Genomic DNA, 288,358 nt, shown 5'->3' on the forward strand with positions numbered 1-288,358 from the left:
ACGAAATTATCCTAACGTGGAACTGTAACGTCGGTACAAGCCAATTGGCGAGAAAAATTCACCATACATTATTTGTAAATATACAAGCGAACCAAAAGACCTTTAGTTTTTCTATTACGGGCGAAGCCGTGCGGGTGCCACTAGTCCAGAATAAAAGCCCTCAAAAAAAAAAAAAAAAAAATATATATATATCCAATGGCGCAATTTGAGCCATGGGACTCCCCCCCCCCCCCCGCCGGGGCACTCCAGTTAATTAGCATTTTTGTTTATTAGAGTTATTATTATTTTACTAGCAAAAATACCCGGCGTTGCCTTGGTCAGTAATAATTATTAGAAAAAATCATTACTTGCTTTTGTTTTCTGTTTTAAGTGAAAGAATTAACATCTTTTTGACGTGATTAAAAATCGAGTTTCTTCCTTACCCATAAAACTAAAATAGCAATAAGTATAAAGAACAAAGTAGTATTGATTTAGAAACGAAAGCACTATATTTAAGCATATACAAATTTAAAAAACATGAAATTAATCTTCTCATATTTAAAAAGATTAATCTGTTGATACTTTTTTTTAACATGGAGTCTAAAACCTTCTCTGTATGGCTAATGAAGTAAGAAGTGATTAAAAAAAAGTAGCTGCGCTCGTAATCCCCTTATACTTGCTTTAGTTATTTCGGGAAATTTCAATCATTGTGGCTCTTGGTGCGATTTTACCGAATTTGCGAAAGTCGTTTCGGGGTACCTTCGATGATGCTCCCCCATTCTTTCCTTACTTTGTAAAACGATATGATATTAATTTTCGTTACAGAGATATGGTCGCCAGATGCTGAGATATTTTTGGTCACCATAAAATGGCGCTAAACAGTTTCATCCGAAATGTTACCAAAATAAGTAATAAAATTTGGTGATTGTTTGAAATTGTGCAAAAAGGAAAATTAATGGAAGTTTTTGTGCTGTTTATGGATTTGCCTAATTTAGTTGCTGGATTATTTAACGCAGTAAAAAAAGTCTTTTGAAAATTCTTTGATTGGCGATATTTTGTTTACATGGTGAAAGCTGAGAAACATTATGACGTAGTCTTCGGCTTCAAAAACAGCAACGTTGAAAAAACTGCCAAATGCATCAGCTACGGATATCTTTCTGCAAAAATTTTGGCGATCTGCTGGTTGTTTGGATAATGAGTAAGTGTTCAATCAGCATAAATAATAATAAAAACCATTAATTACATTAAAGTTCCGTTTAAATGGAAAATCATCAGCCAAATCATGTATTATTTGCCAATCTTGTGCAAAAATCTTACTTCAAGATTTGACTTGAGAAAAGCCTTGAACAATCACGAAAAGCAAAGAAAGTCAACAATACAACAATTGTCGCTATCGACAGGGAGTTGAGATGATACACTAAATACTGTATTGAGTTGAGGAAAGCCTTCGAACATGGATCTAAAAATCTCATAACTCGTTTTTTATTCTACTTAGAAATTTCGAACAGGTGCCATCTTCAGCAGAAAAATCAGAGCTTTCGATGGACATATAATGTAAATATGTGCAAGTATTTTTTCATCCCAATATTAGAGAATTTATACAAAAATTGTGTTTTATTGCCCCCCTAAGGGGGTTTTGCCCCCCATAACGGGACGAAAACTACCCTATGTGTTATTCTGATGCATAAGCTATATTATTGTAAAGTTTCATCAAAATCCGTTCAGTAGTTTTTGCGGGAAAGAGTAACAAACATCCATACATCCATACAGACAAACTTTCGCATATATAATATTAGTAAGATAGTGGTATCTGCGATTTTTGAGTAATAGAATTTTAAAAGGAGAGGATTTTTTGTCCCCCCCCCTTTCCCCCCACACAAAATAGTGGGACTTTTTACCCCTTTTTGTTGGAAGGGTAAAAAAATATTTGCAACATATTTAACATTTTTTAAGGGGGGGGGATGTTTGTGTTTCGCGTTTTTTTCGCTTAGTTTTATTGGGGAGCGGGGCAAACAGACAGCTTTTTCTTTATCTGTAAGGTTGTTTAATTTACATAGCTGCAATCAATAGAGTAAAAGGAAATCTGTGTATAAAAAACAACCTTACAGGCACAGGAGCAGTCCTTTTTTTAACTGTAAATTAAGAAAAAAAAGCACAGATAACCGGTGCATTATTAATTTTGCACTTTCATAGCAGATAGTCTGTAGGCAGTGGCGGATCCAAGGGAGGACGATAGCCTCCCCCCCCCCTCATCAAAAGGTTTCTAAATGTTGGGCTAAATGCCTTTATTTTTGTTTCTTGAAGGATTTCATCAATATTGTTAAAGAAAAAAAAAATTTTTAACTTACCTTTTGCCATTCCGTAAAAACCTTGCACGGGGAATCCCATCCACCTGCCACCGACACTCAAATGTTTAAGTTTGAATCCGAAGTGATCGGGAAAATTAGTGGCACGCTATGATTGGTTGCCGCCATTCGGCAGAAGTCGGCAAACTTCCGACAGAGCACATGTTAGTTACGTAAGATAACTTGTTGAGGTGTTAGGTGCCGAATATCGAATAAGATAAGGATTGAGCAACCTGCAAGCTGTGTGTTTCCGGAGTTGAGCTGCTCTTGCAAGATGCAAATGAGGTAACGTCACATTACTACGAGCACGGTCGGATCTGGCAATAAATATGCGAACCGATCGTAGCTCACTCTCTCACTCAGCCTCTCGCTTGTGCTGTTTGTCCATATGTTTTGACTGCCGGCCTCTCTGGTGAGGTCGGGTATTTGGATTGCTTCCTCGTTGATGGAAGCGCGTGCTGTGGTGATGTTCATCACAATGAAAAGTTATTATTGTTCAAGTTAAGCCAGTTGTTTAGTCTTCAGTGCTAAGGGAAGGAGCGAGTCCATCTACATAGCTTACCTGGATGTGGTGAATTGGTGTCCGAGGCATGAACTGATTACCGAGCGATTATGACGAATTGCGGTGTTGTCCTTCTGCCTATGCGGAATTCACGGTAATAAGCCGATACTTTTACATTCTGCGTGTTCATCTTGATTCAACTTGGACTTGCTGTAAGACTTTTTTTGACTTAGCATACCTAACATTTTTGAGGACTAAACTATAGTGTTGTAACTATTTTTACTAATGCATGTTTAAATAAATGTTTTCCAATGTTAAAATGATTCGTGTTTTATTTTCTTCGGGCAAAATACTTCCTCAAAATTCAGTTGGTAATGAGTTGCCTAATTCTCAGCTTAGCTGTAAGCTACTAACTCAATAAGATCTAAATATATCCAACAGGTGGTAGCAGAGTCGTGTGGTTGATCTGCCCGGAGAAAATTGAATCATTTTTACTTTCTTCTATATCTAATATATAGAAGAAAGTATTGGATTCGTGCAAATTTTCGAATTTTGACGGATTCGAACGTTTTGAGGTGTGCTGAGTCCATTTCGACTATTTTTGGAAAATGCTAAGTCAAAAAGAATGAGTTGCCTAATTCTCAGCTTAGCTGTAGGCTACTAACTCAATAAGATCTAAATTTATCCAGCAGTAAATTCAAAAAAATTCCTGGAAAAGGTCACCACACTCCCCCTTCCCCCTTACACATCACAAAAATCGTCTACAACAGTATTTTTACGACTTTAATTCCGAAAATTTTCCAGAGGAGAGCTCCTCAACCCCTCTCCCAATATCATCTTAGATGATCAAAACTTTTGAATTATTGGAGCTTCAATTTCGAAAAAATGGCCAGAATCGAAAACTTTTTCGAAAATGTCGTTAATGAGGGCTTTCAATTAATTTTTAGAACTTCAATTCCAAAAAAATTCCGGGGGAGAGCCCTCGATCTCGAGTCCTTCCTCTAACGTCAATGAAGACCCACTAACATTACGTTTTTAAAGTTTCAATATTGAAAAGTTGAGGGATGATAACTCCTGACTCCATTCCTTATCTTACCACTACCAATGATGGTTAACCATCGCATTTCAAGGCTCCAATTTCAAACAATTTTTGACGAGGAGTTCCAAACCCCGTTCCTTCCTCTTATGTCATAAAAGATGGCATACAACTGTGTTTTTGAGACTTCAATTTCGAAAAATTGCCGGAGAGGAGATACCATGTCCTTCTTTCCTCATCTTTCAACATCATTACGTCATCAAAGATGGCCTACAGTTGCGTTTTTAGGACTTCAGTTCCAAAAATTTTTCCGGGGGAAACCCCCAAACCCCCTGTTTTTTAGCATTACTAAAGATATATAAAATTGCGTTTTTGAAGCTGTAATATCATAAAACGACTGGGGAGGATTCCTGAATCACATCCTTTCCCTTCAAGAATTAGAAGATAGTAACCAATTGTGTTGTCCAAAATATACCCTTAAATTTCAAAAAATTTCCAAAAAGGGACCACCAAACTTCCCTTCCTCTTATTAACCACCAAATAGTCTAAAAATTGTGTTTCTAACAAACATTTTCGGGGGAGAGCCTGAAAACACTTATGCGGGAATATTAAACAACTGAAAAACAAACAAATCCATAACTATCTTCAAATTTTTTTTACAAAAGCAATTTTATTACTTCATTATGTTTGGTACGAAAACTGGTAAAAAGAGATGCCATTTTAATACTGCAACCTTTCTTTTATAAGGAAAAAAGTACAATTGAGGACCTGAATAGCTACTGGGAAAACTTCACGAGTCCTCAAACGAATCAAAAGTTGAAAGGTTTAGATTAGATAATAGATCCAAAATACTAGTATAGAAACTCCTTTTTTTTTTTTTTTTAATTTTTCATTCTTATGATTGTGTGTGGTACTCGAAACACTTATAACTTTAATTCAAACTCTTTGAACGATATACATTATTTCAAAAAATATAAAAAAACATGCTTCAGTTAAACTTTTTTCTAAATTTTATTTCATTAGTCCCCTCTCGCCCCCCCCCCCTGATGCATTACTCAATCGCTTCTCCTAGCAGGATCGTCGGGATCCGCCACTGTCTGTGGATAAGGTGCACAAAGATATAGTAGTATGGTTAAAAAGGCGGAAGCAAGATTATGCATTTGAAAAAATAGTAATACATAGGAAAAAACAGGAAAATTTCTGAAAATGGGGAAAAAATAGGTCTGCGGACCCTGCACATGTTGAAACTGCTAAGAAATTTGTTTGCAGAACGAAAAGTATTAGTATCAGAAGGCAGGATGATTGAATGGCGATACATCGTAATGTTGGAGGAGGTTTAAGAAGAAAATTTGCTGAAATTGGCAACATCATTAACGAAAGCCCATGTCCAGTGGTATAAACAAAAAATGAAAGTCAAATTAGCGGCCCAAATCTTTAAGAAATAGAATTGCCTTCGATACAGATATACTAAAGAAATAATGCCACAATTTAAAAATGCAGCTCCAACAGCTGAGTTTATTGACATTATCAATGCCCTGTTAGACTGCTTAAACTCTAAAAATACACAAGGTCGATTTTTAAAATCACCAGTGCGTCAAGGCAATTTTCACATTTGGTTGGAGAGGCTCTGTGTAGCAAGAGAAGTTCTACTTAACCTTGAGTTCCCTGACGGAAAGAAATTTTTAAATTCTCCCAGGAAAACTTTAATAATTGAATTTTGTACCACTATTGACAGTATCATGAAAATAGTAACCAATCTACTTAATGAACACTCTCTAAAATATGTATTAACTTAAAAATTTAGTTAAGAAAGATCATATAGAAGTATTTTTTGCAGCTATAAGATCTAAAGGGGGAAACAACAACAATCCTAGTACAGTTTCATTTCGATCTGCTTACAAAGAACTCATTATTAGTAGGCTAAATAAAATCCCCGTTGGCAATATTTGTGTTGATACCGGAATGAATTTTCTTGAAGTAGAATTGGACAAAAAAAAAATTCTCTACCTTTACAAAGAGACGAAATTGGTGAATTTAAAATTACAGGTGCCCAAATCATCAACTCTGTTTATGTTGAGTATAATGTATATTGCAGGGTTTGTTTCAAAAAAAAGTTGCCTTATCATTAAAATGTTGATACATGTAAAGTAGCTTTATTTGACACGCAGTTGGATTTTGTTGATCAAAAAAGTATGTTGTTTTTCAATATAAAAGACAATGGTGGTTTAAGTAAGCCATGAAAAGTGTGTTTTTTATTTGCATGGCTACAGAGCGTGCTATTCGTTCAACATATTTTGGAAATGGATTCAAATGTGTGAAAAATGCTGTATTAAAGCTACAGTGTCATGTAATTAAAAGTTGCTCGAGCAAGCCATTTTTGAAGACCTGAATGACCATTTAATGAATTTAGAAATAAATTTGATGTTTGATGACCATGTTAAAGTTCTGAAAAAATTGGTAATTGAAAAGTTTGCAGCTGTGAGACTTCACCATGCAGCCAAACAAAACTTAAAAGGGTTGAATGTCCGACAAGATTTAACAAAAATGATTCTCTTCAAAAATCAATAAATTGTTGGTTTTGTAATGTCGAATTTTATAATTTTTTAAAGGTAAATAATTAAGTGTTAAGAGTTGTGAAACCTAACAAGTTTTTCCTTTTAGTAAATTATAGGAATATTTTTAAAAAATCTGTGTTATTTTTAAATTTAATTCTTAATTAGCATCTAACAAGAATCCAAAATTCTCTTATCACTAATATCTTATTTCAAGTTTCTGATTTGGTTAGTTTGTTTCAATTTAATGGCGCAAGAGCCCTTCAGAGCTATACTGCGCCAAACAATTCTCTATTTTATACTATTAATTTCTTATCCGAGTACTAAACAAGAAAACTTTAAAAGTAAAAGTATGTTGAAGTAGAAGAGATAAAAATAAGTAGCTTAAAATATAGTCTTTAAAAACGAAAAAGATGAAACCATAGAAAATATACTTTGAAAAATATGAAAAGAACAAAATCACATAATGACGATACAAACACTAAATTAAAAGGGAGAAACCAATCTCCCGGAGGAAGGAGTACAAATTGCGATGAGGTTGGTCCCCAAGTAACTCCTTCAAGGTAGGGTTAAAGTCATTAAACTATTTAAATCGTATTTGATTAAAGTTTGGGCAGTTACTTAAAATATGTAACACTGTCTGATTCACATTACATGTCATGCACATTGGAGATGGTTCACGGCATAAAAAGGTATCAATGTGTGAACCTAGTATTACTAATGCGGAGTGGAGCTAATAAAACTTGTTCTCTCCTGGTGAGATGTAATGATCTAAAACCTTTAGTCGAGGGCTGGATCGAGCACAGTTTGTTTTGAGTTTCTGAGTGCCAGGTTCGCTGCCAATGCATGTTAAGAGATTCAGAAATGGCGTTTTTGATGTCAGCGTAAGGAACACTGTCGTCAACCAGAATACTTGCAGCTCTGGCAGCCGAATCGGCTGCCTCATTAACTACAATGCTCACATAACCAGAGATCCAGCAAAGGAGGACTTTAAAATTGTTTTGCATAATATTTTTTAACAGATGATAGGATTGAATGGCTATAGGGTGGCTATTAATATTGGTGAGTGACGGCTTCCACTGAACTCTTTGAGTGAGTGTATATCACCCACTTTTTGTAGTTGGATTGGGCTATTGATTGAAGAGATGTAAATATGGCTTTTATTTCTGAAGTAAATACCTAACAAGCTGGGTTTAATTTTTCTGCCGTAACGTGACCATCAACTATTGTAGAAAAGCCGACGTGATCATTTGCTTTTGATCCGTCGGTAAAAATGTCTTTATATTCCGAATATTTGCTTTTAATGTCATGAAAATTTTTTATTAAACTGTATTGGAGGTAGTTTCTTTGGGGAATAACTCGAAATCTTTTATTGCAGAAGCAGTTACATCACACCATGGTTCAATTGGTTTTGATTTGTTGAGGGTTTTGAAATCTAATAGCTGCAGATCTGAGAGCACCCGACGCATTCGGATCCCAAATGTTGGGATCATTGAAGACGGTGTAGAAATAATAGAACATTAGATGGATTAAGAATATGAAGGTGTAGTGGGTGATTAGTGTAAGGTTTTGTTTTGAAGTAAAAATTTAACGAAAGTTTGAAACATCTATTGTTAAGAGAATGTTCATGTGCTAGAATATGAAGACTGTTGATAGGTGAGGTATGGAAGGCTCCTGTGCAAATGCTCAGTGCCTGATTATGTATTGGATCCAGGGCCATCAGATAGCTTTTCGCTGCAGAGTCATAAATTTGACATCCATAATCAAGTTTTGAGCGTATTACAGCCCTGTAGATTCTTAAGAGAGACTCTGTACAGCACCCCAGCAAGTGTTCGATAAGACTTTGAGGATACTCAGTTTCAGTAAACATTTCTTTTTTAACTCTTGTATATGCGGTATAAATTTGAGTTAGTTATCAAGTGTGAGACCAAGGAATTATCCTTGATCTTTTACAGCTATTGGTTGATTGTTAGGGAGAAGTGTTAGATCATTATGAAGACATCTTTTACGGCAGAAGTGGATACAGAAAGGTTTTTGAACAGAGAAAGTAAAACCATTTTCCTCCGCCTATTGTGTTACTTTATTAATAGCGATTTGAAGTTGTCTTTCAATGATACTCATGTTCGATGAAGAGAAAGAAATTTGAAAGTCATCTACAAACATGGTACCCTTCACAGCGGGAGGTAGTTGTTCGATTAAGTTGTTGATTGCTATTACGAAAAGAGTTACACTAAGAACACTTCCCTGGGGTGAACCAGTTCTGGTTTACATTGTGTGGACTTTTAATTCTTCTTTTTTGCACTGATAAAGGGGCTTGCATGTGACAGTCCCGAAAGCGAAATTCTAAAGTGCAAGGGAAAGGAATGGAGCGCTCTCATTGGACAGTGATGTCGCGTGACCTTTAAAGCTCAGCACGTTGTTGGCGTGTAATTACGTCGCCATTCGCCAAACAGTCAGTCATTTTGCGTTTGTGTTTCTATTTGCCTTGTTTATTTTATTCTGTCTCCTTTGATCTTTCTAGCTCTATTTATTTACATTAATTTGATATATTTCTGCTATATTCCTCGTAATATTAAGTGTACAAGATTTAAAGATATCTCCGAGAATGACAAATTAAAGGTAAGTGCATCTTAGAACAAAATATTTATTTTTGAGCTTGTTCTGCTTGGAAACTTAAACAGCATAGGTTTTCATTGTTTCCGATCTAACTTTTATGAAAATTTTATATTGTTAAACATTAATTTATTGACATTTTTATATTCAGCGAATTATTTTCTAAAAGTTGGATGTTTTTATGTAAAGTTTGACTTATAATGAAAATGTCATAGTTTGCGACGTATATGTATACATTTTTTTCCCCATGTTTTGCAATGAATTAACTGGATTTGCCATTATTATGCTCATATTTAATTACTTTTCTTTTATATTACAATTTTGACTCCCTACCTTTTTTGGTGCAGTAGCCGACTATGGCCACCCTTAAACATCCTCCTTCAAATTTATACGTTGAGTTTCAGCAAAACAAATACAGCAATAGGCTGAATTTACCACCTAAGGTAAGGGTTCTGGTTTGCTCTGTATTCGCCCCTGCTTGTAGTGATCTTCAATAATCATTGAAGAGTTATGCAATGCAGTATATCTATGGTTTTTTATGGTTTTGAGTAATGCTTTTTAAAAATAAATTTGTACATTTACCCTAATATCTATTTATGAGTTTGATAAGTAAAGTTTAGAATTGTGCTTTATTTTCGAAGATTCATCAATTGCTTATAAAGGTATTCCTATGCAAAATAGAGATGTTGATAATCAAAAGATTTGTATTATGATCAGGTGTTGAATTGAGTAGCTATTAATTGAATCTGGAATGATTTCAAAATCTCAAAAAGCTCTCTCAAGTGGAGTTAATTTCCTGCAAACCTCTTGATATAAGAGTTCAGATTTTTGAGCTATATGTGTTTATTTAATGAGAGTTCACTGCTTCATTAAAACGATGTTTTGCATCGGTATAATATATAATGTCAAAAATATTTCCAAAATAAACTCCATCATTTTCAAAATTTACTTTTTGGCAACAAGGAATTGAATGAAAATGCATTAGTACAGTAACAACATAATGTGTACAGTGACAATATTCTAATTCTAATTCTTGAGTTTTACTTTTAGTGTGCATTTCTACAATCTGTATAGGAAATTTTGTTCTTATAGGATATACTTCCAGTTGGCTATGAATATAATTTATGCTTATTTGAAGAAACTGAAAATGGTTTTGCTATTAAAATTCGAATCAACAAGTACAAAGGAAGATGCTTTAAAATGGCTGGATGAGTTTTCCTACTCGTCAAATACAACGTTTCGAGTTGATCGTGTGTTTCCAGAGAACTCGACAGGCAATGTTTACAAGGTAAATAGTTTTTTTTTTTTTTTTTTTTGCAAATAATGAAATTTTTTTAATGAAAAATCAATATTCATTAATGTTTTTAAAAGTTTGTCAGCATCTTTCTAACTTAGTTATTTAATACTACTTTTCAGGTTTCAAATTACTGCCATCATAAGTGTAGACATACACGAGGGGAAACATCTGGAAGAAAAAGCAAAAACACAAACTGTTCTGCTAGGCTTATATTTACAGTAAAACAAGACCCTTTGACTAAGAACCACAAGTAAGGGCCAATTAGTCACTAGTTTATAGATACTCATTTAAATTTCTAGTTTTTATGTTTTTCACAAAATCCCTTATAATAAAGACTTCACAACAATGGTATCCTATTTGGCATATCCATACCATTGACTATTGCAAATTTATAGGTGTCCCAGCACCGTTAAGTTGAGTAAGAAAAAAAAAACCTTTATATATGCAACTGCCAAGGGCGACAGCAAGTCGTTGTCCCTCCCCCGTCCCATGGTTTGGGGGGCAGAATTTAATTTGAAAATACTAGCTTAATATGCTTTCCATTTTTTAATTTTTAAAAATGATTATTCGAATGAAATAAATAAAATAAAATTCATCTTAAAGAATTACTTCTGAGAATTTGGTGTATTGTTAATTTTAAATTTACTCATTTGTATAACGTTTCATTACTTTTTCAGTATTGTTAGTTACTTCAAAAGCGTTCTTACTAATGTTTATTATCATTATGATTCATTTGTTTTAATTATTTTAATAAATTTTTTTTTCAGGAGTGCTGATGTACATCTGAAGGGATTCCCTGCCATTTTTATTCTTTATCACACTCATAATCATGTCATTAATTCAGCAAATGCATTGAAGTATCGTCCTCCTAGAGATGATATAAAAGAAAAATATATTGAAATGTTTCAGTCTGGGTTAACCCCTTCACTTGCATACCATGTGCACAATGCTGAATTGCAAGAACAATATAAAAAAATTTTTTTATTGTTTCTGCTGATGGAGCCCACAATCCCAACATGAAGTGGGTGTACTATTTCTATTATCAAATATTTAGAAAGGAATATGGAGATTACTCTGGTGCCAATTTAATGGAGTCATTAAATTCTTTTGTATTGAAGTTTAATCAAGAACAAGGAGGGAATTTCATTACTTAAAAAAAAACTGAAGATGATAACTTCATTATCGTCGCAGTTACGCCACTGATGAATAGAATTCTTTCTTGCATACCTCAAGCATCAGAAGTTTTGTTTTGCGATGCCCCAGCCAGTGTCGATCGGTTTGGCACCAAGACGTTCTTGCTGTTCACCAATAGCTGTTGTGGAGAATTACCTGTTTGTATCATCTTAACATCATCTGAGAAGGAGAAGGAACTAACTTTAGCTCTCCAAACATTCAAGGATATGTTAAATAAAGATTCATTTGGAGGAAGAGGCCAATTAGGCCCAACAATAATAATGACTGATGTTGATTCAGCTTTATGAAAATATTTCCCAACGCAATTGTACTTTTATGTACATTTCATATTCTCCAGGCCTGTTGGCGTTATTTATGTTGTTCAGACAACGGCGTAAGTAAAGAAAATAGACAGGAGATTTTTTTCCATGTGAAAAAAATGCTGTACCTGCAGAGTGCTGAAGAGTTTGAAGAAACTTTTAGCACTGTGCTGAAAATTCCATGCATTGAAAATAATGCGAAAATATCTAAATACCTTTTAACTTTATATAATAGGAAAAAATGAATGGGCATTATTCTCCCGGAAAAATTTAATCACTAGAGGGCAGAACACAAATAATATTTGTGAGGCTGGTGTACGTGTGCTAAAAGAGTGAATCCTTAATCGGAAGAAAACATACACTCCCACTCAGTTACTTGATTTCCTTGTATCTGACTTACATAATTTTTACATAAGGAAAATAAGTAACATAGCCAATGGAATCCCCCCACCATATTTAGAGAGAAAAAAATCTCTGGAGAAGGCCTTCAGAATCTAGTAATCGAGAAAATTGGCAATGACTCTTACAAGGTAATAAACAAAACTTGCAAAAATATTCACTTTGTTGATGCATTGATTGGTGTTTGTGACTGCTACCAAGGAAGTAGTGGTGCTCTCTGCAAGCACCAAATGAAAATTAACAAAGAGTTAAACATAAATCTGAAACTTCTCATTCCAAAGGGTGTTGAAGAAAAAGAAAAATTGCTTTTTGTTAGCACTGGGGTGAAAAATGTGCCCCAAAATTGGTTTAGTCCTTTGGGAGGAGAAAACATTCTCAAAGAATTAAAAAATGGAGAAGGCTCGTGTGGATCGGAAACATTTCCTTCAAAAAATGATGTAGAAGACGTTGAAACAGAACACGATGAGATTCTGCCGTTAAAAAACAATGATGTAGAAACTGAATGCAATCAGATTCATCAGGAGAGAAATCAAGTGGAAGCAGCAGGCCATGGAGTCGAAGAAAAATTAAAGCAGGATTTGGAATTGAGAGTTAGTACACTTTTGAAAAAGTCTCAGAAAAATCCAACATTGCAAAATGCATTAGGGAAATTTATCAAGACTTTAAACAACATTAAAACAGAGCAGACATTAGCATCTGCTTTAATAACATTCGGGAAGTACCCTGCATTGAAAGCAAAACAAAAGATTGTTCCATCTAAATACATTGGGGTACAAGCAACTGCCATTGCTAGGCGGAAAGTCCCTTGCGGTGGACGTACAGCTTTGCAATCTGGGCGTCCACCCAAATCTTTATACGTGCATGAACATGCATATAGTAAAAGTAGTGAGAAATCAACGTTAATGCCTAAGAAGCGAATAAAAACAGCTGCACCACACGATCTTGCACTTGTGTTGCTAATAATAGGTCCCTTGGGAAAAAACATTAAAAATAAATAAATTTCTTATTTATTTATTTAAACATAAGAAGTCCATAACATAAGTAAAACATGATATAAATTTCACAAAAAGTAATGTTGTATTGCTTTTGTTAATTCTGTATGGTATTCATAAATTTTCAAATGTATGAAAGCAATCTTTCTTTGATAAATATACTCATATTTTCTAATCTTAGATCACATAACATTTCGGATTTTTTGTTTTTTCTGTCTGGTAATTCTTGTTTGAAAATCCTTTAAAAACTTTTCATGTGCACAAAATATTGCACACACCCATCTGTATAAAAAATTACATATACATATTGTATGTGTAACCTCCCCCCCCCCCCCTTGTTTACTCTATTCTTAAATGGTAGAAGTGATCCTGTTATTTCAAGTGACCGAATGAAATTAAAATCTAAGTGCATTTTTAATGTGTAAAAAAGGGTTACAAAACCCTGTTTTATTTTAACAAAGCATACTATTAATTATAACAGAACCCTTTTGACCACCAATCTAAGTTCTCTAAATTATCAAAATCTGAAAGAATAATTACTTTTTAGAAACTATGAAGGAAAAAAACGACACAAATTTAAAAACTGAAAATTGACTGGAGGTATTTAAAAAACAGAATAAATGATATCGAGTAAGAAAATGTTGTTGTTGTCATGTGCCAGTTAGGCTGGCAATTTGGGGTGCGCTGCTTCACTTTTCCAACTGTATCGTAATTTGGCGTGAAGTCCGGCTTCCACAGTACACACATGCCACAGGGACCCGTTTATAGGGTGGGCAACCATTCACAGCATAACAATACATTCACACAAAGAAAAGACAGGCACAGGAGAAAGAAAGTACATCCATACCCGAACCGGGACTCGAACCCGGGACCACGCTAACCACTAGACAAGGTGGCCGGCAAGAAAATGATTATCATATTTTAATGCTTCGAAATTTAAAATAAAATGAATATAAAAATCAGTGTTGCATGAGTGCAATATTTCCTCTCAAAAAGCTCGCATATTGTCTTAAGGAATTAAAATACATATTAAAGGTAAACAGAAAGCAATGTTTATTTTTGTTTGCATGAAATCGCATGTTAATATTATTATTACTTTTATTTATTCATTAATTATTATTATTATTTGTATTTTCATAGCCAAATAGCAGCAAAAGTCTGGCAATTTACATATCTTTAATATATTTGAAGTAATTATTTTTGAAAACGTAATTATACCAATCAGAAACATGGCAAAAAAAAGAGCATTATCTAGTCGCAAGGGGAGGGGGGATTACCCAGGTAGAGTGGATACCTATGAAATAAGTATTACATACCCAAATACCAAGGAGAATGAATTCTGAGCTGTTGCAAATTTTATTTGAATGGAAAATCGATTTTTCCGCAACATTTCAACCGGATCGGAGTTCTGACACCAAATCACCCCATGCATATATATATATATATCTATGTGCGCGCATGCAGTGCACAAGAACAAAATCCCAAATTTTTGAGCTCCCCCGCCCCCATTCAAGTATCTTGAAATATTTCCCTAAAATTAACAGTCGCCCTCAATGCCGCAATCTATCATCTCCCACAAAATTACAAGGGTCGATCCAGCTTTTGGTTTTATGGTGGGGGGGGGGGTATTATTGGAAGGGCAGGAGGTCACAGTGTGATTTTCTGATTTAAATATGAAGCCTAAGGCAACTTTTCTGAAATATACATCCCCTAAGTGCAGCTTTAGGCTGTATTTGGCCACTTAACGGGGTTCATGCCCCTCCCCCTTTACATATGTCAGCAAATTCTTTACAAAACATGACAAACATATACTGCAAATAATTCCTGAATTTTTTGTTTACTTAGTGTAAATGAGGACATTAAAAATAAAACTATACATGTATACAGAAAAGCTCGTCCTAATTCAAGAGCGGTGCACCCTCCCCCCCCCCCCCAACCCCTCAGCACTGTAGACTGTAATTTGAAAAAATATTTTGGAGGACTCGCCAAAAGAGAAGGTTTACGTTATATTTACTATTTTTACAAAAAAAAAAAACAATTTCGGTCCATCGCCACCCCCTCCCCCAAAGATCATAAAAACACCCCCATTCCCAAAAATGGTTCAACTTATACATTAAAATTGATTCCTATGCAGAAAAAATATTTTACCTTCCGAATAAATATTTTGAGAGAAGTTTCTCAAAAGTTATTTTCTAAGTTCAGCCGCACTTTAAGCGCATAGTCACAGTCATTTGAAACGATTCATGAAAACTTTCGAATATTTTCCTATTCGAATAATTGGGATTTTTATTCCGAATATCGATTTCTCTTCGGTTTCAACCCATGTTTATCTGAAATTTGGCGAGATTTCTCTTTTGCCAAGGTACGATCGTCACGTGGTCATCGCAGCCAATGAGAGCGCTGTATTCTCTTCCTATGCAAAAGTGTGACTGCATATTAGAATTTCGCGTCCCGAAACAGCTGTTTGCTGAGTTTTTAACTCTTTTGTACTACTTTATTTGTACTTTATACACGTTGTTGTCATTTTTACTCATTCCATAGTACAAAGTTTTCGACTGCTTTTTTACAATTTACTTTTTTTTTTTGCTAAAAATGTTTGAAGAGCGCATTTCTGCGGCCCTTACTTCGATAATCTTAAAAGAGAATCATGGATGTTCCTTAATTGTACTTTAAAATTACATTTTCCATTCAAATTTTACAGAAAAATACCTTTTGTCACTATTACTTTAATTTTTCATTTAAATTTACATGTTTAATTTTTTTAAAACAACGAAGAGTTTCCATTTTTCTTCGTTTGTTGCATCGCTAAAAGGAAATTGGCGGCCCCACTTCTGAAAAACTGGGGGGGGAGCACCCCTCCACACACCCCCTTGGCGTCGGCCCTGGATACCATCTGTATACATGAATAGGAATGTAGATGAATTATAGCACAGAAGCTTAAAGAAAGAGATATGATAATAGCTTAAGTGATAAGATTAAAAAATAAAAGAAAGAAACAGAGATACCAATCCCCCGGTGGTACTGATTGAAGAATTGGGAATAACAAATCGAGGAGAAATAAAAACTGAATGGATTAAGTTCAGGATTGAAAAACATATTTAAAAGCCCTTCATATGCAAAGAATGGAAAAAAAAAAAATTCGAGCACAATGTAAAGTATTGTAAAAGTGAAGGCAAACGTGCGGATTGCGGGCAAGAACATGAAAACTGTGGGAATGTTACTAAATGCTTTAGATGTGTGGAGACACCAGCTTAGTCGACTCCAGGACTCCTCTTCAGCCTTTTGCAACGACAGATAACCAGCGGTAATCAGCAGAGAACTCGCGCGCTTTGTGCCAGAATTTCCAGAAGAAATAAATATTAAGAAGTGGCTAGAAAACTTTTTACGTTAGCCAACTTATGTTACATTTCCAAAGGTAATAATTTAATAATTTTTTCGGTTGTTCCTTATTGCTTTTTAAAATGTTTTTTTTTCTTTTCAATGCACTAATTTATTTTTTCTTTCTTTACAAACAAATTTTAAAGAAAGGAAAATAAACTCTCCACATTGCTCTTTTGAAAATAGAAATTTCATAAACAACTACAGCTCAACTGATAGACCTTGTGTGTGGGACAAACCAGCCACTGCAGAACAGAAGACTACGGACAGTATTTTTAATTCTAATAAGTTTTTTTGTCTCCGATAGAGAGTTTTTGCTTACAGCTCACTCTTTAGAGACATACTCCGGTTTATACTGTTTTGTGTATAAACCGAGGGCCAACTGTTAATGTAGACTGCACTGTTCTGACAATTGATGAACTAATGAGTTTGTTTGAAACGGAATGTGAAACTCCCGGAGAGAAAGCATCTTTCATTGTCAACAACATAAAGTTAACAGAGGATGACATTAAAGAGGGTCTTACTTCAACAATTGGCCAGAGAAAAAACTACCTGTGGAGCCATTTCAGAAAAGGTTGTATAACAGCCAGTAGTTTTGGACTCGTACTTTGTGCATTAAAGCGAGGGCAGACACCACCAAGTTTGTTTAAGACATTGAAAGGGGAATATTACACTGAAAAAGTTAAATCGGTAGAACGGGGAATTGCTCATGAAAAAGATGCAAAAAGTGGTATGAAGAAGTCAAGGAAGTGGCGCTTTCAGATTTAGGATTGTTACTTCATCCAAGTGCGAATTTCGGTTCTACTACTGAAAGTGTGATAGGTGAAAAAAAATAATTGAAATTAAGTATCCTTTTTCAAAAATAAACACTGATCTGATTCAACTTATTTCTGAAGGAAAGTGGTGTGTAACATTTGTTAGTACTGTTATTGATGCTGATTTAAGAGAAAGTGATGGTGTCAAAACTGAACAAATACTGAGGGGTTTAATTATTATCATCAGGTACAAGGAATGTTGCATATGATGAAAAAAGAAAGCTGTGATTTCATCTTTTGGTCACCTAATATGACTTATTGTGAAAAATGTTATGACTTATTTTTAATATGCCTGCATGAGTCAAAGGTGTGGGTTTTGAAATATCGATAGGATACTTTCTTTTTATAATTATGTTTTTGTATATTATTTACTCTAACTTTACATGTTCATACTTTCCAATTTGCACTCTTTTTTTTCTTCTATTACATGAAAATTTTTATTTATGTTTTGTTTTGAAACTGGTGTTAAACGTATAAATATCTCATTTTTTATGTAAACATCTTATTTACACATTTCTTACTTTTTGTTTTCTTTATATTTAAAAATTAAAAACATGATATAATTAAATACTATGCAAATTATTGCCGCAACAGTAGAAATGTTGAAATATTAGTAAAGTTGCTTTTTAATGATCGTCTATTACGTGCGTTACTATACTACCGTTCTAAGCTTCACCGGCAGATTCACCGGTCGACGGCAATTTAAGATGGTCGATTGAATCACGTGACATTCTTGACCAATAATAAGCTACCCTCAGACTGCAACAACTCAACTCCCTCATACGCCACAGCAGCAGCAAGATCAGCACATACAATGCTAGTGTACCCATCGGATCCCAAGAATAAAACCTCTAGACAACTAACTAAGGCATCTTGTGGAAACAAGCTACAACCCATCTAGGGATGGGATAAAGGTCACCAGGGTGCGGCACATAGCAAAGGGTTGCATCGCCATTGATTTCTCTAGCCAAAGTGACTGCAATGCCCACCGAGAAGATCTAGCAGCAGCCCCCGGACTGTTTGACATAATTGACATCAAGGCCCCCAAGAGGAGGCTTCCTCGTGTAATTCTGTACGGGGAACCACCGGATTTAGAAGGCCCTGATATCCAAGACGCCCTTACCGACTCATTCGACTTACAGGAATACGAGGTTAGTCCCAGGTTTAAACGTAGCGTAGAAGGGCCATTAACAATTAGGTGTTCCAATGCTCCCCCGTAGCCTTCAATAAAATTGTGGCATCGGGTAAGCTGAATTTCTCATGGCACGTCATTGGCATCAGGAAATTTCTTAGACGGTGCTATGCGTGCCAGGGCTACGGCCTTGTATCCTTTAACTGCAAGAAACAAAAATTCTTGTAGCTTTTTCGCAGAGGATCACGACAGTGACGAATGTGGCGCGGTTACATTGCTTTGGATTAATTGCCACTTCTCAAACAAACATAACGGATCCAATTATTGCACCGACCAGCCTGCCGACATTTCAAATTGCCCTTGCTATACAAACCTTGTAGAAAAGATTCGATCCCAAACCGACTATCATTAGCCCCACCAAATGTCTGTTAACTCGTTTTCTCCTTCGGCAAACCAATTTCTTTCCGCAAGAGCTTAGGTGCAAAATTCTCCACTTTCCTATTTGAACCTTAAAAATTTCTTCTTTTCCCCGCTCAACTCCTCCTCATCAGTAAGCTCCACTTCACTTAAAATTGTACAGATGAATCTCCAAAGGGTGTCAGCGGATAATTCTTTTCTCCAACAAATCAGAGCACAGTATACAAGCCTTTCTTGTGCAAAAGCCATACACATTTAAAAATCAACCATCCAATAACCGGTCGAGTTTCCTCAACCAGTGGCCGTGCGGCGACATTTATCCCCTGAGACCATTTGAAGGTTATTTCCGCATTCCAATCTTTTGATCTAGTGGCAGCCAAGGTCTCAACATACTCTCGGTTATTTTACTCTCGGACTAGTGTTTTCCAGCAGAGCCTATTAAAGAACTCCTCACGGATCTCTTAAACTTTATCACTGCAACAAGCCCAACACCCACCCACTCACATAGGGGGAGATTTTAACGCCCATTCTTGGACTTTCGGATATGCTAGGAATGAGGCAAGGGGCGAGGCTGTTCTGGACTTGGCTGTCACCCTTAATTTAAATCTATTCAATCCTCCTTCTTCTCCCTCTTTTTCACCATGGTCATTGATGGCCCGATCTTATTTTCACCAAAAATTTAAACTCGAACATCAAATGGGAGGTCAGTGATTTACAGTAAAACTGTCCAACTATGGACCACTTTTCGATATTTTCAGTGAAAATTCAGTGTACATTTTTGATTCAGAAATTTGAGGACATTAGCAATACATCTCATCTTTCAAATGAAATGTTTAAAAATAAAATTAAGTTGGAAAGAAGAGGAAGGGGAATCCCCCCCCCCAGCTGTACCCCTACGGGGTACAGTGATGGGTAGTATTGTGAGAGGAAACAACTTTCGCAATTTCCTCTCACAAAGAAGAATCTTTATCCAAACAAGTATGGGATCTTGTTCAGTCTCGCAGACCAAGGGTTGTCTGCAAGGTTTCTGCAGTGGACTAGAACTTTGGAATGTTGTAGTGGCATCTTTAATTACGGATCCCATGGCCGGCCCACACACACATACAGGTCTTCGCGAATGATATAGCAATCTTGGTTTCCACACGCCGTTCAAACGATCTCCAACCTTTTGTATGACAAACACTAGCCACAGTTAACTCCTGGTTGCAGGACCATGATCTGGTAGCGTCAAAAAGTAAAACATGCTTCTCAAAGTGCCCAGGGATCTAAAGCGCTCCCTCACACTGGTATTGAGTGACTTCCGCCTTATCTATCAATCGAACCTCAAGACTATCTACTTAAAAACGAAATCATCATCACTGCTAAACAAATTTCAAAGACTCTCAAGGGTTGGGGGAGACTGGGGTATTAAACTTTTCTCCCGGCGTCTACTTTACAAGGCTGTCGTGGAGTCCTCCCTCCAACATGCGTCTGGTTTAAGGGGTAAGTACCTAGGGGCCGGACAACACAAACACGAGATGAAAACAAGGACATAAGGATGAAAATCCAATCTCTTGAAGGAAAGGGAACAATTTTAAACAACTGAAGATGATTCATACCCTGCAATGACGTTTTCTCCTAACACTTTCCCAACAGCGGCGCAGTCGGTTTTTTTTGTTTTTATTTAATATTTTTTTATTTTACACTTTTTAGTTAATTTTCATTGACTTAGTTATTATGATTATAAGACGGTGCATTTCACAACCTTGTCATTTCATTGAGAGAGTTTGTTTGTATCGTGAGGTTTATAAAGTAACTTGCGGTGATCTAAACTACTGATAATTAGTCCCTCTAGGGACCTAACTCGGCTTAAAGCTACGTGGGCTTGACCTTGGGCAAAAATGCGCGAACTTAAGTCAACCACAGCACAGCTATATAAACAGCCTGTATAACAAATGATGACACGAAATCGAAAACGTCGTCAGTCAAGTCTTTCTCGCAAAACTAAAAAAAACCTCTCAAGAAAGTACACATCACGAAACTCAGTCCCTTGAATCACGGCAAAAACAAATGCAACATGTTAGAGATGAAAATCGAATTAGTAGACTCTCTTTCTTTTGGTGCTTATTGCACGGGTTTATTTTGATGAGGTCTACAATCTGAGTGTATTGCCTTCGTCACGCACAATACATTTTTTATTACAGTACAGAATACATATAAAGAACACATGAAAGAATTTACATCAGAAAGAGGGAAAGTACATCCGGAGCGAGGGTGTCTTGACCCACCACCTCAAGTGGGAGAAGCAATCGCTTAGACCATTCGGCCAATGAAACCCCAATTAGTAGATTTAGTAAACAAAAAATTTCAGGCAGCGAAAACTACCTGTGTCGCACGCTACCTGCGTGCGACACAGTGTGCAACACCCAACGTGCGCCGACCCCAAACTGACAAAATATGGCAACTGGTTGTTGATATGGTGAATTTTGATTACTGTCATGTGTTTAGTGACAGTCCCAAGGTTAAGACAAATTGATTGACGTAAGAATTACCAAAATTGGCCAAGGCGTTTAGCCTGCAGAACGCCACATAGGAACAAACATACATACATACATAGACTTATAAACACATTAACCTCCTTTGCGTCGCGCACGCACAGTCGGGTAAAAATTCAGGCAGCGAAAACTATCTGATTTGTAGCATGAAGGTAGCGTGCGACACCCATCGTGTGACGATCCCAAACTGACAAAATGGCAACTGGCTTTTGAAATGGTGCTTTTGAAAACTGTCATGTGTTTAGTGACACTTCCAAGGTTGAGACAAATCGATTGACGTAAGAATTACCAAAACTGGCCTAGGCGTTTAGCTTGTAGAACGCCACATAGAAACGGACATACATACATACATAGACTGATAAACACATTACCCTCCTTTGCGTCGCGCAGTAGGGTAAAAACAGGAGAATTTCAGAACATAACTTTGATGCTTTAATTTGTGAATTTCGGACTTTTCTAGATGAGGCGAATACTTCGTCAGAAATAATGCAGTTTGATGCTGAAAAAAATCGACTAAATTGTGCTTTTTATAATTTTTTTTTTTTTAAAGAGAAGAGCAACTACAATCAACTCTAGAAAGTCCTAAAAATGTTTCTGCTATTGTCCCATGGGCAAGTCAGTAAAGAGATGGGCTTTTCAGTAAACATGCCGGGTGAAAATCGTGTATCTCAGAGACTGATCACATAAATTCTGTTGGCAGTATTTTAAATGTAAATATCTCGAAAGAAATGCTTACATCAGCAGCATTAGCAGGGCAAAAAAATATGCAGCACCTGGAAGATTTAAGAAGCTAAGAAAACAGTAGTATATTTAAAAACAGAAAAGATGGTATGCAGGACAAAATACAAAAGTCAAAGAAACAGAAACTAACTCTTCAACTTGATATTGCAGAATTAATTAAATCTGCTGATGATCTTGCAGAACAGACCAGAAATATTAGGTTGATTATGAAATCAAACAGTTTCAGAAAAACTGCCAGAGAAAAAAAACAAGTCCTAGAACATTTTGATAATGAATCGGATTTAAAAATGCAAACACTTTTAAAAATGTAATGAAGCAACTTTTTTTTTTCTTTAAAGATTTATTAATGTGTTTAAGAAAAATTGCTTAAGAAAGAAAATTTATTTGGCCCTTGAACAGAGTTTGAAATGTCAGGAATTTTGAATGGAGAATGTTGTAAAATAAAATATATTTTTATAAGATTATTACTTATTAATTTAAAATCAAAGTGAAAATTCATGCAGAAGATACTGAAAGAAAAAAAGTTAAACTGGGTGTATGGTAATTGACTTATTTTTTTTTTTACTCCAAATAAGTTGCATTGCCCATTGTTTTCTTATAAATGATTAATACTTTATTCCTGTATTTCATAAATATTAAATGTTGTTGTTAGAAGTGTGTTTAATGTCCAATGTTTTAGGTCATTATCAAGAACATCAGTAAACCGTTTCATCAACAAGATTTTTTAATTAAAAATTTAAATACATTTTTCTTTTCGAATAGTACTATTCATTCAAAATGTTTTTAGGTTCATGTAACAAGGTCATGAAATTTTTTTTCAAAGTCATAAAAAGATCTTGAACTTTTTGTCTTGACAGAGTATGAAGCTCCCGGCATAACGTAGCCATCTTTTTGGAAAACTTAAAAAGTCTGTATTTGTTGTTTAAGTTTTAGCCACAAAACATATATAAAGTAGATGAGACTGGTGTGACAACCTGTCATAAACCATCAAAAATTTTAGCTGAAAAAGGAATCAAACAAATTGGAGGTATAACATCATCCAAAAGATGACAACTGATAACAGTTTGTATGGTAGTAAATGCATTAGGAAATACCATGCCACCTTTTTTTACACTTCCTACAACGAACTTAAAGGACCTCATGCTGCATGGCGCTCCAGAAGGTTCATCAGGTTCTGCAAGCCCATCTGATTGGATGAATTTTGAAAACTTTCTTGATACGTATAACATTTTATATGCAAAGTGCATCAAAGAAATTCTCACATTACTGTTACTAGATAACCATAAGTCACATATCTCTATTCCTATGCTTGATATGGCCAAAAAACACAGAATTCATATGTTGACCTTACATCCACATACTAGCCATAAAATGCAACCTCTTGATTGAACTGTTTTTGGCACTTTCAAATCACATTATAACAGTACTTGTGAATCTTGAATGTTAAGAATGCAGGAAAACCAACAACAATTTATAATATTTCATCAATAGTTGGAACAGCATTTCCCCAGGCTTTTACCATAAAAAGCATTTAATCTGTAAAAGCAGAGCTGATCAATAATTAAGTGCAAGCACAGCTGACCAACAACGAAGTACAAGAACCGCAGATCCACAACCATGCAACACTGATCTTCACTCACCATAGGCGAATTTAGGCCGAAATATTTGGTGGTGAAACAATAACAGGGATCTGGGGAGGGGGGAGGAGTATTCCCGGAATAACAAGGCAGTGGCAAAATCAGGAGATAATTTTTGGGTGGAACACACTTTTAAGTCTAAAAAACGCGATATAAACCGTATTTAATAAGAATAAGGGATGGGTAATTCTTTTAACATTTCAAACTGCAGAAAAGTCTTAAACGAAGGTCGATATTAGAAGCAATGGGTGAATCCAGCTACTGGTTTGGAATAGGATTCATGCCCCAGAAAAAAATTGAAATAGTTTTGAAAACGCAGTTTTACAGTTCTTGGTGATATTTTAGGGGCAAGAAAGTTATCTGCGGCTTCAAGGCTATTTTTAGAAATTTTAGTCTTATGAATGTGATTGTAGTCCCTATTTATAGTTTGGGTTAGGAATGAGACTCATAGACTGTCTCCAATCGATTTTTTGAAAAGCAGATAGAAATACGTAAACCCCTCCCCCACGCTACCTCTTTAACTTTTCATAATTGAAGTTCCAAAAATACTAGGGAGGACAATTTTTGATGCTGTTAAATGAATTAATGCACTAACCAAAACAAATAAAAACAATAAAATGTCAACTTAAAGAAATACCTTTCATTGTCAAAAAAAAAATCGTCTACGCATATCTTTATGTAGAAACATAAATGACTTCGACGTTATTCGTCGAAAACTGAATACCTAAATTAAAACTAGCGTGAAAATAAAAACAAGTCATATCAACAATAATTATTTCACAGTTAAAACCATTGCTGCGGAGTCGGCGTCAATCTCATTTTGGGATAAAGGAGTCGAAACGAATATCCAAGAATCGGAGTCAGTCATTTGTCCTCCGTGTATAAATTTTTGCCAAAGCTACGAAGTCAGGGAGTCGGAGTCTGATTAATTATCGGGAACAGGAGTTGGATTCAGATGCCCCTAAATTCTCGGAGTCAGAGTCTGGAGTTTGGTGTCAAGAGCTATTTACAACAAAATTTGTTTGAAAAAAATCCGCCTTCAAGTACGGAATCAACATTGACTTTCAGTTTCCCCGTAGGCGCTAATGTTAAAGGATTTGAACTGTTCAAAATTGAACAAAAAATAGTTCAAATCAAAAAGTGAAATATGGGAATGAGGTGTCCTCGCCGAGATCTTTCGAACAAAAAAAGTTTGTTCGAATCGGACTATTCATTCAAAAGTTATTAGGGGGGGACAGACAGACCGACAGACATTTTTTCCCATCTCAATACCCTGCTTTCCAATTTTTAATTTTTCGATATTTATTTAATTTTTTAATTTATTTTTGACTTTTTTTTTTTTGTTTTTCACGATATTTTTAAGATGCATTAAGCCTTCTTTCATGATTTTTTCTTCTTTTTCTGACTTTTACTGGGAAAGTAGGCTAAAAAGTGTATCAATTACATTTGTCCAGAACCTCTATTTTGGACAAATTGTCACAAGAGCAACACCCTGTTTTTTTATGAAAGAAAGCGTAATTAACTTGTAATCAGATAACCTTTTGTTACTTTCTTTTTCAATAGTTATAATACTACTGTTAAAACATGGAATTTCAATCTATTATTTCTGTATGATTCACAGGACTTTTAGCTCAAACTTGAAATTTGAATTTTCCAGTGGTCACTAGAGCAACAAATGTTCAACTTATCACCTAGGAAAGCAAATATATTTTAAATTATAATTTAAATACGTTTTATTAGGCAAAACACATAAGTCTTTCTGAAATAATTATCAATTTTAACCTAAATGTATAAGGCAACATAAAAATTAGAAACAATCACACATTTTTTCTGATGGTCACAAGAGTAACAGTGGACGTACCAATGTTCAAGATATTGTAATGAGTCTTCCAGACCCCATGGTGTCACAAGAAAGCAGCAGATTTTCAGTAACCCAAAAATTTTTCGGGGTGTCATTTACTAATTTTAATACAGTCAAACTTGCTTATAAGGAGCCCTGACTTAATGAAAACCTGTATTAAGCGAAAACATCAGAATAGTTTGGTTGGTAAAAGATTGAGTCTGTTGGAGCATAACTCACTTTTAACAAGCAAACCCCGTTTAAAGCGAGCAATATTTTGGGATTCAAAATTATCCACAGACTTTCAGCTTCGCTTATACTTTCTTGAAAAAAATTTTGACGTTCTGAAGTAAACCAAAAGTTAGTGATGAAATATAAATCTTGAGAAAATGTGATGTTGACCTGTTAAATAAATTATATATATATATATATATATATATATATATATATGTGTGTGTGTGTGTGGACTTTTTGATGTTATCTGCTCTGAGATATACCTTTGGGGATCAGGGCTGTAAAAAAGCCGGCTTTTTTTAAAAAAAGCCAGACCGGCCGGCTTTTATTAAAAAAGCCGGCTTTATTTGGCCTTTTTTAAAAAAAGCCGGTCTTTTTTGGCTTTTTTGCATTACATACTTTACTACTTATACTAATGCCCTCCTTACATTTTAATAGGATAACCAATGTTAATTCAAGTAATAAAGCAATGCTTATGCTGAAAATATGGTGATAAAAAGAATATACAAACAAAAACTGCAAATGATTTCAAATGTCTGAGAGAATCCTTACGCTTTTGTTGCTTACTCTTCCACCTTCAGCATGGAAAAGTGCTTCCATATTGTCGCCTCAGAGCAACAGTAAGACATCTAATCCCAGAAATAACAATATGATATCCTACTGTTGCTCAGAGACGACAATATGACTTTAAACATGTTTATCTTTGATTACAATACAAGAAAGTATGTAGTATAGTGACTCAGAACAAACTGGGAAAATTTAAACTTAAAAAAAATCAGTTTTCTTAGGAAGACAGTGAAAAAAAAAAAAAAAATGCTTCATTGAAATGTGATAAAAATTTCTCATTTTTTGTCGAATTGTTTCTTTTGAATGATTGTGTTACAGCTTAAAACAACATCTGCATAGTATTTTTTGTGTGTACAGTATTTATTTTTTTAAAGACTATTCTATGTTTTAAAAAAAACATACTACAAAATAATCAAATGGCACCCTTCTGAATTTAGCAAAAAACCAAGATTAGTAGAAGAAAAGAACTGATGCTTGAAATATTACTAATTTATTAGCTTCAAAATTAAGTGCTATCATATATTAGCTGAATAATTCCAGGACTTCATATCAAAAGCGCGCCTGGGGGAAGGGAGCAGATACAGGTCAGCTGATCTTAAAAACAGGTCACTGCTAAAATGCAGAACTCTTACTTTTTTTATATTCTAAAGTTTAAAAAATAATTTATTTCAAATGAATTTAATTATTTTATTTCCAAGTAGATAAATAGTAAATAAAATACATCATTGCTGAATTACTTGCTTTGAATTTGAATGAAATGTTATAAAATGGAAAAAGACACCTTCCCTTTACTTAAACTCTGCTGAAAAGATAAACATTGGAATTGCATTCAGAGGTATGTCAATTGGACAAAGAAACCCATTCTGCACTATTTGTAAGGTGATAAGGAGGGTCATGACCAGTATTCTTTAGTGGTTTCAAGGCAATTCTAGAAACTTACAATTACTCAGAATTCAGCAGAGGCTAGTCAGAAAGAAAGAGTGGATATCAATGGGAATGATCCTCTAGTTTGAGTGACAGGAGCAGTGACATACAAAAGTATTAAAGGTGCAACTAAAGATAAAAACAGGTGGCAGAGTATTATTATCCTGAAAGAATGTTCCTTCCTTGTTCCAGAATTGGGGAGCTGGTGAATGAGCAATAGTCAATGACAATCCTAGTTGAGTAGGAGGGGGGGAGGGGAGGAGAGAAAGATTGCAGAAATAGAGTGAGGAAGGTACTGCTGCATTTTATTCACTTTTGTGTTCAAAATCAACAGGGTTCTGGTTTCTCATCAAACAGGCAAGAACAGAACCATTTCACAAATAAAAGGGGAAGAAGGGTACCTTTCAGGAATGGAAGGGCAGACAGGTCACCCTCCCATCCAAGTCTGGGGGAATAAAAAATTTATCTGACAACTATTGGTTACTGATCTAGTTCCAATAACCAATAAAATAGCACCTCTTAAAAGAATGGAATTGCAGATTGAAAATGGTATCACAATTCTTTTCTGCTTTAAAACCATTTTGAACCTTTGAGTAGCTCAGTTCAAATTTTTAGTGATCACTATTATTTTCCCAAAGTTATAATGGCTTCAGGATGTGGGAGAAAACAAGCTTCAGAATGGAATGAGTTTACTGAATTTGGCACAAAAGTGAAGTGCAAACATTGCGAAACTGTTGTTAGCAAAAGAGCTGTAAGAATAAAAGAACATTTAAAAAAGTGCAAAAGGAATATTGCCTCTAGGACTATTGAAGAAACTGATATTGCAGAGATTGAGCCTCCTACTAAAGTGCCCAGAGTTGAAGAGTGCAATAATGACTGTGCAGAAGTTCCTTCTTCAAGCAAAGAACAAAAGCAGAAATCCATATTTTCTTACGGTGTAGTTACAACAGCATCTCAGAAACAAAATTTGGATAAATCTGTTGCTAGATTTTTTTATGCAAACAACATAGCTTTCAATGTTTCAAGCAATGTAGAATTTAAAAAAATGGTTGAAGATTTAAGACCTGGTTACGTTCCTCCTAACAGGCATCAACTTTCGGGGAAATTACTTGATGAAGCTTGCGATGATATTGAAAACTGCTTAAAGAAAGAACTTGTCGATGAAGCAGCTCTAACTTTAATCCTTGATGGATGGTCAAGTGTAAAAAATGACCCAATTTTTGCCTGCAGTATTCATACCGGAGTTAAATCTTACCTTTTCAAGGCTATGGACTGTGGTTCGGAAAAGAAAACAGCAGAGTTTTGTGCTAATTTTGCGAAGGAAACACTAGAGGAAGTCGAGATCAAGTATAATAAGAAAGTGTTCGCTATTTGTACAGATAATGAAAATAAGATGACTGCTATGAGAAATCAAATTCAGGAAACTCACCAGTCACTTTTGATTTATGGATGCTCAGCACACATGCTAAATCTTTGTGTTAAAGACATCATACCAAATAGTTTAATTAAACATGTCTTAGAAGTGCAAAAATATTTCAGGAATAAGCACAATGCTCATGGGTGGCTAAAGGAGAAAAATGGCTTAATGCCTCAGATACCCAATGACACTAGATGGAATTCACAAGATGAATGTCTAAGAACTTTCATCATTAATTTTCACAAGTATAATGAAATCAGATTAGAGCACTTGGATGAGTTTGATCAGCAGATTGGAAGTATACTGACAAATGTTGGTATCTATACTCAAGTTGTTTACCTACGTAAGCAGCTTGAAATTATTTCAAAAGCAATCAATGAACTTCAAAGCGACAACGCTACTTTGTCGAAAGCAGTGGAGACATGGTTGAATGTTATAGGAGACTCATCTTTAGAAAGCCATGAAGCAAAAATTAGAAAAAGATTTAATCAACACATTGAGCCGTTTCATCTGCTAGCTCACATGACAGATCCCAAATACTTTGGCAAGCGATTGACAAATCTACAGGAAAATGAAGCGGAAATGTGGCTTGCAGAAAAGTACCCTCAATTTCTACCCGGTGTACTAAAATTCAAGATAAAAGATTCCGAAACCTATTCACCATTACTTTTTTCTGAAAACGTTATCGAACAATTTCCAGCAAGAAAATGGTGGAATTTAGTAAAAATCAAGGCTTCAAAAACCAAGAGTTCAATATCTGATGATTTTTGTGATTTTTTTATAAAATTACATAGTTGTCCTCCATCTTCTGCATCCATTGAGAGGATTTTCTCAAATTATGGCTTTATTTGGAGCAAAGTCAGAAACAGCTTAGGTGCAGAAAAAGCCGAAAAATTAGTGAAAGTGTACCGATATTTAAAGGCTCAACCAAATGATTGGTAATTTATTTAATACAGCAGCAGTCGTATGTGATCTTTTATATACATAGTGAAACATTCCTTTATAATAATTTAAATTGTATCAAAAAGGATCATGTCCCTAATAAATAAGTTTTTTTTCTCTATTTTTGTGATGTAGCAAAATTTTAATGTGTTGGTGGTTTACTGTTTGGGTGATTAAACAAAAGCAGAAAAAAAGGTAAGAGTATACTGTTATTTAAAAACTGAACCAAATGACTGGTACTAAAAGCAGCAGTGTTTTGTGATCTTTTGAATACTTGAACTGAAAATAATTTCTAATCATTTAAATTCCATTCAATAATTTCATAATATAGAGCAATAGTTTGTTTTGTTATGTTTTTTTTTTGTACTGCACATTGTTATCTAACTGTCTAATTTTTAACCATTTTATTAAAAGAGTAGTAATTGCATTAATGATATATAATTTTCATTTTGATTAAATCACACTAAAAATACCAAAAAGTATTTTTTCTAAAAAAGCCGGCTTTTTTAATAAAAGCCGGCCTTTTTAAAGTGGTTTAAACCAAAAAAAGCCGGCCGGCTTTTTTTGGCCCGGCTAAAATCCGACAGCCCTGTTGGGGATAGCTCAATTTCAAGCCAATGAAGTGAAAAAGTAATGAAAGCTCCAAAAATAACCAGATATGAAAAATTTAAAATGGGACAAACCTCAACAAACTAGATAGCTTTTGATACGCTAAAAAACTACTTTTTTTCAAGCCGAGGGTACAAATGAGGCAGTGAGAAGCAAAGGGATGTAATTGGACATTTTCAAGTTTTGAGTAAAATGCGTTTAAAGATAACAACCTAGGTAGGCTTTCAGTGAAATGTTTTTCTAAAGCATGCTGTATAGCAGCACCTACCAGGGCTACTAGTACCTTCTCTTGCCCCAAGACAGAGGAGAGGTTCACCTACCATTTATGTGCACTGGTTATCTCCACATTTTTGATTTTGCCACTTACATCCCTTTGCTTCTCGCTGCCTCAAATGACAATGTTTTTTGGCCCTGGGGTATTTCTCGAATGAAGTAAAACAAGAGATAGTAAGACAGCAAACCAAAAAACACCCAACTTCACTGATACAGTTCAAAAATAATAAATGAAAAAAAAAGCAAACATGCATCTGTTTTTACAATTTTTGGTACTATCTCATTTTTTACGAGCAATCGGTAAAAATGAGCAAATGACGTCGTCCCTTGGCGCTCGTAATGCACAAGTTTGACTGTATTCGATCATTTTACGTTTCATGTTGATAAAGTAAAGTTATGAATAAACCAATAAAATATTCCTTTATGTTTCATACTTCTGAAAAATTACTTCATTAATTTAATTTTTAAAATTTCCGTGTGGTCCATTTTACCCCAGGTGAGGGGTGAAATGGTCCACTTTCTCGCTTTCCATTAAAAAAAATTTGAAAAAGTCATGTATATAATAATTAACTTTATTAAGTGCATTATATAAGGTTTGCATATTTTCAGATGTAAAAAAAACATTACTTTGAGTGTAAGCACTCAAAACTAGTAGTCCATTTCACCCAAGACTCCCTACATTTTAAATTGAATTTTTTTTTCTTTAATTTGTTTTCATTTCTTACTGTTTTAGTGTGTGCAAGCTAAAGAAAGGGCCCAACTTCTCATATAACTCATTTTTTACAAAGTTGGAAAACATACTAATTTATACAACATGCATGATTGTTGATTAAAAAGGCTTGTCAATACCATCCGTTTTTGGATTAACAGATTGCTCAATTCCATATATTTCGTGGTCAGATTGTATATATGTCTCCAAAGATACACTTTTACTTACAGTTATTAGTTGGAAAATGATCATTTCTCAAGTTAATTGCCCTTGAAATTTTATATCCGGTAGGGCATATTTTTATAGTGAAAATTGCAAGCATTTTTCAGGATTACAAGGATTTTACTTCAGTAGAAGAGTACAGAACTATTTTATTACAATAGGGAAACTGACACATTTAATGAAATTGGTTAGTTATTTGCGTCAATGCAACATATTTTTGTATTGTTGCTCTTTTAGAATCTGACACATGTATGGGACTAACATCCCATTTATAGAGTGGCAATAAAATAACCTGAGGTTCAGAGCAAATGAAGTATTGGACTGTGGGGAGCTACGTGTGTACAGATAAAAATAAGTTATTTCAACAATACAGTGAAAACAAGTCGTTCCGCGACGCTCGTCAGTTCGCTCGTAAACACAACAACATTCCATTTCTCGTGGAAGAAGTAGGAGTTGTTTTTACTGTGCGCTCGCAGCGCTCCTTGAAGGAGTGCAGATACTCGGGAGATTAGGAGAATGTGGGATGCATCACCACAGGACGAGACATTGCCAAATTTCATGGGGGTAATGCACATAGCAGACCATGGGATTTCAATTTCTGCGATTAAAAAAAAAGTAATTTGAATTCTGAAATTTTGAATTCAAATTATATTTTCCGCAATCACGAGCTGCGACAGGACCCTACTCATTGGAGTTATTGTTTCTAGAAAGGCTCCTCCCCCCCGCAAGCCTGGGTGGTTACGTGTGTATAGTTGTGTATGTGTGGGCTTGTGTGCGTGCGTAGACCTGTGTAAATGCACGTTGGTGTGTATGTGTGCCCTGGCAAAAAAAAAAAAAAAATTTTTGAATATTAACCTCTTGAATTCAAATTATGTTTTTCGCAATCACGAGTGTGTGTGTGTGTATGTGTACGCATGTGTGTAGGGGGGTGTGCTTGTGTGTAGGGGTATGTGTATGTGTATGTAGGCATGTGTGTTTGTGTCTGTGTGCAGGTATGAGTGTGTATGTGTGTTTGTGTGTGGTGGGGAATGTGTATGTGTGTGTAGGCATACATGTGTATGTGTCTGTGTGCATGAGTGTGATGAGTGTGTGGGTAGTTGTGTGTAGGTGTGTGTTTGTATGTGTAGGCGTCTGTATGTATATGTATAGGTGTCTGTATGTATGCGTGTGTGTGTATGTATGTATTTGAGTGTGTGTTTGTATGTGTATGTGTGTAGGTGTATGTATGTATTTGTTAGTACGTTCGTGTATGTATGCATGTAAGTGTAGGATATTGACGCAACCTGGAGACGGCTTTCGCTAGAGGTGCAGCAGCATCGTGAGGAGCCGGTTGACGGTGATGCTGCAGAGGGTGCTGGCGGGAAAATAAAATGATAGCACATCAAAACAGTCAAGTGAGAACAATAAGCAATCGTGATTGCTCAAAAAACGCGTCGTAAGTACACAAAGTAGCTATAATTTTTCAGAGAAAACTTTTTTCCCAATGTACTCGGCTTCATGGAAGTTCAAAATAAAAAAAAACGCATTGGACGACTTAAATGTGATGAGAATATTCTTTAATTGTATTTACAGAAGTTGAAAGGATATTAAATAATAAGTGGTAATTTCGAAGTGGAGAAAACCTTGAAGAATGTATTGAAATTTATAGCAATAAAAGTAAATTAATGTGTATAACATTTTCGATGCAAACAATTATTTTATCATCGGCTTAATAACAAAATACAAAAATAGAATGGGTAAACGTAGATACAAAGGGAAGGAGATGAGGGCGGTCTTTGAGAGACTCTCCACCGGAGGTAATCCGACATTTCAGTTTAAAAAACGCAATTTTAGACAATATTCGATAAAATTAGGTTATGAAGATGCAAACTTTTTGAAAATGTCTTGAAATTGTAGCACTAAAGACGCGATTGCATTTCATCTTTGATGATGTAGGGGGTATACATAGGGTTTAGAACTTTCTCCAGGAAGTTGAAGTTCTAATAGGAGTACAGTTTAAGACTATGTGGTGAATATTAGAAAGAGGAGAGGTTCGGTGGCCTACCTCCGAGTATTTTTCAAAACTAAAGTCTTAAAAACGCTATTATAAATTGTTCCACGTAATATTAAGGAACAAGATGGGGGCAGGTGTAATTTTTTGTAAAAGTTCCGGGAATGCAATTTCAGACGATCTTCGGGGATACTAAGAAAGAAAGGTCCTTGGACATTTGTCGAAATTAAAATCCTAAAAACACAATTGTAGGATCTCTTTTATGGCGTTTTTGAGAAAAGGTATGTATCCGAAACTCTCTCTAAAACATTTTCTGCAATTGAAATTTCAAAAATTCAATATTAGCCAATCTTCGGTGATAAAAGGAAGGAGAGAAGTTCGGCCCTTCTTTCGGACATTTTTTAACATTGTCTTCACTTCATACTCCAGGGTCCCACACATATGGTTTTACTGGTTGGATGGGACGATGAAGACGACTATGTTTTTTTTTTTTTTTATCCAGACCAATAGCCGAGCAACCTCTGATCCAGCACCCCCAGAGGCATTGATTTGGAATGGGAACTTGGAGAACTTTGTGACCACGAACGTATTTAACGCGTCCCAGGCACCATTAACGAACACGGAGGATCTTCGACCGTCTGGCATCGTGCCTGGGACTCTCCTGTAACGAGTCCGACGCTTTACCGATCAGACCACTTCGGCCTCTGTTCTTATTCAAGTTCTTATTCAAAGGTATCAACTTTTCTCTCCGAAGGTTAGAAAAAATATAAGTGCGTATCTGCATGTTTTTAAAAAGTATTGTTTTCAAACTAATCTTACATTGGGTTTAAATTTAGGTTTTCACTAAAAAAAAATTCTTTGCTTTTCCTCTTCCTTTTATTGCATTAAACGAAAGAAAAAGCTTGCTACACATGAATTTTGTCACACATGAATGCTTAAATATCTATTAACATGTCTAACAATTCTAAATGTTCCAAAAGGCTGTAAAATTTAACAAAACAGAAAAAAAACCACATACACACACACACACACACAAATCAAGTAGTTAAAACATCTGACGGCATTTGAAGGTCACGCGTATTTGTTCATTTTGTCTAAATGGATAAGAAATTTAACAAACGGAATTGCTAGAAAGTAAATTTCAGAGTAGTTGTTTGATGAGCCAACTTATACATTCAATATAATTTAAATATTGGGGAAACGTTTCTTAATTGAAGTGCTAATATTTTTCATTAACTCTAAAATCTACTTGGTGTGAAATCTCTGAAGAGTGTAACCTAGCGCAAATGATGCTATTCGCTTTGATATATTCTACGTAATTTAAAATATTGGGGGGAAATTCGTAAAGAAAATATTTCTATTTTTCATAAGCTTTTAAATACATTTTGGTTGACATCTGAGCCGCCCCTTCCCATCTCCCCTTAGAGATGCTGGTGGGTTTTATATTCTGAATTCTAACCTGTTTTTACTACCGATTTTTGCAAATCTTGTGATAATCTTATCGATATCAATAGGGTATTCATATGAATATGTATAAGTGCAAGACTAACAAGATAATTTTCACTCATTAAGGACCTTTAATACGTTTTGAGGCGTCGCAGTGACGAAAATGATCTTCCGGTTGATACATTTGTTACTGGAAGAGTTGCTAGGATCTTCAAAAATTCGTGAATGATAGGAAATGCACCACAGTTAGGCAGTATGTTCAGAGTTGTTGCGAGAAGCAACGTTTTCTTTCCCATTTCTTGAATCTATTTTTATTTCCACAATAACATTTCGTCTTTCAGCAAAAATGCGGCAGTACTTTTGTCGACATCCAGGACAAATCCGAAGCGATCGAGAAGTGATGCTACAATTTCATCACCATCTTCTGGATTGGTCTTAACAATATTTTCCGGCATAAAAACAAACAGCTGAGTCTCAGCCGAGAACCTTTCACGCAGATCTGTCAGAACGTAGTCTAGTACAGGTTCATAGATAGCTGCCCTGAAATATTCTTCCACTTAATTCGTTTTATAATTGGCACGATATATTTGCCATCCCTTACGGGATGGGATCCGAGGAATGCTTAGCCTAACCTTGAATTGATTGACTAAGTTTTGTACCAGTTGCCAGACTTTGTTAAAACCAGCGCTCAAATCATCTCTTCGTCTCGCTAAAATATTTATGGTGCTTCGTACTTGTATAGCACTCACATAAAGATCAAAGGCTTTTTTTGGCTGGAACTTACTCAGAGAGTGTGTCAATGACAGTATGTCACTTAAGCATAACAGGCACGATAAATCTTGCGTTGTATACAATTGTCATTAATGTGGCAGCCTTGCCAGCTGTGCTCGGATCCCGGCATTCAGAAATTTTTTCTAAACTTTCAACAATCTTCCGGAGGTCGACAGAGAACTGAAGCATGGTTTCATGTCTCTCGATCCATCTAAAGCCCTGGATCCTTCTCCTAAGTAGCGACACGGGGAGTTGTCGGCCATGTTGGGGCCAAGCATCGGCTGTCTTCCTATGTCTGCTATGATGAAATAGTGGTTTCTTATTAACTCCTTGTTAATAAATATTCCTAGATTCTTCGAGATAACAAAAATTTGAATGTACATTAACTTTTTTTAAATTTTTATTTGGTAAGGAAACTAATTTTGATATTAAGGCATTTTAATGTGCAAAGATGTTGATGCTTAATGTTTTACAATAATTCTCGACCTTTTTGCGAAATATTTTTTTACTCTCTTCCCCGAAAGCATGGAAGTAGGATATTTATGTTGAAAGAATAGATATTATGATTGTATTGATTATCAGAATAGCATAAATAATTAATCATCCATTGATTAATCGCAACAGATATACTTTATTAACCAAAAAGTAGATTTTTTTTTTTATCGTACAGACACAAAATTAAGCTGTATGTTACAAGGGTTTAAACTACTGGTTCTTTGAATTTTAAAGTAACATAACCAATGTATAAATATGATACTTGCAGTTCCAGTTTGTATAGAATATAAGTTTTTATTATTAAAGTGAAATGAAATTTCGAATCGAAAACAATGTAGTATTTAAAAATAAAGCGGCTTTCTTTTCATCCATAAAACTCATGGATTAAAACAAACTTTCGCTATTTATTTCAAGGATTGAATTCTTCTTTGAAAACTTATAATTATATTTAATCATTTACTTAAAATATAAACTATCGTTTTCAGCATTAACGTTTCACTACACAAAGTGGATTTAAATAAAATTTTGAATGAGTAACGCAATGAAATGCAAAGTAAGATTTTCTGCCTTTTAATAAAATAAAATAAATGTTGTCAAAGTAGCATGTTCATTAAAAATAACACAGCAAAATACGGTGAGTGTTTCAAGTTTTATATTGCAAAATTGTTAAAATATAAGATATTGGATTAGTATAAATATTTTTATACAACATCAACTCTCTCAACAATATAATGTCCGTGAATAATTGATTGTTTTCTTTTTTAAATGTCAATGAATAAAGAGAGACATTTGTCATATTAACTCACAGAAACATAGAATAAAAGTAATAAATTAGCTTAAGATTTTAAACAAAAGTTTTAAAATACATATAAAGAGATGAATCAATTACTCGTGTTATTGATTTTGTATTGCACATTAATGCATGCTTACAATTCTGTTAAACATAAAAGTAATAGTTGCTTGTTTCAAAATGTTGCTTTCGTTTCACTGGCATTTTTCCTGAATTCACTAAACAAGTATTCAGATTACAGATCTGAGATAAATAGAAGCATTGACGATAAAGTTTTAAATATTAACTGCGCTGAAATAATTTGAACTTTAAATTTTGGCCAAATGAATCGATATTGTTGAAGAAAAGTAAATAAATAAATAAGGAACTGGCCATTTAATAAATACGTGTTTACACGGAAGAGTTACAATAAATACTTTATGAAACACCAAAAATGGCAAAAAAATATCCTGTGAAAATAATCCTAGAAGAAGAAATGAACAAGAACTCACTGTAAAAAAGTAAAAACTCAAGGAATGCAATATTTTTAACTACGATGCGTTGGGGGAAAAAAAAAACGTGAGTTTGAATACAAACAAATATTAAAAATATATACAAAAAAAACATTGAGTTATACAGAGATGCACACTGGGGGGGGGGATAAAAGAAGTGAAGTCATCTCTGCCGATTCAATGCACCCAGATTTTACGTTTTTCTTTATTTCGTTACCCTCTAGGTAAAGGATATAATTTGGTGCCCGATTCTGCCCTATTCACTCACTTAACGGCACAGTAAGTAGATGCTAAAATGAACGAAGAAATAAATATACCGATAAATAAATATGAGCAAGAATAGCGAGAACGCAATGTTAAAGGACCGGTAAGCACTCAGATTTTGGCCCCAAGATGTCAAACGATTGCCCACGTGATCGGTCACATCCAATAAGAATCGGAAGCGGCACCAGACAATAGGGGAAAACGATGTCGCTACTTCTTCTCCGTTCGAGGGCTTTAGATCCATCCAGTCTCACACAAAGAAGTGTGAGGGCACATCGCAAGGTGCTCAAGAGAACAGTCTTCCGCTTTGGATGGGCCTTTAAAAATGAGATTATCTCCTTTATGGCTGCAACGGCAACTCGGACAGCCAGTACTTTGGAACTTCTTGAAATGGAATTGTCCAGTTTGTGATTGTAGCAGGGTGTCTTGACGGCGTTTATTGTTTCTTTCTGTACCTCATCAGCAGCACCTCGAATTTCTGAAAGCATGACTAAACATCCATCTGTACCTATGCCGATGCAGTGTTCTAGTGGACGTTTTAGCTTTTTTTCAGCTGGAATAAAACCATTTGACCTATGGCCTTACCGGTCAAGGGCAACTCTGTCGGTGTGATGGTTCCTTCTGAAGTCTCTTCGGTAGTAAGTACTTTTCTAATTTCAATCTATTCTTCTTCCTCCGATTCGTAATCATTTTTATGTCTATCATGTGCTAGTTCTGCAAATGCATCTATGAAAGTTAGAAAGTCCTCACGAATGCTACCATCATAAATGTATCTAATGGTAAGGCTCAGTTGTGACGAGTGCGATTTATCTGTGGTCTCGTCAAAAAGTATTGAGTTGTATTGCGATGCCCGCAGTTACACGTAAGATAACGTTAGACAAACACGTTATATAAAATGTTCTCTAATATTTCTTTCCCGCAGCATGAAATGAGAGCATTTTGTGTTGCTTTGCCTATGTATGTAGCACTGGGGGGAGCTGACTGTAAGTGTTTCGCCAGACTTTTGTCACTAGCAGATATTCTAAACATCAAAAGCTCTCTAAAATTACTTTCTTTAACGGCCACATCGGAGTCGGATGCACCAGATATATTGCCATCTTGAAGTAATGGCCCGTCATATCTGTGTCCACGAAATGCAAGATTTTACCGTCCAGCTAAAATAAGTTTCAACTATCGGTCGAAGTCACTCCCTATTTGCTTCTACCTCTTTAAGGTGCTGTTGATTTGCACGACTAATGACTTCCAAATCTGGCCTATTAAATGTTTGAAGGAATGCAATACCCTGTTCTACAGCTCGTTTGTGATACTTATGATTAGAATGCGACTCCAAATCTCCACTTTGTTCTGAAATGTCCTTAAAATTTTGCAATAGTTTTGTCACAAGCTTCTGCAAAGGCACTGTTTTATGACTTTCACTAATATTTCCGGTTAATAAGGGCAGTATTTGCAAAATAAACCTTGTTGAGAATGTGAATACACAAGCCATGGATACTTGATAAGATACTTATGTGCAAAATATCTTTGCACTTCCTTTCGTTTGATCGTGTGCAAGGAAAATGCAAAATTATAATCGCATCTTTTGGTTGCCAGGGGTTTGATAAGAGCTGGTTTTCGGAGTGCCAATGTAGATTCATCGTCATCTTCGATTTGAGATATGACTGTTTCATCCAATTCATTGGAGTCCAAAGCCGAAACGGAAAAAAAATTCTGCAAAGCTTTTGACTGACTTTCATCTTCTTTTAAATGTCGTAATTTTCTTTTATGATTAAATGCGCCAGATGATTTTTTGCCATTAGACATCATTTCAATTTTGAAAGAAAAAAAAACAACTTTAAAATCCATCTACTTTGGGTTCCTTTTATTGTCCCTCATGTCAAAAGCTGAAACCTATCGCTTTCAGAACCAACAAACACGCTCCTATGTAGTGTGTTCATGGTGTATACTCCACTTTACACCATGAGGTAACAGACATGGTGTCTACTAGGGATTGCAATACCGGCATACCGGTATACAGAGCAATTTTGCAATTTCGTAACACCGGTATTTGCTGAGGGAAATACCGGTATTTTCGTTTTAGCTGAAAATAATAAATAGTTTTAATTGAAGAATTTTCAATTTAACTTATTATATCTACTATTTTAAATGTACATTTATTTTCCCATAATAGAGAACCGAAATTAATTTATTGATGCAAAAATTCAACTTCAAAAGCATGAACTAATAGAATATCATTTTAAAAAAAGTATTTCGTGCACCATGTATTTATTTTTTCCATTTCCCTGATCACTCATTTTCCCTTTTGGGAAAGTTAATTTCGAGTGTATTTTTGAATACCCCCCCCCCTCTCTGCTTTGTCCAATGAACAATTTATTCAAACCATCGATAGCAGGAACACTTTATGATTCTTTTCTTAAATATTTGTCTCAACTGTACTAAATTTTGACAAAAACTGTTTCTTGTTTGCATTACAAATAGTAATTTGTTGGCACCAGTATTGATTTGTTGTGGCGTCTCGCTATTTGGCTTCATACTTGACAAGATAATATTTAGGAATTATATATTGCCTTGAAAATTTGCATAGAGGAAAAGCATAAAATTGATCTATGAATTCAAAAATATTTTCAAATATTTTCATAATTATAATTGCAAAGAATTTTGAAAAGAAAGCTAAAACGAATAAGAGAAACCAACAAGATCCAATTTAATCAAGTTGATCGTAAATTTCAAAACAAAGAGCTAATAAAAAGTCAACACAAACTCATCCTGTTCAAGAGAAAATGATGTTAATAATGGAAAAGTATCGTCTCTCAGGAAAGAAATTTCAACTAGCTTTAAATTAAAAAAATAATAGATATACACACAATACGAAAGAAACACACCCACACACAAAAGGGTTTATCCAAAAATGACATGCAACAGACCGAATTTTTTTGAAGATAAAATACTTTTAGGTAAATAAATTAGAGGTGGTGTATCACGCGTTGTTAACAGGACCACCGACCAGCGTGAATTCAGAAGAGTAGTTTCAACTGTAGGAAAGTTGAAGAATTAAGTTATATCCAGGCTTAGAGACAATTCAATAGATGCATTATGATTTTTACTAGCATTGATTTTTTATTATGACATTTGTTCCTTCATTTTATATTTGTTCACAATAAGTTTTCATAATAATATGATTTTTGTACACAATAATGAAATGTGGCAACGAAAAAGAAACAATATGTTTTCAAGCAATTTTTGAGAAATTTCAAATACTGGTTTTCCGGTATCACTATTTAAAAATATCGAATGCTGGTGTTAAATTTTTGGTCCGGTATTGCAATCCCTAGTGTCTACTAACACAGGTTTTGTTATCGCTGGTCAAGGTCAGAAACTCCTACCAAAACATTCCCAGAAGTTATCATTCTTTTACCGAAAGTATTTTAATCCTAAAGAAATATTCGTTCCAGTCTGAGTGTGGCTTTTGAGAGGGCTACGGTCAGGACCTTAGCAGCTCAAAGTCACCCACAAAGTGTCCTGGTAACAGGAGTTTAACCGTAAAATACTATCATAAAATCCAGAGCCATTTTAAAGAAATAAAATAAAACATTCGAATATGGCGTTCAAAAAGGTAAGCACGCAGTGAAATTACAGTCAGATAATGTAAATTGCTCAAGTCGAAACTAATTAAATGAAACAAGTATTCGCTAAATCATCCACCGCGGAATGGCATTGAACCTCGATAGTGTGCCCAATGCACCCGATTCCAAAATTTTCGGGAAAAGCAGTAATTTTGTAAATAAAGCGCCCCTAAGAGGCGCGGACTTGTCCGACTCCCGATAGGTAAAAAATCGGCACATGACACAAATAAATTTTTCGAATATTTTTCTTTCTTTCATAGCAAATTACATAACATTTCCCCTAAATGAAGAGGGAAAACTCATAACTTGTCGGTTTTGCGCCCCCAGGGAACGCGATTGCGTCCCAATCCACACCGGTTGAAAACTGGTGAAGACGAATCAAATTTTCCGAATATATTTCTTTCTTTACTACCCAATTAAAGAACTTTTCCCCTAAATTCAGAGAGCAAATTCATTGGTTGTGGATATTATGCCCCACTCCCTACAGGTTAAGAACCGATGAATATAATATAAATAATTTTTTCAAATGTCTTTATTTCTTTTGTACCTAATTCCATAACTTCCCCCTAAATTTAGAGGGAAAGCTCATAAGTTGCGGATATTGCTCCCCCCAGGTGGACGTGGATGAGTCCCACTCCACACAAGTTGAGAACTGATGGTTGAGAGAAATACATTCCAAATATGTTTCTTTCTTTTTTTATCCAATTCAAAAACTTTCTCTCTAAATTTTAGAGCCAAAACTCATATGTTGCGGATATTGCGCCCCCTAGGTGGACGCGCGCGACTCCACACAGGTTGAGAACTGGGTAATGACAGAAATAAATTTTCCAAATATCTTTCTTTCAATTGTGCCTAATTCCAAAACTTCCCTAAAACTTAAGAGGGAAAACTCATAATTGGCGCAAGTTGCGCCCCTTAGGTTGACGCGGATACGCCCCAAGCGTGGAGGGAGGGGGAAGAAACTTATCACAGAATTTTGGTTTGTGTGTTTGGTTTGGTTTGGTTATCACAGAGGTTTGTTGTTTGAAACATCAAGATAATGTTTTAGAAGAATTATTTCTGAGTGTTTAGGGTGTATGTTGCTTAAAGCAGTAGAAGCCGCCTTCGGCTCACCTTCCTACTGGCGCCCGCTTGATTTATCCAGGGGGGGGGGGGGGCAATTGTCCTCTCTCAGATCCGCGCTTAGCTTTAGGCACTGAATGTATGGTGGCAACATTTCTTTGATAACAGTTTTATTAGTATGCATATCCTACGGCAGTGGTTCCCAACTTTTTTTCCCTCGCGAACCCCTTGTAAAATGCGAAAAAAGTTGGGGAACTCCTTGTACTGTAAGTAATAAGAAGCAAAAAAAATAATATTAATTTGAATTCTGAAATTTTTAATTCAAATTATGTTTTTCGCCATCACGAGTTGCGACACGACCCCACTCAATGGAGTTATTGTTTCTTAGAAACGGCTCCTGCCCCCCCCCCAAACCTGGCCCTCCTCCTGGGCGGTTACATGTGTATATTGGTGTGTGAAGGCGTCTGTGCGTACATGTGTATGATTGTGTGTGTGCGTAGACCTGCGTGTATGCGTGTGTCTGAGTTTGCATAGTGTGCATGTGTATGTGCGTGCGTGTTTGTAGGACATGGACACCACCGACCAGGAGTAGCGGATTCCGGGGTTCAGTACTCAGGACCAGAGGCCAGTGGTTCTGCAGAGGCCCCTGGTCCAAGCTGAAAAAGGAACCAAACGCCAAGGACGGTGAAGTGAGAACAATAAGCAATCGTAATTGCTAAAAAAAAAATCCATTCATAGAATAAAATTTGAGAGAAATGTTTAGGTTTGATGTTACTCAATAGTTCATATTACAAAAACATAGCAGCGAAATATACTGTAGAAGCACAAACATGTCTGCAAACTTAAATTATAGCTAGAAAATAATTGCAAAGCAAATTCAACAAAGAACAAGCGCAGTTATTATACTTCGCTGAACTTCAGTCCAATTAAAAACTCTTAATGGGAAGATAAAGCTCAAAGTTTGAATCAAATATCTGACAGTTTCAATCTTACTTTAGGTTCAGCATTTAAGCTGCATGATGGCTTGATTCCTTTAAATTTTTTTACTGCGTACCTCACTCTGTAGCAAGTTTCATCCAGGAAATTTTTCTTAAGTGAAAATACCATTCATTCTTTTTTTCAACAAGAAATGCTCGAAGGAAATTATACGCTAAGGTACGGTGAAAAATATTGCAACAAACAGCAGCGAAATTGCACATCTATGCATTTTCGGCACAAGTGCTCTCCGTCGCACTTACACAGTAAAGCAGGCGTTCGCAAATGATCCATGCAATGTTTTCATAAAGTTTAACCGAATTCTGCGATCAAAAGCTTCTGAGAAAACCAAAGTTTTCATATGATTTCATCTTCACCTGAATATATTGTGTTTAAAAAGTTGAATTTCTTCGGCATAGGCTTCAAATTAGAGTTTCCAATCCTGTAATCCCGAATGATATTTAGCGGGATTAATCCCGCGGGTTTAAGAGCGAAATTCCCACAAGATTTTCAGTTCCGCAAATATTTTCCATGAAAACGTTTTCCTACCCTTTGCCGCTTATAAAACGAATATTTTTCAAAAGCATCATCTAAAGTTCGAATCGCCTTCCTCGTATATCTGCAAGATGTGCAACGAAAACTTTGTGTCCCATGATGAACTATTGATTTACCATTTAAGAACACAATAAAAATAATGTATATGTTACTGAGAATGAATTGGCATTAAGTTTTCTTTATACGTTTAGCTATTGAGAATGTGCATAAAAATTATACGCGTTTTCGAAAAAAATCAATAACATTGGAGCCTCAGAGAATTGCGCTTTGGAAAAAGTTGAGAAAGTGTATTACAGAAGAGATTGCAAAACCCACTTGAGTAGCAATGTTCGGAAGACTCAAAACTTTTAATTTACTAAAAGTGCAGAATACTTTTCTCCGAAGAAGAAAGCAATGAAAAACTTGACATTATTTATGCTCTCAAAACTGCTTTAAGTGCTTGTCAATGTCTTTGTCGCAGTGAAGCTAAATATTATAAATGTGGGTGGTACTTAAAAATTATGTTGGATGAATAACGTTCACCATAACTTGTGTGGTGAACTGTTTCCGAACGCAGCTTTGAAAGCGCCCTCTATAATGAATTTCATTTTTTCTCTCATTTCTCGTTTTAACCAATCAAAATAAGTGTACCTTTACGTTTCGATGACGTAGTCATTCTGTTTTATTTATTTATTTATTGTGAAGCAGCTGAGCTTGCGCTAGCTTAAAATGTCAATGGATTATGACAGCCTTTATTCTAATTTAGCAATCCTTTTGTAGATTATCGAATTATTATATTCTCCACAAGTAGTCAGAAAATGTTACGTGAAATCTATTTTTGTTTTTACAGTATGTTTTTGCTCCAGATGTAATTAATTTATATTTTGTTATACCTCTGTGGGCACTGCTTACTGTGGAACCATTTTTTTTCTGTTTGATTATAGTAGCGTGAATCACAAACATGAGTAAAAGATACTTCGTTATTTCAATATTGCTATTATGTAAGTAACGCATCATTCGATTTATGCCTTGATTTAAAATTTGGATATCCCTGTTTGTGGTACACTCAAATTTCAATCAGGTTATGACTCAATTAACGAAATTATTTTCAAAACGAGTGCAAAGTTGTATTTTCAAGTGACGACATAGGCATTCGGATGACAATTCACGGTGTTCTCCCAAAATATACTTTTTCCTGTAAATTTTGTTGCACTACTTGGCAAAATTATCATCACTTGGTTTGATTCGATTTGTTTTAAAGATAAGCAATTCCTAGTTATTTTGTAAGTTTTGGGGTTATTTTCTATGTGAGACTTTTTATGTGATCCCTATCCACGGCATAAAAAATATTTTTCAACTGTGTTGGTAAAATAACTTTTTATAACTATCGTGAAGTTTCAAACATTTTTTTTTTGCAGTCCCTCCACCGCGCAAAAAAAAAAAAAAAAAAAAACAGGTTTGAGTGTATTTAGAGGTTTTATAAAAATTTTAATTTATTCTATTTGTAATATTTTTGCATTTCTCTTCTGTACTGTTGACGTATAGATATTTTAAGGTAAATGTTTGGTACTAACTTATGCATCTCGTTTTTACTTTGAAAATGATTAATTAGTTGTGGATAAGTGATGAATTTGTGCCATGGCAGTTTAAAGAGGGGAGGGTTATTTCAGGCGGTAGTTTTTTTTTGGGGGGGGGGGGGTCGGGGGGAGGAGTGAGGGGTCTTCGTGGTATGAACGGAATGGGTCTGACCGTGGGTCAGGTGTACCTATCTGTTGAGAGTTACGTCATTTCAATGCTTTATGAAAGATACTGCTTGCCTTTTCTTTTTTAATTTAGAAATTACCTATTTTTATAACGTACTCTATACAGTCTTGTTGTTTAGGTGGTCTGATAGGACATGTTGTGAACCTGTGGATTTGAGAAATTAAATATATTTCCACATGCCAGCATGTTTTTGTAGGATTGCATCGTCCCTCATCTACAGCAGTTTATAACTCCGTAATAATTAAGTTTAAAGACTTCTTTACTTCAATTTAATGAAGTATAATATACTGTATTTTACTATAATTACAGTAAAAATCCACGTCTTTTGGGCTACTATTTTTACCATAGATTGTTTCAACTTAAGAAAAAAAATATTGAAATACAGTAAACTCCCGATTATTAGCGGCTGGGCTAATCCGCAGGTCTTTTCACAATTTGTTTTATTAATTTTTTTAACGGTCATTAAATAATTTTTAAACTTTTGTGTTATTGTTTGTTTTTAGCCTTAAATGCGTATATTATTTTACATTCAATGTTAGTAGATGCAATTTAGCAATGTTTTTAGCAATAACTTAAATGTATGTTTGAGTTTTATTCATATTTTTAGCTGTTGTATACAGTAGTATTGTTTTTTACCTATTGTTCGGATTATCCGCGGATTTCGCTTATCCGCGGTGGTCGTGCCACCCTATTCCGCGGATAATCGGGAGTTTACTGTATATATTTTTGTTGTGTATTATAATCATCAGTTTGCAATAGAATAAAAAGTTACAAATTAAAGCATTTCAATATTTAGCTAGGCACTTCCATGGATAGTTTACATTTTTAAAGCAAAATCATTAGCATTTTGTCACTTTCTATGCAAAATATACATAAAAAAATCTTTCTCCTGCTTTTTTGTTCGTTTTAAGCTGAAATCAATGCCTTAATTGAGTTCCAAAATATTTTTTGGATGATTGGAAAAAAAAAAAGTTATGAACATGGTAACTGACTGACATGTAGAGTGCTTTAACGTCAATCAATTATCATGTTTTTGATTATTTTTTAAAAATTAACGAAAAAAATATTATAAAAATTCAATTACATCATTAATTGATCTTGAAAATAACCAGGGGAAAAGATTTTTTAAATAATGTATATTTTGCTTGTTAGTTACCTGTAGCATTGTGCAGCTACAAAAGCACTGAAATGTTAAAATATTTTTAAGCTATACAATGTTACTTAAAAGGAAAGAAAGCAGCGACAAAACCCTGAGGCTTGTCCAGTATAAAGATTTTTGGGTAGAGGCTGAGGGAGGCATTCATGGGCCGATGTAGGACCAGAGATAGAATTTCTGCTCCAAATGCCCTAGAAAAACCTTTATACAACAGGCATACACTTGTTTTCTTGCTATTGTTTCTAACATGTATCATTTTTTTTCATAGTTAATGAGAAATGTCATCTAATATTTTATACATATATTGCAGACCTTGTATTTTGCTTTATGTTCGAAAGCTCTGAAGCTGGGAAAGCAGGGAAAATTGCAAAAACAGTTTTAAAGTAAGTTACAAAGATATGTTTTTACTTTTATTCCATATAATAGAATCTGTTTTTGCTCATTAATTTGCTTTTATTATTTAAATGCTCTTCTAATTTATATTGATATTTTTATTTAGTTTGGGCTGACAATTTAATTTTGTTTCTTTTGGTAAGTTTTGTTTGCTTTGTTTACTTCAGATCATAGGTGATTTAAACTTGGTAAGAATATCTTTTGCTAATTTTATTTAACATGCATGCATAATCATCCCCTTCTCCACATGCTCTTAAAAAAAAAAGTTAATAATTTAATTTTATTCTATGTTAAATGTTGCTATAGACTTACAAAATAATAAAAATGACTAGGTAAATTGATTGATGGACTTTGATCTTGTTAGCATTCATGCAAATGTCAGGTTTGAAAACTGTTCACTGACATCTGCGGTCAGTCACAATTTACTGTAATTTTTTTTTTCAATGTAATCTTTAACATTATTGATTCAACCACCTGTTACTATTATCCATAACACAAAATCTTTAACCAACAACGACTCTTTTGCTGTTTAACTCTTATGATGTGCTCAAATAGGAGTTATGTCTTATTCAATATGTATATGTAAGATTACTCTTATATTTACATCCTTAGAAGTCTTCAAGGGGACACCTTTCTTTTGAGGTGCTGTGCACTGAAGAATGAACAAAATTAAATTAGTTCTGCTTGAATGTCAAAAAAATATTTGCTCAAATGTATTTTACGCTTTTTTTAAATGAAATTACAGGTATTGAGCACTGATATATTACAATAAATTGAAAACTATGCTGATAGATTACAGTAAATACAGTATAAAAACCTCTTCGAAGCTGCATTAAAAGTATTAAATTCCCCCCTTTAAATTATAACAGAAGTTTATCATACATTACTTTATGATTAATACTAAAATGTAACAATTGAACATACATTGTAATTGTGCATAATCATACTAAAATATCTAAGATTCCTAGATTTGTGGAGGTTTTACTGTATTTATTTTGACATTTTTACTAATTTATACTTATCAATAAAACACTCTTTGTAGAGCAAGTGTAATGAAAAATGCTATGGGCCACAAATCTCATATGGGACGTGAGTATTTTTAAAGTACATTTGACAGATTTACATTTCTTAATGCATGATTTTCATTTTGAACATGTCCTCAGTTTCACGTTTAGTTAACTTTCACATGTATTACAGCAAAATCAATAGTAACATGATTTTTTAAATAAGTTTATTTACAAAATGTACATTTTTTCTTAAAAAAACAGGACGATCATTTCCTACATGGGCCATTGTCCTTCTTGTCCTTGGATCTTCTTCATGTGTTGGTTTGATTATTTTTCTTCTTTGTCTCTGGAAAAGTCGCAGGTGTCTAACGCCTTGGTCTGGGGCCGCTGTGTAAAAAGAAAAAGAAGCTGAGTACATAAATACAATTTTTAGTATTTGTATCAATTTCTAATTCTTGATCATTCAAAGTACTCACTTAAGTAATATTACATTAATGAACCTTCATATTACATTTTGATATTCAATAAAGTAATTTTTTTTTTCTAAAAGCTCCCTGAAAGCATTTCCCACTTAACATGGTCATTGAAAAAAATTATCGGATAAATCTTAAATAATCGGATAGAATTTAAACATGCTGCAGTGCTCAAGCCCCCCCCCCCCCCCCAGCTCAAAAAAAAAAAAAAAGGAGTTGAACACCATAATATTATCTTTTAAAGGGAATTTTATAAAATTAACATAATTTTTAATTTAAAAGGCATGAAAATACAAACCATTACTATTTTTTACACCCATTAATAACCCTTTAAGATCCATAAGCTTTTAAGGTAGAGATCAGACATTTTTTATGCATGAATATATTAAATGTTACAGTCAGTAATACATATCTAGTTATGAAAATTGGTTAGATTTTGTATAAATTGGTGATCCATTAGAGATGCAGACCAATTTTTTAAACCTTGGTTAATTTATTAAATTAAAAAATATTTGGATAATTAAGAGCATTAGCTACATTTAACCTTCAACTAAGATGTAATCTTGGATAAAAGTTGGAGTGTGACAGTACTAATATATTTTCAATTAACGCATTTCACAGTTGCAATATTCTCAAGATAAAATAACGGTTTATTTTTTAAATTGTCTTTTTTCACTAATATTGAAATCCTGATGTCTCAATGGCATTTGAAAAAATGTAATTTATGAATTATTTGCATTCAGTAATTTATAAAACAACTTTTGAACCTGGGGGTCACATATGTCAGTTGGACCTAAAACGGTTAATAAATGAGCTTTCGTATGGCTAACACAGGTTAATTTTTTTTTAAATCAGATAAACATCACATTGGGTAGAGGTTGCAATACAAAAAGTATCCTAACCAGACGGCTGATGCTTTTCTTATCCAAGTCTAGTCACTATTCTGACCCTTGCAGTAGTCTTCAAAACTGACCAATTTGTTCATGTGACCTCAACTCTTGTGAGTACTTCCTCTTGGTATTTTTGAAATTGGTAGTGGGGAAAAAATTCAAAATTGAGGTATAGAAGAACATATTATCAACCACAGTAAGTGTGTGAAAAGGCAATTAAAAAATTTCTCATTTCGAGGAAAGTGCCGCAAAACCAAGTCTAAAACGATGGTTGCTAAAATTTGTATTTCCTACTTCAATTGGAACATTTACCCAGTGTAATGGTGTAAAATTGTTTTCTATTTCGTAATTATATACTGTTTTTCTAAAAAAGTAAATGCATCTTTATTTGCAGGCTCTTTATACACAGTAATATTAAGTTGCTATAACATGAAATGATTTCTTTCAAGTTAAAATTTAAGCATTTGAATCTTACAGATTGTCAGTTTGTACTCCAGCTTTCCGTGAATTTTCAAACCTTTATTTGTATAACAGTGCCAAAGCTTTCATTATTTGTTTTGTAAATAGTCATTAATAATGAAATGGTCACTAGTCCTCTTTTATAAGATTTATTTATTTTTTGGCATGATAGAACTATTAGACTTATGCAAAAAATAAAAGTCTCGTCTCATACTTCTCATGTGAAAACGTTATAGCACTAAATTATTTGGCATAGAAAAATAGTTTGTACATTTGTTTTGCTTTTTGTACAAGAATTTAATGTAGTGTCTATTGCATTTAATGTTATTAAACCTAACATGAAAGTTGTAAATTTTGTTTATTATAATTCACAAAACCCATGTCAAACTCACTATTTTAAGATGAAAACGAGTTGATCATCTGACTTTTTATAAGTTTTTATAAGTGTTTTATGAATACTTAGTTTATAGCGAAAATTCGTTTATATTTTGTAAACTTGGATTTTGTAAATTTTTAGGACTTCTCAGTGAAAATTTTTCAGAAATGTAGGCCAACATTCATGCTTAAAATGAAAACTTTTCGATTCATAACATTACAAATGAGTTCTTCGTCAATTTAAAAGTTTTTAAAATAGGAAATTTTATTAGAATCTTTATTTTTCTAATTGCATAATTTAAAACTTTTTGATTATCTATTTATATGTATATGTACGTATACACAGAAACTTATAATCATATACATGAATTTTAAATTCTGTCACAAGGTCACACATGTTTTGTTAACAATTTAGATTGAAACAAAATAAAAATCAAATACTCGTTAAGTTATTGGATGTTTTCTAAGAAACATTCTTTAAAAAGAAAAACCCACCCAAATTGCTTCAATGATTGTTACAGAGATATACTTTTTAAAACTGTGTTCTTCTATTTTATACACATAGTTTAAGAAATGTTAACTCTTACCTTATGATGAAAACTACGTTTCCGAATCATTTAAATATCCACTACATAATTTTTAATATGATTAATGGTTATTTTAATCAAATACCAAAAAAGCCAAATCTATATAAATGTTTTCTACTTCAGTATTACTCTTCCCTAAATACATATGTATAATAAACAATTATAGCTTTCATTAAAGACTATTTTGTATTCTGATTGATGTTGACTTTAAACATGCAAAAATAATTGTGCTTAATATATATTTGAACAAAATGTTAGTTTTTATAATGATATTCATATAAAAGTCATCTTCTACATATTTATAAATAATATACAATATCAACCATTAACCTGGTAAGTTATATTGGTTTTTATCAAGTTAGATTTTATTTCTAGCAGAAACATGTATGAAATAATCAAAGATGTAGCTATAAAAATATATTTGTTAGAAAATTAACTGCTAGGTAAAGTTTCTTCCAAACACTAAATCAGTTCCACCGGGAAAATATATTATTTTATAACAAAATCATAATAGCATGAAAAAAGGGTATTTTAAAAAAAATTTATTGAAAATTTAATAATTAGTCATGAGGAAATTTTTCTGATTACTATACAATCTATGCATTTCTAAAATCATAACACAGATCATTAATATAATGTGAATTTCTGAAAGAGAAAAGTAATTCCACCGAAAATATGACGATATAATTAAAGTCATGTCTTGAAACATTACAATATTTTACATAATTGAATCCCACCTCTATTTTATACTGTACAGCACCTGTATTTTGTACTGTGCATGTGCATATTTGTGATATATTTATATGTTAAAAATATAATTGATATATAAGAGTATAAATTGCAATGAATTGATGAATTAAATGTTTATTGCCATAAATTATCCATCACATGTTTGTTATTTGTTATATCATGTTTAAGTGAAAAATAAAAGTATATTAACCGTAAAGACTTACTTTTGACTCAGATCTTATTCAAACATTCCAAAATCAAATCATGAAGTTTAGATCTTATGGCAGAATCACCATCACAGATAACATGGGTTGAATGATCTTCAACTTGAATTAAAATGTCATGACTTTGCTGAGAAAAGATAAGAGAGTAAGAGTAGTTAAAAATACTACAGTATTTTGTTACTGGACATAGACTATTTTAAATCATAGAAAGAGAGCAATATATGGCTGAGGCATTTAGGACAGGACAAAAAAAATTCCCACCAAAAACTTTCAGTTTCTCCTCCTGAAAATAGTCTAGGAACGAACTTCTTTCCACCTGAAATATTCCTTACAGCCCATGCAGGATTTTACCCATGAATAGCATGTAGTGTTTTGAAAACTATTCTATTTCCGCTGCCAAACACTGTCTACTTCAAAGCGTATTAAAATATATGCACAGTAAACTCCCAATTATCTGCAGTGCAGATAGAATTTAAAACTTTCAAAAAATATTTTTTCCCCTGCTGAATGTCGACAAATGCTCAACTTGACAAGCAAAAAAATCTATTTCTATGTATCCCTGTTTATGTCTTCCCCTCCCTTCCTCAGACATGAAACCTTCTAAGGTCACTGAAACCCGACTAGTTCAAACCTGATTTTTAGATCTACACTACTTACTGCTTCAGGTCTAGTCTACTGACTGATTTTTAGATCTACTCCACTTACTGATTTTTACATCTACACTACTTATGCGTGGAAACAAGTGACCAGAATAGTTTTGTTCATAAAATTTTCCCTCCCTAGGCATTTTGAGTGTAACCTAGCTTGATCTGTTTGCTCGCATATCAGGGTAATTCGTTTGCAATAATGAGCAATCCTTTTTTTTTATCTAAGTAATATTTTTTACATACACCATTACAGCAGCAGATATAAAAAGTTTTTGGGAGGAGTACGGAAATGTAAAAATTCCCCCCTTCCCTTTATATATATATATTTTTTATTTAAAAAACTAAAAAAACACGCTTTCATAGCAAAATGAACTAAAAAGTGAAAAATATCTTTGGATGATAGTAGTTGACCAATCCCTCAATTTTAATGTAATACAAAAAACCGTGGGGTGCTGTCTATTTACATTTTTGCTTGCACAACAAATGGAAGAAATTCAAGACAACTGATAAGAAGCCCCCCACGCTTTTTTGTATTAAATTAAAATTGAGTGATTGGTCAACTACTATCATCCAAAGACTATTTTTCACTTTTAAACACGCTTTTAGTAGCTTCACCTGGATGTATCTATATTATACAAAATTAGTGAAACTTATAATTTGAAAATCTTTTAAAAAGCTATATTTAAAGTTTATTCTACAGTGCATTTTGTTATGTAAAGTTTGAAAATATTACAGCAAAAAACCTCTTATAGTACCAGGTACCTATGTACCATAGCCAGTTTTTATGCTGTTAGTTAAGCCAGTATTTAAGCTGAAATTCCATAGATGTATATGCTGCCACAAATATCAGAATATAGTTAGTTCTTATATGAAAGAAAATGGTTTTGTTTCGCAATAAATTGATTTGCACTCTAGTACTGCATGATGCAACATCACATTTCATATTTATCTAAAAGATAAAGGTTGGTTTTAAAAGTGACATTTTAAAAACTTTTTTACTTTAAGCATCTGGTAATATGGTGCATTCTGCAACATCTTATCTGGTGTAGGAAAAGTTAAACGTGAATTTTACATAAAAAGCATTTCTAATCTAAAGGGGGAAAGTTTGGTTCTCACAAAAAACTGAAATTTATAACTAAACACATAGACTAATAATAAGAGTAGACCAGGCTATGGCAACCCTTTTGCTGCTCATAAACCAAACCATGTGACTGGTGTATATCCTAGCAACAGCGGGCGTTAATCGTAGCAGACGATCAACGCCAGCGCGAAATAAAATAAATAGAATTGATGGAACACGGAAGAATGATCTTTTATGGAGTCCGATTTGTAAATTTGTTATTCTAAGTTGTAAATATTTTGTTAATATAGTGAGTTTTTCGTTTAGATAGTATTGTGCATTTTCTTTAGTCAATTTCAATAACTCTCTAAGCAATTAAAGATGCAAGCGACCAAGAAGAATCAGCAAACGGTAAGATTTTTACCTACAGTTTCAATTTAAGATACCGATTAGTACATTTTTGCGTTAACGCAAAACGTTTACGCCATTTCGTTCACGCCAACGCTGACAGCTCCAAATGAAATAAAAGTTACCGAAAACTGATCAAAAACTATTACTAATGTCAAAATAATGCATAACTAAAAGAAAAACAGTTCAATCTCTGCACCTGGAAGTTTTTTTTAATGAAAACACATTGTCTTAAAATACATGTCGAGTGCCAAACTATAGATAATGCTGCCATCTAGCAACCATGCTGCCAAAGTCTTCGCCAAGCCCTCCCACTAGTCACATGATACATCTATGAACCAATTTTCTTCATCAGCAAGAATGAGAAAGCTCGGTTTACTCTTATTATTAGTCTATGACTAAACATTAATGGTAGTTCTAGAATAAATTACCAGATCGATGATGAATCCAGATGGCCTTTCTTCAACTTTAGCATCGGTAATGCCTTCCTGTAAGAGAATGAACATTCACAAAAATATTCATTTTAACTTGTTTGATATAGATGAATGAATGTAATCTGCATTAAAAAAATAACTTCTAAAAAGTGAAGTATGTTTATATAATCTTAATCCATTCATATGGGGTACTGTAAGACAATAAATAGTTAAAAAGGCCTCAAAATTTTAATAAGACTGGACTTAATTATCAGCGTTGATAGTACCAATTAAAATGAGAGAGAAAGAGAAGTAATAATTAATGAATTAGGACCCTGCTTGTTGAGTTTCTTGTTTATGCCCAAGATACACATTTCCTTTAAATGTAGCACTCTGATAAACTCCTATATGCCACCTCTGGTATACAGGAGATATACACATCATACAGGCATATGGTCTAGTTGAACCAAGATCTTGTTACTGGTTGACTTTTTGTATTAATATTTGTTTGATGAACAAAATAGGTTTGCATCTTTATGGTAGGCATCAGAGAACTCTTATTAGTTTCAAACACTTAAAATATTAACTGACTCCTGAATTTCTTTTTACACTACACAGTATTGCATTAAATCAGTGGCACACACAAGAATTTTTCAAAAGGATCGAAGGTTCACCATTCTCGAATATCATATTCCAACCCGCCACTAAACATATTCTTTTGAATTTATCGATTGTTGGGAGCAAAAAAACAGTAAAAAATAAATTATTTTATTACATAACATGAGTAAATACTTAATTAAATGCCAGAAAGGACAAGAGTGTAAGTATTACTTTTCTCATAATTAAAAATTAAAACAGCAAAGCAAAATCTTCATTGTATACAATTTAATTTTGCAGGAGAAGAAAATAAATGTATTTTATTCATTTATTAAATCTGAAATTTGAAAGTATTGTTTACTTTTCTTGGAATTATGTTACCCACTACATACATAAGATTATCTTTAATCAAAAAACTAAAAGGCAATGGGAGGGGTCCGGACCGCCTAGACTTCCCCTTTGTGTGTGCCACTGTCTACTTGTCCATTCAACTACCTACTTTATTCAATTTCTGCAAAAACTGGGTGATGTCCAAAGAATCACAAGCATAGGATGAAGGCAAACAATGATCTGACAGAGCTAGTTTCTTTTTTAACCCAACTGCCTCTGGGTCTTCCTTAAGTACCTGGATGGATAAAAGAAATCTAATAAGCATCTTAAAATTCACACATGACCAAACAAACATAAATGAATAAAATGTTGCACCAAGGCCTATATTTTAGAATTTGTAAACCTAAACATACCACAGTATTAGAACATGATTTTATAAAACTATCAGTATTTTTCAGATTAAAATAGAAATTATATTGATATTGAATTGGGTAGAACATAAATGATTAAACATATTTGATACAGAAAGGCTATTTTAAACTTCCCTTTTGCTTTGATATTTTTAACTGTTTAAAATTCACTTTTAAGATTTACTTACAATTTTATAGTAAAATAGCTAATTATGATACAGCAAAACCCCTCCTAACGGACACCCCTCTTATGCGGAAAATTTTTACTTCTCCACTCCAAGGCAGATAACATTATTAAACACCTGTCCGGCGGATACTCCTCTATTGCGGACAAAAATATTTCTTCTGTTAGTGTCCGCATTAGAGAGGTTTCACTGTACTTGTAAATATTTCCTTTGTTGTTGTTAAATAGTACTTAACAGAAAAACTTTTAAAAAGCAAACATTTTAGTGTATAACTTATGTATTCGCACTTCTTTTAAATGAAAATATGTTTAACTACTTCAAAATACTGAATCATCAATGAAATATTCAGTGTACTCAGATCCAAAACCAAACTATATGGATATTCAGGACTTCAATCACTTGACTACTGAGATATGTTATTTAAAACTATGATTGCATTCCAAAACTCTAATCGTTAGGAACAGATCAATTGGTAAAATATTCATTCGCAGTGAAAAAATAAGCACGGAAGGAGTTTTACTGCTGGTATGAAGGAAATTAACTACCGGTTTTGAAGTTTAAAAATCTTATTTCTTTTTTATATTTGTATAAAATAAACTGAGATTGTAATTCTTTTTGAAGGTTCATTTATAGGAAAATCAATGCAACTGCAAATTATGAAAAGAAGCATAATTAAACCATATTTCACATCCTTAGAGCACAGTACACACTTGGAGTACAGTATTTTACATCCTCCCTATTATTTCACATCATATACACAGCATTTTATTTATTTATTTATTTAATATCAAACATCCTCATTTTCACGGTAAATTTGAATTCTTCAAAAGTAATAGATCAGCACAAAGTTGCTCTTCATAAAATTTCACTTTTACAAAGGTAATATTTTTCAAAATGAACAACAATCTTTTTTTAAGTGTGAAAATATGTGAGTTTTAATAGTTTTAGGTTAATATTGAAAACACAAAAGTTTCACCATAAAAACTTGGTACTTTGAAAAAATTGAAGTGATAATTTTTCTTATTAATTATCAGATTGTTATTGTTATGATTTAGGATTTTTTATCAACATTTTACCATATGAATCCGCTTAAACTCTGACCATAAAAGAATACAGCTCAATTTTACAGCTATCTTTTCAGCAGTAGAGATAAGTTCTGGAAGTTTTTACAAGTATTGAGTGTAAAAATTAGAAACAACCACCAAAATCCTAACATTGGTTCACAAACCTTCAGATCAAACTTGTTATCCTTCACATTCACAGATCCAGTTATTGTAGCAATAAAAACATTAGGCTTGCATTCAACTGGCATTAATTTATCGGCCAGCTGTAAGTAAAATAGCAATAAATATTACATGAGTAATGAAATAGATTTACTAACTGCAAGTACAATATTTGGAAAATTCAAGACATGAAATAAGTTCTAACTATGAAACAATGTACATGCAGAACTCTAAAATGACAAACAGAACACTTAATTGTAATTTTGTATCAACATGGCTCATTCACATTTTACTGGAGAGAAAAAGGGTGTCACTTATCTTTTACCATTATGCGATACATCTAAAATGTCTGTAATAAAAAACTACTGAAGATGGAATACACCGCCAGCTCAGTCAATTCCAGCCGAGGACTGCAATTTCGTGCGTATTAGCACTCATCAGCCCGGCATAGGAAAGTGACTGAGCTGGAGGTGGAAATCCTCTTAAGGAAGCCAAGAGTGCCAAACAAACTAGTAGCTAATACAGAATTAGCGCAGACCAGACGAGTGACCGAAGCAATGGTTCGGTTCAACTCTAAGATTGAAGGTAAGGCAGGTATATTCAGTAAGTTACCGCCCTATAGCCAGGGCTAAGACAGAAATGCATGAAATCAGTCACTTTCCTATGCCGGGCTGATGAGGGCTAATAAGCACGAAACTGCAGTCCTCGGCTGGAATTGACTGAGCTGGTGGTGAATTTCATGTATTTTTGCCTTAGCTCTGGTTATAGGGCAGTAACTTACTGAATACTGAAGATGGGTTTAAATTTTTAAACTTGTGTAGGAAAACAATACTAAAAAATTTAACAAAACTAATAATCACAATGAAATAACTGTATATCAAAAGTTTTTAACCCATTTATGCAACAAGTACATAAGTCCAAGTGGATTACCAAAGTGGGAAAGTTTGAAATCAGAAAGCTATGTTGTCACATTAAAAAAAAAGAATAAATAAATAAAACAAGAATGTAGCAGATAGTAGCAGAATTTTTAAAAGCATTTGGGTAAATTTTACAAAGGAAACTTCTAAGATTTTGCTTCTAACAGAAATGGTGTAAGTCCTTCCAATGCATAATAATTATTACTTTCATTGATTGCAGTAAAATTTATTGAATAATTATTAGCGGTTAAAAAGAACTATACACAGTAATTCTCCCCCCCCCCCATGAGAAATTTAAAAGCCAATCCTCAAAATTTCTTGTATTAATGAGGACTTACTTTTATACTTATTTTTTTATCCTACATCCAAATTATTAAGCTTCTGGTACATACTACAGTTGAAAAAAAAAACTTATTTATCGAAAAATCAAACTGGTCAATTGCAATTGGGGATCATATAAAATTTTCTTTGTCTAACAACATTTTTTAAAAATTGTTAGATAAACCCCCTTATCTTTTCTTTTGAACAAGAAGTTCTGTCTAGAACTAAACAAGCCTACTTTTCCCTATACCAATATCTACTTTCTAGTATCAGTTCAAAATTTTCAAAAAAATTAGCTAAAATTGCAAATTAATTATAACATAATTTTAAAAATATTTTAAGCCGATTTATAAAAATAAAATATTCTTTACTCATCTAAAGAATTAGAAGCATAAAAAATGATTTAAACTAACAAATAAAGTAGCAGCACCTTTTGAACAAAGTAGCATATAAATTTTATTCCATTAAAAAAAAATCTTTAGCCACTTTCAAAAAGAAAAAATAAATAAATAAAATTAATAAGCTCATTAAAATTAATACATCATATAAAAAAAATCGTTTTTTTCCATGTTGCCAAAAAATAACTTTTTTCATTGTCCAAAAAAAAAAAAAAAAAAAACTGAAAAAAAAAAAAAAACTGTGCACATCTTTAAGTAGAAACATAAAGGACTCCGCATTTCTCCACCAAAAACTGAATACCTAAATTAAAACTTTAGAGTGAAAATAAAAATTCATATTAAAAATAATTATTTCACAGTTAAAACCATGGCTGTGGAGTCGGAGTCAAATATCCAAGATTTGGAGTAAGTCATTTGTCCTCCGTGTATAAATTTTTGTTAAAGCTAAAGTCAGAGTCCAAGTCGGGGAGTCAGAGTCCGACTAACTGTCGGGCACAGCATTCTGAGTCGGGAGTTTGTCGTCAAGAGCTATTTTCAACAAAATTTGCTTGAAGTAAATCCGCCTTCAAGTGCGGTATCTACATTGACTTTCAGTTTTCCCGTAGGCGCTAATGTTAAGGGATTTAAACTGTTCAAAATTGAAAGGATTATTTTTCAAATCAAAAAGATATTTTCTATACATGTTTTTCATCAAAAGCTTTTTCCTACAAAGTTTGTTTGAAGCAAATTTGCCTCTAAGTTCGAAATTGCCTTGAATTTCCCTGTAAGCGCTAATGTTAAGTTTTTTTGAACTGTTCAAAATTGAATGAAAAATAGTTTAAATCAATAAGTGAAGCATAGGAATGAAGTGTCCACGATGAGTTCTTTCGAACAAAAAAAATTTTTTTCGAATCGGAATATTCACTCAAAAGTTATTAGGGGGGAGGACAGTCTGACAAACCAACAGACATTTTTCCCCATCTTAATACTGTAGGTACGGGTTACACTATTTATTAACTGACTATTTACATAGATATTTACAATTTATTTACAAGTTGTAGTTGGTTACGAGAAATGGCGAGGAGCTGACGTTGGTGGTAGTTGCTCGTCCGCGTTCCGGTACCTACTGCCCCTGGATCCAGTTCGGTCTTGAGGAAAGGAGTGTGCCTCCTAGCGGGCGCTGGTGGCGCCACACCCTACTTTTCAATTTCTCGATACTTATTTATTTTTTTATATTTTTAATTTTTTGTTTTTTGCGATATTTTCAAGATGCATTACAACTTCTTTCATGCTTTTTCCTTCTTTCTCTAACTTTTACCGGGAAAGTAGGCTAAATAGGGGGATTGCTAACATAATACATTTAAAAGATCAAACAAAATATTTTTGTACGTCATGGTTACACAAGCACGCATATAGTATATATACTGAAGCATACACAGTCGTAATAAGAAATTACTTTTTTAAAAAATATATGTTGATCGCTGGTAGTGGACTGTAAAACTTATTTAGAGAAATAGCTGAGGCTGACACAATTGTAGTTTTGCTTGGTTTTATTAAAGAACAATTATATTGTGTACATCATGCCGCCGCAGTCTTACTGTTTCTGCTGTTCGTCCCAGAGTCGCAGTATAAAACTGCAATCCCAGAGGCGTTGCCACAGGAAAAGTATAAATATATAAATTTGCATATGCACAGTAAAATACAATATATATACACGTTTTAAATAAATCAACAAATGAAGAAAATAATTTTTCTCTGAAACATACCTCCGCTGACATATTCAAATGCTCCCATTTGCGTTTGATAGGAACTTTTACTATGTCGCCTCTTTTGAAAGGAATTATGTTACATTCCTGGAAAAAAAAATCAGCACAAATAAAGCAAAACAAAGAAGTTGGAGTTAAGCATGATAAAATACCTTCAAATATGTATATACAAGAGAGAGGTTTTCATAAAAGCATAGCCAATAGTAAAAAGGCAAGAAAACTTTTATGACTTTATTAAGTTCAATAAATAAGTAAATATTATTTCATACATAATATGCAATAAAGTTACCAGCACAAATAAATTTGTCTTGCAATATGTTCATAAAAATCATATTTCAACTCTCTTAAAGAATCTATTTCTATATAATGCATCATCCAGATGCTGGGAGAAAAAATAGTGTTTAAATTTGTTGAGAAGGCATTTTCAATAGAATCTTCTTCTATCTAATGAAAACTTTCTGAAACTAAAATTTAGAACTTCATTCCCTGATTTCTACAACTCGGATAAATAAAAATTACTTGCCATCACTAAAAACTTTCAAAACCCACAATAATGAAAAAGGAAAAACACATTAAACTCTACACAATTTAACTACGTAAAAATACAAAATTGCCACGAGTATTTATTTATTTCATTAAATTACAATTCAAACCTATCTTAATTGGAATAAATAATAATCTGATCAAAAATAATAAAATAAATAAATAATGATAAAAAAAAAAAAAAAAAAATCTACAAGTTTTGGTAAACATTTTTTTCTTCATGTCACTGTTTACATTATTGTTAAAAGCTATACTGAACATCATTTGCATTAAGGAAGTAAAGTAATTTCCTTTACATAGAAAACAAAAATGAAAAAATTAACATTAAAGCACAAAATTTGCAAAATAAAGTATGCACATGTATCATGATTACAAGCTAGGCCCTTTTCAATGCAAAGAAATAAACACAAATAAAATTGAATAAATAAATATAAATAAATAAATAAAAATCAGCAAGTAAGCTTTTTGCCAACAGATGCTTAATGTCTAAACTCAGAACTTTTTCAAAGTTGAAAAAGACGTTTTTTGTTGCCCTGAAGGATGAGCATACATTATAATTAAAAATTGTGCTTTAAAAATGCTGATTTTATTTTTATTGTTTACTAGCTACATTGCCCAGCTTTGCACGGTCTACCTCGAAAATAAAGAAAAAAAAATGGCAAATCAAAATTTCCCAATAAAATTAAATGCAACCCTCCATAAATACTTCTAAAATCCTTTAAAAAAAAAGGAAAAGATAAATCGCTAAATAATAATAAAAAAGAGAAATTTTTGCCTCAAAACGAAAACAAAATTTCATTTAGTCACAACTCAGAATAAAATAGTGGCAACCTTCTCAATTGCTTTCACGCTAATTTAAGATGAGATCGCGCAAACAATAAATTTCTGTTCCATTAGGCTTAGCAGTGTTTTTTAACTTTTTTCCCCGGTGATTTTACACCCTTTTTTTTCTTTTTTTGGATTCGAAGGAATTGAATAAACTCAATCGGTGTTTTCGCACACTTTCGAATGGGGCCAACCAGGGCTGGATTTGGAAGTGTGGAGGCCCTTAATCAGGGTTCGAGAAGATCATATTTTCGAAAACATCTGATACTTTGATATATATCCGAATATTTTGATATATATATATATATGTATCCGATATTTTCGATCCGTGAAAATTAGGATATTTTGTAAAAATTTTATTGTGGGGGCCCCTTTGTTGTGGAGGCCCCGGGGCAGTAGCCCCGATTGCCCTCCCCTAAATCCGGCCGTGGGGACAACATCAAACTGATCGGATAATTATTTCCGGTAGAAAGAGCCATTTAATGCCATTTTCGGGTCCTAAAATTAAAATTCAAACAGTTCGGTTCTTTTTTGGGGTTTGAAAACCCCCCTTACGTTCCTTCTTGGGTGCCCAAGTACTTCCCTACCGAATTTGGTCAAGATCCGACGTAAACTGGATTTGTATGGGAAATTTTGACATATGGCCCAGAAGAAATCAAATCATTAGTTTTATCAACATAAGATGATTTGTCAAGAACAACAATTTCGCTGCCCTTGTCAGCTTTGGTAACAACCAGATCAGAATTCGAAACGAAGTCCTTAACAGAAAGGCTAACAGTATTAGAAAATACAGGTTTAGAAATTTTCGAGTTAAAGTCAATATTAGAAGCTATAAGATGCCGAATCAAATCTTTTTGAGAGGAAATTCAGGCAATAAATTTAAAAGCTTTCTCAGCAGGAGCAATAAGCTTTGAAAAAGAAGGTTTAACACTCACAGCAAAATTATCATTACATTTTAGAGCCTCAATTTGAGAATTGCTTAATGGAACCCTAGAAAGATTAACAACAACATTCTTATTAACAACGGGTAAATTATCAAGCCAATTAATCTGCTATAATTGGCAAATTTGTGCTTTTTTTAATGTTGTTTTTCTTACTTTACTGTTCAGCACAAAGGTATTTATTTATCTCATTTCTTAACTATATATTACCGTTTTCTATATGAAGAACTGACTTTTTACTGCATATTAAAAAAGCGTTTCCAAAAATTACTGTTTTGAAGCACAAAATCAATAAGATACATGAATTAAAACAGTACGATACTTACGTTAAGCACATTACTGCATTATAATACCACTAAACAGTAGATTGCACACATTTAATTATAATTTTTAAAATGATGAAGATAATGGCTTATGCAACGTGGGAACACCCTTCTTTCTGGCCTTTTTAAGCCACAATGAAAGAGCAGCTTCCATTTTCATGATGTTTGTATTTTCTTAGACACTACTCTACGAGCTTCAGTATTGAAATTAAATTCTGAACGTATACAGGTTTCCTTTTTCTTGAATTTTAATTATACGTATCGAAGATTCATTCATACCTAACTGTCGTGCTACCTTTGAAATACCTTTTAATTGTTCAATCATATCGAGAATCTTGACCTTTCTTTAATGGTCAAAAACTTTCTTTGTTTCTTTCCATTTTCGCCAACTTTAAATGAAAAATGGCGTTTGGGAGCCATTCTATTTTATCAATGTTAATATGTAAAATTAAAAAAAAAAGTTTAGAATCGGAGCGGTTATTTGTATAAACTAAAGCAAAGCGTTGTTTAGACTAATACAGTGAGAGGTGAACTTCCAAAAGCAGTGAACTTCTGCTTTTAGTGATGCTAAAGGGATGAAAGTCCATTCACAAAACCAATATTTAGTGTCAACGAAGGCTATTCTAACTCTCCGCAGCTCTTTTCTGAAAAATTTCATGTTGCAGGCGAGTAATTTGTGTCCACATTAAAAAATTCATTACTCATGAAAAACTCGCGTTATAGCATTTCGTGTGAGTCGGATCGCGTTGTAGCGGGATCCGACTGTAAAATAAAATAACTAGTTTATACTAAAAATAAATCGACAAATAAATTTAAATTAAAAAAATCCCCCCCCCAAAAAAACTTGATGGCACCAACTTGCCCCATAATTCCCCCCCTCCCCCTCTTGTGGGCACCCCTGAAAAACGTAGTGAGTGACGAGGGGAAAAAATGTCATGTATGGACTCAGAGGGTCATTTTACATAAGAATAAGCAAGAATGGTGTCAGAAGTATTTTAGAGGTGTTTTTTTTCTTGGCACAGCATAACAAAGAAATTTAATATTTTTGTTAAGGGAGAAAGTAGCACTTACTGCTTCAATTGTAAGACTCTGATCAGGGCGATGTCTGTTCAAAGGGGAAGGAACTGTATACTGTTCTGGTAACAACAAATGGGAAGGTCTTAATTCCCGTATCAACTTGTTAGCTTGGTTAAAACTTAAGCTGGTATCAATTGGGTAATAGACAACCTAAAACCAAAAGAAAGAAAATATTGTAAAAACATAAACTTTATAATATGCACATAGCATATTATTAATAAAATATATTGTAAAATATTGTTATGATTGCAGTTCAGAAATCATACCCTGAAACAGATCTTTTGTCACATTTGATATTTATTTCGGGATATTAATATTAAAGACAATGTTCTTACGAGAGAGTTTCATAAAATATTCTACACATCTTTGACATCTTATGCGTAATATATATATATATATATAATATGAAAAATCCTTTCCTAGGCCTTTTCCATATTAAGTTCTGTTCACTTAAATGCTTCTCATACCATATATGGCTATGTTCCAGGCTCAGATGCGTTTTCCCTTAAAGTACCTACCAGACACTTTTTTCCCTCCAGACTTAAGCCAGCCTCTGTCTGCGGTGCAAAGCCCAATAATATTTCGTTATTGCAATCTGCTCCTCCTATACAGATCACGTGAGATCACATGATCGAGGGATAATTATCTGTAATCTCTTAATGATATTCCCTATATAAAAATCGTGGCACAACTAAACAGGGAGTTAGTTAAGAGAAGTTCCTGCTGCTATATTCCATGTAAAAATAAAGATGTGATTTGTGAATGTAGCTTTGTCCTCTTCCTACGTGGTGGATTATCACGGCACAACACTGCAACAAGATTCGTAATAAGAACCGAGCGGCGGTTCTTACAAGCCGGTAGGATGATAAATGAGGGCAGAGCTGTAGCATTTTAAAATTTTTACAGCATTGAGTGATTTGCGTAAGATAATACCATGCTTCATCCGCAAGAGGATTTTTTGCTTCAAGACATCGAAACAGTATCGTTTGGAGTTAACCGCTAACAACAGTGAAACCACTTCAGAATATCCTAAGAAAGAAAAAAAAAGTTTTAAGTGTCAGATGGAGACCAGAGATCATTTCAGTGGAACTCCAGCGAAGATTTTTCCGAGTGTTGGTGCTCAGCGCATTGGCTGAATGTGTGTGTGTGACCCATCCAGTGTGCGAAAACATCATTAGGATCCACTTGCTGGTGATAAATTGTGCCACCATATGGTTTACTGTGATGATCAGATGAAAGGGGCCTCGCTCGTTGAAAGTTCGATTTGCAAGGATCTCTTGTGTGTTTTTTTCCCTTTCGTTCAATTGAAATCTTGAGATCAGGCTGGTGATTGAGTTACATTTGTTTTTAGATTTCGGAATATGATACTTTTACTTTCTTGAAATAAGTATTTTCGTTCATACTGTGTTTTCTAGGGAAAGGTTTTCATGATCTCTTTGCATTAATTATGGTTAATATGTATAATATTTATCGGCCAAGCTCTTTAAAAGGCTCATGCCGTTATGGTAGTATTTTGTTTGGTTGCCAAAAATGTTTCATGTAATGTAAATGTGTTTTCTGTTCTGATTTAAAGTAAGATAGTCTCTTTTGTGGTACTATTTTTATATGTCTTTAATTTGTAGCATTTGTTAAAATTTTACTAAATAATTTGAATATGAATGTGAAAAGTAGAAGAAATGCTTTAAAGTTTGGTGAAATTAGAGATAATGATATTGCGTAGTGGCAAAACTAGTCAAAACCTTGAAATAGAAAATGACCCAGAAATAGTCCCTTCTAATAAAAATAATTCAAAAATGGAAAACAAAGAATCAAATCGAAAAGATGCGGAAACTCAAGCTGAGGTATCGCCTGAATTAAACGTAAATAACACAGATGCGGAATGCCAAACTGTTACTGAGAGAATGCAAGAACTAAATTTAGCCGGGATTTCTGCTTCTGAAAATGAAGCAAAACAAACAAATACGGGTAGTAATCCAGAAATCTTATTGTTTGAGCCAGAGTTGGGAATAAATTTCTCAGCTTGGTTAGCTCATTTTAACCAAGAAACGAACCTAAATAAATTAAACGAAAGCTGGAAATTAAAAAATTTTCAGAAATTTATTCGCGGATCCGCCTTAAAAATCTATGTTAATCAATGTTTGTGTTGCACTTCTTTTCGCGAGATAATAGACATTTTTGAGGAACATTATTTCACCCCGATGAGTAGTTTCACCGATTTCCAGAACTTAAGATTCTCGGGAAACGCCAAAGAATTATTCTCTTATTTCACTGAAAAAGTAGAACTGGGGAGGAAAATAAATCTCAGTAACAAACATATTCTAGAAGGGCTCTCAGATGGGTTGCCGCAACAAATTAAACCTTTTCTGCTAATTAAAGACCCGCAAACTCCCACAGAATGGCTTTAAGTGGTCACTAAGATAATTAACGAGGGTACCACATGAAATGTCAAAAAATGAATTTAAGACCAAGACACGGCAACCAAGTGCTTATAGGGGACCTACCCAACTTTATCAAAACTGGGTATCGCGAAACCAAATGCAAAACAATTTTCGGCAAAACCCTAATTACGCTCACCAAAGTAGAAATAATTTTAGTCAACCACAGGACAAACGTGGTGTTTTAAACCAAAATAAGGAAAAGAACGTACTTAAAAAACAAACAACACATGATACACTGGAGCTACCTCCTAATCCTTGTAAATTCTGCGCACAACAAGGAATTATTAACGCATATCATTGGGGACAAACCTGCATAAATAAACCAAATACCTCGACGGTTGAACCATTACTAGAGTCCCCGAATAAGGATAAACAATTTAGGGAAGGAGAGGAAAATTCAAATGAAGCATGACAATTACTAGTTCCCGGGTATATAGAAGGCGAAATAATCTACAAAAGTGAAAAGAAATTATATAATGAAAATAAATTATATAGTGAAGTGTACACTAAAAATAAAAGAAACTCGAGTTTATTACAAAAGATTTATTTAAATTAGATACAGGATCAACCTTAAACATTATTCCTAGTGTGATTGCAAAAACGTTAAATGTCTCGATTGAAGAAAAAACAATCGTGAATGTTAAGCAAACCCAGGGAATTCTGACACTTAACCGAACATGTACGCTCCACCTTAAAGTTGGTAATATCGTTAGACCGGTGGAATTTTTTACTCTAGACACCGATTTACCATATGCCATATTAGGTTTAAAGAGTTGCATTCGATTTCATTTAGTCATTGACTGTATGAGACGGGTCGTTATGCAGGATCGGAAAAAACTGATCACTTTTTCTGAGTCCGCGCTAAATGATTTGTCTTTGCGCATTTTGCCTGAAATCAAGGTTAAGGACAGTGAAAATAATGATCCTGGAAATGAAAATACTAAATTAAAGAAAAGTAAGCGTAGAAAAAAAGTTAACAAAACTAAAAAGAAAAAATGTTTTAAGGAAAATCGAACTGAAAATAGCATAAAAAAGGCAATTAATAGCACCAGTAATCAAGAAGGAGAAGAAAAGAAAATTTGGAGAAGCGAAAAAAATGATTCTCTTCATTTTTCTAAGGTTTCCGTGTTGGATTGCGGGGGTGGAGGCTTACGCTCACGTCAGTCAATCAACGGAGAATCGGAAAACGGAGAAAATGCGGATCTGAAGGAAATGCTTCAAAATTATGACGATATATTTTCGATACATAAGTATGATTTTGGAACTATTAGAATTGAACCACAACGGTAAGGTTAACATCCGACTTACCGGTGACATTAAGGGCATATAAAACGTCCCCTAAACAACAGGAAGAAATTGACAATCAAATTCGAGAATTGTTAAAAGCAAAAATAATAAAAGAGAACTTACAAAAATTATTGAGTGTTACATAGTTTACCTCAAACTACAATGTCATTATAATTGTACTGTGTTTTTATTAGTAACTGTAGTGTTATTGTATATGTAATGTGTATAATGTTATAACATTTCAGATTGAAGAAAAAAAAAAGGAAAGAGGTTGCAGATAATTTCCAGTCTTCATTTTTTCCCCCTATTCAGTCCTGTCATATTCTTTTGGGGAGGGGGGATGTAATATGAAAAATCCTTTCCTAGGCCTTTTCCATATTAAGTTCTGTTCACTTAAATGCTTCTCATACCATATATGGCTATGTTCCAGGCTCAGATGCGTTTTCCCTTAAAGTACCTACCAGACACTTTTTTCCCTCCAGACTTAAGCCAGCCTCTGTCTGCGGTGCAAAGCCCAATAATATTTCGTTATTGCAATCTGCTCCTCCTATACAGATCACGTGAGATCACATGATCGAGGGATAATTATCTGTAATCTCTTAATGATATTCCCTATACAAAAATCGTGGCACAACTAAACAGGGAGTTAGTTAAGAGAAGTTCCTGCTGCTATATTCCATGTAAAAATAAAGATGTGATTTGTGAATGTAGCTTTGTCCTCTTCCTACGTGGTGGATTATCACGGCACAACACTGCAACAAGATTCGTAATAAGAACCGAGCGGCGGTTCTTACATATATATATATATATACAGTGCTCGATTTCAGGCGGAACGCGGCGGAACGGCGTTCCGGAACCTCTCTCTGTAAAAAAACTAAATTATTTGAAAACAGTTAAAATTCTTTGTCAGTGAGTAGACTCATCCGCCGCGGCGCACGTGCAGTATAGCTTCCTCCCCTCCAGGTTAGAGATAGACTCGTCCGTCTGGCGTCTATTCCCCATTTCGTTCATCACTAGATGCTCAGTTGCTCAGTCGTAGTCCCGTAGTCAGGAGTCCGTGTTGTCCTGTACTGTACTCTACTACGCGCTACCCACTTGCACACACGGTCGTCTTTTATTTATCTCTGTTACGTTACTTAGGTTAGTTGTGTTGAAGTTTATCAATGTATGCGAGTGTGATTGTTGTGAAATAAGATGAACAAAAAGTTAACCGATTTTTTTTTACCCTCGGGTGATACTAAGAGACTTAAGCGAACCATTGATTGTGAAGACAACCTCACGCAACCATCTTCAACGACCTTACAACTGTCAACTAGCACTGAAAAGGTAACCAGTTCAGATTCTGACGAACATCACTCTAAAGAACAAGGACAAAAGGTTGAGTGTAACGACAATGCCTTGCCAGATTGTTGGACTAATTTTCAAAAAACTGATTTTTGCGAAAAATATGACTGGTTGTTAATTAAAAATGGAAAGTTAGGATGCAGTACTTGTAAAGAAGTAGGGATCTTATCTGTTAAGAAAAAAACAGGTATGAAAATTTCAAAAGAATGGGCAAATGTTGAAATAGACAGTTATGGTGACACTAAACAGAAAAAGCAAACGTCTTTAAGGAAAAAGATTTTTGACCACAAAGAGAGTGCTGGTCATAAGGCAGCTGCTGAAATCCTAATCGAAAGTAAAGACGGAAAACTGGAGAAAACTATTTTGAGACAGAACTCTCATGAAAAAGAAATAACGGGGAAAATTTTCCGAACGGCGTACAAGGTTGTTAAAGAAAATCAGTCTTTTAACAATTTTGAAACGGAAGTTGATTTGCAAGAATTAAATGGGATTAACATGGGTCGCATTTTACACTCAGACAAAGCCTGTGCTAAAATTGCTTTGCATATCAGTAAGGAAATGAAGAAAACCTTTGTAGATGAAGTCATTAAGAATGATACAAAACTTGGTTTGATAATTGATGAATCCACGTCCTTAAGTAATAAGTCAAGTTTAATAGTATACGTTCGGTGTTCTTTGCCTAAAACCGGTATGAGTGGCTCCACTAACGTCTTTTTGGATCTAATAGAACTAGATGGCGTTACTGCTAGAGCTGTTTTTGACTCTTTGATGAACTGTCTTCGGTCTAATGGACCATCTGACGTATTTTTAAGTAATAATTTAACAAGCTTAACTTGTGATGGTGCTGCTACTATGATCGGTAAGAACAAAGGCGTTGCAACATTATTTCGTGAGAAATTTCCTTCTGTTATTGTTTGGCACTGTGCAAACCATAGACTTGAGCTGTCAGTGTCAGACGTTATTAAATCTGTTTCAGAAGTTAATAGGTTTAAATCTTTTATTGACAAACTCTATGTTGTCTATCATGCTTCACCAAAGAACAGCAGGGAACTTCGAAGCTGTGCAACTCTTTTGGATACAGAAATGTTAAAAATTGGAAGAGTCTTGAGCACCCGTTGGGTGGCATCTAGTTTTAGATCTGTGTCAGCTGTTTGGACGTCATATGAAGCATTAGTCGAACACTTTAAAGAAGCTTCAAATGACCCATCTAGAGACAGCAAAGATAAAAGTACTTTTTCCGGACTTCTTAACAAAATCACAGAAACTAATTTCATTCTAGACCTGGGATTGATGGCAGATGCTTTGCAAGAACTTTCAGAACTAAGTGAAGCTTTACAACATCGTAATGCAGATTTGAACTATGCGAACAGAAAATTGCTAATCACAGTTGGTTTATTTGAAGAAAGAAAAACAGTTCCAGGGTCCTACTCAACAATGGCTCAAGAAGCAGTAAACAACTTGTCTTTTTTCGGAGTTCCTCTCCACACAAAAGAAGGGAGATCAGACAATCAGCCGTTGAACCCCAAAATATTTTACGAGGCCCTTAAAACTTCTATTGAAACGAGACTACTTGATGACAAAGATGTTGAGTTAGCTACAACTCTTGAAGTTATGGATACCAAAACCTGGCCGACGAAACTCCCAATAACTTTTGGGGAAAATGAAATGAGGAAACTTGCTTCCAGGTTCAAACTTAACGAAAGACAGTTAATTACAGGTTTACGCGAATATATCTACTCCAGAGAGTTACCAGAAAGCCTCAATCCTGTAAAACAATCAATTGACTCGGTTGCCATTTCATCAAGTGAATGTGAAAGAGGATTCTCTCAGATGAACTTAATAATTACACCGCTGCGATCTTCACTCAACATAAGAACGGTTTCTGGCCTGATGTTTTTGAAAATTAATGGACCTCCTCTTAGACTGTTTGATCCAGAGAAGTATGTTAACTCTTGGCTGGTTTCTGGACACCACTCGGCGCTAGCTGTCAAGAGTAAGGAAAGATCAAGAGAAGGCAAATACGAAGAAAACATGATGAAGTTTTGGAGTATATTTTAAGAACAATTTTTGAAACAGTTATGTTGTATTGTTTTACTGCTTTTCATTATGTTTATTAAAAAGTTTGAGTTCAATAAAATATTTCTTTCTTTTTAACCGAATACTCCCTTTCTTACGTGGTTGGCAGTTTGACTTGTTGATTGACTGTGTTAAAGTGTTGATGTTGCTGACTGAAATTTCTTCTTACTTGATTAGTCAAAATATTTGTTTCAAGCCTTACTTTTTGAACACTAAACTATTGTTGATTGAGAAGTAAAAACAGCCTAAAAATGCGTAATTTTAAACTGAAATTTTGAAAATTTTCCGAGAGCACCCGGACCCCCCTTTAGCTGGGGGGGGGTATGGATACCCCTCAGACCCCCCGGTGTGTCCGCCCTTAACAGAGTTCCGGTACCTCAATTTTTAGAAATCGAGCACTGTATATATATATATTAGGGTGCATCATTTGCCCAACTAGTCTAAAATTGTTTTGTCCCTAATTTAAAAATGTTCTCATACCACTAGATAGCATTCCTGTGAATTTTTATGAAAATCAAAATTAATTTAGGTATCCCACCTCAAGCAAGAAGTTTCTTTTTTAAGGTAAATGAACAATTATAACATCAAAAGTGACTCAAAGTGCAATACTAGGAAATAATTTTTTAATTATTTAATTTACATTGTACTTGTGTTAACTTTAATTGTTACCATATTTTCAGTAACTGTTCACTGTTCAGGTTCACTATTCGTTTTCAACTTTCTACCATTTTCTTCTACCATACAACTACTAATGCTAGTTCTTTAAGTTTTCTTGTTATTCTAAGCATATCTGTGTCGTAAACCACTTAAACAAGTTAATCTATTCTATTTTAATTCATAAGGTGTATGAATTTTTGAAAGTAACGTATTTTGAATACTTTTAATAAACATGAGTGAATCAGCTGCTGTTGAATCAGTGACATTTTCTCCACAAAGAAAGCTTTGTTCATCTGTATAAAAGGTAAAAGTCAAAACCAGACAATCTTCAATGGTATTTGGACTTGGAAGTGGAATAACTCAAGAGGACTCAGAATTTAAGGGTTCAAGCACTAGCTTGCAAGTGCTTCCCTGCTTGATGTATCATATTGAGAAAGGTGCCGATCATAATCTTACGAAATGGGAGTCTGCAAAACTTGTCTTGTCAAAAATATCCGATTTCTATGCAAAAGCAAACATTCCAATGATTACTGAATGTAAATCATGTGAGAAAATACTAAAACTTCATGAAGACATTACAAAATTAAAGCAATTCCTCTTCAAAGAAGAAATACAACAAATTCCATTAATGAAGGAAAGAAAGTGGAAGAAGAAATAGCTAAAACATTTTCATTATCGCTTAAAAATGAAGAATGCCTTATAAAAAATTCAGAAGAGTAAGCTTTTCTTCAATCTATGAAAAGTTATCGTCTAGCAACCTTTGGCTCACATGATAAAATATTACATGAAAAAATTAAGTGTCAGGGAAATGCATGAAATATCAAAGCAGCATTTTATGAAAAAATAGCCAAGGAAACAAGCAACTTCAATACAAGTTTTAATTCAGCTATTATTGATGAAATTAAGAGATGAAAATAGCGATGCAAGTGATGAGACAGATCTGAGAGATCAGATTTATAATGCTCATAATACCAGAAATCTTCATCGTACAATACGAACTGGTACATATGCTTTTATTCCACATGATATTATGAAACGACCTGATGTTATATCATTAGCAACACGTTTAAAAATGACACCAGCAAGTAAGCTTCATACACTAAAGTTTTAATAGCAGAAGCTGGTGGTGATTCATCCAAAACTTCAGCATCATATGCAACAACAGACAGAGCAAGATGATCAAGTGTCAGAGACATTGCCAAAGCTTGTAAGGATCAATGGAATGGTTATGATTTTGCAACTTTGCACTGGGATTCTAAACTCTTACCAACTTAAAGAAATCAAAATATTGCAGAAGAAAGGTTTGCAGTTATATTGGGTAATTCAATATGAAGTTAAGCTTCTTGGTATACCAGCATATCCACCAGGAACAGACAAAAAAATGGAGATATCATTGCTAATTAACAACTAATTTGCTAAATTCATGGAACTGTTCTGACTCAACAGTTAATATGTCGTTTGACACAACTGCTTCTAATACGGGGCATATAATTGCAGCATGTGTAGTTATTCAAGAGCATTTGGGTAAAGCTCTCCTGTGGTCAGCTTGCCGTCACCACATTGGAGAAATTATGTTGTCACATGTGTTTGACGATTTAAAAATTGAAGCATCGAAGTCACCACACATATCTGTTTAAAAGATTTCCCAAACATTATACATTACTACAGTTTGTGGAAGAGTGACGCTGATATACCTATAAATTTATTCAAATTTGATGACAGTTCATTCAGTGAGTTCGCAAAAAGATTAATTGACGAGTGCAAAAACATTGTTATCAAATCAGCTAAATCAAATGTGTTTTGAAGAGGTGACTACTTAGAGTTTGTTCAACTTTGTCTTTTATTTTTAGTAAACGATCCAAATGAGATAACTGCAATCGACTTTAAACGCCCAGGAGCTTTACACAAAGCACGATGGATGACAAAATTAATTTATTCAATCAAAATTCGCTTATTTCAACATCAAATCCGAGAACTGCCAACTGGAACAATAACTACACATTAACAAGTTTTAAAATTTAGAAATTTTGTTAATTTCGTCACTTTGGTATATAGTTCATGGTGGATGACATGCACTTCTGTCTTCGATGCACCATGGAATGACTTGAATTCTTTCAATTACTTATAAAATGTAGTATTATAAATTCAGAAATTTCTGGAAGTGCACTTAATGCTTTTAAAAATCACCTTTGGTATCTGACAGAAGAAACTGTACCTCTAGCACTATAAAGTGATAAAGCAAAGTGCTCTTGCTGACAGTATGTTAGCCATTAGACCAACTAATCTTTCTAATCCAAAACACAGATTTGGTATGGGATTTGGAAAACCAAAGTTTCCAACAGAAATTGGTTCATCATCAACACTGTCTGATTTTGTTGGCATTGATTCCTGCTTTTTACTTTTAATTTTGAAGTTAGATTCAGAAGTCATGGTGGAAGATGTTAAACAGTGACCAAATTGTACTTTATTTCAGACTTCAAAAACTAATTTGAAAGGAATAAATGTAGTAAACGATTGTGCTGAGCGAGGAATAAAGCTGAACAATGATTTTTTAATATCAGCCAAAACTAAAGATCATTACCAGAATATATTACAAGTAGTTGAGCATGATCGAAAACAATTCCCAAATCTTCTCAAAAGGAGGAAAATTGATTAAAAACTAACTTTCAAGCCAAACTTTAATAATTAACAAAGTAATATTATGAAATATACTGTAAATTTGTTTCAATAAGTAAAATAACTCTTTCAGTAACTAAACAAATGTAAAAAAATTGCTTAATTTTTCCGAGTTTTCATAACTTTCAGTTGGCAGGTGGCACACATAGATATTGTTCAAAGTGTGAAAAATTTCACACAAATTATTAATTTTGTATGTAGAATAAAAATAGCTTAGGGACAAAGCATTTGTAAACGAAAAAAAATTTGATGGGGCGTTTGATGCACCCTAATATATATATATATATATATATATATATATATATATATATATATATATATATATATATATATATATATATATATATACGAGGGCTCTTTTTTTATCAACTTCCAATGTGGTGTAAAAATAAAACTAGTGAGAGTAATTAAATAAATTAATTGTCAAAAGTTAAGTACATTATTGTTTACTTTTCAACATAATCACCATTTAAATTGAGGCATTTTTCATACCTGGGTACAAGCTTCTTAATACCTTCTTCATAGAAGTTTGCCGCCAGTGATTTGAGATGGGTTTCCACGGCGTTTTTGTAGCCTAACTTGTCAGTTACGATAGTGTATAGGGCTGAAATCGCAGGAAACTGATCGGATAGGTCTGTACTCGTAAAACCTCCAATTGCTTCTTAGTTTGGACAACTTGATCAACGAGGTCTTTGTTTGCGACCGACTTTCGTCCTTGGCCCCCTTCATCATGAATGTCACTTTGTCCATCTTTAAATTTCCTACACCAATCACGCACTGCACTGTCACTCATAAAGCTTTCACAGTATATTCATTTCATTCTACGGTGAATTTCTGCTGCGGATAACCCTTTAGCTTGCAAAAAGCGAATGACACTTCACAACTCACACTTGGTGGGAGATTCTATCATGGTAGCCATGTTTATATGTCGCTAGATAAACTGGTAATGGCGTCAGACACTCGAAAACGAGTGAGGTTGTAGAGGTGCGCAGTCGACTGCCGCACATTGCTGGCCGATGTCGCTCGCCCTGCCGTCTAGCGGCACGATTGGAGGTTGAAAAAAAAACAGCCCTCATATATATATATATATATATATATATATATATATGCATGTAAAATGTAGAGATTGAGTTTTCAGCAAGTTAATTGTAATTTATTATCAATACTCCTTTAAATCACTCTAGTAAATGTTGAGACTTATTCTTTTATAGTTATCACAGCCACCAAGAAGCATATTGTTCTATCCACATATTTTTTTTAATAACTGGTATGACAATTCCGTCTGCACCTGTTTAAAAGCTAAACAAATCTTTATAAGGAAAATTAAAAATAATCAGCAACAAAATAACATACAGTCGAGTCCCGACTTACGCAAGGGATGCCATCCAAGACTATCGCGTAAGTCAAAATTTCGCGTTGTAGAGAAATGTAGGTATACAATTTTTTATAAACATACCAAATTCTTTTAGACACTGTTAAACAGCCATTAAACTGCTTTAAAGTACTCCTCAACTATACATTACAGTTTCTTACATAAAGAACTAAATTTTTACTATTTTTAAAAAAATTTAAAAAAAAAACGTTTTATTCAACGTAAAATATTTCAAGTTGCACAAAATGAATAATCAATGGGAGGGAAAGACATAAAATAAAACAACACGGCACGAACAGCATGTAGTAATAATAAAATGCTGCTCTATAAGTAGTGCTCTGCACAGTAGATGCAGTAATAATGTTCATGAGTTGAAAAATGATGATGATGATGATTTATGCTCCTTTCTTTTTCATTACATTTTAAAATGCTATTGCTTCGCCTTGTCTTTTATAACGTTTCCATTTATGGCATTAGCCTCTCTTCCGGAACTCTTTAATCCACAGAGCAGCTTCCATTTTCATAATACATATTTACTTTGCTTAGACACTACTTCGCAATTCAATAATTGAAACTAGGTTCTGAAGCAAGCTCTAAGTTCTGTTGTTTTGACTTTTAATTGATTCAATTCCATTGAATTAATGAAAGATTCACTCATACATATTTTCATGCTACCATCGACATTTTGCTCTTGTACAAGCATATCGAGAATCTTAACCTTTTTTTTTGGCAAGAACTTTTCTTTTCTTCCCATCTTCAAACTTTGGATGAAACTGAGCACTAAGGCATGGTTCTATTTCATCAACTTTAATAACTAGAATGAAAAATAAATAAATAAATAAAAGATGCTGAGTGGTTATTTGATGCACTAACAATGCGATACGGAGACTAGTTTGGTGTGAGAACTTTCGCTGCTGTCAGTGATGCCAAAGGGATGTAATAATATTCATGAAATCAATATTTAGCAGCCAATAATGGAGTCAATACTTCCTTCTAAAAAAAAAAAAATCGTGTTGTCGATGAGGAATTTGTGTTAGCTCTAAAATTCGTTACTCGAGAAAAATTCGCGTTATAGCCCTTTCGCGCAAGTCGGATCGCGTTGTAGCGGGAGTCGACTGTATATCAATCTTGAACTCTGGTTGTAACAGTAAATTTGTAAAGCAGTCAAGCTTGATTGCAATTCCAGCAGTAATTTTGATTCTAAAAAAAGGTTTTTTAAATAACAAAACAACAAAATGCCGAGCATGCATGGGTAAATTAAAAGTGATTAAGTCTTTCAATCGATTCATTGCTTTGATGTTTCTTTTATTATGTGCTAATTAAAATTTTTTACAATTTATATTATGCTTCAAAATTTAAAAATTTGATTATTTTATTCGGTATTATAGTACATTTTATAATATAATAAATAATATATCTTACTTTCATTTCAAGAGGCTGATATGGAGCAAGTGCTTCCATATGAGGAAAATCAGGTTCTAAAAAGAGAAATAATACAACACTGTTATTACAGAAGTTCAGTAAATACTACATTTGAAAACTTTTCAGTCAGAAAACAATTTACGGTAAAATCATCCAAGATGAACTTACTTTCTCAAAATACAGTCAACGCTCTTTAGAATGACCCCTATTACTCAACCCTTCCATTATAGTGACCGATACAGGAAGTCCCGTTCCCTATTCCACAGATGCAATGTTGTTTTATTGTCTAATACAGTGTCCAACCTGAATCGTTCATTCCAATATCCAACGTCCAAAATTAAATCTCTTTTTCTTTTTTTTTTTATTTGTTATCCTGAGGACTATATAACCATTTGAAAACTAATAAACATTTTATGTTTTTAAATTTAAAATATTTCAATTGAAATCAATTACAGGTTGGTATAAAATGAAAGAAAAATAAATGATGAAAACCACACAGAATAGACGAATTATATTTTTTGGAAAAAGTCGAGAAAGTGGAAAGCTTCTAGAATATCAATATAATAAGAGAAGATATACTTGGAAAAAAAAACTCTTATATAACGAGCGTCGACTGTGTAGTGCTAAGTACAACAAGATACTTTTCCAGTATATTATTATTCATGAATTAAAAACTATTATTAAAATTATATTGAAAGCCCAATATGAAAAAAGGCGAATCCAAATATAAAACTTAGAGCAATTTGCTTAAGCTGATATTTTTATTTCATGTTTTCACTTTCAAAAAAAAATCACAACATATGTTAATGTATCCTCATATAATCATATATGCAAATGAATATTGGCATAAAGAATTAAGCCACTGATTTCTTAAATAAACCCCCAAGTACTAGAAAACTTCATTTCAAAAAGTTGGCATTTTGTCAATAGATAAAATTTCCCCCCTAAACAGTTGCAAATTTCAAAATATATTCCAAATTGTAAATTTCACTTTCATAAATGAGGAATGTTTTGATAACGACAAAAAATAACATTCAAACTTTTTATTAATTTGAAAGCAAAAATCTTGATGATATAAAATAGATTGCTCAGAATCACGTACTTAAGTTTTTGAGGAGATAGCAGATTCTCTACTTTAATAAATAAATAATAATACTTATTACAATACAAACCTGTAAAAATGATCACATTATTTGAATTGCTACCCCATAGCTCCATGAAATGAACACAATCCCCAAATCTTAGTGATGGATGCCCAGCGAACACAACACAAGGACTTCGAAACTCTTGACTAAATGACTCATCTGGAAAGAACGTATGAACAAAATGTCATGACATATAGAGCTGAATTCTTAAGCTATGTTAATTTAAAAGAGAAATATTGAAATTCAACTTTTAATCCATTCATTCAGTTATTGGCTTAGCTGAGAAAATGTAAAGAAAGCTTTTTTATAATTAAAATAATTTATAGTAAACATGTTTTTCTCTCTTATGTTGTAAGGAAGACTCCTACTAATAAATTGAAATCAAATAACGAATTTTGTTTTGCTTAAACAGAACAAATTGCCCAAGGCAATGACACTCAAACCAAGCATTTTATGAGCCATTCAGTATCAAAACTAGCTCAGTCCACTTCTTTTGCATTTTGTAGATGAGCTGGAAAACTTTTACAGATTGAGCTGCTTTTCAAAAAAAAAAAAAAAGTCTTTGACCTAACTTATCTGGATGTACTTTGCAGTGTGATGGTATCTACCAAGATGTGTCCTATGAAATGAATGAATCGTTTATTTATTTATTTTTTGAAAATTGACGGCTTGGTTTTGACACTAAATGCCTGATATAATACTGCAGTGAGAAGGTAAAGAGCAGTGTCTGCAGGAATGAGGTTTTAAGATATTTGAAGAAAATGCATTCTGGGTTCCATTTTAAAAATAGGATAATGCTGGAACTTGGCTTTTTCAAGCTTTACTAAGCAGAAACCGAATAACTAAGTTTAAGTGCAATATAAGACAAAAATGTAAAAAAATAAAAAAATTTAAATATTGCTTTCATAGAAGCCATAAACAAAAGAGAAAATAAGTTAAACGAAAAAAAATTCCATAATATGAAAAAGTTTTTAAAAAAAATATAATAATACATACAGACAGACACATTGCAATGAAATTTTATAACTACCATACAATAAAACTTCCAGTGCCCAAATGAGAGAAATCTCATGCAGCATTGAAAATATATCAAGGAATACCTTTTAAGCTACTAAATGCTTTCAGACGTCCTCCCTTCAGTAGATGTGCATGAGGGAATGGTTCTTCGGGAGTATAAACTTTGCATTGTTTGCTCTGAGTTACCCTACAAACAAATAATTTTTTGACTTAATAAATAGAATTAAAATAACAAAACACATTCCTAAATGAGTAAATAACTTTGTGTTTAAGGAGAAAGCAATGGTTCCGCTCACATGTGCATAACTCATTAGATCTTAAGAAAGACAAAAAGTAGAAAACCATTTGATGCCCCCCCCCCCCTTTAGCCCTTTTTAAAAATAACATCTAGTGCACATACGAAATATATAAAATAAAACATTTAACAAGCTATGTTCATTCTCATACAAAACATTGGAAAATATGAATATCAAATATTTAAACCAAAAAAAAAAAGAACTAGAACAGGGTTCAGTTATGAGAACATAAAAATGAATTATCACATTTTAAAAGCACCTTCTTAAAATATGCACAAAATAAACACGGTAGAACTCCAATTATAATAACTCCTATTGTCAAAATTGCCAATTACATGAGTCACTTTCAGAAGTTCAAGAAGAAAAAGAAAAGTAAATGGAAATATACTGCAATCCAGAAAATAATGATTCTGTCTAGACGTTATTCCCACCTGCAAAGCTAGTCAAGCAATTACTTTGACTTACTTTTACTCAGCAAGCAAACATATTCAGTTAAAATATGGTATGTGCATATTAAAATGTGTGTACACTAATTTAAAGCACTTGTGAGTACACTTAACATGTAAAGGTGTTGCCATTTCATTTGATTAATCCAAAATTCCTTTTCTGATTGTGGAAGTGGTATCAACATGTGTTGTGGAGGGGCATATTCGAAACAATATTTTTTATTACTATACTCAACAAGAGTCTCACATTCAGTTCCATCCAACATCATCTAGGCCAACATGATTCTGTTTGGTTAGGGAAAAAAAAAATCACATTGTGAAGATCACTCTCCAAAATTTTTCTTATTCTACTATCAGAAGATTGCTGGCCAGCTGCATATTTAAGTACTAAAAACTTTGGAGATGGATGCTCTCACAAATGCTACATTTTTTAAAGTTGTAATGGTCTGAGGATGGTCAGGTATTAATTTTTTCTTTCAGTGCAGTATCTGTAGCTCTAAAATTTAATACCTAAACAACAGTTTTAAAAAATCTAATACAGGATCATATCGGCCAAACTGAACAGAATGTGAAATTCTTTTGAAGTAATAATAAAAAAACCACCATTTTGCACATGCTCCTTCACAGCACATGACAATGTTTATTACACCATGCAATTGCTGCTACTGCAAATGGCACATATACTCATATATGTAAATAATATCCATTCCAACATTGTATCCCAACCACAACTCAAATAGAGCCCTCTTCAAATACAGGAGGGCAATACGTCAGACCCTGTATAAGAGCAATAATTTCATCTCTTGAATAAGCCAAGAAAAGGATTGAAATTCAAATAATCTCAAAAATTAAATTTTGCTAATCAAAATTTAAAAACTATTAAAAGAAATCATGAATGAAATAGGCAATAGATTTTGCCAATAAAAAATTTATATCTCTAATATTTCTGCTGAAGTAAGAATGTAAAAAATGTAAAACACCTGAAAATAATTTTTTCTTTTTTAAAAAAATTACCTGTTATTATACAAACTACATTTTGATCCTTTAACATAAAATTTGACAGCATATGCAAAAAATAGCCTTTGGAAGTTGCATTTTGCTAAAGATTACATTTAACACATTACTCAATATTTTTCAAGTTGATAAATTTGCAGTATGCATTAAATTTCATATAGCATCACAAACTATTTTATGCAGCGGTGTTTCCATATACGCCACATACTTTCAAAAAATTTTTAGACATACAGCGAATATATGATCGCATACACACACACACATATTGTGCATAATGAATTACTGGGAGTGCACCCTCAGAAAAACAGATGGGAACATCACTGATTTTATGAAGAACAAGTAGGCTGTTTCAATACAATCTTTAAATTCAATGAAACTTAAAAAACATGAAATCATCTTGCACATTCGGATACTATTTAGTAGTCAACATTTTATTATACAAACATATTGACTTTTGAAGTATGGGAAAAAATATATTAAACTTAAGTTTGAGTAAAGTAGTTCAGCATCATCAACCTGATTATTTTTACTGCACTGATGGGCCTTCAAAACAGAACCAAGTTTTGTTAATAGTTGGGAAATTTAAAGGGTGTTAAAAGCCTCAAAATGTTAAGTTAGACATTTTAAACTATTCCGCTGCAAAATAAGAAAGAAAGGATTTAACTTGCACTGAAATAAAGAGCTTTTGCATTGTTTTGTGAAACACAAAGAGCTTTTAAAAGTTGAAACTGTTTCTAAATATTGATAATTTCTAGAATCCTGCTGAAAATTCAGAATGAAATACAATTTTTTAAAGAGAAATTTCATGATTTTTGCAAACTAAAATGCATTAATTCTTCAGATAAAAATAAAACACAATATAAATTCATTTTTTGGAACATAAGAAATTAATCTCTTCTGATTTCACAACAAAAATGGTCAAATTGTTTCCCTTCCTTTAGGAGATTTTCTTTATTTCTTTAATTTAGTGTTTGTCCCTATGTCCTTGTTTTTGTCTTGTCTTGGTTTTGTTGTAAATATCTTTTATATTGCTCAAAATTGTTTCTCGGTTATTCCTTTTGGCTCGTTATTAAAAATTTAAAACTTCATTTATGTATAACAGGAAATATCCAAAGCACAAATAAACAAATTACAGAATACACATGTTTTAGGGTTTCAAGTAACCCCTTTTTAATTCCAAGGTGTGAACTTCTAGATGTAAAGATCGTTCCTTGAAACCCCGAAACACGTGCATTCTGTAATCTGTTTATTTGTGCTAAACAATGTTGAATATTTCCTGTTATTCCTCGGCACAGAGGTACAATCGAGTCCCGACTTACGCGAGAGATGCGTTCCAAGACTCCTTGCGCAAGTTGAAATTTCGCATTATAGAAAAATGTAAGTATACAATTTTTTTAAAAAACATATCAAATTCTTCTAGACACTGCTAAACAGTCCTTAAACTGCTTTAAAGCATTCCTCAACTATACATTAGAGTTTCTTACATAAAGAACTGAACTTTTACTGTTTTTAAAAAATAAAAAAGCCATTTTATTTAACATAAAATACTTTAAGATATACAAAATGAATGATCAATGGGAGAGAAAGACATAAAATAAAACAACACGGCATGCATACCAGTATGTAGTAATAATAAAATTCTGCACTATAATAGTACTTTACAATAAATATAGTAATAATATTCATAAGTTGAAAAAAAAAAAGATGGTAATGATTTATGCTCCATGATCAGATTATTGTTCTTTTTTAATACATTTTGAAATACGATTGCCTTTTTTTTTCTTTTAGTATAACATTTCCATTTATGGCAACAGCCTCTCTTCCAGACCTTATTAATCCACGGTGCAAGTGCAGTTTCCATTTTGATGATACAAATCTACTTTGCTTACACACTCTGCAAGCATCAATATTGAAACAAAGTTCTGAGCCTTTTATGAATAACTTTATGTTTTGACTTTTAATTGTACATATGGAAGATTCACTCATATTTATTGTCGTGCTACCGTTGACGTTTTGTAGTTGTTCAAGCAGATCAATGATTAATCTTAACCTTTTTTTTTTTGGCAGAAACTTTTTTCCTTCCAATCTTCAAACTTTGGATGAAACAGTGCACTAAGGTGTCATTCTATTTCATCTACTTTAATAATTAAACTGCAAAAAAAAAAAAGATGCTGAGTGATTATTTGTTTTACTAACAACGCGATGCGTAGACTAGTTTGGTGTAAGAACTTTCGCTGTCAGTGATGCTAGAGGGATGTAATAACATTCACAAAATCAATATTTAGTAGCCAATAAATGAAGCCGATACTTTCTTCCAAACAATTCGTGTTGTCGACGAGGAATTCGCGTTAGCTCTAAAATTCATTGCTAGTGAAAAATTTGCGTTATAGCCCTTTCGTGTAAGTCAAATCGCGTTGTAGCGGGAGTTGACTGTATTTATTTATTGCTTCATTTATATGTTTATTTTTTTATTTTGGCAAATTTTTCACAATTCTAGAAGTTTTATGTCTTTTGCTCCTCGATAAAAATCACTTTTTTGGCTCTTCTTTCTACTATTTGACAAACGTTTGGTGCAGTATAGCCTACTCAGGCTCTTGCGCCAATAAACTCAATAGAACCAACTAACCAACAACAATGATTTTTTCAACTGCTATACTTAACTCTTTTTGCATAAGCTAGCAAGGGTGGCCATATAGGGGGCAAAAGGGGGCTCAAGTCCCCCCCCCCCCTAGAAATGAGAGCTTCCTTGCTTTTAATGGTTTTTTCTTTGCAAAAATGTATAAAAATTCCTTCTCCAGCCATTAATGAATAAGTTATTAAAAATGTCATATTTTAATATCTTTAATCTACTGAAATCATTTTCCATGGGGAAAATATTCTGCTAAACCATGGGGAAAAATTCTGAGCCCCTCACCCCTTAAAATTTTGCATATGGGCGTCCTTGTAAGCTAGAGCTCTTAAATTATAGAGAAATCAAAATAAATAAATAAAAGGTTGTCAAAACATTTCATTTCTTACCAGTCAGCCAAAATATTAGAATATGCTAAAGAATTTTCTGCGACAGGTGACAAGAAAAACATTGGAACTTGAAGACTGCCAGATGATTCCAAATGAACTGATAAGCATTCAAATAAATCAAAAGCAACGCCAGATGGATAACAAGGTAGTAAAAACGTTTCCCACCATTCCGGACAGTAACAGCTAAAAACAGTAGGATTTTTACTCAAACTTAATAATTAGTAAAAACATTAAACATATAAGAAAAATGATTAATTTTTTAAAAAAGTAAATACAATTTAATAATATAAAAAATATTCATGGAGAAATATAGAAGTGCTACACTCTATAATAATCATTATTAAAAAAAGAATCTTTACGAATGTTAGATTATTTCAATTTTTTAAGCACTTTTATTATACTTGGCGAAAAAATCTGAGGTCTGCTTTCCTTATAAATCAGCAACTAAACCACTTAGAGACTCCCAGATTTCACTAAATGATTTGCTTAATCTTAAGGTAATTAATTTTATGTAATTTCCCCATTAAATGTTTAAATATAAAACCCATTGTTACAAATTTTGTTGCCTTGAAACAGTAATGTTAATAGTAATCATAATGGAAACTCGTAAATTCGGAGAAATAAACTTTGATTAAGAGAAGGCAAATGGAAAATTCACAGAAATTTCCACAAAAAGGGGGGGGGGGGTACGTAATGTCTTATGTCTTGTTATCAAGTGTATGCTGCGGTTTAAAAATGTAAGCACTTGCAATGTATATTTTATTATTACTTTGATTTCTGATAGAAGTTTTTCTGCCACCCCCGCCTTGTCTAGTGGTCCGAGGAGTCTGACTGCCATGAGGTGGTCCCGGGTTCGAATCCCGGCTCGGGCATGAATACACTTGCTCTCTTGTCCTTGTGTGAATGCGTTGGGAATGGTTGCATACCCTATAAACGGGTCCTTATAGCATGTGTGTACTGTGGAAGTCTGATAACAAACCAAATTCTGGTACAGTTAAAAGAGTGAAGCAGCGCATGCCAAATTGCAGCTTAGCTGGCACAAGACAACAACATCGAAGTTTTCTAAAGAAACATTTATAATTAAAATTTAGTCTTTGGCTAAGACTTAAACTTTGACTAATTTGGCTAGCAATTTGAAGTCCGAGCGTGGATCTTGTTAATATAGATTTACAAACACCTAAAATGTTTCATACAAAGTTGTTATTTTCTAATGTTTAATTATTGCTATTGAATTGGTGTTAAATGCAGTAATTTTACTTTTATTCTGTAACCATTAAATTGAGTTTTGATTTTTTATGTTAGCTACTTTCTCTTAGCTTTTTTTGCAAAATGATGGATCATTATTCTTAGTTTTCCACGTTTCTTAATATTCAAATTATTGTGGTTTTGCTAAATTAACTTCAGTTGACTATGTCAACTTAATTTCAAAAATACTTTTAACTTTCTGTTACTTTATTGCCTTTCAATGTTAGAGTGAATTCTATTACTTTGCAAATTTATCTAATTGATATACTTAATGGAGCCTTCTGTGCTGCCTAATATCAAATAAGTGCACATTTATTAAACTGAATTCCATTATTAGTTTCTTTTTTCTTTTTGTTTTAAGAAGGAGATTGTCATTATAATTAATAACATTACATAAAGTTTAATTTTGAACTTTGCTGGTTGCTTTTTGATAAATTGGGCATATTATTGGTATTAAAGTGCCTCCCAAAGGTTTATAGACAATCATTTTATTGAAACGGGATGACTATACGAGTAAACAAGAGGAAATAAGCTATGCAAATAACAAATGATGACATAAAAATGATAAAACGCTCAAACAACTTTCATCGATCACAGATCTAATTTTAAAAAAATAAAAACGAAAAATGCTGTCTCAAAAGTACAAAGTCAATCGATGAAAAACCTAGTTTTAGTACTGATATTCAAAATTTGCATACTACAAGGTCATTTTCTTGTCATGAAAATGAACCTGGGTTTCCGTTTCTGAACGGTTGCCAAGATGCCCCGCAATGTGCAGTTCTCTAAAAAGGAAATTTTGCAAATCTATCGTTTGAAAGGGTGTGGATGGAAAGTGGTTGGCATTGCAAGTAAAACTGATCGCAGGACTGGTATTTCAGGGTGGCGACAGGAACTGTGAAAAAAAGTTCCCTGACTTTTCCCTGATTTCCCCGATTAGGTTCAGCAAATTTCCCTGATTTACGTTACCAATGATAATGGTTTTCTTTCTTTGCTTTACTTGAAATCCATTGTATGTTTGTATAAAATGCAGTATTTTAAACGTTTTAAGTTATGTAAAGTTGTTGAACTAAAGATATATTTTAAAAAGATGCTACTTTTTTTTAATAAAATGGTTTAAAAAAAAAAAGGACAATTTTTGGGGGAGGTTGGGAATGACCTACAAAACAGTATATTAAATTTTTATACAATGGAAAGATTATAGAAAATTTAAAAAAAAAAAAAAAAAACTTTACTTCCAGAAACCACTTAGCATAAGAATTTAAGAAACTATCAAAATTACTTTTAAAAACATGTATATTTATGATAGTTCAAAATAATTTCAATTACTTTTTAGTTCTAAGTTTTCAAACAGTATAATAATTATTGCAAGAATAACAAGTAATAGTGAAAGAATAGAAGTAATGTAGTTATTCTTATATAATTAATTGACATATTTATGCAAAACAGATGAAACCATTTGACAACCATTCATAGGGAGCTTTTGTCTAATCAAGAACATGTTTTAATGAATGAATACAGCATTTTAACAATAAAAAAATAAAGATATTTTCTTAAGTACACAAGTTAACTCTTTCAAATGATTTCAGTATGTAACGAGAAAAAATCTTAGATTGCTTTTGTAACAAACAACTTTGGAATGCAAGGGGGAAAAAAGGGGAAAAAAGCAATTAATTAATTTCAAAATATATAAAAGAAGAATACAACTTGGTTATAAAATTAAAGAATGACTAAAGTCTGAAGAAAAGAAAATCTTTATAATCTGCGGTGACAACAAATAGTATAACGGCAAAAACAAAGTTTTTTAATTGAATGTTCAATTTTAGCAATTAAATTAAAAACGCGAAGAAGTAATAACTTTTAAGCTTTTATAGTATTAATTCAAAAAACCAAAGATTTTTTTCTTGAAATCGTGATTATAGTACGCTAATTACTTCGAGACAATGGAATAAAGGCAAAGGAGCTAAGGCATAATTGAAGGCTTCCTCTTTGCCTGTATGGTTGTTTATTTTACGTAGCATTGAAAGCGTAAAAGGAAATTTCAAGCTAGTTAAAATAAACGACCTAACAGACACAAAAGCAATCTTAGGAAGTTCATCCTGTGGTTAATAAGTAAGATTCAATACTTTGACGTTGAGGAAAAAAGATGCACAAATATGCGGCAGTGTATAATCGTACCTCATTAATTTTACTTTTTTTTTGAACTGATAATTGGCACAAAATGCGCTGGGAATTAAGAATACTTAATTTTGTAAACCAAAAAAAAAAAAAAAAAAATTTCTTCAAAAAATCAATTTTCCCTGATTTTTTGTTATTTTTTAAAAATTCCCTGATATTTCCCTGACTTTTCCCTGATTAATAAAGTTCCCTGACTTTTCCCTGATCTGTCGCCACCCTGTATTTACCAAATTTTGTCAAAAAATAATAGTTTTGAAGCAAACTTTTGTTCTGGAAGACCAAAGAAAATAACTAAACGACAAGACAGAGAGATGGAAACATTAGTTTCAACCCAGAGCCTGCCAACACAGTTTGTAAAGAAGTAAGCTTTCTAGTGTCAAAATCAACAGTACATCGACAACTGCAGGCAAGTGCATATCTTGTTTATCTCAAAATTTGTCGTTAGCCGAAGTTTACAAACCTGCATAAAGATGCTCACGTTCAGTGGAACCGAAATCACATGAATGGGACAAATGAATGGTTAAGTGTTCTTTTTAGTGATGAAAAGAAATTCAATTTAGATGGTCCTGATGATTGGGCATATTACTGGCACGATATTTGCAAGGTTGGTTGGTTTACTTATTTTTAATGGCGCAAGAGCCCTTGAGGGCTATACTGCGCCAAACGATTTTTTAGTTTAAAATTTATACATAAATAAAAAATCAGGGTATGATAAAAGTAAAAATGTTTTGGAGAGAAAGGTATAGACAACAGTAGTTTAAAACAAGTGATAAAAAACCTGTAAACATTAAAAAATTTATTAAAGGGTTTGAAACAATAGGTTGTCAAAGAACCTTCAGTAACAAGAAAAACGGATAAAATTACATTTTGACGACACGACCACTAAATTAAAAAGGAGAAGCCAATCTCCCGGAGGAAGGAGTATATATTGGGATGGGGTGGGTCCCCCAGTAACTCTTTCAGAGATGGATTAAAATTATTAAAATATTTAAAACGTATTTGGTTAAAATTTGGGCAGTTGCATAAGATATGCAACACTGTCTGGTTGACTTTACATCTAATACAAATCGGAGCTGGTTCACGGCATAAGAGGTATTTATGGGTGAACCTGGTATGGCCGATGCGAAGACGAGTTAACGAAACTTGTTCTCTCCTGGAAAGTTGTAATGATTTGAAACCTTTAGTCGATGGCTGGATCGAATGTAATTTGTTTTGTGTTTCGAGATTCCAGGTCCGTTGCCAATGCGTGTTAAGACATTCAGATATTGCGTTTTTAATGTCAACTAAAGGGACACTGTCATCAACTAGGATATTTGCGTCTTTGGCAGCTGAATCAGCGGCTTCATTGCCGGCAATGCCTACGTGACCAGGGATCCAGCAAAAGAGTACATGAAAATTATTTTGTGTAAGACTTTGGTATAAATGATAAGACTGAATGACTATGGGATGGCTGTTATTGTTGCAGTGGGTGATTGCTTCCACTGAACTCTTTGAGTCAGTGTATATCACCCACTTTTTGTGAGCGGAATGGGTTATTGATTGTAGAGATATCAATATGGCTTTTATTTCTGCTGTAAAAACAGAGCAAGATGGGTGTGATTGTTCAGCGGTAACTTGACCATTTATTATTGCAGCAAAGCCGACGTGATCGTTTGCTTTTGATCCGTCAGTGAAAATGTCGTGATAATCAGAGTATTTGCATTTTGTATCATAAAATATTTGTTGGTAGGCTGTATTGGAGGTAGTCTCTTTAGAGAATTTAGCGAGGTCATTGATGGTAGATGGAACTGCTTCACACCATGGTTCAATCAGTTTTATTGTATTGAGAGTATTAAAATCTGACAGTTGCAAATCTGAAAGCACCCGGCGCATTCGGATCCCGAATGTTGGGGTTGCAGAAGGACGGTGAAGAAATAAGATAACATTAGATGGATTAAAAATATGAAGGTGTAAAGGGTGATCAGTATAAGGTTTTATTTTGAAATAGAAGTTCAATGAAAGTTTGAGGCGTCTATTGTTTAAAGATTGTTCGTGAGCAAGAATATAAAGACTGTTAATAGGTGAGGTTCGGAAAGCTCCTGTGCAGATGCGCAGTGCCTGATTGTGGATTGGATCTAGAACTTTCAGATAGCTTTTTGCCGTGGAGCCATAAATTTGGCATCCATAATCAAGTTTTGAGCGTATTAGAGCCCTGTAGATTCTTAAGAGAGACTCTGTATCAGCACCCCAGGAAGTGTTCGATAAGACTTTAAGGATATTTAATTTTAGTAAACATTTCTTTTTTAACTCTTGTATATGCGGTATAAATTTGAGTTTGTTATCAAGTGTAAGACCGAGGAATTTTCCTTGATCTTTTACAGCTATTGGTTGATTGTTAAGGAGAAGTGTTGGATCAGGATGAAGACCTCTTTTACGGCAGAAGTGGATACAGAAAGTTTTTTGAACAGAGAAAGTAAAGCCATTTTCCTCCGCCCATTGTGTTACTTTGTTAATAGCCATTTGAAGTTGTCTTTCAATGATACTCATGCTCGATGAAGAGAAAGAAATTTGAAAGTCATCAACGAACATGGTACCCTTGACAGCGGGAGGCAGTTGTTCGATTAAGTTGTTGATTGCTATTATAAAAAGAGTTACGCTTAGTACACTTCCCTGGGGAACTCCTTCTTCTTGAATGAAGGCATCTGACAAGACAGACTTGACACGTACGCGAAAAGTTCGATCTCTAAGAAAATTAGAGAGAAAGATGGGTAGATTACCTCGTAACCCATACTCGTGCAGGGTTTTAAGGATCCCATATCTCCAAGTACGGTCATATGCTTTTTCAATGTCAAAAAATACGCTCACGAGATGTTTTCGTTTGAGAAATGCTTCTCTTATTGATGTTTCGAGAAGCAATAGGTTGTCTATTGTGCATCTACCACGCCTGAATCCACTTTGATATGGAGATAGCAGATGATGCGACTCCAAAATGTATATCAGCCTGGAGTTGACCATCCGTTCCATTATTTTACATAGGCAGCTAGTGAGAGCTATAGGTCTATAGCTCTCAGGTTTTTCAGATGGTTTATTGGGCTTAAGGATAGGAATTACTGTTGCTTGACACCAGGATTTTGGGAATCTGTGTTCCGAATAAATTCTATTGTAAAGATGCAGAATATGTTCTAAAGAGGGCCTGCTTAGATGTTTTAACATACTATTGTGAATTTCATCTGGACCTGGGGATGTGTTTTTTGATTTTTGTAAGGCAGCATTCAGTTCTTGAAGGGTGAATTTTGTGTTGTATTGATTAAAAATGTTTGAATTAAAATCTAGAACTTTTTGTTCTTTGCGTGATTTGATGGTTAAAAATTTTGAGCAATAGTTATTTGCACTGGAGACTTCTGCCAAATAAGTCCCCATGCAGTCAGCCACCTCTTTGTGATCGGATAAAATACGACCGTTATTCTTCAGAATGGGTGCACAAGATATATTATAGTTGCCAACGATTTTTTTTATTTTACCCCATACGGTCTTTGATGGGGTGGACGTCGTGATTGTGCTGACATAGGTCTGCCACGAGTCCCGCTGGCTCTTCCGTCGAATCCTTCGAGCTTCAGCACGAGCTCGTTTAAGTGCCACGAGATTTTGTGTGGTTGGATAACGACGAAACGTATTCCATGCCTTTTTTTGCTTCTTATGAGCCTCCTGACAATAGAGGTTCCACCAAGGCTTAGGAAACTTGATCCTGCCTTTAGTGGTTTTTGGTATGGCAGCGTTAGCTGCGTTTAGGATAATGTCGGTTACTCGCTTTACCGCTACATCGATATCAATATCAGTTACGTCTTCTGATTTAATTTCTGCCAACTGGGTAAATGCTGCCCAATCAGCTCGATCAATGCGAAGTCGAGCTTGCTGATGCTGCTGATGGCCGCAGCGTCCAGTAGAGGTTATCCTGATCGGAAAGTGGCCACTGGAGTAGAGACCACCCTCCACCTGAAAATCCCAACGTGGCAGAAAAGAAGGTGAGCATATTACGAGATCGATGGCATGGTAAGATTGGGTAGAAAGATGAAAATAAGTGTTTTCACCGTTATTAAGGATGCAAAGATCATTGTCTTCAATAAAATTTTCTATTGTTAAACCTCTACTGTTGGAGTCTGGACTCCCCCAGAGAGGATTATGGCCATTAAAATCCCCCAAGAGGATAAATGGGGGAGGAAGTTGATCTACAAGTGTTTGCAATTCCACGCCTCTCAAATCGTAAGAAGGTGGAATATATACAGAACAGATTGTAAACAGCGAGTGAAGGTGAACGCGCGCAGCTACTGCTTGCAGGGATGTGTTGATATTGAGCTGGCTTGATGCATAATCATTAGCGATTAGCAATGCCACTCCTCCACAACGACGGTCACCTGACAAGCAGTCCTTGCGGTATATGTCAAAACCTTTCAACCTCGGTCTATCAGCAGGGGACAGAAATGTTTCTTGCAGACAAAATATGGCCGGTTGGTGGTATTCGACAAGATCCTTGATGTCTGTGACATTATGCGAGTAACTCTGACAGTTCCAAGAGAGAATATTCAGGGCCATGAAGAAGAAAGAGAAAGAAAAACGGCCAAAGAGAGAGAAGCACATCAAGAGGCAGGAAGATCCTCCACCCAACCTTCATCATCGGTTGGGGGAGTTTCTTCAAACTCAATGTCCTCTACTTCTTCGTCAGAGGGAAGAGGAGGAGATTTTGTTAGTTTAACCTTCTTGCTGGTAAGCAAGAAGTCCTCCTTTTTAAAATTGTAATGTTTTGGGGGTCTCTGTTTGGAGGATACCCCAAGTTTTGCGCGTGCGAGAATTTTCTTTTTTTCGACTGTTTTCTTAGATGGTTCAACAGCAGTGTTATTTATATTTGCATTGGTGGATTTTTTGGTTTGTGTTTTACTTACATTGGTTTTACTGCTAGAGGAAGAGGTTTGTTTATTTGTCTGTGTTGTGGAGTTTAGCGAAGTGTTATTATTAACAGTTTGTGTTTCTGTCTGAGTGCTTGCTGATTTTAAGATCTTTTTTACTGCTGCAGAGTAGGAAATTCCTACTGTGGGTGTGCGAGAGTCGACTAATTTTCTTGCTTCTGGATAAGAAATTTTTTGGGTTGTTTTAATAACCTGGATTTCTTTTTCTGATAGCCATTTTGAGCAAGATCTGGAATATGAAGGGTGATCCCCTTTACAGTTAACGCATTTGTATGTTTTAGAGCAGTTATTGCTATCGTGACCGGGCTCTGCACACCTGGCACAGGTTTCAGCACCACGGCACGAAAGCTTTGAATGTCCAAATCGCTGGCATTTGAAACACCGGAGCGGATTTGGAATATAGGGGCGAACTGGACAAGAGAGATAGCCGGCTTTAACACGATGCGGGAGGATGGGTGTACTGAATGTTAAAATAATGTGTTTCGTGTTTACCATCTCGCCGTTACGTTTGATGGAGATCCTCTTAACTCCACTCACGTGTTGGTCTTGCATTTCCTGTAATATTTCACTTTCTGAGGTATAGAGAAGATCAGGTTCAGAAATTATGCCGCGTGAAAAATTTAGGGTTGAATGTTCTGAGACAGTGACTAGGTATGATCCAATTTGTTTTATTGACATTATTTTTGAAACTTGTTGGGTATCTTTAATTTCGACTAAAAGTTCGCCATTTCGTAATTTTTTAACAGTTTGAAATTCACCTATCTGATGACTTAAGGCTTTATTGATGACAAAGGGAGATATTTTTGTAAAATTTAAATTTGGGTCGCTTCGTTTTATGATAAAGAATTTTGCTAAGTTCGAATATACAGTCTGACGCTCCCCACAAGGGGGAGAAGTGTTCTTTGTGTTTATATCCATAAAAAAACCAGAGAACTAGGGGGAAAAGTGGGGTCTAGCCCCTGTGTAGCCCCCCTACACAGAGGTAAGGCTGCATACGACAGGGTTCGCCTGCTATCCCTGAAGCCTCCCGTTTGAGGCACCGACTACCCCCGGTACCACGCAGCCATAGGCACGGTTGACACACCTTGGCTTAGGGGTTTTCGTCCGCATTTGGTAAGTGTGATGAGGGAAGGAAGGGAAAAAAATCCCCTCCCGCCGATATTCTGTTTGAGCAACTGGGGGTTCACTACTCCTCCCAAGAGCTCGCCCCGAACTCACCACACCGCAAGCCCCCCCCACCACGACAAGGTAAACGGACACGGGGGGGCGATATTTGCAAGGAACCTTGAACTTTTCTCAGCAGACAACAAGGGGAAGGTTCACTCATGATTTGGAGTGCATTCTCTTTCAATGGAACAACCAATATATCATTTCTGAAAGGTCATCAATGTTCCGAAGATTATAGAAAAACGCTTGAAGAACAGTTACTTCCATTTGGAAAATTGCTTGGTGAGAAACAATGGAAATTCCAACAAGACAACTGCTCCACTCATGTGTTTAACTCTACAATGATGGGGTTTACACAAAACCAAGTAACTCTTAAGGAATGGCCAGCCTTTAGTCCTGGCCCAAACCCAATAGCGAATCCCTGGGGAATATTAGCTCAAGATGTATACACTAATAGGAGGAAGTTTGCAACAGTTCAAGATCATAGACTGCAAATTAAGCGCAGTTGGTTTTCGTTGCAGCCAAAAGTTCTTCAATCTCTGTTTTGAAGTATGCCTAATCAAATTTTTTAAGTTATTAGAAAAAATTGCTTAAAATTTTGAACATTAAAGGTAAATAATGATTTGTTTATAAACTTTTGGGACAGTAAAATTTTAGTTTAAATTTTTATCAGAAATTCTGTGATTGTGTATTTTTTTTTAATCAAGTATTAATATTATACTGATATTATTTATAATTCTAAACTGTTTTGAATTCGTTACTTCTCTTTTTAACTTGTAAAAAAATGAAAACCTAGTTGTCTCTAAATTTTTGGGACACACTTAAGCAAATTAATATGTTTTTTTTTTCTTTTTTTTTTTAAAAATTTGAATTAGATGCATTTGAATTTTGCTAACAAGTCAATTTAATCACATTGACATTTCTTGTAACTAAATCACATTTACATAATTTTTATTCCTTTGGAAAATTGATTGGTTTTAAAGAGAAAGTTATTTTGCATCTGCTTAATTAACTATTCTGCTAAATTTTAAAAAACACACAATTTAATTTCATCAATATTTCCACAGGAAAAGCAGGATGGATACTGCTAGTGCGCCACATAAAAACACAAAATAAATACACCAGTTCTTAAAAGAGCTTTTTTATTCAATATGATTTTAATTTTATATTCAAATATAAAATTAAAATCATAGGCAAACAGATGAACTAATAATAATAATAATAAAAACTCTTACCCACAGTCACACATAAATCACCAAGCATATTATCAGGATTAGCTAAAGGAGTTTGAGTCAAACTATTCAGAATAAGAGCATTAAAATTTTTCAAATGCGAATGCTCCATTGGTTTTGGATGGGTGGTTAATGTTGAAGAAGCAGAAATGTAACCAATCTAAAAATGAAATTAAAAGAATCAATTTATTGGATCCCTTTCAAAATAAAAATTATCTAAAACTATGCTATGTAACACATTCATTTCCTTTTAATATCACAACACAAATTGTTGAACATAATTAAATACATTGCTAAATTTTTCAAGAACAGTAAACAAACAAAGAATACCTTTTCATGTGCCGTCCAAATAATCCAATTACAGCTACCAAGACAATAACCAGAACTAACGGCTGATATTTTTAATGCACCAAACACATCCTGGAAATAGACAAAACACAAAATACGAACTTCAAATAAATTTTAATGACAATAATAACGTATTTCAAAAATTATGTATTGATATAAGTAATGTTACCTCGAGGAAAGCAGAAAAAGGCCTTCAGTTCTTATAAGGATAAGCAAACAAGTTTTACTTTTTCATGTTAAGTATTATAAGGAAATTAATTCATTCATACAACTCATTTAAAATTTCATTTAGTTTTAGTGCATATGGGAGGAATATAGGCCCTCCGCTGTCAAAATTATGTTTAAAAATAAATAATTTTAACCCATAAAACTTACAGAACAGGAACACTTTTAAATGCTGCTTGAAATTAAGTCAGCCTTTTAGGGCAAAAAAGACTTCCAACCCTTGCTAGACACCAACATTGATTTGCAAACATTAATAACTGAACATAAATTTAGGTCTGACTTCCAATTATTTCAAATTACCCTTTTAACAGTGGGTTTTCTTTCAAGTTTTCTGAAAACAAAAAAGGTGTCTTTAACAGAAGTAGAGGCAAATTTTTAACTATTAAAACACTACTAAAATCATTGTCTCAATCTATTGAGACATTACATATTTCAGCTAATTCCAACAATATCTCAAATTGCAGTTTAAGAGCAAACATCAAAGAAAGGTGACCATAACTGACCAAACATCATAGCGATGGCTTTCAAAAAATGAAATGTTTGGTTCTACATTGCAATGAATGTCAGGCAACAACTTACTAAGTATCGCTGAGATGCTTTGTGTCACCCTCATATTCACCTGACACCCTCACATTTTTGCATTTCCAGATCACTTTAAAATTCTTTGAAAGGCCAGGAAACTGTTTTGGAGACTATCAAACAGCACATTGATAACTTCTTTATGAACAAATCTAGTGAATAAAATAAGAAATAACAAAGTCAAGAAGCACATATTGCAGATTACTACAGACACGTGCATTGAAAAAGGCCTTCTTTCTAACGCCGAAACATGCGTGTGCAGTAATCTGCAATTTGGGCTTTTTGACGTTGCTATTTCTTATTTTACTTTTTAGCACAAAGGAATTTATTTAACTTAAACCTAATGAATGTTTTTAAAAAGGAATTTTCCAGCTATTACTAGTGTCACAAAGAAAAGGTTAATAAAGCTTTAACTAAAAGTGTGTCAGTTCATTTTAAAAGAGAAAAAAATCCCATGTAAGATAATTAATTATAGTTATCTTTAACATTATGCAAAAATGTTGAAGTTAAAATCTGTTGAATATTTCAAGGTTTGAAAAGAAAAAAAAAAAGAGAAGTATTTTTGTTGCTAGCAAGACCCACATGATGAAAACCAAAATAAAAGAACACAAAAGAATAATTGAAAAATAAAATATTTGAAGTCTTTGCTGTCAATAATAGTTAAGTAGTCAGCATCAATTTCAGGCAGATAACCAAAATTCCTCTAAATTATTGATGGATATTTTAAACAAGAACCTTATTATTCTATTCATAAAACTTGTTTCATTAAAAAAGTGCAAATCCTTCATTTAAGTAAATAAGATCCTTACCAGCTTTTGTGAGAAACCAACAACTTGAACTTTTGACAGACTGCTGTTAACTTCTTTCATTGAATAGACTTGCTTCCAAGACCTGGGTTTCAATGCTTCACTTAAAGGAGGCAGCAAATTTCTATAAAATAAAGGGTATTTTAAAATGACACACACACACAAAAAAAAAAAAACCTTTTTGCAAGTTTTTTTCTAAAACAGAAATTATTTTCTAAACACTAATAATAAAGTGAGGATGCAAGGGAGCTGAGATAGGGCAATCACTTATTCCTTGAGGGGGAATGTGATTGAAAAAGTAATTGCATAGTGGGAAGAAAGCAAGGATTAAATAAAGAAGATTTTTTTCTCATGCCATTTAATTTTATTCTGCTGCGAAGATATTTAAAAGATGTTTGCTTTCGGAAGATATACTCCACAATTGCGCAACATTAATACACAAAATTGTTTAGTGTTGAAAATACTACAAAATAAAAAGTATTAAGTTCAAATTTATCAAATGTTATGATACACAGAAGGAAAATCTTACTTTACAACATGAGCTTGTTTCCATCTAGTAGCAGCTCGAATTTTTGGTGTCCTTTCGATTAAAGTTACAAGTTCTTCCATAAACTGTCTAAAATATTCATAAAAGTCAATTATAAGAAAATAGCAATGGATATAAATCATGTAACTAACACATACAAATTTTTGGTTTATAGTAGAGAGCAATACCACAACAATAATTTGCTGAAATAATTTTGTTGACTAGTAAAAGAAGTGTGGCATCACTGGCGCCAAGCCACTCACTATTTTCTGAGAAATTTTCTATTCTTGAATCTGGCAGTCTCTTTTAGCAGACGTTGTTTTGATTCCTGCGTGAACAGTTGTCATGCGTTGACTCGCGCAAATCAACTTATGTAAATATGTAAATAATAAAGCTAAATGATTATCTCGTATTTACCGACTCGCCTTGTGAATCTCCATCCTGTTGGCCCTCAGGAAAAGGACCAACGGATGTGAAATGGTAAGTTCGGGAGAAATGAGCAATGGAAACTGAATTTCAATTTAAATAACATTTTATTCAAAACATATGTATAAGTATAAATAGGAAAAACAAACATTCAACATTCATAAAATCAAATCTCCATAAACAAATTAAATATTTTCCCCCAACATACATCAACAAGAAATATCACATTATTCGTTTTCTCTAAATTTTAGTTCTAAAACGTCCTCAATAAAACATCCCTAAACACAATGCCACATTGTTGGAACTGTCCAGGAAAAACTAAAGGAAAAAGTTCATACCCCTGGGAGTCCACACACAAGCACTTGACACACAAAACATGAAGGCCACATCCACCAATAGGATGTACTGTTGAGTTGAAAAAAACACGTTCACTCGTGGACGACAGACCATCCTCTGTCAATGGTCACTGCATTCCAGATACACCCATGCCACAGTAGAGGACTCCTCACCATATGCAGCACTGGAAATTATTTACCTGGTTTCCATGCCAAACAGGAGAACATTCAGTAGTAGAGGACACACAGTCTATTAGAGGTCACCTCACCCTAATAGGGGACACGCAGTCTGAGAGATGCCTCACCCCACACTGAACCCGTACGGTCCGACCAGCTCGGAACCTAGGATGAGCAGCTTCGGATCTTCCAGTCCTGTTAAGCCTAATTCTCAAAACTTCAACTGTTTCTTTCTAAATTTTAATTTTACAAAACCGCCTTCCAAACATAGGGTACTGTTTTAGAACTTAACCTGCACTTCTAGCTGGCAAAACGAATTTTAATTTTACATTTCTTTAATAAACTTCCACGTCCCCTGCGTGGACAAATCAACCAGAGCTCACATGCTCACATCAAAACAAACCGTCTGCAGAACGGAAGCAAATCATAAGAGATCAATTGATTGACTTTCTATTTAAACCATCTCAGTTACCCCCACGCAATGACGTAACATAATCAAAATTTGCATCTGTTGCATCTTAAAGCAACTCAAAACACAGTTAATATTTTAACTGTTGCTATTTTAACTTATCTTTTTTTTTTGACTGCTACCAGCAGAAAGATCCTCAACTCCTGAGGCCTGACGTCACGTCTGCCGATGGGCGAAACACGTGATCGACTTGTTGGGTGTTTAGTCACTGAGGATTTCTATACTTTCGCCGGATATTTACGTCTTTTAAGACCGGAAATCTATTTTTCTCGGATAGGTTTGAATTTACAGGTAAGTTTTAAACAATTTAAAATATATTCAATTTTTTTACGAATCTGTCCAAGAACCAAAAAATGGCTTTTGCCAACACATCCAACAACCCATTCGGCCAAACTGGTGACCCGGACGTGATCTGAACACGCAACCTTCTGATCTGGAGTCAAATTTCAAACAGAAATTAAGTCAAATCCAGAAGTTGAGACCAATTCCAACATAAAAATATAATTATACACCGGGTAGGTAAGGTATTTTAATTGTGATACAGTATGCAATTTGATTTGTAGCATGGGCATGCAAAATTGTAGGGGGGGGGGGGGCTCAGATATTTTAACCATGGTTTAGTAGGATATTTTACAAATGGAAACAGATTTTAGGACAGATTAGAGTCATTAAAATTTGACATTTTTAATAATTTATTCATTAATGGCTGGCAAAGAAATTATTTTACAGTTTTGCAAAGAAAAAAGTATCAAAAGCAAGAAAGTTCTAATTTCTAAAGGGGGGGGGGTCCAAGCCCCCCCTCTTACTCCCTATATGGGCACCCTTGATTTTGTAGTTTCATGGAAGCTAATTTATTTGTAACATCATTTGGGTTTTGTGTCATAAATTCTGCCAAACCACAAAGTGAATTATTTTGTTTTCAAATAATTGCTTTAATTGTTAGAAAAGTATTTTTAAATAATTTGCTGCATTGAGAGAAAGATAAATTTAAGCCTATGTTAGAAAATCTATGTAGACATACATGAAAGTAGACTTTATTTAGTTCTGCAAGAACTTTGTGTTTACTCTAGGGAGAAAATTTTAACGTTAGGGAATCTTGGAATCTAAACCTCTTGAATGTGTAGGGATTATTAAAGGATTACTGTATTAAGATATGTATCCTTTGTGTTTTTTTACACTTTACATATTTTAATTTGACATGATAATTTCAGTATCTTTTCAAACTTCATAAATGAATTTTTATTTTTTCTCTCTTTTTTTTTGTATTGTCATAGAACGTATTTGTGTGTAAGTTTCATTTGTACTTAATTTTTACTTAACTTGCCCAGCTGATTCAACATTTGTACTTTTACAAAACTTTTGTACTTTTACAAAACTTATGTATTTCTGCAGCCATGAATTTTTCATGTAATGTGCTCAGGATCAAAAAAACAAAACAAGAAAAAAAAAACCATCCTCAGGCCAATGGCGCAATCAAAAGATGGCATTGGACATCGAAGGCTGCCATTAAGTGTCACACCTCAATTCACTGGATGTCAGCATTGCCTGCAGTTTTGCTCGGACTTTGCAGTGTTTAAAGAGGATATCCAGTGCTCTCCAGCGGAAATGGTTTATGGTGAAAACCTTTGCTATCCAGCCATTTTTTCTTGGAGCAGGATTCAGTCTACTTTTGTCTATCGAGATTTAGATGTGTGTACCCATGTTTTTCTGAGAGTGGATGCTCACCAACCCTCTCTGTCACAACCATATGCAGGTCCTTTCAAAGTGATCTCAATTACTAACAAAACTTTTTTGATATTGAAAAAGGTGGCAAGAAGATGACTGTTTCTATTGACAGACTTAAACCTGCTCATCTCTTGCCAGACTATGTGAATGTTCCTGAGAGTGGACTTGACACAAGGACTGTCTCTTCTGGTGTCGACATATCACTCCCCAACCCTCCGGAAACTTTGCAACTTCCTTTGCCCAAAAAATCTCCTTTGGTTACATGTACTGGTCGGTGGGTGCATTTCCCGGCTAGGTACCAGGACTTCGTGTCTTAAAAAATTAAATATATTTTTTTCTTTTTTTCGGAAAGTGGGATTCTGTGGCGGCACTGGCGCCAAGCCACTTACTATTTTCCGAGAAGTTTTCTATTATCGAATCTGGCAACGCTTCTCTTTTAGCAGATGTTCTTTTGATTTCAGCCTGAATGGTTGTCATGTGTTGGCTCGCACAAATCAACATATGGAGAAACTGTTTGCCATTCATCCAAACCAGTATTAAACTCAAGGTCAACGCTGCAGCATTTCGTTTGCGTAACGTGACTCAGCTCGAAATCGTTGCAATTGCACTGTGGCTATTATTCTCTCTTCTCGCTCTTGCAGCTATAGTTATCTTTATTCGCTCTCGCTTTCATAGCTCTTCGCTCTTCATTAGCACATAAAAATGTCTCATAGGAGTTTCACTGTAGAAAAAAAAATGGAAATCTTGTGTTGGCATGAACGCAACGGATCTTCCCTGCACAAAACAGTAACTGAATTTCAGCTTGATCGAAAATGCGTACGAGATGGATCAAGAAGAAAGATATGTTGGAAATGAATGAGTTTGGGCGCAGTAAAAAGATTCGAAAAATTGGCAGTGGACACAAGTCTCTGTCCGAGGAAATGGACAAAGAACTGTTTGAGTTCTTAGAAAAAGAATGCGAAGCTGGGCGAGCCGTCACTAACTGCTTGCCGAACAAGCTGTAAGAATTGAGAACAAACACGGCCTTTACAACTTCAGAGCTACTTCGCAATACATTGCAAACTTCAAAAAAAGATTTAATGTTGCAATGCGAGTGGGAACCACGGACTCGCCAAAAAACCCCCGAGGACCTCAAAGAAGAAATTTCCCGTTTCATAAACTGTGTTAAAAATCACGAGATACTTTCGATTATACCGATTACAATATCAGGAACATGGACCAAACAATGTGTCGCTTCGACATGCCCACCAGCCGAACAAACGCTCAAGGCGAATCAACCATTCGTATTACGAATACGGGATGTAAGAAGCGGGGTTTCACAGTTGCATTGTGCGCTCGTGCTTCGGGGCACAAAATGCCAGCCCTTAGCGTGCTGAAGGAACCGTCCGGAAAAATACCCATCAAAGCGTGGTCCAGCCTCGTCATTCCCGATAATGTACGCATTACAGCAACCAGTAACGGCTGAATGCACGGCGCCACCTTCGAGCTTTGGGTCAGCAAAGTGTGGGGAGTGGATGAAGACAATGTTAAACGACTACTGATTTTGGATTGCGCGCCAATTCACAAAACATCGGAGGCCTCTGCAGCCCTTGCGAACGTGAATACGAATCTGATCCTAATTCCTGCTGACAGTACTAGCCTATTACATCCAGCAGATGTCTGCTGGAATAAGCCGTTCAAGGCCAAGCTTAAGGAGCTGTGGCAAATTATGTCCAAAAAGAAGAAAGGACCAAGAAGGGGAACTTAAAAGCGCCCTCCCACCAAGATATGCTGCAATGGGTATCCACTGCATGGGCAGCAGTTCCGGAAGAACTCATAATTAGATCCTTCAAGTGCTGTGGAATTTCCATTAGTTCAAATGGATTTGAAAATAACGAACTGCATTCGGATCTTGCCTGAGCTTTTTGTGCTCCGTCGAATGAACTGATGCCCGAAATTTTAGATTTGGCTCTAACGGACGATACCGACATCGAATCGCACTTCGAAGGATTTTCAGATAATGAAGAATAAATGTGTAAAAAGTTATTTTCCATATATCCAGGTCAGTTATGTTTAAAATAAATTTTGCTTTTATTAATGAAAATTATTTTTTGTTCTAAAATTTCTGTGCCTGAATTAAGGTGTAATTTTTTCGCTCTAAAAGATGGCGCCACTATTCAATTTATAACAACGACAAGATCGTAACATGCTCCTATTAATTGACATTTAAAAAAAATTTTTAAACGATCTTTTTATGAAAAATTTCCAAAAAATCTCGATTGTAACCCCCTTTGAAATGTATCGATTTGGTTTTGAAGGGGGGGGGGGTATTTTTGGGATTTTATGGTATTAACAAATATAGGAATTTTTTGTTAGAAACCAAAAAGGAGAGAGACAACAAAAGAACATTTAGTTCATAAATACATCAGTTTTCTCTTGTTAATGAAAGTGGAAAAAAAACAGAATAAGGGATTAAAATCTATTCTCCTGTGGGTTCAAACATGTTCCTTTCTTGTACTCTGTGTTTTGAAGCTCAAAAATGTCACAAAAAGGAGGTTGTAGTTTTCCAGACCCTAGGGAAGCTAAGGTGGCAGGGGTACATCACGAGGTAAGTCAGATGTGCATCCTCATCATTGAGGGAGGTTGATAAGAATAGAAATTCTCTAAAAGAGTGTTTCTTGGAATTTCTTGGTTGCTTACGGAAGAGGGGGTTGGAATACGACATTCCTTAGTCACTAAAGTGGTCAATATCTATTTTTCGCTCATTTGAAGAGCTACAGAATTAGTTTTTGTCAGAGCTTGAAATTATCAGTAGTTAGTCATATTTTGCAACTGTAAATTTCACTTTGACGACCGCGATTTTAGACGTAGTCGTCACTGTGATGCCTAGCTTTCCACCCCTGAGCTTTCAGTTTCGGAAGATTTGTCTTCTAAACATCAGTAGTACGAACGATGGATGTAGAATTTAGGTCAAACATGGAAAAGCTCTTTAACACTGCATATTTAATTGATAAGGAAGACTGTATTTGAAGTCTTTCGAAAGTTAGGCGAGTTACAAAGGAAAAATGGTCTGAAAATAGGTGAGGCCTATCTAAATGACAAAGCAGCCAAGCAGTTTGTTAAGTATATTGCTGAAAATTTGCAACAAGATTTGAAACAGCAGTTGTCCACAGCTGATTTTCCCCCCTTGATGGCTGATGGCTCCACAGACCGATCTACTGCAGCATCAGAGATAATATACCTGCAGTACTTACATGAAGGAAAATTAAAGTGCCCCTACCTTTCTGTAAAGGAGTGTGATGATGAAACTGCTCAAGGTATCAAGTCTAGCATTGTTTCTGTGCTGAAAGAATTCATCCCCAGTTGGGAAAACAAATTAGTAGCCATAAGTTTTGATGGTGCCAGTGTCAACATGGGCTCTGCAGGCGGAATTACAAAACTTTTAGAACATGACTGTAGACAAATAGTCAAGGTGCATTGTCTTACTCATAGACTAGAATTAATCAGCCATAGCCGATGCTATGAAAAATGTTGTATATAAGAATATTTTCAACACTATTTTAAAATGAGTCTACTCATACTATCATAACAGTCCGAAAAACACCAAGGAACTCAAAGCTGTGGGTGATATTCTCGAACAAAAAATTATTTCCCTTATAAGCCTGTATGATATTCAATGGGTGCAGTCAACTCATCGAGCTGTGAAGGTGCTGCTTAACAACATAGTAGCAGTAATAACCCACATGGAAGAAGCTGCATCATCTGAACCAGATAACATAGCATGGGTAAAATTAAAAAGATACTTGAAATCTTAGAAATCTAACAAAACGCTCAGGTTTCAAAGTCCAATGAGGGATAAGTTGATCGTTCTGGTGAATGCATCAGAAAAATTTCAAATTCGATATATTACTGTGAAAGATGTCCTCTATTCTTTAGACTGTACAAAAGGGAAGCTTAACAGAATGGTGAGTGAAAATGGGGAATCATTGCAGCAGTTTGAGGAGGATTTAAACATGGAAAGTTCTGCAGTAGAGTATAAAGGGGTGAAATTAGTAAGAAAGGTGGACGAATTGTCATGTTTTGAAAAAGACAGAAAATGTTTTTAAAAGCACTATTGCTGCTTTAGAATCAAGGTCTTCCGATACTGAAAATGATAAAGTGCTTAATAATTAGCACAACCTTGATCCATGCAATGTGGTTAATTTAAATGAGAGTGAGGATAAGAAAAATCATGATGAGTTCAAAGATTTGGTTGAAAAATTACCACAAAATGTATGCATTGATAGAAGTGTTATCTTTTCGAAGAGTTGGAAGAATATAAATTTTGGGCAAAAGATAAACTAAAGCTACCATGCAAGCCTCTTTGGCAGCGTTTGCTGGCCGAATCCTCTGGAACATCATTTACAAATTTAAAGAAAATTATAAATTTTATTATGATTATATCTTTGAGTACTGCAGAATACGATAGAGGAATTAGCTAATTTCAATCTCATAAAAAAAGAAAATTGCCAAAGCTTATTAATGTCATTTGTTGACAATTTGTTGTTCGTTAAACAGAATGGACCAAACATGAGTGACTAGTCTGTTAAAAAAAAGTTACGTGATCTTTCTGTTGATAGGTTTGTATCACAAATAAGAGTTTTTAATGTTTTCTCTAAATCTGCTCCCTCCATAAATGTCATTCTAGGTAACCTTGTAAAGTTGAAACAAAATTGGTTTTGTGTCGCAAATTAAGTTAACAGTAATTATGATACTTATATAAATAAATTTAACAGGTGATTTTAAAATGCATTTATTTAATGTATTATCAGTTTTTTTTCATGCGCATTATAGTTTGGTATAAATCTTGGCGTGGTAGTTAACACATTTGCAAATTGCAACAAGTAAAGCATAATGACACCTAACAAAAAGATATTGGTTACCATTGGCACCTAAGTGACTGATGCTAATTTTGGCCTCTGGTTATGGTGAAGTTGCATTCTGCACTTGATTACCATACATAGCAGTCAAAAAGAAACATATATAGAAGTCATAATCTTACAGAAGAAATGAAAATCAGAAAGAAAATAAGAGCAAATCTTTAGCTGCTGTAAAATGCAGACCAATAAAATTATTAAAGAAAAGACAACTCTTCTAAAAGAATAGGAAAATAGGAATAGGTGCAAAGCGCGTCAAGTAAAATTCGGTGACATTACGAAGCTTATTTAAATGGTCCAAAACTGCAAGATGAAAAAAAAATCTAACTACTGGATCCTTATTAAAAGAAAAAATATTGCCAATACATTAGGAATTGGGGACTTCTCTGCAAGCAATGGATGGCTCGATAAATTTCGTTTTTGCCCTAGCGTTATTTTTCGTGCCTTATGTGGGGAAACCGCCGATATTGAAAAAAACCCTCTGAGAGGACTGGATGACAATGCTACATTACTTCTAGCAGGTTATGTTGACAAAGATATTTTAAATATGGATGTAAAGGGCCTCTTCTATTGGGCTCTATCCAATAAAAGTTTGGTGTTGAAATATGAAGATTCAAAAGGTGGTAAATGGCTGAAAGAAAGGCTTACTGTTGCCTTCTTTGTCAGTGCCATATGGGTAAAAAAGAATGAGCCTTTGGTAATGCGGAAGTTTGTAAAACCATAGTGTTTCAAAGGTAAAGACTTGAACGGCCTAGGCATGACATACAGATCTAATAGTAAGGTTTGGATGTTGAATTTGGAGGACTTCAACTCCTGAATAAAGGAATAGTCAAATGTTTCAAAATGTTTCAAGTTCAGAGAAAATTAGCCTACAGAAATAAAAGATTTTAAATCAGCTCATGATCTGGCTGATATTCTTCACACCAAATTAAACAATGTCTAGATAAGAAGAGGTCATTTCATTCAGGTCCTTATGTACCTTACCTTAAACTCATTTCCGACGTGGTTTACAATCATTCTAAATAGCATGATAACTTTGAACCAGGCTAACAATTTATTAGGAGTTTTGAACTAAATTTAGGATAAATCTTTCTCTCTAAACAGGTACAAATGATAGGACATTAATTATTCTAAGAATTATTTCTATTACAGATTTGTCTATAATAACTGAGCAGATTAGAAGCCCCTCTAGCTGCAACGAGCAGATGCAAGCAGAACGCCTGCTAACGTTAAAAATTTAGAAAAAATTTCCTCTTGCTGGTTTTGCATTGTGCATGCACAAAAGAGAATGCGAAATCCTTAAATTTTCTTCAAAGGGAAATTTAAATCACTATGCTTTGTTTACTTCTGCATTATACCTTACTTACACGTTTGCTTTCTGAGTTAAATTCTTATCAAGAATTTTATTTTTCTCGATGTTTTTGTACAACATATTATTATCTTTTCAATTTTAAATATTTGTTGACATTTCTTTCCTTTCCTGGTGTTTTTATGATAGATTTTTATTCATTGTTAGTTTTTTAAATTGAATTATTTAATTTTTAGAAAAAATAGCATCTATATTTCTTTCTCTTAATATTTCTTGCCAAAACATGGACAGCTTGGACAATGATGATTTTCAAAGCTTTCAGCGTGAATTCCCACAATGTGTAAAAACATTTTCGCAGTCGTCGAATTGGTATGTTCACATAAGAAACATTCATAAATGTGAGCTCTGGTTTTCGAAGTCACAAATGACTAGTCCACTTTGCAAAGATCAATTCAAGCAAAAAAAAGCATATGAGCAATATTTGTTTGAAAATCACCAAATAAACATTAAAAAACAGCTGCTAATTTTTGAAAATTTCCAAGCATCCAAAGACTGGGAAAATGAAATTGAGAGAACAACCCATGCTAAATTTATCGAAAAATGTGGCACCAAAAGGGAAGATGATGAAATAGTTTCCTTCTTTTACTGATATCTAAGCGGAGTTTTCAAAAGCAAGAGCAAACAAAAGAGGCATATAAAAGTGAAAGAAAGCAATGTAATTGGGCACAATTTCTCAGCCATGATTAAAGCAGTCGAAAAGCTAAGTAAAGAATGTGTGGAGTTCTTAGAAACTCATGTTGGATATACCAATGACATTGGAAAGATGGCTCTCACGCAAGAAGAAAAAGTCAGAATCAGCACACAACTAAGCAATGGTGTCTCAATATCCAAACTATTGGATAATATTTGAAACTCCATATCAACTGATTATCAAAGAATCCATTTGGTAACAAGGAGAAACATTTTAAATATTGAAAAAGAATTTAACATAAATCATGAGGGAATTATCCATCCAAATGATGCAGAAAGCATATCACGATGGGTTGCAAAATGCAATGAAAATGAAGATTCCGCTGTGATATTTTTCAAGCAGCAAAGACACTTTTAATAAGGAAATCCTACAGTTGACCGAAGATGACTTTCTTCTAATAATAATAATGAACTCCGACCAGACGCAGATGTTTACAATGTTCAGAAATGACATAATATGTATGGATTTTACTCACAGAGGAAATGTGCACAAATTTGATTTAGCAACTATTTTGGTAGTCGATGACAAGAGGGAAGGATTTCCAGCAGCATTTATTTTTAGCAATTGCCATGACAGTTACCTATTAACTGTAGCATTACAAAAATTAAAAAATTGTAGCATAAATGTTTCGCCATCAATTTTCATGTCAGATGATGACAACTCTTTTTATAATGCATGGAAGTGGGTTTCAGGAGAAGCAAACAAGAAACTTTTGTGCAGTTAGCATGTTTAAAGTCATTCTTAATAGCAAGATAACTTTGAACTAGGCCAATAATTTACTGCGAGTTTTGGTTTATTGTGGATCAATCTTTTTCTCTAAACACACACAAATGATGTGATGTTAATTTTTATACGCAGTATTACACATTACAGAACATGACTAATAAAGGAGCTGTCAAGAGGTCCTTGTAGCCACAAGGCCCTGGGCGATTGCCTGGCTTACTCAGTCGAACAACCACCCCTGCTCATACAGGCTTGAGTGCCAATAAAAACTTTAGAAAAAAAGCTAAAAAATTCCAAACATTAATGATTTCCCTTTTTTTCTTCTAAACAAAGATGCTGTTGCCTTATTTCCACTAAAACCTTAAATACTGATCAACTGATGGAATGGTGGGGGGGGGGGGGGACAGTTGTACAAGAATGAGGCTATAACACAAGGTCAGTTATACTGGATAATAATCAAATAAAAACCAAAGCATGTTTGTCAGCTTGTGCCGAGGAGGGTGCCAAATCCAAATTTTGCGAATAAAAAACTATGCATTTCATTTTACTCAGAAAATACATTAAAATGCATAAGAAACAATTGATTGAATCAGTAAACAAAAAATAATGCATTTCAGTTTCCTTCTGTTCAAACTTCTAATAAAGCTATGCCTGCTTCCCTAGTTCATATGAGACAAAGTAGAATCCAAATTTGTCAAAGTGTTCGCTAAAACATGATTAAATCTTTATGCCCTATTACATTAAGTGCCAAAATATAAGTTTTGTCAAAGGTGATCTTAGTTTCAAACCACCAAACAGAAAAAGACACATAGTTAATAATCATTTTTCTAATAAAGCACATCAAACCTGCATTTTTAAGTCACAATCTATCAAAAACCCACCACCTGCATCTCGTGTATACCCAGAAATCACAAAACTGAACCCAAAAATACATGAAAAGATTGTAAAATTGTTTAGAATTGTCGATATTATAGTCATAGAAAACCAAGCGGCTTCTAGATTTCTCTTAGAATGCACTTTGCAAGATTTAAATGGTATAGAATTTGGCCAAACATATCAAAATATGTATTTCAAAACCTTTTTAAAATTTATTGATAAAGATATAACAATGAGTTTGATAAATGAAATAAAGAATGCTAAAGTATTTGCAATATTGACAGGTGGTTCAACAAGCAGATCTGTTAACAAATATGAAGCAGTTTGTATCTAGTAAGTTGCAGTTGAAGAAGGGGAGCCTCAAATAAAAGTCAAGTTTATTGGGCTTAGTGAATTTGATGTAAGTGCAGATGCTGATGGACTATTAAAGGCCATTTTCAGTGTTTTGGCAAACCATTTGAAAGTTCACCACCCGCTGAAGTTTAGAGAGTTGCCATCTACATCAACCTCAAGGAGTCCAGCTGTTCTAGGCTTTACTGGGGATGTAGATAACTCACCTACTGTGGCACTAACAGAGAGCTTTAGTTTGGTAGTCCCACCACTGCAAAAAAGCAGAAAACAATGTTGGATTTTCAGCCCTTGGATGCAGATTCCAATTCATCCTGTACTGAAGCCATAACGGAATATTTGGCCACCGCTATGCAGCTTTATAATGTAGTTGAGCACCCGAAATTTATAAAGATGATCAACTTGTTAAATCCAAGGCACAAGCTACCAGGGAGACTCGCGTACAGCAATATCAAAACTGTACAATTATACAGTTGCCAAGATGAAAAGAGCATTGACAGAAGTGTGTGTCAGTGAACTGTCGATTACAACAAACTTCTCGACATCGACTGCGAGTTCCCCATTTTTGGGTATCACTGTGCACTATATTTCCCAAGAGTGTAAATAGATAGGTTTTTGTTTGAGCTGCAGACATTTTGATTCGATTCATACTGGTGATATTATCGCTGAAATTGTAAAAGATATACTCTCAGAATGGGGAGAAGATTTACATGAAATCTGTTGCCTTACAACTGATGTTGGAACAACGTTGTAAAAGCTGCAACAGACCTAAAATTACCGACTTATCATGTTTTGCACACAATATTAATATTGGAGTGAACAAGGCTTTGGAGGTCTTTGAATCAAAGAGATCAATATCAAGACTTAAGTGTCTCTAAAGTAGTGTAGCTCGTTGCTGGAAGATGAAGAAGGATCTCCACAAAGCACAAGCTAAATTGAATTTGGCCCATTTAGATGGTGGAGCACAGTAAAACTCTGCCACAGATTTTAACATAATCAGTTAGACATCTGCAAAATGTTGATGTCGTACAATGATAAGAAGCATTTGATGCTGGAGGGGGCAGAAGATACTACAGTTGAGGATTTTGTCTCTGCCACTTCCCTGCTTGTGGATATGACTAAAACTTTAAGTGGCAGTAACTACATTGCTGCCTCATTAGTTCTGCCACTTTACTCAAGAATAAAGCAACAGTTGCAACCTTAGACAGGACAGAGACAACTACTCACAAAAATCAAAGGAGCACTTTTGGCTCCTTTAGAAGAATGTTGCAAGAGTCTCCAATGGCGAGAATTTTAGGGATTGCCACACTGTGTGATCCCAGATTTCGATTAAGGTTTCTAGAGGATACAGAAGGAGTTGAAGAATCTGCCATTTAGAAAATGGCAGAATTAGTTTAACCCACTAATCCAGAGAAAGTTTCAAGTGTTTCCCAGAAGTTATCTTCAGGCTATTAATGACTTCCTAAAATAAACCAACACAAAGTATGCAAAAGTGATTTTTCCATAGCACATGATGGGAGAAATTACTGTTTAAGCCATATTGAAGGGGCCTCTGCTCGGGGGAACCTCCTTGTTGAACAAGGCATCCCCAGTTAATTATAGTTCCGTTTGGGATTACAAACTTCAACAAACGTCATTCTAAACAGCTTAAAATGTCTAGATTGCCTCACGTGTTTGAGGTCAGCAATGCCTATGATGACAAGGTTCTGGCTATTCCGGATGTTGATCACACCACTCCGGCCCAATTCTCTAGGAAATTTTTTGAAAAGGGTGTTAAACCGTCCTTGAGTATTCATGAACTGGAATTGGTGCAAGCCTATGGAATGGTAGAAAAAATGAGGAAGGAGTCCAGTTGAAATGATATCACCGTAGCATCATTCCTGGCTTCTTTCATCAGTTCAAAGACAAAACTGATCCAACGAACCTTAGAACCTCAGGAAGACTGGGAGACAGAACTGGGAACCTTTCGCGCTGGAGAAGTGGTTAACCCATTAAAATTGTTCAACGTGGTTCACGTTCCTGTAGTACCGGATAAATTAGAAGTAAGCACCATATTGAAGGTGCCTGGCATCGGCAAAATGTGGATGTATCCTCATCTACCAAGAACATAAAAATTCTTTGCTTCCAAAGAAAACACAGATATGGAAGTTATCAAAGCTAAATCTCTGTTTGCTATATTTTTAGTAGAGTATAATCTGCAGCGGATCATGCCGGCCTGCTTTTTAAACGCATGTTCCCAGATTCGGACGTAGCTTCAAAATATGGGTGTGCTCTGACAAAATAACAGAAATAATCCAGTCTTTTACCAAAAAAAGAGCAAGAAGGTTTGTTCAAGGTTATAAAAGTTAAAAACTTTACGGTCGCTACTGATAAAATTAATTATATTTGTAATTAGAAGTTATATCTGATTGTTGCTACGTATTTTGAAGAGTCTACCGGCAAAATTTAAACAACATTGCTTTCTCTTCCAAAGTTAGAGAAAGATGGCACAGGAGAAAATATTTTTCTTCTGCTTAGTGAAGAACATCAAAAACATGATGTGCCATGGACAAATTGTGTTGCGTTTTCAGCTGATAATGCGCCAGGTTATGCTTGGCGAGCACAAGGGTGTTGGATCCTTTATCAATAAAGAAAATTCCAATGCAGTAAGTTATTCATGACAATTACCTACCGTAATTTCCGGTAGACGCGCCGCGGCGCTTACGTGTTTAAAAGTTAAATTTTTTGAAGTGTGGTGTTTCTGCGAATGCGGCGATTGTGATCAACATTTTTTTTTTCACGCCGCTCAGTTTCAGTTTATCATTCAGCCATTCTTCCCTCCCGTTTCTAAATCGCTAACGCAAGCACGATTCCGTCGTTCAAGGACGAAAAACACGGATCTCAACGTTTCATTGCACTTGGCATCTTGCCATCCTCGCCAAACAAGCTGGCCATCTAAAATTTCTTAACTGCTACTTCGACCGGATATTTTGCAAAATTTGAAGATATTTTTCTATTACCAGTTTAGAAACAAATGATCTTAAGTATTTTTTTTATACTAAAAAACTGTTCAAAGCGAGCCGTTTATTATTTTTAAATTATTTAACGCACGACGTTGTATATGTCTTGCGCTAATTTTCTGGAATTTTTGTTCTGAAGAATCTGGCAACACTGCGGAAACTTGTTGAACTTGTCTAGGCATAGTTATTTCCGCAATTGCGACACGTGCAACGTGCTTATTCTTTCTATATTTTCTTGCTCTTGCTTTCGCTTAAATTATGGCTTGTTAGATTTTTAATTTAAACTTTCACAAAAAGTGAAAGAATCACTTAATTTGAAAAAAAAAAAAAAACATTAAAAATACGTTTTTGCATCATGCAGAATCAATCCCTTTTCGATGTAAACATTGCATCACGTTGTGACGTCATGTGTGCGATCGGTTGCAATGACTCAGTCAAGTGAATGGACTTTTGGGTGAACCGAGTCACCAGTTCATTGTATCTTATAACCGCGAGTTTATTTTTTTTAATTGAGTTACTTTTTGATTGGCAACATATCTTTAACTTTCTTGCATTGGCAACACATCTTGTGTTTTGCATATTCTTAATTTGAAAGCCATGTGAAGACCTTTAAATACTTCGAGCGATCTTTTTCGCTCTCTCTCTCACCTCACATAGCCGCAAAATGTGTTATACGTGATTTCGTGATGTCTGCCAGTGCTCTTTACTCCTGGCAGGGCGTTATACAACGTGATGTCAATTTTAAAGTTATAAAACGCCTTTAGGCCTATTTTTGTATGTTACGTTAATGCCTTATATTCCTTGGAATCAGCATGTTCGTAAACTTAATGTTTCGTTGTAAATTAGCGGCTAATATTTGTCTATTTTTCTAAATGTTTTTTAAATATCAATGAAGATGTTGTTCGTCAACTTAAGAAATCCTTTGAGGATAATAAATACAGATTTTCCATGAGGAAAAATGCTTCAAGTGTTTTTTTCTCCAACTTCAGGCTGTGGACATTTTCTTTGCAAATTCACTTCTACTAGCGGTGTAGTAAGTCTAAATTTCACTACACTTAATGCTCACAAGTGGTTATGGGCCCAGGTCACCTGGAATTTGCAATTCCTGGCCATAACCTGAAGAACTTGGAAAATTTGAATTTTTATGCTCTGAAGAATTTTTAAAACATCGTGAAATTTTTGAAAGTATGGAAGTCCCTACAATACCTTTACTAAATGCCAATAATTGGAATACTTGGAAGAGAAACATACAAGTTGTCCTGCGTCATTCGGGCAGCTGGGAATTCATCGAAGCTGACGAAAAAGATGAAAAAGAAAAGAAACTTGAAGAAGAAAAATTGACGTTCCGAGATAAAGCGGAAATAAATCTTAGAAGAACTCGAGCTTATACTACCATTTATCAGTTCCTGTCAGAAGAATTCAAGCCTCTCATTGAATGCACTACTGAAGGAAAGATAGCTTGGGAAATCTTGTGCAAGTATTTTGAACCTGACACCCGTGCCAGATTAATATCCCTGTTGGATAAATTTTTTCAAGTCAAGTTTCAAGAAGGTGAGACTGTTGGTCTTTTCATCTGCCGAGTGAAAGCAGCTGCGTCACAATTAAAAGAAGTTGGCCATGCAATGTCCGACCTTTACATAGGTTTCCAGTATATCCGGAGTTTACCCCCTGAATTTGCATCCATAGTACAGCAAATCTACAGATGGTCTGACGTGGACTTTACCCCATTAAAAATAGAACAAGAACTGTTGCTCGAAGCAAATAGAATTTCTGAAATGAACATTCCACTACAGACACCTGCTGTGTATGTGACCGTTCCGAATTCGCTACCTGCCGGTAAGATCCATCCTTGTAAAAGTAGTTGTAAACCTGTGTCAAATTTTAGTAAAAATAGATTTAAAGGGAAATGTAATTTTTGTGGGATTTTTGGGCATAAAAAGGTTGATTGTTTTAAATTTAAGGCAAAGTTAAATTCTAAAAATTTATCTCAAGGGTCTTCTAATTCTCAACATAATGTGAGTGAAATTAATGAGTCAGAAGCTTTGAATATTACTTCATCTGATTCAGATATAACGTGGATTGCCGATTCTGGAGCTACGTCACATGTCACTAAAAATAAAAATCTTTTCTCTGATTTTAGACCAGTTAATAACTTAAAAATGTCTATGGCTGTTGACGGTAAACAAAGCAATATTTTAGGGGTTGGTACAATTCAATTGTTGGTCAAAATTAATGGTAGACATAGGAAAATTATCTTGAAAGATGTTCTGTACAATCCTGAAATCCGTCATAATTTATTGTCATTATCTAAATTGGAACAGGAAGGTAACAAATTTGTTGGTCATAATACCATTCTTAAAGTTTATGACAAAAATTGGAATCAATTATTTTATGCAAAGCGTAGAAATGACATAAATTTATATTTCTTTAAGCCTAATAGATATTTGTATTTGAAAAATAGTGAACATTGTGATAATTCTGAACCTGTTTGTAACATTTCTGAAAAAATTGGTAAAATTTCACCTGAAGATTTATGGCACAAGAGATATTGTCACATTAATTATGAATACATTTCTAGAACTAGCAAAAACAATAGTGTTAGAGGTCTTCCTGAATTGAATAAAAATGTTAACTATTGTGAAATTTGTAAATATACTAAAGCTAGGAGTATTTCTTTTAAATCGATTGGGGCCGTGAGATCTTCTAAACCTTTAGAGCTTATACACATGGATGTAGGTGAAGTCCCAAATTTAACTTTGAGGGGAGAGAAATATTATTTATCCATTATGGACGATTTTTCAAAACGCGTTGCTGTATACCCTATGAAATTGAAGTCTGATGTTTTCAATATTTTTGTAAGATTTTTAAATCGTAATGAAAGGCTTTTAGGGAGGAAAATTAAATCAATTCGTACAGATGGGGGGAAATAATTTTGCAATCAAAATTTTGAAATTTTCTTGAATAACCGTGGCATTAGGCATGAGAAAACTAATCCCTACACACCAATGATGAATGGCATAATTGAACGGTTTAACCAGACATTAATGGGGGGAGTTAGAGCACTTTTAAAAGACAGTAACTTACCTTCGAAATTCTGGGGGGAAGCTGCATTTTGTTTTTCTTATGTTTGGAATAGGTCTTGTCATGGGAGCAATCATACCCCGTTTGAATTGTTTTTCAATAATTTAACTTTTGTAAATGTTCCAAGCCAGAAAAGAAAGAAATTGGACGATAAATCTAAACCAGGAATTTTGTTAGGTTACGCTCAAAGTACTAGAGGTTATCGTGTCTGGCTGGAAGACGAACAAAGAATCATAGAAACATGTAATGTCAGTTTTGATGAGGGAACTAAAGGGGCAGATGTTGTACTAGGTTCTGGATCAAGTAGTCCAAGGGTTATGAAATACTTACCTGACAATTTTGATTATGAATATCCTGTAACTTCAAATCAGGGAGTGGATGAGCTTTCCAGTGATAGTCCTAGTGATGAATTAAAACCTTGTTCCGAAATTAATTGGTTGCGTCAAGCTGTTCCTAGACCATCAGGTGATAGAACTGATATTTACTATAGGATTGAAGGTTCAAATATTCGCTTGCGTTCTTTAAATGAAGTTATTAAATATTGTAATGATAACAAAATTGAATTTGATGAATCATATTTTGACTTTTCGGGCAAAAATTTAAAAGAGGGAAAGGTAATAGAAATTTTAGAGGGAAATCTTGCTGAAATTAAACTTCCATTAAATTTTAAAGAAGCCATTAATTCTAGGGAATCTAAACATTGGATTAACGCGATGGATCAGGAAATACAAACCATATATAATCGCGGTGTATGGGAGTTAGTGGATCCACCTGAACATAGTAAAATTTTGGGAAATCGGTGGGTATATACGGTAAAAGAAGATCAGCAAGGGAATATTGTGAAATACCGCGCTCGATTATGTGCCCAAGGTTATCTTCAGGAAGGTGGAGAATCATTCCAAGAAGTTTTTAGCCCAGTCATTGATTTTTCTATAATCAGATTGTTTTTCTGTATTTTTGTATGTCTTTTTAAATGGTGTCATCTGCATGTAGACATAAATAACGCTTATTTGTATGCTAATTTGGATACTAATGTATATATGAAACAACCTAGTGGATATGTACTAGAGCCTGGTAAAGTTTGTTTGTTAAAGAAAGCTTTGTACGGTTTACACCAAAGTGGTAGAATGTGGTACTATCAACTCCATGAAACACTTTTGAAAATGAACTTTACTAGTTTAGATTGGTGTAATTGTTATTACATATATAAAAATAAGGTTATTCTTCTTTTTTATGTTGATGATATCATACTTTTTGGCAAACTAAAATCTGATTTGAATGAAATTGTAAATTTTTTAAGAAATCATTTTGAATTAAAAATTTTGGGTGAAATAAGAAAACTTCTGGGTGTTGAATTTCAAAACATTGATGATAATTGGTATATTCATCAGACAACATATATTAATAAAATTGTCGAGTTGTATTCTAGTTATAATATTCCAATCAGTAATGTTCCTATTTCGGTTGGGGTGGTTTATTCAAAAATTGATTCGCCTACTAGTAAGTTAGAAATAGATAAATGTAATTCTTTACCATATCGAAATTTAATTAGCTGTTTATCCTTTTTGGCTAGTAGAACTCGTCCCGACATAACATATGCTCTGAATATATTTTCCCAATTTCAATCTAATTATGGTGAAAAACATTGGCATGGTTTACTTCGTCTTCTTGGTTATGTTTTGTATACGAAAAATCTTAAATTGAAGTTATCAAATATTTCAAATTTAAATATTAAATGTTATTCTGATTCAGATTGGGCAGCTAGTAGAGATGATAGGGTTTCAATGGGAGGTTACATCATTTTGCTAGATAATACACCTATTATGTGGAAAACCTTTAAGCATAAATGTATTGCTCTTTCTACTATGGAAGCCGAATATGTCACTTTAACAGAGGCTGCTAAAGAATTTGTCTGGATCATGAGAATTTTAAGAACTGAAAATTTGAATTTAATTTTGAAAAATTGTGAAATATTTTGTGACAACATTGCTGCAATAGATTTTTCCAAAAGTCCTATACAAAATCAAAGAAGTAAACATATTGATATCAAGTATCATTTTTTGAGAAATTTAGTAAATGAAAAATTGTTTAAATTAATGTATGTGAGTTCTAAATTAAATTTAGCTGATGCTTTGACAAAACCTTATACCAAATCTCAACTTGGACATTTTTGTGACATTATTTTTGGGGGTGAAAAATATATAAACTAAATTTGAACTTTTTGGGTGGGTAAAATTTTTGTGAAATTCAATGGTGACTTTGTCAATTTGAATTTATTGTGAATTTTTCTGATTGTTGTGCATGTTGCAAAAATGGGGCCGCTTGTTAGATTTTTAATTTAAACTTTCACAAAAAGTGAAAGAATCACTTAATTAGAAAAAAAAAAGAAACATTAAAAATACGTTTTTGCATCATGCAGAATCAATCCCTTTTCGATGTAAACATTGCATCATGTTGTGACGTCATGTGTGCGATCGGTTGCAATGACTCAGTCAAGTGAATGGACTTTTGGGTGAACCGAGTCACCAGTTCATTGTATCTTATAACCGCGAGTTTATTTTTTTTAATTGAGTTACTTTTTGATTGGCAACATATCTTTAACTTTCTTGCATTGGCAACACATCTTGTGTTTTGCATATTCTTAATTTGAAAGCCATGTGAAGACCTTTAAATACTTCGAGCGATCTTTTTCGCTCTCTCTCTCACCTCACATAGCCGCAAAATGTGTTATACGTGATTTCGTGATGTCTGCCAGTGCTCTTTACTCCTGGCAGGGCGTTATACAACGTGATGTCAATTTTAAAGTTATAAAACGCCTTTAGGCCTATTTTTGTATGTTACGTTAATGCCTTATATTCCTTGGAATCAGCATGTTCGTAAACTTAATGTTTCGTTGTAAATTAGCGGCTAATATTTGTCTATTTTTCTAAATGTTTTTTAAATATCAATGAAGATGTTGTTCGTCAACTTAAGAAATCCTTTGAGGATAATAAATACAGATTTTCCATGAGGAAAAATGCTTCAAGTGTTTTTTTCTCCAACTTCAGGCTGTGGACATTTTCTTTGCAAATTCACTTCTACTAGCGGTGTAGTAAGTCTAAATTTCACTACACTTAATGCTCACATGGCTCCCAAGCGCTACAAAAGCTACACCGCAAACTTTAAGTTGAGTGTTGTTTCCCGAGCGGAAGTTATCGGAAACAGAGCTGCCGCACGAGAATTCGAAGTTGACGAGCGGTGCGTTCGTCGGTGGCGAGCGGAGAAAAAAGATTTGGAGAGCATGCCCAAATTAAAAAGGGCGAAAAGAACCGGTACTGTCAAGTGGCCTGCACTGGAGGACGCACTGGAAAAATGGATCATGAGGCAACGGGAAGATGGATTGCCCGTCTCTACAATTAAGATACAATTACACGCGAAGGTCTTAGCTCGCGAGATGAACATCGAAAATTTTGTTGGCGGACCTTGCTGGTGTTATCGATTTATGAAACGAAAAAAAATTTCAGTTCGTGCTAAAACTACTGTGGGACAAAAGCTGCCAAGCGATTGGGAAGTGAAGAAAGAAACTTTCTTGAGGTACGTGCGGGAAAAAATTGAGGGAAATCAACTTCTTCCCTCACAAGTGTTTAATATGGACGAAGTACCCCTTAGCTTCGACTGTCCACCCAATAAGACTGTGGATCGAACAGGGGTTCAAACCGTGTCCATCACGACTACAGGCCACGAGAAAACCGCCTTCACGTGCGTCTTGGCTTGTGCGGCTAACGGCGATAAGTTAAAGCCGCTCCTTATCTTCAAGCGGAAAACTCTTCCAAAAGGGAATTTCCCTTCCGGCGTAGAGATCTGCGCAAATGAGAAAGGGTGGATGTGCGAAGACGTCATGCATCGGTGGCTTGAAAGAGTGTATCAGCGCCGGAAAGGTTCCTTTTTTCAACCCAAGGGGTTGCTAATAATGGACTCAATGTGCTCTCACGTAATGGACTCTGTTAAAACCCATTGCAAGAAACTTTCAACAAGTTTAGGCATAATCCCTGGCGGGTTGACAAAAATTCTGCAACCTCTAGACATTTCAGTGAATAAAGCTTTTAAGGGTGAAATTCGAAAGCAGTGGGAGAAATGGATGAGCGATGGCCTCCATACTTTCACAAAAAGCAGGAAGATGCGTTCCGCAACATATGAGGAAGTTGCCCAATGGGTAAACAATGCCTGGAATGCTGTTAAAATATCGGCGATCCTGTCAGGGTTTACCGCAGCAGGAATTTATGAGAAAAGCTCGTCCTCATCAAGTGTTCAAAACGATGGTGATGAAAGTGATGAGGATTTAGATGATTGTGACATTGATGATGAACTGTTCTGTAATTATCTTTTTGTGACTGAGAGTGAAGAGTCAGACTTTGAAGGATTTTGACGATTATGATTAATATTTATTTATAGTTTTGTATTTATTTTATGATTTATTGATTGCTTTATATGTAATAAATGTTCTCTTTCGATATTTCACTGTTTCATGCAGTTTTTGCTTAGTTGTGATTAACTTATATGGATAAAAAGGTAGGTTGTCGATTTTTTTTTGTTTAATATGTATACGTTCTTATCATCCAAAACTTATTTATTATCTACTTTTTGTATCATTTTGTTGCAAAAGCGTGCTTTTTCTAGTTTTTTATATTGTCTAAAGTGTCTTAATAATAACATAATCACATGGTTCACGGCAATTTTAGCCGCGGCGATTACGGTGATGCGGCGATTCTGAGCATTTTTCTTCCCCCCGATAGACTTTTTGGGGGGTGCGGCGATTACGCCGATGCGGCGTTTCTTCCGGAAATTACGGTATATACATATGTTTTAACTTTTTGATTGAATTTGATTTTATAAATTGAATGAATTGTCTAAAATTCTTTTTTACTACGAAAAATGTACATGCACATAGAAAATATACTTGAATTTAAAAAATGCGATATTTCTCTAATATACATATAAAAGCATTTTTTAAATTATAAACTAACGATTTGCTCCTGATATGCTCCTGAAATATTTGGCATTTGCTCCTGACTAGCTTGTTACAATGTTGGCAGGTCTGCATGCATTAAATGCTTTATCGTATTTACAATTATTCGTATTGTACTTGTATTTAATTTGAGTTATTTGCACATAGGTTTGTATATGGAATAGTTCCTTTATCCTGTTCTTTAAATGGATTTTTAAGTTTTAAAGAACATGCTTTACTTCATTTGTTGTTAAAAAACTTAATATTTAATGCCTTTTTAAAATCTACATTTTATGCACTTTTTTTAATTTAAAGTTTGGCTATCATTTTTTGAGATTTGGCTACCATTTTGTGAGGTTCTGGTAGGCATTGGCTACCAATTCAAAATTGGAGTTACGAGGTATAATTGTTGGTCAATTTTTTCAAACTTACCTTCCAATTTGGAGAGTGGGTTCTGTAGCATATACAACACCATGAAATCCAGTACCTTCGGTAATGTAGGGTAGAGCTAACATGCTTTGGTAGTTTGAAATTAAAATGACATCTACTTGGGAGAAGTCGACAATGTGTTCCTTAAAAATGATTCAAAACACAGATTATGTAGTAGTTGTACACAGTAAATAAATTATCTTGCATGGTTGGATTTTGAGATCATCAAAATAAATATCTGGAGTATTATTCATTGAATTTTTTAAGTCATGTAGCCTCCTTCACATGAGGTAACTTAGATAAATCAACTTTCGAATGGGTGGTTATCAGGAGGTGTAACCAAGTAAAAAAGTAAAGGAATCGTCCCGCATCCTTCACATGATAAGTCAACTCGTCAGGCATGCCAGGCATATGTGTCGCTACCATTCTCATCCCGATGAGAAGAGTCAACTACAAGGACATTGCCAAGTCTTTGCTCTACACATGAGTAAACTAGTTGAGTCTGAGACACTGTTGTGGGGGAACTGCTCAAATAAATTCGACTTAATCCAATGGTGTGAGACAATTTTTTTTTCTGTACCCTTTTCTTTTGAGAAGAAAAGCTGATTCGACTAAGTTGCATGGTGCAAAGACAGCGAAAAACACCAGTCAAGTAGGTGATAGGAAATGTTCCAAAAAGTTGATTCAACTAACTGTCTCATGTGTAGGTGGCGCAATGCTCATTTCTTAAAACTAAACATTTCTATTACACTCTAAAGGAAAATTAATAAATAACAAGCAGGCATGAAAATGCTGGTTTGGGGAAACAAAAAGCTGAGCTTCATGTGGATTAAAAATTATTGAAATAAGAACCAGTACAGCAACACGGTCAGCGAGAAATTTGTTGTAAACTTCAGAGAGCTGTAGAATATGTTCTATTGGTACAAAGGAAATAAAATTTGAATTACAGATAATTCAAATTATGTGCTTGAGAATTATTGAATAAAAACTTTTAAATGGGTGGCGCTGAACAGGTGAAAACATTTTGTATGTTATAAATGTTAAATAATCTATTAAAAAAAAGCTCAAAATGAACCCGATTCAAGGACGGTTCTAGAAATGCTTCAAGGAGGGGGCGGTTTATTTTTTTAGGGGGGGGGATTTGTCATCACTATCTACAAGAAGGCCTCATCAGTGGTTACCTTAAGTGAGCGACGACATACTAGAAATCAGCCGACTCAAAAATCCTTATTTGGCTCCTTAGCGCTCTCAGACCTAGCCAACGCATTGAATTCTTCGCCATTTTTTTTTTCGCTCATGCTACTGACTGCAGAGTTCACTCTGGATTTAGTAAAACTCTTTTTTATAGTTTAATTATGCAAGTATAAAATCCTTTTCATACTTTTTCACTGTAATGAAGAATAAAATAGAAATAAAAATCTTTGAACTTCAATAATCTATAATGGATATAATTTACAACATAAAAACAGGTAAGAAATTTTGTTTTCTTTTTCAAGTCATCAATGGCTTGTTCTTTCTCACAAATTGCATTTTTGCAATGAAAGAAATATTTACAGAACTTTTAACATTTCAGATATGTTTTACATTTTTCATAAAAGAAATTCTGATCACTTTTTTTTTGTCAATCTTTTCAATAATTTTAATAGAATGCAGCTACTATTTCATGAAAATTTGTAAGAATAAAGCTAAAAACTTGTTTTAATTGATTGTGAAAGATGAAACGAATGTCGCAAAGGAAAGTAAACAAGAACAAAATATTTCACTCACAACTAACATTTTTTAAAAATTGTTTTCTGTTTCGCAAAATATTCATTTGATTACTTTATGTTGCAGATAGTGACACATGATTTACAAAATTCCCATGTAATATTTTCATATTTATGCAGAACACATTTCATATTCAATTAGACATTTTTTTAGAATACTTTATTGTGATAGACATTGCGTATGTAAACGCTTCTATGATAGTGGGTGGAAAAATTTAAAGTATGTCGTTCTTGTTTAAATATGAGTCTATAATAGTTAAAATTTTAAGTTTTCATTTATTTTTACTTCATCACAATATTGATAATTAAGACATTATTTTTTGAATCTAAGAAGAGTGTTTAAAATTCATGCGGATATGATACAATGTATTGAAAATTTTTGTAGCTGTAATCTTGTTATTCCCTACATTCTTTCTTATATATTTGCTCACTTTTAAAGAAAGAAAAGAGTGTTAACGTGGAAAATAAACTTTTGATTTCTCCTTTGATCAATGTTAATATGTTTGGTTGGTTGGTTTTTTTAGTTTTAATGGCGCAAGAGCCCCTGTAATATGTTTGGTGAACTACTTTTCTTAAAATAATAGCTTTAGTGTGTTAAGAGACATAAATTAAAGTGATTTTCATTGGGAAATTTCCTCTGAATCAGCCTTTTTCGGTCATGTGACGAAACCAGCCATAGGGCTTTTTATGTAGGAGGTGGTGGTTCTGCCTTGGGCGTCACCCAGACAGGTGACACCCAGGGCAGGCTCAAAGCAGGCACAGGCAAAGTGGAATGACAAGTTTTTGAAAAATATGAAGCTAAAATGCATTTTTAAGACAACAAAGACCAGCAAAAACCCCTAGACCCCCTTTTTCCCGCCCCTCATCACAGAATGAATATGAATACTATACTGAGGATTAAATTCATATTGTCAATACTTAAACCTAGTAGTGACTTTCTCTTACACCAAAAATTGGACCCCATTATCTTTCCCTGCACTGGAGTTATGTTTGACATAATTAGGGGCCATCAATTTCATACACTACCTTACTTTTCTGACCTCTCGATGGCCTATTGCATGAATTTCATCTTTTCATAAAAAATTAAATTTTTTTTTTTTTGCATTTGTAAAGTGTCGGAAGGGGACACCACAAATTACAGCCCCGGGTGTCACCTATGCTAGATATGCCACTCATTAGCAATTATGAAAATTTATTTAAACTACTAAAAATCAGTTTTAAAAGGTTATGAACATTATTCTAATATTTAACACAGAGCATGATTTTGTAAACATTGAAAAATTACCTAAGTAGCATTAATAGTTGTTTCCCAATACTTACATTGTTAATTTCTGTACAGATTCCATCACTGGAAGGTTAAAAATGCAATGGGAGAAAAAAGCAGACGACCCCTCCATATTTAAAAGTTATGATTTCTAAAGATTTAGATCAACCCTTAAAACAGATTGAAAGCCTTTACAAAATTGGAAATTACAGTTGGCTCTCTGTTTAACGACGCTCTATTTAACAACTTTCTCTATTTAAAGATAGCTTTTCACGGTCCCAGATGGTCCACTATGGTTTTAAAAGCATTCTATTTAAGGAAGATTTTTCATGGTCCCTTGAAAGTCGATAAATAGAGACCCAACTGTATTTCATGTCTGAACAAGTAAACAAATAAGTAAAAATAAAAACATAAAAGCTGTAAGACATTCAGTTACATTGGTAAGTTTTAAGATTTAAAATTTAATCAAGTATGCTTTTCTAAAAACCTTAGCATTAACTAAATTGCAGTAATACAATTGAAAAACATACCTCTGGTGGACAAAACTCAGGACAGCTATCCACAAAAACTCTTCCACTACATTCTTTTAATTCCTGCAAAAATAAATGAAAAATAACTTGATATCTGCAGAGAGCACTAGTCCTCAGGTGAGAACTCTAGACTTTTACTCAGGAAATTTAATACTAAAATAATTCACAACAATAAATAAATTTAAAAATAAATTGATTCCAGCAAAAATAAGTCAAAAATTCTTACTAAAGTTATTTAACTTATACTAACAGCAACAAAGATCAGCCATAAATTAAATAAAGAAATAAAAATAATTAACTATGGAAAATGTCTATTCTAAGCTAATTTACATGTGTAAAGCATAGCACATTAAATGAGTCTGAAATTGAAAAGTCAACAGCAAAAAATCAAAGTTCACATGTCATAGGAACATTGTGTTGGAAATAAGAATTTGAATCTAGGAGTTGCGATGGCACCTGGAACACCTTTTTCAGGATTCAAAATAAAGTTTCAAAGTGCGATTTTTATTAAATCAGACACAATTGAGATGAAATAAATAAAAAAAAAAAAAAACACCGAGTAGAAGTATTGCACATATGCTCTTAAAGCAGGGCTTCTGTGATCTTGGAAAGTCTGAACTTTATTTGTCCAACAAGGGGCCCTGTAAAAGAAATTGAACTTTACAACAGTTTGAAGCAACAACTAAGTTGCTCTATATTAGCAAATGGGGACTAAAACAAAATCAAATTGCAACTTTATAAAGAAAATTCAGGGGTGCAAGTGTTCTCCAGTGAATTTTTCTGAAGAGAGTGAAATTTTTGGAAACTATGAGGAGGCTCGTTCCCCCACTCCGCAAAAAAATTTAAAAGTTTTTTTTTTTAAATAATTTTTCAGTTATAGTCTGCTCAAAATTTTTGGAAAAGGCAACCCAAAATTTTCAGAACTTTCAGATCACAAACACCAATGAAAATTACTAAGATTTATTTTTTGTAGTGTAAATGAAAATATTTGAAGATTATATAGAATTTTTCAATGGGGGTGGGTGGGTATATGTTAGTGGCTTGTGGCAACGGTGTTGTTTTGGTGACGTCTGTCTAACCTGCTATTTATTATTCAGGCACTCATGCCAAATCACCATGGCAAATTACTTGATTGAGCAGTACGTCTAAATGATAAAACTTTATTATCAAAATGAAGAGTTCTTTTAGTTTGATATAAAAGTCATTGTTGCAGGGAGATTTGGCTGGAGGCTCCTTTTCTTTGGGTCTCTTGGGTCAATGTTTTATCCACTCTGGTTTAACTTTTGTCTATTTCAAAAATTACCAACTATTTCAACTCTTAAATAAAAGCTTTTTCCTAAAAGAAGTTATAAAAGCTTGAAGTAAAAGAAGTCTGTTTATTTTTATTTGAAGTATTCAGTCTGCTTTTAGTTTTAGATAGTAATAGACATGTCAAAACTGCTGACCTGAAATTCAGGTTGATTTTGTCCAAGACTGATTTTGAAGTTGAGACACTTTTTCAAACATAAAATACCACATTTTAAGACCATAATCTGCAAATGTCAAATTTCAGCCCATTAAGCTTTCAATTATTGGAAAAAAAAGAAAATCTTAACAGTATGACATTCACTAGCTAAAAATTCACTTGTTTGAATTATTTAACATTTAGCGCAATGAAATCAAGGCAAATAACCTCTTAATCTCCCCTCTATTTGGTCAGGCTGGTCCCAAAGTGCTAGTTTCTTGCTAAAAATTTTATGGTCTTAAACATTTATAGGCTAAAAAAAACACACTGACAGGGGGGGGGGGGGAGGGGAGCGTATGATCTGCATCTGCAACTAAGAAATTTCAAAATGATATCAAGACATAGCTCAATAAAGTGGCATATTTCTCTCTCAATTCAGGAGAATGATTATACATCTCTTATGTTTTTGTTTATGCTTTGCAAGCATTACATATGCTTCTGTTTTGCTTGTACAAATTCAGCCATAGCATTAAAACATCAGAAAATTTCAAAATTTTATTGATGTCAGGTAACACACATTCCACTGACTTCTATTTGATCGTCAAGTAAATGAAAGCGTGTTGCACTGATGATTTTGTAGAAAGTCAAAATAGTTCAGATATTGGATCAAGGAGCTAAGCTTAAGCATATTGCAAATTCTTATGCCATTGCTGTTAGAACAGTGTATGATGTTCGTAAAAATACTTAAAAACATTAGAATTTTATCTCACAAGTACCCATATAGCAAACTTTGTTTGAGCAATGTTCCAGCAATGTCGTTATATCCCTGTCCCATTCGCATCACGTCACATTGCGCTACAAACAGTACATCCCTGCGACATTATGGGCAAAAGTCACTGTAATATCTCATGCTCAAAATAAAGAAAGTTGCCAACGAGTGCGGGTTAACTGTGAATGCAATATTTTCTTCTGGTGCGTAAAAGTTTGTTCTTGTTGTTCCGCGTTGATTGTTATTACAGATAAATAAATAGACATGTGTATATATGTATGTGTGTGTGTCACAAAAGCAAGCAGCTATTTTTTTTTCTTTTTATGAACAGGTCCATATTGATCCTTTTTTATTCATTAAAGAGTTCATATAAATATTTTTTAATAAGTAAAAGATCTGTATTTCTGAGTTTGATTTGAAAGTTTGCCTTCAGGAAAACATAAAATGAATAGACCAAAGAGCCCTAAAAGAAATTTACTTTCTTACTTAAATCGTCATCTTAGTCAAAAAAATAAAGCTAAAACTACAGAAGAGCTAAGAAGTATTGAGGGCCTTGATCCCTTAAATATGAGCTTCAATCACATGAAAGGAAAGGAGGAGCTTATATAAGAGGATAATTCTATGTCGTTTGAGATCATGGATGTTTCTAATACATCAAATCCTCATGAAGTTGAAGATTTTTGCATAATGGAGGAATTTTGTGATTTAACAGATGTTTCCTACATACCTAAAGAAAACAGACTTGATTCCTCACTCTTCACTTCTGAACATGTGCATTCGAGTTTGAAAAATGGATGGGGATCATGCTCCCTAGATTTTAACATTCTGCACAATGCCTTTACATTTATCATAAAAATCCTACAGCCCCATGTTTCAAAAGATCTCCCAGTGGATGCAAGAACCTTGCTTAAGACTGCACGCAATGTGGAAACTTCTATTATTTCTCCTGGAAAATATTGTCATTTAGGCTAGGAAAAAGCAGTAAAAAAAAATAATAAGATGGTTTAGAAAGTAAATATCCCAATATTGAAGATATTAAACTGTTGATTAATGTTGATGGCTTGCCCCTATTGGAATCGTCAAAAAGTTGTGTGTGTCTGTCCAATACTGTGTTCAGATACAAAATTAAAAGCTGTATTTGTTATTGGTGCATATCGTGGGGAAGGCAAACCAGCAAATTTTAATGAATATTTAGAAAAGTTTATTGCCGAAGCAGAACATTAATTTAAACAAGTTTAACCTTACAATGGAAAGACCTATGATGTAAAGCTTGAAGCGCTGATATGCGACCGACCTGCCAAGTCTTTTGCTTTAAAAGTGAAAGGGCATTCAGGATTTTATAGTTGCACAAAATGCAGGATTGAAGGAGTTCGCATAGACAGGAAAAAATGTTTTCTTGGCCTTGTAGAGGTTTTAAGAACTGATAAGGACTTCTCTCGCGAATATTGGCTCGTCAATTTTTGTTCTGATTCCCGACTCTGAACTTGATACGCAATACCCATTGGATGTAATCAGTTGTTGAATTTCAGGATGGTTTCCAATTGATTCCTACCAGCAGGGTTACCCCTGCAACCGAAGTTGATGGTATAGTGACAAGCTTAATTCTCTTAGAATAAACAAACTGATTGCTGAGAAAGTAGTACCAGATGACAGCTGGCAGAATCTAACAAATCAAAGAGTTTTTGGACATGCTAGTAAGCATTTTCTTTTCATTTTCATAAAGCATCATGTACATTTGTTTTTTACTCTTGCAGAGTATCCAGCTTATAAACTGGATTCTCTTAAACCTATTTTTCAACTTAATAGAATTTGCTCAATTCTAAATTTTGTTCCAAATGTTGAAGATATTAAACTGTTGATTAATGTTGATGGCTTGCCCTTATTCGAATTGTCAAAGACTTGTGTGTGTCTACCCAATACTGTGTTCAGACACAAAATTAAAAGCTGTATTTGTTATTGGTGCATATCATGGAGAAGGCAAACCAGCTGAATATTTATAAAAGTTCGTTGCTGAAGCAGAACATTTATTTAAACAAGCTTACTCTTACAATGGAAAGTATGAGTAAAGCTGGAAGCGCTGATTTGCGACACACCTGCAAAGCCTTTTGCTTTAAAGGTGAAAGGCTATTCAAGATTTTATAGCTGCACAAAATACAGGATTGAAGGAGTTTGCATAGAAAGGAAAACATGTTTTCCTGGCCTTGTAGTGGTTTTAAGAACAGATGAGGACTTCTCTCGCAAAACTGACGAAGAGTACCATATTTGCTTGTCAATTTTAGTTCAGATCCCTGACTTTGGACTTGTTACGCATTTACCATTAGACTATGCATGATGTATGTATGGGAGTTAGGCGAAAATTGAACTTTTGGATTAGTGGTTAGGAAGTAACCAAGTTACAGATATTTCTGCAAATTTAGTTTATTTAAAAGAAATGGTACTCTAGTGTGAGTTTGTTAGAAAGTCCAGACCACTTAATGAGCTTAGCAATTGGAAGGCTACAGAATTTAGAAATTTTTTGCTGAATTTTGACCCTGTCATTCTAAGCTAAGTTTTAGAGAGGGATGTATACAACAATTTCTTAACACTGCATGTATAGCCATTGTTATTCTAAATTGTGAAGACCTAAAAGAATTTTCGCAATATGCTAATGTATTGTCTTATGCAGAATTATATAAAGTTTAAAGTGTGTCCCACAATGTCCACAGCCTCTTACGTTTAGAAGGAGATACCATCCTGTTCTGATAAATTTTTAAAACCTTACAACAATAGACCAATTTTAAAAGACATAAGAGAATGCATTCAGTATATATTATATAAACATGAAAATTATGAAATTAATTGTTCAAAAGAAGCAGAGAGAGGTGTTTATTTAAAGATCATAATTTTGTTAAAGTTTGTAGTATAATTTTTTGTATGAAAGAAGATATTCATATAATAATTGGTGTAAAACTGGAAAAATTTGGAGATTCGTATTCAGTGTCATGCAGTTCAAGTTTATGCCACATTTATGTTGTGAAGCAATGTGACTCTTTTCAAGAATATATAGCCATTATATATCTTTTATCTTAAAAAATATCTTTAAAAAAAAATATTGCATATACCTTTTCACCCGGTTCCACTTAGAAACGCTAAGCAACTTCTCGCAAGCAAAATCCAACATGCTACAGTCTCTGCCCTGAGGAACAAAGCTGACGGAAAGCCCTGGGCTTGCCTTCTGGATGATGAACAGCGTACGCGCCTTTCTCTCCTTCCCAGAGCCGTGGGAGTTGCCTCTTTCCGAACCATTACTGGACATGACTATCTACAGGCCCATTTACATAAAATCAACCTGGCAGATTCACCTCTCTGTGTGCTCTGTTAGGGGACTTCTCCAATGACAAGGGAGCATCTTTATAGTTGCTCCTCTTTTCATGATATTCATAATTGTGATGACTTCCAGGCCCTAACACCCTTTGAAGCCACTTCATTGTTATACTGGACAGCAAGACGCCTTATGTTTGAAAGAACGATGGTGGGCGTAATTTAAAAAAAAAAATCATAAAAAATATTTTCAGAATGAAATAGTTGAAAGAATAGTTGATGCTGTTTTTCCTCTCTTGCATCTATAATTATTTAGAAAACCAATACTCATTGTAAATTTACCTCTTATTCTATAGAGTTTGAAATTTTTATCATTTATGTTTTTTCTACATTTAAGTTAATGTGAAAACTCAAAAAAGGCATAAACTTCCAGAATTTTGAAATGTTTTGCCACACTTCCTTGTTTAGGTTGGTTCCATTGATTTTTTTCAAATAGCCTAATAGGCTATACCAGGAGTTCTCAAACTGGGTGCCATAGGAAGAGGGGAGGGGTGCCGCGAAGTGTCCAAGAAATACATTTTGGGTGGGTTTGCCAAATAAGGTTACACAGACCAATAACGTCACCTCCCCCCCCCCCTTTTTTTAATGCAGCATAGTAGAAATTCGTTAGACTGTGACTTCATCGATCATGAAGAATTCATCAAAGTAAACATAAATTTTTGGTAATATTTTTGATGTTATCAAATGTGGTTTATTATATATTTATTGCTATGAAAAACTCTTTCAATTCGTGTTATGTTGAAAGAATTTTTTGGAGTTTTGGTCTTCAATTCTACGTGAAGTAAGCTCAGAGTTTTCTTTATAAAGGTCCCTGTACCTAATAAGGTCAAATCGCTTTTCTTTGCTAGAACTGCTGAAAAACTAAGAGAAAATTTAAGTTTCAGTTATGTTTTATTTTTTTCTTGGTTTTTATGAGTCATACGATGAATATGTAAAGACCACAGCTTTTCAATTTTTAAGGAGCGAGATGTGCGGCGTTTACCTGTTTGAAAATGAAACAAAGTGGAATGCAGCATTTACGATGTTTTAAAATCATAATTTGCATTTCAAAAAAAAATATTCGGATAATCAAAATGAAGTATATTTCGCAACGCTGCTGCTCTCAGCTCCGATCTGAAAACTACGCTGCCTCTTGGACATTGGATGGCTACCCAACCAATTTTTTCCGTGGGTGTTTAAACTCGTCCACCACTGCTCTCTCGTCAAACCAGTGGGTGAGCTAAGAAACGGCATTCTTTTCTCATTAATTCCAGCGATTCAGTATTGAAAAGCTGCGTGCCTATTTTCTTCTTGTGTTTCGACAGTTTTCAGATTTTGTCATAGCTTCTAAACGTCATATGAGCTACACTGCTAGATTTATTGGGTTATTGAGAAGGCGGAGAGAGTGGGAAATTGTGCCGCAGGACGAGAATTGGGAGTAGATGTACAATGTATCCTCTGTTGGTGATCGGAAAAGTTAGCGCTCCAAGAAAACCAAAACCCGAAAACCAAATGGGCACTCGATGGCCTGTTTTAGAAAACCGCCTCGAAAAGTGGATTTTGGAGCAAAGGAAGAAAGGAAACCCCTCTCCACTATGCATATTCGAATCCAAGCGAGAAGGATGGCCGATGACATGAATATTGAGAACTTTAATGGTAATGCAAACTGGTGCTATCGTTATATGCACCGGAAAAGAAAGTCGTTTTTGGACTTTGTTCATCGCGTGATCTCCGAAACAAGCTGAAAGCTTCGCAAACCATCAACGTGGACGAAGTTCCTTTGACGTTTGACTGTCCTCCCAACTGGACAGTCAGCAAAAGAAGGAAAACTCAATAGCAATTGCAACCATTTATGTGTGTGCTTGCCTGCTCAGCTGAAGGAGAGAAGCTGAAACTGTTGATAATTTTCAAGCATAAAAGGATTCCTAAGGAAAATTTCCCGAAGTACGTGGTTATCCATTGCAACGTAAAAGGCTGGATGTGTGAGAGCATTATGTTGCAATGGATAACAGAAGTATGGCGCAAACAAAAGGGAGCCTTTTTTGAACCCAGGGGCCCCTAATTTTTGACTCGATGCTGTCTCATTTGCTCGACTCAGTAAAAGAGCACGCGAAACAGCCTTCTCTTAGTTATTCCAGGAAGATTGACAAAGCTTCTACAACCGTAGCTACAAATGCCACGTACGCAAGCAGTGGGAAAGTTGGATGGCCACAAATGCTTCATACACCAAAGCAGGCAATCTTAAAAGGACGTCATACGAAGAAGTGGCGAAATGGGTGTCACTGGTGTGGTAGGAAGTGTCACCAAATACGATCAAGGGTGGTTTCGCACAAGCAGGGATAATGTGTGAAAATGTGCCCAAATCATCAAAAACATTTTGGATGATGAATTGTTGGAAAATAATGAAGAGTTGGAAGAAGAGTTTCTTTCACTTTTCCATTCTGACGTGGATACCAGAGATTTTGAGGGATTTGACTAAAATTTTAAACAAGAGGATGGAACCCGCTTAAAAAAGAGTGCTATAGCAGAGCCAAAGTCCCTATAGGGACTCTAAGTGGAGCCAACTACTTGAAAAACTTCTGACACATAAACTTATTTATATATTTTGTATCTGGCAACATGACTTTCCTCATTGATTTGTTTACATGTTACTGCGCGATGTCTTTGACGTTGTTAACATTTTAGTCAAGTTTTCTTTCAGATAGAAAAAAGAAAAAAACCAACTACTATTTCTTCTAAAATAAGTTTTTGCCCCATGCAGATCTGTTCGGACAAATTGTTCCGATGTAAACAAACATTGAATCGGTTGTGGCGTCATTCGAGCGATTCACTCATTTGAACTAGTTTGGGTTTTGGTTAGTTCCTGCATGTGATAACCGTGAGATGTTTCTAAAGTTTTCGTGTGGCAACAGTCTTTGTTGTTTTTTGCATAAGCAATTAAAATTTCGAATGTTGGTTGTTCCACTATGTGTGTTCATGAATATTTAATGCGGCTGGTTCGAGTGTTCTCTCTCTCAAATGTTTTTGTTTGTGTAGTTTGGATATTAGTGTTGTCCATTTCAAAGTAAAACGGCATAGTTGTCTTGAATATTCTATTTCGAAAAGATGCATTTTTTCTAAGTTAATTCAAAAAACGTTAGTTTGCCATTTTGATGAGATGTTGTTTGTTGTTAGAATAAGGATATATTTTTTAATGTTCCTGTTGAACTGGATTCAATGTAAGTCAAATACATTGTCTAAGTATTAGTTCATCCAATATGCCAAAATAAAAGGATTTTTTTCTTCGGACTTAGTTTGTGATGTGCTTTATTTCATCTGCTACTCTGCTGAATATTTCTCAGGTCTGAAATACTTGCTTCAGACCTACAGATGTTACCGCACAATGCGATCGCTCGTGTGTTGCAGCTTGAAAAGGTGCTGTAAATATTTCTAATGTATATAAATGAAAATTTTTAATTGTTTTTCTCATTGTTGCAACATTATAAGCAGTCCTTTAACATCACAGTGCCATACTCTGAACCCATCATTGCTGGAGTGGCGATTACACAGGGCACAGCGGTTACAGGTGAGAGCGGTGCAGTGAGAAAATTCTAATTCTTCAAACAGTGCCGCGAGTCTTAAAAGTTTGAAAACCCCTGGGCTATACTGTGCCAAATGATAGCTCAGAGATGGAAAAAGGATGCTACTTGATATGAAAGAGCTTATAGAAAGAAAAAAGGATACATAGATACATAGAACTGCTAGAATTTTGAAATATCTTGCCAAAATAAACATCTAAACAATGTTTTAAATTTTGGAGCAGCCAAAAAATATGCTGAAAGATGATTTTATACAACAATAAATCAATAACAACTAAATTAGTTTTTTATATGGTTTATGGCCTTGCAGGATGTATTCAGTTGTTGAATTTGAGGATGGTTACTAATTGATTCCCACCAGCTGGGTTACTCCTGACAACCGAAATTACTGAACTAGTGACAAACTTAATCCCCAAAGAATTAACAAAGAACAAACTGATTGCTGAGAAAGTAGTACCAGGTGACAGATGGCATAAACTAACAATTCAAAGAGTGTTTGGACATGCTATATAGTAATAGATTTCTTTTTCATAAAGTATCATGAACATTTGTTTTTCACTCTTGCAGAATATCTAGCTTAAAAACTGGATTTTCTTAAACTTATTTTTCTACTCAATTGAAAATTTTTGTACTAAAATAAAAAGTTCATATACAGTATTTCATTTTATAGGTTCTTTTGTCGACGGCATACAGAAACTCAAACTGTATGATCAAATCTCGGAAGAAGACTCAGCAGCATCAGATAATGAAATGAAACCTGTTATCACAAGAAAGTAAAAGGTTTGCTTCAAGCAACTCAGATTCAGATGAATTGGAATCATTAATTGAATATTTGCCAAAGCCACAACAAAAGAAGAAAAAACATGTTAAGACATTTTTGACTTTTACTGATAGTATACATAATTATGATTTGAGACGTTTCCCTTCTCCCGGAACTGGTGTACGCATGCAGAAAACAAAAAACTACCGTTATTTCCTGCATATTATCTGTTAAAAAACTGTAAAATTAATAAAGCACAGATTATACGCTATCCAGGATTATCTGCAGCTTTTTTTGTTCTCCGGCATTGCAACAAAAAGATTGAATTTTTAACAAGATTTGCAAACAGATGGCTCTCATTTTTGTTACTTAAAGTTGTTAAGGTTCTTATTATCGTTGCTTACTTAAAACATAATGCTTTAATAATATATAAGATTATTAGTGTACTTTATATAAGTCTGTTAGAGGGGATTTTAATCGTGGCTTTTTTGCCGATATTTTCAATCTCTTTTTTGCTATCACTGCCTTCCCATACCACACTCACCAAGTTTCTCCACGTAATACAAGCTTGCCCCTGTTGCCACTTAATGGTGTTTTTGCCCTTGCTTCCTCAATGGATGAGTTGGGGGGCATTTTTGCTGTGTAGCAACGATCGTCACTACAGTGAAATTCGGTTACAACGAAATTTCCGTTTCAACGAACTACATTTTCAGTCTCGATGTAATTGCTATTACATTATTCAAATTTCATTACAACGAAATTCCCGTTACAACGAACAAAATTTGCAGTCCCTTGAAGTTCATTGTAACCGTATTTCACTGTATTAACCAATGAGATTTGCACACGTGCATTAAAGAAGGTATTTAAGATTGCTAACTTGTAGGTGAAATTATTCTTGGATGGCTGTCTTGGATGGCAGTCTTGGATATTGTTATTGAATCTCAGTCATGCATTATTAGGGATGAATATTAGTTTTTGGCTGCTGGTTTGGCTATGGCAGTGGTGATGGATTCATAGAGGCAGTGCTCGATTTCAGGCGGAACGCGGCGGAACGGCGTTCCGGAACCTCTCTCTGTAAAAAAACTAAATTATTTGAAAACAGTTAAAATTCTTTGTCAGTGAGTAGACTCATCCGCCGCGGCGCACGTGCAGTATAGCTTCCTCCCCTCCAGGTTAGAGATAGACTCGTCCGTCTGGCGTCTATTCCCCATTTCGTTCATCACTAGATGCTCAGTTGCTCAGTCGTAGTCCCGTAGTCAGGAGTCCGTGTTGTCCTGTACTGTACTCTACTACGCGCTACCCACTTGCACACACGGTCGTCTTTTATTTATCTCTGTTACGTTACTTAGGTTAGTTGTGTTGAAGTTTATCAATGTATGCGAGTGTGATTGTTGTGAAATAAGATGAACAAAAAGTTAACCGATTTTTTTTTACCCTCGGGTGATACTAAGAGACTTAAGCGAACCATTGATTGTGAAGACAACCTCACGCAACCATCTTCAACGACCTTACAACTGTCAACTAGCACTGAAAAGGTAACCAGTTCAGATTCTGACGAACATCACTCTAAAGAACAAGGACAAAAGGTTGAGTGTAACGACAATGCCTTGCCAGATTGTTGGACTAATTTTCAAAAAACTGATTTTTGCGAAAAATATGACTGGTTGTTAATTAAAAATGGAAAGTTAGGATGCAGTACTTGTAAAGAAGTAGGGATCTTATCTGTTAAGAAAAAAACAGGTATGAAAATTTCAAAAGAATGGGCAAATGTTGAAATAGACAGTTATGGTGACACTAAACAGAAAAAGCAAACGTCTTTAAGGAAAAAGATTTTTGACCACAAAGAGAGTGCTGGTCATAAGGCAGCTGCTGAAATCCTAATCGAAAGTAATGACGGAAAACTGGAGAAAACTATTTTGAGACAGAACTCTCATGAAAAAGAAATAACGGGGAAAATTTTCCGAACGGCGTACAAGGTTGTTAAAGAAAATCAGTCTTTTAACAATTTTGAAACGGAAGTTGATTTGCAAGAATTAAATGGGATTAACATGGGTCGCATTTTACACTCAGACAAAGCCTGTGCTAAAATTGCTTTGCATATCAGTAAGGAAATGAAGAAAACCTTTGTAGATGAAATCATTAAGAATGATACAAAACTTGGTTTGATAATTGATGAATCCACGTCCTTAAGTAATAAGTCAAGTTTAATAGTATACGTTCGGTGTTCTTTGCCTAAAACCGGTATGAGTGGCTCCACTAACGTCTTTTTGGATCTAATAGAACTAGATGGCGTTACTGCTAGAGCTGTTTTTGACTCTTTGATGAACTGTCTTCGGTCTAATGGACTATCTGACGTATTTTTAAGTAATAATTTAACAAGCTTAACTTGTGATGGTGCTGCTACTATGATCGGTAAGCACAAAGGCGTTGCAACATTATTTCGTGAGAAATTTCCTTCTGTTATTGTTTGGCACTGTGCAAACCATAGACTTGAGCTGTCAGTGTCAGACGTTATTAAATCTGTTTCAGAAGTTAATGGGTTTAAATCTTTTATTGACAAACTCTATGTTGTCTATCATGCTTCACCAAAGAACAGCAGGGAACTTCGAAGCTGTGCAACTCTTTTGGATACAGAAATGTTAAAAATTGGAAGAGTCTTGAGCACCCGTTGGGTGGCATCTAGTTTTAGATCTGTGTCAGCTGTTTGGACGTCATATGAAGCATTAGTCGAACACTTTAAAGAAGCTTCAAATGACCCATCTAGAGACAGCAAAGATAAAAGTACTTTTTCCGGACTTCTTAACAAAATCACAGAAACTAATTTCATTCTAGACCTGGGATTGATGGCAGATGCTTTGCAAGAACTTTCAGAACTAAGTGAAGCTTTACAACATCGTAATGCAGATTTGAACTATGCGAACAGAAAATTGCTAATCACAGTTGGTTTATTTGAAGAAAGAAAAACAGTTCCAGGGTCCTACTCAACAATGGCTCAAGAAGCAGTAAACAACTTGTCTTTTTTCGGAGTTCCTCTCCACACAAAAGAAGGGAGATCAGACAATCAGCCGTTGAACCCCAAAATATTTTACGAGGCCCTTAAAACTTCTATTGAAACGAGACTACTTGATGACAAAGATGTTGAGTTAGCTACAACTCTTGAAGTTATGGATACCAAAACCTGGCCGACGAAACTCCCAATAACTTTTGGGGAAAATGAAATGAGGAAACTTGCTTCCAGGTTCAAACTTAACGAAAGACAGTTAATTACAGGTTTACGCGAATATATCTACTCCAGAGAGTTACCAGAAAGCCTCAATCCTGTAAAACAATCAATTGACTCGGTTGCCATTTCATCAAGTGAATGTGAAAGAGGATTCTCTCAGATGAACTTAATAATTACACCGCTGCGATCTTCACTCAACATAAGAACGGTTTCTGGCCTGATGTTTTTGAAAATTAATGGACCTCCTCTTAGACTGTTTGATCCAGAGAAGTATGGTAACTCTTGGCTGGTTTCTGGACACCACTCGGCGCTAGCTGTCAAGAGTAAGGAAAGATCAAGAGAAGGCAAATACGAAGAAAACATGATGAAGTTTTGGAGTATATTTTAAGAACAATTTTTGAAACAGTTATGTTGTATTGTTTTACTGCTTTTCATTATGTTTATTAAAAAGTTTGAGTTCAATAAAATATTTCTTTCTTTTTAACCGAATACTCCCTTTCTTACGTGGTTGGCAGTTTGACTTGTTGATTGACTGTGTTAAAGTGTTGATGTTGCTGACTGAAATTTCTTCTTACTTGATTAGTCAAAATATTTGTTTCAAGCCTTACTTTTTGAACACTAAACTATTGTTGATTGAGAAGTAAAAACAGCCTAAAAATGCGTAATTTTAAACTGAAATTTTGAAAATTTTCCGAGAGCCCCCGGACCCCCCTTTAGCTGGGGGGGGGGGGTATGGATACCCCTCAGACCCCCCGGTGTGTCCGCCTTTAACAGAGTTCCGGTACCTCAATTTTTAGAAATCGAGCACTGCATAGAGGTGATTTGGTTACTGGTTTTAAGTTTCTCCGGTTGTCTTCGACTTGACTCTTAGATGATAGTTATGTTGTTTACCCTAAGGCCAGGTCATTTTTCTTGTTTTTAACCTGTTTAACTTAATATCTATTTTTAGCCTTTAATAAATGGCTTTATTACTTTTAAAGATATTTATGTGTTTTTAACAATCAACATGCATTTAGATAGTATCTATTTCTGCATAATTCATTAGGTATGCTAACAAAAAGGTTATGCGCATGTTCTATTACGTTATGTGCTGTTCTATTATTCAAAAATTTTTGCTGCTTGGATGCCATGATTGTTGAATCTTTTTGAAAATTTTTTCGCTACTTCCCGTTCTTGGATGTTAGTGGAATGAAATCTTGTTGTTTGTTTTGGTAATCAGTGGATGGCTTGGATATTTTTGTGGTGTTAACAATATTTTGGATCATGGAGATACGCGATAGTTATCGTAGGGGGGGGGGCTGTCTACAAATCAATTTTGTGAGTTTGAAACGTCGTTTGGATTACCAGTCTTGACTTTGAAAAATTTGTTTACCATCAGTGAATTTTGAATTTTTTTACCACTGTAAGAACATTTTTCTGCATCAGTTGAACATATTTTTTTTTTTTTTTTTGCATTGGTTGAACTTTGAAAATTTTTTGCAACAGTTAACTTTAAAATTGGTTTGAAGTTATGAACTTTTTTATGAACCTTTTTTTGGGGGGAAGGGGGATAGTATCTATTTCTCAATGCATCTCTCAGAAATGCAAGGAGAGAATTTTCAAAGTGGCCCCAAGTGGTACCACCGATCTATGATGTGCAAGTCTGTCGGTTAGGAATTGCACCACAGTGAGGCAAAAACTACCTGACAATAAAAGGGAGAAAAAACGCTTAATGAAGACTTCATTCACTGTAATTTTATTGTGTGCAGCTTTTGGTTATAAGCTGCCACCAATGATAGTTTAAGAGAAAGATAATTCCAAAAGAAAACTTCTCCAAGGGCGTAGAAGTTTGTGCAAATGTCAAGGAATAGATGAATGATGAGGTTATGCTTGACTGGCTAGCCAGTGTTTGGTGGAAAAGGAAATGTAGCTTGTTCAAGCCTCAGATCCTCCTGGTCACGGATTCCAAGAAAATGCACATGAGTGCAAAAATTAAAAGTGCCTCCACAGCATCTGGTGCTAAATTATCTATCATCCTAGGAGGCCTGACTAAAATTTTACAACACCAATAAATTGGGTTAAATCATTCCTCAGGGGATCCTGGGAAAAATGGATGTCCGAGGGATTACATTCCTTCACAAAAAGGGGAAAGATGCGTCAAGCATCCTATGCCCAAGTCAGATTGGGCAGAACTGCGGGGGAGCCCATAATTAAGTGCACCATTAAAAACTCATTCCGGCTGTTGGTTGGTTTATTTGATTTTTATGGCGCAAGAGCCCTTGAGGGCTATACTACGCCAAACGATTTTTTATTCAGTACTATTTATTCTTCATTGAAGAATAAAGTCAAAAAAATAAAAGTAAGCATATTTTGAAGTAAACAGCATAAAACTTTAAGTACTAGTATTAAAAGAAGGCAGCCGTTAAAAATAAATAAACGCTAGAAACATTTAAACAAATTGTAGATAAAGAAAAAATGGATGAAACCATATCTTGAAAAATAAGGAAAGGACGGAATCACATAATGATGAGACAAACACTAGATTAAAAAGGAGAATCCAATCTTCTGGAGGAAAGAGTGCAAATTGCGATGGGGTGGTTCCCCCAGCAACTCCTTCAAAGATGGGTTTAAATTATTAAAATACTTAAGACATATTTGATTAAAATTTGAGCGTTTACATAAAATATGTAACACTGTCTGATTTGTATTACATGTAATGCATGTTGGAACTGGTTCACGACATAAGAGGTATTTATGAGTGAACCGTGTAAGACCAAAGCGAAGGCAAGCTAATAAAATTTGTTCTCTCCTGGTCAGTAGTAAAGATTTGAAACCTTTAACCGAGAGCTAGATCAAATGCAATTTATTTTGTGTTTCAAGATTCCAGGTCCGCTGACAATACGTGTTAAGACATTCAGAAATAGCCTTTTTAATGTCATCAAAAGGGACAGTATCATCCACCAGGATACTAGTGGTTCTGGCAGCTGAATCGGCTGCTTTATTGCCTGCAATTCCCACATGACCAGGGCTCCAACAGAAGAGAACATGAAAATGATTTTGTATAAAATTCTTGTATAAATGATATGACTGAATGACTATAGGGTGGCTGTTATTATTGCAGTGAGTGATGGCTTCCACTGAGCTCTTTGAGTCAGTGTACATCACCCATTTTTTGTAACTGGATTGGGCTATTGATTGAAGAGATGTAAATATGGCTTTTATTTCTGAAGTAAATACCGAGCAAGATGGGTTTAATTTTTCTGCTGTAAAGTGACCATCAACTATTGTAGAAAAGCCAACGTGATCGTTTGCTTTTGATCCGTCAGTAGAAATTTCTTTATATTCCGAATATTTGCTTTTAATGTCATGAAAAATTTGTTCTAAACTGTACTGGAGGTAGTTTCTTTAGGGAATATATCGAGGTCTTTTGTAGGAGCAATTACTTCACACTATGGTTTAATTGGTTCTATTGTGTTCGGAGTATTGAAATCAAATAGCTGCAGATCTGAGAGCACTCAGCGCATTCGGATCCCAAATGTTGGGGTTGCCGATGGAAGATGCAGAAATAAGCCAACGTTTGATGGACTAAAAATATGGAGGTGTAAAGGATGATAAGTGTAAAGTTTGGTTTTGAAGTAAAAGTTTAAGGAGAGTATGAAGCGCTCATTCCGGCAATCTGGACTGATTGATAAGACCGATGTTGAATCAGCTTCAGAAACTGGACTTGACGATTCCTCCACATTGGATAGACATGTTTGTGTCAGACACTGATGCATCTGAATTTAATTAAATGTTTGCGATAAGTCAAGCAGCGTTGCTGCGTTACATTCTATTCTTTCCTAAATATCTCCTACATTCCAGAGTTATATTTATTCTGAATTCATGTTGTAAATGTTATTTTTTCGTGTGTTGTAATAAATATTCACTAGAGTTATACAAGCATCTTTATTGCGAACTCACACCAAAGAGTAAGCAGCTCTACAAATTCTTAAAGTCACGTAGCCTGCCATGCTCAACCTTCAGTATTTTTTGATTAATTAATGTACTTCCCCTCATTATATTTAGTTTTTTTTTTTTTTTAAATTGGTATGCATAACGGAACCAAACTTGAATTTTTTCTACCGTATTATATGCAGATTATACAGAGATTTTTTTTTCCTCCCGCTTGTTTTGGATCTTGCGGATTATACGCAGGAAATTACGCATACGTGCCAACTCTTAAGTTTTTGCCGGAAGACTTCCGCTTTTCGGCCATTCTTACGGTCTTCCAGCCGGAAAATGAAATATTCTGTTTTTCCTCCCAGATTTTTATTATTCTTTTCTTCAATCAAAAAAAAAAAGAGAGAGAGAAAAATCTAGAATGAAAATTGAGCCAAGTGCGTCACCGATTGCGCAATATTCTTGCCCGCTTTCAGAATGGAGAACGGGGAGGTCCCTTCCACCGGATCGTGAGAGCAGTGCTCATGCGTCAAATTGCAGGGAGAACTAGTTTTTCGGTTTTCGCTATCGCTTCGTTTCTGCCATGTTCCTCTTGTTTACTATCCTTGTTCCGCTGCATGTTGTCGCAAGGGAGAAGCTATTTTGATAGTGATTAAAGTGTTTCTGTGTTCATGAAGTTTGTTTGAGAGAAAAGATGAATTCCAAACAGAAACAATACATGCAAACATACGTGATGTGTATTCAACTGCATTTCCCTGCATTAAGAAATCGAATATGGGACTGCTCTACGCTTTTTGCACTGTGTGCAATACCGACTTCAAAGTGAGCCATGGCGGAAAAAATGACATGCAAATGCACGTGAAATGGACGAAGCACGTTAAAAAGGCAAAAGCAAAAGAGATTACTTCAAAAATTTCTTCCTTCTTTGCTGGTGCGATTAATTCGCAAAATCTGCCTAATTTTCACATTAATTTTTTGAAAGCTTATAATAAGGCTTGCCATTGAACTTGAGTACTTTTTAAGAAAAATCTCCTATACGTTTAATGTTCCCCAAATGCATTTCTTGAATACAGACACTACTTTTCAATTGAAAATAAATTTTTAATTTAAATCACATTTACGTGATATAGTCAATAAAGAATTTTCATACTTCCATCTCTCTGCTGACGAAAATAATACCATTAATGATTTTAAAAAAGCCTATGTCTTTACAGTCGTTGATAAAGACAGTTCTAACTATTCTATTTGCTGCAAAAAATTACATGCCAATATTATGAAAAATAAACTTGAAAAAACCACCACTTACAATTTGTGCAAACTTAATGAACCTTCTATCATCAAAAAAACCTTTGCTGCTTACAAACCTTTAAAATTGCCACGTCTTGAGTCTGTTTACTCTTACCGTAGTTATATGCAATTCCAAAATTTCATAAAACACCTGTTGGGTTTCCTTTTATTTGTTCTGCAACCAACACCATTAAAAGAAATCTGAGTGTAAAACTTGAACAATTTCTCAAAAAAATTCTGGAACAACTTAGACTTCAACAAAAGAATTGGTTTTGTATTGTTAATAACGCTGCAGAAGTGATCAATCTACTGAATATGATTGATCTAAATTATCTGGAAACCTTTGATTTTGAAAACCTTTTCCCTAATTTCCCACTCATTGTTTTACCCCACTTTAATTCTGTTAATGACTCCCTTGATTTTAATGGAGAATTTTTTCTGAATCTTTTTAAATTTTGTATATTATTCACTAATTTCTTTCAAAAATGGTACAATGATTTCCGGAAGAAACGCCACGGCACTTACCTGTTTAAAAGTAAAATTCTATTCAGATGCGGCGCTTCTGGCGAAGCGGTGCTTACGGAGCGAAAAAAAAAATCCAACTGCGAGTCCGAACGAACAAGCAAGGAAGAAAAGGAGATTCAGGTTTCTTCCTCCTTAATTTTCCCCTCCAACTCATTCCATGAAATAGACTTATCCACACGCCACAAGTTCGGTGAAATGGATTCATCCATACCTGTTTCGGCAGCTGTGTGCTAGGAGAGAGAGCACGAGACATTTTATGCATTCTTCCTTCTTCAGTTCGTTCATCGTTCGCTCTTGCCATTTGTGACTACGCTTGCTCGCTGAGCAAAACGTGAATTCTTTTCAATTGCTCTTGGATATGATGGCACCGAAATGACATAACAGCTACACTGCAGCCTTCAAATTGACTGTAATTTCTCGTGCTGCTGAAATCGGCAATAGGGTGGCTGGGAGAGAATTTGAGGTGGACGAGAGATGTGTACATCACTGGCGCTCCAAGAAGGCGGATTTAGAAAAAATGACCAAGTCGAAGCATGCTAGATGGAGCAGCACAGTAAAATGACCGCAGCTAGAAACAAAACTTGTTGAATGGATAAAGGAGCAAAGAGAAAAGAGATTTACAGTATCCACTATAAGAATTCAGCTGCAAGCCAAGAAAATGGCGCAACTGATGAACATTGATGATTTCAAAGGCTAGCCATGCTGGTGCTATCGCTTTATGGCCCGTTACCGAATTAGTGTTTGGTGTAACTACCAAGTGACTGACAGGAAAAAAACCCGGCCTTCCTAGATTTCGTCAGAAAGGCGATTGAAGCTGTAAATTTCGCACTTGCACAAGACCCCTCTGACATTCAACTGCCCAGTGAACCAGATAGTCAACCAGACCGGTGCAAAAACCGTGTCAATGACGACGACGGGACACGAAAAGACATTTTTTACTTGCGTGTTAGCTTGCGCCGCGGATGGCTTGAAATTGAATCCTCTTAATTTTGAAGAAGAAAACTATACCCAAAGGAGATTTTGTTGGTATGTCTTAGGGATGCAACTATATGTAAACAGTGAATGGACAGTTACAGTTAGATATGAAACTAATTCAGGTGAAAATTTGAATACATGAGTGTTATTTGACCTCTTTTAGAACCTTAATTATTTTTGAGCTGTAGGAAATTGTTACTAAATTATCTTTTGCTGTACTATTTGTGGGATTAACTGTAGCAATGTCTACACTGATGCAATTTGATAACAGTGTAGAGTGCTGGATGCCCAAAATGGCTATGGATGCCTGGTGATAGAAGAAGGTACCTTCTTGTGTGTTAAACTGTCATCACTGTTTTTGATTCAAACCCAACCCACCTAAAAGGTATGAAATTGCAAATTTTTCATAATAAGAAATGAACTAACTCAGAAAATGAACTCCCTCAGTATCTTAAATTGTTGCTCCCATTTGTAAAAAAAAAATTAGTGTATAGTTGAGTTCTCCCTTCTTGTACATCAGATATATATAATGTAATAAATGTTTTGATGAATTCCCTCACCTTCCTGAGCCTGTTTTATATTACAATAACACAATGCAAGTATTATTTGCAATTATAATTGCTTAGATGAAGAAATAGAACAATTTTAAAAAAGATGTTATCATCACGGCCAACGAAAAAGGTTGGATGAATGAGGCCGTGATGATGGAGTGACTGGAAAATGTTTTCAGACGCCGGAAAGGAGCCTTTTTTAAGCATATAGGGCTATTAATTATGGACAGCATGCGGTCCCACCTGCTGGATAGTGTCAAACAGAAGTGCAAAACATTCTCGGCCACATTGACCATAATTCCTGCCGGCCTGACAAAGGTTTTACAACCGCTGGACTCATCCATGAACAAAGCTTTCAAAGCTGAAATGTGGCGTAGTGGGAGGCTTGGATGAGTGAAGGAATACATTCTTTCACTAAAGGAGGAAAAATGCGCCGAGCCTCCCACGAAGAAGTTGCGAACTGGGTTTCCACTTCTTGGAACCGCCCGACTGATAAAATCATCGCGTCGGGCTTCAGACAAGTGGGAATTTGTCGTTCCTCTGAAAATGACGTAATCGAGGAGCATGTTCGATGAACATGAACCTCATGTAGCGTAAGCTACAGATGTAGATGAGGACATAATTCGGACACTGAAGAGTTGGATTTTGAAGGATTTTAACGGAAATTTTTGTCCGCATTATCATTCATGTCAAAACGTGTGTTGTTTCTTTTGTATCAAAATTTGTTTACATGTTGTATTTTGGTCAGAATGTGTTTGCTTGTATTGTGTTTCATGTTAAACTGAAAATATAATATCATTCTTTCAATCAATGCATTTTTAAGAACTGATGAGGACTTCTCTCGCGAAACTGACAAAGAGTACCACAATGGCTTGTCAATTTTTGTTCCGATTCCCGACTTTGGACTTGTTACGCAATACCATTGGATGTAATCAGTTGTTGAATTTGAGAATGGTCTCCAATTGATTCCTACAAGCGGGGTTACCCCTGCAACTGAAGTGGCTGGTATAGTGACAAGCTTAATTCTCTAAGAATAAACAAACAATATAACAATAAATCACTAAAAACTAAATTAGTTTACTATGTGGTATATGGTCTCGCAGGATGTATTCAGTTGTTGAATTTGAGGATGGTTTACAATTAATTCCCATCAGCTGGGTTACCCCTGATAACCAAAATTACTGACCTAGTGACAAGCTTAATCCCCAAAGAATATACGAAGAACAAACTGATTGCTGAGAAAGAAGTACCAGATGACAGCTGGTAGAAACTAACAATCCAAAGAGTTTTTGGACATGCTAGTAAGCATTTTCTTTCTACATTCAGAAAGCAATATGTACATTTGTTTTTCACTCTTGCAGAGTACCCAGCTTAAAAACTGGATTCTCTTAAACTTTCTTTTCAAGTTAATATAATTTGCTCAATTCAAAATTTTTGTACTGAAATAAAAAGTACATGTCGTTCTTTTGGGACTTATGCAAAAGTTGCTGAACTTGCGGATTTGTGGCCCTTTGTTTCATCTTTTAGGAAGTAACCACGTCAAAGAAATTTCTGTTAATTAAGTTCGTTTAAAAGAAATGACACCCTGTGAGTTTGCTGGAAAGCCAAGACCACTTGATGAAGTTAGCAATTGGAAGGATACAGAATTTGGAATCTGTTGCTGTATTTTGGCCCTGTCATTCAAAGCAAAGTTTTAAAGAGAGATGTATACAACAATTTCTTGACGCTGCATGTCGCCATTATTATTCTCAGTTGTGAAGACCTTAAAGAATTTTTGCAATATGCCAATGAGCTCTTGCTGCATTTTGTTTTGTCTTATGCAGAACTATATAAAGTTGAAGGTGTGTTGCACAGTGTCCACAGCCTCTTACGTTTAGTAGGAAGATATATAGAAATGCATGGCACTTTAGATTCTTTCAGTGCTTTTCATTTTGAAAATTATATGCAGCAAATTAAAAAGCTCATTAGAAAATCAGATAAGCCACTAGAACAGATAAGGAAAAGACTCAGAAAAGGAACATTTCCAAGAAACACCGAAACCATCTTGTTCTGATAAATTTTTAAAACCTCATAACAATGGACCAATTTTAAAAGACATAAGAGAACGTATTCAGTATATATTATATAAACATGAAAATTATGAAATTAATTGTTCAAAAGAAGCAGAGATGTGTTTATTAAAAGATCATAATTTTGTTGAAGTTGGTGGTATAATTTTTTGTGTGGCAGAAAATATTCATACAATAATTGGCGTAAAACTGGAAAAATTTGGAGATTCGTATTCAGTGCCACGCAGTTCAAGTTTATGCCACATTTATGTTGTGAAGCAATGTGACTCTCTTCAAGAATATAGCCATTATATATCTTTTATCTTAAAAAATAGTTGAAGGAAAATTATGCTGTTTTTCCTCCTTTGCATCTATAATTAATTAGAAAACTAATACTCATTGTAAATTTGCCTCGTATTCTATAGAGTTTGAAATTTTTTATCAATCATGTTTTTTTTTTACATTTAAGTTAATGTGAAAACTCAAAAAAGGCATAAACTTCCAGAATTTTGAAATGTTTTGCCACACTTTCTCGTTTAGGTTGATTCCATTGATTTTTTTTTTCACATAATAGCCCTATAGGCTATACCAGTTCTCAAACTGGGCTGATCACATGAAAGAAAAGGAGGAGCTTATATACGAGGATAATTCTGAATTGTTTGAGATCATGGATGTTTCTAATACAACAAATCCTAATGAAGTTGAAGATTTTTGCACAGTGGAGGAATTTTGTGATTTACCGGATGTTTCCTACATACTTGAAGGAAACAATCTTGATTCCTCACCCTTCACTTCTAAACATGTGCATTCAAGTTTTTATGATGGATTGGGATGATGAGCCCTAGTTCTTTAATATTCCATACAATGCCTTCTAATTTCGCTTAAAAAATCCTATAGACCCATGCTTCAAAAGATCTCCCAGTGGATGCAAGAACCTTGCTTAAGACTGCACGCCATGTGGAAACTTCTATTCTTTCCCAGGGAAATATTTTCATTTTGACTTGGAAAAAGCAGTAAAAAAAGATAATAGATGGTTTGGAAAGTACAATGCTGTGCAAATTAGTTGGGACAAGGACTTTGGATCCTTGTTACTGCAACTTGCAAGTCTCAACCTGCCCAAAACTGTCTTCTACTTGTCTGAACTTGTCTCTTATGTATTGAGTACGACCAATTCGTCGGTTGGACATTGATTAATAAAGCTTGGTTGTGTTCACATGTGTTTCTTCTTTCTCTGCGAATTGCAGGACTTTAAAGCGATTTTCAGTATTTTTTTATTTTTCAGTTATAATGGATATTACCCCACGCAAAAGAGCAAAAATAATCGCACTTAGTGAAAACACCTCTTTCACAGTTAGGAAGATAGCAGAGGCTGTTGGGGTTGGAAAATCAAGTGTTTCACGGATTATAAAACTCAATGAAACAACGGGGTCAGTGGAGGCATACAGGAAAGGGCGCTGCGGACGGAAACGTAAGACCACACCAAGAGATGATGCTCTGATCCACAGAATGAGTGTCATGGACCCTAAAAAGACCAGTGGCGATATTACAAGAGCCATCGCTGACCATGGCGTGGAGGTAGATGAGTCTACAGTTCGTCGCCGCCTTCTTGAGCGTGGTCGTCGTGCGCGACGCCCAATCAAAAAACAGCTCCTGACAAGTGAAATGAAGAAAAAAAGATTCAAGTGGGCACAAAAACATAAAGATTGGACTGTGGAACAGTGGAAAAAAGTTATTTTTTCTGACGAGACTCACTTCGAAGTGCATGGATACAGAGCAAGTGTCGTTCGTCGCACAACTGGAGAGCCTCTTCGACCAGGACACATCCAGCAAGCCCCCAAGCACCCCCCAAAAGTGATGTTTTGGGGCTGTTTCACTGCCTCAGGGCCAGAAACCCTTCATCCCATCGAAGGGATGATGAATAGTGAGAAATACATCAAAGTATTACAAGAAAAACTCATCCCAACACTGCGGAGGAGGTTCCCGGAAGGCGACTGTGTGTTTCAGCAGGACCTGGCACCCTGTCACAATTCCAAGCTGACCAAAAGCTTTTTCGCTTCAGAAAAGTTGTCATTGCTTGAGTGGCCGGGCAACTCACCAGATCTGAACCCAATAGAAAACTTATGGGCGATATGCAAAGCAAGAATGAGGAGAATGGATTGTACAACCAAAGTGAAGTTAATAGAGAGTGTGATTAAAGTGTGGTTTCGCGATCCAGAAGTAAAAGAAATGTGTGAAAGACTAGTCAGTTCGATGTCAAAGAGAGTAAGAGCCGTGATTAAAGCAAAAGGTGGACATATCAATTATTAATGTATAGATAATAAATAAATAAACAGCTTTATGAATAATTTTTAAATTTTCCTGCTTGTCCCAATTAATTTGCACAGCACTGTAAATATCCCAATATAGAAAATATTAAACTGATGATGGCTTGCCCTTATTGAAATCAAAGACGTGTGTGTGTGGTCAATAATGTGTTCAGACACAAAACCAAAAGATGTATTTGTTATTGGTGATATTGTGGGGAGGGCAAACCTTCAGATTCTAATGAATATTTATAAAAGTTCGTTGCTGAAGCAGAACATTTATTTAAACAAGCTTACTCTTACAATGGAAAGTATGAATAAAGTTGTAAGCGCTGATTTGCGCCACACCTGAAAAGCCTTTTGTTTCAAAAGGTGAAAGGGCATTCAGGATTTTATGACACCACGAAATGCAGGATTGAAGGAGTTTGAATAGACAGGAAAACATGTTTTCCAGGCCTTGTAGTGGTTTTAAGAACAGATGAGGACTTCTCTCGCAAAACTGACAAAGAGTACCATATTTGCTTGTCAATTTTAGTTCAGATCCCTGACTTGGGACTAGTTACGCATGTTGTATGTTTGGGAGTTATGCGAAAGTTGAACTTTTGGATTAGTGGCCCTTTGTTTCATCATTTAGGAAGTAACCAAGTTAAAGATATTTCTGCAAATTTAGTTTGTTTAAAAGAAATAGTACTCTTGTGTGAGTTTGTTAGAAAGCCCAGTCCACTTAATGAACTTAGCAATTGGAAGGCTAGAGAAACTTTTTGCTGAATTTTGACCCTGTCCTTTTATGCTAAGTTTTAGAGAGGAATGTATACAATAATTTCTTAACACTGCATGTAGCCATTGTTATTCTAAATTGTGAAGACCTTAAAGAATTTTTGCAACATGCCAATGAGCTCTTGCAGCATTTTGTATTGTCTTATGCAGAATTATATAAAGTTTAAAATGTTCGCACAATGTCCACAGCCTCTTACGTTTAGTAGGAGATATAGAAATGTATGGCACTTTAGATTCTTTCAGTGCTTTTTGTTTCAAAAAATCATATGCAGCAAATTAAAAAGCTCATTAGAAAATCAAATAAGCCACTAGAACAGATAAGGAAAAGACTCAGAAAAAGAACATTTCCAAAAAGCACCCAAACCATCTTGTTCTAATAAATTTTTAAAACCTCATAACAATGGCCCAATTTTAATAGACATAAAAGAATGTATTCAGTATATATAGTATGTAATCATGAAAATCATGAAATCAATTGTTCAAAAGAAGCAGATTGATGTGTTTTATTAAAAGATCATATTTTAGTTGAAGTTCATAATATGATTTTTCATGTGGAAGAAAATATTCATCAAAAAGTTGGTGTAAAACTGGAAAAAGTTAAAGATTTGTATTGAGTGCAAGGCAGTTAAAGTTTAAGTGACATTCAAGTTGTGAAACAATGTGACACTCTTCAAGAATAGCCACTATTTCTTAACTTAAAAAAATTTCAGAATCAAAGAACATATTTTATTATAAAGATGCTGCAGAAGCAGGAAACGACTTTCTCCGCAACTATAATTATAGTAACTCAAATGTAGCAGATTTCATCTGCTCTCAATGCTCAAAGCAAGTAAAGGAAAACAGGACTAAATGGAGCATTTTGGAAACTATTATTGTGTATGGACGTTAAAATATTTCGCTTAGAGGACACAGAGATGATGGAAGAGTAATTGACCATGAAACGAATGCTGTTGCTTGTGAAAATGAAGGAAAAATCAGACCCTTACTCAGATTTTGCATGTCAGCTGGAGATAAAATATTAGAAGACCATTTAGGAAAAGCATCAAATGCCATGTACACCAGCAAGACAATGCAGAATGAAATTATAAACTGCTGCATAGATGCAAGAAACATTAATTGATAAGTTCGTCAAAGCAGGCATTTTCAGCATCATTTTTGATGAGACTACAGATATGTCTCATGTAGAAAAAGTTAGTCTTTCTTTCCACTGTTTGCATGAGCAACAAATCAGAGATTTTTTTCTTTTGTATATGTCTATGAATCTATTTGTAGCGAAGACATTGCAAATGAACACCGAGAAGCGTGACTTACAGGTGCAGCTCTGGGTCACGTTGTTGAAGACATTTTGAAATCTACCCCTTTGGAACACGTGATTCGACTTGTTCGGTGTTTAGTCACTTGGGGATTTATATACTTTCGCCGAACATTTACATCTTTTAAGACCGGGAATCTATTTTTCTCGGATAGGTTCGAATTTACAGGTAAATTTTAAACAATTTAAAATACATTCTAACTCTTTACGAATCTCTCCAAGAACCAAAAAATGGCTTTTGCCAACATGGTTCACTTCACTTTCTGGCAGAGCTGATTTCAACTTTACAACGAGTGCTCCTATATTTTTGTAGTTCCACGTACAATCATTTGAAAAAAGTATGCCCCTTAAATAGCTTAAAAGTTATATTGCAAAGTTTAAACTTCTCGCCGTGGAAAAGGCTGAGCAAATCGGAAATAGAGAGGCTGCTCCTGAATTTGACATTGACGAAAAACGCATAGGACGGTGGAAAAAGGATAAAGGAACTTTGTCCGCAATGCTGCAAAACGAATGGGCGAACTGGACAGGATGTCAAGTTGGAGAAAAACTTGTCGATTTGGATAAAGGAAAGAAGAAACTGGTGTTCTGTTATCAACTGTTAAAATCAAGCTCCAAGCCGAAAAAAGGCATCCAAAATGAATACAAAGGATTTTGAGGGCAGCCAGTCTTGGTGTTGCCGATTTATGCAGCCCAAGACAAAAACTATAGTGGCGCAAGCTTTGCCCTCCGACTGGGAGACAAAGAAGGCAGATTTTCTAAAATTTGTGCGGAAGTCAATTTCCAAGAAAAAATTTGAACTGTCACAAATCATCAACATAGATGAAGTTCCTCCAACTTTCGACTGTCCTCCCAGCAAAAACTGTGAATATTGTGTCAACGGGAAATGAAAAATGCTCATGTACGTGTGTTTTGTCTTATGCAGACGATGGCGAAAAATTGAAACCGCCGATTGTATTCAAGCGAAAAACCTTGCCGAAAGAAGAGTTTCCATCAGAAAACAATGGAAAGATTGGATGACAGATGGTCTCCATTCTTGTACGAAAACGGGGAGGATACGAAAAGCGAGCTACGCCGAAATTGCCAAATGGGTTAGCGAATCGTGGAGGTATGTGAAAAAAAGCGTCTTCGTGAACGTATTCAAAGCCACCGAAATCACTGATAACAGAGTGGTCGATGAATCTGAGGACATTGATTCAGACATTGACACTAACAGTGAACAATTACATATATATATATATATATATATATATATATATATATATATATATATATATATATATATATATATCAGGTCTTTACAGATTCTTTTTCATTCACTGAAGAGTTCATAAAAATCTTTTTTAATAAGTAGAAGGTCTGTATTTCTGAGTTTGATTTGAAAGTTTGCCTTCATGAAAACATAAAATGAAATCCACAGAGCCCTAAAAGAAATTTAGCTTCTTACTTAAATTGTTATTTTAGTCAGCAAAATAAAGCTAAAACTATGGAAGAGCTGAGAGTATTGAGGACCTTGATTCCTTGAGCTTTGATCACATGAAACAAAAAGAGGAGCTTATATTACAAGGATAATTCTATGTTGTTTGAGACCATGGATGTTTCTAATACATCAAATCCTCATGAAGTTGAAGATTTTTGTACAGTGGAGGAATTTTTGATTTAATGGATGTTTCCTACATATACGTAAAGAAAACTTTAGATTCCTCACCCTTTACTTCTGAACATGTACATTCGAGTTTGAATGATGGATTGGGATCATGGGCCTTATTTTTTAACATTCCATACAATGAATTCCGATTTCCCTTAAAAACCTTAAAGCTCCATGTTTCAGAAGATCTTCAAGTGGATACAAGAACCCTGCTTAAGACTGCACATGTGGAAACTTTTATTCTTCCTGATGGTAAAAATATTGTCATTTTGGCTAGAAAAAGACAGTAAAAAATATTATAGATGATGTGGAATATAAATATCCAAATGTTGAAGATATTAAACTGTTGATTAATGTTGATGGCTTGCCCCTATTGGAATCGTCAAAAAGTTGTGTGTGTCTATCCAATACTGTGCTCAGATACAAAATTAAAAGCTGTATTTGTTATTGGTGCATATCGTGGGGAAGGCAAACCAGCAAATTTTAATGAATATTTAGAAAAGTTTATTGCTGAAGCAGAAAATTAATTTAAACAAGTTTAACCTTACAATGGAAAGACATATGATGTAAAGCTTGAAGCGCTGATATGCGACACACCTGCTAAGTCTTTTGCTTCAAAAGTGAAAGGGCATTCAGGATTTTATAGTTGCACAAAATGTAGGATTGAAGGAGTTCGCATAGACAGGAAAATGTATTTTCCTAGCTTTGTAGAGGTTTTAAGAACTGATGAGGACTTTTCTCATGAAACTGACAAAGAGTACCACAACGGCTAGTCAATATTTGTTCTGATTCCCGACTTTGGACTTGTTACGCAATACCATTGGATGTAATCAGTTGTTAAATTTGAGAATGGTCTCCAATTGATTCCTACAAGCAGGGTTACCCCTGCAACCGAAGTGGCTGGTATAGTGACAAGCTTAATTCTCTAAGAATAAACAAACAATATAACAATAAATCACTAAAAACTAAATTAGTTTTCTATATGGTTTATGGTCTTGCAGGATGTATTCAGTTGTTGAATTTGAGGATGGTTTACAGTTAATTCCCATCAGCTGGGTTACCCCTGATAACCGAAATTACTGACTTAGTGACAAGCTTAATCCCCAAAAAAGAGACGAAGAACAAACTGATTGCTGAGAAAGAAGTACTAGATAACAGCTGGCAGAAACTAACAATCCAAAGAGTTTTTGGACATGCTAGTAAGCATTTTCTTTCGATATTCAGAAAGCATTATGTACATGGTTTGGAAAGTAAGTATCCCAATATTGAAAATATTAAACTGATGATGGCTTGCCCTTATTGAAATCAAAGACGTGTGTGTGTGTGGCCAATAATGTGTTCAGACACAAAACTAAAAGATGTATTTGTTATTGGTGATGTTGTAGGGAGGGTAAACCTTCAGATTCTAATGAATATTTAGAAAAGTTTGTTGCTGAAGCAGAACATTTATTTAAACAAGCTTACTCTTAGAATGGAAAGTATGAATAAAGCTGTAAGCGCTGATTTGCGCCACACATGCAAAGCCTTTTTCTTTTTAAAGGTGAAAGGGCATTCAGGATTTTATAGCTGCACGAAAAGCAGGATTGAAGGAGTTTGCATAGACAGGAAAACATGTTTTCCAGGCCTTGTTGTGGTTTCAAGAACAGATGAGGACTTCTCTCGCAAAACTGACAAAGAGTATTATATTTGCTTGTCAATTTTAGTTCAGATCCCTGACTTTGGACTTGTTACGCATTTACCATTAGACTATGCATGTTGTATGTTTGGGAGTTATGTGAAAATTGAACTTTTGGATTAGTGGTTAGGAAGTTACCAAGTTACAGATATTTCTGCAAATTTAGTTTGTTTAAAAGAAATGGTACTCTTGTGTGAGTTTGTTAGAAAGTCCAGTCCACTTAATGAACTTAGCAATTGGAAGGCTACAGAAACTTTTTGCTGAATTTTGACCCTGTCATTTTACGCTAAGTTTTAGAGAGGGATGTATACAACAATTTCTTAACACTGCATGTAGCCATTGTTATTTTGAATTGTGAAGACCTTAAAGAATTTTTGCAATATACCAATGAGCTCTTGCTGCATTTTGTACTGTCTTATGCAGAATTATATAAAGTTTAAAATGTTCGCACAATGTCCACAGCCTCTTACGTTTAGTAGGAGATATAGAAATGTATGGCACTTTAGATTCTTTCAGTGTTTTTTGTTTCAAAAAATTATACACAGCAAATTAAAAAGCTCATTAGAAAATCAAATAAGCCACTAGAACAGATAAGGAAAAGACTCAGAAAAAGAACATTTCCAAAAAGCACCCAAACCATCTTGTTCTAATAAATTTTTAAAACCTCATAACAATGGCCCAATTTTAATAGACATAAAAGAATGTATTCAGTATATATAGTATGTAATCATGAAAATCATGAAATCAATTGTTCAAAAGAAGCAGATTGATGTGTTTTATTAAAAGATCATATTTTAGTTGAAGTTCATAATATGATTTTTCATGTGGAAGAAAATATTCATCAAAAAGTTGGTGTAAAACTGGAAAAAGTTAAAGATTTGTATTGAGTGCCAGTTAAAGTTTAAGTGACATTTATTTTGTGAAACAATGTGACACTCTTCAAGAATAGCCACTATTTTTTAACTTAAAAAAATTTCAGAATCAAAGAACATATTTTATTATAAAGATGCTGCAGAAGCAGGAAAAGACTTTCTCCGCAACTATAATTGCAGTAACTCAAATGTAGCAGATTTCATCTGCTCTCAATGCTCAAAGCAAGTAAAGGAAGGACTAAATGGAGCATTTTGGAAACTATTATTGTGTATGGACGTTAAAATATTTCGCTTAGAGGACACAGAGATGATGGAAGAGTAATTGACCATGAAACGAATGCTGTTGCTTGTGAAAATGAAGGAAACTTCAGACCCTTGCTCAGATTTCGCATGTCAGCTAGAGATAAAATGTTAGAAGACCATTTATGAAAAGCATCAAATGCCATGTACACCAGAAAGACAATGCAGAATGAAATTATCAACTGCTGCATAGATGCAAGAAACATTAATTGATAGGTTCGTCAAAGCAGGCATTTTCAGCATCATTTTTGATGAGACTACAGATATGTCTCATGTAGAAAAAGTTAGTCTTCCCCTTTCCACTATTTGCATGAGCAACAAATCAGAGTTTTTTTTTTTTTTTTTTTGTTTCATATATGCCTATGAATCTATTTGTAGCGAAGACACTGAAAACGAACACGGAGAAGTGCGACTTACTGGTGTAGCTCTGGGTCATGTTGTTAAAGACATTTTGAAATCTACCTCCTTGGAGTTAGTACACTAGATCTCTGGTCACAGTGCTTGGCTCTATTGAACCCCCCTCTCCATCATTTCATACCTCCTTGGATGTATTGAAATGGGTTGATATCAGTACAGATAATTGTGTGGCCATGACCTGTGACATTCTAGAAAAATTTGGAGCTGTGGCGACACTTTTAACTCAAAGCCACAAATGCTATGCAATGTCAATGTTTCGGCCGCTCTTTGAACAATTCTCTAGAAACAACTTGCAAAGTGGTACTGTGTAGAAATGCTGTAGGAACAATGAAAAAAGTTATTTCATTTTTAAATGATTCAGCAAAAAGAAAACAAAGATTTGAGAAATTTCTAGACACAGTATTCAAGGGTTTTTCCTGCACCAGATAGTATGAAAGGCATGATGGAAATTTACAGTTTCAGACGAAACTCAACAAAATTGTTCAAGCGCTTGAGCAAATAACAACCTGGATCGATAAAAATGCATCATCAGAAGCTTTTTGCCTTTAAGTCCTTTTGCAAACAGTTATTGCCCTCTGTGATATTTTAGGTACAACAAGGCAAGTCAGCGTCCTTCTGCAATCTGAATCATTACACTTAAATCGTGCTAATGAAGCTTTTTCAGATGTATCAACAATTTTGAAATCACGCCGAGAAAATGTACCAGAGTATTTCAAGGATCTTTTTGCAGAAGCTGAATCAATTGCTGAAGAGCAAGCCATAGAAATTACTATGCCACATTTAATTCAAAGATAAACTCGTTGTACTAATGCGTCAGCGAACTCCGTAGAACAGTACTTTTTGCACACTATTTATATTCATGTGATTTTTGACTTGGAACTGGGCTTGTTACGGCTTTTTTCAAAAACATTGAATTCAAATAATTGTACTGCATTTTGTTTTTTAACTCGGGATACTTAATAAATTGATGATTGGAACACATAGAAACATCCAAAATGAGTATGTGCAAGAAACTTAGACTGCCCCCCCCCCCCAAAAAAGATCTGCTAGATCCATTACTGGTTCAGCGTTAGTCTATTGTAAACTATGCCACACCAATATTTTGCATAGCCTTTCTAATCTTCCAAAGCATGAAAGAAGTATTGCCATTAGTCAGCAGAATACTGTATTTAACATTAAAGTGAGAAAGTGCAATAGCGCATTCAATCACTTGGGAGAAATTATTACAGAATATGGGAAAGAGAGCCAGGGAATATTAAGCTATGTGGGGCCAAATGCATTGGGTTGATTAAAAAATGCCATCCCCTCAGCTATGAAAGAATTGGTTGAAGATCTCAAACAAAAAATATGCATTATAGACGAATCTACTGATATGACTTTAGCAAAATAATCACAGCATTTTTTGCTCTTATTGAAGTACAAGAAGCTACTGGGGAGATCATCTTCAATACTTTACAAAAAGAAATTAAAAAAGTAGTCAGCTTAGAAAACCTTACAATGCAAGCAGTAATTGTACAGAAAATCGAAATGACCCTAAATATTTCTAAATGTATTAATTTGAATGTTATTTTAAATTGCCAGAGACACCTTTACCAAAATTTTCCAGAAATTATCAAGATTGGTATATGTTCAAAAAAACAGTTCCAAACATTAATCATTTTAACTGATAATTTACATAAAACAAAGTAGTTATATTATTTAAAATCTACCTTGAGTCATAATGCATTAGGTGTTGTTAGAGCGTATGATCAGGCCTGGATTTGTGTACAAGCAAAGCAAGCTATAGCCTAGGCCCCCCGCTTTGTTAGGGGCCCCCAACTCCCGGAAATTAGCATGATTTGTTCCAAAAAAAAAAGTACTTGAAATTTTTTTTTTTCATTTTCTAGTGTTTAAAAATTTTGAAAATTTGGAAAAGTATGGCTACAAACCACAAATGGGAAGGGGTAGGGAGAAGGGATGAAGGGATGCTAATATATGTCAAATTCAGCTACTTGCTACATCCTGCACCAAAAATGTAAAAACCATGGTTCTCACGTTTCTGAAACATATTATACATTTTTGTGACTCACATGTTTTATATCTTGCTATTTTAATATTTCCGAATGCAGTATTTTGGAAGTTATTTTGTTATTGCTTGCTTTTATCTTACTTCTTCTGCATTATTATATAAATTGATGAACCAGAAATGGTTATTATTCCTCCTAAACGTGATTTAGTTAGTGATAAAGAAAAAATAGATCACTTTAATAAATTATCATACACCAACATGAAGTAACAAGCCTTCTGTACAAGATGCTGCTGGAAGTGTAGAAATTTTTACGAAGAAAAAATGCGATGAGCCCAGTTTCAAAATAAAGGATGCCAAGTGGAAAAAATGTAAACCAAAATGTGTATCAAATCGAACAGTCAATTCCTTTGAAAGAATATAAAAGACCTATTGAACTTTTTCATGTGATGGCTGAAGACAGAATATTACACTCTGTTAAAGAGATGAACCGTTATGCTTCCCAAAAGAATGATCATTCTTTTAGTATCTTAGAGAATTGAAAATAAATTGCAGCTGTTCCTAGGCGTTATATTTTTTAGGGGTCATCATATATAACCCCGGGAAAAAAAATGTCTTGCGAAAATGCTACTGATAATGGCACAACATTAGTTAGTAATACTATATCAAGATAAAAATACAGCGACATCAAACATTATCTTCATTTCAATGACGATTCCAAAATTGACAGACAAGATCATTATTACAAAATTGGACCATTGTTAGAAAAATTTAATGTTGCTTTGCAGCAGTTTGGCATATTTTCTGAGAATGTAACAATGGATGAAAGAATGGTGCATTGTTTTTGTAGACATGGCTGTAAGATGTTAATGAAAAACAAACCTCAGTAAAATTTGGATATAAATTATGGGTGGTGGTATATTACAATGAATAATGTTGGCCCTTTCAATATCATTCCTTATTAATTCCAATGAATAAAATAAGGCAGCGCAGTTTGCTATAAAATTACAAAGAATATTTCATCTGAACAATGAGCATATACTTGTAAAAAATGCTGATGGTCGACAAAGAAGATGCCTATTGAAAAATTGCAATCAAAAACCAATTACTATGTGCAAAAAATGCAATGTTAAACTTAGTTTAGACTATTTTCCAAAGCTTCGTAAGTAATTTCTTTCCCCGGAAGTTAAGAGAAAAATTCCGATTTTTGTAGTGCGTTGGACCGTTGTCCTATATATAGGACAACTTGTATTTTAAAAACTATAAAGGCTATTTTCAAAATTTTTATTTTATATGTCTAAGCACTTCCTAGTAAAAACGTAGTTAAAATTTAAAAAAAAAATTTAATGATGCGTTCTATGAATGGTCCAATTTGTGTTAATGATGCACTAAAAATCATAGCTCCAGATCCATTGATGAACCTGTTAGGAATTTTCCCAACTGTTGAAGCCCAAGAGGAAAAGGAGATTAGCCAAATTTGAAAGTTTAATCAAAGAATTATAAAAAATGATCAATGAGCATATTTTTCTAAAACAATCTGGAAGATAAAAAGCTTTTAAATACAACTATAGTGATGCAGCATGGGTTCATATGTCAGACATCATAACTTTGCATCTAACTCATACTTTGAACAAAGAATGTTTTTTTTATAATGATATTTTGCGGTAATGCAGTAAGAATTTTCATGCTGTCCCCTCTGTTAGATCACATGTCTGCTCTGATACAGTTTGTTTTTCAAATTCAAATGAAATGAGGCTTTATTTAAACATTTCTACTGTTCATGTTACTAAAAACCAAATCCAGCGGCACGACAGCCCATGAAACCCAAGGCCTACTGTGTCCATCTCAGTCTTCCTGATCAAGGGCTCTGAGGTGCTAGGCAGACGTTCCGGTTAGGTGGTTCACCGAAAGCGGAACCCCCAGGGTTTAGTTCCCAAGCACGCTTGGTACTCATTTTATTGACCCACTGAAGGGATAAACGGCTGAATTGATCATGCCCAACCCGGAATAGAACCCGGAAGTGGGGCATGGGAGTGCGAAGCACTACCACTGAGCCTTTGGGTTGATGTTACTACTTTGAAATATTTTGACTCGGGTGTGGGGGGGGAGGGGTTCTTTTAAACAGCTTTAAACCTATTTACAGAACATAAATTAGAGCATCTATAGAATATTGTCGACATGTATTATTTAATCTCTAGGGCTGGGCGATACATCGATACATCGCAAAACACCGGTGTCAAGCAATCATCGCCACGCCGATGTTTATATTTACTGTTCTTCCGATACACCGCGATTCCCGGTGAAACGCGATGTATCACGATACATCGTGATGCGCCGCGATGTTTCCAACGGCATCGGAACGTCTGAGCGAACCACGATGCTTGCGAAAGACCGCGTTCGTTGAAACACCGTGATGCGTCGGAAGGAAGAACGGCCTCATAATGATTCAGCGAGATTGCGCTCACTTATACACCGCGATGCATCGGAAGAACTGCCTTCGCAGATACATCGCGGATGACTCGGCGATACTACTCGCTGATACACCGCGATGCGTCGAAAGAACTGCCTTCGCAGATACATCGCGGATGACTCGGCGAGACTACTGGCTGATACACCGCGATGCATCACGATGCGTCGGAAGAACTGCCTTTGAAAATACATCGCGGTTTATGATGACTCGGCGACTGAAGTCGAAGCATCGCTTCTCGCAGCCAATGGCGAAGCATCGTGATATTATGTCGATGGCAGGGCCGTAGACAGGGTGGGGACCGCCGGGACAAATACTCACCGAAATTCTAGGACACAAACTTTTTAGTCCTTCCCTTTTTTTTTAGTTTTTCCTTCTCTACTCAAAAGAAAAAAGAAAAGAAACAACCAAGACTCTGAATCCTCTAATCAAAACGTTTCCCCTTCACCTTGACCTTGCTACTTCCTTCTTTCAGTCACATCCCTTCTCTGACTCCCCCCCCTCACAAGAAATGCGCAGTGGACAGGGGTCATTGTTTGAAAAGGGGAATGTCTTAGACTGGTTCATCTTCCATTTTCTCTTTCAAAAGTAGAGGGGGATTGGGGTTCCATCAAGTTTCGTGGTGGGTTGAATGTTTCATTGATTTCACCGCCTAAACACCCCCTAAAAAAAGCTTTTTAGCATTTGGTATCATCGCTTTGTGCGTTTGGTAAATGCTGACTCTTTACGCATTGTCAACATAGCTTTTCAAGCTATAGTTCAGTTTTTGGCGATTGCTACCCTTCAGCTGTATGCTCCTTGTGCTTGCTAATTGCTTGCATCAAAGTTTATTTTGAATAAAATTTTCTTAAATAAGTAAGTACAAATTTCACTATCAATCCATTTAAAATTTAATGCTATGTCTTTTTATGTATCCAAATTTATGTTTGCTTTTGTTTTCAGTTGTAGCTTCTCTAATCATTATTCTTCATGCTCCGGATCCAAATTTATTTTTGATTTTCATGAATAAGTAAGTACAATTTACTGTTTGTTCTTTATATTACCAAAACGTAAGTTCCAATCGTTAAAAAAAAGGAGCAGCATGAACCTTCTTCAAACCTTACAGAATTTCATAATATTAAGCGAAAAACCGAAACTCGCCGATAACCCCCCCCCCCACACTCACCAGTAGTTAACCCTCATCCCCCATTGGGTGTTTTATTTTTTAAAAATTCAGTTTTTGTCGAATCTTTTCCAAATTTGGCACAGTGGTTCTTTGATGCTCAGGAATTCACATAGAGTAGTGCAAAAAAAAATCCCCCCCACCATAGGATGGGGGGAAGCTTTTTTGAACATTAAGTTATTGTCGGATCTTTTACAAATTTGGCGGAGAGGTTCTTAGAAACTCAGAAATTCACTCAGGGTAGTGTTCGGAGCCCCCCTAAGCGCCCCACACCCACCCATAAGAGGTTCTCTTTATAAAAATCAAGTTTTTTTTTTGGGGGGGGGTGATATTTTCCAAATTTGATGCGGAGGTTCTCTGATACTCAGGAACTCATATAGAGTAGTTTTCGGAAGCCCGGTAGGGGGGCAACCCCCTACCCCATAGAGGGTTTTTCCTGTAAAAATCTAGTTTTGTTAGATCTTTTCCAAACTTGGCACGCCAGAATTCATAGAATAGTTTTCCCCTCCCATTAGGGGGTTGGGCAACTCCCATGGGGGGTTCTCCTTATAAAAATCTAGTTTTGTTGCATCTTTTCTAAACTTGGCACAGAGGTTCTTTGATACTCAGGAATTCACATAGAGTAGTTTTTTTCCCTTCCATTTATGGGGGTGGGACCCAACCCCCATGAGGGATTCTTCATATGAAAATAAAGTTTTTGTTAGCTCTTTTCCAAATTTGGCACAGAGGTTCTCGGTTGCTCAGGAATTCTTATAGAAAAGTTTTCGCGGTCCTGCTATAGGGTGAAACTCCCCCCCCCCAATTGGGAAGTTCTTCTTAAAACCAAGGTTTTGTTGGATCTTTTCCAAATTTGGCACAGAGGTTCTCTGGTATTCATGACTTCACTTAGGGTAGTTTTCGGGGCCCCGCTAGGGGTGAACCCCCCCTCCCCCCATAGAGGGTTTTTCTTTTCAAAAATCTAGTTTTTCTCGAATCTTACCCAAATTTGGCACATTGGTCCTTTGATACTCAGTATTTCTCATATTGTAGTTTTCTGGGCCCCGTTGCGGGGGCAACGCCCATAGGGGTTTTTCTTATAAAAATCCAATTTTAGTCGGATCTTTTTCAAAATTGGTTCACATATTCTTTGACTTTCAAGAATTTGTTACGCTATGAGGGGGGGGGGAGGGAAACCACCATGTGGGTTCCTATAAAAACCCCGTTATCTTCAGATCTATTTTAAATGCGGTACATGTGCCCTTGGATGCAAAGGAATCCCCATAGGATAGTTTTTGTCCCGTAGGATTTTTTTTCTGCGATTAACCAAGTTAGTTTGAACTAACGTTAATCACCATCTCTAATTGAATTAATTGAGATTATAAATAATCTAAACTCAATGGGAGGAAGATTAATTCAGCCGACTAATCAATCCATTGAATTTAGTTGATCTATGTAGTTCCTGCCCAATATTATACACTTTATTGCATTTTTAAATAGGTATTTTAATTGGTGCATTTATTCAATTGGGCATATATGAATACTAGAATTCATAATAATACATGAAATACCTATGAATACCGGGCTTCCGAAAACTAGTTTGAACTAACGTTAATCACCATCTCTAATTGAATTAATTGAGATTATAAATAATCTAAACTCAATGGGAGGAAGATTAATTCAGCCGACTAATCAATCCATTGAATTTAGTTGATCTATGTAGTTCCTGCCCAATATTATACACTTTATTGCATTTTTAAATAGGTATTTTAATTGGTGTGCTCTGATACTCAGGAACTCATATAGAGTAGTTTTCGGAAGCCCGGTAGGGGGGCAACCCCCTACCCCATAGAGGGTTTTTCCTGTAAAAATCTAGTTTTGTTAGATCTTTTCCAAACTTGGCACGCCAGAATTCATAGAATAGTTTTCCCCTCCCATTAGGGGGTTGGGCAACTCCCATGGGGGGTTCTCCTTATAAAAATCTAGTTTTGTTGCATCTTTTCTAAACTTGGCACAGAGGTTCTTTGATACTCAGGAATTCACATAGAGTAGTTTTTTTAATTCAATTAGAGATGGTGATTAACGTTAGTTCAAACTAGTTTTCGGAAGCCCGGTAGGGGGGCAACCCCCTACCCCATAGAGGGTTTTTCCTGTAAAAATCTAGTTTTGTTAGATCTTTTCCAAACTTGGCACGCCAGAATTCATAGAATAGTTTTCCCCTCCCATTAGGGGGTTGGGCAACTCCCATGGGGGGTTCTCCTTATAAAAATCTAGTTTTGTTGCATCTTTTCTAAACTTGGCACAGAGGTTCTTTGATACTCAGGAATTCACATAGAGTAGTTTTTTTCCCTTCCGTTTATGGGGGTGGGACCCAACCCCCATGAGGGATTCTTCATATGAAAATAAAGTTTTTGTTAGCTCTTTTCCAAATTTGGCACAGAGGTTCTCGGTTGCTCAGGAATTTACATAGAAAAGTTTTCGCGGTCCTGCTATAGGGTGAAACTCCCCCCCCCCCATTGGGAAGTTCTTCTTAAAACCAAGGTTTTGTTGGATCTTTTCCAAATTTGGCACAGAGGTTCTCTGGTATTCATGACTTTACTTAGGGTAGTTTTCGGGGCCCCGCTAGGGGTGAACCCCCCTCCCCCCATAGAGGGTTTTTCTTTTCAAAAATCTAGTTTTTCTCGAATCTTACCCAACTTTGGCACATTGGTCCTTTGATACTCAGTATTTCTCATATTGTAGTTTTCTGGGCCCCGATGCGGGGGCAACCCCCATAGGGGTTTTTCTTATAAAAATCCAATTTTAGTCTGATCTTTTTCAAAATTGGTTCACATATTCTTTGAATTTCAAGAATTTGTTACGCTATGAGGGGGGGGGGAGGGAAACCACCATGTGGGTTCCTATAAAAACCCCGTTATCTTCAGATCTATTTTAAATGCGGTACATGTGCCCTTGGATGCAAAGGAATCCCCATAGGATAGTTTTTGTCCCGTAGGATTTTTTTTCTGCGATTAACCAAGTTAGTTTGAACTAACGTTAATCACCATCTCTAATTGAATTAATTGAGATTATAAATAATCTAAACTCAATGGGAGGAAGATTAATTCAGCCGACTAATCAATCCATTGAATTTAGTTGATCTATGTAGTTCCTGCGCAATATTATACACTTTATTGCATTTTTAAATAGGTATTTTAATTGGTGCATTTTTAAGAGTCAGACTTTTTCAAGAAGTCCATACATTTTGTATTGAAAAAGAGGTCCCTTCTCCCTTGTTATCCTTATATACCTGGGGTGCTCCTCTAGGGAAGGTTATGGTGCAAACTACACCACTAGGGAGGTTGATTTGAGAGGTATTTTTCTCCTGTACTTGTGGTTTTTTTTAGATATTTGGGGGGAGGGGCATTGCTCTGAAGGGGTGGGCACCCCTGTGTTTGCAATATTTTGCATGCTTGAGGTTTATAAAGTAGTTATTTCTTGGTCCATATTTTCTGAAAATGACGTGTTGCAAACACTTATACACATACTTATAATATCATCCTAATTTTTCAGGTAAAGAAATGGCTCCTCCCCGCCGTAACCAGAACTTGATATATGACCAACTATTAGAAAAAAGGAACACTAAAAGTCCTGTTTGGAGACATTTTCGACTACCTGCAAATGAAAGTGGCCAACTGGTGGAAAGAGATGTTGCCATTTGCTCAGAATGCAAAGGTGTTATTTCTGCAAAAGGAGGAAGCACATCTAACTTAACAGGGCACCTAAAAATACACCATCCACTACTTTATTCCCAAACCTGCTCCACTAACAGACGCATGCAAACTGCAGCATGTAATAATCCCTTGGATGAACCTGATGTTTTAGAAATTGACGATGCTCGAAAAAACTGTGGTAGCAGCAGTGAAATTCCTCCAACGAAGAGGCAGAAAACAATGCTTGACTTTCAACCACTGGATGGCAATTCGGAAAAAAAAGTGCACACAATCTGTAGCAGAATTTATTGTTGGCACATTGCAGCCTTTTCACATAGTTGAATCTGGCCCGTTCATCAATATGATGAAAACTTTTAATCCACGTTATAAAATACCGGGAAGGAAATATTTTTCTAAAACAGCCATTCCAAAGCTATATAATGAAACAATTGAAAGAATAAAAAGGGAAATATCATTCATACAGCCTGATAGCATTTCCATAACGACCGATTGTTGGACATCTATAGCAAATGAACCTTATATTGCAGTTACAGTACACTTTATTGATTTGGATTGGACTTTAAAATCCTTTTGCCTCTCCTGCACACTTTTTCAAGAGGACCACACTGCAGAAAATATTGCTGAAGTCCTTTCTGAAATATTATCCAACTGGAACCTGAACGTGGAGCAAATAAGATGTTGCACTACAGATAATGGTCCGAATATAGTGAAAGCTGTTTTGTTATTAAAAGTGCCTCACATGCCATGTTTTGGTCATACACTAAACATAGGGATTAATAAAGCTTTTAAAATTTCAATTGTAAGTAGAGCTGTGGCAAGATTTAAAAAATTGCAAAACTCAATTGCACACAGTTGGAAGATGGCGAGAGACTTAAAAGAAGCTCAAGAGTTTCTCCAAGTGGAAGTCGTATCTTTGCCTAGTGCCTGTGTGACCAGATGGTGGAGTATTATTAAACTCTGTCGAAGGTTTTTGGAAAATCAGCTGCCTCTATGTAAGCTTTTCCAAGCTCATCCCGAGAAGAAGCATTTAATGTTAGATAGCTGTGAGGTAAAAGCGATAGAAGAGCTGCTGTGTGCAACAGAGTTTCTAGAAGAAATTTCCAACACACTTTCAGGAGAAAATTACACAACTATGTCATCAGTCTTGCCATTATTGAAGAAAATAAGGCGGTGTATGACAGCAGAAGATAGTGATAGCAATCTAATAACAGAAATTAAAACTAAAATTTTATCTTGTTTAGAAAGGTATGATAATGGTGATACACTGAATCTATTGAGACTTAGCACTTTTTGTGACCCACGATTTCGCCTCAAATTTGTAGATAATGAAGAAGAAACGAAAAAAATTGCTCTTGAATGGATGAGTAGCCATTACACACAATCTCCTAACCTTCCTCATAATGAGACTGCAATTGATCAAACAAAAAAGGGGTCTTGAAAAACTTTTGGAAGATGACGAGGTGGAAAGTCAAAGCACTAGTGATTTTCTTCCAACAAAAAAAAAGCTGCAGTTGAGCTGCAAAATTACTTGTCAATGCCTAAAGTTAGGTTAAATGATGATCCATTGACTTGGTGGAAGTTAAATGAGCACAACTTCCCGACGATCAAAATGCTGGCAAAGAAGTATTTAGCAATTCAAGGGTCAAGTGTTCCCTCAGAGCGAACTTTTAGCACGGCAGGAAATATAATTACGAAGAAAAGAGCATCCCTGCCACCGAAAAATTCTGAAATGCTAATATTTTTATTCCAAAATATGAAATAAAAATGAATCTTCTGTGTTTTTATGTGGCTCATGCTTTTGCAGGCCTTGCGACATACCCCACCCCCCTACCCCGCCCTTGATTTAATGAAAAGAAAATACATCGAAATATCGCGATGTATCGGAATATCGCGATGTTTACTGGCGATGAATCGCGATGTTAAAATCTGCAACATCGCCCAGCACTAGTTACACATAAGATTTAGTTAAATTGTGGAGCTTAAATGAGAACGTAATTCTAATGTTAGGTCAAAAAAAAAATAAAATATTGTTTCGTAAAATAAAAGGACTGTCTGATAGTTTTTTGTCTTAGAAGGCTTTGTGCATTTTTTAAAATAAAATATATTTCTGATTTTCCTTCCATTACACTTGTAATTCACCAGGAACAAGATGAGGCACAGTTGGTTGAAAACCTGATGCTCAGAAAAGCGTAGTCACAAATTAATGAAATGTATTTTTGCAGTAAGAAGAAAAAAACAAATGACTCATTTTTCGAAAAAAATCATAAATTTTAAAGTAATATTTTTCATTTATATTTTGTACAGAAGAATGAAGTATAGTTCAGCAAATAATTTTCCCTGGCTGTTTTTTCTAGTACTTTTCCTTTTTTGCTTTTATGTGCTATGATACATAAAACACTTTTAATTTTGTGGCATGCATATTGTTTTTATTTCCACTATTTGAACGACATTTTATGTATACAAAATCGTTCAAGATCTCGTTTTTTGGAGGTTACATGTAATTTTTCAATTCTTTTCCCCGTTTTCTTCCCTGATGTTATAAAAGCAACTGCCAACACAGTAAATATAGAATACAAATCAAACAAAATAATACCAATTCAAAAATAAAAATATAATTTTTAAAAACTTACCCCTTCAATTTGAGGATCACTAGTATTTCTAGGAGTCCATGATGGTAAATTAAATAACCTGGAGCTAAAAGAACAAAGTTTTGTCATAAATGAAACTGAAAATTAAAGTCTTCCAGCAAACATCAATAAAAATGAAAGTGACAGAAATAATATAAGTGATTAATTGGGAATTTCATTTTTTTAAAAATATAAAGCATCAATACAGTAACCTCCTGACTATCCATGAAATTGAATAGTTCAGCTATTGCATATAACCATTTCAAGGATAATCCACAAGATTATAACAGAGGACAAATATGCATTTGAATAATTTATACACACAACAGCCATGTTTACATGGACCTTTTCTACACGGAATAACCTGCTTTTAACCACATTCCGGTTATTTCCAGGATAAATGTGGATTTGTGAATGAATATAATGATAATATGAGAAAAGTTTTCTTCCAAAGGATTAGATAAATCCAAATTCCTTTTTTAATGAATCAACAAACAATACTTCACTGGAAAACCAATTTTTAAAGTTTTCAAGCCAACTATTCAATTATGTTTTACGTTTTTAGAATTATAATTCCTTATCATACTATGCACCATTAACTATATCATGAAAAGTAGAGTTAGTTCAGAAGCAAATTAAAAATTAACAAAGTAGAAATATACTGAGTTTATATTATTAAACACAAACCTGTAAACCAATGGCAGAGGTAGAAACATTAAAGCTGATGTCATATCCAGACCACAATCCAGCATAATTGTTGTGCCCTTGAAAGTTAAGATGTTGCATGGCTTATTTGGATGAGCACTTAAGCAGTACTGTAAAAATTTAAATTACATGTAAATTGCATTGAAAAACAGAGTAACTATTAACTGGGTAGTGATTGCAATTAGTTCAAATCAAATTGGTTTATTTTATTATGATTCAGGGTTGTAAGGGTTTCGGCCAGTGGTGTTTTTAACCAAGGCTGTGGAGTCGGAGCCGGACTGATTTTGGGGTAAAGGATTCTGAGTCATTCGAAAACATGCCGACTCTGGGTTTGATTGTTTTCTTTAATTTTCACCGACTTTCCTTGTATTTTTTAAACAACCGACTACCAATTAATTTGATCACATGTATAAAGGCCTCCTAATAAGAAAATCAGCTGGCTTGATTGTTTATCGAACTTTCTGTAAGAGCTCCCTATGCTGTCTCCTAGTTTGCTTATTTTTTAACTTTAGTTAACCGACAGCATCTGTCAGCAAACAGTTTTGTTGCCTACCATTTTCTAAGTAATAACGTTCAAATAATAATAATAATATATTTTTAAAACCTCAATCTCAGTTATAAAACAGTAAAATGAATATCTCTTGAGCAAGTCGGGAAACTTCTGAGGGAACTTGATGAAATAAGTTGTTGGCACGAAAGCGCAAATCCAAAAGATCCGACAGAATATAAATGGTTTTTTTTTTCAACCTAAAGACTTTATCTAAGACAGTTTGGTTATCACTAAAAAGTACAAAATAAAATAAGTACATGATTTATTGGTACATGATTAATCCAAAATTTTCATATTAAAACTAATTCTAAAGCTGTCAATAAAATTAAAATTAAAAATTGAGCCAAGAAATGTAGGTATATTGCAGAAACTATTCGTACAAAGCTGTATACTGCCGCATTTTGGGTATAATTTGCTCCAGACGTACATGTACACGACCTCTCCATGCAATATAGTGCAATATTTTCATTGAAATTTTTAAAAAGAAATGTAAGATTTATTGTTGGGGAAATTTTTCTGAATTAAAGTTTTTCAATTTAATAAACTCTAAAATTAAGTGAGGCAGGGGCAGCAAATAGGGGGTGCAAGAGGGGGCGGTCGCACCCCCAAAAATTTTCCTCAAAAGGATACGAAATAGGTAGACGACAAATATATTTGCAGTATTTTTAAACTGTATTTCCTTTTCTTTCATCCACTTTCTTTTTCAAGGAGTCGGTGACAAGGAAAGCAAGCTAAATCCCCCCCCCCTGCATTTTGTTTTCTTCTTCTCTAAAATTCAGTCTACCATTATATGCTTTGTGTGGGCTATCTCCCTCGTCAGTTGTCGTATATCGGCTGACACCTTTTTGAGATGACACTAACAGGACCAAAAAGATCACTGCTTGACAGGGTGACCCCTTCAAAACTAGTTTTGGTAAACTATGCATAGAATTTTCTTTGTTCTTTACTCGGGGTTGCCAAGGGGTTTCACCCTAAATAAATAGGGGGAAAATTTTAGAGAATGGGATTTTTTTAGGGAGATAAAAGTTTTAGCGGTAAATTTAGGGGCTTAAATTTTAGGGTTTTAGTGGATAAAAATGCTTTTCTTTAATCTTTAAAGATGCTGATGTTCGATTATTTCATTTATTTTTTTACTTTTTTGAGCCATAATAACCTTTGGTTTTGATCACAAATGACATAAAAACATAGGCGGATTTAGGACTAAGTTCCTGGGGGGGGCAGGATTTTTTTTTTTTGGAGCAACATTTTTAATTGCCCTCCACCCTATGTTTTTGTCTGTTTTCTATCATGCGTAAGGCCATTCTTTACTTTTTTATGTGTCGTTTTCATTACTGTGTGTAATCATGCTGTCCTTTTTAAATTGACCTTAAAAGAGAGAGGGCTCTGGTATTAAGAGAGTGACGCAGTGCTCCCTTTTAAGCGTGATATAGAATATCTCCAGTTTTAGGGGGGTCCGGGGGTTACTCCCCCGGAGGAAATTATCTAAAATGGATATAAACTTCTGCATTTTGAAGTATTATACGGGTTAATTGGAAATAATAGGCAAATAATTTTTTTTAAAAGTTTTACGCTTTAAAAGTGCTTTGTGATGCAAGTTAATACTTTAAAAGAAATGGTGCACAGATTTAGAGTATAGGTATCAAGAGAGTAACATACTACCCATTTAAACAATTCTTAATTTATACACTTGATAAGAAATAAAATTGAAGCACACTTTGCTTAGGAGTTTCGAAGACTTGTCTAATTATTTTCAAGGTTTGGTTAGTTAAATTGGGTTTTTGGCTCAAGAGCCCTTGTAGGCTATACTACGCCAATTCTTTTCAGGGATTTTAGAACCTACAGTGAAACCTGTGTAAGTTGACCACTCGCGGTGCAGTACTTTGGCGGTCAACTTATACAGGTGGTCAACTTATAAAGGGCGGTAATGATTTTTTTTTTTCATTTCTGGCACCATGTATTTTGTTTTTTGAGTAATTTACCCTTACTCTTTCTGTTCAACTAATTTTCATTGCTTAACATCATTGAAAGTGAAACAATAATTAAAAATACTATTCAAATAATTTTGATATTTTTTCCTTGTTTTTAACTATATTAGACATTGTAGTTTTAGGAATTCCATGTATGCCAACTAATTTTCTCTGGCTTTCTCTATTTTCAAATAATTTTAATATTTCATACTTTTTATTAATCTCAAGCTCAACTAATTTTCTTTTTGAAGCCTTTTTATGTAAAACTTATAGCATAAAGAGCAACAAGCTCGACTCTCCCAGTTCATAAAGGCAAAATTAAAATGTATCTCTTAATCCCTAGCACCAGAAATGTGTAACTTTACTCATTAGCAGACCCAGATCTGCGTATCCGCAGTGCGAGGGGCCCGCGTCCTTAAAGTGGCTAAAGGGCCTAGAAATTGAAGGAAAATAGAAAGAAACTAGCACTTAAACTTTACAAATAGACACTGCTGGCCATTAGGGAGGGGCCCTACATATTTTGTAGCAGGGGGCCCAAAATGTATAGATCCGGGCCTGCTCTTTGTAGCACAATTCCTGTGTTGCCACAACATATTGCAACTGAGAGAAAATACTTTGAATTTTTCTACTGACACCTATTTTCATTGAACAGAGTACTAAAAGCTATCTCAAATAGAACAAACGAAAAACAAGTTTGGAGAATAAAGAGCAGCATAAGCTTTATGCTGCTGTTTAGCTAGTAAGATGCTAGTCTGTCATCAAAGCATTAAAAACATTCTTGGAAAGCTATCAAAAAGAAAATAATAATAATAATAATAATAATTAATAAATAAATAAATAAATAGATAATAAAATAAACTGATTTTCTGAAGAAAGTTTAAGAAAATAAACCAAGTGGTCAACTTACAAAGGGTTTTTTACAATACTGCAAACCAAATTTGGCGTACATTAGTGGTCAAGATAGACAGGTGGTCAAGTTACAGAGGTTTTCCTTCATTATATGAGATAGGACTAATTCTGTTCCTGACAAAAGTGGTCAACATAGACAGGTGGTCAACTTACAAGGGTGGTCAACTTTACAGGTTTTACTGTATCAATTATTTGCACTTTCCAGTCTCTGAAATTGGTTAGTAGATTATACAGTTGTACAGTATTGTTCAAACTTTGTAAGAAACGGCTATTTTAAGTTTAACAGAAAAAATAAACTTTAATTTCCTATTCAAAAAATAAAAAAATGATTTTTTTCTTGTTATAAGATTTTGGAAGATAAGTTGTTACTATATAAACTCCTCCCAAAACTGGGGGGCATTGTCCCCTTTGCCCCCCCCCCCCCCGCCCATAAATCCACCCATGCTCTTCTAAACTATTCAAAAACGAAAAAATAATGATTTTTTTTTTAATTTAAATTTTTGGAAGATGTGTTGTTACTACATAAAGTCCTCCCAAAACTGGGGGGGCATTGCCCCCCTCTGACCCCCCATAAATCCGCCCATGCATAAAAATGCCTTTTCTCACTCAGCAACGAAAAATAGCAATGGTCACGTGCAGTGGCAGATACAGGGGGGGGGGTCATAGCGGTCATGACCCCCCAAACCTGTGTAAATATTTGAACATTTGCTAAAAAAATTACAAAATTGTCGAAACCATAAGAAAAAGTAAATATTTTTTTGAATTCAACTCCTTTTTGGCATTACATGAAAGGATGGGTAAAGAGAGGGGGGGGGACGGATCATAGGAGTCGTGACCCCCCCCCCAATCTGCGACAATACTTAGTAATCTTTTATTATAAGGTTCATTGCATTTGAGTAATGAAAATGACTGATTGAAAAAGAAAGAAAATAAAACCTGGTCGAAACCACAAGAAAGAGCAATGAAAAATTTTTGATTTCTTTTTTTTTGGGGGGTATTACATGGCACTTTTCTATTTATATGTAGACAGTGAAATGATAGTCACTTCTTCATGGTGCTGCCTTTAGGCACCAGTGAAATAAAAATAAAGTAGTGCCTGCCGTCCTGTCCAATCCTTTTCTGTTGTGATTTTTAGATAGCTTCATTTTTGTCCGTACTGAGTTTACTTTTGTATGAGCTGTTAATAGTTAATTTAAACCAGTGTTTTTTCATTAGGGTCGGGCAAAAAATGTAAAATTTCAGCATTGTGTTTGCTTAAAACCTAGTTATACAAGGGTTCTTGTCCCATCGTTTTAGATGGAAACTCAGCTGAAAAAAACTGGGGTTTTTTTTAGAAAAAGGACCACTTCTAACAAAAACAATGGAGTGTTCGGGTGACAAAACATTGCTGTCTTTTTTGATAAGGGTTAATTCCATGTAAATGTATCCAACAAGTGAATTACAAAAATATTTTTTTAAACAGTTGTAACTTTTATATGTATTTTAGAATAGTCTGAAATGTAAAAATTTTACATCAAAAACTATTTTTGTTTTTATCTGTGGCAACACTGCAGTTTCAAAATGGCTACTTTGTTTTGAAAGCATGGTCTGTCTTTTTTCATCATTTTGATTTCTTGAATTTAAAGGTAAGTGGCATTTTCATCAGATTTTTGTAGATTGATTATTAAAATATAATATATTTACCATTAAACAACCTATTTTAAATAGTGATTCATGAGTTTAAGTTACTTAATAAGAAGCATAAAAATCACCTTGTTTTGGTTGTAGTGTAAGTCACAAAAAGATACTAAAGTTTCTCTACTTGATTCAAAATTAAGCTTTTCTTTAAAATTTTTAAGTTATTTCTTTCTATGTGTAATGTCTCTAATTAACACATGTTTAAATTTTAAGTCATTTTCTCTATTTATGAAATATTTTAACTTTGTAGTGTAAGTCACAATGTAGTGTCAGTCACAGATTCTGTTTGATCTATCTGCTGTAGACAAGCCATTAGATTTGTACATTTCTGATATTTTGTTCATTTTGATTTTAGATGGCTAAATCAGCAGCCGAAAGAAAAAGAGAGCAAAGGGAGAGACTTAAAGCTAGTAATAAATTTCAATCCTTTAAAGAAAAAGAAACCAAAAAACAGAAGAGTAGGCGTACAGCAAAGAAAAAGTCAATGACCATTGAGGATAAAGAAGCTCTATGAGTAAAGAAAAGAGAAGAAATGAGAAAGTACAGACTAAAAAAATCCATAAGAGATGCTTCAAAAAACCAAAGTACTTCTTTTGATCCCAATTCCGATTCACCAAGAAAAGCATTTAAAAGTCCAATGTCATTTGGGAAAGCCATTGCAAAAGTCAAAAGGAACCTACCCACAAGTCCTAACAAATGTCAAGCTCTTGTGAAAAAGTTAGCTCACCAGCTAGTTCCTAACATCTTAAAATCACCTGCTCCCCAGTCATCAAAGTAACCAAGATAAGTAATGAAGTAATTTCTCATGTATTACCTTTTTTTGAAAATGATAATATATCCTACCAGGCACCTGGTACTAGGGATTTTATAATAATGAAGGATGAAGAAGGCAACAAAAATAAGATTCAGAAGAGATATTTGATGCTGACTCTTGGAGAAACTTATGAAATTTTTAAAGCTGAAAATCCAAGTGTTCAGATTGGTCGCTCTAAATTTTGTGAGTTGCAACCAGGTCACATTTGCCTCAGACATCAAACACCATCAAATTTATGTTTGTGTATTTACCACGAAAATGTTCGATTAATTTTACAAGCAGTCAAACAGTTACCAAATTATGCTTCAGAATTGGTCAAGCTAATTGTTTGTGATGGCAATATGGAAGATTGCTTTTATGGAAGATGTTCCGTTTGTGGAAATTTACAGAAATTTCACAATGTCATGGAAGAGCTAACTGAAGATTTGAATTTGGAAGAGGAAATTAAATATTCACAATGGATGAGAGATGAGACAAAAACCCTTTTCAGGGGAAATGTTTCTTCTACTTTAAAAGATGCTTTAGAAAAATTAGAATCTAAACTTCCAGTTTTTAACACATGTTTACATCAAGTGACAACAAGATACTTTTTTTTTTAGAATTGAGGGCAGGCATATCAACCAACATTTTGCTATTACATTTCGACTTTAGTGAAAATTATAGTTTCTTCTATCAAGATGAGATACAGTCGGCTCATTGGGTCTCGAAATCGTGCACAATATACATGGCCATAGCATATTTCATATATCAAAATGAAAAAAAAACTGTGCCAATAGTTGTAGTATCAAATTACATGCAGCACGACAAATACGCAGTAGCTGTATTTAATGAAAAAATCATAGAGAAAATTCAATGCTACTATCCTGAATTGTTTATTTCAAGACTTATATACAAATCAGATGGAACTAGACAACACTTTAAGCAAAAATATTCAATCTGCATCGCCATGTTCCAAAACTTCCCCATTGTTGAATGGCATTTCTCTGCAACCAGTCATGGTAAAGGACCCATTGATGGACTTGGTGGCACGGTAAAGAGAAGGGTCAAAGAAGCCACCCTCTCCAGGAAAATTGATCCACATTCTGCAGAAGAATTTTTTCTCTGTGCACAAGATATTTGCCCAAGCGTCACATTGTTATATATTTCTGACAACAACATAAAGGGAGAAATAACTAAACTCAATGATATTTGCTCTCCAAACGGAAAAGAAATATTTCCGATTCCCGATACTCAGAAATCCCACTGTTTCATTAAAGTAAAGAAATACATACTTAAATTTTCAAATGTTTCCTTGAACCCCAAAAAATTTTGTACAGTTGATTTAACCAATGGACATGTAGATACAGAAAAAGATGGAGATGTAGATGTGGAAAAAGATGTAGATGTAGATATAGAAGAAGCAGATGAAACAATTTGATGTCGGCGGCTGGGTTTTAGTACCATTTGCAGGAAAGAAAAGTGTCAAATATTTTGCGGGACAGATATTAAGCAAAGATTTGTTTTCGATAAAAGTGAAATTTCTGCAATGTAAAGGAAGTTACTTCACGTGGCCTGTCAATGAAGATTCATCAGACATTGACATTGAAGAAGGTATTAAAAAATTACCGGAACCTAACTTTGACCGGCAGTTACATATCACTTTTCCCACTTATGATTTTACCATGTATGCAATGGCTTAACTTTAATTTACTATATATACAGTGACTAAACTTCCATTTACAAGATTTAAAGTTACTTAAATTTGTTCAGTATCCATTGTTATAAAATTTACATACTGTAGTGTAAGTCACAAAATTAATGTAGTGTAGGTCACGCACAAAAATGCTAATAAATATTTTTCTTTAATAGTTAAAAATTTGTTTGTATTCAATTTTATAGCTTTAAACCTTGTATTAAAAGAATACACAGACAGAATGTTAAATTACTGCACCAGTGAAGAAGAAAATTGAATTTAGAATGGTATCTAAAACTTGACTTCCTTTCCTGTAGTGTAAGTCACATCATGACAATTTTATGATTTTTTGGTAAAATACAAAATGTAAAAAAGTTTTTGTATATTGCTAAAAATACTACATGTTCAGAGGTAAACTGACATATTTTGATTAAATGAAAATTTATTATTAACTATGCAAACAATACTTGTTAAATTGTCAATTGTAGTGTAAGTCACGCATGGAAATGACCAAGAGTAGAATTTAAAGTTTTTTGCTCTGATTGCTGTGGGTTTCCATTGGAGTTGATGAAAAAGCGTTTTTATTTTGCAACAGTTATGAGCACGAAAACGCGATGTTGGAACGGAAACATTACGGATTTCTTCGTAAAATATCCAAAATCAGACGGAACTGTACCTTCCAATGTAAATTCTGTTGAAAAAATGCTCAAAGTGAAACAGAAGTGAGAGACAAGGAAGAATGTAAAATGCCGATAGGAAGTTCGACTGAAAGAGATCAAATTGATGTAGAAACTACTACATCAAATCTGCTGCACGAGAGAGATCCCGCTAATGGCCCTCAAAATGCAAAAGAAAATATCACTTTGGGACTTTACCAGCCGGAACTTTCTTCCTTTCCAACTGATTCAAAGGGCCGTAAGTTCAGAAAGGAATGGTACAGCTTATATTCATGGCTCGAATACAGCCCTTCTACCAACAAATCGTTTTGCTTTCCTTACAGAGTCTTTTTTCTAATGCTAAAAAAGGATATGTTGAGCCAACCTTCATGGCTTTTGTAAATGGTCAAAAGCAACCGAAAAATTTAAAATTCATGATGCAAGCTCATTTTATTAAACAGTAGTATGCTATGCATCGAATTTTATTGATACTCTGCCTTCAGGTTCTGTTTCTGCCAAACTTGACAAACAGTATTCCAGAGAAGTTGAAGAAAATCGCCTCTATTTGAAAAAAGTGTGTGAATCCGTTGTGCTCATCAAGAAATTAGTTTGAGGGGACACAACGAAAATATCCTCAAATAATAGGGTAAATTTTTTAGAGTTGATGGAACTCAGAACTAAGGATTGTCCTCAGATCGAAACACTATTTCAAAACAAAGAAAAATCATTCACTTACGGCATAAAGAACATCGGAACACTATCCTCAATTTATGTAAAACACAAATTACTGATAAGATGCAAAAGGAGATCAAAAATGCTCGCTATTTCTCTATAATAGTTGATGAAACTCAGGACATTTCTAGACATGAACAAGTGGCAATAGTTTTTCGATACCTTGATGATAACTTTGAAATTCATGCATCATTTGCCGGCCTTTACAGAACAGAAAAAATTGATGGAGAAGAATTGTTTGCTTTAATTAAAGAAATAATTTCCTCATATGGGCTAACAATTTCAAATTTGCATGCTCAGTGTTATGATGGAGCATCTAATATGAGAGGTCCGTACAGTGGTGTAACTACCCGAATTTTACAAGAAAATTCCTCGGCCTTTTATATCCATTGTTATGCTCATATCTTAAATTTGCGTCTAGTTAGAGCTTGTTCATCAATTTCTTCTGCTAGAAACGCATTTGAACAACTCAATTCATTATATTCTTTTATAGGAATCTGATAGACATCGGTAAACGATATTTATCCGCGTTCTCATTCCTAATGTAATGTAATATAAAATTTACTTTATTCAAATTAGATTAACTTCTCAACTCTTTCGGCACGTGTAAAGTTTCAGTTTTAGGTTGGCATCCTTTGATGCCCAATCATATGCAAATGAGGCAAGTATTAAATAGTGAACGATTCCAATCGTTCTCTCTCTCTTTTTTTGTGTTCGTCAGCCTCTTGTGTGTTAGGTCCGATAGGTGTTGGGGAGTTGCGAACTCCACCTCCTCTTATGGCCAGGGTTTATTCTTACGAACTTATTTTTGTTAGTTTATTTATTTTAGTTACTATGGACCAATAAATTTTTGGTAAGATTTTAACAAGTTTCCAATGTTCATTTCTTCACATTAACATTTGATTCTGCACCTTCCACTGTGTGATATTATCTCTGCTTGTATAAGCATGTAACATTGTTGACTGACTTACGAAATTTAGCCCTCCGGCTTTTCGTTTAAACATCATAAGTTATCAGAATCTTCTTATAAAAGACATGCCATTTTTGAAAAAATTTGCACTTCAACAAATAGTTTTCCTGGAGGCTCTACAGTTTTGCAATCACTCAGTGACACAAGATGGTCTTCGAGAGTTAAAGCCATCAAAGCTCTCCTTGATAATTTTGAAGCAGTAATTTCAACCCTAGAAGAATTATCGGAAAACGACTCTTCAATTGGTCGAAAAGCTGACGTCCTTTTGACATGTTTGACTTCTTTCGAGTTTTTGTTCACTTTGTTTGTATTGCGAAACGTCTTTGAACAATGCAATACTCTATCAAAACTTCTTCAGTCTTCTAATCTTAATTTTCAGGTTGCGCAAGCTTTAGCTAAATTGACAATTGAAACTGATAATAGTTATCACAGTGATGCATATTTTAATCAAGTATGGAGCTTTGTGACAGAACTCTGCGAAAAAAATTCTTTTTCTCGACCAATTTTTAAAAGGCGCAAAAAAATTCCTAATGAACTTGGAGGAGGTGAACAAAATCCACATAATGATGTAAAATCACATCCAGTCTTGCATAATATAGACGAACGCGCGAATGGCATTTTCAGAAAATTTTTGGCTCTGCAGAAATTTTTTTTAAAACTGCTAACGCTGATTTAAAAAAAAAAAGAAAAAAAAAAAATTTTTTTTAAGGGAATTTTTAAGAAAATCCCAGAGTTTATTTCGGTTAAAGCCTTTCTCCAAAAGCCGTTTAAAGCACATGTGTAAAAAAAATAATGGTTTTGGCAGTTTTCTTCAGTTGCTGAAAAATAAGCAAACTATGTGTTATTGTAAAAAAAAAATTAAATGATTTAAAGCATTTTTTTTTTGTCTCTTTCATATTTTAATATAAATTTAATTTTTTATTCAAGGGTGAGTTAGGCAAAATTATTACTTGCAGAAAATTTTCCGGTTAGGATTTGTGTTCGCAGAAAGCTTTTTGTTTTATCTAAGTCTGATCATATCATCAAATCGAATAAAATTGAAACAAGATTTGATGAAAATAGTTTGTGCTGTTGGCCTTAAGTTCTGTACTCTCTGGAACAGATATTGAGAAAGAAAAAGGAAATGTTTCAGTTATAAGTAAAGTTTATAACATAAGAGAAGAAGAATTGCTTTGTGAATTGCATTAGTATTATTCCATGATAAAAAATGAAGATCAGCTGGATTTTAAAAGAAGACTTCATTATTTTAAAGAGAAAAGCCTGAAAAATGTGTTCTCAAACATAGCTTTATTGCTTCAATTGTTTTTAACCATTCCAATCAGCTCAGCAAGCTATGAAAGATCTTTTTCCTATCTCAGGAGGTTGAAAAGTTATCTTCGAAGCACAATGGGACAAGAAAGGCTTTCATCTCTAGCTGTACTAGCAATAGAACAAGATACTGCTCTGGACATTGATGAAATTGTAAATAAATTTTCTCTATTGCCAGACTCCAAAAATCACAGACTAAAACTTCAGTAACAGGCAAAACATATAGCAATATTTTTATGACAATCTATAAAATAGATTTGAACTTCTGTCACAAAATGTAATTCGTTTTAATCATTATTTTTTAAATATTAAATCCATTTTATGATCACTTCGTTTCCCTTTTATGCATGTTTAAAAAACTCCCCCCCCCCCAAATGAAATGTTGTAATGCCGCCCTTGGGGTGGGGGTTGACTTAGCAAAAAGTTTTTTTTTTTCTCCTTCAAGTTACAGCTTTCAAAAATTGAAAGCACAGGATTTGTTAAGCATCCATCTATTTGTTAAACAGCAAAGGGAAGCAAATTAATCCTTTTCAAATTTTAAAGTAATCTCATTTTAGAAATCATAGTTATTGGATAATTTGATTTTAAAATTGAATTTCTAACGCTGCATGCATCTTAGGTTTACAATAAAATACAACACGAAAATTTCATTAAAAGGAATTAATATTTCAATCTCTATTTAGGGGTTTTTACCCCTTCCCATGAGAGAAAATTTGAATAAAGTAAATAAATATATAAGCCGGAGTTGGAGTCGGACATTTCAAAATGCAGGAGTCGGGGTTGGGCCATTTTACTTCCGACTTTGCAGCCCTGGTGTTAACCATGGATGGAACCAGCTTGGATAAAATCAGTTTTGGCCATTGAATGTGGATGATGTAGGAAATAACAAAATTTAAAATCAAAATAAATAAGCACATAATTAAAAGACATATATGAAACATCAATCCCATAATCTGTCACTGTTCATTATTAAAGTAAACAATTAATTTTACACCCTAGGCAAGTAATAAATGACAGCATGCTTAAGAAGGTTTAGTCACACCATAAGAGAAATGTGTCATAATTCTTTAAAAATATTTTTTGAACGGTGTAAATAGCACAATATATACTTCTTTTTATAGTTTTGTGTACACAAAATGAATTACAAATTAAATCAAAGCATATCACTTATTTTTATCATCGAAACCAAGACGACGAAATGCATTCACGAATTCAAGAACCAAGCATTCACGAAATTTTTAATAAATTTCACTGGTTAAATAGAACAAAAAAATTTTTAAACTCTTCAGTACTTGAAACGTTTAATTAGTTTCGAAAGATAGTCTCTACAAAAAATGAACGGAATTTTGAATGAATTTCTCTCTTTCACAAAAAGTCATAAATCCTTACCAACTTCATTGTGACACTACGAAAGCCGGTAAATTCGAGTGTCAAAAACAAGTATTCTCCTTCTTTTTTGAATTCCAAAACGACAGGTGGAAAGCAGTTATGAAGTCCTTGTTTCTATTTACATTACTTAAATCAAATGAGACGCAAAAACTTTCAAGCTTAGTTTTAAAATAAATATTTCATTTACGACAGCACATGGTTGTTGTTGTTTATCGCGAGTTGCTGAGGAACGAGGCTACTTTTAAAAGGCGGGTACAGACAATCAACCGTAGACATTTTTTTTAAACGAAAAATATGTATTTTTAATGCTGTAATATAATATTTATCAAAAGGTGGCATTCATTATTCGGAACTCCAGCGCTCGAATACGCTACCTTGCGGTGATTTATAAAACTGCGTCTGCACCTAAAACATTGCCACGTTGCGCATCACGTGTGTCTGTTGACGTAAACACAGGCAGTTTGTTCTGAGTATTTACTAACGCAATCGATGTGTCTTAGTTTGCTTTCAGCTACAGAAATTAATTCGTCACTTAGTAGTATTCTCGAGCTTCTCAAAATAATGTTAGTTTTCATTATTTCCTTAATAATTGGTAAAAGCGAAAATACTGGATTAACAAACTTGGATAACGTTATACAAGGTAAAAAATTTTATTGTTTTGTATGAATTCGTAAGAATATGGGTTTTTTTTAATCTTAAATTAATTAAACTTACCATATTTTACAGCAGCATTTAGTTGGAATGGACAGTATGCAAAATATTTTCTTGAATATATTATCGTAGAACAAAATGAATAACCGAGAAAGAATTTACTTTATTCCTTTTATTCTCAGCTGAAAGGTATCGCCAAATTTGTTTAGGGTTATATAGTTTTGGTATTGTGCGAGCAAAGTAGCCTTGGCGAGATTTCGCGTTTTTAGTTAAACCATTTTTTATTTTTATCATGAGTGGAATAAAATGGTAGTAAGATTACAGAATTCGATAAGTGAAAGGAAATAATGGTCAATCAACTGAAAAGAAAACTACCACCATATATCCGTGAGAATTTTGTTGATGATTTGCATAACATGACACAATTAAATCGTAACTCAGAAATTAGAAAAATCGAAACAGAAAATTTTTAAATTAACCGATTCGGGAATTCAAGAGAAATAACTCAGCTACAAATGGAAAACAAGTGCTAGCCAAAGCAAAGCAAAGAAGTATCATCTTCTTTTGGTAATAATTTGTAATGTCATATTAAATTTTCTAGCATTAATTGTTATTCTTGTCAGGCCACAATTATTATTTAGTTTTATCAAGAATTGATAAATATCGAATTCAACATCGTGAAAATGGCTGCTTAGAACTATGAACTACGTACTTTGCATTAATGTTTGACGTTTAGTAATGCTTCTTGAATTCTCATTTCTTTCTACGTGGGCCAGAATATCCACAAGACTTTGAAAATTAATTTAAAAAGAATAAAGCGAAAAAATCATACGTACGAACAAAAATCACAACACTTTTAGCATTTTCTTCGTTACCATGTGCGTTTGTTTTAGTTTTCAATTCCGCCATTAGACAGTGACTTCAGTGCCCCCTATAGTTCGTTGGAGTTGCGAATTCAGAGAAGAACAATTTTTTTTATTGGCTCTTTCGCTTTTTTTATTGAACCCTCATTTTTTTTCCCTGATTTGTCACATATTGTAAAATAACATTCTTTTTCTAATTTTCCGGCATAGAAAGAAAGCATTTTCTATTCTATATTCACTCTGTATGCAATTTTATGCATTATTACACCATTTGTTTGACAATGATGTGGATTAACATGAAAGAGTGCGTTCGACGAGCAGAACTGGTAGCGACCGGTTAGTTAATCACGTGACAACTAATGATCACGTGCTCCAATCAACAAATCAACTGCTTAGAATGGTAACCGGTGCGGTAACCAGTTGATCATAGAACGCTGCGGTTAGTTTCTGGTTACTTACCGGTAGACCGGTGAGGTTCGTCGAACGCAACCAAAGTGACATTTGGACCAATCATACATGGCCACGCTCTATTCTGCCGATATTTTGAACAGCTGTACGAGTCGGGGGTTTTAAGCATTTTTATCTTTTAATGCCGGTTCATTGGTAATGTTATTGTCTGTGTAATTGCTGTTTTATTTGAAACGAAACGAACAATGTTTTCAGCTGGTAAGACAAGCTTCCTTATGATTTATTGCTATGAAACATTATCCTAGAATAATTTTTTGGTCATTTTGATGACATGCCCTGTTAAGAGATAGCGGTAAACTATGCAGAAAAAACTCTTGTATTCAAGGAAATATAAATCACGTTTAAAAGGACGTATTGCTAATTATACCTGCAAATAAATGGTTTTTAGTTCGTAATAACTGTTGCATAAATGATTTGCATATGACTGGCGAAACTAATTAAGCGAGACTAAATTCTTAATCACTTTTACGATCTTGGTTTGTATTTAAACCGAATTTAAATAAAAGGTAAATAGTCTAAAGAATTTTTCTTAAACAGATTTTTCGATTGAAATCGTGTAGTATCTCATCAGGGCTGCTAAATAAATTTTTCACATCCCAAGAAAGGGCTCAATAACATCTCAAGATCAAGGCAGCGGTGGATATTGCCATAAAATCTTTTATTTTTATTGCTGCACACTAAATCACATTTCTGTTTCTATAAATATGACTCTAATTATTTACCCTAGAAAATAACTAGGTCATAGTATAAGGGGGCAAATTTCTAGGCCATTTCCATTCCATCTGTAGGAAAACCAAACCCAATGAGTAAGGTTCTATCGAAATTTATGATAAATGATTTTTTTTAATTGAATTTTTACCTATTAAAGTGGTGTTTGACAGTCATATTTTCTCACAAAACTTTAAAAGTGCTTAATATTTTCCAATGTGGTATAACTTTGATATACCCCCAAAAAAATAGGGAAGTTGCAACGTATTAAATGTTCATATTTTGGCTATTGGATATTGTTAATTGACCCTCAAAATTCACCATCGCCGAATTTTAAAACACCGTGGTTGATTTTTAATGAATTTCTAAAAATCCATACGCAAAAGTGCGCTCTTCTGAAACGTCACGAGCCTACGTCACAGGGTGCGAATGGGCAGCCTCCGCCAAAGATCCCTTGTTTTCGCTAGGGACTTTTTGAGCGCGCTGATATTTTTATTTTTTAGAAATTCAATAATCCTTTTGAACACACTATGGAGGCCGGATTCGTTAAAGCACAATCTAAATAATCTTCCTCAAATAATATCAATGATGATATTCGAATATTTCTCAGAGGATGAGAGATTTAATGTTCCAGAAACGCGAGGAGATAAGCCTTTTACGTTTCGTCTTCGAAGTCGAATGCACGTTCTTCGGTTTCTCCCATGACATGGGAACCAGTTCGCTAGCGTTTCTCTCCTATCGGAAGAGCGCATGACGTCACTTCCTATGCCATTTGACGTCACTAGGGCTTGAACTTTAAAAATTAATTTTAAAAAAAAAACTACTTATCGTATCGCAAAAAATTTTTCACCTATGATGTTCATACATGTTACTCTATCATATAAAAATAAAATTGAAAAATCGAAAACTTCCCTGTTATGCGCCAAATCTGGCACTCTGTACGGACTTTTTAGGATTGCCATTTCTTATTTTGGTGTTGCCAATTTAGGTTTTTTCAGCTTTTAGGTTTTTGCTGTTGCCAAATTTAGTATATTCTTGTATTTTGTACCACTTTTGAGTTTTTTTAAAAGTTTTGTGGCAACAATAACAGGTATTTTGCTTGGCGAGAAAAAGTTGCCAAATTTCCGATTTGGGGGGGTATATCAAAAGTAGTTCCCTGCCAGTCTAAGATTTCAAAATACCATTGAAGTTAATCCAATAATCCATTAGCACTTAATTTTGAGAAGGGTAAAGTTTTTATACATTGACAAATCAAAATGTTTCCACGAAGGACGGATCACATTTCAAGGGAGGGGCGTTTTAATATTTATTGCTTACCCTTTGCTACATATCCTGGTTTACATGTATTGATTTCGAATATTTCTTTTATTCGGAATCAACTTCTTCCAAAATACTTCATGAGTTGAGCCTCGAATTCTGCCCCCCCCCCACCCCCCTCTAATTTTTGAACCAAGGTCGTCAAAAATTGCGCTTTTTGAACTTCATCATAGAAAAATTGTGGCAACGGCATTCACGGAGATGGGGGCCGTGATTCCCTAATATCATGAAAGATCATCTGAAATTGTTTTTTTTTTTGGGGGGGGGGGATTTCAATTTGAAAGAAATTTCTAAGAAAGAATTCGGAGCAAATTTTTTCCCCAACGTCATCAAATATGAACTGCAAATGTTTTTTTTTCCTTTCTTTCTTTTTGATTTTTAATCTGAAACATTTACAGGGGAAGAGGAGGGGGGACCCTCCACCCCTTCAGAAACATTATTAAATATCATCTAAAATTAGGTTTTTCAAAAATTCATAATCGAAAAATTTTAGAAATTCATTATCCAATCGTGCTTGCTCTTCCCATGTATCCGTCCTTGGTTTCCACTAATTGATGTAAGAATTGATATATAATTCTATCCTGCTCTATACTTTTAGTTATATGAGAGAAAAGTAAATGTTCTTAAAATTGGAATAGAAAAAGAACAATATCGAATTTTCAAAAAATCGCTTCGAGGTGCACACCCCCATGCTACAAACTTTGTGCCAAATTTCATGAAAATCGGCCGAACGATCTGGGCGCTATGTGCATTACAGACATCCAGAGAGATTTTCAGCTCTATTTTTAGTAAAGATAAAGATAGCCAAACATAAAGACGGGGAAAATTACGAATCTATTGATGCCTGGTTCGATGGTCGATTCATTGGCTTTCAGGAGAAGTAACTGGGACATGGATACATATGCTCAGTTTTTAATTATATAAGATACAGAGGTCTGTCCAGGATTTTTCACAGGGTTCGTTTTTTGTGAAAAATCAAACTTTGCAAAAAAAAAAAAAAAAATGTAAAAACGAAATTTTTGAATTTTGAGATGGTGCAAACTGCATCATTGACACTTAATGTTGAGTGTTTTCCCTCTTTTCTGTTGAGAATATCATTCTTGAGTGTTTTTCGAGCATTGGAGTATGGGAGGGCGGCATCGCTCTTTGGGAGATGGGTACCCCTCAAGTATCAATATTTATTTATCATTCTACATTATGTTAAATTATACTAGAAATGTTATATGTACAGTATTTAAAATAATTGTAATTAAGAAATTCAGGCAGGGGTTCAGCATTTAATTTTTTGAACCAAGACATTGTTAAAAAGCACAAAATTTCGTTTAAAATTTATAAACTCCATGATTTTTACAAAAATAAACAAATACTTTAATTATTTACCTCTTAACAAAGCATACTAAACATCGAAAATTTGAAAAATCAGATTCCCATAGCAGATGCAAACAGATCGCAATCCTCAAAAGTGGAAATATCAAAAGTATAAAAACGACTTGTAAAATAAATATTTCTGATAAAATTATTTTAGAATTGCACTTTAGAGTCCAATGATAAATATTTCATTAATGTCTGGATACAGTTGAATCAAAAATAAATAAATAAAAATAAATCATCGATTCAGCATTTAAATTTTTGACTCGTAAAAGAAAATGGAATTCCGCTTTAAAAACTTAAAATAAGCGTTGTTACAAAAATGAAGAGACTTTTCATTTATTTGCATCCTAATAAAGCGAAGTTAGTTTGAAAAAAGAATAAAGTATGATTCTCGTATCGAATCTAAAAAGATTGCGCTTTTCAAAATGTAGGCATCTGCAGAAAAAAAAGAGGAATAAAAGAGTTTATTTAAAATTATTCTTTTTAGCATCGAAAAATCAAACCCATATAACTTTCTTCCAAAATGACAATTAAACATCGCCCCGCCATACGCTAAGTAGCGATAAACAGTTAAATATCACACCCGCCATACGTTGCTAAGTGGCGATAAGTTTAAACTTGGTAACCCTATCTGAAGCGATCATATCCCCCCCCATCCCTATTATCCTTTGCAGTTCTAAGTTCATTTCGCTGTATATTATTGTTTATTAACTCATGAGCGGGTAGAAAAGTGCTTACGACTGACTTTTTCAGAGAAGTTTGCAACAACACCGCTGCATAAAACAAACAAGCAAAATTATAAGCCAAATTGACTCTCAGCTGTTAATTTCCTTTTATAGAAACCAACAACAAGCATTTTATTTATTTGGCCTTAGTAGTTATTTATCGCTTGCAGGAGCGTCACTTGAGCGCCTTTTTTTTTCTTTTGCAAAATTAGCAGATTTTTTACAAGTTGATACCTCTAATTAAACTTTAAAAAAGGTTCCAAACATTATGGTTGGAAATATGCTGCGTTATTTTGATTTGAGATTTGCTCTTCCAATAAACAATTTGTGAAAGATCCATTTTTGTTTATCATAATTTTGTGAAGGGTCCGTTTTGGTTGGTCGGGATTTTGTGAAAGGTCCGTTTTGGTTGATCGGATTTTTGTGCAGGGTCCATTAACGGACCCAAATTTCCCCTGGCCAGATCCCTGAGATAGGTGCTGTTCCCTTCCCCCTTTTCAAAACCAATGGCTCGGCTCCTTTTCCCAGATGTCAAGAAAACCCTAAAAAGCAAGGACACTTCTTCCCTTAAAAAAAGAAGAAAAATCCCTTAAAACAACCCACCTAAAAATTACAATGTGGCAGGCTGCACCAAAACCCTTCCGAGTTAGGCGCACATGATAATTAAATATTAGTACTTCTTTAACTATGATTTTTAATTGAAAAAATATTTTTATGAAAGTATTTGAAAAGACTTTCATTTTATAAGATAGAGCTTGCTTGACTTTGGAAATCTATTGTTCTAAACTACTTTTAATACAAATGCAATGTTGAAAACATGTAACCTCCAGAAAAAAAAAAAAAACTAAATCAAAGAAAAGTACTAATGCGGTACATTTTTTTTCCCTAATGTGTAAATCATAACTAAATCTTTTTATTTTCATGAAAAAATAAAAATTAGTTGACAGTTAACATTTCCTAATTTTTCTCCTTTTATTTCAGTGTTTTTGGTTTTGTCTATATTCGTATCTTCAGTGCTTACATTTTATGAGAACAACAATGATATTATTGAATTAAATCCCTCCACTTTTCAATCAACTGTTGTGGATAGCGATGACATATGGATAGTTGAATTCTACGCACCATGGTAAGTTTGTTACGTAGAGTGTAGATTCCGTTTCCTATTGGTTTTTTAAAAAATCTGTTTAAATTATGATACAAAGTGTTTATCATAAATATTCGTAATAGTGATGTAAAGAAAAAGTTTGCTTATTAATTACATATTTAACTTTCTTTTTATGTATTTTTGTAAGGATATGTGTGGTATTGTAGAAAAATTCTTTAGCTGTACAACACAGTTAAAATAGGTTTAAAAATGTGCATTTTTAACAATAATGAAATACAGTGAACTCTTGTTCATCCATGGATCAGCATTGTCTGTTTTATTTCACCTTGGGGGGGGGGGGGGGGAGCGCCTAGGATAAAATGTCATTTTTTCCACTTCATGTATGGCACTTACAGTAGAATTTTTTTTTTAGTAAATATTTCAATGGATGTAGCATATGCTCTTGAAAATATGGTATTTTTTTTTATTTATCTGTTTATTAATGGGCATTTTTCAAAAGGTAGGAGCAAACACAGACCAACTTTGAAGCTTCAACACCAAATAACTTTCATTTTTATCAACTCAAAAATTTTTGAGTTAAATTATAATACTGTATAGAGACAAGAATTGACATAAATTATGGGGAAAAAAGCTCTTCAAATTCCCTTTAAAAAATATTTTCTTTGCTAAAAGGCAAAATTTTTTTGGACATTTAAAACGTTAACTGAGCAAATGCACCATCAAAAAAAAAAAAAAAAATATATATATATATATATATATATATATATATATATATATATTCCATACGTTTCAAGAAAAATTAAGGGTATGAATCTGAAACTGAATAATTTTTTGTTAGTATTTTCCACAAATTAAGAAAGGAAACATATTTATTTTGTAAACGATTTTAGAAGAAAAGGAAGTTGGAAGTTTGTATGTCCAAAAGTTACAATCTGGACAATGCTATTATTTGAGTACTAAATATGATTTATATGTTTTAAAGGTATTTTTCGATACTCAAAATCAATTTTTAATTATTTTGGAGTGTGTGCATATGTTTTTATGCAGTAACTTTGAAGCAAAATCATTTTTCTTAAACATATATGTGAGATGTCCAAATTGTGTTACGATCTAGACGCCGATAATTCTGTCCATTTATTCATTATTATAAATGATCTTCTGTCTTGTAACCTTAATAAAAAAAAAAGGCCATGATGTTTATTTCATTGGTATTTTGCACATTACATAATAACAGTAGAAACACAACTTTCGATCGTAACAAGCACATTTAAGTAAACAAAACGGTGGCAGCTCATAACTCTGCAACATTTCAAACATGATTATCTGTTATTTTGCCGACATTTTGGATAAATTGTTTTCAAATTACGACAAGAAATCAATATCTAAACAGCAATTATTTAATAAATAATTCTTCAATATTCTAATATTTAGATATTTCTCTTTGCAAAAAAATGGCCAAGCAAACCCCGATTGGTGACAACTCACAGCATACAATAAGCAAAGGGTTACCTGCGGGGAATTCCGGTTTTCGCCAATAGCGTCAGTTTTGGCGACTTTATCGCCTGTGCTGGCAAAATGGATTGTTTTTTTTTTCAGATTCTACCAAAGAATAACAAAATTTTATTATTTAAAGACCAGTATATAAAGTCTATCAAGTATTTCATAAATCCTCTATTTTTCATTGTAGAATTTAAAAATAAATAAAATTTTCATTGGAAAAGTTCAAAAACTGTGAAACTTACATTATGATGATATCCAAAATCTGTTACCTACAGACCGATCATTAAATTTGCTATTTATTAATTTTTATAAATATCTGCTGTCTTTTTAGGTTTGTATATGATGTTCTAGGTGTACATACTATGCAATAAAAACAAAATTGATGTCAAATTTTAAAAATTGCTCAGAATTAACTTTTTGTTCCCATCTTTTGATAACTACCCCAATTACATTTTTAGATATTTGACATAGGAATCAAACATACTTTTTAGAAAAATGTCAATCGTGGAATGTCAAAATTTTAAGTTTCAAGCCCTGCTTTGACACATTGTCTTTTTTTTTAGGTGTGGTCATTGCCAAGCATTGGTGTCGGAATACTCAAAAATGGCTGCTGCATTAAAAGTAAGCTTTAAGAATAAGTTCTCAGGGGATTATCAGAATGCACTATGTATTATGTTAAATGTCATTTCTTTGCTTATGTATTACAGTGGAACCCAGATTTTACTTCGTCAGTTTCGTATGTTGTCCCCCACTGGACATAATTTTCTGCTAGTCCCTGAAAAAGGCTATGAAAAATATTCTAGATATATGTTACCCCCTTTGGGAAAGTCGCCTAATATCAAGAGCTGAAGATAGACATTTATTATAAGATGGCACAGAGACAAGAAAACAAGCAACTGACAATATTGCAACATAAACAGACTTAACTAGCTTTTAAGCATTCTTAAGATTTCATATCTCAAAGTTGCCACAAACGCTAAACTTAAACAATAATACCTGTAACAGATTATCTTTTGCGTTTGCTTCAGTATCCTAACTTGATCGCACATTTCAAACTCAAAAATGAGAAGCTGAATTACAACCTTAATTTCTGATTCATTAGAACCAGCAATAAATAAATCATTAATGTATAAAACCTTATCATTTCACTCCTTGCACTATGTCTCATAATCGTGCTTGACTCACTTTTATGTTGCTAGACATCCAACCGATGCACAAAGTCTACAAATTTCTTCAACCATTGGCTGGGTGCTTGCTTTAATCCACATAATAAGCTTTTGAAAAGTTTGCATACGCAGTCTCTATTATCGTTATTCCCAATCTGTTTGCTTCCTAAATTTTGCCTTGTTTAATTCACCTCTTAGAGATGCTATTTTAACATGTAACGCAAAACGAGCTGAAAAGCTCGTTTTGATTCATTATAATTAGCGCAAATGGGAGGGAAGACATGCTGAAAATCAGTGCGTGAAATTCAAAATAATTGATCTCTTGCTTTTGAAGGTAACCGCAAGTTGCAATTTGTGCTTTGTGAACCTCACCTCCTTTCTTTCTTGTATTTACTGAATATTGCTTTTTCATTCTTTGGTAACTCTGTAACTGATAAACTTTATTTCTTTTCTTCATTGTTGCAAGCCTTTTCCTTACTCCTTGAAACAAAACAAAAAAAAAGTTCTGAGGTTCACTTAATACAAAATTATTGCATACAATCAGCAATGTATCCAAAACTTGAATATTTTTGTGTTTTTGGTTGATCTCAAATTTAATGCAGCAATAAAAATTCTCAAATTGGCTGACAACATGGTTATCTCCTGAAAAAAGTGGGGAACATGCTTTAAAAAAAAGGGTGACAGACTAAAAAATAAATTACAGCCTTTTTCACCTCTAGTAAGTTTCTTGAAGCCTAAACTACAGAATGGCGATTTTTTTTTTTCCGAATTGAAAACTTGATTTCAACATCAATTAAATGTCTTTGAAAAAAGTGGTTAATCTTTTTTGGGATTTCTGTGAAAATCTTGCGTTAAAATTGCTCATTTCTATAAAATATTTGAAGGGGGTCTTCTTCAAGCAATGCTTAACTTTTTGTCTTCTTTTGGGAGCTGCTTAAACTCTGAACCCCTTCCATGCTGTTGGCTAAATGAGCCCTATATCACTGCAATTAGTCGTAATGTTTTTGGGAGTTATCATCAAGATGGTTGTAAAAAAAGGCATCTCTCTTTCTATATTGCGCTTAAACATTGTAGTGTTTTCCTGCTATTTATAGGAAGTGTTTAAGAAAGATCTTAAACAGAAAGAAAATAAAGCTCCGACTAAAATATATGAAAAGGAAAAGTTTAAACTTGCAGTTTGCTATTTAGATGTATTTCAGTTATTTTTGAATTCTTGCTTTGTTAACAGAACTATTAGTATATTTTCGTATTCTTGGTATTGAAAGAAGTAGTTATCAATATTATGCATTGTAAAACTTGTATGCATTGTAAATCTAAAATGTATGTAAACATACATTTTAGTTGATTTTTAAATCAATTTCATGAGAAAATGATAAGTGCAGAAACCAAAATGAAATTCAGTATAAATAACTAATATTGTCTTCGTTGATTTTCCGGCAATGTTCTCTTTTCCCGTTTTATTGTGCCCTGTTGCCATTTTCATGCATTTAAGTGCCCCTTGAAACTAAAGTTATCCTTTAATGTATGCAAGTACCTTGTCCTTTTATAAAAGAAGATCCCTGTATATATGCTTGATTATTATTTGCATATATTTATTTATTTTTTCAGTTTATGTCTGCCTAAAAATTTCTTATAAAAAAGAATACTATTCAGTCAGTTTTCTTTAACCAATAATTATATTATACCTCTCATGAAATTAAGAGTCTAATTATCACTTGTACTATCACTTTTGAGAGATGGTACAAGTGATAATGTTGGCGTGTGTCATAGAATAATTTCTGAATTTAAATCTGTTTTCTAAATTAAAATTTTGTGCTTCATTTTGTAATCCTTTTATTCCACTTTCAGGGTTTAGTCAAAGTTGGAGCTGTGAATGCTGATCAGTATCAACCTTTGGGACAAAAATACGAGATCAAAGGTTTCCCGACCATAAAGATCTTTGGTGTGAACAAAAATCGACCCAGAGACTATATGGGATCAAGAAATGCACAAGGGATGATTGACGAAGCATTCAGAGAACTTAAAAACAAAGTTGAAGCAAAACTAGGAGGGAAGAAATCGAGTGATAGTCGAGGTGGTAGCAGCGGTGGGGAGAGGAGGTCTCGAAAAGTAGTAAGTGCAAACACTTCTGTACTGCCACACTGCTTAATTTACTAATTATATTTTTGCTAAGTATGTAACTATAGGCCGAAAGCATCAGCTAATGAATTTTATATAAGCTAATTCGCTGGTTGGGGTTCATCTAAATTTCAGTTGATTTGAAATCCGGATATTTCTTCTATTTTAATTTTGTTAAGTTTTAAAATAAGACTACTGCATTCTACTTCCAAGTTTCTCATGAAATGCAGTTCTAATTTACAATAAATAACTGAAAAATAATGATTTTGCTGATTTTTTGAAAGTAAACCTTTAAAAGAAAATGAAACCATCAGGTAAGTAAGTGGTCTAAAAAGATATTTTCCTAGTTTTAATGAAAATGTTGCTTTTGCAGTTGCAATTTTTGTAAAGGAATCATTTTTGCGACTACCGTCCCCAAAGCAGAATGCTTTGTGATGTTCTGCAACGCAAAGTGATTTGCCCAAAATTATTCTGCAAGATAAATTCGTACTTTATGTATTTCCTTCAGAATGTTATCAAATACCGTTTTCTCATTTTTGCGCATAATCCATTGCAATTTAGAATTCAGTAAAATACAACCAAATTTTAAAACATAGAAACAAAGTTTAATGTATACTTGAGTACTTATATGTTGTCTTCCTTAAGTACATCAGCTTAATTTCTTCTGGATTGGAATGGAGAAACACAAAATATTGCACTCCTACTAGACTTTGACAAAAGGGTTAAATATCAGCAGAAGAGAACAAGTTGTAATAGCCCCTCATCGTATAAAGGTCATGCCAGATTTACCCATAGACATTGGTTTGAACCTGAACCAGCTCCTCGTAGCAACATATGTAAAATCAATCAGACAGTGTTGTATACCCTATCCATGCGTCTTCTCCGATTGTCAAAATTTCAATCGTATTCATTTCAAATTCTTTAATCGTTTTAATTCTTCTTTGAAGGAATTGTTAGGGGGCACATCCCATTGAAAATTTCTCCTTTCCGTCAGGAGATTGGATTTCTGCTTTTAACTTAGTATTTACCTTCTGTTTTTGTTTTCATCTCTTATTTGTTTTGTTCTTCATGGTTTTCCTTTTTTTTTCAAAGGTGGTTTTTCTGTTAATTTTTCTGGTCTATTATTCAAAATTTAAAACTTTGTCCATGTGTTGATTTCGGCAAAAGTTTTCAAAATTTCAGATGCATGTTTCTTAAATTCCAATTTTTGACTTTTAAACAATCGTTTGGTGCAGCATAGCCTATTAAGGCTCTTGCATCCTAAAAACTCCATCAGTCAACTTAATTTTACTTAATACCATGGCAAAGGCATGGAATTTATTGTTTTGTGAATTACTTTTGATGTTAAGTATTTAGACATATTTCCTCTATGAACAAAATGCTTATGGAAAAATGGTCCATACATAGATATTAGTCCAGCTTTTAAAAGTTTTCTTAAAGAATTATGCCCAGATGGAGGGCCATTACATGAAATGAACATTCTTTGGTCTGTTGTACCAACATTAATTTCATTCCCATCATTTGTATTGGGTCAATTAAAAAAATTTTTTGTCGATTTTAGACCCCATGTTTCACAGATAGCTTCTGAAATAGGAACAGAAAATGTATGAATAAAAAAATTAAAGTTTGATCTGTAATTTCAGTTCCAATATTGACCTTTTTAAAATCATCTTTTCTTGAAAAATATCTCCATTTTCTTTGCATTGATTAATGTTGTCTAGCATCCAGTCAACAAGGATTTTGTATTCAAAAAAAAAGTTGATTTTTTTCTTCATCAGAAGGAGGAACACATGGAAAAGATTTTATTGTTTCGACAAAATTGAAAAGATCCATAGCTTTATTTTCAGTGTTTGAACTAGGGAAGATCAAATGGGAAAAATTAAAAAGGGATTTAGCTGCAGAAGTTATTATGTCTATTTGTTCTTTCTTTTCAAAGTACAAACAGCATTGGTGTAGCAGTGAATCAATGTATTTTATTATTTCTTTGAGATCATGGCGAAATTTAAAAATAAAAGAACAATCATGAGTTGATCGCAACTTTTTTGAGCTTATTGGGAGGTCTGGCATTGGAAAACCCTGAAATGTGCTCTCTTCTGAAAACATTGACGAGGAAAGCCTTGTATATTTAAAAAATGCATTAGGTAAGAATTCTATATATTTCTTAACTTTCAGGATCTAAGCAATCACAAAAGTTTGATAAATGATACTTATTATGAGTAAATATTCTTTTAAACTATTTATGAAATTTATGTAATCCCAAGGAAGATGGTCACTCTGTTGGATGCATTTGGGAGTATCTGCTAATGTGCATATAATGTCAGCAATAATTAATATGCTAAAAATATTTTTTTTTGAGATGAGTTTATCCCTTAAACTTTCATCTTCAATCCCTTCACTGGCTGAAACTAGTGCCTTATAGGCTTTCACAAAAGTTTTAATAACATTTGAAGAATGAGAAACAAATTTCATTGTTTTAAAGATCTTTGGTTTATAAAAAAACATATCCAGTTCTTGAGCACACTTGTTCAGGCATTCATAGGATGTGTCCCACATGAATTCCTTCATGCATAAATTTATAAATGACAAACAATCTTTCACTAACCTATTACTAGAATGTACCTGCACTAATTCGAGTCTGTGCATGGGATCCCAAGATACTGGAATATCTTGACGAACTAGGACTTCTTTAAGATGATCTATCGCACCTAATCGAATATATTGCCCGGCTACAGCAAGTCCCACTAAATGATCTCTAATGTAAGGAAGGTTCAGGCCAAATCTTTTAAGGGTATCGAGGATGCTTATACTCAATCCTTTCCCACTTACATCATCGCAAAAATGGTGTTCTAAATAAATGTTTTCAAATAAATTTGAATTGTTTATGTCATAAATTGGTACTCTAAGTCCAATAATGTGGCGAGTTCTGTGATTCACAGTCATTTTATCAGCTACTATGCCGATTGGTACTCCTTCATTCATTATATAAGAGGAAATAGTTTTGGCCAAAGAAGAATATACATGTGGTAAGTACATCCTGGGAAATTCTTTGGAATGATTTTTTTGACCTATAGAAGCTCCACTATTATAAAACTCAGTGATAATATTTTCATAGCTAGAATATGATGTATCCAATTTATAGCTCATATATGCAGCTGAAGCACAATTCATGGCTATTTGTTTACCATTTTCTTTTAATCTCAATTCTTCTTCTTCTCTCTCTTTCATTTCCAAAAATCGCTTTTCATGAGTAACTGATTTAATGTGCCTTTTCATGTCATATTTTAGCTTCCTAAAACTTTCTGTCGTATTTTCACGAGTGAATGAGTCCTTTTCATTTGCGAAATCATATAAAAGAGTTGAACAGCAAGCTTTGCATGTTAAACCACCTTCAGTTCTAACAAATGTATTATCTTGTGCCCACTTTAATAAATCATCTACAGTTCTTGTGTTTGCAAAAAGATTATCACGCTCTTCATCTGTAAGCAGATCACTGGTATCCATTTTCTGTATTCCAGATGTTAATGGTAGTGACTCTTCTGTGACATTATTTCTTTTTAATGCTTTTACTTGAGCCCCAAGGTCTGAAAAAGAAGTTTATTTTGGTGTTTTTCCTTCAAACAAATGAGACTAAACAATACAAAGAATAGCTTATTATGTAAAGTTTATTTTTGCTATATAGTGCGTTTAAGCTTCATACAGAATATGGTGATTTTAAAATTGATCAAAGCTTCAGTTTTTAGTGAAAGGAAAATAAGTTGTCTTTATTTTCCTTGCAAATATTATGTACCACTAAATTTTTGGCCTACTATTTAGTATCTAAAGAATTTTAAAAATATAAAAAATACTAAAATAAATAATTACGTAATAATGGTTAACAATAAATTTACAAACTTATTGCAGAAAATAATAATAATAATTATAAACCTTTACATCTCTTTTAACACTTATATAATAAGCCTACACTAATATTTATATTGCGGAGAGGATATGGGAACGGTTCACATGTGTCTCTACATGTTGGTTTCAAAGTGCCCCATCATCTACCTTAGAACTAATTTTCAAAAAAAAAAAAATTTAATTTAATTACAAAATTTAAATATTGGCATACATTTGGTGAAAATGCTCAAATAATAGTTTGCAATAATTAAATTTAGTTTATTTGTTAGTTTAAAATATTAGGTTAAAATTAGTAGAGTAAAGATAATAACAAAACAAAACTGGGAAACAAAAATAACTCAAAAAAAAAAAAAAAAAACGCTGCAGATCTCTTCCGAAAATTACTATATTTAAAACTGAAAAGAAAAATAAAATTGAAACATTAGAAAAAACAAACATCGAAAAAAGTCTTACCTTGAATTGATAACAAAATTGTATTCAAGATGTCTTTTTTCACAGAAACACGGTCTTCATTCTGATGATCATTTTTATTTGTACAACTTAAATCCCTTTCATTCAATGTGACTGTGGATGAGTTGGTTGTTAAATCTTCCTCCAACGGCGCAGTAGTCTCCAGATTATCCTCAGTACTTCCTACATCCTGTTTCTTAGAAGAAATTTCATCCACGTTTTCCTCCGCTTGCTTTCTTTTAATACTGCCAAACAATTTAGCAACGCTTGTTTCATTAATAGAACGATGCTTCAAAGTCTTATCAGGATGAAAACGCTGATAGTGTACTTTCAAATTTTTTAAAATTATTTCAGCGTTGCATTCGAAACAGGATACTTTGTCTCTGGCCGACATGTTTATAGTATTATCAAAACTTTGAAAAAAAAAAACTTAATTTATTTACAACTCAATCTTGGAAGCGGCAAAAGCTGGTAGAAATCTGCGTATCGGTCTTGGCTCATGTGTAAAAAAAAGAGAACTTACTTTTTTACGGTGGCTCATATAATAGAACAGCATATAACCTAATTCATTTCTCAAGCTGTTGAAGTTTAAAAACGAACACAATATCCAATTTCTGAGAATGAGTGAAAGATTAGAAATGACCCACCAATTTCTTTGCAAAGAGGACAGAAGTTCTGCGGCCCCTCAGAACTTCTAGTGAAGCTCGTGCATCCGCGATCTTCATTTTGTCTCTTCTATCCGAGGTGAACACGATCTCTTATGCAAGGCACTTATGCTGGTGCGATCGACATACCACACTTTCGGCGCCTAAAAGCGTTGTCTAAGGCTCCCAGACATCGGAGCGATTCGGCATAGCTTCGATCGGTCGGTTCACCTAAAAATAAAAACGGCAACTTTTTTTTTTTGGTTCTCACTTTTTGAACAGAATTGTTCTGCAGCCTGGCTTTCTGTTCTGCGAAGTACGTCGCAAATTTAGCAGTATTCTGCTTTGGGGACTACCGTTATTATAAATTGTTGCTTTTATTTTGAATTAATATCAATAATATTTATGTTACCTATTTTTTGTATCCTTATCACGTTTTTTTATAAGCCTTAATTTTTTATGATCCACCATTGATCTAAAAATGCATTTCCTGCATTTTTAATGTAGTCTGTCTTTAAGTGTAAATGTCTTTAAACAATGGTTAGATAAAATGAAATTAGTATAGCATAATGTTTATTTTCAAAAATCCAAAAGGATGTCCAGGTTTTCAAGTTTGTGTGTGTTCAAGATATATATTAGATTTAATTTTTTCCTAACCTTAGAACCCTATTTTTTGTACCAAATTTCTCAAATTTATACGAGTATTTATATACAGGAAAACTTAAATGTATTGTTCTTATTTTATTTCTAAGTTTCTCAATTTAATTGCATTTTATTTTCACAGGTAAAACTTGGCATATTTTATGTTTTTAAAATGTCCTAAAAATAGTTTTTTAACCGATATCTAAAATTCAGAAAATTCTTAAATCCAGAATCCTTACAACCTGATAATTCTGAATTTTCAAGGTTCAACTGCATTAATCTTCAGCACATATTAGTTGCATTTCATTAACTTAATTACATTTTAAAAATTCAAATGTTTTATAAAATTTGTATTCTAAAAGATATTTTCCAAAAGATTTTTTTAGAAAATGTAGAAAAATTATCCTTATTATTCAATTTTATATTTTCTTCAGACAAATGAGCCCTTATTATTTTTCAGAAACTTTCATACATACAAAAATGAAATATAAAAAATATTATTTTTATGTTGTACATGCAGTGTTTCATACTCATTCTGGACCTAAGATAATTTATCAATTTGAGCTTAAGAAAGCTTTATTCGCAACTAGCTACACACTGCTTGCAATTGTTTTAATTCTTCAAAATTTTTTATAGCTCTGTTATTAACAGAGTTTTCTAGTCTGTACTTGTTATGAATTTTAACTGTTCTAGAGGACCTTTGTTTTCATATCAAGTTTTCGCTTGATTTTCAGTTCCAATCATAAAATTTTGGAGTCTTTTTCATTCAGTAAGAAATTGCTGTCATTAATGTCACTGACCATTAAGATTACAGCTATAACTCTCGTTTAAAAAGTTTGCCGGCATTAGAATATTAGAAATATTTTTGAGCAAGTTCGTGTATGTGTTCAAACCTCAGTGTTACTTCTTTTATTATTTGGTCCAATGAACTAAACATTTCTTTTGCCAGTTCTGACTCGTATGTTGACACAACTTCGTGGGAACCTTCTTCAAACTTTGATTTTTTCTCTTCTGATACATCTTTCAATTATGATTCCTAAATTAGCGCAAGTCACCTTCACAAAAGCAACAAAATTATTCACCAAATCCTCTCTATTTTCAACTAAGTATGTCTTTAGAGCTTTTAGCTTTACGTGGCATTGATGTATATTTAGTCCCTTTGTTTGAAGGTACACCTGTGTATCGTTCATTGTTAAATGTAGATTCCCATAGACAAAGAAAGCAGAGAAAAGAAAAAGATTAAAGAGCATTTAGAAGTAAGCCAGCATCAGATCTAGTACCTGTATTTTCCTCTTCACTCGTCAACTTTTCTAAAGCATTCAAAATATTAGAGAACTGATTTTAGCTATTGTCACAGCTTCTCCTCTTGAACTCCATCGGGTCTCTATGACTCGCTTAACACTTTGACCTGCAGATGAAGTAAGAAAGTCCCATCGGTGTGTGGATGCTGAAAAAAATGTAAACATGCCTTGGACAGTTCCAAAAAAGTTACTTACGAAATTCACTGCAACAGGTGCTGCAGTTCGAATGCTAAATTTAAGGAATGATTTGTGCATGCTACAAACTATGCTCTTAGATTAACTTGTTTAATTCTGGTCTGAACACCAATGTGCTTACCAGCCATCACAGAGGCATTGTCCTATGCCTGCCCCCTGCAGTCTTGGATGTCTATTCCATCACTTTGTAACTTTTGTAAAATCGTTTTTGAGGTTTCTGCAGTTTTAACCTTTTATTGAAGAAAATTTGAACGATTCTACAACCCTTAAAGCATTGCCATCAATCATGACTTATCGCATAATTTGGCTAAGTTGGTCTTTATGTGATATGTCTGGAGTGCTGTCAAAAATCACGCAGTAGTACTTGGTTCGTTTAATTTGCTGAACTATAGTATCCCTTATTTTGTCTCCCATAATTTCAATGAACTCATTTTGAATCATGGGCGACAAGTACAATGTAGTAAATTTTTTCTCAATTTTGATTCTCAGTACATGCTCTGGAAACACTGGATCATACTTAGCCAACAAATCAACTAACTCTAAAAAGTTTTCCTTGTTTTCCGTCGATTCAATTTCGAGCTCGTGAATTACTTCTCTGTGGCCTCTTAAAGCCAAATTTCGCTTTGCCAGGAATCTGATAATATTGAGCAATCTTGAGAGGATTTCCCTCAATTTTTCCTCTTCATTTTCAATCTCTTTTTGCTTCATTTTATCTATAGTAGCTTCTTGACCGACTCTAATTTCTGTCTCTTTCCAATTGATAAAATTTTGACTGTGCTCTGTTCTGGATTCATGTTTAGATATTTTAGGATTTCGTTTCCACCATAAATTAAATCCATTTAGCTAGTCAAAATGAGAGTGCTTTTCATTGGCAAAAGGTTTGCAACAAAAGCAATATAGGCTTTCTTTATGTGGTGAGTACACCATCAACAATCTTGGCATTTTCTCACCATTAGGCAAAGATAGGAAAAATCAATCATAAGTAAGTTTTCTCGTTTGGCCTTTGATGGATTCACCTTGGCAGGTAACTTCACCGAAATTAGAATCTAAATGCTGGATGACAAATGATCCTTGGTGAACCAAATGAACTCTTGTGTTGTCAGCAATTTTACTAGCCCATAGACCGATATCTTTCAAATCAGTGTTTTCAACACATTCTTCCTCATTTGAAGAGTTTCTTCAATATGGCCTTCCCTCGGATTCTTCATTTTCTGTACAGTCTTTAAGGCTCGAAGGAAGGATTAATTGCAGATTTTCCAGAAGATTGTTGAGCATCGGATTCTTCTAAAACTACTGTTTTAGCAACACTTGTAGTTTCCTTCTTATCAATAAATTTAAACATTGCTCCTTCGGTTTTTTTTTAGCTCTTCTCTAACTTTTTTCTTTTTTCTAAACATAGCAGAACTTTCCTTCAGTTTCATCTTTAACCCTTTAACGTCCAAATTATTTCTACTTAAAATATTTCAATGAATCTTTGAAACTTGATTTATTATTTACCTAATAAGAGTATAAAACTTAAAATTTAAACATATTTTATATTCATTTTTAAATTACAGCCTTAGACTTCTAGTAATATTTATGAACATTAAAGATATTAACTGTTTAAGTACAAGAAAGAAACAATATGAAAATAACCAATACAAGTAAATAAATAATACACTATAATTTTATTTTATGATATATACATTTAGTAAAGCATATTTAAAATACTTAAGTACTTTAAAAATACACAAAATGCCTAGTACATAAAATCATTTAAATTTTCTCTAAAGTATATACTAATCAGTTTTTCAATTTGTGAAATTTTGGAAAGCAAACCATGCATAAAGTTACGTTGCATTTCTGACAAAATGTTCGTGGTTTAGATGTACAATTTACCATCTGACAAAGTCTTTGCTTATCTTTTTTTGCCATTGTATGTCCTATAGGATCGTATTGTATGTCTGCAAAAGCTGCAGCAGTAGAGGCTGCTTTTATCGTTTGCCGACCCTTGTCTAATCGATCTGACCTTTTTCAAATAAGCTATGTCAATCTAACGTCAAATCATTTATGGAAATCTGTTTCTTACTCTCTTTTTCGTGAAGAGTTTTATACACAATGCAAGCATTCAGTACTGAAATATCTATCATTCTTGTGAATAAACACCAATACCATTTTTTGCCCCTTATAGATATAGTATGCTTTTCTAAGAACCAGTCATGCTAATCCACTCCACCCATGAAAGTGTTGTACTCACATATGGTTTTTGGTTGAGGTACAGGTACTCTTTCCTTTTGTCCTTTGCACCACCGCGTTGTTTGTCCCAGAGGATTTATTTTTTCAAAATTTTTTGCAATGATAACTGATTTATTGTCATTCCACCTTATTATTAAAATTTCATTCTTGTGAAATTGGTGGTTATAAGATCCTCGTTTCTCTTTTTCAATAACTTTCTTAGAGTTCAGAGTGCATCCAGCCATTCTATTTTCTCTAATAGTTCCACAGGGACAAAATCCGGATTCTTTCAGCATGACAAGCAGTTGGTAACTGGTAAAAAAATTATTAAAAAAAAAAATACATGATTTTCTGGATTTGAAATAATATCATTTCTAAAACCACTTGACTCCAAGAGGCAGAATTTGATCAGCATTTCTGTCTTTTTTGCCCCCGTAAAGTGAAAAATTAAAACAATACCCATTTTTACCACACATCGCCCACAGTTTATATCCGAATCTTATTGGCATATTTTTTATAAATAGCTTCAAAGAATTATGACCAAAGTATCGAACAATAATTTCGTCAACTGATAAATGTGTTTGAAAAACTCCCCATTGTTGAACATTTTTATTCATTAGATCAATCTAGGGCCTAATTTTGAAAGATTTGACTGCTTTGTTTTCTTTTGCTTTGCTATTGTCATTAAAGTTAGATTTTAATTTTGTATACAAATTACGACTCATACTTTTTTTTTAAAGTCGATACCTAAATCTTCACTGTCAGACCAATAGTCTCTTTCACTTGGCAAGGTATGATACCCAGAAAATATCAAAACCCTATAAATGCCTTCAAGTCGTTTTTACAAAGAACGAAATCGAATATTTTTCACTTCAGTAGCATACCTTAGTCTCAGTAGGAATTAGATCATAAACCTCTTCAGTAAAAAACCTATCAAACATTTTTGTGCAAGTTTTCAATACACTTAACTTGCACATTTCAAGTGATAAATCTTCAGAAAACCTCTTTGATTGTACTTCTTCGGTGAGCAAAATGAAGCAGCACATTTATTAAAAAAATGTGAATGTATTGATAGTGCTACCGTCTATTCTCTCAGTAAAGAAAAAATATTTTCAAGATAAAAATTTTACATAGTGTTTTATTGACTGTCCTCAATTCAGGACAGTGGGCGTTAATAGGTTAATACATATAAAGAGAGTAATTGAAATAATATTAATACTGGATTTAAAAAAATCTTTAAAAATGCTTCTGATATTTTCTTTGCTGATTCTTATGTAAAATAATACCCTGAATCCAAAGATGACCATCATTATTTCTTTAAATGTGAGAAAAAAACTAAGATTATGTTACGTAAATTAACTAACACATTTAGCAAAGCTTGTAGAAGCATTTGTTTTTAATTTTACCTTTATTTTAAAACTAATTCTACACGTTAGCGTAAAAACCCAAGTATCATAAGTTTCATACAAGAGACAGGAAGGAACTGAAGACACATTTGTTTTCAACATATAAAATTAACAGAAAATCAGGTTAATAAAATGCTGCACCAAAATGAATGTGTCTTGCCTATGTGTAGTATTTTGCCAAAGCTTTTCGAATTTGACCATGTTTGAAGAACCTTTTGAAGAATTATTCACGGACATATTAAAATTGTTTTTATTTGTGTTTGGATTTAAAATCATTAGCAAAATATTTTTTAAATTAATAGTAAAAAAAAAATTCTGTTTTTTGCAGTGAATTATTGTAACTAAGTGTTGAAAGCTTTTATTTCTTTGAAATGATCCTTCTTCTCATTTCAAATTTCTATGCACTATATTTAAATACTTCATGCTTTCAAAAAAAAAAAAAAAAGGAACAAACAAACAAAAGAAAAACTTGTTCTAGATTAATTCAACTAAATGTATGTGATATCAAGTAATTGTCAAGTTAGAAATGATTTTTTTTTTAAATCATTCGTTATTACCTTATCAAAGTGTTTAAAATTAATAATGAACAAAAATGAACAGATATTAGGACAAGTACAAAGAATCCACCAAAAGTAATAATCAAAAAACACATATAAAAAAAAAAGGATACTGATAATATTTATTACCAAACCCGAGAAGCTTTCTTTTTTTTAAATTTAATTCTCTTGAATTTTTTTCTTCACGCATATTAAAAATCGTCTGGTTTTGAAAAATATGCGAAACACCACCCGCAATAAAGAAAATACAGTTGGTTCTCTATTTAACAACTTTCAAGGGACCATAAAAAATCATCCTTAAGTAGAATGTGTCTTTTAACAGAATGCTTCTAAAACTACACTGGAGCATCCGGGACCGTGAAAAGTAGTCTTTAAGTAGAGAAAGTCGTTAAATAGGGAGTCGTTAAACAGAGCCACTTGTAATAAGCAATCCTTGATTGATCAAAAAGGCACATAACCATTAAAATGTTAAAAATATTTAGTTTATGCACATAAACACGCAACACAAATCTTAGAACACACTCATGGTATTTTTTAAAGTAAATTTTTTGTCTTCAGTACTGTACTTCAAATTTTGTGAAGCATTCAACTTTCAAATAAAATACTTATCGTAAAAAGTATTTTCACATTGTACTTAATTTAATTGAAATACTTAAATTTAATTAAATTTAAGTGAAAAATTGAAATGAAGAACATGACCCAGACTGGCAATGGAATTCCCTTACCTAACTAAAAGAATAAAGGATATTTCTAAAATTGGTATAGTTAATTTTTAGCTGCATAAGAGTTAGAGAAAGCAAAATGCGAAAGAAAAGCAGAATTTCTGTATCGGCAAATGCAGAGTTGGCCACTCATAAAAAGGTTTTCCCTAAAACTGAACTCGTAAAGCCCCTCAATGCGATTGGATAATTTTTTTAATGATGTCAAACATGGAAGATTAAAAAAAAAAAAAGTCACGTGACTATTGCAAGTTTCAGATGGGGAGAAAGTAAAAGCATTTTTTCCTTTATATGCATTTTTCCTTTTTTCAAATCAACATTGCAAAATTTCCGCCCTCTAAAAAGTGACACCGGAGGCGGACCCCCCTCTGCCCCCTGCCCCCAGCTATGCCACTGGTCATAGCAGAAAAGAGATTGGAAATAAATCCTCTCTCTCTTTTATTTAGTTGAAGATCTTTCAAGATGTGAAATATGATTCCAAGTAGATGACATTTTAGTGTGGTTTTACCTGCAGTAGAATGACGTGCATTTTATTTAAGTTAAAATGTATTTTTTTTGCTTGAAAATTATTTTTTTAAGTTTGGTTTACATCCTATTTTCCCACCAGGGTGATCCAAAGGATGTCATTGAGCTCACAGACTCCAACTTCAAAGAAACAGTTTTAGACAGCAATGACATGTGGCTTGTTGAATTTTATGCTCCTTGGTGTGGGCATTGCCAAAAACTTGCTCCACATTGGGCAGATGCGGCTACAGAGTTGAAAGGAAAAGTAAAATTGGGAGCCTTGGATGCTACTGTGCATACAATAATGAGCAGAAAGTATGAGGTAAGTGGCTTGTGTAGAAAAATTATAATTACTGACCCCTATCTTTTTCCTTTTTTTTTTTACATACTAAACTTTATCCAGTATAAATAACAAGCAAGAGGTTTAACTTTAATTTTCTTAAAGCAATTTTGTGGTACCATTTTCAGTCAAAAGCTCTTAATTTTGTACCTTTTTTGGGGGAAAAGGAGATTTCACTGTACTTGTTTGTGGGGATATCATATGATCATGCTAGACTTTTCCTGGTTAATATTATAAAAATAACTTAATACTACTGGATAATAGTAGTAATTAACTTAAAAATCGTAACATTTCAAATTATGTTACAGCAGATGGGGACATATGACATCATGAACTATGGGGGAGAAAAGAAAACCATTTGTTAATGTAAAATTGATGTTTGTGAGTGGGTAATTTAAATGTTCAAATGGATGAGTGGATAAATTAAATGTTCAAATGGGTGGACCTAAGGTCCTAATAGGACTGTACACAGTTCCAAGGTGTCAAGCAATTGGAAATTGCTTTTCTTGACACTACCAGCTTAAGATGCAACAAATTTTATGATTCAAACAGTTCAGATAATAAATTATGGGATTGAATTCATTCTTGCTGATTTTAAATCATTTTAAGAAATGTAATAAAACAGTTATACGTTTCTTACTAATATTATATATGCGAAAGTTTGTCTGTATGGATGGATGTATGGATGTTTGTTGCTCTTTCACGCAAAAACTACTGAACGGATTTTGATGAAACTTTACAATAATATAGCTTATGCATCAGAATAACACATAGGGTAGTTTTCGTCCCGTTATGGGGGGCAAAACCCCCTTAGGGGGGCAATAAAACACAATTTTTGTATAAATTCTCTAATATTGGGATGAAAAAATACTTGCACATATTTACATTATATGTCCATCGAAAGCTCTGATTTTTCTGCTGAAGATGGCACCTGTTCGAAATTTCTAAGTAGAATAAAAAACGAGTTATGAGCTTTTTAGATCCATGTTCGAAGGCTTTCCTCAACTCAATACAGTATTTAGTGTATCATCTCAACTCCCTGTCGATAGCGACAATTGTTGTATTGTTGACTTTCTTTGCTTTTCGTGATTGTTCAAGGCTTTTCTCAAGTCAAATCTTGAAGTAAGATTTTTGCACAAGATTGGCAAATAATACATGATTTGGCTGATGATTTTCCATTTAAACGGAACTTTAATGTAATTAATGGTTTTTATTATTATTTATGCTAATTGAACACTTACTCATTATCCAAACAACCAGCAGATCGCCAAAATTTTTGCAGAAAGATTTCCGTAGCTGATGCATTTGGCAGTTTTTTCAACGTTGCTGTTTTTGAAGCCGAAGACTACGTCATAATGTTTCTCAGCTTTCACCATGTAAACAAAATATCGCCAATCAAAGAATTTTCAAAAGACTTTTTTTACTGTGTTAAATAATCCAGCAACTAAATTAGGCAAATCCATAAACAGCACAAAAACTTCCATTAATTTTAATTTTTGCACAATTTCAAACAATCACCAAATTTTATTACTTATTTTGGTAACATTTCGGATGAAACTGTTTAGCGCCATTTTATGGTGACCAAAAATATCTCGGCATCTGGCGACGATATCTCTGTAACGAAAATTAATATCATATCGTTTTACAAAGTAAGGAAAGAATGGGGGAGCATCATCGAAGGTACCTCGAAACGACTTTCGCAAATTCGGTAAAATCGCACCAAGAGCCACAATGATTGAAATTTCCCGAAATAACTAAAGCAAGTATAAGGGGATTACGAGCGCAGCTACTTTTTTTTAATCACTTCGTACTTAATTAGCCATACAGAGAAGGTTTTAGACTCCATGTTAAAAAAAAAGTATCAACAGATTAATCTTTTTAAACATGAGAAGATTAATTTCATGTTTTTTAAATTTGTATACGCTTAAATATAGTGCTTTCGTTTCTAAATCAATACTACTTTGTTCTTTATACTTATTGCTATTTTAGTTTTATGGGTAAGGAAGAAACTCGATTTTTAATCACGTCAAAAAGATGTGTTTTAAATTTTTTTACTTAAAACAAAAAACAAAAGCAAGTAACGATTTTTTCTAATAATTATTACTGACCCAGGCAACGCCGGGTATTTTTGCTAGTCTTAAATAAAGTTTGTTTCTACTCTTAATTAGGGCTCGACCGATGGCCTTTTTTGGCCGATGGACCAATGCCGATTGTTGGCCGATTGTTCAAAGATGGCCGATTGTTTTCCTTCAAATGGCCGATTGCCGATGGCCAATGCCATAGGCCGATGGCAAAAAAAAGAAAAGAAAATCTAACAGAAATAAATTGATAAGATTGTCAGGGATTTAAAGGATCATTAATTCTTTTCACTTTGCCTCCTTGCTCCGAATAAGAAATTGTAATCACAAAAAAAAAAAAAAAAATCAGATTTCGACCTAAATTTCTATTTTACGATTACCCAATTTAAACTTCACAAGTTTTTTCGGCACATGTGTACATGCATATGTACCTAAAAAAATATAGATGACCAAAATATACATTTTGAACACTTCCTTAGTTAATTATCGCAAATTCTTTTGTGATGTCTTAATGCGCGAAAACTTGCGTCACTCAAAAACGTTATGAAATAGTCAGTTGAAAACTAATACGCACGTAGTATGATCTAAGAGTTCAAGGACAAGTTGTATAAAACCTTACCCTGAATAGTTCACATTACCGAAGTACACATATCTACAAAATAGTCACCTTGAACGACTATGCACTTATGCCAACGTTCGTATAGCTTTTAGAAGGACTCCTGGAACACATTTGTCGCAACCTTCTGTAAGGCCTCTTGCGCTGCTGCTTTATCTTCATCGTGGGGAAGAAGTCGACTTTCATGCTGAGGATGCACTGTTCGATTGGTCAATGCTCTGATATGACAAAAAACTAACGTAACGTTTCTTCGGACTTAGCTCCATGTGACTTTTACCTGTTCTCAGCAAAAAAACATTTGCATGGGCACCGCTTTCTTCCATCAGGAGAAGATAAAACTGCATCACAAAAGGTAGCGAAAAAGTGGCTTCCAGGAGTGTTTGTAAAAGTTATATGAACGCTGGCAGAAATACATAGTCCCTCAAGGTGACCTTTTGAAGGTGGATGTGCTTCGGTAATGTGAACTATTCTGGGTAAGATTTGATAGCACAGCTTGTCCCTCGAACTTTTGGATCGTACTACGTACAGTCTGTACAGGGTGTAGTTATGCTTCTCCTTTTCCGACTGCTGTATGATGGAAGACAGAAAACAACAGTCAAAAAAAGAAGAGAAAGAAAAAAAAAGAAAGAAAAACGAGACTGTTTAATAACCAATTGATTTGTTTTATTTTTTAATTGAACATATAAGATTTAAGTAATATTATAATAATGCATGGATTTAGGTACACTAGAGATATTTAAAAAACATTAAATTATGTTGTTTAATCATTCAAAAAAAAAAAAAAGAATAAAACTATGAAACCGTCAACAATTTACGCAATTAAAGTGGAAAGAGTGCACGTAGATATTTTTTAGTCATCAAATTAAACAAAAAAGGTAACAGATAAATTACAATATTAAATCCTAACAGGAATATTTTTATACTTATTTAAAGTTTATGAACAGAAAAGTTTGCATTTTTCATAAAAGCTATAACAGTGACATAAATTTTACGGAAAAAAGAAATAGCCATGAAAAGAGCAAGGTTCTTAAAACACAGCCAAAATAAACAAACTCAATATTTACACCAAGTTAATCACTGAATACATATACTACTTGGTCTGATGTTTGCACACGTAATATTGAACAATTTGATTGTTTAATCTTTGTTGAAGCACTAGAAACAAGTTCAAATTAAATTTTTTAATTAACAATAATTTTCTGAAATTAAAAAAAAAATGCATAATAGAAAATCCTTGAAATTTTTCTACAACATATTATTAAAAATATGATGAAAACAAAAATAACTTATTCATTGATTTTATATAAATACATAAAAATAGTTACTTACAACAGAAAAAAATCGATCGCTATTAATGATGCAAAAAAGATGGCTCATTACGAAATATAGGTGAAACAAGTATAAGAAATATGCAAAATGACATTTCTTGATCAAAATAAAGTATCGTTAAGTATTTAAGAAATGCTTGAAACGACGAGGGTGGGTTAGGGGGGTCAACCTCTGATTTTGGAGTAATTCACAACATTAAACTTTGGCCCCAACTTCGGCCCCCTTTTTATAGTACAGAACCGCTACCATCAACGCCTCGGAAGAGTTTCTGAATCTACTTCAGCACTTCCGAAGAAAAAATTCAAAAGTCCCTTTGATTTCCGAATTATGTCACCATTCAAAACGTCTTTAATCAATTTCTTACATTAATGCTCGAAATTCTTCCTAAACAATAGATAAAGCTTGAAAAAAAAATCTCTAATTTTATCAATGGTGTTAGTTTTAAACAACTCAGAAGTACAACTAGAGTTTAGTTTCAGAAATTGAGGGAGTGGGAGGAGGGGCACATAAGTGTTCTCGGAAATACAAAAAATAGTCGTAAAAAATAGAGTTCAAAATAATCATAAACATTGAGCAGAAAAACCCTTTTAATATTTGCACCCGAGTTTGTTTTGATGTGCAGTGGCGGATTTAAAATATAGCAAATGTTGTAATTGCGCGAGAGGCCCCATAACCATAGGGGAACCGTAGGAATTACAAAAATGCCTATGATAAATATTTTACAACTTCTGTGATATAAAAATAGGGCCCCAGAATGTATTTCGACGGGCCTCAAACTTGTAACTCTGCCGAAGCGATACAGAAAAAACTGCAATACTGTGATTCATATTACAAATATCGAAAAATTAAAAATTACCGTCGGTTCAACGGGAATCTAACAAAATGAAACAAAACCGGTTTCGCCATCTCATATTTGTTTCCATGGTCTCCAATGCGGCAAAATATCACCAAATGATCGTCAGTCTGAGACGCTAAATTAGTTTTGCATTGAAATAAGTAATTAATAGCCACAAAAAATAAGTAAATAGGCTTTTTAGAACACCCGATCGAAAACAAAAAGGTGAAGTGCACAACTGGAACGCACTCACACCCCACATGCGAAAATTTAGCATTCTACGGATTATCATTTTTGAGTTATGACTTATGACAGGTACATACGTACATCCAGCTGCAAGAAACAACGCAACAATTAACATGTTCGGTACCTGAATGCAGTATTAAAAACTCTTTCAGGGGTGACTAAAATAGAAATTCATACTGAAATTGAAGTAAACGATTTTATATGAAAACGGTTACTCAATTTACTTTGTATTGAAAAGTAAAACAACAAAGCTCCTTTTTTTTCAAAAACATCGGCCAATTCCATCGGCTTTTCGATGCTTTTAAGGCCGATGGGCCGATGTTTCCTGCAAGTTAGCATCGGCTGCCGATGCCGGTGGCTAAATTGTTGAACCACTGGCGCCGATGCATCGGTCGAGTCCTACTCTTAATTGGTATCTTTTTTAAGCTACATTTCTTAGCTTTTCATTTGCAAGATCAAAATTTCCAAAATAAATAGTTTAGGTTTTATGAGACATAAAAGACAGTCTACATATGTGAATCTCGGGAGTGAAGAAAATTAATGAATATTTATATATTTTAATTTGTGATCAACTATGTACTTACTTATTTTAATTCTGCAGATTAAAGGTTTTCCCACCATCAAATTCTTCCCCCAAGGTCCTAAGGATGGGAATGCTGAAGAATACGATGGAGGAAGGAATGCTGAAGACATTATTAACTGGTCTTTAGAAAAATATGCTGAATTTACCCCTGCTCCTGAAGTTATTCAAGTAAAACAATTTTTTAATAGCATATATTCTCTACACATTTTTTGTTACTTTTTCTGCTTTGCTTTTTTTATCCTACCCAGTACATATATGTTTATTTGAAATAACAGTAAATTTTATGCACTATTATATTTATTATAAAGTAGAACTTAGTTTAAAGATCTTTGAACAGTCATTAAGTCTTTCAAATCAAACTTAAAGGTTATGTTATAGCAGAAATAAAAAATCAAAGCGAAGAAAGGAATTGGACCTCAACTATTAAAGCTAAACTATCTGCACACTTTGTAATGGAAAGTAAATACAGTTTAGAAGAATCTCTTAGACTAATATTCTCTCTCTCCACCCCCCCCCCCCCATTCTGGTTCAGTTCTTAATAGGACATGTGAAGGTTTTTTTTTTTACAAAAGGCTTAAAACTGTCCAAAAATGAACTAAAGTGTTCACAACTTAAATATCAAAATTGTTAATATTGCAAAGTGCACTTACTCTGAGTTGTTATGGTGTGATATATCACCCTCTCTAAATGTATAACCTTAACTCTTACTGTATAAATCCCCCATTGCATTCTGATTATGCATCGAGATTCCAATTTTTTGTTTTGTTTTAATACCAGAATTCTGTTATCTTTTATTATGCTTTTATTTTCGTTTTTCTTCACTTATCTCGTTGTTCCAATAAAATTTGTATTGGCTATCGGCAAGTTTTTCTTATCTTTTATTTTAATGTCAGAATATTTTGGAAGGCATACTATCTTTGGATTGCTGTTAATGTTTAGTAAGTGGTTATATTTCAAATTTTTTTTGTGCCAGTGTTTCCTTTCAACTTTTATAATGGTTTCCCTCCATATCAAAACTATCCATCGGTTCTTACAGATTCACCAATCAATTGGTCATCTTTCCCTCTGTAGCAATAAATTTTCAATAGCAATAAAAAAATCTCTTATGAAAAAATATCCTTAAAAAATATATATGCATACACATGGGAGGAAGTTTTGCTCATAAGGGTAAATTTGTGACAGTAAAAGCACTAATTTTCTGAAATTTAGAAAAGTGAAGTCCTAATAGTTCTGAATTTTACACTTCATACTATGTAAGTTTTTGCTTATTCTTTGTCTTTATTTAGGTCACTAGTGCTGCCAATTTGAAAGAAGCTTGTGAAGACAGCCCACTCTGTGTTATTAGTATACTACCTCATATTCTCGATTGCCAGTCTGCTTGTCGAAATGAATACATACAAATTTTGAAAAAAGTTGGAAATAGGTATAAGAAAAACAGATGGGGATGGATATGGGCTGAAGCAATGGCTCAACCAGAATTAGAAGATTCCTTAGGCATTGGAGGATTTGGTTACCCTGTGAGTTAACTATTGTTTTTCCGAACTTTCTTATTTAAGTGTATAGTTAGAAACTGTTAGATTTATATTATTTCCTTAATAATACAAGGAGGCTCAAATAAGACTTGAGCACGCGTGCATGATGTAATAGGCATCATTGACCAGCGCATATTGTTCCCTCGCTTGATGCTGAAAGTGGCCTCGTTTGAACCTGCCTATACATTATTTTTAAAAAAACTCAAGAAATTTCAACATCGCATTCTTCTGATTCCAGTTAGATATGTTGATGTTATTCTTTTTTCTTGATTTTTTTTATCAGTTTCTAGCCATTTATTATTTTAAATCATAAGTCGGTTGAATTCACCAAGTATCTTTGTACACTTATTTGCTGGGACACTGATATGATCTTGAAGTATGTTTACTTATTTTTGCATGAAGAATAACCGTTATTGTATACCTTCCAAATCTGTTTTCCGAGGGAGCTTTTCCCGCTTTTTTAAACTGTCACCCTATTTCCTACTTAAGTGTGATTTTCTTGCATTTTTAAAAACAATTTGATTAAAATTATTCAAACTGCTTAATACTTCGTAAAACTACAGAAGTAAGGCTATGAGTTAATTTTATTTTTCACTACCATCGGGAAAAAAAAGAAAAAGCTCACATTGTTAGTTTGAAAAATTGCCATTAAAAAATCAGATTTTTAAATTACTGCTATCAAGCAAGGCTGCTTTGCATGGATCAGCTAGTTTGTTTTTGATATTTCTTTTGGTTTCATGTATTTTCTTCCTTTAGAACTTTTTTTTTTGAAAATAAAATTGAAACTTTTGATTTAATAATCTATCAATGTCTTCAGTCCACAATATACTGCCTTTTTTCCTGTTTTTTGATTGAAAACCTGTTTTTCAGACTAAAATACTATTTACCCTTTTTTTTTTTCAAAAATGGCACATGTCTTTAAAAATGTTCGCTAAGTTTTTTTTTTTTTTTTTTTTGAGAATTAATATATAATGTTTGAAAGTAGTAATGTTGTAATGTCTTGAATATCAAATATGAATCCAATTTTAAAATTGAATTGAGAATATTTGAAATAAATTATAATCTTTCTTAAAAAGGGAAAAAATTGTTAATAATTTAAAAGTTTTGCACTTCACTAGTTTGAAGCAAGTTGTTGCTAGTTTGTTGTTTGAGCTCAATAACTATGTTAGTTTCTCAATATATTTTTCATTGAAAATAAGTTCAGTTTTATCTTATTTGATTTCAAGTTTATAAGATTTTTATGTTTTAATTTTTAGGCAATGGCTGTAGTAAATGCCAGAAAAATGAAGTTTTCAATACTTAAAGGACCATTTAGCTACGATGGAATATCAGAGTTTATCAGGTAACTTTTTCTTGAATGTTTTTTGTTTAAAATTTTTCCCTTTGACATAAATAAATTGAAATCATCCTGTAATGTTAGTTTTAGCCAAAGTTTTAAGTGTTGAAAAATGTGCTGTATGTAATTTTCAAAAGTACAGCCCGAATTAAATGCAAATGCAAATATAATTGCAAAATTTTGTTTCTTTTGATATTTGTGTCCATTAATGCATTTAAAAAAAGAACATTTTATTTTGTTAAATGCCTGTTACCGTGTCTTCCTTTTGCTTTTAAATTAAGTTTATCTTTACAAAGACATAGCATGAACCTTTTGTTTTTCACAAAGAATGAAAAATTGAGCAATTGCATCTAAAACGAGTAAAATGATAATTTTAAACTCTGAAGTTAAAAAAGATGTTTTGCCTTCCAAAAAAACTTCAAGTTGGAAAAATTATAAACAAACTATTAAAGGACATTGAACAAATTAGGAAAGTGGGTCCTGATTTCAAAAGAAAACTGAAAGAATCCGATGTATGATGCAGCACAAATAAATAAATTGGACATAAGAAATAAAATGGTTCTATTTTGCTACAAAAAACATTCCTGTAACCAATGTCTTGGTTTAAGAGAAAATCAGACAAAATATTTTGATTCTTTAAAATAGGATATTTCCTCTTTGACTTCCCTTACGGACTAATCAATTGTTGCATGAAACATCCTACAAGAACTCAAAATATGCAATATCCTTGCTTCATTGCATGAACTTGATGAAGAACATGGACTCTACTTTTATGTAAAGCAATTAATTTTAAGATAAATTTTCATTGATTTTGAAGAATCCTTGTTCACACAGTAACATCTTATACTGTAAGATACATGAGTTAGTGTAGTGGAAGTATTTTATAAGATACTAGCAGTGTTGCCCATCATTGCACAATCTACCTCGAACATACAAGTTATGTCAAGTAACCACATTTTACAAGCCTTCAACAACCGGGCTTGAACAAAAAAAATCTGTAAATTTCCCTACAAATCGCAGAAAAATAACCAAAAGGAAACGTTAAATTTAATTTGAATCGTGCATTTGTATTAAAAACTGCTGTACTTATACCTATTATTGTAAAAAAATTGCTGCTGCCATGAAAGGCAAATAGCTAAAAAGTTGCTTTTTCATCTGTAGTAAGAAATATATTAAGTTTAAAAATATAAAGTAATTAATATCTACAAAATTTTGAATATTTAAAAAAAAAAATCTGATTTAAATGAAAAAAAATCACAAACCCTGTTTTCTGGGAAAATCGCTGTTGAGCAGCGAAAAATGTTTTGTTTAAACTTGTTTTCAGTGAAAGTCAAGACAAGAAAAAACTTATAATTATACTTCCTGTAAACTATGAGCATGCAAATGAGAAATGAAAATTGTTTTTGGAGTTCGTAAGCTCTGCTCGGTTTGATTGGCAGAGCTGCATGTCAGTTTTATACACATATATTCTGATTTTTTTTATATAAACAAGTGGAAAGCGTTTAGCACGAAGCTTAAGGGACGGAAATAATTTTTCATGCAAAAAGATTTGTATGAAACTGCACAGTATTCTGTCCGGACCGCTCTATATTTTCTCGTTAACCCAATTTTTCATGTTTAGCATTTTCGTGTTAAATGTATTTCACTGTAAATGTCCGTTGCTAAGCAGAAAAATATTTAAATACTGTTTCTTGAAAATTATAAAAGCTTAATTGAATTATATAGAAATAGAGTTTATGTTCTTCTTAAAGTTCATGCAATAAAAATATGGATATAACCTATTTGTAGTCTTTATAGGGTGTTTTGTGCGACAATTGATGTATCGTTCACCTTGAAATTGCCCAGTATTAAATGGATAGCTGGAAAATTTCTGGATATTCCATTTTACTCTGCCGTGTGCAGGTAAAAGACAGTATCTGCAGAAATGAGTGTTCGAGATATTTGAAGAAACGCGTTTTTGATTCGATACTAGCAATAGGGAAATGTTGGAATAAGACTTTTTTCGCACCTTTTTTTCAGTGGAAACCAAATGAGCGAGCTTGTACAGTAAAAATAACGTTCAATAGATGACAAAAATGCAAAAAAATGAAAAATGAAAATTTTGCAGTTACTGCCCTTTACCTGCACATGGCAGTACTACTTTTAAATTGATTATGTAGTCTGTGTGCCAAGAATGCAATGATAAAAACATGCACCGTGACAATTTTATCTATTGACTATCATCCTATCAAAGCTTTGTGCTTTATGGGAAAGAAAAGTCGTGCTGTAGAAATTCCAAAGGACGTCAAATTGCTGTGTCACAATACGCTGAGACAATGATACTTGTCAAACAAACAAAAAAAAGAACTTTAAAGAATATTAAGTTGCATGACCCGTTTCTTGGAATTCCAAAAATTACGAGCACCTTTCAGGTCTTGCATGACGCCCAGGGTGCCAGACACCCAGTTTGGAATCCACTGCTCTGCTTCTTTCCTGAGTTCTGAGGAGTGTTGTTTTTAAACAAGACCCAACTAATAACTTCGGCCACAGATGATTGGTTTTCACTTCAAATTTTTCTTGCAATAATTTTGTTGTGTACTTGTCATACGATGTGGTAAATATATTACTTTTAGTATTATTTAGTAATACTTGAGGAGTTTATTAAAGATTTATCTGAATTTTCAGAACCGTTTCTGTTGGTCGTGGATCCAGTGCTCCAGTCAAAGGTGCCAAGCTTCCACAAATCATTGACACAGAACCTTGGGATGGTAAAGATGGTGAAGTAAGTAAAATAGTTTTTATTCTAGTTGTATTTAAAATTCTATTAAACTAAAACTTTTTATGTAATTTATTGAACAAGTGATTGTCTTTATATTTATTAAATAGTACTAAATACAGTAACCCCTTGTTTCATCCGCACCTCCAAATATTGCTCATTTGAATATATCTCACTCTTTTTGTCTCCCAAAAAATAATTTTTAAATGTCCCTTTCTAGCTCCCCCTTAATCCAGATCCTTGATATTTCTTTGCTTCTACTAGTGTACACACAAATCTGTATATTGTCCTAACACAATTTGTTTAAAACGCTGTTGTGTTTGTTTAGTTATATGTTTAGATTAAATGTTTTCACTTTGGTTTTTAAAATAAGATTGCTAAATTTTTACAAAACCATGACAAAAAATTATTAATTGATAGCTCTTTGATTTTTTTCACACATTGTAGACTGCTCGTGATAATTTTTATCTTGTTTCGATAAATGACCATGCATTGTACAAGGTATATCGATAACTCACTTGTATGTTTTATCATGAACTTCTTATAACTGAAAATGTTTCATAGCACCTTGTTTAAATAGTCTCTGAACCCTTTCAAATGTTTTAGGTCATGGAATGCCCATTCATATTTTATCAGTCCACAATGCATTAAAATTATCAAATCCTGAGCATAGATGACATTTGAGTTATAATTCTCAAGAGATGAACTAGAAATTAAAACTTCAATTTTGATTTACATCTTAGTTTCAGTTTTGAAGATAAGTTCATGACCTAATTTCTTCACTATAAAATCAATGTAGCATTGTTTTTTAACTTAATTGGTTTGGAAGAAGAATCGGATATTTAGTTCATGTTATTTCTATTTACAGTTGCCCGTAGAGGAAGATATTGATTTGAGTGATGTTGAACTCCCCGAAGAAGAACCTAGCGCAGATTCTTCCAGCAAAAAAACAGAATTATGAGACACTAGTTGCATGTATTTTTAACATTGAAAACTTTTTTTTCAACAAAATGACTTGTGTACCTGCTTGGCATTTTTTTTCATGATGACTCTGCAAACTGATCTGTTGGGTGACTTCAGACCTATTTTATTGCAAGATCAAGTTTGGATTAATTATATTGGGAAAAGGTTATTGCTGTCTGGGTATCATCCTTAACATATTCTTGGGAGTTGCTACAAATATTTATTATGTTCTCATATAACATCGAACATCTTTAACGCTCTTGATGCCTTGCATTAATATAGGTTTTAGGGCATTTCTAGCATTTTGATTCCATTTCTAATGTACAGGCAGGTATATATTGCTGGCAATATGTCTAACATTTTGTGTACTGTACAGAAGCATACTATTCAGTTTGGTACTGTTGTGTCTGATTTGTGTTAAAAGCAAAATTTTGAAAATAAAAGTTTTTGTCATAGTTGACGCTTACTAATTTCTCATGATAGTTTCAGTTTCTTTTATTAAGTAAAAGAAGTGTTAAAATGAAAAAAATTTCCTACATATAAGTACCCTAAAAGGAATTCTGAAGTTCTTTCAGCAACTCCTTATATTCATACAAAAGTAGGGGTAGCCAAAAAAAACTGTCCATTTTGCCATCAACAAGTTAAATGAAATAAGTATTCTTGAAATGTCTTTTTGTGTATATATGTACGTTAGGATGGTTATTACTTGTATGGAAAACATTTTGGGTTGAAATTCAGCTAGCAAAGCTCTTTAGGTGATTCTTGAAAAAATGTCCCATGCACTAAGTTTTTTATTTTATTCAAGTAACTATTAATTAAACATGGGATTAACTGTTATGCTTTGATAGTATATTAAAGCCCCAACAGCATTATTTTTTTATGGCTTTGGTTAGCTGGAAAAAATTAAACTTAGCGTTTCGCACAGGACTTTTTCGAGAATCGCCCACTAGCTTTCTGATACAACGATAAAAAAAATTATGTTTGCAAAACATGAGCTCATTTGACCTATAAAAACAGGTGTCCCCAGGGCCTTACTACTGAAAAGGTTCGGGAATCTTGAGCTTTCTCTCGGAAATTTCAAAGGAGCCCAATATTTTTTTTTATTGTAAAAATATCAATGTGGGAAAATACACACTGCTCTAGTAATTCTTTTTGGAAAATCTCTATTTTAGTTCCAGTCAAGTAATCTGATTTCAGTTTTAACAATTAACCTTTGAATAGCAATGCAACTCAAAATATTGATGCCTTGCGGGGAGGGGGATATTTTGGAAATATTCATAGCATTGTTATGTTTCAGTGTGTGTAGATTTTAGAAAAAATCCCTCAACAAAAAGCAGAGGGCGTCAAAATGAGACCGAACTTCCCCTAACTTCAGAGGTGAATTGAGTTGTTCCCAAATGGCATTAAGTCAATTTTTTCCATTCATATAAAAACATGGTTTTGTTATGAACGATTCATTATTGAATGTAAGGATTTTTTTCCCCAGTAATCTATGAATAATCATAACGCGAAATTACATGGTTAAAACAATCCTTACAGCATAGTCATTTAGAAATTAAGAAAAATTGGAGTAACCACTTTTGAAACAAAACTGTTCATTACAACCTTTTAGCACAAACAATTAATAAAATGAAATACTAACACCCATTTGAAAATCACCAATTATTGTTTTTTCTTGTAAATGTAAATTAATTTTTTATACACAATTTTGGAAGGTAGCTAGTTACCATATACAAAGGGTAGTTAGTTACCGTAACAATTTTATTTCTTTGTTGCTATCATTATTTTACTAATTTTCGTGTTAGGTGTATGTTTGCAAGACTACTCTTAAAAATAAGAACAATTTTGCAATTTGTTATTCCCAAAGCTTCAAGTACAGTCGGACCTCCATATATCGAACTTCCACATATCGAAATTTTCTATGTATCGAAATTCCAGCACCTTTCCATGTTCATTACATAGAAAAATTATTTCTATATATCGAAAAAATCTCTATAGATCGAAATTTCTCTCGAGACATTCGTAGATTTTTTTTCCACTTTAGACTGTTTGTCTCATGAAAAATGAAGGTTAGGGGAGAAAATTATGTTCACTAAAGGTTGCTATGAAACTCATAAAGAATCTGGAGTTGAGGGGTGTGTGGATAGGTCGTTGTTCCGTTCTGGAGTTCTTAAATTCCGTCAAGTTCATTTCAAATCTTAGTTCTAACCAGTAACACTGTAAAATCAGTTTCAAGTTATCGCTTTTGTCTGTTGATTATCATTTTCAGTTTTTTTAGCTTCGGTAAAAATCATTCAGTTTAAGTTGATTGGTTTTTTTACTTTTCTCTCGATTACATTGTCAAAACGAAAATACCCTCATGTTAAAGATCAAGTTGAATTGCCGAAGAATGAAGATGTGTGAAAGCGCAAAAATGTAATTTCTGTTATTTTTTTAATTCTTAACTTTTTAATCCGATGCTCGTAAAAATTAAAAATTGGGTTTCATACACGAAAATTAGTTTCAATTTTAATGTTTTAGGAGATTTTTAGGATATAATAAGATCGTTTCTGTAAATCGAAATTTCTATATATCGAATTTTTTCCCGGCAATTTGCTACTTCGATATATGGAGGGCCGACTGTAATTTCAAAACAACTGATTGTTATATGCCGTTTTTTGGTCTTATTACAGAAAGGGTGCACGTAAGACTTTTTCCACATTTCAGGACCTTGTGCCGACAAAACTAACCACAGTAGGGCAAAATTAGAGTAAAGGACGTACAGTTTGCTGCAAAAATTCAACACTTCATGGTGTTTTACTGCCTATTTATGGTTTATTTTGATCAACCCTAAAATGTTCTTTCATCCTGTAAAAGTTTTCAGTCTCCTATAAAATGAACTTTAGAACTGTACATTTTGTGAATGGTAACAGACGTACTATTTTTGGATAAGACTTTCTGAAGATTTATGTTTGTAGTATGAAGTATTCTGATTTGCTGCATCGTATAAGTAAAAAAAAAAATTTTTTTTTTACTGACTTAAATGTACTATGATCCAAAAACAATTCCAGAAAAGACGTTTATTGTATAATGTAAAAAAAAAAAGTTGGTAATGGGCGTACTGACTGGAAATGGGCGTACCTTTTCCAAAAGATTAATTGAAAGTGATGAAAACAATTTTAAAAAATGAGCATGATTAAACAAAAATTATAATACAGGATTTTAAAAATAATATCGACCCCTCTTTTAAATAGCTGGAACTTCAAAAAGTTCAATAATATCATTGTACTCACTGTGATAATGTTGAGGTCTATCTATAAAAATTTTGTTCTCAGTTTTTTCAAGTCTTTCCCATTATTCCCACGGTTCAGATTTGTAATTTGGCCTATGAAGAACAATTCTCTGTTGGGTGGAAGTTTTAATTTAGACAAATGATCTTAGAGTATCTTAATCATTTTCATCTTCAATAGGCTCTTTTGTTAAATTTTCTACTCATTTATTGTTGTTCATCCTGTAGGCTCATCAGATACAAGGATTTTATTATTACTTATTTTTCTTTCATAATGAATTCGTTGGGTGTTGGGCACAGCTTTTATATTTTTCCAACCTTTTCTGAGCATTGTTAATTTTTTTGTTTTTAGTCGCAACATATTCAATGTGAATTTTCGGATTGCACTCCTTTGTAAGTGAAACTTATACTTCCGCACTGTTAACTATTTCATTTCTTGCTATGATGTGCCTCCGTACTCAAGTCAGCAGTTCCTTTCCTATGCGAATTTGCAAAAGAGTTCCAAGAGAAATTATTGAATTTTCAAACAATATTACATTTGTAAACGAACCTTTCTTCAAACTAGAAAACTCCATCTGAAATTAAGTTAACTTCTTCAACATCTGAGAAAGAGTTGTTAAATCTTTCAATAGGAAATCTATATAGGTATAAATGCTAACTTTTCCATGATCTAAACAGCCAGAAACTAACACATATCCAGTAAATCAAGTATGTTGAGAATTTGCCCAGTGAGCACTTTGAATTTCATTTCGACTTTTAAATGTAAAATTTTTGTAAGGTATCAACTTGTAAAACAACTTTTTTGGTCATTCACTTCACTTCTGAAATTCTCAAAAGTGAAGTGAATGACAAAAAAAGAATGAACTTGTTTAAAATAAGTATAAATTAAAAATTTGCTCTTTCAGCTATTCAAACACTATTTTGAGTAATTTCAAGAGCATCTTTCTTTGCTATGCCCTCTACACTCTGCCACTGATACATTTTGAAAGCATTGTAGATATGGTAGAATTTTTTTTATTAAAAGAATCAATTACCATCGTGCAATTGTAACACTCACCATCTATACAAGACTTGTCATTTGAATCACGTGTGACTAAGTCGATAAAATCTTTAAATGATGTCAGTAGATTTACTTAGGGTCTTTGTGTTTCTAATATCAATCGCATATTTTCATGGTAACATACATACTGAATGTGGCAAATTCCCAAAAAAATTTGTTTAGGTTTCAACTTCGAAAATGTAGTCAAGCCAATGTTAAAATCAAGATATTCATTTGAAAAAATTGATGCATTTCTTCTTCAGGGGTATTTTTAGGCATCGCTTTTGCAAAGACTTTTTTTTGTTTTGGTTTCATAATTTTGTCAGAAATAATTACTCTTTTTTCCTAGAAGCCTTCCAGGATATATCATTGCGTAAAAAGTAATTATTTACTGCAATTTCACATTCACTAGATATTTTCTGGTTTGGTATTTTAGACTTACTGTTAGTATCACTGACAATTAATCCTACTGGCTTTGCAATTGTAGAGAACACATTTTTGCTTCTGATCCCACATCTTGCTTCATTATTTCTAGCACTTTTGCTTTAGGAATATGGAAACTTTGTTTCTCACACGACTATGCGCAAACTTTTTCTCAGCTAAGATATTCCATTCCTTTTTGTATGTGAAATGACTTCCATTGAAGAGAAATATTCAAATTTTTCATTGGGCAGTGAAATTGCAACCACTTTTCTTAAATTAGTCTCCTCTCGTCTAAATGCTCTGTCTGCTAGTAAGAACCATGCACTAAGACATTGAAGGTGAGGTCTTTTTGAACAGCCACTGCTGAAACCTTTTATTTTGACCTCCACATGAATAACTGAACAAACACATTTTACCATAGCTGGAAGATATAGGCATATGCTGTGTGTAGATACATTCGTTGCTGTGCAGATATGTGCATCATTCGATAATAGTCGTTAATTACTATCAATATTAAACACCAGTTAACTCTTTTTTGTTAACTTATCAGTAAATTTTTAAGCTAACATCTTGCTTTCATGGATACATGATTGAAAGTAAAAGGAATTATCTTATTAAAAATGTTATCTGGCCTCTGTATGTTTTTTAGACTTGCGGATACTTTTGATGTAATCCGTGCACCTATTTCATTTTCTACAAAAATTTCAAATAAAAGTGAATAAACTTTTGCTGCAGTTCCAATGAATCAAAAGTCTGGCTAACAGGACTTTTCTTCTGTACATTTTTCTGAATTAATTTATATTTTTTATTCTCCTAGTACAGAATGACCTAATGTCTTTTTATGGCTTCCAAAACTTAGACTAAAGTATTTTACAAACATAATTTAATAAATATTATAAGTGCACCCATTTTTATATTTTTTTAGAACATTTTTCTAAAATAAAGCATTGAGGGAAGGTATTTTCTGTAAGCAGTGTTTTTCTCCCATAATAACTAGAATGACAATGAAAACTTAATATGTGCTTCTGTTTCAATTTCTTCTTGTGTTCAACATCAAATTTGTGTTTTCCACCTCTACCTGCTGGTGTCCTGGTTTTATTCAGTAAAAAAGGAACATAAAATTTCCTTATAAATTCTACTAACAGAAACTGTATCCTTCTGTGTGATTTCAGATTTTATCTTTTCCATGAACTCAGTTCGTTTCTCAGTTCGTTTCTCATTCATGGTTGTGGACACTTTTAATACTGCACTAATTTCTCATTTTGCAGAATGAGAATTAGTTAGTACTTGTGCTATAAGTGAATGAGCTGATTGTTAACTGCATTAAAGAGATCTTCCCAATAAGCAGCTCGATGTGGGAGTAAGTTGAAACACTTTGGAAATAGAAACCTGCCTTTAGCAACCCAGGTAGCACAACATACTGATCAACATAGAAAAATTTGCAGCAAAAATATAGATGTGCATTTTTCCCCGACTTCGATCTCCCGGAAAACGTAACACTTTTTGAAAATAGATCTATATTAGTCCTGAATGTAGATCTAGATATTTTTCTTACGTTGATCTGTTTAAGAAAACCGCTTTTCCCGACATACAGCTATATTAATCTTAAATATAGATCTAGATTTTTTCCTAACGTTGATCTGTGTAAAAAAATAGCTTTTTTCCGACATAGATCTATATTAGTCCTGAATGTCGATCTAGATTTTTTTTTCCTGCGTCAATCTGTAAAAAAAAAATAATAATAATCTGACATAGATCTGTATTTGTCCTCAATATCAATCTAGATTGTTTTTCCTACGTCGATCTGTGTAAAAAAAAACGCTTTTTTCTACATAACTCAATTTTAGTCCTGAATATGAATCCAGATTGTTTCCCTATGTCGATCTTCCGGAAAACGTAACATGTTTTGAACATAGATCTATGATAGTCCTGAATATAGATGTAATTTTTTTCCTGCGTCAATCTGTATAAAGAAACAAAACCCCGCTTTTTTCCGACATAAATCTAGACTTCTTTCCTACGTTGAACCCAAACGTACTTGGCATGGTAAACATGCCATTGGCAGTTAACTTTGATGGATAATTGACAACATTCTCTGCTTTAATAATTGCATACATTAATTACCTATTGAGCAACTAATTTTTGCGCATTTCCCGTTGGTCTACTCCCTTTAGTTTGAATTAAACCAATAAGCTGTTACATGCGGGACAAGTTAGCCATTTTTTCTTGGGTTTGCCCCCCATGTTTTTTTCAAAACTAAATACATTGTTTACAAATCCTACAGAATAACAAGTTTAAAACAATTTTTCATAGGATCCTTTTCAATTATTCTTAAAAATAAAATATCGTCTAAAATAAAAGTAATTTCGAATCTAATCTGACATGATTATACAGATTTTCTGAAGTTGTTACATAATACTACTTCATCTCTGGAATATTTCGTTTCCTTACAGCCTGTAATGGAAACGTGCAGGCCAAGCATAAGCTACACGTTAATAAGTCATGTGGATTAATCGAATATTTTCAGGAAAATTTGATATTGAAACAAAAAAATTTTAAAAATATTTATTAACTTCACACGAAAAGTACATACATTTATACAACATTGCAACATTATTATTTTCTTAAATTTAGAAGAGCTAGATTATAATATAGTGTTATTTCTGTAATTCAAAAAAAAAAATGAAAAATTTACAGCATGCAGAAGATTAAAATCTGAAACACAGCAAGCTATTTTTTAGAAACCATGTTTCCAATTACATTTACTCTTACATTCAAATTTTAAAGGCTTTTAAATAACATTTTACCATAATTTTAAAACAGCTCAAAAATTTAGCAACTTAATCCCTGTTGTTGTCGTGTCCAAAGAAGTGCAGAGTGCGAAAGGTTTAAATGGCTCCAAAAGTCTTAAAAACAAGATCCGCTAATTCTGGAGCCCGATGACTGTAAAGGATTTCTTCCAGATTTAAAAAAAATAAAAATTTAAGGAAAGAAAAGGGATTGAGATCTCAATCACAGCAGTAACTTTCAAGCATGTCTTTCAGTGTCAGTATGTTGAAATATCGACTTTATTTTAAATATCTGATTAAAAATACTTTTTCACAATCAGCTATTTGTTTGAAAAATAATCAAAACCATAACAATTGTCTGCTTATTTCAAATTTGATAGCTCCCACTAAAAATAAAAGTAATAAAAATATGCTATTAGTTTGTACCTGGGGGGAAAAAAACAGCAGGAAGCATAAGTATTTACACCTCAAAAACAGTAAGCAATTATCTAAGAAGCATACATGCCTTAGATTAGCTAAGGATGCTGCCATTCTTAAATATTGCTGTTTATTTGCAGTAATGCTTTCAATGCATTTATTTTTCAAATGATAAATGAAACAAATGTATAATCCTTTCAAATTTAATAATCCTTATGAAAAATAGATAATTACGAACAGCTTATTAATCAGTAATTAAACAATTTTTTTTAAAAGCCATTCTAAGGATAAAGAAGATAAAATAATTTCTGTGTTAAAAAAAAATGAGTAACTAGCAAGACCAAAGGTTGAAATCTCAAACAACAGTAAGCAACCCTTTGAGAAGCGAACATCCAATGTTGGCATGTTTAAATACATTTTACAATTCTAATTAATTTTAAAAGTTTTTCATTACTTAAATATTTTACTTCGAGATAAAATCAATATAAAAATCAAATAAGTGCTCCTTCCTCACAAATTTAGCACTACCCAGAAAATATGCAACTACAAAAGATCTATTACTAGGTGAAATATCAAATAAATAAAACCTTTCTCAGAAAACATGAATTTTCATCAATACATCCCTGCAAGCAATAGCAGCGCGCGTTCACCTTCACTCGCTGTTCACAGTTTGTTCTGTATATATCCCATCTTCCGATGACTTAAGAAGCGTGGAGTTGCAGACACTGGTTGATCAACTTCCTCCCCCATTTGTCTTCTTGGGGAATTTCAATGGCCATAATCCTCTCTGGGGGAGTCCAGACTCCAACAGTAGAGGTTTAACAATAGAAAATTTTATTGAAGACAATGATCTTTGCATGCTTAATAACGGTAAAAACACTTATTTTCATCTCTCTACCCAATCTTACCATGCCATCGATCTCGTAATATGCTCACCTTCTTTTCTGCCACGTTGGGATTTTCAGGTGGAGAGTGGTCTCTACTCCAGTGGCCACTTTCCGATCCGGATAACTTTTACTGGACGATGCAGCTATCAGCAGCATCAGCAAGCTAGACTTCGCATTGATCGAGCTGATTGGGCAGCATTTACCCAGTTGGCAGAAATAACATCGGAAGACGATATTGATACTGATGTAGCGAGTAAAGCGAGTAACCGACATTATCTTAAACACAGCGAAAGCTGCTATACCAAGAACCACTAGAGGCAGGATCAAATTTCCTAAGCCTTGGTGGAACCTTGATTGTCAGGAGGCTCATAAGAAACAAAAAAAGGCATGGAACACAATTCGTCGTTATCCGACCACACAATATCTTGTGGCACTTAAACGAGCTCGTGCTGAAGGTCGGAGGATTCGACGGAAAAGCCAGCTGAACTCGTGGCAGGCATATGTCAACACAATCACGACGTCCACCCCATCTAAGACTGTATGGGGTAAAATAAAAAAAAATCGCTCGAAACTACAACATAACTTGTGCATCCATTCTTGAGAAAAATGGCCAATTTTTTTCTGACCACAAAGAAGTAGCCGATTCTTTGGGGACTCACTTGGCAGATGTCTCCAATGCAAACAACTATTGCACAAATTTTTTAACTATCAAATCACTCAAGGAACAAAGAGTTCTGGATTTTAATTCAAACATTTTTAATCAATATAACACAAAATTCACCTTTCAAGAATTAAATATTGCTTTGCAAAAATCAACTAGTATGTTGTGGCCATCACGAAACTTTCTTCTATATTTTTCTTTCTTTTTTTTTTTTTTTTTCTGATCCCTCCCCATGCTTGACGAGGAAGCAATATTCCCAACAAAAACAAAATGACACATGCAAAAACTTGACGACTATCCCAATGTCTGAATTATTGCAAAAGCAAAGCAAAGAGCGAAAATTGAAAGTTATTTTAAAAGCCTTGCTTGAATGAATTACAAATATTTTATTTGTTAACAAACATAAGATGGCAACAGTTCAAAATTTTAAATCATTGAGATAATATTTCCTATCATTTCCATACAATTAAAATCACGAGAAATACGCAGACGACAATCTATTACGATTTATCTTTCTTATTGTTGCATTAATAAAAATATTTTTATTCGCAAAAAAAAAAAAAAAAATCAACACCTCTTGGAGCGATCGGCGTCAAAATAGAACCAAAGCCTGTTTACATATGGATTCACATATATTCCAAATTTCAACCAGAACGTAGCAATACTTCTTGAGATAGGGCACTCAAAATGGAAAAAAAGAACGGGTGATTGCGCTACCCCCCTTTTAGCTGTTGACACAAAAATAAAATCAGTTCTTATACCCACTAAGGGCTACTTGCCGATAAATTTTTCTTTCATTCCGTTCATTATTTCTTGAGATACAGCAGTCACAATTGACGACAAAAAACGTTCTACAGCTCAACCCCCGTTTGAGTTATTGACACCAAAATTGAATCAGCACCTGTTCCTGTTAATACCAACATATGGACCAAATTTTGTTTGATTCCGCCAGTAACTTCCTGAGGAATAGCAAGCACGCGTAACTCGAAAAACGTCCCATTGCTCCACCCCCCTTGGAGGAATTCGCGCCAAAAACTAATGGGCACAAGTTCACATAGGGGCACATATGTGTACTAAATTTCGTTCGATTTCATGCGGTAGTTTTTGTTGTAGAGCGGCCACAAAAAACTGGTCACACACAGACGTGACACACATACATACACACACACACACACACACACACACACACACACACATACATACATACATACACACACACAGACAGACAGACATTTTCCAAAAATGGTCGAAATGGACTCAGCACACCTCAAAACGTTCGAATCCGTCAAAATTCGAAATTCGAAAATTTGCACGAATCCAATACTTTCTTCTATATATTAGATATAGAAGAAAGTAAAAAACACATCACCAGGCCCAGATGAAATCCACAATAGTATGTTAAAAAATTTAAGCAGATCCTCATTAGAAAATATTTTGCAACTTTTTAATAGAATCTATTCTGAACACAAATTCCCAAAATCCTGGAGTCAAGCAATAGTAATTCCTATCCTTAAGCCAAACAAACAAACCTGAAAAACCTGAGAGCTATAGACCTATAGCTCTTACAAACTGCCTCTGTAAAGTAATGCAGCGGATGGTCAACGCCAGGCTGATGTACATTCTGGAGTCGCACCATCTGCTATCTTCTTATCAAAGTGGATTCAGGCATGGCAGATGCACAATAGACAACCTATTGCTTCTCGAAACATCCATAAGAGAAACATTTCTCAAGCGAAAACATTTTGTGAGCGTATTTTTCGATATTGAAAAATCATATATATGACCGTACCTGGAGATATGGGATCCTCAAATCCCTGCACTAGTATGGGTTGCGAGGTAATTTACCCATCTTTCTCTCCAACTTTCTGAAACAACGTTCTTTTCGTGTAAGTGTCAAGTCTGTTCTGTCGGATACCTTCATTCAAGAAGGAGTACCCCAGGGAAGTGCACTAAGCGTAACTCTTTTCATAATAGCAATCAGTAGTTTGATTGATCAATTGCCTCCCGCTGTAAAAGATACCATGTTCGTTGATGACTTTCAAATATCGTTCTCGTCATCGAACATGAGTATCGTGGAAATACAACTCCAAATTTCTATCAATAAAGTATCACAATGGACGGAGGAAAATGGCTTCACTTTCTCTGCAAAAAAGACATTCTGCATCCATTTCTGCCGAAAAAGGGGTCTTCATCCTGGTCCAAACCTTCTCCTAAATAATCAACCAATAGCTGTAAAGGATCAAGGAAAATTCCTGGGTTTCACACTTGATAAAAAACTTAAATTTATACCGCACATACAAGAGCTGAGAAAAAAATGTTTATTGAAATTAAATGTCCTTAAAGTCTTAGCAAACACTTCTTGGGGTGCTGATACAGAGTCTCTGTTGAGAATTTACAGGGCTCTGATACGCTCAAAACTTGATTATGGATGTCAAATTTATGGCTCCGCTGCTAAAAATTATCTGAAAAGTCTGGATCCAATATATAATCAGGCATTGCGCATCTGCACAGGAGCTTTTTGAACTTCGCCTATCAACAGTCTTTATATCCTTGCACACGAGCAATCTCTAAACAATAGACGTCTTAAACTTTCTTTAAATTTTTACTTCAAAACAAAACCTTTCACTAATCACGCACTACATCTCCATATTTTTAATCCATCTAATGTTGTTTTATTTCTACATCGACCTTCGATGACCCCAACATTTGGGATTCGAATGCGTCGGGTACTCTCAGAACTGCAGCTATTAGATTTCAAAACTGCCAACGCAATAAAACTAATTGAACCATGGTGCGAAGTAATACCTTCTATAATCAGTGACTTCTCTAAATTCCCCAAACAAACTACTGCAGATACAGTCTATCACCAAATATTTTAATACATAAAAAGCAAATAGTCTGAATACAATTCCGTTTTCACCGACGGATCAAAAACAAGCGATCTCGTCGGCTTTGCTACAATAATTAATGATCAAGTTACCGCAGAAAAACTAAACCCATCTTGCTCAGTATTTACCTCAGAAATAAAAGCTATATTTAAATCTCTCCAATCAATAGCCCAATCTAATCAACAAAAATGGGTAGTATACACTGACTCCAAGAGTTCTGTTTAAGCCATCATTCGCTGCAATAATAATAGCCACTCCATAGTCATTCAGTCATATCATTTATACAAAAATCTTATCCAAAATAATTTTCACGTACTCTTTTGTTGGATCCCCGGTCACGTGGACATTGCCGGCAATGAAGCAGCCGATTTGACTGCCAGAACTGCAAGTATCCAAACTGATGACAGTGTCCCTTTCGGTGATTCGGCCATTTGTGAATGTCTTAACGCACATTGGCAGCAGAACTGGAATCTTGAAACGCGAAACAAATTGCATTCGATCCAGCCCTCGACTGCAGGTTTCAAATCAATGCAGCTTACCAAGAGAGAACAAGTTTTATTAGCGCTACCACGCATTGGTCATACCAGATTCACACATAAGTACCTCTTATGTCGTGAACCATTTCCAACATGCATTACATGTAATGTAAATCAGACAGTGTTACACATTTTAAGTAACTGCCCTAATTTTAATCAAATTCCTTTTAAGTATTTTAATAATTTTAATCTATCTTTGAAGGAGTTGCTTTGGGACCCACCTCATCGCAATTTGCACCCCTTCCTCCAGGAGATTGGTTTCTCCGTTTTAATTTAGTGTTTGTGTCGTCAAACTGTGATTTTGTCCTTTTCTTGTTAATCACAATTCTTGTCTATTTAAGTGCTTTTAATATATACATGTTCTTCACTACCTATTTTAAAGTACTGAAGTTTTATACCCTTTTCCTCAAAACAAGTTTACTTTTACAATTTCATGATTTCATATAAATAATATTAAATAAAGAAAACGTTTGGCGCAGTATAGCCCTCAAGGGCTCTTATGCCATTAAAATTAAATAAATCAACCAACCAGGACATCCACAACAGGTCTTACATATGCAGCAGCAGTGAAAAAGGTATTAAAAACCTCAAGTACACAGACTGATATCATTATAATAACTTCAACCAATACCAAAACTGACAACACATTCAAATCGGCTACTAAAAAAACCAATAGCTCAAACTCTGCTCCTAAAAAGCCTAATCAAAATAAGCAACAACACCCAATGTCGTAACAAGCACTGTTAATGAAAACAAATCTAATGTTCAACATCCGAAAAAAAAAAAACAGTTCAAATAATTCAAGCGCGTTCTAAAGTTTGGGTTTCCGCTAAACAGAGGACCCCTAAATATCACCATTTGAAAGGAGAGGACTTCTTGCTTCCGAGCAAGGAGGTTAAATCAGCATTTTCCCGGAGCTTGGTCAACACCTCCATCTCATCCTCCACGGCTCCAGTAGCAGTTGCTATGTCTAAATCTTCTTGCTGGATGTACCGGCTTAGCGCAACGGTTAAGCTTAATACTTTTGATAAGCTGAGCAAAGAAACAATGAATTCTGTGTTGCACAGCGACAGGGTTAGCGTTTTCGCTTTTGTGGAAGTACTTAAGTCCTGCGAATTTGATATTTCTTCCAACGCATCTACAATTCCAGCTAAGTCCTCGCGAAACTTCATGACACTGTCGTGCCGCTCAGCCCATCTTGTTTCTACGAGTGACATAAGCTAGCTCCCTAATTTCCGCCGAATGACTTCGGTCCGCTTCGCTGAGCCGTTAAAAAATGACGCAACTTGTTTAATTACACCAATCGCATTCCTAATTGAAGCAACGGAACTTGATTTAGAAAGAGAAAGGTTTAGTTTGTGATTGTAACATGGGCTGTGAACAGCGGTTGATGCTGTCTTCTGAATTTGTTTTACTGCACCGCGTTGTTCGGATACCGTAACGCTACAGGTGTCTGTTGATATACCAATGCAGTTTTCTAGTGGAAGGCCATTCTCCTTCAGCAGCTTCACCACCTGCTTTCCCAATTCCTCTCCGGTCAGTCGAAGTTCGCTCTGTTCATCACTTTTTTCCATTGACTCATATAAATTCACGAAGGAAAAAAAGTCCTCCCGCACCTCCACGTTGTCAGTTTCTTTGAATGTGTACCGGAGCACAAGGGACAACTGGGATGAATGACTAACATCCGTTGTTTCGTCAAAAATGATACTGTAGTATATTGATTTCTTCACTCGTTCAAGAATTGTCCTCTGAATTTCTTTGCCACAACATTCGATCAGTTCATTTTGGGTAGTTTTACTGATGTAGGAATTGCGGGAAGAAGATGTGCGCAAGTGTCGCTCCAAATTTTCATCGCCTGTCGAAACTCGGAACCGGAGTAACGCCCTAAAATTTCTTTCATTTTCTGTCACAGGCTCTTGCACTAGCACCCCGTCGTCACGATGACCACGAAAAGCGATATTCTGGCGGCCGCACAAAAGAACTGTTTCCGCTATTAATACCAAAGCTTTCTTGTTCTGGTCCATTTGCTCCTGTCTGTGCGTCAGCAGTTGATTCACTATCTCAGATGCAGGGTTCTCATATGTCTGTAAAAAATTAGCAGCGACCTCCAACGCTTCCTTATGGTAGATATTGCAGGCATGGACTGTGAGGTCTCCATCCTTTCCTGTCAATTTTGCGAAACTCTTCAGAGGTTTCTTCACGAGTTTAGATAACGGAACAGTTTTCTTAAATCCTCCACAAACAGCAAGGAGAGCACAGGCCTTACAAAAATAGCCCTTTTGTGAAGGAGAAAATACCAGCCAGTCGTATTGTTCGAGATACTTTGCACTTGCATACCTCTTCTCTACCCGACCATTCTTTTTGTGCTCTGAATATGGAAACTGAAATTTGATAGGAGGTTTCCAATGGTTAGTCAACAGTTCATGTTTTTGAAAATCGTTGAGTGTACTTTCGTTGATTAAGCCAATATTTGTACAGTTACCGTCAATACCAGCATTGTTACATAAAGATGTAGTTGCTTGTACCCCAGTTCCAGTAGTTGACGAAAAACTGCATCCATCAGCTGTTGCCTGTTGCCGGCTGGTAGCAACATTTGATGTCGTAGCATCTGAGCATGTAACAGATTTTTTTTCCTCAGCATTGTTTCGTGGCTTTTTTGCAAAGTACGAAATCAGAGTTCCACTACGTCGTTTCTGAGCACCAGCACGGTCACCGCCATCGCAGCCATCATCTCCAGAATCCATATTTAATAATAACAAAAGCGCTAAAGTTGAAAATATCCTCGAATCTAAGCCAGGAAAACTGGAGAGTTCGAATGACAACTCTTTACTAGCAAACGTTTCAATAAAGCACTACGTGTAGGATATGTGTTAGTGTTCCTCCCGCAAAAAATGATAGTTAGTCCAAACCACTGATAAGAACAAAACGACAATTGACACGAAAACCGGTAAAGAGCTCCTTTCCTCGAAATTGTCTTTGTCTTGATTTTTGGGGGAAAAGCGGCTTTCGAAACGAATGGCATAAAGCGGTACCCGCGTTGTTCCCTTGTGGTAAACACATGAGTGGAAAAAAAAACTTATGGTTCCGATTACTTAAAGGTATTGAGTAGGAAGGATTCTTCTCGGACGATTGCCGTGCTTTCTCAGACTCCGGTGTAATTCTTTTTTTCGAAGAAAAAAGAATGAAAATGAAGTAGGAGAAAATAGGAAATTAAAAAAAAAAAAAAAACTAATAATAAGGAAAAAATAATAGCAATAGAAATAAGTCAAACATAAGGTGAATTTATTACCACTTGGGTAAAAATACATATTATTACACAATATTCTTGAAGGTTGAGAAAAAAAAAGATATTCGATTAAGAAAAAGCACAGTTTATTTATTCATCTCTATTCAAAGGAAAATCATGTTTACTCTCTATCTTATAAAAGCATTGAATAAAATAGAAAAAAATCACAAAAGCAAACGATTAAAAACTGCTGAGTTGGACTTATTTACTACTTACATAAAGTTATCTGAAATATAAAACATCTATGACGCGGAAATGACTGAAAGTTCTGACTATTGTTTATTGTAAAGTAACGTTTATTGTATTGTAAAAGTTTGTATTGTAAAGTATTGACTGAAGTTTCACAAATAAGTCAAAATAATAACAGTAATGACAACGATAATAATTTTATTATATTAGCAATAGTAACAATAATTTGTAAAGCGAAGAAATTAAAACTGATAGCGAGATATATAAAAACAATTAAACAAGATTAAGTTTAAAGAAGAAGAAAAAACTACAAATAGCGGCAGTAAAAAACGCGAAACAAAAGTTTAAATAAAGATATATCGAAATAAATCTTGTAACAAAAATTGCTTTTATGATAGAACCAGAAGCAAATAAAGCGGTTAATTTTCGTTATACAAAACATAATTTTCCACTATTTAACCAGTATTAAAATAAATTTAGGATCAAAATAAAACGTTTTAAGTGTAGTTTACTTTTGTTTGAATAAGATTTTACTAGGAAATGCGAAATACAAGAGACAGAAAAGATCTTTTAACAATTAAAAAAAAATTTATCTGTTAAAAAACCATATTCTCTTACAGCATTGTTAAATTACACTTAATCAGTGGCGTAGCAAACTTGGATGTCAACCGGGGTGGTAATCTGGGCTATCACCCCTCACCCCTCCCCATCAACCGAAGGAGAAAAAAAACCTTATTCAATGTTCGATGAAAGAAACGAAGTTCATACAATATTCATAAACAAAACGAAACTGTGTCCCCCCCCCCCCCCCCGAGAGGGATATCATCCGAAATAAACGTTTCCCTCGTATTGATACCAATGCATTCGAGAGATTATAAAACATATGCGAATTTCTGTTGGTATTTACATTTTTCAGGAACTCTTACATGCGTTTTGGGTGTCTCCGCCCCCCCCCCCCCCGCCCCACTCCATATGAGTACCAGCCGCCTCAAATGCCCTTCTAGTGAGACCAATATGTTTGATAGAAAAAAATTTTTTTTTTCATGTTGGAAATAAAATTCAGAATTGAAACATCGAAATTTCTCATATTCATTTTAGTGTCACACTCTAGGGGGTGTCACCCGGCTTAGCCTCGCCCTGCAAAATAATTTTTAATATAAATTGAAATGTTGGGGAATTTTTTTTAGAATTGAAGCATTTAATTTTTTTAAAAAAAGTTGAAGATCAATTTCGGGTGCCACTTGGGGCAAACCCATCCGCGCCACCGTACCAATGCTACTGACTTCATCAACTCACATTTATATATAAAATAATTAAATTTATGAAATAGCTAAAGGAGAAAAAAAACCCGTATTTTCATATCAATCAACTAAAAAACCGCAAATTAAGGGAATATGTAATACCCCTCCCCCCCCCTGGAGCAAAAGTAAAACGTATGTATGGCACCAGTTATAAATATGCAGGAATGATTACACCTTCGAACGATATAAAACAAACGCTGAGAAGGAAATACGCTTTCAATTTTTAACATTTATCATTTAAATTTTGAGCATTAATGAAAAAAATTTAATGTATAAATTTTGAATTTGAAAAAAAAATTAGATTATTCTTCAGAAAGTGTTCAAACAAAAACGATTTATTTTGGTATGCAACCTAATAGTAAAAAAAAAAAAAACCACGAAGTCTGTTGGGAAGGGGGCGATCGCCCTAATCGCCCCCCCCCCGTGGATCCGCCACTGTCTACCACGTTGGGACTCCAAGGTTGGAAGAGAACTCTACACTAGTGAACCCTTTTCGCTGAACTTAACCTTCGTTGGACGCTGCTGCTATCAGCAGCATCAAACACGATTTCGTCTTGACCGCGCTGATTGAGCAGCATACACCCAATTGACAGATTATAACACCAGAACTAGTGAATGATATTGACATCGATACGCCAGTAGGCAGAGTTTTCCTAGACGCATCTACACTGCTATTTCAAAAACCTTTAAGGGGAGGATTAAATATTCTAAGCCTTGATGAAACTCTGATCGTCAGGAAACATATAAGATCCAAGAGAAAGCATGGAACATATCTCGTCGTATCCTACTATGATCAAGACATTCCGAGAGTGAAATTTTATTTCGGGACGTAATATTAATTTAAAAATTTGAAAAATCATATGTCAACTATTTGTTACATGGCATGAAATAAATTAAGATGAATGTTCTTCACACTTCTTTTGAGGAACCTTCTACTTTTGCATGTTCCTCTTACATGACTTAATTACCGGATGGAATCATCCTTTACACTTCGAGATTTTTGTTAGCTTGAATATGTACTGAATAACGATAGACAGCTTTATGTTTTGAAGGGCTGGATGGTCCTGCTTCCCCGGTACTAATGGTCTGTTTAGATTTCTTCAATTAACCAAAGTTTTCGGATACTTGCAGAACATAGTAGCGCTAGAGCTTTCTTAACCAGCAGCAAGGTATAGTCACACCACTGAAAAGCATTCAAGGCAAGTTGTAGAATGTACACATTCGTCTCTCCAGTGGCCTTTTTTTTACATGCCTCAGGTCTTTATCTTTTGCAGGGCTTTAAAGATAGTTCCATATATTTTGCAATGCTCCGGATGTTCAAGCTCACCGAGTACTCACGGTATGTTCGGAATTCTTCAATAAGAAAAACTACTTGGATATTTGCTGGACATAACAGTCCTTTGGCTACCTTAACGGGCATCCAGGTATTGTCACACAGCTAAAAAACATTTAAAGCAACTTTTTTAAACATGGGATAGAATCGAAGGGACATCGTCTCCCTAGCAGCCTTTTCTGTTTCTGCCAAGCCTGTGATAGAGGTCTTTTTCTCTTGCTAGGCTTAGACAAGGTGGGGGGGGGGAAGGGTACTCGCAGATTTGAATATGTTAATGACATTAAAAATAGGGTGGGATTCTTGTTCTGAACTTTAAAAAAGTTGGTAGACGCTAATGTAAAATTTCAACAATTTTGGGTTTCAAATCGTTTCCTCCTGTCCTCGATAGATGGCATTAGTGATGCGAAAAAATGCTCTCTGCAGTTTAATGTTGACAAAGCTTTTCTTCCCCAGCTGTCGCAAAACAACCGAACTTATCTATAATTTGCCTCTTAAAGAGTGGAGAACTATTTTATCTCTTGAATCTTTCTCATCAGCACTCTGGCATATGAATGAATTACGCACGTTTCACTTACCAACGATAACAACTAAACAAAGAAAAAATACTTTTGTGATAAAAATGACAGGAAAATGTAGAATTGAATTAAATACTTTTGACCTTCGATTCATGTAGTAGAGGATTTTCTATAGAGAAGAAATCGCGTAATATTGTGAATTTCAAATTTACATTTTTTTTTTTTTTTTTTTTTTGAACCAAAAATGCGACTTATTTATCATCAAAAAGTGTTGCGACATTTTTCTTTTTTGAATGCTTTATGTAAATCTAAGATTTACATATAGAATCTCACTATATCGCGCAAAGTTGAATTTCAAAATAACACCTATCATAGCCTAAATGATCTATTTGAATTTATATTTACTTCGAAAATGAACTTTATAAATTGAATCAGGACCGTCATTTAGGTGACAAGAGGGAACAATTGCTCTCTTGAATTAGAGTATGTATTCGTTCCCTCAAATTTTGTTGTTACATTTTGGTGCTAAATATTGAAGCGAATTATTTTAACTTTTCAGAGATCTCAGAGTGCTATGCTATCAACAATATTTACTTGACTAGTATTCCCTCCTCAAAGCAATACCAAATAATTTCAAAAACCGGGGTTCACCCACTCTTCAGCCACACCCCATTTTTTAGGACTTTCCCACCTCTATTGCATTAAGCTATCTTCTAGCTGATGGATCGTGATATCATTACTGTAAGTAGAAAATAAACAGCTAACGAGAAATGGATCGAACTTTTATGTTCTGCTTGAAAACTTTGATTTGAGAGTCGAGTAAAACTGGCATTGAACTACAGTTTATTTGAACACACAAAACACTCGTAAGTATATGTAGTTACAAAATGCATCCATAAATACAAAAAAAAAAAAAAAAATTGCTTACAAAATTCCGTGGCCAGCATCCAAATCACTGCCCGGACAACTAAACATTTCCAAAAGTCATCTATGAGCAATCCACTGGTGGATAAAGAACTGGATATGAGCTGAATCCACAACATGTCTGTGAGATCTCCGACTGACCTAGGGAATATCCACCAATGGTAAGAAGCTGTAATTTTGTAACTTCCAGCTACGTCCCGATATCCAGACGTTCTGCGGCGATGTAAGATATATGCAAGGGATATTCTGGATAACCTATACATTTTGATGTTTTGCATTCCAAAGAACTGTTGAAATGCAGGAGCTTAAGCTATACACGGTTTATACATTTAACTTCCATTGCAGATTACAACCTATCCCACTAGGTTATCTGAAAAGTGATTGTTTTTGGAGAGAAATTTAAAAACAATGACTATTAACAGACTAAAAATTAACAAATACTTTTAAACTGACAGATTTCGATTGACCATATAGATTTCCCAAGAAACAATTCTGGATATGGCCTGCTTTAAACACTTACAGAAAACTCTTTAACGCACCAAAAAAAAGTACTGCATATGTCAAAAGAAGTTATTTACATGAAAGAATCAAAAATTTAACTATTAGTGCAGAAAAATTTGCATAATCACGCATTATATATACTCTTGCCCTGAATTCCATTACGACAAATAAAATTAGCATTTTCCTAAATTGTGTTGCAAAAAGACCGCACTGTCGGAAATATTGTAATACCCCTGGTAGAAGAAATCATGAAAAACATATTTATAAATGAATACTGTTTTGAAAGTTGAAAGATATACATTAAAACTGAAATATTTAGATTTGGAAATATTTGTTTTTAGAAATATGTCACTCTTCACAATACGTTCTCTTTTTTAACCTGCAAACAACCATTATTCAGAAAGTGATTAACAATATCAGGTTGTTTGGTATTTTCATGTGCATTTGTAAAGTTACACTTATTTATTAGTTCCGTAATCAGATTGTTAAAGCATATCGTTTTTACTGGCACGTAGGCAACTTGCGCAACTAGTTTTAAAGAAAACCAGAGAAAAATGATGTTGGCAATCAATCTAACACGTAGTTAAATTTCAAAAATAAGATTTTTAAAGAAATAGGCATAAAGTTAACAGCTACACAATTTTATTTATATAATGAATACACAAGGGTTTGTTTTGAAAATATATGATAGTTGGGGGCGAAAATCATGTAAGGAATTGAGACATCTCTGGTGCGAAAACTTTGTTCATTATCCTTGCTTTTGCATGGCGTAACCAATTGTTAATGGTATTTTCGATGGCTGCATCAGTGGTGGCACTCTCCACCAAGGGATTTCTTCTTGTTGCATCTGCATATGCAATAGAAGTAAAAATAAGTATAATATAACAAAAACAAATATAACATTGCCACACTACAACATTCTATTTTCCTTACCTTGACTTGAGTGCACCCAACTGCAAACGTTACAGTTAACCTTATGATTAGTCAAGAGTTTTTTTTTTTTTAAAGAGGGCATAAGTTATATGAAGGAATGATTGAAAGGCCTTAAAACAACGAAATGAATATATCTTTCAGCTGTCTGGATACCGCTTGTCAAGAGATAAATGACTTACCAAGAGCGAAAACAGAAAATTAAACATGTAATATACAATACACATATCACAGAAAACTCAATGCCTTTCCAAATATGATAGGAGTGATATTTAGTCTGGGAAATACCTGCTTTCCTTTCGTCCCCAACTTGCTAAAATGCTGGGCGACGGAATTATCCAGCAGCTTAAGAAGAATTCGCCTTACAGCAGCGTCCACTGTGCCTCCCCCACAAATAGAAAGTTTTAAAATATAATAAATAAAACTTCAGTAATTTTATGCAGAAAAAAATATTTCTTAATGTTTATCAAACTTTCAGCAACAGTGCTATTTTGAATCTCAGTTTCAATAACCAATAATGCGTGAATTAAAGCTACCGGTAAACTAAACGGCAACTGGTGAGCTTCCTTTCGAACCAGTGCGGACCCACTTAAGGCATTTGGAATAAAAACTACAAATTAATAAGAAGTGTAGAATTTAAAACTTTTAATACATCAATCAGCAATATTAGCAACTAAATTTTGAAAGTGAAACAAAGTTTACTATGCACAGTCAGATAAAAGCAAATATTCAAGTAGATAAAAAGATATTAGTAGCTGTATATTTTTATAAAATAAACAGCTAAAATAAAAATTAAAAGACTTAATTCATATGATTAAAAACCAAAAAAAAAGACGGAAAATTTCACTTCCTAACTTGATTCTGAGTTGGCAATTCTGTTCTCGTTGATGACGTTCAGAATGTTATCGGCATCAGGCTGTACGTTTTCAACAAGCAAAGGCTCCCATCCGTGATTCAAATTAAACCTTTGAGGTTCCTAAAGCTGAGATATCGGGGGAACAGTGACGCCATTCGTTTCCGCTCGCTACTCCAAGGGAGCAGCTGTCTTCGTCCACGGTCTTCTCACTGATCCAACTCCACCTTCTATTTGGAACAATCTTTCTTTTGCCTTTCTTAAACCCCTCTCTACGATCTGACACCGAGGCGAGATCAGAGTCCTCCTCTGATTTTTTCAGGCTGCTTCTCGCATCATCAAAACAGGTTATTAAAACTTTTCTTATTCAGTACTTATGCAAGATAGAATCATTTTCAAAAGGTAAACAAAAAAGCATCAACATACACAAGAACTAAACTATATTAATATTCACATGAACTGTTACTTAAAAACGTTTTCCAACTACGTTGAGCTGATTTTTACTTACCATATTGCCCTAATACCCATGCTGCATGCGTCAACCAATCAGCAGAAGACTGCCACTTTCCTCACAAGCTTTTGGACCTCTACTGACTTTAACCACGGCTTACTAAACTAAGCTCAGGATCAGCAAAGAGCTAAAACTAATTTATCATACTGCTGGAAGCTTTGCTATTGATATATTTGATAATGCCGACTATGAAGAAAAATCTGTTGAAAGTATTGGTGATATTTTTCAGGACATTGAAAAACAAGTTCTGATATAGATAAAGTAAAAAATTTGTTACTTACTACCACGTATTTGGCTGGATATTGTTCCCATTCTGCTCATAAAAATGTCAAGTGCTATGAGTACCGAAAAAAGTTATTGACTGATAAACAAATGGATATTGAAAGCAACTGTAAATTAATAAAAAAAGTGATAGAGGGGGATATTTTATCCTTCAGAACTTGTAACATATATTGTAATCCAAAAGTTAATAAGTGAAAAATATGAACTTGAATTTTTAAAAGTTCAAAATCAGCGCAATTTGGTGATGAGATTAGTGGAGGAGTTATTGATAGCTAAAGATGTGTGGGAATTTTCAGTTTGTAGCTGTGGATATAATTTTGAAAAGATACTTTGTAAGATAATGAGATCATCTACAAATACCTTACTCAAAAACTATTGCAAAATTAGACATGATAAATACCGAAGTTCAAAAAATGAAAAAAAAAAACGTAAATTGGAAACACTCAGTGAAAGTAATTCCAACAAAATACTACTCAAATTGAAAAAAAAAAAATTAAAGCAATTACAGTAGTTCCTCATTCATCTGGATGTCCAGATAATCCAGATGAAATTTGAAGATTTTTTTTAAAAATTGTATTCTGTACAATAAATACATTTTTCAATCATTTGAAGTTTGTCTTTTATTCGTGTTATTTTGCACTGAATTTTTCCAATTAAATAATGTTAAAGAAACTACATTTTGCTCAAGTTAGCTCCAAAAAGAAAAATTTAAAAATCAGTATTTAATATCATTATTTTTTTACATTATATCAAGATGATCTCTTGGTAAATTTTAATATTTATACATATATATTATACTAAACAATCCTTTTTTCTAGGTGCTATTAAAATAATTTTAAATTTTGAGCTAATTTTTTGTAGAATCTCTTGAATTAAAAACTTTTTTTAATGTAGCATTTTTGCTAAAAATTGACCAATAACTGAATCTGAAGATTCTTTGGTTTCACATATAACAACTAATATGTCGTTTGATGTTTAAAATTTCCTATGATATAAGAAATTGTAATGGTCCAATTGTTTTGATTTCATATATTTCACGGAAATAATTCCTTTTAATACATTTTAAAAGAATTTTTTATAACACAAAATATTCTTCAATTGATGAATTCACTATTAAATGTGTATTTTTTCCCAAACATGAAATAAAAATAAGCCATATCAAAACGAATTGATAGCGCGGTCTTAGATTGCTTTTCTAGCCATCTTGACCGGAGGGAAGTTCTCCCCTTACGTGATGACTCAGTACCTCGGTCAGCGGGTCTCCTAGTTTAGGAGGCCGTGCTTTAACGGGGGCCAGAAACATGAATCCTTAGTAACCCAGGAAAGTGAGATAACTTCAACCTCCTTAGCTTGGTCCCCGGCACCCAGGAAATCGGCAACTAGATTTTTTTTTTTTTTTTTTTTTTTTTTTGTCGTGTGCAGGAACATGATTTATCGCTCTGCTATACTGGTGATAAGAATCCTTACAAAATCGGGCTTGGCTTACGGGAGTGCAAATGATGAATTTTTTTAAAGCAAATTTATTGCTAATGTAAGTAGGGAAGTGCTTAGTAGTTAATAACTTAGCACTCTCAAAACTCTAAAAAAAAGTTTTAACAAAATTATGAAATCATCACCATCAATAAACAATGCAAAAGTATTCGTATGTAATTACTGCTTTGGAACAGAGACAGTAGGTGCACGCTCACAAGAATTTGTTGTTTTTATTTAATGTAGAAATCACTGCCATCTGCAGTGTCAGTAATGAAGAACTTGGGGTCAGTGTAAACTGAGTGGGCGCATGTTGTTCTCTTACTCTGAAATAAGAGCATTTTAGGCTTTGGTGCCCCAAAAGAAACTGAAAACTAAGATAACGCTTGGAACTAAAACTCTTTGCAGCAACGACACTGGGTTTACACTAGTTTTGGTCCATGAAGGATTTCTATGTTAGTAAGAGTATTCTCTCGTTTTCTTAAGCACATTGAGAGTAAATTTGCGCACCTCTATTTCGATTAAACCGATTGTACTACCATTGTTAATTATATTCCAGGAGACAGTTCGCTCAAAAAATGAATCTGGATCTCAAAATCATCCCGAAGTTCGGAATCCTTGGGACCTTGGTATATCCAAATCTTTAACATTCGTAGTTTTGGAAGGTTACTATTGTATATTACTTACGTTTCAATATTGCGTGGTATAAGAAAACTACCCTGATTTATGGGTGGACGAGTTGATTCCTGAGCTTACTTAAAAAATAAATGTAACATCGCGAATGAAATGTATACAAAATGAAACACTGAGAAAATAAAAGTATGTCCTACTAAAGCCATTGAAAAGTAAAAGGAAACAGCAGCACATAATCCTTTTCAAAGCAGACTATTTTTCAAGGCTTGTTTTGATGTTAAAGTACAAGTTCATGTTTAAAAAAACACAATTTCGAAAACAAAATAGTGATTTAAAAAACGCCTATTTGAACTACTTAAAATACAAAATGTCGCCAATTTGGATATAATTTCATTCTCACATTTTTACCTAAAACTGCAGTTGTACAGTGAAAATGAAAGAAATTCCCACTATCTATCTTGAACTTTGCCACTAAAAATCAAACGTTTATTCGTATTTGACAAAAGACGTACACAAATAAACTTCTACAGACAAACTTATCTTAACATGTAATCGGTTTAATCTTAGAAGATATTTTTTTGGATATCTGTTTAGATACCATTTAAGAAATTTTTCCCGCTGTTGACGTATGACATGTATCGGTACATATTTGTATTTCGTGGTGTTTAGAATATTTCTTTTGGTACTTAAATGCAGTTATGTCTTATTAAATTAATCAAAAATTGATGATAAAAGTGCAAAATGAGTTTTTTTTTTTTTTTTTTTTTTTTTGCATAGAATAAGTGATAGACACGTTAAACAAACCTTTGTAAAGAAATAAGAAAAAGATAGATAAAATATGAAACTCACCAATGCCAAGACATAATATTTCAATCATAGCACAATTCGGTTTTATCTCCGTTTTGTAATTCCCATTCTCTTCAAATTTTCTAAACTGGCTTTTGAGGTAATTATTTTCGACATTTTTATACGTTCACCCTCAGAATTGTTTCTGTAAAACTTAAAATGTTTTGATTCGCAATTGAAACAAATTGTAGCAAGTTCTGCAGCTTCTGGCTATAATAGCGGCTGAGAAAGGTAAAACAACTGCTGAGACACACTTAGGATATACATATGACCTGTCCAATGAGACATCTTGTGTCGGCGCAAAATTAAAATGTTTTGCCTCTCAGGCTAATTTCTTAAACCACCATAAGGTGTCGTATTCGAGCTCTAGAAATGTGAATAACTTCTCCCATGCTCGTTATATTAAGTGAATCTTGAATTAGATATAAATACTTATACACTCGTAGAATTGTAAAAATGAGTTACAGCTTTCACGAACGTTAGCATTCAAAATAATATCAAAACATAAAACTTCTATTCAATAAGTAAGCAAATTAAAAATGCGTATCTTCTTTATGCTATACGTTGTGTCTGTTCTTTTCTACGTTACGTCAGTAGGTTGGTTTAATTCTTGCTGAAACTTACTCATAGTAAACAGAGGCCTAGAAAAAGGACTAGACAAACCTTCTATAAACTAAACTATATTACTATTTTACACATATTTACAATTAAAGATGTTCAAAATTTTCGACAAAACATAATGCCTGATTACACCGCACAGCTCATGCATCACTTTGTTTTAATCTAAGTTCGGATGGAAAAGTTCTAACTGTATGAACTCAAGTGAATCTATGAGGGAAAGGGGGCAGAGAAGATCGGGTATTCGCCACAAAGCAACGTGAAATATTTCTTAAAAAAGGAAAATGAAGTTCAGTTTTTTGTGGAAGCTAGACTACATGTGCTGCATCGTTCAAAATTTTTGTTACTTTACTTTTTCGACCTTTTTATTTTGACGAATTATTTGATTGTTATTCTATTATCTTTTGTTTATTTATATTTAGCTTACTTTTTATTTGCCAATGGGCTCCGCCGCATGCTCGCTATCGCAATCTCATAAAAATCGCTGCTTTCGCTCACTAGTCACTAACGCTTTTAGTCTAGCCGCAATGACCAGCACAAAGATCATTTTAGGTGCATCCCCTTACATGCATAAACATTACACTGGGTAACAAAAAAATATTTTTTTAAAATCGTCGAGGGTTTTCCAACTGAATTAGACTAATATTGATGCCCTGAGTCCGAAAATGACCATGGTTTTGTTCAATCAGGTCAGGATATTAGGATACAGATATTTTTAAAAGTCGATGTTTCGCCAAAAAACCAACTTCTGCGATTCATCAGCTGAGAAACCCCTGACGATTTTTTCGGTTTTTCTTAGGAAATAAAAGTCAACATATGCAAATTATTTCAGTTTTTATTTAATCTAAGAAATTTGATAAGCATATTATCATAATATTAGTATAAGAATGAGCGTAATGAGACACAAAAGTGTAGAGTTTACGGCATAAATCGGCGTTTCTTCGATTTCCGTTTGTGAGCAGCCGCTGGGTTGTCTCTCTTCAGCGACCAGCAGTAGTCCGCCATCATGACTGCGTCCCACCTCCCCTGGTACCTCTCCTCCATTTGGCGCATGTCTTGATGGAACCTTTCACCTTGCTCGTCACTCATCGCCCCAAGGTTTTCAGGAAACTTCTCCATATGTGAGAACAAGAAGTGCATCTTTATACTCATCAAACACCCCAGTTTCTGAAAGGCCTCTATCATGCTGCTGACGAGTGTGGCGTGGTTTGCTGCCTTCGTGTTCCCCAGGAAGTTGTTCACCACCTGCACAAACGATTTCCACGCAGCGCACTCTAGTGTGTTCATGGAGTTTTCAAACTCTGTGTCCTTTATCAGCTGCCGTATCTGTGGGCCATCGAAAATGCCGGCCTTCAGCTTCTCAATGGTCAGTCGAGGAAAGGCTTTGCACAGGTAGTTGAAGCATTTCCCATCCTTGTCCAGAGCGCGCGTGAACTGTTTCATTAACCCTAGCTTCGTATGTAGTGGTGGGATCAATATCTTCTCCCGGTCAACAAGAGGTTCATTTATGATGTTTCTCGCCCCAGGTACTAACTGCTCTCGTGCCGGCCATTCTTTCTTTACATAGTGGTGGGCTCTGTCTCGACTGTCCCACATACATATAAAGCATGGGTACTTCGTGAACCCGGACTGTTGACCAAGTAGAAAGTTCACCATCTTGAAGTCGACACAGATGATCCATTGGTGCTGCTCATATTGGATTTTGTCGAGCACGTACTTCACTGCTTTATATTTCTCTACAAGAGTTGTGGAGTGCGCAAGAGGGATTGAGGCGAACTGGTTCCCGTTGTTGAGGAGCACACACTTCAAAGAGCGCTTACAGCTGTCAATAAACAGTCGCCAATCTCTCGGATCGTATTGAGGAGCCCCGAGTTTAACAAGAAGACCCGCGACATCTCGGCAGTACACTAGGTCTTCCTCCTGGCAGAAGTAGCCCATGTAGTTCTCATGCCTTGTACGAAAGTAAGTGATACGCGCGTCCTCGCCAAGTAGACTTTTCTCTTTGAGTCTGGAGGCCAACAGCTCGGAGGAAGTCTTTGACAAGCTGAGATCCCGAACAAGATCATTAAGCTCACATTGTGAAAAGGGCTGCGGACCGTCGCGTGCTTCATACTCTTCTGCATATCCTCCCTCGTCTGTACTGGTAGTGGTGGCCTCGTCGTCGCTGTCAGGAAGCTCTGTGAACAATGGTACAGGAATTTCTTCGCAGTGAGCAACTGGACGGCGGGCAGATGGAAGGTCGGGGTACTGGAGCCTGTGCCGATTCTTCCGGTTGATACCAGTAGTATTGATAGCGCAGAAGTAACAATCCGATGCATGGTCAAACGGCTCCCTCCAAACCATCGGAATCCCAAACTTCAGTGAAGTTTTCGTGCCCTTCGTCCACCGCCGGAGGTATTCCACGCACGTCTTGCACACCTTGTGCGGTGCCCAGGACTTATCTTGGTCACCCAGCTTGACTTTAAAGTAAGCCTGGTAGGCGCTCTTCACAAAGCCTGTGATGTTCTTCCTGTCCACTGACAGCGTGTATTCTCCGCAGATGTAGCAGAAAACGTCAGGATTATTCATGCATGAACGTCGAGCAGAAGCCATATTAATAACCTGAAATAGTAATAGAAATATGTAGCCTACTTTCAGATAATAAATTTACGAATAAGTTAATTTTGTAATTACATAGATTGAACTCAAAACCCCTATTACTAGCATATTGAAACGTATATAGGCATATGGCTGTATCTCAAAAAGTTGACCTGATACAGCAAAATCAATGTGATGTTCTAACTCAGGACACCAAAATTAGTCTAAATCAACTGAGAAACCCCAGACGATTTTTTGGCTGTTACCCAGTGTTATCCTTTGCTTTCTTACATTGTGAAGTTTGCTTCTCCCAAAAGTATTTTAAAACTCTGGAGATTTTACGTCCTTTGCTCCTTAAACGCTTTCACCATTATATTTCGTACCAAAAGGCTTTCTGTATACATTTCTGCCGCAGAAAGGGTCATCATCCTGATCCAACTGTTACGGCTTCTTCCTTTTACGTACAATGTTCTGCTTAATAGTTTTTCTGTTTATCGTCTGCGGTTTATATTTCTTTTTATGTATGGCAACAGCGAAGAATTGTAACGGAACAGGTGAGAGTTTGTGAATAACAACGTGGTAGTTGGATATTTTTTCTCCACTAAATATTCAGAAACACTAGCAGTATTCCCCTTAATATTTTCATGCAATAATGTATTGTGCTTTGCTTGACACAGCATACACTTTAAATGTGAATTCGGACAGTCTTTTACCCTGTGCAAATTTAAGCACAAATAACACAATTGGTTTCGTTTTACAAAATTCTTTCTCCCACTAAAATCCATGCTTTTAAATTTCACGCATTTAAACAAGGGATGCCCTCCATGGCACTTAATGCAATTTTTAGTAATTCTGATATCTGAGCGATTTTTTATACCAACATTATTTTTCATTGGTTCTACTTTTTTTTTAACTCGTTGTTCATTATTAACTCAAGAGACGAACACCTTGTTTTCAAGAAATCAAAAAATGATTTCAAAGAAGGAAAGTCTACGTTAGCAGTCTGAGAAGACCAAAGCCTTCGACTTTCTGTATCAAGTTTTTGAAGCATTAAATAAATTAACCAAGGATCTCTACTTGATGCTTCCTCACCAAGAGCTTTCAATCCTCTAATAATTTCATCACTTGTATCCATAAAGTTCTTTAAATTTGTATCATTCACCTGTGAGATACCTTTCTGTTCTAAAAATGTTCCTATCAAAGACTACAATTTTCTTCTTTTTATCATACCTATCTAATAGCTTTTCCCATGCTTCCAAATATGAAGCGTTAGATAAGGGAATATGCTTAATTAAAGACGCTGGCTCATCGGTGAGCAACTCTTTCAAATATTGAAACTTTTGTACATTAGATAATGAATCTTGATTATGAACTGTTACAAGATAAAGATCTTTAAAATTTATCCAATCATTGAAATTGCCAGAGAAAGGCGTAATATTTAGCTTTGGCAATCGGAAATTACTTAAATTTGTCTCCGCATTTTGCATTACAGTAGAACCACCACCATTAATTTGTACTTCTCTTATAAGAGACGGAACATGAAAGCTTTCGATTTTATTTTGATACTGAGCTTTTAATCTAAAATATTTTTCCTCAAATTCTGCTATTTCAGAATCTTTATCATCTAATAATACATCAAGTTTTTCAAATTCCGTATATAAAGTATCTAACCTTTGAATACGTATCAAAACTTCATTTTTCGTATTTATATCATTAAATGTATTCTCAAGTCTTGTTACAGAAGCTTTAATTCTTCCTCTAGAAGCTATTATTTGAGTTCTATCTGCCCCTTCCATAATACTAAATCGAAAGTAATCGAATTAAAGTCCAAATTCTTAATTCAAATAAATTTATACATCTCGCATAAACCAATATCAAATCAGCATCAGTTCCAAAAAATTAAGTGTAATCCTCAATAAGAACTCATCAAAATATTAACAGTAAAATATTCCACAAATCAAATTAATACTTCAAATAATAATATTTTCATGAAACATCGGAAAATGATCTTATGCAATAAATACTAGTAAATAAAATATCAGCTGTAAATCTTCTCAAGACGTCGAATTATCTTCTTAACAGATTTTATAAATAGAATAAAGAATTTTAGAATAAAGCACTTATCTTAGTATAAAGCACTTATCTCGCCGGTATTTTATGTTCTTCAAATTCACTCAGAAAATCTCATAAATCAATAATTCTAAACTTCATTAACTAATTCCAAAACGTATTTAAACAAAGGAAGATATTTTATTGAATATAACATAATACAGTTCTCCGCCGACGTAGGGCGATAAAAAATATCCAACTACCACGTTGTTATTCACAAACTCTCACCTGTTCCGTTACAATTCTTCGCTGTTGCCATACATAAAAAGAAATATAAACCGCAGACGATAAACACCAACTCTACACATAGGGGAGAGTCGGGTAAGTTGGAGACCCTAAGACTTTTTACATTTCTAAGACAGAACTAACTACATTTGAAAAAATATTTTTGTACTAATATCTTCGTACAACTATTGCCTAATGACAGTTTATTTCCCTGCCATGTAAACAATTTATATTTTTGTTAATCTTGCTTTTTTACTCCCATCACAAAGTATCCATCTTACCCGATGGTGCGGGTAAGATGGATACCAGTGGAGGGTAAGATGGCGATTACGTAGTTGATTCCATTTGACAAAATAAAATAAACTCGTTATGTCAAGTATAAGAACTATATTTTATTTTATGCCCAAAATTATGAATTTCCAAAAAATTATGAACAAAAATCACATATCCAAGACTTCTTTTTTGCTTCGGAATTTGACAGTCCAGTACAAGCCGCATGAGCCCACTTGTGGCATTTTGCACAATTGAACCACAGTTCATTTTTTCCGAAGTCATCACATATGATGCATACTTCATCGACTTCTTCATCTGAGTTATCATCTTCGTCCATGTAATGTATGGATACGGAGGAATCTGATGAATAGTCAAAATAAGTTTTTGAGCATTTTTTCTTCTCTACGACCTTAGTTTTATTCTCTACGACCTTAGTTTTTTTCTTTCCTTTTTTTGCTTCTCTTCTTTCCTTTTGCTTCTTCCTTTCTAATAAATATTCTTTTACAGGCGAACTTGTGGCATGTAGCGATGGAGCTTTAGTCCTTTGTTTCTTTACCTTTGGGGGAGCTAAAGGGAGTACCAGGATATCGGGGGCATTAGATGGACCAGCAACAGGTTGGATATCGGAGGCATTAGAAGGACCAGCAATAGGTTGGGTGTCGGCATCATGAATTTCGGAACTAGATGTGGCATAAGCCGCTGTTGTCACAGCAGGTTCAAATTCTTCAGCTGAGAAAATTTGTGAATTGAGGGGAACAATCCCCGCTGCTTCAAATCCTTTCACTGCGTTATTTAGCGTAGCCGCTTTGGCATACGCTTTGTGAAAGAGGCTAGGTACATTCTTCACAGCAACAGTTTGGCCAGGATTCATAGTTAAAAAATCATTGCACACATTACTGTAGGCAGTTTTCAAAGGACCGAAGAAACTGACGTCCAAAGGCTGCATCCGGTGGGTTGTGTGCGGGGGAAAACCAAGGAGAGTGATAAAGTTGTCCCTGCAAAAATTTACTGCTTCTAGGGTTATGTGTGATGCGTGATTGTCCATCAACAGCAGAATCTGATTGTCAGCTGAAGGTCCTACATTTTTTTTTAAAATGGCTCAGCCATTCCAAAAATATTTTGGCATTTATAAAGCTGGAGTCTGGATTGCAGGCAGCTTGGGATCCAGGTGGTGCATCATGCAGCAAATAATCTTGCATGCGTACTCTTTTAAAAATAAAAAGTGGAGGCACATAATGTCCAGTTGCGCTGACACAGCAGACCACACTCACATTTGAGCCTCTCTCAGCCGAAGATACTTTAACCACCCGTCGTTTGCCTGTTGGTGTTATAATGAGAGGGGATTTTGTTGGTACAGTTGAGCAACCTGTTTCGTCAACATTGTAAATCTGGTGTGGCTCATATCTGTGTTTCTTCATAATTTCAGTCAATAAATTAAAGAAGTTTTGCACACTTACTTCATTAAATGCTGCTAATCTTGCCACTGAGGTCGCCTCTGGCTTACGTAAAGATAAATTAAATTTACTTAAAAAGTTGCTCACAAAATCTTTTCCAGCCATCCTTTCTTCTTTATTAAATCGATGTTCTATTTTTAGATGTTCAGCATAATCAAATGCGATTCTTGCAAAATCTTTCTTTGTCAAACCAAATGCACGTCTGTCTATATCTGTAACATAGGTTTTTAGCAAGAGTAATTGTTCCTCAGTAAAAGTATTCTTAAATCTTCCAGCGTTCTCAGGAAATGGCTCTTTGTTCTTCCTTTTATCCACATAACGCCGAAGAGAAGTTTGAGGCAGAGAATATTTTTTTGCTGTTGTTAAAATGAACGCTCCTCTTAGTACCTCTTCAACAGCTTTATCCATACCTTCTTTGGACCAAGATTGTCTTTCCGTAATCCTTTTATATTTCCCCATCGTTTTGTTTCTAAAAAAATAAAGTTATAATCACTTTAAGGATGCTGTCATCAGTTATGAATTTTACCCCCCTTTAAACTATCCAAGCAAAGAAAAGTTGATTGATATCTTTAATATGCCTCAATTCATTGTAGAAGAAAAATACGAATAAAAATAAAGAATTCTTTTTTTTATTTAAACAAATACCTAGTCAAATTTTTTAAACATTTAAAAATATTTTTTTAAGTAATTAAACAAAATAAAAGTAAAAAAATGTCTTAAAATCTAGTTTTTACAGATAATATGTAATCCTTATAGGCACAAATATTTGATTTGAGACTAGTAAATTGCCTGCTTTTTATTTGCGTGTAAGATGGAGACCACCATCTTACCCGCCATCTTACATATCCATCTTACCCGACGACGTCATGTCGAAATTAAAGTACAAAACGAGAATAAAATTAACCGTATTTTAACTTAAAAGCAACATTATATCATTAATCGAGAAGACTAATTATGTATAAAATTGAAGAAAAGCCCAAAACACTCACCAATTTAACGCAATCCACTAATGAAAAGGTTGACAAATTTAGATATGTTCACGCTGAAATAACAAAACACAAAATGGCGGCAGTTACAGTTATTTTTCCACGCTAGGAATGTAATTCAATTGAAAGATGGCCAACACTGAAGCATATATCCCAATAAGGGGCTGCCATCTATCGCAAATAAAGAGAAACATTCAAGTCACCATCTTAGCCGCCTCTCCATCTTACCCGACTCTCCCCTAAATCATTTTCCGATGTGTGTTAAAAACCGAACAAAGTTCCTTGGTCTAACATTGGGCAATAGAATTAATTTTATACCTCACATACAAGAACTAAAAAAGAAATGTATCTTCAAGTTAAATATTCTCAAAGTTTTGACTAATACTTCTTGAGGTGCCGATACAGAGTCCTTATTAAGAACCTACAGGGATCTAGTACGCTCAAAAATTGATTACGGATAGAAAATTTACGGCACCGCAGTCAAAAGGGCTCTAAAGTTGATGGATCCAGTACATAATCACCGATTAGAAATAAACGGAAAACTCTTATTCCCGTGAATATAATTCTAAAGAGAATTCTTAATGGAAAATCTCTTTTGCACTCCACCTTCACTTGCTATTCAAGTAGCTTCTTCATTTTCAGTTTCTTGTTGCGGGTTCTTTTCGGGGCTTGGCGGTTTAAACTATTCCTGTTTCATCATTGTTCTCTGCTCTTGAGATGTTGTGCAACACACAACACGCCATGATGAAAGTTGGAATCTTGACGGTTTTCAACTTATATAATGTCGAAATTTGCCTTTCGAGAAACCTAAGGCCCTTTCAACTGTTTGGTTAGCTTGGCTCTGTTTTTGGTTATATTTTGTTTGCTGCCTCGTCAGGAGGTTATTCTTACGAAATGAGGTGAGCTGCAAACGGTGGACTGACTATGCTGCTTCACCCAATATGTGATAAGGATCTGGGATTCTGTTCTAAAATTCTGTCTTAAATTTGATTTGGCAAATATCCTTGCATCATGGACAGAACCAACTTTGCCTACGTAGCTATCAATGAAATTCAATTTGCAAGAAAAAAAGAAGTTGACCTTGTTAAATGTGAAAAGCCGATATTTATAAGATTAAAACTGCAAATACATTAAGTTTAGAAACTTTTAAATTTTTTAATGAACTAATTAAAGCAAAGCTAAAATACATTAAATGAATATATGGAACTGGTGTTTCAATTCAATTATTAAATTTTAATTAAAAAACAACATTCCGAATGAATTCTGACACTCGTTTTCCCGACCTTTTCCAAGTTGTCCCTGTGCTGTCTCATGTCACAACTTAATTAATTCACAGTAAGCACTGAACGCTCAAATTTAAAGTGGACTGTTTTATTTGTGAGACATACGTCTCCTCCAACTCACACCAACACACACCTTCTCGCTCCCTGCCGTCCCGGCATACTCTCGATCCCAGATGGCGCTCGCTTCAGCGCTTTCACATTTTAAAGTTCTCATACTATTAAACATACCGGCCCGCGTTGCAATGCAAAGCATTCAACAAAATTGCAAATATTGATTCAAACTTGGTTACAAAAGTATAAACACAATACAAATGTACACTCAAACAAAATAAAATAAAATAAATATGTATACACATAAAACACAATGAATGATAATAAACACAATTTCAGTAGATGAATATCTAATTCTCAAATTTTACGACTTTTTACTATTTTCCTATTGGTAAGATTGCAACCTTTGTGATTGGTCTTTTAAACTCACCGCTGTTAGTTTTTTCAGTAATCACAAATTTATAATCTTTCTCGGTGCTCATGAAAAGATCAGGGTGATTTCCCACCACTTATGCAACTCCATACCTGCTTTTCTCAAAATTCCGATTAATTGGTTTTGAAGCTCTTTTGCTTCTTCTAAAGAACTCGATCCACTCAGAACATCGTCCATATAAAAACTATCATGTAAAGCTGCTGCTGCAAGAGGGTACTCTTCTGCCTCATCTATTGCTAATTGCTTCAAAGTTCTAACTGCTAAAAAAGGGGCACTAACCGTGCCATATGTCACTGTGTTTAGTTCGTAAGTTTTAACTAAATCATCATTTGTTTCCTTCCACAAGATTTTTTGAAGGGGTCTTTGACTGGGATGAATTAAAATCATCCTGTACATTTTTTTGATGTCTGCAGCAAAGGCATAAACATATCTTCAGAATCGCAACATAATTGATAACAAATCATCCTGTATGATACCACCGTTATACTGCAAAGAATTTAGAGATTCCCATTTGACGTAGGGGAGCTAGCATTAAAGACAACGCGTAGCGGCGTCGACTTGCTAACCGCTCTATAGACTCCTAAATGAGGTACAAAGTAACTCAGATCCTCATCAGAATCTTTCACCTCAGTCATATGCCCTAACTCTAAATATTCACTCAAAAATCTCTTATACAAGGATAAATATTCTGGATCTTTTTCTAAACGATTCCACAAACTATTCAACTTTCTAAGCGCTATGTCTTTAGATTTTTCTAAAGAACTAGGTTCTTCCTTTAGGGGCATCTTTACAATGTATTTCCCTTTAGCATCTCTAGAATAATTCTGTACAAAATGTTCTTCGCAAATTAAGCTCTCTTTACTTTTGTACTCAATAGACTCAACATTTTCTATTTCCCAGAATCGCTTAAGTGTTTTATCCAAATCACATTCTTCATTAATAAAACCGCAATGAATTTTATTTTCTGTCTCGGATATTGTACTTCCGGATATGATAAAACCAAAAACTGTGTTTTGTAAAATTAGACTTGAATTTTTACAATGAATTTGACCTGGTTTTAACAATTGATAAAATATCTCGGCTCCTAATAATAACTGTATACATCCTGGAATATTAAATTTTTCATCTGCGAGATTAATATTACAAAGGTCATTCACATTAATTTCAAGCTTATTTGACGGAATTAAATCCTGTGTAATTTTTGGCACTACTAAAAGGTCCAACTTCCTAGTGAAACTCTTTTCTTTATTGCTGATACAAGCAGATACACGCGCTTTAATTGTGGATATTGAATCACTTAGTCCTGACACTGATACGTTTATTTTCTGTTTCTTCAAACCAAGGAAATTGGTGCACTCGTTATTTATAAAACACGATGATGATCCGTTATCTAAAATTGCTCTTACGGGTTGTAAATTTCCCTCAACATCAGTAATATAACACATCGCAGTACTCAATAAAACATTTTTTGTTTTTGCTTCACTTATTGCCGTAAACAAAGTGTTCTCTCGATTCGGCATAAATTCTTCAGCCAGTGCTGAAGTGCTGACAGCTGTTGGGAGGGGATCTCATTTGACGCCATTACGTCTTGTTTATTTTCGCGCGCAATTACATTCTCAGACAGAAAATGAATCGTCACATGATGTTTTTTCCCACACACAGAACAGGAGAATTTAGATTTGCAATGACTCACGCTATGTTTTATCGATAAACAGTTAAAGCATAGTCTCTTCTCTTTTATAATTTTAATTCTTTCATTCACGGATAGCTTACAGTATTTAGGACACTTATATAATAAATGATTTTCACAACATAATATACATTTAGGCGTTTTCATATGGCTTAAAAATACTTTTGGAATATTCTTCTCGTTAAATTTCTTGGTGTAAGAACTTGAATTTATTTTTTCATTTTTCCCTCGCGATGTATAATACAAGTCTATTTCTTTAGACAGCTCCTTTGTACGCAACCAGCTATCTTGTGCTTTAATAGAAATATGCATTGCTACATCCTTCTCAAGAGTATCAAATATTTATCAGATACTATCAACTCATTTAACGTCTTAAAGTCCGACACATTTCTTAGTTTCAAATAATATTCCCAGTTCGTTATTAAACGAGAAGCAAACTGCTGGTAATTTTCGTTTTGTTGCCGTGTTGCCTTTCTAAAATTTTCTAAACACGATTAAGCACTGGGTTCGAACTCTCTTAAAATAGTAGCTTTCACTTTCTCGTAGTTACTCAATTCATCATCTGTAATATAAGTTATCACATTTGCGGCTCTCTCGCCTAAGTAATTCAATAGGATTTCTGATTTGTATTTATCAGGAACATTTTTAGATACAAAAGCTCTTTCTAAAGAAGTAAAGAATGCCCAGCCTTCAGGCTTAGTAGGGACTTTCACAGTTAATATTCTTATGCTTTTTATCAAAGAATCTAGAGAATTCTGAACATCAACATTACTTTCGTTTTGGTTTTGATTCTCTGGTTTCGAACCTGCTCTCACTTGCGCAAGCTCTAACTCAGCTTTAACTATTTCATATTTAACTTGCTCTAAATCTAATTTTTTTTGCTGTAAGTCATTATTCTTACGCTCTTCTACTGTTAAACTAATTAAATCTTTCACAAACTCAATATCAGATTTAAAATAACTATTGTTCTTAATTAGCTCAGTTAATTGAACAACAGTTAATTTTTCATCAACAGTTTCTCCTAATTCAGAGGCAATAATCCTCAAATCTTCTTTTTTACAGTTTTTAAACATTTTAGTTTCTAGCACATTGATGAATAATAATTATTCAATGATCACTTACTTCTCAAATGTCCTCAATAATTCTCATATCCACAGGTCTCTGTGTCGTTCTCAGGCTCCGGAAGGACCACTTATGTGCTGTCTCATGTCACAACTTAATTAATACACAGTAAGCACTCAACGCTCAAATTTAAAGTGGACTGTTTTATTTGTGAGACATACGTCTCCTCCAACTCACACCAACACACACTAGGGTGGGTCGAAAAAAACTTTTTTTTTAAATTCGAAACGCTTTAGAGCGGAAAAGTTGCCAATTGCGATAAGAATTAAAAGCACACCAAATAGAACAAAATCGGATAACATCTTCCGGTCGCGCAACGAACTTGAATGTCATAAAAAATTGTTAAAATCGATCTATTTTGTAATTTTTTTTCTATCATTTAAATATTTAATAAAAAGCAAGCTTTAGTTTTCCATGTTTGGTTTAAGGTTTAAATAACTCAAATAAAATATAATTTAACCAATTATCAAATATTATCCGCTCGCACAACGTCTTAGAATAAGACAAAAATTCACCATATTCACTGTGTCAATTCAAAATTCAATGTGTGTGCAACTCTTCGCCCATTTTGCTGAAACAAAATGACCCAGAACTCACCACGTGGAGGTGGTTGCACTTCGAGTTCCACCCACACCCAACCCAACCAACCATCCAATAATTGAGTGTGGTATTTCTATATTTAACATTTAAACATTAACATTAAAGGCTGATTTTTTGGAGAAAATAGGCATAACTGATCTAGATTTTAGAGTTGCACGGATAAATCCATCTCTAGCTTCAAGCCCACATACTTTCTTCGAGGCTTCTGTAACAAGTTTGACGCATCTCTCAACAGCCTGGGTGTGACAGGGGAACTTTTGTATTTCTCTGATGGGCGTAGAATCAGAATTAATTAATGACTTAATGTCATCTTCATTAAGGTCACGTAGAATTGGAGGGGAATACAGCACACAAGAATTCCAATGAATAATTTCGGTGTAATCGGTTGCTTGGAAGTTAATAGTCGGTGGTACAAAATTTCTGACAATCTTCTTCTTCAGAACATTTTGTCTTGCTTTTAAAAGTCTTCTGTAACCCAGCTCGCGAATATGTTTTCTTTCATCCACTAGCATTGCTAACAGAAGATTTTCTGGATGTGCGAAAAATGCGTTTCGTTGTATGACTGGATCAACAACTTGCAGTAACTCTTTGGATAAATATCTTGATGTTTGAATCGCTTGGAAGACGTGTTTTGGTCCGTCAGTAAAATACTTGCTTTTTTTAACGGCGAACCACACAGGCATATATGATTTCAAGATGAAGCAAACTATTTCTTTTAAGTTTTCTGATGGCTCTGCAGAACTTATATACAACCTAAGGATTCTGTTGGCCACAGTTAGCCATCTGGAGTGGGACAACGGACCAGGAGTCCGATTTGCTAAATCTTCCGGACATTTTCCCTCGGTGATTGCATTTGCAATTTCTAACAAATACTGTTGGTCTTTACTTAAACTCTTTTTGTCTATATCAGGAATCAAACAGTCTATGGGTTCATAAAGGGCAATCGGAAGTTTTTCACAGCAAGTGAGTTGCTGTCCTATTTGTCCACTAAAAGATTTAGGTCCTGATGTTTGACCGTCAATATGTTGAAAAATGTGGCGAAAAGGAAGCTCATTAAAATGCAGAAGGCATATGCTCCATTGAACTGGACGTCCTATGAAGTTTTCTAGGCGAGAGATGACGCCAGTCTTCCAACCAGTATTGGTTACAGTGCCATCACAGCCTATTACTTCGAGCTTTTCTAATGGCATTGAAAGCTCAGACAAACAGCGAATAATGCTTTGCATTATATCATTCGATGAACTTGAGGAAGGAGATATATGTCCTATATAAGTTGATCCTGGTTCCATGATAAGAGAATAGTGTTCTTCTTTCAGCTCTCTACGAAATTGCTTCGCATTCAACTTTTCAAGAACCAAAGTATCATCTTTTCGTCCGTCAAAGAAAAGACCCCAACTTTCTTCAGGAGGTATAAATTCACTTTGTAAATCTGTTCTAATGCGACTTTTGTCTCTTCTTATTTTACACTTATCAACCACAAATGAAGAGTCAGTTTTAGTTATCATCCCGACGTCTTGAAGAACACTGGATGCTATGGCTGCTGTAGCTCGATCAGAAACTCCAAACCGATCGCTATTTAGTGCTGTTGCGCTGAGTTTAACTCTCATCTGCGATTTTGGCTTTGTAGTAGATGTACTTGGTAGTATGTATTCATCATCTGCACATGAGTCCTCACTGGAACTGTGTTTTTGCTCTTCAATTGTAGAATATTCGCCTATGTTAGAAATTTTATCTCCACTCACTACTCGTTTAAAATCGCGGGCGTTCCTCTCAGCCCTGATATTCAGTTGCTTTGTAACCTTCTTATCAATAGGTCCGATCATTCCGATATTGTAATGCCTTTGAAGATACATGAACTTCAACTCAAGAACAGGAATTTTCTTAGATTTCTCACAGGAGCATTGGATTGAAATTGCACATTGACATGCATCCGGTGTTTTTTTGCATGTACAGTTCACTGTCATTGTGCATTTACATGCAGAGACATCAAAAAGTGACTGAGCTTTCAATTTAAAATCTTCTAGTCTGGATTTAAATGCAGGCTTGTCTTTGTCACGCTTGTAAGACTTCATTAAGTTGGTATAGGAGTCGTGATACGCATTGATCATCTTTACAATTCGACAGTCAGATAATGCAGGAATCGATGCTTTATCATACAAACATTTCACGTGTCCCGCAACAGTAGAGGCTACTTTGGCGAAACTTACGCATTTGTTTTTTGTCACAAGTGATAAAATGTATCTCTCTTCAAAGCAGCACTTAAGAACACATTCGTATGTCGGCAGCTTATTTTGATTGAGACTTCGAGGCTCACCAAATATAGGGCAACAAAACTCTCGTCGGGAGTTTGCAATCACACTCCTAGTGAGTGTGAGTATATTTTGCGATTCATTCATTATTATGTAATAAAAATCTGCGAAGCAACACAATGTTTGATCTGAAAAACTCAGCGAAATGCTGTGAAGACGAAATTCGAAACGCTTTAATTCGAACGCTTTAGTGCGGAAAAGTTGCCAATTGCGATAAGAATTAAAAGCACACCAAATAGAACAAAATCGGATAACATCTTCCGGTCGCGCAACGAACTCAACGGTACGCAACGCTCACAGCGAAATGTGTGAGCAGGAACAGGCGATAGATGAGGGAGGGAAGGGCAGTGAAATCTACTTCATTCTAGTTTAAACCGGTTTCAACTACTTCAGTCTAGTTTTAACCGTTTAAATAGTGTTCGTGTTCGTTTAGTTCTAGAAAACGAATTCAGAGTTGCCCCTCAAAAAGTGAAGTCTTTGTAAAGATTACTTTTTTCTAAGATATTGCGCGAGCGGATAATATTTGTAAATTGGTTAAATTATAATTTATTTGAGTTATTTAAACCTTAATCCGAACGTGGAAAACTAAAGCTTGCTTTTTATTAAATTTTTAAATGATAGAAAAAAATGACAAAATAGATCGATTTTAGCAATTTTTTATGACATTCAAGTTCGTTGCGCGACCGGAAGATGTTATCCGATTTTGTTCTATTTGGTGTGCTTTTAATTCTTATCGCAATTGGCAACTTTTCCGCACTAAAGCGTTTCGAATTAAAAAAAAAAGTTTTTTTCGACCCACCCTAACACACACCTTCTCGCTCCCTGCCGTCCCGGCATACTCTCGATCCCAGATGGCGCTCGCTTCAGCGCTTTCACATTTTAAAGTTCTCATACTATTAAACAGTCCCAGACTGAAAACATAAAACTTCCACCTGTTGTAATGTTGATGTGTTTTCAAAAAAATATGCAAAATACTTCTGTTTTATAAGTAACATTATCAATGACTTACGCTATAGTTGAGGCAAAACTAACCTGACAGCACATTGCAGGCTACACAGATCCCAATAACGGCATTACGACACTACCAGGTTAGATTTGTTTCAACTATAGTGTTTTTACAATCTTTAAATTTATAATCAACTTCTAATTTTTTCACTTGTATAGTCCTGGAGTCATATAGAATTTAAATAGGCAAGAACTGCAAATAGGAGTGAAATACATTTAACAGTTAGTTCTTACTAAATTTTAAGAGCTTTTTTATTTCTTTCTTGACATTGCTGTTTTTAAATATTTTCACTTTTTAAGCAAAAAACAAAAAAAAAAATCATTTCCTCAAGAAGTAAAGGGTTCCCCGCTTTCTTTTTTAATCAGATATTAAAACATTTCCTCTAGGTTTCCTAGGTGTCTGAAAAATTTCTGTAACTTTTCCAGGATAGTACACACCTTGTACTCTATTCAAGCCTCGTAAAATTTCGTTATGGCGTTATTTCGGCGATGGTTTTCAAAATTTTTGAAGTTTGTCTTTTTCTGTATAAACAGGGCTCCTTTTTTGGTTTTTCTTGATACCTCCTGACATTTGTTTGGAGAAGCATAGCCCATCCAGGCTATTACGCAAAAGAAAAAAAAAAGAAGAAACCAACCTAATATTCATTTATTTGACCATACCGCTATTGCTTATGTTCCCCGTTTTAATTCAATAAATAATTTATAATATACATAAAATATAATGCCCTCGTTACTTCAAAGTTTGTCTGACACCTGCTATTCACAACCCCTTGTAAAACAATTGCGTGGTAGTTGTCTCTTCATATAAAGTTCAGGGTATTTCTTAGAAGCTTTAATTTGAATGTGGAATGGTGCCCTCTGTGCACCCAATAGGACCCGGAAATTCAGCTATCCGTTTAAACTCTGCCTTATACAGCCTCATCTCTGGCAAATTAGGCCAACTTATTATTGTCCGCGATAACCTTGCTTCTTGCGGAGCAAACTTTTCTACTCAACTCCAGCACAAAGGTTGGTTGGTTGATTTGATTGGGGTTTTTTGGCGCAATTGCCTTAGTAGGCTATACTACGCCAAACGATGCGAATGACATAAACTTCTAGTAGTCTTTTGAAAAATTTGCCAAATTAAATGCGTAAAAGTTTTAAATTTTGAATCCAGCACTAAAGATTTTCCAACTGCAAATCTATCCCCCAATTGACCTGCAAAGGAGTAATATGCAATATGTTATCTTTATCTGACATTTGAATATCCCATCCATATACAAGATAAAAAGCCTATCCGCCCCTCATCTGCATTTTTGCAATTATTCGGTGTCTTCCAAGAGCTCCTTTGATCGGATGTTATTAGTAATGAATGTGTTTATTATTTAACTATTTAAATAAATTGCCTTTATCGAGTTCTGAAACACGCTAAATAATTTGTATTAACATGTCAATCAAGGGAATCATAATTGATAATTATTGATCGAAATAATCAAACTAACTTCATATTGTTTGTGCTGTTTTTTATTAGCATTCAGCAAACCCTCATTAAGTTGAACTTTACTTAATCCGAAAAGTGCCTTAGATCCATGTAGTGTATAAGCAAAAGACAAATTTGAGCAATATTATAGTTTTTGTCTGTAGACCGTACTTAGTATTTTGAAAATTTTCTCTAAGGCAGTGAAAAGATCATTATTGGTTTTAGTTATTTTTCGAAAATGATGAAATTTAAAACAACCGATCTTAATCCCGATCCCGCCACTATTGGGGGATGTTCCCCATCTGAAATTGTTCCCCTTCCTTCAGGTGATCAGATTTTTGTCTTTGATTTAGTGTTCGTCCTTGTTTTCGTCTCGTCTTTGTGCGTTTATAAACATTTATAAGTTGCTCAAAATTGCTTCTCTGTTTTCCTTTTTGGCTTCTTTTTCAAAATTCAAAACTTCGTATGTATGTTTATTTCGGCTAAACTCTTCAAAATTTTAGAAGTTTTGTGTCCTTTACTCCGAATAAAATTTCCTTTTTTGGCATTTTTTTTTCTATTTACTGACAATTGTTTGACGCAGCATAGCCTATTAAGGCTCTTGCGCCAATAAATTCAACAGAACCAACCAACTTAATCCCAATCGGAAGAAGTTCAAAACTTCTTGACAAATGTTTTCAAATTTTTGAGTCAATTGTCTGAACAGTAATATTAAAGTGCGTGTTTCAGTTCCTTGAATTACAACTACTTCTTCTGAACTGTTTCAATTTTAAATTTTCCTTTTGCACGTTTTTTTTTTTTTTTTTTGCTCACCATATTACTAAGTTGGAATTATAATCTCCACATTTGAAAACCTCACCTTCCAAATCATTCAATGCAATTGTTTTTTGAATTTCAATATCAAGGTAGTTAAGCTCTTTTTCTTTCAAATCTATCAAATTAAAACAATCACTTGGCGCAGTATAGCCTACTAAGGATTTTTCGCCAAAAAACTCAATATAACCAACCAACCTTTTGCAACAATATCTTCTAATTACTTTCGTAAATCTGCAATCAACTTTTTTGTACCGTTCCTGTCATCACCAATAGCTGAAAGGCCTTTCGGTAAATTAGCAAACTCTTTAACAACCTGCCAGAGAAATACAACAGGTTGTAGCAGTTTTTTGCCTCTATGTTTCATAAAAACACTTTATTTACGTACTTCACACCACATATCAGTACAATAACAAGAGACAGTGCTTCAAGTGCTCGCGAGCTAAAAGCTTTTCGCGTGCCCTTTGAAGGTGGCGATACACGTCCGCCTCATTACCCCCCCCCCCCCGTTTACCGTGTCTTGGTGGTGGGGGGGCTTGCAATGTGATGAGTAGTGACCCCCCAGTTGCTCAAACAAAATGTCGGCGGGGGGGGGGACTTTTTCCCTCCCCCCCCCCTTCCCTCATCACACTTACCAAATTCGGACGAAAACCCCTAAGGGGAGGACGAGGATGTCGAATTTGAAGATCTTCTGCCATCCGACGATGAAGGGTGGACGGACCATCCTCCTTCGTGAGGTTCTCTATCTTCTTCCGGCCGTTTGTCCTTCCTTTCCTCTCCATGGCCCTGAGCATCCTTTCTTGGGATTGTCAAAGTTACTTGCGTAATTTCACGGACATCAAAGATCTTGTCGAATATCATCAACCGGCCATATTTTGTCTGCAGGAAACATTCCTATCACCCATTGATAAACCGAGGTTGAAAGGTTTTGACATATACCGCAAGGACTGCTTGTCAGGTGACCGTCGTTGTGGATAAGTGGCATTGCTAATCTCTAATGATTATGCATCTAACCAGCTCAATACCAACACATCCCTGCCCCTCCCCCCCCCCGTGTCCGTTTACCTTGTCGTGGTGGGGGGGGGGGCTTGCGGTGTGGTGAGTTCGGGGCGAGTTCTTGAGAGGAGTCGTGAACCCCAGTTGCCCAAACAGAATATCGGCGGTTAGGGACTTTTTGTTCCCTTCCTTCCGTCATCACACTTACCAAATTCGGACAAAACCCCCTGAGCCAAAATGTCTCTACCGTTCCCGTGGCTGCATGGTACCGGGGATAGTCGGTGCCTCAAACGGTTGACGTCAGGCATAGCAGACGAACCCTGGTGTATAAGCCATACCGCTGTGCAGGGGGGCTACACAGGGGCTAGACCCCATTTTTTCCCCTCAGTTCTCAGGTGAATTTATGGAAGACAACATAAAGAATACCTCTCCCCCTTGCGGGGAGCGTCAGAAAGAATCGCTTACCTCCGCGGAATTTTTTGTTATAAAAAGAAACGGAAATATCACATTTACTGCTGTTTCTCCATTTCTAATAAACAAAGCTTTGGTAAATCTCATCGGTGAATTTTAATCTGTAAAAAAAACACGTACTGGCGAATTACTAGTCGAAATTAAGCACCCTAAACAAATTCAATCTATCCTAGCTGTCAAACAAATAGGTTCATCTCTTTGTACAGTTTCGGCACACTCAACATTAAACCTTTATCGGGGAATCATTTCGGAGACAGACCTTCTATTTACACCAGAGGAGGAAATTCTGGAAGAAATGAAAGATCAAAACGTAAGTGGATTGAAGAGGATTACTATTAAACTCAATGGCGTAATGCAGAATACAAAACATGTCATTCTGACCTTTAGTATGCCTATTCTCCCTTCACGTGTCAAAGCGCGTTACCTCTCATGCCCTGTAAGACCTTACATTCCTAACCCGCTACGGTGCTATAAGTGCCAGCGCTTTGGGCATTCCATGCTGTCATGCCGTGGTACAGAAACTTGTGCCAAGTGCGCTGAGCCCGGCCACTACAGCAATCAATGCAAAAAGGAATATAAATGTGTCAACTGCAAAGGAGATCACCCGTCCTACTCTAGAAAATGTCCAAACTGGTTCTCCGAAAAGAAAATACCAAGTAATCAAAACCACTCAGAACATTTCATATTCAGATGCCAGAAAAATTGTTCAGTTTCATACGCCTTCAGTCGGACTTTCATATGCTGCAGCAGTAAGAAATGTATTCAATTCTACCAGCACACAAACAGATCCTCAAATTATTAATACAATAACCAGCACTAAATCAACTAACTCTCCTAAATCAAAAAATAAACAGCTCAATACCCCTAAGCCTCCACAAAAAAATAGTAACGAAACTAAAATATTAAGTACACAAATCCCGAGTACAAGTTCCTCATCTACAATAATTTCAAAAAAACCAACTGATCAAAAACAAAACAAAACTTGAAAAAAAGAAAATTATTCAAACGCGCGAAAAATTGGGGTAGTCTCTAAACAGAGGCCCCCAAAATTTTATAATTTTAAAATGAGGACTTTTTACTTTCTAGCAAGAAAGTAGAATTAATGAAGTCCCAATTTGAAAATTTTAAACAACCTCCTCCCCAAGAGGAGGACGAGGATGTCGAATTCGAAGACCTTCCGCCATCCGACGATGAAGGATGGACGGAAACATCCTCATTCGTGAGCTGCTTTTTCTTCTGGCCGTTTCTCCTTCCTTTTCTCTTTATGGCCTTGAGCATTCATTCTTGGGATTGTCAAAGTTACTCGCGTAATTTCACGGACATCAAAGATCTTGTCGAATATCATCAACCGGCCATATTTTGTCTGCAGGAAACATTCCTATCACCCATTGATAAACCGAGGTTGAAAGGTTTTGACATATACCGCAAGGACTGCTTGTCAGGTGACCGTCGTTGTGGATAAGTGGCATTGCTAATCTCTAATGATTATGCATCTAACCAGCTCAATACCAACACATCCCTCCCCCCCCGTGTCCGTTTACCTTGTCGTAGTGGGGGGGGGGGGCTTGCGGTGTGGTGAGTTCGGGGCGAGTTCTTGGGAGGAGTCGTGAACCCCAGTTGCCCAAACAGAATATCGGCGGGGAGGGACTTTTTGTTCCCTTCCTTCCGTCATCACACTTACCAAATTCGGACAAAACCCCCTAAGCCAAAATGTCTCTACCGTTCCCGTGGCTGCATGGTACCGGGGATAGTCGGTGCCTCAAACGGTTGACGTCAGGCATAGCAGACGAACCCTGGTGTATAAGCCATACCGCTGTGCAGGGGGGGCTACACAGGGGCTAGACCCCATTTTTTCCCCTCAGTTCTCAGGTGAATTTATGGAAGACAACATAAAGAATACCTCTCCCCCTTGCGGGGAGCGTCAGGAAGAATCGCTTACCTCCGCGAAATTTTTTGTTATAAAAAGAAACGGAAATATCACATTTACTGCTGTTTCCCCATTTCTAATAAACAAAGCTTTGGTAAATCTCATCGGTGAATTTTAATCTGTAAAAAAAACACGTACTGGCGAATTACTAGTCGAAATTAAGCACCCTAAACAAATTCAATCTATCCTAGCTGTCAAACAAATAGGTTCATATCTTTGTACAGTTTCAGCACACTCAACATTAAACCTTTATCGAGAAATCATTTCGGAGCCAGACCTTCTATTTACACCAGAGGAGGAAATTCTGGAAGAAATGAAAGATCAAAACGTAAGTGGAGTGAAGAGGATCACTATTAAACGCAATGGCGTAATGCAGAATACAAAACATGTCATTCTGACCTTTAGTATGCCTATTCTCCCTTCACGTGTCAAAGCGCGTTACCTCTCATGCCCTGTAAGACCTTACATTCCTAACCCGCTACGGTGCTATAAGTGCCAGCGCTTTGGGCATTCCATGCTGTCATGCCGTGGTACAGAAACTTGTGCCAGGTGCGCTGAGCCCGGCCACTACAGCAATGAATGCAAAAAGGAATATAAATGTGTCAACTGCAAAGGAGATCACCCGTCCTACTCTAGAAAATGTCCAAACTGGTTCTCCGAAAAGGAAATACCAAGTAATCAAAACCACTCAGAACATTTCATATTCAGATGCCAGAAAAATTGTTCAGTTTAATACGCCTTCAGTCGGACTTTCATATGCTGCAGCAGTAAGAAATGTATTCAATTCTACCAGCACACAAACAGATCCTCAAATTATTAATACAATAACCAGCACTAAATCAACTAACTCTCCTAAATCAAAAAATAAACCCCCCCGTGTCCGTTTACCTTGTCGTGGTGGGGGGGCTTGCGGTGTGGTGAGTTCGGGGCGAGCTCTTGGGAGGAGTCGTGAACCCCCAGTTGCTCAAACAGAATATCGGCGGGAGGGGATTTTTCTCCCTTCCTTCCCTCATCACACTTACCAAATGCGGACGAAAACCCCTAAGCCAAGGCGTGTCAACCGTGCCGATGGCTGCGTGGTACCGGGGGTAGTCGGTGCCTCAAACGGGAGACTTCAGGGATAGCAGGCGAACCCTGTCGTACGCAGCCTTACCTCTGTGTGGGGGGCTACACAGGGGTTAGACCCCATATTTTCCCCCTAGTTCTCTGGTTCGTTTATGGATGAAAACTCAAAGAACACTTCTCCCCCTTGTGGGGAGCGTCAGAATGAATCGTATACCTCCGCAAAATTTTTCGTTATCAAAAGAAATGAAAACCTTACATTTACTGCTGTATCTCCTTTTCTAATCAACAAAGCTCTTGTAAATCTAATCGGCGAATTTAAATCAGTAAAAAAAACACGAACAGGCGAGCTCTTGGTCGAAATAAAAGATAATAAACAAGTTCAACTCATACTAGCTATTAAACAATTAGGTCCTTATCTTTGCACAGTTACAGCCCACTCTACATTAAACTTTTCTCGGGGAGTAATTTCAGAGCCAGACCTTCTATTCACACCAGAGAAGGAAATCCTAGATGAAATGAAGGACCAACACGTAAGTGGAGTGAAAAGGATCACTATTAAACGCAATGGCGTAATGCAGAATACGAAACATGTCATTCTGACCTTTAGTACGCCTATCCTCCCTTCACGTGTCAAAGCTGGATATCTCTCATGCCCTGTTAGACCATACATTCCTAACCCGCTACGGTGCTTTAAGTGCCAGCACTTTGGGCATTCCAAGCTGTCATGCCGTGGCACAGAAGCTTGTGCCAGATGTGCTGAGGCCGGCCACGATAGCAATGAATGCTCAAAGGAATTCAAATGTGTCAACTGCAAAGGAGATCACCCGTCCTACTCTAGAAAATGCCCTAAATGGCTCTCCGAAAAAGAAATACAGGTTATCAAAACTACTCAGAACATATCATACCCAGACGCACGAAAAATAGTTCAGTCTCGTACACCTCTATCTGGACTTTCATATGCTGCAGCAGTAAGAAAAGTATTCAATTCCACCGGTACACAAACAGATCCTCAAATCATTACAATAACCAGCACTAAATCAACTAACTCTCCTAAATCAAAAAATAAACAGCTCAATACTCCTAAGCCTCCACAAAAAAATAATAATGAAATTCAAGTACAAAGTACACAAATCCCAAGTACAAGTTACTCAACTAAATTAATTTCGAACAAACCAACTGATCAAAAAATAAAGAAAACTGTAGAAAAAAAGAAATTTATTCAAACGCGCGCAAAAATTGGGGTAGCCTCTAAACAAAGGCCCCCAAAACTTTATAATTTTAAGAAAGAGGACTTTTTACTTTCTAGTAAGAAAGTAAAATTAACTAAGTCCCAAATCGAAAAACTCCAACAACCTCCTCCCCAAGAGGAGGACGAGGATGTCGATTTTGAAGATCTTCCGCCATCCGACGATGAAGGGTGGACGGACCATCCTCCTTCTTGAGTTACTTTTTCTTCTTCTGGCCGTTTCTCCTTCCTTTTCTCTTCATGGCCCTGAGCATTCTTTCTTGGAATTGTCAGAGTTACTCGCATAATGTCACGGACATCAAAGATCTTGTCGAATATCACCAACCGGCCATATTCTGTCTGCAAGAAACATTTCTGTCCCCTGTTGATAGACCGAGGTTGAAAGGTTTTGACATACACCGCAAGGACTGCTTGTCAGGCGACCGTCGTTGTGGAGGAGTGGCATTGCTAATCAACAGTGATTATGCATCTAGCCAGCTCAATATCAACACATCCCTGCAAGCAGTAGCTGCGCGCGTTCACCTTCACTCGCTGTTCACAGTTTGCTCTATATATATTCCACCTTCTTACGACTTGAGAAGCGTGGAGTTGCAGACATTGGTTGATCAACTTCCTCCCCCTTTTGTCATCTTGGGGGATTTTAATGGCCATAATCCTCTCTGGGGGAGCTCAGACTCTAACAGCAGAGGTCTAATTATTGAAAACTTTATTGAAGACAACGATCTATGTGTTCTTAACGACGGTGAGAATACCTATTTCCACCTTCCTACGCAAACCTACCATGCCATCGATCTTGCAATATCCTCACCTTCCTTTCTGCCACTTTGGGATTTCCAGGTGCAGGGTGGTCTCTACACTAGTGGCCACTTTCCAATCAAAATAACATATACTGGACGCTGCAGCTATCAGCAGCATCAGCAAGGCCGTCTTCGCATTGATCGAGCTGATTGGGCAGCATTTACCCATTTGGCAGAAATAACATCGGAAGACGTGACTGACATTGATATTGATGTAGCGGTAAAGCGAGTAACCGACATCATCTTAAACGCAGCGAACGCTGCTATACCAAGAACCTCTAAAGGCAGGATCAAATATCCTAAGCCATGGTGGAACTCTGCTTGCCAAGAAGCTCAGAAGAAACAAAAAAAAGCATGGAACACATTTCGTCGATACCCGACCACACAAAATCTTGTGACACTTAAACGAGCTCGTGCTGAAGCTCGTAGGATTCGACGGAAAAGCCAGCGGGACTCGTGGCAGGCCTATGTCAGCACAATCACGACGTCCACCCCGTCCAAGACTGTATGGGGTAAAATAAAAAAAATCGCTGGAAACTATAGCATATCTTGTGCTCCAATTCTGGAGAAAAATGGTCAACTTTTATCTGATCACAAAGAGGTAGCTGACTGCCTGGCGACTCACTTGGCTGAAGTCTCCAGCGCAAATAATTACTGTTCTAAGTTTTTAGCTATTAAATCTAATAAAGAACGAAGAGTTCTTGATTTTAATTCAAACATTATTCATCAATACAACACAAAATTTACCTTTCATGAACTAAATATTGCTTTACAAAAATCAAGAAACACATCACCTGGCTCTGACGAAATACACAATAGCATGTTAAAAAATCTAAGCAGGTCTTCATTAGAAAATATTCTGCAGCTTTTTAATAGAATTTATTCCGAACATAGATTCCCAAAATCCTGGAGTCAAGCAATAGTTATCCCTATCCTTAAACCAAATAAACAATCTGATAAACCTGAGAGCTATAGACCTATAGCTCTCACTAGTTGCCTATGTAAACTCATGGAACGGATGGTAAACGCCAGACTGATGCACATTCTGGAGTCACACCATCTCATATCCTCATTTCAAAGTGGATTTAGGCGTGGCAGATGCACAATAGACAATCTAATTCTTCTCGAAACATCAGTAAGAGAAGCATTTCTTAAACGAAAACATCTTGTGAGCGTATTTTTCGATATTGAAAAAGCATACGACCGTACCTGGAGGTATGGGATCCTCAAAACCCTACACGAGTATGGGTTGCGAGGTAATTTACCCATCTTTCTCTCCAATTTTCTGAAACATCGTTCTTTTCGTGTACGCGTCAAGTCTGTTCTGTCGGATACCTTCATTCAAGAAGAAGGAGTACCCCAGGGAAGTGTACTAAGCGTAACTCTATTCATTATAGCAATCAATAGCTTGATTGGCCAATTGCCTCCCGCTGTAAAAGGTACCATGTTCGTGGATGATTTTCAAATTTCTTTCTCATCAACGAGCATGAGTATCGTTGAAAGACAACTTCAAATTGCAATCAATAAAGTAACCCAATGGGCGGAAGAAAATGGCTTCACTTTCTCTGCTCAAAAAACATTCTGTATCCACTTCTGCCGAAAAAGAGGCCTTCACCCTGACCCAAATCTCCTCCTCAATAATCAACCAATAGCTGTAAAAGATCAAGGAAAATTCCTTGGTCTCACACTTGACAATAAACTAAAATTTATACCGCATATACAAGAGTTAAAAAAGAAATGTTCATTAAAATTAAATATCCTTAAAGTCTTAGCGAACACTTCTTGGGGTGCTAATACTGAGTCTCTGCTAAGAATATACAGGGCTTTGATACGCTCAAAACTTGATTACGGATGTCAAATTTATGGTTCCGCTGCTAAAACCTATCTGAAAAGTCTGGATCCAATACATAATCAGGCACTACGCATCTGCACAGGAGCCTTTCGAACTTCGCCTATTAACAGTCTTCATATCCTTGCACACGAACAATCTCTAAACAATAGACGCCTCAAACTTTCTTTAAATTTTTACTTCAAAATAAAACCTTGCACTAATCACCCACTACATCTCCATATTTTTAACCCATGTAATGCTGCTTTATTTCTAAACCGGCCTTCGATGACCCCAACATTTGGGGTCCGAATGCGTCGGGTACTCTCAGACCTGCAGCTACCAGATTTTAAAACCGTCAACACAATAAACCTAATTGAACCATGGTGCGAAGTCATACCTTCTATAATTAATGATTTATCAGAATTCCCAAAACAAACTACTGCAGACACAGTTTATCAACAAGTCTTTAATGAGATCAAAAGCAAGTATTCTGGTTACAAACACATTTTTACTGACGGATCAAAAGCAAACAATCACGTCGGCTTTTCAACAATAATTAATGATCAAGTTACGGCAGAAAAACTAAACACATCTTGCTCGGTATTTACTGCAGAAATAAAAGCTATTTTTTCATCGCTACAATCAATAACCCAATCCGTCTACAAAAAGTGGGTGATATTCACTGACTCCAAGAGTTCAGTGGAAGCCATCACTCACTGCAATAATAATAGCCATCCTATAGTCATCCAGTCATATCTTTTATACAAAAACCTTATGCAAAATAATTTTGAAATTACCTTTTGTTGGGTCCCTGGTCATGTGGGTATTGCAGGCAATGAGGCAGCCGATTCAGCTGCCAGAGCTGCAAGTATCCTGGTCGATAATAGTGTCCCTTTCGATGATATCAAAAACGCCATCGTTGTAAGCCTCAACACGTATTGGCAGGGGACGTGGAATTCAGAAATCGAAAATAAATTACATTCAATCCAGCCCTCCACTAGAGGGTTCGGATCATTAAATATCACCAGGAGAGAACAAGTCTTATTAGCTCGACTTCGCATTGGACATACCAGATTCACCCACAAATATCTCTTATGTCATGAACCAGTTCCAACATGCATTACATGTGATGTAAATCAGACAGTGTTGCACATTTTATGCAACTGCCCAAATTTTAATCTAATTCGTTACAAATATTTTAATAATTTTAACCCATCTTTAAAGGAGTTGCTGGGGGATCCACCCCATCGCAATTTGTACTCCTTCCTCCAGGAGATTGGATTCTCCTTTTTAATTTAGTGTTTGTCTGGTCATTATGTGATTTCGTCCTTCCTTTGTTTTTCAAGATATTTTTTCGCCCATTTTGTCTTTATTTTCAAATTGTTTAAATGTTTTTATCGGATGCACTTTTTTAATATTGACACTTGAAGTTTTATGCTTTCTCCTTCAAAATATGCTTCTATTTACTATATTCTTTAATAAAAAATAAATAGCACATAATAAAATATCGTTTGGCGCAGTATAGCCCTCAAGGGCTCTTGCGCCATAAAAATCAAATCATCAAATCAAATCAAATCAAAAAATAAACAGCTCAATACCCCTAAGCCTCCACAAAAAAATAGTAACGAAACTAAAATATTAAGTACACAAATCCCGAGTACAAGTTCCTCATCTACAATAATTTCAAAAAAAAACAACTGATCAAAAACAAAACAAAACTGGAAAAAAAGAAAATTATTCAAACGCGCGAAAAATTGGGGTAGTCTCTAAACAGAGGCCCACAAAATTTTATAATTTTAAAAAGAGGACTTTTTACTTTCTAGCAAGAAAGTAGAATTAATGAAGTCCCAATTTGAAAATTTTAAACAACCTCCTCCCCAAGAGGAGGACGAGGATGTCGAATTCGAAGACCTACCGCCATCCGACGATGAAGGTTGGACGGACCATCCTCATTCGTGAGCTGCTTTTTCTTCTGGCCGTTTCTCCTTCCTTTTCTCTTTATGGCCTTGAGCATTCATTCTTAGAATTGTCAGAGTTACTCGCATAATGTCACGGACATCAAGGATCTTGTCGAATATTACCAACCGGCCATATTTTGTCTGCAAGAAACATTTCTGTCCCCTTCTGATAGACCGAGGTTGAAAGGTTTTGACATATACCGCAAGGACTGCTTGTCAGGAGACCGTCGTTGTGAGGAGTGGCATTGCTAATCAACAATGATTATGCATCTAGCCAGCTCAATATCATCACATCCCTGCAAGCAGTAGCTGCGCGCGTTCACCTTCACTCGCTGTTCACAGTTTGTTCTATATATATCCCACCTTCCTATGACTTAAGAAGCGTGGAGTTGCAGACACTGGTTGATCAACTTCCTCCCCCATTTGTCATCTTGGGGGATTTCAATGGCCATAATCCTCTCTGAGGGAGTCCAGATTCCAACAGTAGAGGTTTAACAATAGAAAATTTTATTGAAGACAATGATCTTTGCATCCTTAATAACGGTGAAAACACTTATTTTCATCTTTCTACCCAATCTTACCATGCCATCGATCTCGTAATATGCTCACCTTCTTTTCTGCTACGTTGGGATTTTCAGGTGGAGGGTGGTCTCTTCTCCAGTGGCCACTTTCTGATCAGGATAACCTCTACTGGACGCTGCGGCGATCAGCAGCATCAGCAAGCTCGACTTCTCATTGATAGAGCTGATTGGGCAGCATTTACCCAGTTGGCAGAAATTAAATCAGAAGACGTGACTGATATTGATATCGATGTAGCGGTAAAGCGAGTAACCGACATCATCTTAAACGCAGCTAACGCTGCTATACCAAAAACCACTAAAGGCAGGATCAAGTTTCCTAAGCCTTGGTGGAACCTTGATTGTCAGGAGGCTCATAAGAAACAAAAAAAGGCATGGAACACGTTTCGTCATTATCCAACCACACAAAATCTCGTGGCACTTAAACGAGCTCGTGCTGAAGCTCGAAGGATTCGACGGAGAGCCAGCGGGACTCGTGGCAGGCCTATGTCAGCACAATCACGACGTCCACCCCATCAAAGACCGTATGGGGTAAAATAAAAAAAATCGTTCGCAACTACAATACATCTTGTGCACCCATTCTGGAGAATAATGGTCGTATTTTATCCGATTACAAAGAGGTTGCTGACTGCATGGGGACTTATTTGGCAGAAGTCTCCAGTGCAAATAACTATTGCTCAAAATTTTTAACCATCAAATCACGCAAAGAACAAGAAGTTCTAGATTTTAATTCAAATATTTTTAATCAATACAACACAAAATTCACCCTTCATGAACTAAATACTGCCTTACAAAAATCAAGAAACTCATCACCTGGTCCAGATCAAATTCACAATAGCATGTTAAAAAATCTAAGCAGGTCTTCATTAGAAAATATTCTGCAGCTTTTTAACAGAATTTATTCTGAACATAGATTCCCAAAATCCTGGAGTGAAGCAATAGTTATCCCTATCCTTAAACCAAATAAACAATCTGATAAACCTGAGAGCTATAGACCTATAGCTCTCACTAATTGCCTATGTAAAGTCATGGAACGGATGGTAAACGCCAGAGGGATGCACAGTCTGGAGTCACACCATCTCATATCCTCATATCAAAGTGGGTTTAGGCGTGGCAGATGCACAATAGACAATCTAATGCTTCTCGAAACATCAATAAGAGAAGCATTTCTTAAACGAAAACATCTTGTGAGCGTATTTTTCGATATTGAAAAAGCATACGACCGTACCTGGAGGTATGGGATCCTCAAAACCCTTCATGAGTATGGGTTGCGAGGTAATTTACCCATCTTTCTCTCCAATTTTCTTAAACATCGTTCTTTTCGTGTACGCGTCAAGTCTGTTCTGTCAGATACCTTCATTCAAGAAGAAGGAGTACCCCAGGGAAGTGTACTAAGCGTAACTCTATTCATTATAGCAATCAATAGCTTAATTGACCAATTGCCCCCCGCTGTAAAAGGTACAATGTTCGTGGATGATTTTCAAATTTCTTTTTCATCAACGAGCATGAGTATCATTGAAAGACAACTTCAAATTGCAATCAATAAAGTAACCCAATGGGCAGAAGAAAATGGGTTCTCTTTCTCTACTCAAAAAACATTCTCTATCCACTTCTGCCGTAAAAGAGGGCTTCACCCTGATCCGAATCTTCTCCTTAATAATCAACCAATACCTGTAAAAGATCAAGGAAAATTCCTTGGTCTCAACCTAGATAATAAACTAAAATTAATACCGCATATACAAGAGTTAAAAATGAAATGTTCATTAAAATTAAATATCCTTAAAGTCTTAGCGAACACTTCTTGGGGTGCTGATACAGAGTCTCTGAATGCGTCGGGTACTCTCAGACCTGCAGCTATCGGATTTCAAAACCGTTAACACAATAAAACTAATTGAACCATGGTGCGAAGTCATACCTTCAATAATCAATGATTTCTCAAAATTCCCAAAACAAACTTCCGCTAATACAGTTTATCAACAAGTCTTTCATGAGATCAAAAGCAAGTATTCTAGTTATAAACACATTTTCACTGACGGATCAAAAGCAAACGATCACGTCGGCTTTTCCACAATAATTAATGATTAAGTTACGGCAGAAAAATTAAACACATCTTGCTCGGTATTTACTGCAGAAATAAAAGCTATATTTTCATCTCTAGAATCAATAGCCCAATCTGTTCATAGAAAGTGGGTGATATTCACTGACTTAAAGAGTTCAGTGGAAGCCATCACTCATTGCAATAATAACAGCCATTCCATAGTCATCCAGTCATATCCTTTATACAAAAACCTTATGCAAAATAATTTTCAAATTACCTTTTGTTGGATCCCTGGTCATGTAGGCATTGCAGGCAATGAGGCAGCCGACTCTGCTGCCAGAGCTGCAAGTATCCTGGTCGATAATAGTGTCCCTTTCGATGATATCAAAAACGCCGTCGTTGTAAGCCTCAACACGTATTGGCAGGGGACGTGGAATTCAGAAATCCAAAATAAATTGCATTCGATCCAGCCCTCCACTAGAGGTTTCAAATCATTAAATATCACCAGGAGAGAACAAGTGTTAATAACTCGACTTCGCATTGGACATACCAGATTTACTCATAAATATCTCTTATGTCATGAACCAGCTCCAACATGCATTATATGTGATGTAAATCAGACAGTGTTGCACATTTTATGCAACTGCCCAAATTTTAATCTAAGTCGCTATAAATATTTTAATAATTTTAACCCATCTTTGAAGGAGTTGCTGGGGGAGCCATCCCATCGCAATTTGTACTCCTTCCTCCAGGAGATTGGATTCTCCTTTTTAAATTAGTGTTTGTCTCGACATTATGTGATTTCGCCCTTCCTTTGTTTTTCAAGATATTGTTTTGCCCATTTTGTCTATCTTCAAATTGTTTAAATGTTTTTATCGGTTGCACTTTTTAACACTAGCATTTGAAGTTTTATGCTTTCTTCTTCAAAATATGCTTTTGTTTACCTTGTTCTTTAATGAAAAATAAATAGCATATAATAAAATATCGTTTGGCGCAGTATAGCCCTCAAGGGCTCTTGCGCCATAAAAATCAAACCAACCAACCAACTTGAGGACAGCATTTCTCTAATTGTTACACTTTCTTGACATCTCCAAGTGTAAGTTCAGCAAAACGATTGTTTAAGAAATTTTTGGTTTGTTGGTTGGTTCTATTAAATTTATTGACGCAAGAGCCTTAATAGGCTATACTGCGCCAAACAATTGTCAGTTAATAGAAAAAAAAATGCTGAAAAAGGAAATTTTATTCAGAGTAAAGGACACAAAACTTATAGAATTTTGAAGGGTTTAGCTGAAATAAACAAGCTAAAAAGGAAAACAAAAAAGAAATTTTTGTAACGATGTAAGATATCTGCAGGAACTCGAGCTTTTTTAAGTAGATTAATAACAGCAAGCCACAAGCCTTTCCAAATGCTCCCTTCTTGATATCCATAAAAAACAAGACAGTAAAAAGGTTTTTTTTTTCTCATAGGCAACAATCTCGCATGAGCGAGAGAGATAAATCTTCAGCAGATTTATTTAGTGTAAAACCGTATTGAAAAACCGAATGAGAAGAAATTCAAGAACTTTACCAAGGCAAGGCAAAAGACTAATACATCTAATGTTATTAAGATGTGGACGATCATAGTGAAGATTCTTAGGGATCGTCACAATTTTTGTAAGTTTCCAGCGAGAAAGAAAAGCGGAAATTCATAGCAAGCATTAAAGAGAAGTAAAAGTATCGTAGGGCAGCATTTCATGAAAAGTTCTGATCATTTCATTCGCAATGTTATCAGTTCCAGGAGATTTATTCGGCTTGAGGATTTTAATAACGTCATTCACTTTCGTAATCGTGAAAGGGACATAATTGTTGATATTATAATCATCATTCATATCCTCACGTAATGTCTTGTGAAACAATAAGTCATTGCCAGTCTGATGACGAGGAAAGGAGTTCTCCAAGATAGTAGAAACTGTCTCCTCATAAATGGTAGTAGCATTGCCACTTGAAAGATCAACACAAGGAATTTCAATACGCCTTTTAAAGTAGTTCTTCATCCCGTGATTAAACTTTTTCCAAGCATTGCTGTTGGTGACACCAGATAAATCTTTCCCAGAAGTAAATTTAGCTTTCTTTAATTTAAGCTGATCATATTTCTCTTTGAGCTATTGATGGCTATCAGGAAAGGTTCTTACGCCTAGCATACTTCCCTGGGGTGAACTTCTTCTTGGACGAAGGTATCCGACAGGACAGACTTGACATGTGCACGAAAAAAACGACGTTCAAGAAAATCGGAGACAAATATGGGTAAATTTCCTCGCATCCCATACTCGTGTAGGATTTTGTGAATCTCATATCTCCAAAAGCGGTCATATGCTTTTTTCATGTCGAAGAATCTTTTCACAAGATGACACGTAAACAGTACATTCAAAAGAAGGAAGAACGCTTGCAAGACAATGCATATTTTAGGGGACAAATATACATTCTGAAATTTGCGAAGTCTTAAAGGACTATTATTTCTCAAAAAAAAATTTTCTATTATTATTTAGTTGTAAAATAAACTTTTTGACATCGATGAGTTCATAAAAGTTTTCCGCATCAGAAGTAAAATCTGAATTGTAAATGTTCGCAATCCAATCGGTTTCCTTGATCTTGCCGTCATAATCCGACGCAAACCAAAAGCAAAATGGAAATTTAGGCCGATTTTTGGGTGAAAATATTTTTTCGAATACAATACTTCCTTTACTTCGTCAACCCCCCCCCCCCGTGTCTGTTTACCTTGCCGTGGTGGGGGGGGGGGGGACTTGCGGTGTTGTGAGTTCGGGGCGAGCTCTTGGGAGGAGTCGTGAACCCCCAGTTGCTGAAACAGAATATCGGCGGGAAGGGACTTTTGTTCCCTTCCTTCCCTCATCACACTTGCCAAATTTGGACTAAAACCCCTAAGCCAAGGTGTCATTTTTAGGTTGTATGTAAAGAAGAAAGGTTCTATGATTCTAAAACGGAATTTTCTGAAACGAAATTCAAAGCTATATGTGCTGATATTAGAGGGGGGGGGGAGATGCTCGGGGGACCCTCCGGAAATTTATCAAATTGAAGTCTTAGAGGCGGAATTTTTGTCTGCGTTTAAAGACATTAGGCTCGTTGAGAAAAATTTAGGTATCTTCTTCGGCTAAATTTAGAAATTGAAATTTTTTAAAAAATATATATACTCTATCTTTTATTATACTATTAGAGAGAGTGCTCGGAAATCTTCTCCAGAGCTTTAAAGCGCATTTCCAGCTGTCTTGGACGGTGCTAGAAGACGCGTTGAGGTTCGGGGGCTGTCTTCTGAAATTTTTTCATATTAAAGCTCTGAAAATACAATTATAGGTTATATTTTGATGGAATGGGTTGTCTCAAGGAAATGTTTCAATCTGGAAAGCAAAAAAAAAAAAAAAAAAAATCTTTTTTAGTCATGTTAAGGGAACGGAGAGTGATTAAGGACTTTCCCTTATAATTTTCGACATCAAAACTAGAAAAGCAATAGTAAGCTTTTTTAATGGTAACTTTAGAGAAAGGAGATTCGGGAGCTTTTCTCCGTCTTAAAAACATATTTTAAATCTTAATTAGGCGACGATAAAAATAGATAGGGAAGAGAAATTTCACACCAAAAGTAGTTTGAAATTGAAAAGCTAAAATAAAATTTTATTCTATGTTTGTGTGTCCAATTTAGGGGTGAAGATTAGAGTAAATTGGGGGGGAGAGATAGAAAATTTCCTATAGAAATAATCGAAAATATTGCGTTAAAATGCAATTTTAGGTCATCTTTGACGACATTAGGAGGAGGCGGGCATTAGGAGGGTTCACCCGCGAAAATGTTCCGAAATTAGAGGCTTAACAATATTGTAAAACATCATTTTCAAATTCTTTATTTTTACATTTTTTTTTCTTTTCTTTCCGGATGAAAGGCATCTATTGGACTACATTGACGTAAGGTTGTATCTTTACAAGCTAAATAATGATGACGATTAATGGATTGATGTGGACAAATTGATTGTCGCTCTTATGAACTCTGTGAAGATATCTTTCATACTTAAACAGCCTCTTAAATGCCTGTCTGCAGTTTTCTTCCTGACATATGTAAGGTGGCTGATGAAAGTGCCGAATGTGACGGGTGTGTCCTGGTGAGATTTTTTGAACAATATATTCATTTCATCTCTACTTAAGAGCATTTATTTCTCAAATGACAAATTTTACAATAGATTGAGGTACCATAACATAATTAATTTAATAATTACTATAACAATTGTAAGTTACAAAAAGTTTTAACGTGTACAATATGCGATTTTCAGGTAGCACTTCAAAAAAATTGTCTCTTAATTCTCTAACACAGGAGGATATTTCTCTTTCCTGATCACATTTATAAAAGCAGAGATCTAGAAATTTCCACGCATTGCTGTAATATGGAAAAAATTCTAAATTCAAAATGTAGAATAACTTAGAACACACATCTACTGCTTTCAGCAGATAACTTGTTTTCAAACAAAACTTTTGTTTGCATCGGCTTTATTTTACTCTCCATTCCTAAAAGTATTTAAGTTCTTCTAACTACAAAGAATGATTAAATGACAGGACATTTGAATTGAAATCCAAAAATTATTTATTACTACACATTTTATATCACCTGCCTTGCAGTTTTTTTTTACATTATTAATGTTATTTCTATTTATAGAAAGCAGATCTTATTCACGGGACTATTTTCAGTATGCAGCACATTTGATATTTCCTGTGAAAGTCTTCATACTTTCTCGATATTAACGCTAAATATACATTAAACAATTTGATAGTGTACAAATTGTACTTACTTGTAACACAAACATTCTGAATTGCAGCTGCACTGGATATGACCACAGAATCACCATTTTTCCAAAAACTATACATTAAAAAGCATATATACATATCCATAAACTGTACATTTAATAAAACTTGATCATGCTTAAAAGTTAAATCTTTACTTTAAGATCTCTTTTATGCAGTTTAACTCCTTTTCAAACTCGGCCCCAGTACTTTCAGACATAATGTTCGCGAGTTCATTAGTGAAAGAAAGCGACATCTTAAACCTCTCTTGGCGACTCTTTGGCAAAGCTTGAGTATTTTCTTCAATCTGTACATTCTTTAGGGCTCGGACAACATCTTCTCTGTAAACCCGATGTATCAATAATTTCTCCTTCTCCAGCGCTGATCAACCAGAGAAATGTCGAAAATAGGCAAATTCAATTTTTGCGCCTCACAGCAAATACGTGTTTGCAAACCAACTTCATTGACTTTGAGAAAAGACACCGACATTGCTTTTCATCTACTTTAAACAGAACGCCTTCTCTAGAGAAGTAAAATATGGATGGGGAAACTTCCACAATGCCAAGGGGCACCGATTCTTTCAAATGTTTCAACAAGTCGAAAGCATAGGGAAGTAATGCATCACAATGCTGTCTTTCTGTTTCGTTCAGTTCTGCCATGGTAGTTTTAAATGTAGGGTTCAGGGTGTCATTGTTCCTTTCCTGCCTCAAGGCTTTCAGCAAAGTGAAAAAGTTATCAAAAAACACATCTATGCTTGAGTTATGTTTGATGATAGATTTCAACTTGGCATTGAAAGACTCCAGTCTATTATTTGTGGAATTCATAAAATTTCCTTGATAGCAGGAGATACGGGTCCATTCCTGAGAAGAAAAGATAAGATTCATAAAAATAATTTAAAGCCTAACCTAAGCAATCAGCAATTACTATTACAGTAGAGAAAATCAGTACGAGATTATATTTTAAAGACTACAGAAAATAAATATAGGATGCCAGTTTCTGTTAAAGCAATTAACAATAGAATTTGGCAGTTCCAGAAACTGCTCATATACATCCATATATACTTTTTTATTCGATGCATAGCCCATCTGAGACAGTAACTGTTTTGCCTTTGCAACTTCCGCTGTTGTTGATTTCATTTTGTCACATGTCACCTACATTAAAAAATAAGATGAATAATGATTTCCGTTTCGAGGAGATAAAATATATTGGGTCATGAAAAATATAACTACCTCTCTTTTAAATATTTAAAGAACATGAAACGGACAAAATGATAAACTTGTCTTCAAGGAACAAATCCCACAAGCATCTTTCAACTAAATCTTTGTTCTCCATCACAACTCCAGTTTGTGGCCAGCAAGGGTTAAACCCTTTGAAAGATTTCAACAGCCAAGTAAGGGAGACTTTATCTTTCCTGGCCAGCAAACAAACAGCTGTCACTTCACTGATACCTGAAAAATATTTTGATAAAAATATTTATGATCACATACATTATATAAATATTTATGATCAACTTCAAAGTCTCCTAAGAATAAAATTTTCCTATTATACTTAAGGTAGAAAGTTAGGTAAAAATAACTAAAAAATTTTAAATATCTTTTTAACATTCCCATCTACTGTTAGGAAGACGAAACAAGTTAATCGTAAATTGATTAACTTTGTATGTTCTATGGAAGAATGTTATCTCAGGAAACATACTATATGAAGCATTCATTTCAGAATCTTGAAAAAAGACACCCTGAAATATGCCATCTTCCACCATAACAGTGACGTTACAGTTATATTAATGATGCAGAATGTTTACAATTCCTTCCGTGTCTACGTTAGGACCTTTAAATTTTGTCACTATGTTCGACAAATCTTTTATGAAGAAAACAAACAAAACTGTTCTTCTAACTTCAGCTTGCACTAGTTTTTAATTAGCTTGTAGTTTTGGTATAGCATTGACTTCCTTTGGGGTCTCTTCATTGAGCTTACGTTCTTTTGTATGCATTTTGAAAAGCTTTTCACTTGTTGTGTGATTTTGATCTTGTGAAGCACCAACCACAACAAGATGCTGTCCGTCTTTTGGCAAAAGTAGCGTTACAAAAGCAGGACATCCATTGCGCACTGACCTAAAAAAAAAGAGCCAGGGATATAATACCAAAGTTACAGTATAACATAAGTAATACACAATAAAATACCAAAAATAAAACATTACTGAAAAGATATCACATGAAGCAATTTGGAATTAAGTAATAAACAATAACCAAGAGCTATTTTAATTGCATGTTGAACTCTAGGAGCTCCTTAATGTAAAAATTGACAGCTGATAGCATGATGTTGATTAAAATAAACCAAATTGAGGTCCTAAGAACAAAGAAACCTTTTTTGGTGAATAAACAGGGTTCCTAAAACCAAACATTAGCATAGAGTCGTTAATAAATTGTGATACATTTTGATAAATACATTTATTTGTAACCAAGAAAAAAAAAACAGACAATAGATGCAACTAATATTAATTTTTAAAGAGAAAGCAACTTGCAAGAAGTTCTACATTAAATTTCTTACATGTCAGTTCGGTATACTGGTCGAAACACAAAACTTATACTTACTTGGATTTTCTTTCCTTTTATGGCACTCTCGCCCGCCAAAAAACACAGCCGTATTTCAATTTATAATATATCGATTCGTCATTTCCATGTTTGTAGCGTGACGAGTATTAGCTATCACTCATCAATTTAGTGGAATTCAGTTCTGCCATGGTAGTTTTAAATGTAGACTTCAGGATGTCATTGTCCCTTTCCTGTCTCAAGGCTTTCAGCAAAGTGAACTAGTTATTAAAAAACGCTTCAATGCTTGAGTAAGGTTTGATGATAGGTTTCAACATGGCATTGAAATGCTCCAGTCTATTATTTGTGAAATTCATAAAATTTCCTTAATAGCAGGAGATACGGGTTCATTCCTGAAGAGAAAACATAAGATTCTAAACAATAATTTAAAGCCTAACCTAAGCAATCAGCAATTAATACTACAATACAGAAAATCAGTAAGAGATTATATTTTAAACACTACAGAAAATAAGTATAGGATGCCAGTTCGTGTTAAAGTAATTAACAATAGAGTTTGGCAATTCCAGAAACTGCTCATATACATCCATATATACTTCTTCATTGGATGCATAGCATAGCACATCTGAGACAGTAACTGTTTTGCTTCTGCAATTTCCGCTATTGTTGATTTCAGTTTGTCACATGTCACCTACATTAAAAAATAGATGAATAATAATTTCCATTTCGAGGAGATAAAAAATATTGAGTCATTAAAAATATAACTACCTCTCGTTTAAATGTTTAAAGGACATGAAACGGGCAAATTGATTAACTTGCTTGTGGGAACTGCTCCTTGAAGACATCTTTCAACTAAATCTTTGTCCGTCATCACAACTCAAATTTGTGGCCAGCAAGGGTTAAACTCTAAGAAAGATTTCAAAAGTCAAGTAAGGGAGATCTTATCTTTCCTGGCCAGCAAACTAACAGCTTTCACTTCACTGGTACCTGAAAAATATTGGGATAAAAATATTTATGACAACATACATTATATAAATACTTATGATCAACTTCAAAGTCTCCTAAGAATAAAATTTTCCTATTATACTTAAGGTAGAAAGTTAGGTAAAAATAACTAAAAATTTTAAATACCTTTTTAACATTCCCATCTACTGTTAATCAATTTACGATTACTTGTTTCGTCTTCTTAACTTGTATGTTCTATGGAAGAATGTTATCTCAGTAAACATACTATATGAAGCATTCATTTCAGAATCTTGAAAAAAGACACCCTGAAATATGCCGTCTTCCACCATAACAGTGACATTACAGTTATATTTACGATGCAGAATGTTTTACGATTTCTTCCGTGTCTACGTTAGGACCTTTAAATTTTGTCACTATGTTCGACAAATCTTTTAGAAGAACAATTTTGTTTCTTTTCTTCATAACTTCAGCTTGCACTAGTTTTTTATTAGCTCTGAGTCTAAGCATAGCATTGACTTCTTTTGGGGTCTCTTCATAGAGCTTACGTTCTTTTGTATGCATTTAAAAAGGCTTTTTAATTGTTGTGTGAATATGATCATGTGAAGCACCAACCACAACAAGATGCTGTCTGTCTTTTGACAAAAGTAGCCTCACAAAAGCAGGACATCCAATACGCATTGTCCTGAAAAAAAAAAAGAAAAAAAGGAGCCAGGGATATAATACCAAAGTTACAGTACAACATAATACACAATAAAATACCAAAAATATCATCACTGAAAAGATATCACATGAAGCAATTCGGTATTAAGTAATAAACAATAACCCATAGCTATTGTATTTGAATGTTGAACTCCAGGAACCCTTCGTATAAAACTTGACAGTTGATAGCATAATGTTGATTGAAATGCTCCAAATTGAGTTCCCCAAAACCAAACATTGGTATACTTAGAATCGTTAATAAATTGTGATACATTTTGATCAATACATTTGTAACCAAAAAAAAAACAGACTATGGATGCAACGTAATATTACTTTTTAAAGAGAAAGCAAGAAGTCATACATTAAATTTCTTACATGTCAGTTCGGTGTACTGCTCAAAACAAAACTTATATCAAAACAACATTCCTGGAAGTGCAATGTCATCGGTTTTCTTTTAACGGAATCTTCTTTAAGGAATAAATCATATTCTTCGGGATGTTTTCGCTGCAGATGGTTTTTTAATGAAGTTGTTCCTTTACCCTTGCGAGAATAATCTGCGTCACAAATTTTGTATTTGGCGCGTTCATCATTTACTACTACAAAATATCTCCATATTATACTACTAAACTTTTTTGTTGACATTGGTTTGTACTTTGATTTAATCACTTTAAACTAAAATACGCAAACTGTATCTACTCTGCTTGTGTCACACTAAAAATAAAAACATAACTCCGTGCAGTGCAAATCGAAACTTTTAGCGTTGCCACTGCAAACAGAAATGCTGAGTTTTCATTCTATGCCATGATGGCAAATCTTATTTGCCGAGACAACAGGGGTGAGTGGAAGACCTGAGTTCTTACGTTATCGCTCTTTTAGTTTCAAAAAAATTGTGGTTGAAACTGTGTCAAGGTCAAGCGCGCTTATCTTTGCCTCGACATGATTCAAAGCGGATTAACCATTAAACAAAAGATAACACAGGGGTGGCGTATCCAAGGGAGGGGGGTAGATATCAGTAACCGAAATTTGAATAGAAATTTGCCTTTTTTGACCATCGAAAAGAAATAAAGCCAACTGTATCTCCTGATTTTTTTTATTTTTTTTTTTTTTTTGGCAATGCCACGGGCAAAGCAAGCAAGAGGGGGAGGGGGTGGGCATCGATGACACCAGGAATTGAATACAGAAAAAAAAAATATTGAGCTCCGTATCCGTATCCGCGGATCTACATTTTTCACGATCCGGCACATCACTAATAAACAATAACCCATAGCTATTTTACTTGAATGTTGAACTCCAGGAGCCCCTTCGTATAAAAATTGACAGTTGATAGCATAATGTTGATTGAAATGCACCAAATTGAGTTCCCAAAAACCAAACATTGGTATACTTAGAATCGTTAATAAATTGGGATACATTTTGATCAATACATTTGTAACCAAAAAAAAAACAGACTATGGATGCAACGTAATATTACTTTTTAAAGAGAAAGCAAGAAGTTATACATTAAATTTCTTACATGTCAGTTCGGTGTACTGCTCAAAACACAAAACTTATATTCAAATAGATTTTTTTTCTTTTCTTTTCTTTTATGGCACTCTCGCCCGCCAAAAACACGGGTGTATTTCAATTTATAATATACCAATTCGTCATTTCCATGTTTGTAACGTGCCGAGGATGAGCTATCATTCGTCAATTTAGCGGAATCTCGCAAATAGAAATGCACAAAATCTTCTTCATGCCTCCGTAATTCATGCTGTAAACTTTCAAATGAAGAAAACTTCGCCCCTACTTCAAAA

General features: G+C 34.5%; 3 protein-coding genes and 1 long non-coding RNA gene across 4 annotated transcripts; 3 read left to right on the top strand and 1 right to left on the bottom strand.

The window, feature by feature from the left end:
* Positions 1-28,070: 28,070 nt before the first annotated feature.
* Positions 28,071-29,832, top strand: LOC129230142 (uncharacterized). The gene is made up of 2 exons (XM_054864545.1): positions 28,071-29,187; positions 29,807-29,832. Exons 1-2 carry the CDS (start codon positions 28,071-28,073, stop codon positions 29,830-29,832), a joined length of 1,143 nt encoding a protein of 380 aa, XP_054720520.1.
* A 14,934-nt stretch (positions 29,833-44,766) lies between these two features.
* LOC129230742 (uncharacterized) lies at positions 44,767-52,093 on the top strand. Its single transcript, XR_008581169.1, has 4 exons — positions 44,767-45,038; positions 47,268-47,340; positions 47,457-48,439; positions 48,619-52,093. It is a non-coding gene; the product is annotated as an uncharacterized LOC129230742 (long non-coding RNA).
* On the bottom strand, positions 48,498-182,217 carry LOC129230741 (integrator complex subunit 9-like). Its single transcript, XM_054865167.1, is given in 21 exon segments — positions 48,498-48,744; positions 52,095-52,221; positions 54,641-54,697; positions 55,719-55,844; positions 57,373-57,471; positions 60,749-60,835; positions 64,452-64,607; positions 77,730-77,785; positions 78,902-79,033; positions 79,975-80,078; positions 84,666-84,823; positions 84,826-84,848; positions 95,428-95,584; positions 95,755-95,844; positions 97,386-97,506; positions 97,912-97,998; positions 121,439-121,578; positions 124,996-125,058; positions 168,667-168,730; positions 169,351-169,478; positions 182,013-182,217. Coding segments are annotated over 20 exon segments (1,977 nt in total). The 5' UTR covers positions 182,022-182,217; the 3' UTR covers positions 48,498-48,744; positions 52,095-52,101.
* A 1,817-nt stretch (positions 182,218-184,034) lies between these two features.
* LOC129229464 (protein disulfide-isomerase A6 homolog) lies at positions 184,035-219,601 on the top strand. Its single transcript, XM_054863778.1, has 10 exons — positions 184,035-184,192; positions 189,097-189,241; positions 191,284-191,341; positions 193,735-193,998; positions 206,637-206,855; positions 212,579-212,728; positions 213,847-214,077; positions 215,349-215,434; positions 218,093-218,189; positions 219,052-219,601. Exons 1-10 carry the CDS (start codon positions 184,180-184,182, stop codon positions 219,142-219,144), a joined length of 1,356 nt encoding a protein of 451 aa, XP_054719753.1. The 5' UTR covers positions 184,035-184,179; the 3' UTR covers positions 219,145-219,601.
* The last annotated feature ends 68,757 nt before the right edge of the window (positions 219,602-288,358 follow it).

This window comes from Uloborus diversus, chromosome 9, assembly GCF_026930045.1.
Source record: "Uloborus diversus isolate 005 chromosome 9, Udiv.v.3.1, whole genome shotgun sequence".
NCBI classification, from domain to species: domain Eukaryota; kingdom Metazoa; phylum Arthropoda; class Arachnida; order Araneae; family Uloboridae; genus Uloborus; species Uloborus diversus.

Excerpts from the sequence above, each read along its gene's own strand:
- LOC129230142 (XM_054864545.1), top strand. The coding sequence starts at position 28,071 with ATGGCTTCAGGATGTGGGAGAAAACAAGCTTCAGAATGGAATGAGTTT. Across the intron at positions 29,188-29,806 it reads TACTCAAGTTGTTTACCTAC|TCGTATGTGATCTTTTATAT; the intron begins GTAAGCAGCTTG and ends ATACAGCAGCAG.
- LOC129229464 (XM_054863778.1), top strand. Across the intron at positions 215,435-218,092 it reads GGAATATCAGAGTTTATCAG|AACCGTTTCTGTTGGTCGTG; the intron begins GTAACTTTTTCT and ends CTGAATTTTCAG. Across the intron at positions 218,190-219,051 it reads GGGATGGTAAAGATGGTGAA|TTGCCCGTAGAGGAAGATAT; the intron begins GTAAGTAAAATA and ends TTCTATTTACAG.